The sequence below is a fragment of the Heterodontus francisci genome, chromosome 2 (assembly GCF_036365525.1).
Source record: "Heterodontus francisci isolate sHetFra1 chromosome 2, sHetFra1.hap1, whole genome shotgun sequence".
Lineage (NCBI taxonomy): Eukaryota > Metazoa > Chordata > Chondrichthyes > Heterodontiformes > Heterodontidae > Heterodontus > Heterodontus francisci.
In genome coordinates, this window is record NC_090372.1 from 2135970 (window position 1) to 2424327 (window position 288358).

At 43.0% G+C, this 288358-nt stretch overlaps 1 protein-coding gene across 3 annotated transcripts; it reads right to left on the minus strand.

Annotated features, from left to right (window-relative positions):
• Positions 1 to 3265: 3265 nt before the first annotated feature.
• Positions 3266 to 230206, minus strand: LOC137379102 (cadherin-18-like). Of its 3 annotated transcripts, XM_068049807.1 has the most exons (12): positions 229929 to 230206; positions 209927 to 209932; positions 178068 to 178362; positions 151582 to 151701; positions 58001 to 58168; positions 49626 to 49813; positions 49273 to 49526; positions 35026 to 35162; positions 33380 to 33501; positions 30787 to 30904; positions 21946 to 22197; positions 3266 to 3790 (listed from the first exon to the last, which is right to left on the minus strand). In XM_068049807.1, exons 1-12 carry the CDS (start codon positions 230148 to 230150, stop codon positions 3300 to 3302), a joined length of 2373 nt encoding a protein of 790 aa, XP_067905908.1. In that variant the 5' UTR covers positions 230151 to 230206; the 3' UTR covers positions 3266 to 3299. The 3 variants fall into 3 exon arrangements, with proteins under 3 accessions (XP_067905908.1, XP_067905887.1, XP_067905898.1); XM_068049786.1 differs by lacking the exon at positions 209927 to 209932 and having other exon boundaries at positions 35026 to 35190; positions 49292 to 49526; XM_068049797.1 differs by lacking the exon at positions 209927 to 209932.
• Positions 230207 to 288358: the final 58152 nt, after the last annotated feature.

Below are 288358 nucleotides of genomic sequence, written 5' to 3' on the forward strand. Positions count from 1 at the left end.
CGAGGGCTAGATTTTTCAAATTTACCTCCTCCCAGCACCATTGTCTCTGGGTGAGAATCTTAGCTAATGTACAGGAAGTGCAGACAAGGATTGGTGCAGTCCAGGTTTCGATTCTCTGTTTGACTCTCAGATGATGCTGCCTGAAATGTCTGATTTGAGGCTGGTCTTTCTTACCAGTCCATGGCACCACCCTGATAGGCCAGCATCATAACATCCCTGGAAGGATGTGAAGGTATGCTCGAGGCTGCAGCTCACTTGAACAGTCAAGTCTGCTGTCTGTCATATGATAATGGCAGATATTCTTGCAGCAGATGACAGATTTGCATCTGACTCTCTGAAAATGCAAACCTGGTAAAAAAAAAAATAGCTCCCTCAGCCACCACCAGCTTGGTGTGATATCATCACTGACATTTTGGCAGATGCAGCCAATTGGGATTGCTGGGTGTTGAACATTCCTGTCATGTCTCCTTTGGCATGGCATCCTGTGATTATGTTGCTTTTGAAGAAGGAACCAACATTACACTTGGCCAGGCATTCCCAAATCTTTGTAATGTAATCAGGTCCACTCTCCCAGCTTCCTTAGGGAGTCGGGGCCTCAATATCCACTAATATACCATCAAAGTTCATCTCTATCTGCAGCTGCAAGAGCAACATTGCTCCTGCATTCTGTAAGAGGGGATTCTCACTGGGAAGCCCACTAATGCCCATGAGACTCAGAGTACCAGTAGGAAACAAAATAAGAAAAATGAGCTATGAGTGAACAAAAGATACATTTACCTTACTGTGCCCTTTACAATGTTCTTCTGCTCATATCCTCAGAAAAAGCAGTGCAGGGAATCTAGTTACCAAGAACATCACTAAGACAAAATCCCTGAAATTCTAAATCCCGTGATCATTTAGCGACCTCAACAAGGACAGTAAAGATAAGTTTGATGGCTGCAAGTTACCATTAATGTATGTTTTGTATATATGAGATAATAGATCTATACTGGCCTTAAAAATGCATTCACAAAATGAAGTGTGTAATTCTGTGCCTAAATGATCTATTGTGACACTTGCATATAGAAGTCCTTCATTAAACGGATGCAGCATCTTACAATGCATGCTGCCCATTGATGCCAGTTCATGAGATCTTTCTTTAATGGCAATTCTGTAAGAGAAGTGACGAGCTTTCAAATAGTTGTCAAATTTAACAGTCAGACTGACATTGACAAGCATTAGACTTTCATGTAGGAAACATTTGTGCCTAATTCCTCTAGTAGATGGGACTGCATGAGTAAGAGGCAAAATGAATCCTGGGAATCACATTTCACATTTATTTATTTATTTTTATTTAGAGATACAGCACTGAAACAGGCCCTTCGGCCCACCAAGTCTGTGCCGACCAGCAACCACCCATTTATACTAACCCTACAGTAATCCCATATTCCCTATCACCTACCTACACTAGGGGCAATTTACAACGGCCAATTTACCTATCACCTGCAAGTTTTTGGATGTGGGAGGAAACCGGAGCACCCGGCGAAAACCCACACAGACACAGGGAGAACTTGCAAACTCCGCACAGGCAGTACCCAGAATCGAACCCAGGTCCCCGGAGCTGTGAGGCTGCGGTGCTAACCGCCGCACCACTGTGCCACCCATTGTTCTGTCCTTGACTATTGTGATTTAGGTGCTCCTCCTGGTTTGGAGTGTCTCAGTCATTTCCCTGATGCAGCATTGCACAGCAAACTGCGACGTTGCCAATGTCACCTGCTGCAGACTCCATGCAGTAAATGTTGAGGGCCACGGGGTCTTTGATAGCTGCAGGCAGTGCTGTCCATGCCCTGGTTTGAGGCTCCAGTTCTGGTTGTAGCAAGTGATGTAGCTCAGTGACAGCCTCCTTGGTGAAATACAGACAACTCAAAGATTGCTCCTTAGTGAAACTGAGATTGAGAAGTGATCCCTGAAGACACACTGTGGGAAAGGCTGGCTTCCTGTGAAGTGCCCTCCTCCTCTTCCCTCTTCTCCCAGCCGTTCCTGCAAACTCCTATCTTTTTATCTCAGTCTTCCAATTTTTGCCTTTTTTCTTTCGTTTTATCCCTCCCAACCAAATCTCTACTTAAGAGTGCTTTGAAGAATGAATTGAAGTGGTTCCTTCAATGCCAGCTAATGAAGTTAATCATATTTTTTTAAAATAATAAACATCTGATGACTAAATTCTGCATAATTTATTGAGGGAGCTAAGAGCCAAATTGGACTTGAGGAATCACAAGCCCACAGATCTTAATATTGACATTTTAGTTGAGCAAACAAGTTATTTGTAGAATAATCCACAGGAAACATGTCATGGCTGTTCAATACATAAACTTAATAGAATGTACATAACTTGAATACAGTTCCTCAGGATGAGGAAAGAAACTCTAGTTTCTGTTGGCAGTGTGTGCAAGCTATTTCTATAATACTACACTCAGTTTACAAAGCAGCCTTCACTTTGTTTATTGGGTCAACGTTATGCTTACCTGTGAGTCCTTCTCCAACTATTCATAGCAGCACACAGCATTAGCTATGCATCTCACAGCTGCTTTTCAGTGCTAATGGCAAGTTCAATACTCACGTACAAAATGGTCCTAGGGGAAAAAAAACTGGCAGACAACTTCAACGTGAACATGGTAAGGACACTTCCATGAGGCAGCTTACTGTGAAGGAATCTTCATCAGCTTACAACACATGTTACCATAACTTATTGCTGGTAACCATCATTATGCTCATCACTGCTTGTTCTGAAATGAAGGTTTCTTTTAATTAAATACTGCCCAATTCAGAAGGACTTGCATATAAGGATCATTATTATAGAGCACTTCTATTGCACTATAATCATCTTGTGCATATGAAAACTGTACTGCATCCTATCTACTTTATTCTGGCACTTGTATATATGAAAAATAAAAATGCATGTTATAAAAACATGGTCAAAATGTTCTACAACACTACAATTTTAATTCCAGACCTTTTATATGCCAAACAACCTTAACATGTGTCACCAAACTGCCTATTCTTAAACTATAGCACAGTATTTTTTATTGTGGAACAATGAACTTTATTAAACAATAAAAAATATACACCAGGGAAAATATTTTGTTTATTTTTTTATATTTTCAAAATGTGTTCTTTTCAGTTTGTCAAACCCATGTTTCAAAATATTAAAAGGGCACTTTGCTGCTACAGTAAAATTGTGGAACAATTGTAGCTGGAGAAATGAAAATCTGATTTTTTTTTTCTTTATTTTACATACAAGTGTTTTACTATGGGAATGGAAATTAATTGGTTCTTTCTGACTTGTCTACTCCATACAGTTCTGATAGTTTTTTGAACTGAGGTCCCCAGTTTCCAAGGTAATTATAATCCTGTTCCGAGTGTGTGGTGACTGAATCCAGTGAACTTATCGACCCTGCTATGGATCCATGGCCTTCGTATGCATATGTCTGGAGAGAGTCATAAGGAGGAACACTTAGATCCAGGTCAGCTTCCTGCAGTTTTTGCGTAATACACTCATGAATATCAGGGCCGTTTGGCGCTGAGGGGGGTCTGTGCCTGGGCATAGGTTGTACATCAGGTCTGATGTCTCGCCGATATCGCACTTCCTCAGCGACTGCGGGGTTTCTCAGTGCCGTGATGTCGAATGCCTCTGTGTCCTCTTCTCCTCCTCCTTCATCATCATACGTCACCACATTCTCTCTGATGTCTTCCTCCGAAATAATGAGAGGTTCTTTTTTACCCCGCTTCAGGGTGATGAACAGAACGATGATAGCTGCAGAATCAAGACAATTGATGCAGTGAGTTTTCAGGGAAAAATTACTTGGGCATTCATTCCTACTGCTGATCATTTTAATGAAATGTTGGTCTGAGATATTCGCACTGATGTTTTTTGCTAAAATTACCAACAGAAAGAGAAATTTGACCCCTTCTCTCCCCTCGTCCCTCATCTGCTTTCTAGAATAACAAGATAACGCTGCAAAGGGAAAATTGAAGATTACCAGCAATTATATTGAACGTGAATTTCAAGTATTGGTGAATGTATTTCAACTTTGGGAACATTTGATCAGATCTGAGAGATTCTGAGAGACTGGATAAACTGCCACTTAGAAAGGCACAGGTTAATCAAGGATAGTCAGCATGGATTTGTTAAGAGAAGATCTTGTTTGACCAACTTGATTGAATTTTTTGAAGAAGTAACAAGGAAGATAGCGCAGTTGATGTAGTCTACATGGATTTTAGCAAGGCTTTTGACAAGGTTCCACATGGCAGACTGGTTAAAAAAATAGAATCCCATGGGGTCCAGGGAAATGCAGCAAGGTGGATACAAAATTGGCTCAGTGGCAGGAAACAAAGGGTAATTGTTGAGGGGTGCTTTAGCAACTGGAGGGCCGTTTCCAGTGGCGTTCCACAGGGCTCAATACTGGGACCCCTGCTTTTTGTGGTATATATTAACTATTTGGGGGTGATCAAGAAGTTTGCAGATGACAACAAGATTGGCCATGTTGTAGATAGCGAGGAGGATAGTCGCAGGCTGCAGGAAGGTATTGATGGTCTGTCAGATGGGCAGAAAAGTGGCAAATGGAATTCAACCTGGAGAAGTGTGAGGTGATGTATTTGGGGAGGTCAAACAAGGCAAAGGAATACATGATTAATGGGAAAATACTGAAAAGTATAGAGGAAGGGAGGGACAGAGTGAATGTCCACAGATCCCCGAGAGAAGCAGAACAGGTCAATAAGGTGGTTAAATGGACAAACGGAATCCTTTCCTTTATTAGCCGAGGTATAGAATATAAGAGCAGGGAGGATATGCTGGAACTGTATAACTCATTGGTTAGGGCACAACTTGAGTACTGTGTGCAGTTCTGGTCACCTCATTACAGAAAGGATGTAATTACACTAGAGAGGGTACAAAGTAGATTTACGAGGATGTTGCCAGGACTGGAAAAATGCAGCAATGAGGAAAGATTGGATCGGCTGGGGTTGTTCTCCATGGAACAGAGAAGGCTGAGGGGAGATCTGATTGAAATGTGCAAAATTTTGAGGGGCCTGGATAGAGTGGCGGTGAAGGGTCTATTCACCTTAGCAGAGAGGTTAGTGACGAGGGGGCATAGATTTAAAGTGATTGGTAGAAAAATTAGAGGGGAGATGAAGATAAATGTTTTCACCCAGCAGGTGGTGATGGTCTGGAACTCACTGCCTGAAAGGGTAGTTGAGGCAGAAACCCTCAACTCATTCAAAAGGAGTCTGGATATTCACCTCAAGTGCTGTAAGCTGCAGGGCTACGGACCAAATGCTGGAAGGTGGAATTAGAATGGGTGGATCGTTTCTCGGCCGGCACAGACACGATGGGCCAAGTGGCCTTTTTCTGTGCCATAAACTTTCTATGATTCTATCTAGATGAGGAAGCAAAGCGACTGTCATTTTAAGACAAAATTTCCAATGGATGCTTCTCAGCAAAAGCAGGGCATGGAAACAAGTCAATTCCTGACTTAAGGAATTTGGTGTATGCACTCACACTAACATTTGCGGTCTTGTGTTCAAAGCAGTTTGCTGCTTCTCAGTACTACAGTTAATCCACTGCATTCAGGATCTAGTGAGATTAATTTTAAATTGTTCATGAGGAGTTTGACTAAAGTATGACATTAAAAAATAGACTGAGATGAATTAGGGAGCTGCATTAAGTCCTGATTGATTTTATGTCCAATATGTGAAGAAGTGGCTCTCTCTATATACTCTCTCAATCTTCTCTTCAAGTTTCACTGCCTCTTAGTGGCTGAATCACTTTTGTCTTAATTTTTTCCTGTCACAATGGGCTGGATATCAGTTCGGAGGTGGGGAGGGAGTGGGGTGTGGAACTGCTTTGAGGTCAGGAAGCCAGAGAATGGGTTTAATGGCAGGACTTGTTGAGCACTTTTTATCTGAGTTTCCCAGCAGTCAGATTGAGAGGCTGCTGGGCTGTTGGACGAGTAGGACTTTGGCACCAGGCCACAGCCAGGGGGAACGGCAAGGAGGGAAGAAACCTCTGAGTGGAGAGAGATCCGAATTGTCAGAGGGGAGAGGTCAGAGGGAGATTGGAATGGTTGTTGAGGGGTCAAATTGGAAGGGTTGGAGGGGGATCAGAAGCATCAGGGGGGTGGGGGGGTGTCAGATCGGGGGTGGGTAAAACAGCCTCTCTTTAACTGGCGGGCTTCCTGAGGCCCGGAAAACTCGGTTGGCCAGGGCTAAATTTAAGATGGGGTATAAATCTGAGGCACACAGCCTCATTATAATATTTAAATTGTCAACCCACCTCCTGGGAGTGGATTGGTTGCTCACACCACAACCATCCTGCCTCTGTTAAAACCAGAATGGGGTAGGTTGACGTTGTGATTCAGAGTTTTAGCATTTTAACAAAACACTTAACCCAAATATGTTAATTTTTGGGGATTAAAATTCTCCCCAGTAGATTTGAAAAACAGAACAGTAGTGGGTTTTAATAGAAACATACCAGAGATGAAAGGGTCTGTGAATCATATTAACTTCAAACAGAAAATTTATGCCACTCCATATTGCATTTTCCAACAAGCCAATTTCTTTCATGTAACTCGTGTGCAAAAAGGATAATTAATTTGATTGATGATGTTTGTGACTGGGAAATCATTTTAAGGTCTGACTTTATTGTCCAATCACCAGTATTTCTCTGTATTCTTGGTCTGGTTTAACAGCCATCACCCTGTTTAAGAATGATGGAGGATGTGCATGCAGTGTTGTAGTGTTTTGAGATAGTGTTTTGAAATTGCAATTGCATTGTGTATACTTGGGGCAACTGTAGAAAACAGACGCTAGCAAAGGAAAAGTGAAAGTAAAATAGAATAAAGAAAACTCCAATATGTTGAACAGCTTTCTGCTTCTGTCTCTGTCTCCACCTCATACCCTCTACAAAACTCAGGTAAACTTCACGCCAGTTCCGAGAACATCACAATGCGATGAGTATGGAGGCTGGCTGGGTGAAAGGTGAGGTCAAGGGGAACTCTATCATGATTCTAGAGGGAGGGGATGGGGTAAGAGCAGAATTGCATGAAATGGAACACATGGTCAAAGTCCTGTGAACCATGGTGGAGGGAAATCCTCGACTGAGGAAAAAGGAAGACATATTGGAAGCACTAGTATGGAAGATGACTTCATCTGAATAGATATTACAGAAATGTAGAAACAGAGAATGGAGTGCTTCCAGGAAACAGGGTATGAGGAAGTATAGTCAAGGTAGCTGTGGGAGTCAGTGGGCTTATAGTGAATATCCCCAGAAGTTGAGGAAGGGAAGGGAAGTGGCAGAAATGGATAATGTGAAAGTGGGAGAAGGGTAAAAATTGGAAGCAAATTTGATGACATTTTCAAGTTTGGGGTTAGCACAGGAAACGGCACCAATACAGTCATCAATGTACCTGATAAACAGGCGAAGGAAGTGGCCTGAGTAGGAAAGGAACAATGTTGCACATAGCACACAAAAAGACAAGCATAGCTAGGACCCATACAGATTCTTATAACAACAACTTTTATTTCCACCACCTCCAGGGTAATGCCACCACCAAACACATCTTCCCCTCCCTTCCCCTTTCATCCGTCCAAAGGGACAGTTCCCTCTGCGACACCCTGGACCACGCCTCAAACACCTGCAACAACTCCTCCCCTTTCCATGCAAGCACAGGTGATGCCACACCTGCCCTTTAACTTTCTCCCTTCCAAGGTCTGAAATACTCAATCCAGGTGAACCACCGATGTACTTGTACTTCTTAGAAATTAGTATACTGTATTCACTGCTCACGAGGTGGTCTCCTCTACACTGGGGAGACCAAACACAGATTTGATGACAGCTTTGCATCTCCATTCAGTCCACACGCATGAACCTGAGTTACTGGTCACCCATCATTCTAATTCTCCATCCCACTCGGATCTCTCTGTCTTCAGTCTCCTAGACTTTTTCCAATGAAGCTCAATGAAATCTCAAGGATCAGCACCTCATCGTTCGATTAGGTGCTTTACAGCCTTCTAGGTTCATCACTTTCACGTTAAAAACACTGCTCCATTTTTTTGCTGCTATTCCCATTTTCACCTCCTCGTGATCCATTTTTGTCCTTTTACTTGTTCCATTACCATCTCCTTTTGCCTCACACCATCATCTTTTATCATTGAATCACTCCTGCCTTCCACCATATCAGAGACCTTCCCCTTTGTTCTTTCCTCGACTTCTCCTTTTCCTGGTCCTGTTTAAAACCTGTTACATCTCTGTAACTTATTCCAGTTCTGATGAAATCTCATTGACATACTAACATACAAATTAGGAGCAGGAGTAGGCCATTCAGCCCCTCTAGCCTCTCTGTTATTCAATAATATCACGGTTGATCTGTTTGTGTCTTCAATTCCACAATCCCACCTACCCCCAATAACCTTTGATTCCCTTGCATAACAAGAATCTATCTACCTTTTCCCACATTATACACCATCTGCCAGATTTTTGCCCACTCACTCACTCTATCTATATCGGTCTGCAACCTTATTATGTCCTCTTCACAACATATTATCTTTGTGTCATCTGCAAATTTAGCTACCATGCCATCCCTCCCCTCATCTAAGTCATTGATATAAATTGTAAAAAGTTGAGGCCCCAGCACAGACCCCTGATTACCAATCAGAAAAGGACTCATTTATGCATACTCTCTGATTTCTGCCAGCCAGCCAATCTTCTATCCATGCTAATATGTTACCCGCTACACCATGAGCTCCTACTTTGCTCAATAACCTTGTCTGTGGCATCTTGTCAAATGTCTTCTGGAAATCCAGGTACAGTACATCAACGGGTTCCCCTTTATCCACAGCACATGTTATTCCTTCAATGAACTCCAATAAATTGGTTAAACATGATTTCCCTTTCACAAAACCATGCTGTCTATTCCTGATTACCTTGTGTTTTTCTAAGTGCCCAGCTGTAGTCTCCTTAATGATCAATTCAAACAACTTCCCCAAGGCAGACTTCAAGCTAACTGGCCTATAGTTACCTGTTTTCTGCCTCCCCCACCTTCTTGAATAGAGAGGTTATATTTGCTACTTTCCAGTCTTACGGAACCTTTCCAGAATCTAGCGAATTTTGAAAAATTAACATCAATGCATCTACTACCTCATTAGCCACCTCTTTTAAGACACTAGGTTGAAGCCCATCAGGACCTGGAGACTTGTCAGCCTGCAGCTCCATCAGTTTTCTCAGTACTGTTTATCTGGTGATAGTTATTTCACCAAGTTCCTCTCTTCCTTCCACCTCCTGATTTACAGATATTACTGGAATGTTTTTTGTATCTTCTACAGTGAAGACAGAAGCAAAATATTTGTTCATTTCATCTGCCATTTCCTTATTATTTACTATTAGCTCCCCATTCTCACTCTCTAGAGGACCAACACTCAATTTCCTTAGCCTTTTCCTTTTTAAATACCTGTAGAAACTCTTGCTATCCATTTTTTACATTTCTAGCTAGCTTCCTCTCAACCTCTAATTTCTTTCTCCTAATTAACTTTTTAGTCATTCTCTGCTGTTCTTTATATTATAACCAATCATCTGACCTGCCACTCATCTTTGTGCAATTATATGTTTTTTTCCTTAAGTTTGATACTTTCCTTAACTTCTTTAATTAAGGATGGCTGGTGGGTCCTCCCCTTAGAATTTAATATACTTATTCTTAGTATTCTGAAATATCCCTTTGAATGTCTGCCACTGCTTTTCTATTGATCTATCTCCTAGCCTAGTAACCCAGTTCACTTCAGTTAGCTCAGCTTTCATGTCCGCATAGTTGTCCTTATTTAAGTTTAAAATACTAGTCTTAGACTCACTCTTCTCTCTTTCAAACTGGATGTAAAATTCAATCATGTTGTGGTCGCTGCTACCTAGAGGTCATTAATTAATCCTGTCACATTTCACAATACCAAGTCTAATATAACCTGCTCTCTGGTTGGTTCCAGAATGTGCTGCTCTAAGAAACTATCTTGAAAGCATTCTGTGAACTCCTCATCCGGGCTATTATTGCCAATCTGATTTATCCAGTTTATATGTAGATTAAAATCACGCATGATTATTGCTGTCCCTTTATCACAAGCGCCCGCTGTTTCTTCTTGTATACTTCAACCTACACTGTGATTACTGTTGGGTGGCCACTGCCACTACTGACTTCTTTCCCCTACTATTCCACATCTCCACCCAAACCGATTCTACATCCTGATCTCCTGAACCAATGCCATCCTTGATTAACAGTGCTACCTTCCACCTTTACCTTGCCTCCAATTCTTCTTGAATGTCATATACCGCTCAATATTCAGGTCCCAATCCTTGTCATCTTGCAGCCACTTCTCTGAAATGGCTACCAGATCATATTTATTTACTGCAATGTGTGCTTTCAGTTCATCTACTTTGTTATGAATGCTACGTGAATTCAGATATAGAGCCTTTAGTATTGTCTTATTATCTTTGTGACATTTAGTCTTGATTGTTGGTGTGTTCATAGGTTTTTTCTCTCTGTCCCTTCCTGCCATTCACTGACCTTCATTTCCCATATTACTATTCTGCTCTCCTGCCTTGACTCTACCCCTTGATTTGTTAACTTTTACCAAGCTTGATCTGTCTCCCCCCTTGTTTAGTTTAAAACACGATAATTCTGTTTCTCTCTCCACAGATGCTGCCTGACCTCCTGAGGATTTCCAGCATTTTGTGTTTTTATTTCAGATTTCCAGCATCTGCAGTATTTTGATTTTGTCTTAGTGCGGCAATATAGAGGTGTGTGTTAATTGTGTTTAATCATATGCAGGTGGAGGGTAGTAATTAGGGTCTTACTTGAATATATATAAGGAGACACTTACTGAAACTGGGTGAAGGTTTGACTGAGGAGCTGCATGTTTGTAATCTTTCTACTTTGTAAAATAGATGCAAGACTGAATAAAGATTGGCTCCAGCATAATGCTTCAATTACAAGTTTTCTGGAATATAACAGTGTATTTTTAAAAATTTTAAATGCTGGCAAATTGAGACTAGTTGAGATATTATACAAGTGGAATATAGACAGAAAGTGAAATACATTTTTTTAAATGCTGTATTATTAAGTGAATTATAACATTGACAGATATGACAAGAAGAATCTCCTGTAAGTATAACAGTAATGTGGAACAGACACTAGGAAGAAAGAACATGCAATTACTATGGCAATAATTTCTAGGTCTTTGTCATGCAGGCCCCCACCTGCCAAGAATGAGGCACATTAACTTTGTCATATGAACATTGATTTTTAACTGTTGCTGGAGTGAGGAAATGTCTTGTTGAATAGATCAGCTGTGGCTGGAAAAATATTTGATACTAACAGACAGTGCTTGTGCAGACAAATTCAACCCACAATGGATGTTGATCACCGGACAGTGAGGGGGTGGGGAAGCGCATTCCAGGGCCTGCTGGGGTGGTGCAATCCACAAGGGCCAAGACTGGTTGGACCAGCTGATCACATGACTAACTGGCTGTTCCAGAGTTTTTTGAACTAGCCACAGGGAGTTTGAACTTAGAGTGTGGCTGTTTGCTCCTGGACTGAAAAGACCTCTCCTGGCTGGCTCGCCACAGCCTCTCCTGTCTGTCTGCTCCCATCTCTTTCTCATGGAACTCCAAATCCACTGAAGACACATGAACCCCAAGAGAGAAAAGCCTCCTACAGCAAACAAAGTTTAAGAAGAATACTGGGCCCCAATGAAAAGCAAGATCTACCGACAATCAAGGACTCTACAGTGAGCTTGAAGATCTGTAACAAAAACCCTCTTCAGATATTGCCCCAACCTTTTCTACTTTATTTCTTCTGCTCTGTTCTGTCTCTATCTGCATGTGTGTTTATCATGTATGCATGCTAGCGTGGGTGCATCATGTATCCGTAGGCGTTAACTGAATTAGAGTTTAATAGATTTATGGAAGAAAAGTTGAAATTTAAGAAAACCTGTTTGTGCTGGCTTTTTTGCCTTATAATTGGAAAGTGGTGAACAAGGATTCACCAAGGGGGAGCTAAAAACACGGTGTTTTTAAAAAATTAAACCCTGTTACGCTAAGACCAGGCGAAGGCCAAGAGGGACCCCTAGACACCTTTCTTACCTGGTTGTAACAGTCTTCCTTTTCAGCTTTTGCTGAGGACAGAGATATCAGCCTGAGAATGAGGTGAAAAATTCAAATAACAAGCAGCTGGAAGCTTAGGGTCATAACTGCAGACTTTTAAAACATACACTAAACCATTTTGGAGCTGCGGGCTGATAAGTCCCCGGGTCCTGATGGACTTCATCCTAGGGTGCTAAAAGAAGTGCCTAGTGAGATAGTTGATGTGTTGGTTTTAATTTTCCAAAATTCCCGAGATTCGGGGAAGGTTCCGTCAGGTTGGAAAATAGTGAATGTAACTCCTTTATTCAAAAAGGGAGGGAGACAGAAAGCAGGAAACTACAGGCCAGTTAGCTGATCATCTGTCTTAGGGAAAATGTTAGACGCTATAATTAAAGACATTATAGCGGGGTATTCAGAAAAATTCAAGGTAATCAGGCAGAGTCAACATGGTTTAGTGAAAGGGAAATCATGTTTAACCAATTTATTGGAGTTCTTTGAGGTAGTTACATGTGCTGTGGATAAAGGGGAGCCGGTGGATGTATTGTATTTCGATTTCCAAGGCATTTGATAAGGTGCCATATAAAAGGTTATTGCAGAAAATAAAAGCTCATGGTGTAGAGGGTAACATATTGGCATGGATAGAAGATTGGCTAGTTAACAGGAAACAGAGAGTAGGCATAAATGCATCATTTTCTGGTTGCAGGATGTAATGAGTGGTGTGCCACAGGGATCTGTGCTGGGGCCTCAACTTTTTACAATTTATATAAATGACTTAGATGAAGGGACCGAAGGTATGGTCGCTAAATTTGCTGATGACACAAAGATAGGTAAGAAAGTAACTTGTGAAGAGGACATAAGGGGGCTACAAAGGGATATAGATAGGTTAAGTGAGTGGGCAAAGACCTGGCAAATGGAGTATAATGTGGGAAACTGTGAAATTGTCCATTTTGGCAGGAAGAATAAAAAAGCAGCATATTGTCTAAATGGTGAGAGATTGCAGAGCTCTGAGACGCAGAGGGATCTGGGTGTCCTAGTGCATAAATTGCAAAAGGTTAGTATGCAGGTATAGCATGTAATTAGGAAAGCTAATAAAATTATATTGTTTTTCGCGAGGGGAATTGACAAATGTAGGGAGGTTATACTTCAGCTATATAGAGCATTGGTGAGACCACATCTGGAGTACTGTGTACGGTACTGGTCTCCTTATTTAAGGAAGGATGTAAATGCGTGGGAGGCAGTACAGAGAAAGTTTACTAGACTAATACCTGGAATGGGCAGGCTGTCTTACAAGGAAAGATTGGACAGGCTAGGCTTGTATCATCTGGAATTTAGAACAGTAAGAGGCGACTTGATTGAAACATATAAGATCCTGAAGGGTCTTGACAGGGTGGATGTGGAAAGGATGTTTCCCCTTGTGGGAGAATCTAGAACTAGGGATCACTGTTTAAAAATAAGGGGTCGCCCATTTAAGACAGAGGTGAGGAGAAATCCTTTCTCTCAGAGGGTTGTGAGTCTTTGGAATTCTCTTCCTCAAAAGACAGTGGAAGCAGAATCTTTGAATATTTTTAAGGCAGAGGTAGATAGATTCTTGATAAGCAAGGGGGTGAAAGGTTATCGGGGGTAGGTGGAAATGTGGAGTAATCAATTCAGCCATTAATTTATTGATTGGCGGAGCAGGCTCGAGGGGCCTACTCCTGCTCCTAATTCGTATGTTCATATTTTCTGGTTATATTGGGATATAATAGTCAGCTTCTCAGTAAATTTAAAATATTACATTCAAAAGCTTTGAAAATGTACCTGATAGTGTCCTTATGTTCAAAAGAACCAATTTAATTTTTGGAGCCTCCTCAAAGGCCTTTAAATGAGTGCAATTAGCATAAACTCGCCATAGTGATTAATTAACCCTTGGAGCATGGTCAGGTTTGTGGACCTGCTTCTAAATGTGATGGTTTTTAAACTAATGTCAAAGATCACAGAAACTTAACTTGTCCCGAACATAAAATTTTGTGATTCAAATTTGCATTGGTTACGCTCATTTAAGAGGAATTGCAGTGAAAAGGCCAGCACATTTAGGCAGAAATGCTGTCCCATTGTGCATTATTTTAATGAGGAATAAAATATCACTTTGTTTAACCCCATTGAGAAATTGTTTTCCATTCAGGCATATTTCAATGCAGGTAGCAACCCAATTTAAGTTTACATCTTCCCATTTTATTCAATTTGATGAATATTTTTGATATTTTTATTTATGCTAGTAATGAGGTAACATTTGTCAGATTACTGTTGATTTATCTAATTCAGTAATAAAGTAATATTATTATAAAGCAATTATAAAAGAACTGTATTAAAACTCCATTATTACCAGCATTAGGATTGCCTTGGGAAAATCTACCCTATTGGATGATGTCTCTCAGGCATACAGAGTTCATTCAAAGAATGAGTATGTTGTTGAAGATCTATGTTGCCATTCAACGTCCAAATTATTTCCCAGTAACCAGTTACAACTTATTACTCAACAAACCATTGATTCATGAAGCATTCAGTGTGGATAACTCCGTGCATCAGTAACACAGAATGGACGAGCAATCTGCATACCTTCCCAAAGATCACATTAGTTCAAAACTCAACTAGAACCTCTCATGAAGTTTGGGGTAAATACATTTTAAAAGATTGTAACTGATAGCCTGCAGTCACATCAAGTCAATAATCTAATTTCAGGATTTAAATGAGTTATATATCAAATAAGCCCTTCTATCACCTTACTGCATTCTAATTACTCCTAAGTGTCCATTAATTTCATTTACATTAAACACTCCTCTTATTAGAATGCTCATGAATGAGTTCCATAATGCAAGTTTCTGATACCTTGTCTACTTAAATTAGTTATTTGTTGAAATAAAGAATATTTTGAAATGAAAATGAAATGATTTCTTTTTTTTCATTTTCATTTCCTTTCAAAAGGGGAAAAGAAATCAAACCACATAAATATATGGACAAAGAGAAACATAAATTATTAATTTGGCTGTATATGTAGATTTCCCAAAGTACACCTTTCCCGTGATCGGCTCTTATGTCCTGTGCTGTGAGCATATTTAACAATGATAATCTTATCCCGACACAGATAGCTGAGATGTATCGGTTTTTCCTCTCATACTCGTATCTAACATTATTGTGAATCCTTTTCTGATGTTCTGATGATTCAACATGTAATTTTCTACCAGGAACCAGGCCATTGATCATAAGCAATCACTGTACTTATCTTGTATGATCAGGCTATTGGAGTCGAATAGCCATTAATTATTATTTGAATGCAAGGGCTGGTGACTACCATTTTCTGCAGAGGAAATTCTTGTCTTTATGGGTAGTCCAGAAATAAATCTGATTAGATAAGACACTGTACAGATTGGCTAACTACTGAATGAGCAGCAGTAAAACAGCATATTATTTCAAACACCTGCTAGTGATAGTACAGATACAGCTTTCAATTATGTAAATAGTGAGCAAGGGATAAAGGACATCTGTTTAAAACAATAAAAAATACTTTATACATGCTGTTCATTGTGTAATGTTCATCATGTGCTCCCAGCTAATATCAGCTTTGACATTTTTTCTGTCAATCATATGGCTGACTGCTTCTAAAAGTACATTGCATGATTACAATATAGATCAGAAATGAGTATTTACATTGATTAAGACTTAGAATGCTAACACTCCAAAATTCCAATCCTCTAAATAGAACTTCAAAATTCACTGAGACTGCTGTGTGGTATTAGAAGCATATACTTTCCCCCAATCGGCACTACGTTACTTAATAGCTGACCTAAATTACATATTCTAAAGCTTCCACAGTTAATGAGGCATCTTGGGGTTAAGTTAAATACTTTCTATGCCCTCTCAGTTATGTAAAAATTTGGCAGGTAGTAATTTGAATCTCTGTGTCAAAAATCATCAGCCAACACTCATTGTCACCAATTTCTTTTGCCTCACCAGACACTGTCACTGGCCGAGGTGAACCCTTTACAATGTTGCTGTCCTGTTTGACCCTGTGTTCAGCTTCTGCTCCTGTATCCTCCCCAGTACAAAGACCAACTACTTCCACCTCCACAACATTGCCCATCTCAACCTCTCCACATTCCTCTCATCCGTTAAGACCTTCCTTTAAAATCCATCCTTTTGACCAAGCCTTTAGTCACCTCTCCTAACACCTTCTTTCTTGGCAATGAACTAACAGGACTGAATCCAGGTGGGTTATCAAAGTAATTTGGATGTTGGTAAACAAAAGGGAAATTATTCTTAGGCACATCATGCCACTGTGATAGGATTGTTCCTGGTGACAATCAAGGTGTCAGCATCAAAAACTGTTTACTCATGAAAATATCTGTAGCTCTGATAAAATGGAAAGACCCCAGCAATGTGAGATAGTTAGAATGGCCAGTCATAGGCAAGAACAGGCAAGCAGTAAGGATTCTTTTCATTCTACGTTGTTAACCAGCTGTTTTAGATTAATTAAAGGAGAGATATGTTGGGGGTGAAATTGATCTTTGACCGTAGCACAGAATGAGTGATAAGGGCCAATAGCTTGGTTCACAACACACACAGTGACAGCAATGATAAAGGAAATCAGATGGAGTATGAACTGAGCCACTGATTCACCATCACTCGCTTTGCACTATTATGAAATGAGCCGCACACCAAAGAGCCATCACGATCTTAAGCGCGGCGGCTCATTTAAATAGCTGGGGCAGCCCGCCATCCCTCCAATCACATTCAGGGGGCGGGCTGTCTGTTGCCAGCAATGGTGTCAGTTGCCTGTGCACAGGCATGGGCACCATTTTTAAAGGGCAGCCAGCTGTGCTGGCATATTTAAATATTTAAGCAGAGATCCCCCAAAACTAAATAAATTTCTTATGCTGCTTTCCCACATTTATATTTTGCACTAGTTTTCTTTCATAATTTGCCTTTGCTCTTTTTATTACTTTTTAGTAACCCTTTGTTGATCTTTAAAAGTTTCCCAATCTTCCAGCCTGCCACTGGCCTTTGCAATATGGTATGCCTTAGTTTTTGTCTTTATGTTATCCTTAACTTCCTTGCTTAGCCCTGGATATTTTTCCCCCTCTTGCAATCTTTCTTCCTCTCTGGAATATATTTTAGTTGGGAGGAATTGAATATCTCCTTAAACATCTGCCACTGCTCAGCAACTGTCCTACCTTTTAGTCTTCCTGCCCAGTCCACTAGGGCCAAATCTGCCCTCATGCCTATATAATTACCTTTGTTTAACTCCAGAACGCTAGTGTAAGACTCCAGTTTCTCACCCTCAAGCTGAATTTGAAATTCTAGCATGCTATGATCACTCTTCCCTAGAGGATCCTTAACTATGAGATCATTCATTAATCTCACCTCATTACACAATACCAAATCTAGAATAGCCTGCTCCCTGATTAGTTCTACAACATATTTCTCCAGAAAACAATCTCTAATACATTCAATGAACTCTCCCTCGAGGCTACCCTTGCCAATTTGATTAATCCAGTCTATATGCATATTAAAATCACCCATGATTATTGCTGTACATTTCTTACCAGCCCCCAGTATTTCCTGGTTTATACTGTGCCCCACTGCAGAACTACTGTTTGGGGAGCTATAGATTACTCCCACCAGGGTCTTCTTTCCCTTGCTATTTCCTATTTCTACCCAGACTGGAGTCTTGATCTCCAGTGCCTATATCATTTCTCACTATAGCACTGATCTCTTCCTTTACTAACAAAGTTACACCACCTCCTTTTCCTTCCTGCCTATCCTTCCGAAATACTGAGTATTCAATTCCCAAACCTGGTTTCCCTGCAACCACGTCTCAGTAATCGCCATTAAATCATACCCATTCATCTCTATTTGCGCTGTTAACTCATTAAATTTATTCCGAATGCTTCGTGCATTCAGATACAAAGCCTTTAAGTTTGTTCTATTATTAAATTTCCCTGCTCTTGTACGATTCCTTGGTGCAATATGACGTTCACACGTTCTGTCCCTTCCTTTTATTTTCTGGTAACAATCAGCCCCATCACTAATCTGCACTCCTACCTTCTCCTTTATCTTTGACTTCCAAATTATCCATGCAACTGAACCTTCCTCACCACCCCCCCCCCATTTAGTTTAAAGCCCTATCTACAGCCCTAGTTATGCAATTTGCCAGGACTCTGGTCCCAGCATGATTCAGGTAGAGCCCGTCCCATAGTGCAGGTGGTGTTGAGGTTCAGTAATACTGAAAAGACTACGCAAGTTAATTGGCTCCTCCTCTGCTAATTAGCTCAAATGATACTTTAAATATATTAGGTTGACATTTCAATATTGAAGGGACTGGGTATTGTAGAGATGCTCTATTTCAGATAAAAAGTTAAACCAGAGCTCTGTCTGCATGTCCTGGTGCTTTTGGTGGATGTAAAGGATTGCGTTTGCCCATTCAGATAAAAGAAGGGAAATCTCCCAGTGTCCTGGCCAACACCACCAAAAACAGGTAACTGCTGTTGGCGACGTCTTGCTGTTTATAACATTGCTGCCACATTTGACCACATAACAGTGACCGCACTTCAAAAGTAATTAGTTGGATGCAAAGTAATCAGGGAGATCCTGAGAGGTGTGATGCTGTCTATATAAATGCAAGTACTTGCTTTAGTGATCAGCATTCACTATAGAATTAAATCCCAGATAAGAAACCAAGCTCATTTTAACACTCCTTAAACACTCATTTCAGATTGGTGCAGCATTAGTACACAAGTAAAAATTATTCCAAAATTAGACCTCTAACCTTTCTTAACCTGGATCTAACAAAAACTTTGGAATGGCTATGTGTTTTATTTGTAAAATGGAACCATTTCACTTGGTTTAAAATAAATCAAATATAAAGAAAGATGCTTCATTGCAGTAACATTTATTTAACATTGCAGAAAAGAAAATAAGCCATGCAAATCCTCAGGGCACCATTTCTGCCTCACTTATCACAGATGACTCTTCCTGGTCTGCCTTTTAGCAAAGAAAGTCCAAACAGATTACAAAGTTTATTAGTTTCATTTTTCTTCTCTATGAGTTTATTGGGAAACTGAAACCACTGTTACTGTATTAAAATAAATTCGCATGGTTTCAAAATGACAGCACATCTCTCCGAAGTGATACATTAGAAAGGCTGCAAGAAGGAGCCTCCAGACAGAGAGTGAGGGATAGTGGGCAGATGCCACTGGGAAGTGTACTGTTGTGGAGGCCTGTTGGATATTTGTGATATTGGGTTGGATTTTATAAGCTCGTTGCCGGAATTGGCAGCGAGCTTCAAAAATGGCGGACGACCTGCGCTGGCCGCACGCTAAAGAGCCACCGTGATGTCATTTAAATAGCCGGGGCTGGCCCCACTCCAATCACGTGGAGGGTGTGAGCTGTCCGTGCCTAGCAATGACGTCAGCTACCTTTGCTCAGGCACTGTTGCTATTTTTAAAGGACAGCCAGCCCTACTGGCAAATTTAAATATTGAAAGAAATATTCAATCAAATTACATAAATACATTTTTTTGCCCCTCTCCGACCCCCCCAATTACAATTAAATTAATTATTTTCCCTTAACCCACAAAAGCGCTTACCTTTACCATCTGGCCTTCCACCCCCAATAAACAGCACAAAGTTTAAACTACAACCCTTCCCACCATCCCCTACACCCATGACCCCGTTTCTGCACCCCCCTCTCTCCACCCCGCACTGATAAACTTACCTCCTTCTCCCTCCTCACCAGTGTGGCGCCTCTGTTCTCTGGACAGGGATCCGAAGGCACGGTATTACTGGCTGCCGCTCTGAAGATCGCGGGCCCATAAGTTCCCAGGTAAGTTCATGTTAATTTATTAATTTTATTCATTTGTATATGCTAATTCAGGTTCCATCGCTCAGCGGCGGGAAGGCCGCCATGGTGCCTCGCCACCACTGGGAGATTCGGGCTGGGCCCTGCCGTTGCCGAGGTCCGTGGTGGGCATCATCCGGGGTCACCTTCATGCCCTCCCCCACCACAGATCCCGAGGTCGAGGGCTCCTTAAAATCCAGCCCATTGTGTGGGAGCTGAATTGTGTTACTCCACAGGTTTTTGAGGAGGTATCAGTTTGTGGTAAATGTACTTTTCTGGGCTAATGAAGCAAAGTTGAACATACCTGGTGATTTGGAGTATTTCACAAATGTATAAAGAGGAGATATTCTGGAAACTCACAGAAACTTTTATACACTGCCCAAAAAAATGGGTCCAGAATTTCCTCAGACTGCTTCCCTTCCGTTACCATGACTATGCCAGAAACGTAGCAGAAATTCCATTACGAACGGGTTTTCTTTTGAGAGGAATGAAAGATAAACTGCAAAAAGAAATGTGCATGGCCAAGGCTGTTAGGAATGTGCTTTCTTTAATGATGACTGGATCTGTCCCCGGAACTACTGGGCAGGGCAACACAAAGAATTTAAAACTCTTAAACTACTTTCAGATGCTATCCTTGGGCTCACTACCCAAAGTAATTCATAAAGACTTGTTTAATTGTATCTTAGCACAAGTCTCGGAAGAACAGCCTGATTGCAGCAGCATGACATTTTCACATTCTCACTCAGTCATTTATTTATTTAGAGATACAGCACTGAAACAAGCCCTTCGGCCCACCGAGTCTGTGCCGACCATCAACCACCCATTTATACTAACCTACACTAATCCCATATTCCTACCATATCCCCACCTGTCCCTATATTCCCCTACCTATACTGGGGGCAATTTATAATGGCCAATTTACCTATCAACCTGCAAGTCTTTGGTGGTGGGAGGAAACCGGAGCACCCGGAGGAAACCCACGCAGACACAGGGAGAACTTGCAAACTCCGCACAGGCAGTACCCAGAATTGAACCCGGGTCCTGGAGCTGTGAGGCTGCGGTGCTAACCACTGCGCCACCATTCTTCTGGCAAATCTGAGAGATGATCAAGTTAACTCTCGTTTTGTGCTGTGAATCCATGGCAACTCAGAACTTGTTTGAGATTTTCTAACCTCATGCCACATAAAGTCACAGGAGAAGAAACTTTCATTTTATTACCTTGGATTGGACTGAAATCCAGTCTCAGTGGGAATAGGATTAGTACATTAATCTACTGCACTGACCAGTCCCAAATATGAAATTATTAAGTGATATTAATTATCGGTTTGCTACCAGGTCCAGGAAAATTATTGTCTCACTTGAAGGCGGATTTCTAAATCTATATTTGAAGCTGTAAATCACTTCTTCACCTTCTTATCCCCTAACATCCATTTTGTTAGGCAGCAACTTCAAAAAAATGGGTTTGATGACTTTTAGGATTTGTTTTTATAGTCAATCGTCAGCCAATCAAAAGCTCAGAAGGATATAGTAACAGATGGAACGAGGGTAAATCTTTAATGAGCTACACATTAAAAATAAAGTAAAGGAAGATTGCTGAGTTTTCATCTTTCCAAATCAGTTGATGTATGCGTGCAAACAGAAATTATAAGAAAGATCGTGAGATTTGACATATTTCTTCACAGAAATATCTCCATTTCCACTTCTCAGTGCAATGGATCACTTGCACCACTGCAACACTGGAGTGAAATTCACCTTGGCCAGCAACACAAAATGAGCAAGAGTAAGTTGATCACTCATTTTATCTTCTGTCCTTCTGAAGGGCTGTAAAACAGGCGGTTAATTGAACGGGACTATTTCACTCAAGGTGAATTCCACCTTCACTAAGGTCTTAATTGCTACCATTTCTACAAAGGACTTACCCAGCAGGATGACAATGCACAGTAAAATGGCTATTAATGCCCCAGTGCTCAAACCAGCTGCAGAGAGATATGCTTCAGCGCTGCATGTTCGAACCTTGCCATTCCTTTCACAAGCACACACCCTGATAGTGAGAGTGCCCGTGCTGCTCAGAATGGGATTTCCGCTGTCAGTAACCACAATTGGTAGCTGGTAGATCTCCTGGAGAGTCCGGCTGAATTTCCTTCGTCGTATCATAATGCTAGCCGTGCTGTCTATAACAAGAAACATAATATAACTGATTAAACAAGAGGTAAAATGTACAGTATTGGTATCTTTATTTAAAGGAGGATGTAAATGCATTGGAAGCAGTACAGAGAAGGTTTACTACACCAATACCTGGGATGGGCAGGTTGTCTTATGAGGAAAGATTGGACAGACTAGGCTTGTATCCGCTGGAGTTTAGAAGAGTAAGAAGCGACTTGATTGAAACATATAAGATTCTGAGGGGTCTTGACAGGGTGGATGTGGAAAGGATGTTTTTTCTTGTGGGAGAATCTAGAACTAGGGGTCACTGTTTAAAAATAAAGGGTCGTCCATGAGGAGAATTTTTTTTCTCCCAGAGGGTCATGAGTCTGGAATTCTCTTCCTCAAAGGCGGTGGAAGCAGAGTCTTTGAATATTTTTAAGGCAAAGGTAGATAGATTCTTGATAAGCAAGGGGGTGAAAGGTTATCGGGGGTAGGCGGGAATGTGGAGTTGAGGTTACAATCAGACCAGCCATGATCTTATTGAATGGTGGAGCAGGCTCGAGGGGCCGAGTGGCCTACTCCTGCTCCTATGTTCGTATGTGTGTTCATATGTTCGTATGGATGGTAAGAACCTAAATGGGGTTGAGGTGCAAATAGAACAAGGACTACAGATTCATAAATCACTAAATGTGGCAACATAGGTTAATAAGGCCATAAAGAATGCAACCAAAGTACTGGGGTACTGTTGAATTTATATAGAACCTTGATTAAATCACAGCTGGAGTACTGTGTGCAATTCTGGTCTTCATTCTACAAAAAAGGTTATTGAAGCAGTGGAGAAAGTGTAGAAAAGAATTACAAGGATGTTAATAGGATTGAGAGAATGCAACTATCAGGAATGATTAAATAGGCTGGAGCTCTTTTCTCCAGGAAAGATAAGACAGGGGAGACCTGAAAGCAATCTTAAAATTTAGAGTGGGAAGAGATAATTAGAGTGGAAGAGGGCTTGTGGGAAGTATAAATATTGGCATAGAGTAGTTGAGCCGAATGGTCTGTTTCTGTGCTGTAGATTTTATATAATGTTCATCTGTTGTGTTCCGCTATAGGACAGGTCCTAACTCAAGTCTCACACATGAGATTCTTGAGCCATTTACTATGGCAGACAATGAGCTGCTGTTCCAATGTCCTCTTAAATGGGATGCAACCAAGGCTAAAGACCTTTACAAGGGGTGGGGAGGGTGGGTGGACAGGATATGCTCACTCATCAGACACAGGTCCCCTGTTGCTCCTCAATCCTATCTTCAGAACTCTGGGACTATGTTTTGTGCAGCTGACGGGGTTCCCGACACCGGGCCAAAAAGGATATGGGAACCCCGCCTCGGCCGTTTGGGAGACTCCCAGCTTCATTCTACGGCGCTCAGGCAATTAAATGCCTGGTGCCGGGGTCCTTGTCTCTTTAAGGATGGGGATCCTACTTCCAGGAGCTGCCAGCCAATCAGAGGCCAATCAGCAGCACCACTGGGAGTGAAGGTGGGAGACAGCCTTCCCGCACCAGACTAAATTGGAAAGTGTCGGGAAGGCGATGGGTACTCCACCCCACCATCCCCCCACCCCACCACCTCCATTCCCGTCCCTAGGGAGCCCATAGAATTCAGCCTGGTCTCCATTCACCAGGTCCCAAACCCAACCTTTCTGTCCTGGAGGTGAGAGATAAGCATTGAGACAGTGGTCACGCCATCTGCACAGGAGTGCATGGCTGGATGTCAACCCAGTATTTAGAGACCAAACTCTAGCCTCCACTTGCTGGGGCTGCCTCGAGTGGGGATTAAACCCTTTGCCCGCTGGCTGAGAGGCTGGAATGCTACAATCTGGCCGAATGCTCACTCCCATATCACAAATAATTCTATGTAATGCATTTGTATGAAATTAGTTTGTCCACTATTTTATTGGTGATTCTAATCCATAATTTCAAGGTTTTTTTTACCTTCTGTTGTACGGGAGTTTATTGCATCATTTTGAAATTAATTCCCACAGCATTAACCTGATCTTTCACCAAAATTCCAGCAGGAGATGTCATCAACCCGCACAGAAATTCAGGGTGAGGGTAACCTGATAATTACTGGACTGGTTACATTGTTGTGTGAATAAGGCAGTGCTGAGAACCATTTGCAACTTGTACAGACAGTCAGTCAATATTTAAATTGTTTCCTGGCTGTATTGATTGAGTTGTGAATTGCGGGAACTGTTATAGAAACTGGAAAATTAGATCCTCTTCTGGCCCTGAACAGCAATCAACAACACTTTTACTGTGTCACTGTGAGGGGTAGGGTGAGGGGGAGTTGCATGTTACTCTTTATGACAAAAAATTAACACCTATTTCCACCTCTGTAACATCGCCCAACATCGCCCCGCTCTTCTGCTGCTGAAACCCTCATCCTTTCCTTTGTTACCTCGAGATTTGACTATTCCAACACATTCCTGCCAGGCCTCCTATATTGTACCCTCCATAAACTTAAGGTCATCAAAGTTCTGCTGCCCATGTCCCAATTTGCACCAAGTCCCATTCATCCTGTGCTCACTGACTTACATTGTCTCCTGGTTAAGCAACACCTCAATTTCACAATTCTTATTCTTGTTTTTAAATCCCTCTATGGCTGCACTAGCTCCTCCCCATCTCTGTAACGTTTCCAGCCCGACAACCCTCCGAGATCTCTGTACCCTTCCCAATTTTAATCACTCCACCATTGGTGGCCGAGGCACTAAGCTCTGGAATTCTCTCCCTGAATCTCTCTGCCACTCTACTTCGCTCTCCTCTTTTAATACACTCCTTAAAATCTACCTCCTTGGCCAAGCTTTTGGTCATCTTCCCTAATATTTCCATATGAGCTCAGTGTCAAATTTTGTTGCTAACGCTCATGAACCATCTTGGGACGTTTTACAATGTTTAAGACGCTCCATAAATACAAGTTACCATTATTGTTATTGATTTGTGACAATGCAAGTGTGAATGATAATAGAGAACATCAAACATTGGTAGATCTTTCGGATATGTGTGCATGTCATTACACATTGCAATTTTAAAATATTAATACCTACATTTGTATCAAAGCTTACCTCATTGAAACATCTTACAGTGCTTTGCACATTATCCACACAAATAGGCCAAATCAGTAAAATGCTAAATTAAATTAATGTACAATTCACTGTCTGGGATTTGGGGTACACGATAAATGTTTGTTAATTTTTAACAGTAAGTAAAGTTCATTGAATAACCATGATTGGCAGATGGAAGGGTTACATTTGGTTTTGCTATAACAGAATTTCCAGTGATAAAGTTTTAGAAATTATAATCCAAGTAATCCTGTCTAATTGGTGAGAATTTCTGCTTTCTAATGGCAAGAGAGCAAAATTTCTTTCTCCCAGTGATCACTTTCTACCCAGACAATCTGAAATCCACGGGACAGTTTTCATGTTGAGCATAGACAGAAACTTGATACTGGCAATTAAGCCACCATTATACACCTGTTTAATCCTCCTTCCATCAGAACATAAGAAATAGGAGCAGGAGTAGGCCATTCAGCCACACGAGCCTGCTCCACCATTCAATATGATCATGGCTGATCTGATCGTGGCCTCTACTCCACTTTCCTGCCTGCTCCCCATTGTCATGTATTCTTTGTGTTATCTTAAGTAACACAATGAGTTAGGTAGATTCCAATTCCTTGAAGACTTCAAACAGCTTTATTAACAGCTATTATATGCAATACAGAGCAAACTATATACAGAACCTTTGTCTAGGGAGTTGCAATTGCACAGTGACTATAGCTTCTAGTCACATGATTACATCCTGGCACTGAGCTGATTAGCATACTGAGTTCTTAAAGGGACATCACTCTTGAAGCAATCGTACAAAACCCATAACCCTTGATTCCCTTTTAGATCAAAAATCTGTCTAATTTAGCCTTGAATATATTCAATGACCCAGTCTCCACTACTCTCTGGGGAAAAGAATTCCAAACACTGATAACCCTCTGAAAGAAAAAAATTCCTCCTCATCTCCATCTTAAATGGGAGACCCCTTAATTTGAAATTGTGCCCCCTCATTTTAGATGCCCCATGAGGAGAAACATCCTCTCAGCATCTACACTGCATCTACCCCTCAGACTCTTATACGTTTCAATAATATCACCCCTCAATTTCTAAACTCCAATGAGTATAGGCCCAACCTGTTCAACCTTTCCTCATATGACAAACCCCTTCATCCCAGGAATCAGCCTGGTGAGCCTTCTCTGGACTTGCTTCGAATGCAAATATATCCCTCCTTAAGTAAGATGACCAAAACTGCTCACAGTACTCTCGGTGTGGTCTCACCAACACCTTGCACAGTTGTAGCTGGACTTCTCTACTTTTATACTCCATCCCCCTTGCAATAAAGGCCAACATTCCATTTGCCTTCCACTTGGAAAGTCAGGCGCGAGGTCTATAACAGACAGTTGCTCTACAACCGCTAGTTTCCATTCATATCTAGAGTGAAACCTATCCCCCATGTCGCACTCGTTCATTTCCAATTTAACACAAACATTAAACACTCTTTCAATGAAACAAATTTTAGAGATGGAGAAAGAGAAAAATAGATAAGTGAGTTTAATATCATTTTCACATACAGCTTAAATATTAGCCCAAGGAGTTTTCAGTATATTTCTGTAAACAAATATCATCACAGGTTTAATAAAAACAGAAAATACTGGAAATACTCAGCAGGTCAGGCAGCATCTGTAGAGACAGAAACAGAGCTGACATTTCAGGTCGATGACCTTTCATCAGAACTGGTGGATATCAGAAATGTAATAGGTTTTAAGCAAGGACAGAGACAGGAAAGCGGAGAGACCCGTCTTTTGTTTCTTTATTAATTCCATTACTATCTCCTTTTACCTTGCACCATTATCCCTGTTGTCATCTCATTCCTCCTGCCTTCCATCCTATCACAGACTTTCCTTTTTGTTCTTCCACCCACCCCTTTCCCGGTCTCTGTACTTGCTTAAACACTGTTACATCTCTAACTTTTTCCAGTTCTGATGAAAGGTCATTGACCTGAAATGTTGGGCTGAATTTAACCAGCCCTCTGGAGACACGCTGGAAGGTGGGAGGGCTGGTAACATGGCGGCGGAAAGCATCGCGAGGGAAGCCAGACATCTTCCCGTTCCCATCGGATATTACAAGGGGTGGGAACCTCAGTGGCACAGCTGACCAGAAAAGTGTCCAATTAAGAGCCAATTTCCACCCCAGCTGCCATTTTACCAGCGTCGGGAGGTGGTGCTGCCTCATTGGAGGCCCCTCCTTCATGACTACGGCACCGCCGCTGGATGGTGAACCCCCACCAATTGCCGGGACCTGGCTGCCTGGCCCCCATACAGTATGAAAAGAAACCTACTTCGTCTTCAAGGGCACCTTGGCACGGAGGTGCCCTCTCCCTCTTGCAGCCTTTTCAGGGGCCATCTCTAAAGTTGGGCCAGCAACTCTGGGCGGCAGGCTACCATCCTCAATTGGACGTCAGTCATTGTGGCGGCCTCTTAAATGGCCGCTGCCAGTAAAATGCCACCCATGGTCCTGCTACCCACCCGCACAGGCTTGGGTCCTGCCTTCAGTCCTAACAGCAAGGCAACTCACCTTCTCTTAAAATCCAGCCCATTAACTCTGTTTCTCTCTCCACAGATGCTGCCAGACCTGCTGAATATTTCCAGAATTTTCTGTTTTTGTTTCAAATTTTCAGCATCTGCAGAATTTTGCTTTTGCATCATCACAGGAAACATTGTTTGGATTAAAAGCTTTATTTGTACTTGTTTTCTTTTCTATTTGTATTTATTTTTCTTCATATAAGTCATGTTCTCGTGAGGTTACAGTTCTATAAATATGATGGTGAATGTGAAATAAAATATTTATATCTTGAAATTCACCTTTTCAAATATTTGCATACGGATATGTAATGCATTCATCTGAAATTCCATTGTGCCATATTACAATGGAGGGGCTAATTTGTTTAAAACAAATGGTGTAACGCCTCCATTGAAATCATGGGCATTAAGCATTCATATGCTAATGAACGAAGAGCCAACTTTCAAGGCATTTATGCTTGAAGTTGTTTGCAACTCTGGCGTGAATCCTCACAGCTGAAAGGACATGTGAAAATGACAGTCAATGAAAATTATGCTGTGTGATCCCACCAGGTGATTTGAAACTAACCAACGGTGTGAAAATAAAGCAGGCGAATTGGATGACTTTCAAAAGAATGTAATCAGAAAATTATATCATTGAACCCAGCTTCAGCATCAACAGTTAATCATGTACGCACAAAGTTAATGCAGGCATTCATTCGTGAACTTGTCTTCACAGCAGTAAAAACACTATTTCAACAACAATGAAATTAACTAAAAAAAATGGTCACTTTCAAATTAATTGGTGCATTTGAAAATGCATTCAGGCTTTATTTCTTAAATTATAAATATGTGCCCTTATTGATTTCTAAATTCATACCTATATTAATGTATTTTTAAATTCAGGATTAGCTAATGCACTAAATTAAAATGTCAGAGCTGTGATTTTCATTCCTTTGACCTGCATATTGAAATTTAATTTTCAGTTCAAGTCATGCTTTTAAGATGTCAGTCGCTGCTCTAAGAAGTAACCTAGCAACCACTCTGAATACCACATCAGCTGTGCAGGGGGCTCGTTCTTACCTGTCACCTGTTACAGAAGCTACAGAGCTAATTAAAGGGGAGGTGAGAAAGAAATAATTTGACACAGAGGATAGTTAGAACATGGAATTCACTACCAGAAATCACTGTTAAAGCAGAGGTATAAATTCTTCTAGGAGAGAATTAGATCATTGCTTGAACAGGAGAATATTAAAGAGGATGAGGAATGAGTTGGAGAGTGAGGTTAGACTAGGCAGTTCATATGGAAACAAACACTGGCACAGGCTTAATGGGCCAAGTTAATAAAATTACAGCAAAATACTGCAGATGCTGGAAATCTGAAATAAAAACGAGAAATGCTGGAAATACTCAGCAGCATCTGTGGAGAGAGAAGCAGAGTTAACGTTTCAGGTCAGTGACCCTTCATCAGAACAGGCAAAGGTTAGAAATGTAATAGGCTGATGGGCCAAGTTGCCTGTTTCTGTTTGTATAATTCTTTATTTCTTGAAACTATTGATAGTGTCACGTTTGCAGACATCTTTAAAGCGGAGACATGGACGGCCGATGGGTCTGATACCAGTGGCGAGCTCGCTGTACAATGTGTCTTTGGGGATCCTGCCATCTTCCATGCGGCTCACATGGCCAAGCCATCTCAAGCACCACTGACTCAGCAGTGAATCACAAGTCGTGGGAGTCAGTTGCCAGCGTTTGCCAGAACTGCCGGGCAGCCATAAAGGCGGGGCTAAAGTGTGGCGAGTCGAAGAGACTTAGTAGTTGGCAGGAAAAAAGACAGAGGCGCAAGGGGAGAGCCAACTGTGTAACAGCCCCGACAAACAAATTTTTCTGCAGCACCTGTGGAAGAGCCTGTCACTCCAGAATTGGCCATTATAGCCACTCCAGGCGCTGCTCCACACACCACTGACCATCTCCAGGCGCTTACCCATTGTCTCTCGAGATAAGGAGGCCAAAGAGAAATTGATAGTAACCTAGAAATGACTGTGGACGAAATTGTTGTACAAATGCTTAATGCTTTTTTATCAATTTCTTCTGTCCACTAATTTAATGGAAGTGGTTACCAGATTAAAATGAGAAAATTGGGGGTCAAAGGATTTTTTCTCCTGTGCTTTGGACTTTGTGGGATAATATAAAAGAGGTGATAGTGAATCACAGCTTGGGTTTCATTTCCACTACCTCATTGTTATGCCCATTGAAGTGAACAGAGATAAAATTGGGGAGTAATGTAAAACAGGTTTGCTATCATCCACTTTAATCACAAAAACCTAAATCACCTTTATATTTTCTTATAAACTCCTGTTCTGGAAGACAGCCAGAATAGAAAGACTGCCCTGTCCTTTCCAAACATATTCCAATCGTATTGAATGACTTCCATTACCTCAAAAACCTCCTTTAACACTGTTGATATGCTAGAATGAATCAGCCCATGTTTTACATTTCGAGAGTTATTTTGCCAGTAAGATTTCGAAATAACTGAATTAGGAGAGAGGATGCTTTTTATCATCATTTGTGGGGACCCCGCTGTCCCGTGCAGGAAATCTCAGTTCAAAATCCAGCCATGAATAACATTCAAGGTCAGCTGTATTTACCAATTCAGGTTAACTTATTCTTAATAAGCTAGAAAATGATGTGCTCACAATGACTCAACAGTCTACCTGTGGTGTGGTTGGGCTGGTGGAGGATGTAGAGACTCAGATCACTTTGAAAAGTCCTAATCCCTGGCTTATAACTAACATAAACAACAGAGCTCAAACCATTCTAGTTCCCAGGTCAAATGGGTAGAGCACAGATGGCAGAAAAAGCAATATAATTAAATGTACAGTAAAGCAGTTTACCAGAACATCTTTTCTGAAGTAATTTAATTGCAAATAATAAAGTAGTTGATTATTTTCTGAGCTGGATCATTACCTTCATTATCTTTCAGTGTAAAATTTTGGTTTGGTGGAAATCCCGCCACAAAGGAAAAGTAAAATCTTGGTCCATTGGCGAAGTCATCCTTATCCACAGCACTCACTGTCTGAATAACCTAAATAAAATCAGACAAATTTCCTGAAATTGAATGATATTTTCACCTTATCTAATATACATGTTAATACAACACACCAATTCTTGTTCATATATTTGTGCAAAAAGTATATGATTTATTTTAAGAAAACTACAATGTATCATACTTTTCTTCATCTTACTCTGAATGCAGGTAACATTCTATCATTTCCAAGTGCTTTTGTTGTTGGTTGCTATCTGTATCTTGTAACTTGCCTGGATGGGTGCAACTCCAACAACACGTCTAAACGGGTACTTTGCATCGGTATTCACCGAGGAGAGGGACATGACGGATGTTGAGGTTAGGAACAGATGTTTGATTACTCTAGGTCAAGTCGGCATAAGGAGGGAGGAAGTGTTGGGTATTCTAAAGGGCATTAAGGTGGACAAGTCCCCAGGTCCGGATGGGATCTATCCCAGGTTACTGAGGGAAGCGAGAGAGGAAATAGCTGGGGCCTTAACAGATATCTTTGCAGCATCCTTAAACACGGGTGAGATCCCGGAGGACTGGAGAATTGCTAATGTCGTCCCCTTGTTTAAGAAGGGTAGCAGGGATAATCCAGGTAATTATAGACCGTTGAGCCTGACGTCAGTGGTAGGGAAGCTGCTGGAGAAGATACTGAGGGATAGGATCTATTCCCATTTGGAAGAAAATGGGCTCATCAGTGATAGGCAACATGATTTTGTGCAGGGAAGGTCATGTCTTACCAACTTAATAGAATTCTTTGAGGAAGTGACAAAGTTGATTGATGAGGGAAGGGCTGTCGATGTCATATACATGGACTTCAGTAAGGCGTTTGATAAGGTTCCCCATGGCAGGCTGATGGAGAAAGTGAAGGCGCTTGGGGTCCAAGGTGTACTAGCTAGATGGATAAAGAACTGGCTGGGCAACAGGAGACAGAGAGCAGCAGTAGAAGGGAGTTTCTCAAAATGGAGACGTGTGACCAGTGGTGTTCCACAGGGATCCGTGCTGGGACCACTGTTGTTTGTGATATACATTAATGATTTGGAGGAAAGTATAGGTGGACTGATTAGCAAGTTTGCAGACGACACTAAGATTGGTGGAGTAGCAGATAGTGAAGGGGACTGTCAGAGAATACAGCAGAATATAGATAGATTGGAGAGTTGGGCAGAGAAATGGCAGATGGAGTTCAATCAGGGCAAATGCGAGGTGATGCATTTTGGAAGATCCAATTCAAGAGTGAACTATACAGTAAATGGGAAAGTCCTGGGGAAAATTGATGTCCAGAGAGATTTGGGTGTTCAGGTCCACTGTTCCCTGAAGGTGGCAACGCAGGTAAATAGAGTGGTCAAGAAGGCATACGGCATGCTTTCCTTCATCGGACGGGGCATTGAGTACAAGAGTTGGCAGGTCATGTTACAGTTGTATAGGACTTTGGTTCGGCCACATTTGGAATACTGCGTACAGTTCTGGTCGCCACATTATCAAAAGGATGTGGATGCTTTGGAGAGGGTGCAGAGGAGGTTCACCAGGATGTTGCCTGGTATGGAGGGCGCTAGCTATGAGGAGAGGTTGAGTAGATTAGGATTATTTTCATTAGAAAGACGGAGGTTGAGGGGGGACCTGATTGAGGTGTACAAAATCATGAGAGGTATAGACAGGGTGGATAGCAAGAGGCTTTTTCCCAGAGTGGGGGTTTCAATTACTAGAGGACACGAGTTCAAAGTGAAAGGGGAAAAGTTTAGGGGGGATATGCGTGGAAAGTTCTTTACGCAGAGGGTGGTGGGCACCTGGAACGCATTGCCAGCGGAGGTGGTAGATGCGGGCACGATGGAGTCTTTTAAGATGTATCTAGACAGATACATGAATGGGCAGGAAGAAAAGAGATACAGAACCTTAGAAAATAGGCGACATGTTTCGAGAGAGGATCTGGATCGGCGCAGGCTTGGAGGGCCGAAGGGCCTGTTCCTGTGCTGTAAATTATCTTTGTTCTTTGTTTTCTTTGTTTAACACTCAAGAAGCTCGACACCATCCAGGACAAAGCAGCCTGCTTGATTGGCACCCCATCTACAAACATTCACTCCCTCCACCACCGACGCACAGTGGCAGCAGTGTGTACCATCTACTAGATGCACTACAGCAATGCACAAGCCTCCTTAGACAGCACCTTCCAAACCCGTGACCTCTACCAACTAGAAGGACAAGGGCAGCAAATGCATGGGAACACCACCACCTGCAAGTTCCCCTCCAAGTCACACACCATCCTGACTTGGAACTATATCGCCATTCCTTCACTGTCGCTGGGTCAAAATCCTGGAACTTCCTTCCTAACAGCACTGTGGGTGTACCTCCCCCAAAAGGACTGCAGCGGTTCAAGAAGGCAGCTCCCCACCACCTTCTCAAGGGCAATTAGGGATGGGCACTAAATGCTGGCCTGGCCAGCGACGCCCACATCCCATGAATGAATGGTGGTGAATGCAAATATTACTACCGTACCTGACCAGGTTTGGCATTCTCACAAAGGATTGTGTCATAATCCTCGGCAAGCTCTGGCACATTGTCGTTAACATCAAGAACGTGAATGGCAACTGGAACTTGAGTAACCTGAGATGGGTTGTCTATAAAATATAAAATCATTACAGAAATAAGCTAATCTCTTCTTTTCCACTCCTACACAAATACACATGCTAACACACAACAACTGACGTGACTTTAAAAGACGAATTTATAAGGATTAGTTTTACAAGTCCGTGCTGGGAACCACGAATCTCCTCCACCACCAATGTATATGAAGAAACTGCAAAGGTGTGGTCACAATTTCCCAATATCAACTGGCGATGGATGAGATATCCCACTATCAGCACAGACTTAAAAGATTTGCACCAAGGTTTTTAAATAGGACATCAGGGTTTTAAGATTTGTTTTATTTAGTTTGATGGTGAGCCCAGCTCATTGTTACATTTATTTTATTCCTCTTCTCATCAGCATACACGTGTGGAAAACACTGGTTGGTATTTTTGATATAAGTGAACTCAGGAAAAGCTCTGTGTGGTTATTGACCACAGAAATCAATGTATACATATTTGTATGTCTGGGGAAACAATTATAGTTCGATGTTGAGGTCAACAATCCATTCAACAGCCTCAGCTGGTGCAGTGTGAATGTTTGTGATGCCACCAGGAATGGATCTCTCAGAGGAAGAGTTCAATATGTGGGCAATGGTCTGACTTGGATGGTCACTGTCACAGTTTGAGCTGATCCTCATGTTCCACTTGTGGAGCAAGTGGCCACATCTGCCCTAGCCCGTCCTCAAGTGGTTGAGGGTTGTCCAGATTTTCTGTGGGAGGTTGCAACCTGGGAGCTCACCACTTGGGTCAGTGTGTAGGTTGTGGCTGGTGATATTAGCATTCAGCCAGGAGGTGTGCTCTCATGAGGTGGGACTGCTATCAGTTTGTAGGGTGTGGCATGTGTTCCAGTAAGGGCTACGAGATTTCAGATGAGTGCATGGGCTTCTTCTGAGGTCCTGTATCATTGGTAGTGCTTTGTTAGCCAGTGGTGTTCTTTGAGGAGAATGTTTTCCCTGTGGATATTTGGAGGTTCAATGTGTACTAGCACAGAAAGCCACTCGAGCTGTGTTGGTCTCAACATTCCAGAAGTAATCTTCATGATTTCCCAGAGGTGGATATCTACCACATTTGTGTGGCGGCTCCTGATCCAGGTTGAGCAGCAGTACTCTGCTTTTGGGTAAAAGCCAACTAGAATTCACTGTAATACTGGGTGGATTGGGGGAGGGGGGAGGGGCAGTGAAATTTAAGTCAATGGAAAGTAAAATCAGCTGGGGTGACAAAACGGGTGGTCGATCTGATCCTATCAGCTTCCTGCTGGGTCAGGTAGTTTGAAATTAGCTCCTGGATTTTAGGCAGCTTGAAATAGAATAGCAACAAGTTTTTTTCAAAAATAAAATATTTTGAATTAATTTCTGTGCTCATCATGATGAAATGAAAGAACCAGCAACAACCAAATTGGGGTGGATGGCTGGATTGTAGAGTATTTAAAAGCCATGTCTGAAAAACTTGTCAGCCCCTAAGTTTAATAGTTTTTTGTACAACTTAAATTAGCAAAATATTTCATCTCATAGTTACCAAGTTCTGATGCAATGACTGTGATGTTATGCCAAGGAATGCTTTCTCTGTCAAGTTGCTGTGTGGTCTTAATAACACCACTATTCACATCAATGTTGAAATATCTCTCTGCTTCTTCACCATATTCAATGGAGTATCTAATTAATGGAAAATCATTACAAATTACTTGAAGATTCACAAGAATGCACCGCTAGATACAAAATAGCAACAATATACAGGAGCAAGAAATAATGTACTTGCTTGACTTTGACTGAATCTGAATTATTGATTATACTGAAATATGATCCTTCTGTTTTTTTAAACAACTATCTGCCTTGAGCATTATTCATTTTACAGTGAGCTGTTTATTACTTAAGAGAATCCATGCCTTTATGTTAAGCAGCCTCCCACTAATCTGCCCATGACAGAATGGAAAAGTTAGCAATTTTTTTAATTGAAGAACCAAGATTGAAAAGAAAGACTTGCATTTCTATAGTGCTTTCAACACCTTCAAGACATTCCAAAGTGCTGAACAGCAAATGAAGTAATTTTGAAGTGTAGTCACTACTATGATGAAGGAAACATGGCAGTCAATTTGCACACAGCAAACTCCCACTAACAACAATGTGGTAATAACCAGATACTCTGCTACAATGATGTTGATTGAGGGATAAATATTGGCCAAGACATCGCGGCTAACTCCCCTGCTCTTCTTTGAATAGTGCTGTGGAATCGCTATCATCCATCTGAGAGGACAGACAGGGCCCAGTTTAACATCTCATTTGAAAGGCAGCACCTCCAACAGTGGAGCACTCCATCAGTATCGCACTGAAGTGTCAGCCTAGTTTATGGGCTCAAATCTCTGGATTGCTGACTCAAAGGTGAGAGTGCTACCGACTGAGTCATGAGCCATGGCTGACAAGAGAAAAAGCAAAGAGCAGGTAAATCAGAAGGTAATGATTAAGTAGAAAGCTTGAGCATTAAAGGACTCTAGGTAAGAAGTTATATTGATTTTGAGGTCGAGCAAAAGAACAAATTAAAGTATGAGACTGAAATGAGAGTCGGTTGCAATGCAGTCAGGATGCAGAGAGAATAAAAGTGGATTTAGAATGATATACTTGGTGCTTTAAAGGGAACAAGAGGAGCAGGTTCACAGAGTCCCGGACCTCAGTCATATTGATGAAATAAAGAGAGGAAAGATTGCAATGAAAAGGAAGACAATGGAGATCAGAGCTAAGAGGGAGATCCCCAATCACACAAAAAGCAATTACGAGACAACAATGGATTCATACAGAGAAAAAGTCTGTTTAGGCAAAAGTAGTAGTTATTAAAGAGTGTTAAACAGAGGGATGAAACATTGCAGTGGTCAAACATCAATTATCCACTTAGGTGAAAATCAGAGCATCGTCAGCTTATAAAGAACATTAATTCTTGCTCTGCAGCCTTTCAAAGTTTATTTAATTGGTTTCTTGGAGCAGCTGATGCTTTTTGACCTTTTCCATCTCTTTCCTATCTGATTTATCAGCTCCCTCTCTCCACCATGGGTGTACTTTATTACCTTAAGGACTAACTTACTTTCTTTGAAATACAAGTGAAGGATTTGGCTGAGTGGAAAACTAATATAGTCAAGTTGAAAAAGAACTTATCTCACCAACTAATGTGCAATGTAATTCAGTCATATTCACCACACTGTTTCAATGTCGTTATTGTCTGGATGACTCTTATAAAAACACAGCCTAAAGCATTGAGTGTGAAGAATGGGTTGCACTTAAATTATCATGAGTGGATAACCTGCTTAACAATGATCTCTAGTCTCTATTATATAATATTGTTACATAGAGAATATCATTTCAAGATATTCACCAGAAGTGGATAATAACTGGAATGTTTAAACCAAAAGTAATACTGCCTGAGGTAATTCTTAGAACATATTTAAAACCTCAGTGGAATTTAAATTCTGTCCAGCAACATCTATAATAAAGGTACAAGACATTAATCTTCCCCCTTTTCTTACATTAAACACAGTAGACCACTCACTACAGCTGTTGCGAAGTCTTCACCTAAATTAAGCAATCATTCTTTAAAGATAACATCAGCGTGGGAGTCAGTACTTAAGAAGTATTTACTCTCAGATTTCAGCTTTGAATCTGTTCAGGCTCTCATCACATAGTTATGTACATCCATTTTTATGATAGAACATTCAGGTCTAAAATTTCTGGGATTCTCCTCAATAATTAGATGTACGGTAGGACAGAACTTCCATCCACTGACTATTCCGGCCCTTTATTCAATCCCAAATCCTCGGCTTTATTTAGGGAGCATGTTAGTCTTGAATGATAGAATCATAGAATGGTCACAGCACAAAAGGAGGCCATTCAGCTGTCTGCACTTGCTCTCCAGAAGAGCAATTCACCTAGTGCCACTCCCCTGCCTTATCCCCATAGCCCTGCACTCTTTTCCTTTCCAGATAATAATCTAATTCCCTCTTGAATACCTCGATTGAACCTGCCTCCACCACACTCTCAGGCAGTGCATTCCAGATCCTAACCACTCGCTGCGTGAAACAGTTTTTCCTTATGTCACCTATGCTTCTTTTGTCAATTACCTTAAATCTGTGCCCTCTGCTTCTTGATCCTTCCATCAATGGGAACAGTTTCTGTCTATCTACTCTGTCCAGACCCCTCATGATTTTGAATACCTCTATCAAATCTCCCCTCGATCTTCTCCTCTTCAAAGAAAACAATCCTAATTACTTAATATTACATAAACTTTACAGTACAGAAACAGGCTATTCAACCCTACAGGTTCATGTGGTGTTGATCCTCCACATGAATCTCCTCCCACCCCATCAACATATCCTTCTATTCCTTTCTCCCTCTAAATGCATCTTTGCTAGTTGTTTCAACTGTTTCCTGCAGTAGCAAGTTCCACATGATCATCTCTCTCTGGGCAAATAAGTTTCTCCTGAATTCATTTTGGTTTATTAGTGAATATTGTATATTTATTGCTCCTAGTTCTGGTATCCTTTGCAAGTAGAAATGTCTACTTTATGTCTAGCCTATCAAACCCTTTCATAAGCTTAGAGGTATCTATCAGTTCATTCCTCAGTTATTTTGTTCAGTAAAAGAAAGCCCCAGCCTATTAAATCTTTCCTGACAAGTATAACTCTCAGTCCCAGTATCACCCTAATAAATCATTTGATTAGACTTAAGCATGATACTAATGAAGCCCAACTGACAAACGGACTGTCTTGGCTGAGATTGTTTGAATGAACAAAGACCGAGCAATGAAACTGGGACCTTCTTGATCAGTATATTTCAATTGCTGACTGCATTAACCTATTAGATATCTTAGAGCACTCCTACATTGTCCAATTTCAATGTGAACCACCTGAAGGATGCTACGATGTGCGAATTGATCCAAGACTGCAGGATCTTATTTCTGCTATCTATATATTTTGGCTTTGATTAGAGAGATTTAAGAGGTTTGGATCTCGGCTGACAGACAGACTTTTGGAACAAATGGCTGTGCAAACAATAGTGTTGTTAACGAGAAAACTGAAGGCTTCACCGACACTAAGAAATGACAAGGGACAGTGAGGAGTCATCTTGTTTAAATCAAGTAATGTGACCCAGTGAGGTAGGAGACTATGGCGTATTTGTTATTTTGCTTCACCATGCAAAGCTAAGCTGCACTGTCTGACTCCAATCATAACTGTCATCTTACATGTTCCCCCTTCTGGTACAGTTGCCTCACCCAGTGTTTGCTTCGATCACCTTTGGTAAGGTGAAAGAACCATTCATGCAAAAGACACAAATTTCTAGTCCAGATATCAGAAGGGATGGTATCATTAATCCCTTTTCCATGATTCTGCTAATGTGCAAGTAAATATAGTGAAGTTTGCATTAACTCCAATAAAAATAAGATGCTCAGACTGCTTTTGGGAGAGACTGTTACGGGTCCCCAGGCTTTAATTGTTCCGAAGTGGGACTTCCACTCACTTGAGGGAGGAGGTCCCGCCTCAGTGAGCTGCTGGCCAATCAGCGGGGGGAGGAGGGCATGTTGGGTCCGGGGATGGGTTGGGAGGTGGGGGCGGCCCTCAATCAGGCACCCTGTGCCTGACTGCCATGCACCCCCCCCCCCGGGGCGTGGAAAGGCTGGCAGCTATTGCTCTGCGACCTTTCATGTTCCCAGCACGCCCACTTGCCATGGGTAAAATACCCGTGGAGGAGGGCGAGGGCCCTTAAATGGCAGTTAAGTGGCCACTTAAGGGCCTTGATTGGCCTCGGGTGGGTGGACCATTTCCCACCCCCTGCCCGATGCCGTAAACTTGGCCAGAGGCGGAAGTGGGGCGGGTAGGCCTCCCAGAGCTTCCCGCTCAATTTTACGCCACCCTCATACCACGATCCGACCCATTGGGGCGGCATAAAATTCAGCCCCATGAACCTGAATTCCTAACAATTCTTTTATAACCAACTGCAGAAATAGGAGGGTAATGACTTTACTTTGTAATCACCAACCTCGACACTAACACATTATTTGAGCACTGCAATGATCATTGCTACTATGCATTTGGATTTCGAGACAAAATGCAGCATTCACTGGTTGGAATCAATGGGAATCTGTCCAAGGTTTAATCAGTCCTGTCGGTTTCCACAGTCTGTCAGTGATTCAATCACTGATTGGAACAGTTCAGAAGAGGTGTATCTTGATCAGCATTTTCCTTCCTCTATTGGTTATTAACGACACACAGATATCCTGTTGCTTCCTTTATATTCAATCACATATGGTTGCTGCCATGTCCAAATCTTCAGCCTAAGAGTTGGGCACAGTGCTCCCAGGACTGCCCAGACAGCAAGCACTGCAACAGAAACAAGATCTCCAACAAGACTCTATGACTGTCGGAGCTGGTCCTGCATTTTCTTTCCTTACCTTGTGGAAGAGGTGGGGAAAAAAGGACAAGAGCTGGGAGTTGTCTTAAAAGTTACATTACCTCCTGCACTACTACCCTACTTTTTCCAACAGAATTTAACTAATTATTCATGTCAGCTCATTTAAAATAGAACAAAGTCTCATAAAAGCATAGGTCACAAATCAATCTCTATGTAAATGAGAAATCATAAAAAGTTCAAGATCCCCTCAGCAGTCGTAATAACCCAATGCCGGTTTTTGCATAGCTGAAGGAATGGAATAAGAACTGTAAACCCTGATTAGAACAGGAGTGCTACAGTGACTTTGTGATGATCTGCAGCTGAAGAAAGATCAAATTCAAACCAACATTATATTATATATAGATTAATTTATGACTGGGAGAAGAGACAAGTAGCTCAACCAAATGGTTCTGTTGGCATTTTAAAGTTGAAACAGAAAATGCTGGAAGTATTCAGCAGATCAGGCAGCATCTGTTCTCATGAAGGTCATCGACCTGAAACATTAACTCTGTTTCTCTCTCCACAGATGCTGCCAGACCTGTTGAGTATTTCCAGCACTTTCTGGTTTTATTTCAGATTTCCAGCATCTGTGGTATTTTGCTTTTATCAAGTTGAAAATTGAGCTGACTTTTACAGTCTTTGTCTTTTCTCCAATTTATATTTTCCAATAGCTTCGTCAAAGATTAGGGATGTGTCATGGCTGGAGAACAGAACACTTTTCCACTTTTAGCACACATTTTCAGCCACAAGTAAAGGCAGGGTCAGCTGGAGTTGTGATGCTCCTTCTACACAGCAGGAAAAGAAATGTGTTTTGATCTAACCTCAGAAGCACATTCTCAGCATTGTCACCCATTTATTTCATGAGCTCACTGCTCTGCTGATACTCTCTCTGCTGTGAACCCACTGGGTTAATACTTCAGCAACAGTAATTTTCCTGGAAGTCAGAGATAACTTTCATTGAGTCGATCTGGCCTGGCTCAAATTCCTGCCCTCGATGGAATCCCCTATGCTAATACACAGCACCACACTCAGCCCTTCTTTATTCTTGTTTTGTTTTAATTAAAGACTCAAGCAAAAATGATGAATGTGATTTGACCTGTTCGTATTACCAATAAAACATCCTTCCACGCATCATTTATTTTTTCAAAATTGTGAAAGCGTTTTGAAAAATGACATTGCCCTTTAACTTCGTGTAAAAAAAAGAAAATTCATTTTTTGGTGAAAGCTGGAGCTAAATTATTTATCGCTTTTCAAAGTCTCTTGTGTGTTTAAATATCAAAACTACCAAGATTCTTTTCTGAGTAAAAGATTTACTAGCTTTACTTCAGCTATTTGATACCACATATTGTATTGATTCTGTGGCTTCTTGTGGACCTTTTCTCCCAGCAATCTCGAAGCATGCTTTGAATTTAAAACTAATCGACTCCTCAATCTGAGCCATTTCCCTTAATTTCATTAATTAATCAGTCAAGGCAATATCAGTATTGTAAGCATTAATGCTAAGATACTTAAAGAATAAACTGAATTTTTTATATATGTAGTTATTCTGCCAGCCTGATGGCTGCAGATTGAAAAACAACAACTTGTATTTATATAGCACTTTCATGCATTAAAATGTCCCAAGGCACATCACAGGCGCATTAGAAAACAAGATTTGGCACCAAACCACACAAGGCAATATTAAGGCAGAAGGCCAAAAGCTTGGTCAAAGAGATAGATTTTAAGGAGAATTTTAAAAGATGAAAGAGAGGTAGAAAGATAGAGAGGTGAGTGGTTTAGGGAAGGAATTCTAGAGCTTAGGGCCTAGACAGCGGAAGACACGGCCATCAGCAATGGAACGATTAAAATCGGGGATGCGCAAAAAGCCAGAATGAGAGGGGCACCGATATCTCAGAGGGTTGTGGGGCTGGAGGAGGATACAGAGATATGGAGAGGTGAGGCCATGGAGGAATTTGAAAACAAGGATGAAATTTTTTTTTAAAATCGAGGCATTGCTTGACCGAGAGCCAATGTAGCACATTGAGCACAGGGCTGATGGGGTGAACGGGACTTGGTGTAAGTAAGGATATGGGCAGCAGAGTTTTGGATGACCTCAAGTTTACAGCGGGTAAAATTTGGGATGCTGCCCAGGAGTGTGTTTGAATAATCAAGACTAAAGGTAACAAATGGATGAGTGCTTCAGCAGCAGATGAGCTGAGGCAAGGGAGGAGTTGCGGAGTTGTGCAATGTTAAGGATATTAATTGTGTATTAGTTGTTTAATTATCTACAGGTGGGGGGTGTTAACTGGGCTCTTACTTGAGCAAAGGAGACTCTTATAGAGACTGGTGGAGGGTTTGAGTGAGAAGCTACCTATTTGTAATCATTTTACTCTGTACAATACATGTGAAACTGAGTAAAGATAGGCTCCAGCATTATCCTTCCATAACAATCTTTCTGGAGTTTAACAATGGAGTTGGAAATAAGCTATATTAGTGATGGTGCAGGTAAGTGGTAGGAAGCTTATCTTGGGGCCAAATATGGCACCAAGGTTGTGAACAGTCTGGTTCAGCCTTACAGAGTTGCCAGGGAGAGTGATGGAGTCAGAGTCGATAGTGAAGGAACAGAGTTCGTAACAAGGGTGAAAGACAGAAGCATTCTCTTTACATTATTTACAGTGTTGGACACATAAGCTGTAGAAGGGCTCTCTGTTTAAACTAAACATATCAGTTAGACCAAACAGAACAAAACTTTTATTATCCCATAAGATACCAATCTTAATTTGTATGAATTGTTGTAAAGCTCTACTGCTTCTGCAAGGGCAGCATTAGTGTATTCTATTCATTACTTTGCAAGAACCACTGTTGGGAAAAAATAAATGTGTCCTACATAATCTTTTGAAGCCTCTAAAAGTCCTCTATTCAACATACTTAATATTGTTTCTTTTTGTTTCAAATGCTCCTCGATGTGTGGTTCATTCACATTATACGTTCTGTTATGTTTCGTGCCTCAAGCAGAGAGAAACTAGACTCACGATTACTGTGTGTGGGCTTTGTACAGATGGTTGGCTTGATCACTTTTGGAACCATTGACCCCCTCAGCGTTGACTGACACAACAGTGAGCAGCCTTACAAGCACAGCACTGAGCAATCAATCATTGAGCAATCAAGCACAATATATTCTCCCCTTCGTAGACTAAGCAGTTTATTTTGAATTAAACCTTCATAAGCATCAAACTGGTACATATTGAGTCATTTCTTCAAGTCTCTTTGGTCCTCTAGGTACACAAATAATCTTTGAGATATGGAGGTCTCCTATAATGGCATTGAGATTGATGTGGTTGTGGTTCAGCGCAAACATCTTGATGGGCATCAACATCATATCGCCAATCAGTAAAAGGAAATGTATCCTCATAGTCACGATCATCAAAATCTCCAGGTCTGCTCGCAATCAAGCGTCTCGTGTTCCACTTGGTGTTGTCTTCTGACAGATAAGTGTTGGTATGAGCATCCGTTTGATCTGCTTAGGCTGCGATAGGGATGACGTGAGCTTGTGGTTGCGGTTTGGACATTTGATGCAAACTCAATCTCTGACTGTGAATCATGGTTTCCTTGTGCACTTTCCTTTATTGGAGTACACCTTTGCCTTGTCGCTTCATCATTTCTCTGCTTTCACTCTGACATTCGCGTTGGATGGAAATGACAGTTGAAGAATGGTCAGCGGGGTGCGAATGTTGCAATTAATCATAAGTTTGGCCAGCGTCTCTCCGGTCTGAGAATGTGGGGTTGATCGATATGTGCAAAGTAGGATATGAATGGATTTTTCTCCTCCAACATGTGGGCTCTCAAACTGTCCTTGATCACCCTGTTGAAATGTTCAACGCCACCATTCGATTGTGGGTTATATCGCAATGTCAGATGGTGGTGAATTCTGTAGCTTGCTTGGAACTCCATGAACTGACTGAAAACAAACTGAGTTCTGTTGTTCGTAGTGATAGTCTTCTGCAAACCCCACTTTGTAAACAACTTGTCAAGAATGTCAATGACCAAAGTGGTAGTTATGGAATTTGTTGTAGCGATTTCTGGCCACTTGCTAATTAGATTATGATCAACAAGCAAAAAACGTTAATTGCCAGGGGCTGCATGCACTTCTCCAAAAATATCTACTTGGAGTTGTTGCCATGGTTTTGTTGGCCATGGGGTCAGTTGTAGAGGTGGGAGACATGGTTTAACAGATTTTTCACTGAGTGTACATACTGAGCAGTTTCCATGCAGTGATCTATTGCTGGTCACCAGACTGCTTCACCTTAATGACACCTGGATGTCCTTTATGGGCAAGATGCAGCATCTATTGGTGTAGCGCGAGTTCCACATGTGATACAGTTGTCATCAAACAGTGCAAGCTCATTGCGTACTCTGTAGACTCCTCTCGCCTCTCAAGATTTGTGGTCATATGCAAAATCACCACGACTATGTAGTCTTTGATGTCGCAAGTCGCTTCACTGTCTCTAATGCTGTCGTCGACAGTGCAGAGGGTGAACTTCCTACCAAAGAGATACATGTGCCAATGTTCACAAGCGTAGATAAAAGCAAAATACTGCAGATGCTGGAAATCTGAAATAAAACAAAGTGCTGGAAATACTCAGCAGGTCTGGTAGCATCTGTGGGGAGTGAAGCGAAGACAATGTTTCAGGTCAGTGATCTTTCATCAGACCCCACCCCTACTTTACTTGCTTAAAACCCATTACATTTCACAAGTGTAGTAGCAGGCTAGTGCTTCCAGATCTCCAGTGCAGTATTTGCGTTCAGTTAGCGACCACAGTTGTGATGCATAGAAGATCGGTCGTTCGCTTTCTGCAATGTACAGTGAGAGTACAGTCCCTATTGTATTTCCTGATATGTCTGTTGTGACATACATTTCCACACGTGGGTTGAAATGTGTGAGGACTGGTGGAGATGCTATCTTCACCTTTAACGTGTCAAACTCTGTTTTCTGTGCAATCATCCATTCCCATTGTGTACATTTGTGCAGTAACCTTCGAAGAGGCTCTGCGATCTCCACATACTGGGGCACAAATTTGTGATAAGTTAGTGATGCTGAGGAATGATGCTAACTCCTTTGTGTTAGATGGGGTGGGAAGCTCATGAATGGCTTTGACGTTGTCGTACATAGGCTTTACTCCAGCCACTGTCACTTTGTATGCAAGAAAGTCAATCTTGGATGTTACGAATGTGCATTTGTCCTTGTTGTGAAAGTTAAGCGAGCACTGTGGATAACCGCTGATCGTGATCTGCTTTGTCCGTTCTATGGATGACAATGTCGTTGAGAAGGTTGATCGTCCCCTCAATGTCTGACAAGACTGAAGAGACAATCTTCTGGAACACATTAAGTGCTGAACTTAGTCCATAGGGCATTTTGCGGTACTGAAACACACCGTCATGTGTAGTTGTCAGATTCGCTCCACTCGTGGTATCTGAAGATAACACCAACGCATATTGAGCTTTGTGAAGACTGTGGAGTCATAAAATGATGCCGACAATTCTTAGATCATAGGGAGTGGGTACTTGTCTGGAATAATTGCTTTGTTGACCGATTTAAAGGTCAATGTATTGTCTAAGTTCTCAGTTTTTGTGTTGCACAATGACTAGGTTCGGTATCCATGGGATGAATGGATTTGCTCAATGATACCGTCTGCTTCCAGTCTTTTCAGCTCCTGAGACACTTCATGGCGGATTGCAAATGGCAATCATTTCAAATTTTGCGAAACAGGCTAAATTAACGTCGACGGCAGGAGAATGACAGTATCCCTTAATCTCCCCAAATCCACTGAATGAGAAAGGATACTGTTGAGCATTGTCTGTATCATTGATCACATTAATGTGTGCTATGGTGGGGTCTGCACGTTTGAAGCCAACCTTATCAAACAAGACTACCCCCATAAGCCTCCTGTCTTTGGATACAAAGAACGCAAACTTGTCTAGATTGACATTTTTGTAGCGCACTGGAACTGTGATTGTTCCGAAGACTGGGATAATTGAGTTAACGTAAGCTTGAAGAGTGTCTGTCGCAGTAGTGAGAGAAAATTACGAAAAATAACAGTAGAGGTCTTCACTCAATATGGAAACTCTCACACCCACATGAATGAGAAGCAACACTGAAATGCCTGCAATTGTGATTGTGCAATTGACACCCGTACATGGGACCAGTCACTTTACTATCTGCGATAGTATGCACATACCGTTTTGCACTCTCAGGAATAGGTTCCTCCACTTGTTGAACTGACCAAGTTTTTTCTTCGACCTACATACCTTTGCGAAGTGATTCATCTTTGAGCATGACATGCACTTTTTCCCTCATCCCAGACATGGTGTTTTGAATCCATGGGTACCCCCACAATGTGGACATGTTTTTGAGGGTGCCTGACTGTGATGGGGCAAGTGTTGATGAGCTTGCTGAGGCCTCTTTGTCCATAACTCTTGCACTTGACCCGATTGGACAAGCTGTGCTGGCGACCCTGAGCAAAAGGGTGTATTTTTTGTGTAACATCTTTGAATCTAACATGCCGGATTCGATTTGGATAGCCAAGGTCATGGCTTTTCCCAAAGTCAAACCATCATCCTCCTTGAGTGGGTGTTCCCTAATTCATGGGATTTAAGTGTTTTCAATTTGTTGGTCAGGAATTAGTTCATTAGTTCGTGTACCAAATTTGCATGTAGAAGCCAACTGACATATTGTTTTATGGCCTCACCATTTCCCTGGCATCTCTGGTGGAACATGTATCGTTCAATCGTCAAACTTTTCTTCGGGTCGAAGTATTTCTCGAGAACATTCACCATTTTATCGAATGTTGACATATCATTCGCTACCTGCTCGAATACACACTGGCCCTCTGCTCCAAGGCAATGCACGAGTATCACTGTCTTGCGGGTTGCTGCTACATTCCTACTTTCCAAACCTGCAGCGAGCAAGTTGGTTTCAAACCCAGAAATCCATCTCTCACATGGAATGGGAGGATCTCCTGGTGATGACAGGAAAGGCGCTGGTGCTGGTAAGTTTAAATTACTCGCCATCCACGTCGGCAGATTTTATGTTTTGTACCTCAAGCATAAAGGAACTAGACTCACTGGGCTAGAGACAGGAATGGAGGCCACCTAATAGCCATTTAAGGGCCTCCCTATCTCCACCTCCGATTTGTGGAGGACAGAGGGGCCCACTGCTGCGGGGAGAGGCCTGGCAGTCTCCAAGCCAGGTCGGGGGAATACCTCCTCTGGGTGGATATCCAGGACCTCCAGAGGGGCTCCACCCCACCCCAGCAGTGATCGACAACCCTCACCCCACCCTCACTAACCCTTCCGCCCCCCGCCCCTCCCCACCCTGTCAGAGCCTGCCTGAATGGCCCCAGAGACCCCGACCCCACTCACCTCTCCCGGCATCTCCAATGTCCTCAATGCTGCAGCACCTCCTGCAGTACCAGAAGTCACTACTGCTCCCAGTGGCACAGCCGGTACTACAGAAGTGCTGGCCTTCCGATTGGCCAGCAGCCCTGGAGGTGGGAGCTCATCCCTTAAAGGTATTGCATCCCTGACAGTGGGCAGTTAACTGCCTGCCCGCTGTGGAATTGCAACAAGGATCTGAAACAGGGCCAAGACAGGGTCTCTCCACACCTTCTGGCCTGCCGCCAGGACCCCCATCACAAAAATAGAATGTGTGTGTGTAGGCTTCTATTTAGATGGCTGCCCAGATCAGTCTTAGTTTCACTTTTGAAACTACACCCCCTCAGGGTTGACTGACGAGACAGTGAACATGTCTTACAAACACAGCACAGAGCAATCAATCACTGAGCAATCAAACACAACACATTCCACTCTGCATTCAAGGGAATGTAATGTTGCAATCATATTACAGAAATCATTGTTCCATATACTCCTGGCAGCAGGTCAGAACTATGTCATAAATGCTTGATGCTTCTTTTATTTTGCTCAACCATCTATATGAAGATAAACAGATTTTTATTTCCATTTCTCACCTCTCGCCTTCATTGCATCCCTCTCCATCTGACATTCTGAACCATGAACTTTGCCACAGTACAATCAGCTGATGATATTTGTCCTTTCACTAAGGTGGAACATTCCACTCACTATTCTGTAGTTCATAGAGCAAGTGAACCAAATCTTCGAAGTGGGCTTCAATGCTCTTCTATTCTGGAAACTTATAAATTTCTTTTTGAAAAATATAGACCGTAAACTTCAAATAGCACAACTGTAAATGAAGTGAATGCTTGGAATTCTAATTCTCTGTAGGTGCCTAATTACAGATACAACTTAGTATATCAAGCATTAGAAAAGTAAATAAATAGTGTCATGGTCCTGTTGTTTTTTTGTCGGGAAATATGCGGTGTGCCTTTAAGGCTGTAAGAGATCAGTACTTTAAGGTGGCAAGCCTCAGAAGTTACCAAGTGAAAGTACATCTTGGTTGCTCTGGATACAACCATAGAGAGGGAGAACAAGCCAGCTTCAGGAATTACCGGAAAGTGCATTTTGGTTGCCCTGAATACAACCATTCAGAAACAGAGAACAGGATATACAATGTTGCTGTTTAACTTTGAAACTAGCTGAAAAAACTGGCTTTGGAGAAACAGTTTGAGACACAGACTGTTCTGAAGGAAATGGAGAGATCTCTTAGTCAATTTAAACTGTTAACATTTTAGAATTTTGAGAAGTAAAAATAAAGTCAGATTGATTGTTTTGAAAGTGGTTGCGAATTGTTGATCTGCTGTGGTCATCGCTGGAAAGCAGAAGAGTTTGAAGCTTCAAATATTGAACGGCCTATCGATGAACTGTTTTCCTTTCCTCATCGGACTCTGGAAGATTGAAAGTGGACTTTTAATCAGAGGACTGTTCATCAGGAAGCGTAAATCTGCAAGGACTTAACTATTATTTCTATTTTTAGATATTGGTTTATCTTAGTAGAGTTTAAGGTTTTTTTAGTTTCTCTAATAAACAGTTAATTTGTTAATATGGAAAGATACCTGGTTTGGTTCACCTCATTTGGGGGGCTTACTAGATTATTCAACTCGCTGTGTCTTTCTTTGATTTGGGAAAGCTTAAAGTGATATGTTATGCGACCTGTGGAGTGACGGGACTGAATTGATAGTGTGTTGCTCCCACCACGATCAGAATCATATATTTTGATTGGGGGCTTTGTCTTGAGCAGTTGTGTCATAACAATAGGACCTTTGTGATTACTGTTAGCTAGGGCATTGAATGCTGGCATAATTTACTGATCAATAATGTTAAAATGTAAACTTATGACGGAACACTAACATTATTGGATTTTTAATTAAATGCAGTAAGGCCCCACCTGATAAGGTTTTTGGCACTGTCAGGATCTTGTGCCATCACTGCTCCAACAACAGATCCTAGTTTTGCATTTTCGGAAACATCCATCACATAAGAGGGCACTGAGAACATTGGAGGCTCATCCACATCCCCAACAATAATTTTCAGAGTAGCAGTGTCCTTGAATGGGCCCAGGTTCCAAAAGCGAGGATCAATGTGAGTGTTTTCTCCTTCTATCTTTATCGTATACACTTTCTTCTTTTCATAGTTTAGTGGCTGAATGAATGAAAAGACCACAGAGATAAGTCACTTGTTAACAGTCCATTTGACAAAACACAATCATACATTTCAATTTTACAAAAATAAAACAATCACCTTTTTCAGAATAATAACTCCTTCCCTGGTATCTTTGTCTGTGGAAATGGTGAAGACCCCAAAACCATCTCCATCAATGATACTGTATGTCATGTCTGCATTCACTCCAATGTCAGGATCAGTTGCCTTAATCTTACCTACAGCTGTGCCCACTGTGGCCGACTCAGGTACATACAGCTGGTAATGTTCTGCGAATAAATGAAGGAGAGGTAGAAAGAAAATGATAATTTAAAACATCGCATATCAGGATTAATGTAAAGATAATCTCTGACAAAGTATAATTACACATACAAAACTGCTAGTAAATTAAGCTAATATGATGAAGTATGGCGACTTTCTAAGGCTGATGTCAGATTCATCAGGAATCATCCTGCAATCCCAGGGGAATGGTTTCCTTTGAGGTAAGTCAGGTGGAAGTGGAAGGTAGGTCTGGGATACTCACAGCCAAAGATGTGTGAAGGGATAACCAGGGTAGAGGAGGCTAGGAGAAGCAGTCATCACTCGAGTTAAAGGCACCACTCTCGATCACAGCTACCTCTTTATTCCATTGATAAATATACAAAACATACGTGTAATTTCATTATTCCTCCAGGACCACAAGGAACCTACCAAACATGTAATCAAATGACCGCTTATCGCAAGCCTCTTCTGGGTCACCATTTATGAGACCCCTGCCTGCCTGTGACAGATAAGTTCCGCATGGCTGAAAACCCGGGGGTTAAAGTGTCAGGGCCTGGAACACTGCTTTGTTCCACTGGGCGAGCAGCATTAAACTCTTCATAGCTACTTGTTCATATTAAATGTATGTTCATGGATATTTGTCAATGTAATAAATATTAAAGAAAATCCAACTCAAATATGGTGACTATATGGGACTTAAAGTTACAGCACAATGAGCCTTTTGTTCAACTTTCTTAATCAATATCCTACCAGCACTTCATGTTGCAATGACCAGCAAACATGATTATGGAATTGCTAGACTCTCCAGCATACAATGAGGAAAGTGAAATGTTAAACAGTCATAGGATTTCAAACCAAAAATTACAGATAACATGGGCAGAGTGCACACTGCTTCAGGAAGCAAGTCTAAATTTGATTGCTATGAGTTTTGATGAAGGGTCATCAACCTGAAACATTAACTCTGTTTCTCTCTCCACAGATGCTGCCAGACCTGCTGAGTATTTCCAGCATTTTCTATTTTTATTTCAGATTTCCAGTTTTTGTTTTGATTGATTTATTTTCTGATGTCAAAACTGCCTTTTGACTTTGAAAGGTTAAATTTTTCGAAAACATTCTGAGAGGTTTCTTCTTGCACCATAGAGGGAAGACTTACTCTGGCCCGCAAATGTAACAACATGGTGAATGCATTTTAAGAAAAAGGTTTAGGAGGTATATACAGAGCAATACAAGCTATTCTTTTCAAATTGGATGAAAGTAGTCAGAAGGAGTCTCTAGTTTCAATCAGGCATGTAGGTTCAGATATCTACATCGGCAGAGCTAATGGTTTGATGGAGAGGTCATGAAAGTCAAATAACAGTCAAGAAATCACTTATCCTCTATGAGGAGTAAGGTAAACCATTACTTTCTGGCCAGGGAGAAGAACCATTGCAAAAGAGGGTCACAACAGGTAACCATTGCAAAAAATAGCAATCTGCGAGTAAATGCACTCTGAGTGAAACCAGTAAAGATAAGTGTGGTCAAAGAGTAAAGAAAGATTAATAAGCAACAGTGAAACCACAGTATGTGAGTTTAGTTCAGAAAACAAATTAGTATAGGCAAGAACAGTGAGTGCAGAGAGCAAGTGAAACCAGTTAAGGTGCAATTTGCGTGGAAAAAGTAAACAAAGTATAATTGATTGTAGCAATCTGCAGTGCAAAGTACTAAGTGAATGGGGTTACTATGGATAGGGATCAGGATGAATGCGGACAGGGAGGTGGAGAACTACAGATACCAGCAGTGGAGAATGAAATGCCTGTGATAGAAAATGGGGCCCTTAATCCAGGTGATAACTGTATTGGCCTGACAAGGGCTAAATGTGAAAAGGAGAACTAGATATGGAGTTTCAGTAATTAAGCAATTAATATTAGATTACAGAAGGATTTAAAGAAAGAAGAGTATAAATACTGTTAGATACTGGTGGGAGAGGGAGTACAGGTGGATACTGCAATGAATATATTTTGCAACTAGATGTTTTGTAAAGAAGGTTGAAATTACAATCGCCATTTATCTGCAAACATTTAATGATAAATTCTTCATTCTCACACTCTCAGTGGGGATTGCGTTGACAAGAAGTGTGGATACAGGTTTAGTGCGACAGCCTTGTAGTCCTATCTCCAATCCATACTCCCTTCAAGTGGGACCAAGACATCAAGTAATTTACTCTTCAATAAGCTCTCAGCAGATTTCTCTCAGTGTTGATTTAATGCTGATGTTAAACACGTGTATAACCTGCTCCATATTTTATTTTATAATGCTCCTCTGAAGCATCTTGGGACTTTTTCCTACCCTAAAGGTGCTATATGAATTCAGGTTGTTGTTGTTGGATCACAATGATACAGCTAGAAAGAGAAGAATATTGATGCACACAACAGGATCTGATAGTCCTGATCATATCCCACTTTACATAGAAAACATAGAAACATAGAAAAGAGGAGCAGGAGTAGGCCACTCGGCCCTTCGGGCCTGCTCCGCCATTCATTATGATCATGGTTGATCATCCAACTCAGTAACCTGTTCCCACTTTCTCCCCATCCTCTTTGATCCCTTTAGACCCAAGAACGATATCTAACTCCTACTTGAAAACATACAATGTTTTGGCCTCAACTGCTTTCTGTGGTAGAGAATTCCACAGGCTCACCACTCTCTGGGTGAAGAAATTTCTCCTCATCTCAGTCCTGAAAGGTTTACCCCGTATCCTTAGACTATGACACCTGGTTCTGGACTCCCCCACCATCGGGAACATCCTTCCTGCATCTACCCTGTCAAGTCCTGTCAGAATTTTATAGAGTTCTATGAGATCCCCCCTCACTCTTCTGAACTCCAGCGAATATAATCCAAACCGACTCAATCTCTCTTCATACGTCAGTCCCGCCATCCCAGGAATCAGTCTGGTAAACCTTCGCTGCACTCCCTCTATAGCAAGAACAACCTTCCTCAGATAAGGAGACCAAAACTGCACACAATATTCCAGGTGTGGCCTCACCAAGGCCCTGTATAATTGCAGCAAGACATCTCTGCTCCTGTACTCGAATCCTCTCGCTATGAAGGCAAACATACGATTTTCCTCTTTTACCGCCTGTTGGACCTGCATGCTTACCTTCAGTGACTGGTGTATCAGAACACCCAGGTCTCGCTGCATATTCCCCTCTCAGTTCAGATAATAATCTGCCTTCCTGTTTTTGCTACCAAAGTGGATAACCTCACATTTCTCCACATTATACTGCATCTGCCATGCAATAGCCCACTCACTCAACTTGTCCAAATCACCCTGAAGCCTCTCTGTATCCTCCTCACAACTCACCCTCCCACCCAGTTTTGTGTCATCTGCAAATTTGGAGATATTACATTTAGTTCCCTCATCTAAATCATTAATATATATTGTGAATAGCTGGGGTCCTAGCACCGATCCCTGCGGTACCCCACTAGTCACTGCCTGCCATTCGGAAAAAGACCCAATTATCCCTACTCTTGTTTTCTGTCCGCCAACCAATTTTCTATCCATCGCAATACACTACCCCCAATCCCATGCACTTTAATTTTGCATACTAATCTCTTATTTGGGACTTTGTCGAAAGCCTTCTGAAAGTCCAAATAAACCACATCCACTGGCTCCCCTTCTTCAACTCTACTAGTTACATCCTCGAAGAATTCGAGTAGATTTGTCAAGAATAATTTCCCATTCCTAAATCCATGCTGACTCTGTCCGATTCTACCACTGTTCTCTAAGTGGTCTGCTACAAAATCTTTGATAATGGACTCTAGAATTTTCCCCACTACTGATGTCAGGCTGACTGGTCTATAATTCCCTGCTTTCTCTCTACCTCCCTTTTTAAATAGTGGGGTTACATTAGCTACCTTCCAATCTGTAGGAATTGTTCCAGAGTCTATAGAATCTTGGAAGATGACCACAAATGCATCCACTATTTCTAGGGCTACTTCCTTAAGTATTCTGGGATACAGACCATCAGGCCCTGGAGATTTATCGGCCTTCAATCCCATCAATTTCCCCAATGCCATTTCTCTTCTAATACTGATTTCCTTCAGTTCCTCTCTCTCACTAAGCCCTGTGTTCTCCAACATTTCTGGTATGATATTTGTGTCCTTTGTGAAGACAGAACCAAAGTATGCATTTAGTTGGTCAGCCATTTTTTTGTTCCCATAATAAATTCCCCTGTTTCTGACTGTAAGGGACCTATATTTGTCTTCACCAATCTTTTTCTCTTCACATACCTATAGAAACTTTTACAGTCAGTATTTACGTTCCCCGCAAACTTGCTCTCGTACTCTATTTTCCCCTTCTTAATCAATCCCTTGGTCCTCCTTTGCTGAATTCTAAACTGCTCCCAATCCTCAGGTCTGTTGTTTTTTCTGCCTCTTCCTTGGATCTAATGCTATCTCTAATTCCCCTTGTAAGCCATGGTTTGGCTACCTTTCCCGTTTTACTTTTGCGCCAGACAGGGATAAACAATTGTTGCAGTTCATCCATGCACTCTTTAAATGTTTGCCATTGCCTATCCACCATCATCCCTTTAAGTAATGATTCCCAATTCGTCATAGCCAACTCATGCCTCATACCTTCGTAGCTTCCTTTTCTAAGATTCAGGACCCTAGTCTCAGAATCAATTACATCACTCTCCACCTTCATAAAGAATTTAGTTTTTTAGTTTTAGTTTTAGAGATACAGCACTGAAACAGGCCCTTTGGCCCACTGAGTCTGTGCCGACCATCAGCCACCCACTTCTACTAATCCTACACTAATTCCATATTCCTACCACATCCCCACCTGTCCCTATATTTCCCTACCACCTACCTATACTAGGGGCAATTGTTAATGGCCAATTTACCTATCAACCTGCAAGTCTTTGGCATGTGGAGCACCCGGAGGAAACCCACGCAGACACAGGGAGAACTTGCAAACTCCACACAGGCAGTACCCAGAATTGAACCCGGGTCGCTGGAGCTGTGAGGCTGCGGTGCTAACCACTGCGCCACTGTGCCACCCAAATCTATCGTATTATGGTAGCTCATCCCCAAGGGGTCTCTTACCACTAGATTGTCAATTATTCCTCTCTCATTACACAATACCCAGTCTCGGATGGCCTGTTCTCTAATTGGTTCCTCAACGTATTGGTTCAGAAAATCGTCCCGTATACACTCCAAGAATTCCTCCTCTATGGTATTGTGACTAATTTGATTTGTCCAATCTATATGCAGATTAAAGTGACCCATAAATACAGATGTTCCTTTATCGCCTGCATCTCTAATTTCCTGTTTAATGCCATTCCAAACATCACCACTACAATTTGGGGGTCCCACTAGCCCCCACTAATGTTTTTTGCCCCTTAGTGTTTCTCAGCTCTACCCATACAGATTCCATATCGTCAGAGCTAATGGCTGGAATTTTACAGTGGGCAGTCGGGAAGCGGACTCAGACGTAAATGTCGGTGCCGAACCCGCTTCCGCCCAGCCTTGGGATCCGTCCCGTATTTTCAGATCCCCAGGCTTTAATTGGCCCGAGGCGAGACTTCCACCCACTTGAGGGCCGGCAGCTCTTAGTCTCAGCAGCGCCACTAGGAGCGATGACCACTGCTGGGATTGCAGCCCAGCCAACCGGGGAGGATACCAAGGAGCCAGGACTGAAGGTAACTTTGGGTTGCCTCACCAGGGGAATCGGTCGTGCCCTGGTGAGGCTAGGGTGGTCGTTTGGGGGGAAGGGGGGGTGTCTTGGATCCCGGGGTTGGGTTGGGAAGCGGGGGTGGCACTCAATCAGGCACCCTGTGCCCGCTTGCCAGGCCCCCCACCCCCAGGGTGCGGAAAGGCCGTCAGCTATAGCTGTGGAGGCAGGCGAGGGCCCTTAAGTGGCCGTTAAGTGGCCACTTAAGGGTCTTGATTGGCCTTGGGTGGGTCAGCTACTTCTCACACCCCGCTGGACCTCCGTAAACTTGGTCGGAGGCGAAAGTGGGCCGGTTAGGCCTCCCGGAGCCTGCCGCTCAATTTTACGCCGCCCCCACGCCACCATCCGACCCACTGGGGTGGCGTAAAATTCCGGCCAATATCTTTCCTCACTCTTGCGTTAATTTTCTCTTTAACCAGCAATGTAACTCCACCGCCTTTTACTTTTTTTCTGTCCTTCCAAAATACTGAATACCCCTGGATGTTCATTTCCCATCCCTGGTCACCTTGCTGCCATGTCTCTGTAATCCCGACTATATCATACCCGTTTGCATCTATTTGCGCGATTAATTGATCCACTTTATTGTGAATGCTCCGTGCGTTAAAGCACAAAGCCTTAAGGCTTGTCTTTTTAACATTACTTGTCCCCATCCCACTATTTTTCACTGTGGCTCTGTTTGATTCTGGCCCTTGATTTCTCTGCCTATCACTTTTCTTATTCCCCTTACTGTCTTTTGTTCTCGTCTTTGGTCCCCCCTTCTCTGACTCCTTGCAAAGGTTCCCATCCCCCTGCCATTTTAGTTTAAACCCTCCTCAACCACTCCAGCAAATAGTCCCCCTAGGACATCATTCCTGCTCCTGCCCAGGTGTAACCCGTCCAGTTTGTACTGGTCCCACCTCCCCCAGAACCGGTTCCAATGTCCCAGGAATCTAAAACCCTCCTCCTCACACCATCTCTTCAGCTTCGTATTCATCTGATATATTCTGCTATTTCTACTCTGACTAGCACGTGACACTGGTAGTAATCCTGAGATCACTACCTTTGAGTTCCTACTTTTCAACTTACTTCCTAGCTCCCTATATTCTGCTTTTAGAACCTCATCCTTTTTTTTTTACCTATGTTGTTTGTACCAATGTGTACCACAACCACTGGCTGTTCACCCTCCCCCTTCAGAATGTCCTGTAACCACTCTGAGACATCCTTGACCCTAGCACCAGGGAAGCAACATACCATCCTAGAATCTCTTTTGCAGCCATAGAAATGCATATCTATTCCTCTTACAATTGAATCCCCTATAACTATTGCATTCCCACACTTCTAACTCCTCCCTTGTGCAGCAGAGCCAGACGTGGTGCAACGAATTGGGCTGTTGCTGCTTTCCCTTGAGAGGCCATTCTCCCCAACAGTATCCAAAGCAGTATATCTGTTTTGCAGGGGAATAGCCACAGGAGATTCCTGCACTGCCTGCCTAGTACTCTTGCTCTGCCTGGTGGTCACCCATTCCTCTCCTGCCTGTGGGGTCTGAGACTGTGGTGTGACCACCTCGCTTTATGTGCTATCCACGATACTTTCCACTTCGTGGATGCTCCACAGTGTCCCCAGCTGCCGCTCCAGCTCCGAAACCTGGACTTCCAGGAGCTGCAGCTGGAGACACCTCCTGCACAGATGCCGGTCCTGGGCACTGGAAATGTCCCCGGCTTCCGACATGGAGCACAAGGCCCACACCACAGCTTTGAGCTCTCCTGCCATGACTTAACCCTTTAAATTAAACCTTTTGGAAGATCTTAATATCAAATAATATCAATTACTCTAGGGCCCTTCTTCCCTGGTCCTCATTACTACAGAACTCCCGAAAAAAACACTACTATATGAAAAAGAAATGTAAACCTTTCTTACCTTACTTACCCAGCTATTTAGAGCTATTCCCTAACAGCAGTGACTCACCAACCAATCACCTTGCAGCTTTCCTGTGATGTCACTGTTGGTTTTTTTTCTTTTTTTCAGAACTCCAGCGTGCTGGAAGAGGTCCGACTGCTCTCCCACAGGTCCGACTGCTCTCTGCTCTTGAAGGCCCCGAGCCCCGTGCTGAATCCAAGCTTTAACTCTTATCCTCCTCCCATTACCCCACATTCAGACAATGTTGAGTTGCTTTTAAGAGGGGAAATTTACTTCAGCCTCAGTCTGTGGTGTAAACTCTCCATTTGCAACAACAACTTAACCAAATCTACCAGTATCAGTGGAATGTTTTTTGTTGTGAGAAGGCAGAGCTTTGTACACTGCTTTTGACAGGGATTAGATTTTCTTCTTTAAATGAGCTTGCCCAGTAAAGAGGCCCAACTGCTAATGTATCTGCCTATCAAGGTCACATGCAGCAGGAAATCAGAGACTGCAGAAATAAAGTGCACTCTACAATGCACGAACGCCATTGAGATAAACTGTAATTTTAGAATATGTAGCATATTGAATAAAATCTGATACATACTTTGTGGGAACCTGGGAGGATTGTCATTAGCATCGGTTAGAGTTATATTAATAGTTGTAGAGCCCGACAGCCCTCCTATCTGTCCGGCCATATCTTTGGCTTGAATGACGACAGAATACTTTTCTCTTGCTTCCCTGTCCATGTTGGGTAAGGCTGTTCTGATGATTCCTGCAAGATATAGAAAAGAAAATCAATATTTCAATGTCCACAGAATAATAACAGCTCATTTTGTGCAGGAACACCACTCCACAGAATTCTGCAGCAAGATTACCTTTCCCTGAATTCCTCTAGGAAATAGGTCTCCATCAAAAAAAATCAGTATTGCATGCATTAATGTATTATAGATAAAATACAAGCAATACATAGTTCTTAAAACAGATCAGAGTTAAATCTACCTTGAACTTGGTTAATGCTGAAGCAAAGTAAAAGCATTTGACCAATTTGACTTCCATTACATTATTTTGCCTCATCAGTGGTTCCTGTTTCAGCATTTTAAACTTTAATTAACCATAGTTAACAGCAGATAGAATTGCAATGGACCAAATCACTTTTCCTTTAATCTTATGAAATATTGAAATCTAGGTAAGAACTGTAAATGATTCACAATATAATTAAAATACCCTATTCACAATGTTAATGTACAATGTGATTCATATTTATTTTTTCCCTTACTCTGCCTAAAGACAACCTTTCAATATCTCATTTTTTGCAATTACACTTCACTAAAGTCTTTTATATCAACAACTTCTGACAGTATAGTAACAGTAAAGTTGACTTTGATTCTAACTCAAGTGCAACTTTTACTAATGAATACTTTTTGTGAATAATAGATTTAGCACATAACTTATTAAAGTACTGTGATAAACAAAGTGAACAGGATGTTTAATTATTATGCTAAGTCAAAGGACTATAAAGTGAAAGAGGTATAGCCTTGTCCAGTGCCTCGTCCTGGCAGGGCCACCTCGAGAGCATTGTGTTGAGAGAAGAGCCATGAAGATGTTTCCTGACGTCAGAGAATTGAGTCATGAGGAGAGATGGAAGAAACTGTAGGCTTTTCGCCTTTGAAAGAAGGAAAGGACCTTCGAGAAATCTACAAGATATTAACTACACAGCTAAGGTTAATCCAAAGCGCTGCAAGTTAAAATACCAGAAAAAGAGACACAGGTTAAAACTAGTTAAAGGGATGTTTGCGACACACAGAAGAGAATTAACAGTTGCAATGGTCTTCCAGATAGGGTCATGAAGGAAAAAAACCTTGGACTCAATCAGTTAGATATCAGGGAGGGGATCTTTTATCATTATGGGTGAACTACAATGAAATCGCTTTATCTGTATCGCTTTTTTGTGATCTTGTACATACACACATTGTAAAGAAAATCACTGTAAAGGCCTGCTCGGGTCTGCAAATAAAACTTGACCCAAGCCCGACAGAACCACATCCGACCCTGAGCCGGCCCGAGTCCTTTCATTTTTTCCCACGCCCGGCCCGACCTGACCCGACCATCAGTTAACTACCTTCTGTTTTTCACTTTGTTGCTTATCTGCACAAGCTTAAAATAACTGTAACAAAACTACCTTTAAAGTCCAAAAAGTATATTAATATTGGAGCTACTTACCGGAGGTGGTGATAGAGTGTGTACGACCCGAACCAAGCCCGAATGCTGAACCCGGACGCGCGACCCAACCCGAACCCGACACATGTTGTTGGGTCCCGTTGGGTAGCCAGCCTTTAAATCACTGTACAATTCAGCAATAGTATCAGGGAAGGTTGGAGTGGACAAATCACGCAAGCCACATAGTTTCTCGATGATTCCACATGAGGTTCAACTATTGGAGTTGCTGACTGGATCATTTAAATTTCTTTCAAAAATGCCTTCGTAGATTGAAATCAGCTTAACTGTCCATTTTATTCAAAGATTAATGGCTTCCCAGATGAGCACTATCCTATTATTAACAACACACATAAAACTGTTGTGATAATTATTCTGTTAATAGTCGTTTGGAAGTACAGAACTTGAGTATTGCTGAAAATAGAGAGATGGGGCTGAATTTTATCAGTGCGCTGCTCCACAATATTACACACGGGGGCTCATTTAAATGGAGAGGGTGGAGCAGCCGCCCCTAATAACATAGAAGGAGCGGCCGCTGCTAATATCCAGTGGGGCCTTCTCGGTGTCGTGGGTCATGGTGGGCTGCTCCGGCTAGCATTTTACGGGCCTCCCCGCCATGACCCATGGCATTGAGGGACTGGTAAAATTCAGCCTATGTTGTCGAAGCTTTTCATCTTGCACTCATCAGGACAATCTGAAAGAATACCAATGTAAGGGAAAACAACCACGTTATACTGTACGAGAAGAAAGTGCTGATTGGTTGGCAAGTGAACTCTGATTGGTAGAGGCATTGCCATGGAGAATGCAATAGTTTATGGTGACCGACAGTTAACTGCCAAGCTTTGTTTGAAATTTAAACCAGGCAGCTTGACTCCGATTGGTCAAGGCATTGCCCTGAAGAATGAATCAGCGACTGGCTATCACTTATTTTGTTTAGCTGAAACAGGCGCAATGTTTGTACATATTCTTTCTGTTTGCAAAGAACAGGGCCCTGTGTATTAATATATGTAGCTTCCAATACACACAAATATGTCACACTGCGAGCCCTACTGACAATCTTAAATTGGTTGTCAGCATAATTCTTAGCACACTGAGGATTATTTAGCAAAAATCACATCTCATGTTGGACACTGTATTTTGAGTTTTGCAAGCACGGACTGGTTGAGTACGGCCTGTACCTTGCCCATTGTGAACAGAGGAAGGGACATGTTGTTTGATAAAATCCGCCAGTCTTTGAGACGTGCGGCCTATATATCTAGCATCACACTGGCATTGAAATTTATATATCACATTACTCATTTGTGTGATAGGCAGGACATCTTTTTGGCTTGACGGCAGCATCCTGTTAGTGGCGAACACCACACGTGTTGCTACTGCATAGTAGCTTCACCTGTTGCTCAAATTTTTGAGATACATTAACCTTATAGGGTAATTTGAGGTAGACTGGGCACTTTTCAGGGCTGAAAATGATGGCCTTAGGCCCGTTCAAGTTTGCGCGATATGCAGCGAGGAATGATCTGATCAGGGTAGCCGTTGTTACGCAGGGTGTCTTTGATTTACCCTATTTCAGCATCAAGCTTGCATGGTGAGCAAATGGCTCGGGCCCTATTTACAAGGTTGCCGATGAGGCCAATCTTATAGCGTGTGGAACTGTCAGAATCCCAACGCGTGTATTGACCAGTGAAGATAGGTCTGCAGTAGAGCGTGGTAGAGAAGCCCTTAGCAGATTTCTCAACCAATCAGCACTCTTTTCCCATACAGTATAAAGTTGTTGTTTTCCCTTAGTGGTATTCTTGTGTATTGTCCTGATGAGTGCAAGATGAAAAGCTTCAACAACATGTCTCTATTTTCAGCAATACTCAATTATTATGTTATTATACCTGTTATCTGCCTGGAATTGTAAGGGTTATGACAATTCTTCTGGAATGTGTTGCTGAAAAGACACCTTGGTCGGCAGACTGCTGGAGATTTACTGAGTCAGCTGTTTTGCAGTGTCATTGCACATTTCTTCCAGAATCACTAAAGGTGATTCAGTAATGTCATTCATCCTGGATTGTCAACTTTTTAATTAATTTCAGCATCTTAATGCCTAAATCATGTGTCGGAATAGAACAATGAGGCTTATTTGACAATCAGCTCTTCAAAACATTAGGGATAGCAATAAACACAGATGTAACAGGTTCAGTTGACAGTAAGGGCATGCATAGAGTGGAGACTGCACCTGAGTGCAACATAGATGAGTGCTAATTCGAGCACCTATGGGCCAAGCGCTAGAAAATGGAATTAGAATAGATAGGTGCTTGATGGCCGGCACAGATACGATGGGCCGAAGGGCCTGCTTCTGTGCTGTAAACTCTATGACTCTATGACTTGTAAATGGGAAGGATGTCTGTCTCTGTCCGTGGGAGACTGTTCAAATCTGCAAATCAGAGTGTTTGCCAGTTCCAAGATTCTGAATACAACATTCAGGTGTAAATGGGCAGCAATGCCACCATTGACTAATGGGGAGAAAGAGTATGCTTCCCAAAATAGGGATAAGGAAAAGACACGGAAACATGGAGAGACAGATTGGCAAGGGTGATTGAAAGCTTTACAAAACGGGTTTTCAGTAGAATTTTAGAGGTGGAGAAACAGATGAGTTTAGGAACAGAGTTACATAGACTAGTGCCAAGGTGACAGAAGGCTCTGCCATTAATGCCGTACACAGGGAGGGTGCAAGGGTGCACTGCATATCAGAATTAGGGGATCTGTTCATGAGAGCGGATAAAAGGCTGGAGGAAGGTGCAGAAATAGGGCAATGTGAAGTGGTGGATTAATTTGGAAACAAGGATATGAACTTCAAATTCAATGGGCTAGGGGTCAGGGAGCCTCTGACGACGGTAATCAGGGGCTCAGAACCTAGTGTAGGATTGGATATTACCACATTTAGAATGGATGGGAGAAGGAGGCAAGGAGTCCAGTAATAAATATATGGATATTCACATTTCCACAAGCTTAGAATCAGTGTTGATAGTAAGCTTGCAGGTTTGCGGTGGTGGGGGGGGGTGGTGGCTGTACCTGATTTGTGGGTGGTGAGGGGGTTGCTGTGCCAGGTTTGGCTGTGGGGGGTGGGGGTAGGAGGGCTGTGCCAGGTTTGGCAGTGGGGGGCTGTGCCAGGTTTATTGAGCTTGTTTGTTGGCCTTCTCTTGATTGGCACTAGACTGGTTGACGCATCTCCATGGAACACAAGGTTGTCAGCACCTGTGAGACAGACTTGAAAATGTGTCTGTTGTTTTCAGGAGAAAATCCAAAAAAAAAGGGTTCACGTCAGCTGCTGTGGGATGAATGTTGTCTCCACTTACATATTGCAAGAGTCAGCTCACAAAGAAACGGCCACAATCAGGAGCTGGAAAATTCATATGAGGATTGATTTTTAACTCAGGGTGGGATCCAGAAGCCAGAAGAAGAAGAGAGCAAGGCACAGCCACTTTTAAAGCCGGGCCTTATTTTAATATTTGGTTTCTGTCTCTCGCCTGAAGCCATAATTATAATTACTACTTCCTGAGCCTCAATTCCAGATACCTGAATGTATTAACCTGTTCCCAGAGTCTGGATGCTCAGGGTTACCTCAACACAACGTGATTATGTGACCTTGTTCCTTGTACATGGGAATACAAGTAACAAACAATATCATCACTAGAACTCCGAGGGAATTCTCAACACTTTGCGATTTGAAGTGTTTGTTGAAGCAAACACTGATGTACATCAATGCTTTGGCAGTGCTGCATTGTGAAGTATCACCTGTATGGAGGAGCAAATCATATCCTTCTGCGCCATTCAGACTAACATTAAGAATCATACAGAATGGGAATATGAATCGCAGCAAGTACAAGATTGATATTTATTGAAGAGTTTCCTCAACAAAAACAGTTCTTGCGCCTGATAATTTGTTTCTTTCAGTTTTCAAAAACCCATCAACAATGATTAGAAGTTACACCTGTCTGTCAATCACTCAGGTACCTCCATGTCTGACAGACCTGATACAAGGATAAAAGCCATCAGATTAGAAAATGGGTCCTATTTCAATCTGATCACAGAACATTCATGCAATAGTAGCCCTGACATTGCTTCTCAATCAGTCTGGCCATCGTGCCAATGAATAGATCCCGCAGTTCCTTTTATTTCTTCCAATTATTATTTGTTTGAGCATTTTTGGTTCTCATCAAATGGTAACAATCCAGAAGAACTTACATATTTATATTATTATGAGAGCTTCCATTTTTCTGTTAAATTTTGAGAATTTCTTATTTAAAACTGAAAAGGAATCTGTGGACGTGTTTTTATTTCAAGGGTTACTGAGAGTTTTGAATTGTAAACAGTTACTGGAAGGCACCTGTATTCAATAATTACCCAGCAGGGGTTATTTTTGACTAGGGAAGATGTTTACAGAGAAGTGACAGGTCAAGATTTATAGAGGTCAGGAGGCTTGACTTCTGGATTGTTTATGGTTTCGCTTTGGCCAGTGAGTTGGGATATGGACAATGGTTTGAAAAGACAGTTGGAGAAAACTTGCCAAGAAGAACAAACCACCCCAACTCAGTCTGTTCCAGCAGTTTGGAAAAAGCCTGCTAGTTTTCCATCTCTTAAGCAGCTGAAAAACAAGTGTAAGAAACATATTGAAACTGTGGCTGCATTCCTCCTGCAAGGCCTGTGTCCGAAACCTCTGTTGCTGCATTTCCTGGAAACCTACCCAAACTGATCTTCAACGTCGCCTGAAAAGAACTGTTTTAGGAAGATCCCAGTGACAGCTGTATATACGCATTTGGGACGCCAAACCAAAACAAAGGACTTCTTTCCAGATCTTCTTTTTCTTCTACAATAATTAGCAAGTATTTATCCCAAGTGTTGTTTTGTCTGGTTTTTTTTGCAATAGATCTCTACAACAAAAATCCTTTTAATTTTTCCAGTTAATCGGTGTATGTGTGTGTGTGTGTGAGTGTGAGTGGTTAAGGTAAAAAGGGAACTTTTATATTTCAATCTGTGTGTTTATGCTTTACTTCATTACTGGTTATGACTTGTTTTATAATAAACTGATAATTTTGTTGTTTATTAAAGAAACTTGGTTGGTGTGTTTTATTCTGGGATAAAAATAGAGTATAATTGACCATATCGGTAAGTGGGAAAAAAATTTAATATATGTTCTGACCCGTGGAGAAGTGGAACTAGAATAAACAGTGCACTCCTCCCACCTCAGTTGTAACAATTCCTAACACACAATAACATAATAAAATCACATCAAAGTCAATAAATACAACAAAATATGAAAAGAGAAAAAGTTGTTTGTCCCACCAAGTCCAATTGCTTGTACAACCCAAGCAAAACCTGTGCTATCATGAACTCTGCCTCACGTAATAAACCTTTTGCTGAAGGTAAATAACCTGAGGGACAATAAACACTTTGAAAGATAAGAAACCAAGTTCTGTGAAATCTCTCCCTGAACCTAGAAGGTAATGAACTGAAAATCCATTAAAACAGTCTAATATTATTCAAATAGCTTCTGATATGTCTTCCGTTTTCCTCAACCAAGGATTCCCCCGCCCGCCCCCCCCCCCATTGTGGTTGACAGGGCCCTCAACTGTGTCCAGCCTATTTCCAACACCTGTGCCCTCACCCCTTCCCCTCCCTTCTAGAACTGTGACAGGGTTCCCCTTGTCCTCACTTTCCACCCCACCAGCCTCCACATCCAGAGGATCATCCTCCGCCATTTCTGCCATGTCCAGCATGATGCCACTACCAAATGCATCTTCCCCTCCCCTCCCATCAGCATTCCAAAGGAATTGTTTCCTCCGTGACACCCTGGTCCACTTCTCCATTACCCGTGATACCTCGTCCCTTTCCCACGGCACCTTCCCCTGCAATCGCAGGAGGTGTAATACCTGCCCCTTTACCTCCTCTCTCCTCACTATCCCAGGCCCCAAACACTCCTTTCAGGTGAAGCAGTGATTTACTTGTACTTCTTTCAATGTAGTATACTGTATTCGCTGCTCACAACGTGGTCTCCTCTACATTGGGGAGACCAAATGCAGACTGGGTGACCGCCTTGCGGAACACCTCCGCTCAGTCCGAAAACATGACCCCAAGCTTCCTGTCGCTTGCAATTTCAACACTCCCCCCTGCTCTCATGCTCATATCTCTGTCCTGGGCTTGCTGCAGTGTTCCAGTGAACATCAACGCAAGCTCGAGGAACAGCATCTCATTTATCAATTAGGCACACTACAGCCTGCCGGACTGAACATTGAGTTCAATAATTTCAGAGCATGACTGGCCACCCTTTTTTATTTTTATTTTTATTTTTTATTTTTATTTTTATTTTATTTTATTTCAGTTTGTTTCATCATTCAATTTTTTTTTTAAACCATGTGCCTGCCCACTGTTTTTTCATGTTTGTGCTTTTGGCTTTCTCTTTGGCTTCCTTGTCTCAAGAGACAATGGGTAAGCGCCTGGAGGTGGTCAGTGGTGTGTGAAGCAGCGCCTGGAGTGGCTATAAAGGCCAATTCTGGAGTGACAGGCTCCTCCACAGGTGCTGCAGAAAAAATTGGTTGTCGGGGCTGTTACACAGTTGACTCTCCCCTTGCGCTTCTGTCTTGTTTCCTGCCAACTGCTAAGTCTCTTCGACTCGCCACGCTTTAGCCCCTCCTTTATGGTTGCCCGCCAGCTCTAGCGATCGCTGGCAACTGACTCCCACGACTTGTGATCAATGTCACAGGACTTCATGTCGCATTTGCAGACGTCTTTAAAGCGGAGACATGGACGGCCGGTGGGTCTGGTACCAGTGACGAGCTCGCTGTACAATGTGTCCTTGGGGATCCTGCCATCTTCCATGCAGCTCACATGGCCAAGCCATCTCAGGTGCCGCTGGCTTAGTAGGGTGTATATGCTGGGGATGTTGGCCACCTCGAGGACTTCTATGTTGGAGATACGGTCCTGCCACCTGATGCCAAGGATTCTCCGGAAGCAGCGAAGATGGAATGAATTGAGACATCTCTCTTGGCTGACGTACGTTGTCCAGGCCTCGCTGCCGTAGAGCAAGGTACTGAGGACACAGGCTTGATACACTCGGACTTTTGTGTTCTGTGTCAGTGTGCCATTTTCCCACACTCTCTTGACCAGTCTGGACATAGCAGAGGAAGCCTTTCCCATGCGCTTGTTTAATTCTGCATCGAGAGACAGGTTACTGGTGATACTTGAGCCGAGGTAGGTGAACTCTTGAACTACTTCCAGAGTGTGGTCACCGATATTGATGGATGGAGCATTACTGACGTCCTGTCCCATGATGTTCGTTTTCTTGAGGCTGATGGTTAGGCCAAATTCATTGCAGACAGCCGCAAACCTGTCGATGAGTCTCTGCAGACACGCTTCAGTGTGAGATGTCAGTGCTTTTGGCTAGGGCTTTCATTATTCTGCACTAACGCTTTGTCTTTCACCACACCATTAACACACTTTTTGCCTTTGCCTTTGCCCCATGACCTCCTTGTCAGTTATTCTCTGTGACTCTCTGTCCAATCAACATCTTCTCATTTGTTCTCTTTTGCCCCACCCCCGCTTTATTTGCTTAAAACTTATTACATTTTTAACCTTTGATAGTTCTGATGAAAAGTCATTGACCTGGAATGTTAACTCTGCTTCTCGTTCCACAGATGCTGCCAGACCTGCTGAGTATTTACAGCAATTTTTGTCTTTATTTCTAATATTATTTAACCCTGACCAATTGCATTCCACAGATAACATCCCCATGGTTTCAGTAGCACATATCCATCAATTATTTGATTAACTGGATCTGTATCTGTACTTATCCTCAGCTTTTAATCTCCTCTTAATCAGTTACTCATCCAGCTCTTTCTTGAAAGGATTTAATCAGCATGGTGATAACCATTTTTGCTGGGATGTTTTCCACATATCCCTTACTCTCTGCAGAGTAAGAAAAAGTAAATAATACTTCTAATCTCTAGTCCTGCTTCAGGTTTGTTAATGTTGTACTTGTGTCTTCTAGTTCAATGATTGCCATTTAAATTAAATTAAATTAATAGCAGCTTTGGTTGAAAGCAATAAAGAGATTTCTACCATTACTGTAACAATGTGATTCAAATAAGTACAAATCCAGCGAAACAAATTCAAATACAGTCAGATTAGTTTGTGTTTGTTTGAAGGCTATTTGTCTTTAGAACTATCTTTGGGGGCATTTAAAACACACAGAACTCATTATCCGACAAAATGGAAAATTGTCCAGGTATCTCCTGTCCACTAAAGATAGGACAAATCCAAGCTGGTCAATTACCGTCCCATCAGTCTACTCTCAATCATCAGCAAAGTGATGTAAGGGGCCGTTGACAGTTCTATCAAGCAGCACGTACTCAGCAATAATCTGCTCACCGATGCTCACTTTGGGTTCCACCAGGATGACTCAGTTCCCGACCGCATTACAGCCTTAGTCCAACCATGAATTCCAGAGGTGAGGTGAGAGTGACTGCCCTTGACAACAAGGCAGCATTTGACCAAGTGTGGCATCAATGAGGCCCAGGAAAATTGGAATCAATAGGAATCTGATGGTTGATCTGATCTGAGCCTCAACTCCACTTTCCTGCCTGTTCCCCATAACCCTTGATGCCCCTATAGTTCAAAACTCTGTCTAACTCAGCTTGAATATATTCAACGACTCATCCTCCACTGCTCTCTAGGGTAGAGAATCCAAAGATTCACGACTCTCAGAGAAGAAATTCCTCCTCATTTATATCTTAAATGGACAGCCCCTTATTCTGAAACTATGTCCCCTAGTTCTAGCATCCCCAACAAGGGAAACATCCTCTCAGCATCTACCCTGGTTCAATAAGATCACCTCTCCATTCTTCTAAACTCTAATGACTATTGGCCCAACCTGCTCAACCTTTCCTCATAAGACAACCCTTCATCCCAGGAATAAACCTAGTGAACCTTCTCTGAACTGCCTCCAATGCAAGTATATCCCTCCTTAAATAAAAAGAGACCAAAACTGTACACAGTACTCTAGGTGTGGTCTCACCAATGCCCTGTACAGTTGTAGCAAGACTTCCCTACTTACTCCATTCTCTTTGCAATAAAGGTCAACTTTCCATTTGCCTTCCTAATTATTTGCTGTACCTGCATGCTAAACTTTTGTGTTTCATATACAAGGACACCCAAATCCCTCTGTACCACAGCATTCTGTATTCTCTCTCCATTTAAATAATATTTTGCTTCTCTATTCTTCATACCAAAGTGGATATCCTCACATTTTCCCACATTATACTTCATCTGCCAAATTTTACCCACTCACTTAACCCATCTATATGCTTTTGCAGAGACTTTGTGTTCTCACAACTTGCTTTCCCATCTATCTTTGTATTGTCAGTAAATTTGGTTACAATACACTCAGTCCCTTCATCCTAGTCATTGATATAGATCATAAATTGTTGCGGCCCCACGGCTGATTCCGGTGGCATCCCACTAGTTACAGTTTGCTAACCTGAAAATGACCCATTTATCCTGACTCTCTGTTTCCTGTTAGTTAGCCAATCCTCTACCCATGCTAATTTTTTTTAAATTCATTCATGGGATGTGAGCATCGCTGGCTAGGCCAGCATTTATTGCACATCCCTAATTGTCCTTGAGAAGGTGGTGGTGAGCTGCCTTCTTGAACCACTGCAGTCCATGCGAGGTAGGTACTGTTAGTGCTGTTAGGAAGGGAATTCCAGGATTTTGACCCAGCGACAGTGAAGTAACGGTGATATAGTTCCCAGACAGGATGGTGAGTGGCTTGGAGGGGAACTTGCAGGTGGTGGTTTTCCTATGCATTTAATAAACTACACCCAACACCAGGAGCTCTTATGTAGTAACTTTTATGCGGCACCTTATCGAATGCCGTTTGGAAATCCAAATACACTACATCTACTGGTTCCCCTTTACCTACCCTGCTCATTACATCCTCAAAGAACTCTAATAAATTTGTCAAACATGATTTCCCTTTCATAAAACCATGTTGACTCTACTTGATGGTATTATGATTTTCTAATTGTCCTGCTATGACTTCCTTAATAATGTATTCCAGCATTTTCCCAATAACAGATGTTAGGCTAACTGTGTTGTGATTTGTAGCAGTGTAAACTGAGTGTTGTTTAAAGAAGTCTTGGTTATTCTTTAGGGCTAAAGAATAACTCATTTATTATATACATATAATGATTTACACAAGCCTGTCTAGCCAGCACACTTCGTGCTGCTTCTAGCCGAATACCCATGTGACTATTACATCATCATCACTACAGCAGGAGGCGGTTACTCTCACTGTCTCAAACATGAACCCATTCAGGCCCTTATACTAGCCTATAGTTCTCTTCTTTCTGTCTCCCTCCTTTCTTGAATAGCGGCATTACATTTGGGGTTTTCCAATCCACTGAAATGTTTCCAGAATCTAGGGAATTTTGGAAGATTACAACCAATGCATCCACTATTTCTGCAGTCACTTCTACAAGGTACAAGTGAGGAGTGTGATGGAATACTCTCCACTTGCCTGGATGAGGGCAGCTCCAACAACACTCAAGAAGCTCAACACCATCCAAAATAAAACAGCCCACTTGAGTGGCACTCCATCCACTCACTTAAGCATTCAGTCCCTCCACCAAAGGCACACTATCTTTGCAGCGTGTAACCTATGCAAGATGCACTGTACCTAAGGTTCCTTCAACAGCACCTTCCACACCCATGACCTCTACCATCTAGAAAACAAGGGCAGCAAACACAAGGGAACACCCCATCTGCAAGTTCCTCTCCAAGCCACACACAATTCTGACTTGGAACTATATCGCCGTACCTTCACTGTCGCTAGGTTAAAATCCTGGAACTCCCTCCCTAACAGCACTGTGGGTGTATCTATAGCCACGTGGACTGCAGTGGTTCCAGAAGGCAGGTCACCACCACCTTCTCAAGGGCAATTAGGGATGCCAGTGACTCCCACATCCCATTAATGAAAAAAAGTGCATACAAAAGGCAAGATTGAAAGGAAGATTCGTATTTGAATGTTTTGTGGTGTCGTAAAAACCTGGTACAAAAAGGAATGAGAGAGATTTTTGGGGAAGGACCCCAAATGTATTGAAAGTCAAGAACATATATTTGTTAAAATCATATTGTTGATACCCATTCTAAATGTCTTAAGCAGCTTACAGCTATATAGAGACTTTAACATAACAAAACATCCCAAAACGCTACTAGACTGGGTATGCGGCGGGTGGTGACAGAACCAACAAGAGGGAAAAACATACTTGGCCTCATCCTCACCAATCTGCCTGTCGCAGGTGCATCTGCCCTTGACAGTATTGGTAGGAGTGACCACCGCACAGTCCTTATGGAGACAAAGTCCCGTCTTCACATTGAGGATGCCCTCCATCATGTTGTGTGGCACAACTACTGTGCTAAATGGGATAGATTTCAAACAGATCTAGCAATGCAAAACTGGGCATCCATTAGGCGCTGTGGGCCATCAGCAGCAGCAGAATTGTACTCGACCACAACCTGTAACCTCATGGCCCGGCATATTCCCCACGGTACTGTTATCATCAAGCCAGGGGACCAACCCTGGTTCAATGAAGAGTGCAGGAGGGCATGCCAGGAGCACTAGGCATACCTCAAAATGAGGGGTCAACCTGGTGAAGCTACAACACAGGACTATCTGCATGCCAAACTGCATAAGCAGCATGCGATAGACAAAGCTAAGCGATCCCATAATCAATGGATCAGATCTAAGCTCTGCAGTCCTGCCACATCCAGCCGTGAATGGTGGTAGAAAATTAAACAACTAACTGGAGGAGATGGCTCCACAAATATCCCCATCCTCAATGATGGGGGAGCCCAGCACATCAGTGCAAAAGATAAGGCTGAAGCATTCGCAACAATCTTCAGCCAGAAGTGTCGAGTTGATGATCCATCTTGGCATCCTCCTGAAGTCCAAGCATAACAGATGCCGGACTTCAGCCAATTCGATTCACCCCGCATGATGTCAAGAAACGAATGAAGGCACTGGATACTGCAAAGGTTATGGGCCCTGACAATATTCTGACAATAGTACTGAAGACCTGTGCTCCAGAACTTGCTGTGCCCCTAACCAAGCTGTTCCAGTAAAGCTACAATACTGGTATCTACCCAGCAATGTGGAAAATTGCCCAGTTATGTCCTGTACACAAAAAGCAGGACAAGTCCAACCTGGCCAATTTGCGGATAGTGATGAGGATTGTCAGAGGATACAGCAGGATATAGATCGGTTGGAGACTTGGGCAGAGAAATGGCAGATGGAGTTTAATTCGGACAAATGTGAGGTAATGCATTTTGGAAGATCTAATACAAGTAGGAAGTATACAGTAAATGGCAGAACCCTTAGGAGTATTGACAGGCAGAGAGATCTGGGCGTACAGGTCCACAGGTCACTGAAAGTGGCAACGCAGGTGGATAAAGTAGTCAAGAAGGCTCACGGCATGCTTGCCTTCATCGGTCGGGGCATAGAGTATAAAAATTGGCAAGTCATGTTGCAGCTGTACAGAACCTTAGTTAGGCCACACTTAGAATATTGCTTGCAATTCTGGTCACCACACTATCAGAAGGACGTGGAGGCGTTGGAGAGGGTACAGAAGAGGTTTACCAGGATGTTGCCTGGTCTGGAGGGCATTAGCTATGAGGAGAGGTTGGATAAACTCGGATTGTTTTCACTGGAACGACGGAGGTGGTGGGGCGACACGATAGTGGTTTACAAAGTTATGAGTGGCATGGACAGAGTGGATAGACAGAAGCTTTTTCCCAGGCTGGAAGAGTCAGTTACTAGGGGACATAGGTTTAAGGTGCGAGGGGCAAAGTTTAGAGGGGATGTGCGAGGTACATTCTTTACACAGAGGGTAGTGAGTGCCTGGAACTTGCTGCCAGGGGAGGTGGTGGAAGCAGGTACGACAGCGACGTTTAAGAGGCATCTTGACAAATACATGAATAGGATGGGAATGGAGGGATACGGTCCCCGGAAGTGCAGAAGGTTTTAGTTTAGACAGGCATCAAGATCGGCGCAGGCTTGGAGGGCCGAATGGCCTGTTCCTGTGCTGTACTGTTCTTTGTACTGCCCTATCAGTCTACTCTCAATCATCAGTGAAGTGATGGAAGGTGTCATCAACAGTGCTATCAAGTGGCACTTGCTTAGCAATAACCTGCTCACTGACACTCAGTTCTGCCAGGGCCACTTAGTTCCTGACCTCATTACAGCCTTGGTTCAAACATGGACAAAAGAGCTGAACTCAAGAGGTGAGGGGAGAGTGACTGGTCTTGACATCAAGGCAGCATTTGACCGAGTAGGGCATCAAGGAGCCCTAGGAAAACTGAAGTCAATGGGAATCAGCAGGAAAACTCTCCGCTGGTTGGATTCATACCTAGCGCAAAGGAAGATGGTTGTGGTTGTTGGAGGTCAATCATCTGAGCTCCAGGACATTACTGCAGGAATTCCTCAGGGTAGTGTCACAGAGAGAAACATAGAAAGTAGGAGCAGGAGTAGGCCATTTGGCCCTTTGAGCCTGCTCCGCCATTCATTATGATCATGGCTGATCATCCAACTCAGTAACCTGTTCCCGCTTTCGCCCCATACCCATTGATCCCTTTAGACCCAAGAGCTATATCTAACTCCTTTTTGAAAACATAGAATGTTTTGGGCTCAACTGCTTTCTGTGGTAGCGAATTCCACAGGCTCACCACTCTCTGTCCACTCATCTCAGTCCTGAAAGGTTTACCCCATATCCTTAGAGTATGACCCCTCGTTCTGGACTCCCCCACCATCGGGAACATCCTTCCTGCATCTTACCTGTCAAGTCCTGTTAGAATTTTATAGGTTTCTATGAGATCCCCCCTCACTCTTCTGAACTCCAGCGAATATAACCCTAACCGGAACAATCTCTCCTCATACGTCAGTCTCGCCATCCCAGGATCCAGTCTGGTAAACCTTCGTTGCACTCCCTCTATAGCAAGAACATCCTTCCTCAGATAAGGAGACCAAACTGCACACAATATTCCAGGTGTGGCCTCACCAAGGCCCTGTATAATTGCATAAAAGACATCCCTGCTTCTGTACTCGAATCCTCTTGCTATGAAGGCCAACATACCATTTGCCTTTTTACCGCCTGTTGCACCTGCATGCTTACCTTCAGCGACTGGTGTACGAGAACACCCAGGTCTCGCTGCATATTCCCTCTCTCAGTTTATAGCCGTTCAGATAATAATCTGCCTTCCTGTTTTTGCTACCAAAGTGGATAACCTCACATTTATCCACATTATACTGCATCTGCCATGCATTAGCTCCCTTATTCAACTTGTCCAAATCACCCTGAAGCCTCTCTGCATCCTCCTCACAACTCACCCTCCCACCTAGTTTTGTGTCATCTGCAGATGTGTCCTAGGCCCAACCATCTTCAGTTCCTTCATCAATGACCTTCCTTCAATCATAAGGTCAGAAGTGGGAATGTTCACTGATGATTGCACAATGTTCAGCACCATTCGCGACTCCTCAAATACTGAAGCAGTCCATGTAGAAATGCAGCAAGACCTGGACAATATCCAGGCTTGGGCCGATAAGTGGCAAAAAGCATTCGCGCCACACAAATGTCAGGCAATGACCATCTCCAACAAGAGAGAATCTAACCATCTCCCCTTGACATTCAATCGCATTACAATCGCTGAATCCCCCACTATCAATAACCTAGGGGCTACCATTGAGCAGAAACTGAACTGGAGTAGCCATTTAAATAATGTGGCTACGAGAGCAGGTCACCTCCTGACTCCCCAAAGCCCGTCCACCATCTACAAGACACAAGTCAGGAGTGTGATGGAATACTCTCCACTTGCCTGGATGGTTGCAGCTCCAACAACACTCAAGAAGCTCGACACCATCCAGGACAAAACAGCCCGCTTGATTGACACCCCATCTACAAGCATTCACTCCCTCCACCACCGACGCACAGTGGCAGCAGTGTGTACCATCTACAAGATGCACTGTAGAAATGCACCAAGGTTCCTTAGACAGCACCTTCCAAACCTGCAACCACTACCAACTAGAAGGACAAGGGCAACAAAGGCGTGGGAACACCACCACCTGCAAGTTCCACTCCAAGTCACACACCATCCTGATTTGGAACTATATCGCTGTTCCTTCACTGTTGTTGGGTCAAAATCCTGGAACTCCCTTCCTAACAGCACTGTGGTTGTACCTACCTCACATGGACTGCAGCGGTTCAAGAAGGCAGCTCACCACCACCATCTCATGGGCAATTAGGAATGGGCAATAAATGCTGGCCTGACCAGCGTCGCCCTCATCCCATGAATGACTTTTTTTAAAAGCTGAAAATAGCAGAAACCAAAGAGAAAGGGAAAAGGATTCATGAAATTTATGGCCTTTGTTTCGGGCAGGTTTTTTTCTACGTAGTAAAAGAATGGCGAACAGCAACAAATCGATAAATATGAATTCATTTTATTAAACTTTAAAGTGGTTATATACATGTTTAATGAGTGTTGCTGCTATAATTGCCTTTTGTGCACAATTAATTCATTCATGACATTTGTGCATGACTATTAACTACTCTGGGAGTTGAAAGGCCAGCTCTGGTGAGCTGCTTGCAAAATAGAAGGCTTATCTGTAACTTATCTTGATACACATGCATTAGTTCTTGGGAAGTTCTTTGCTGTAGTCCCTGTAGCCTCTTGGCCTGCAGAGGAATGCTTCGTGTCACCTCCACTGGCCTATATAATGCCAGAAAAATGAAACATCAAGATTGCTAAGCAGTTACTTCTATGCTGCTGCACAACTGTCACTATTGGCGATTTTGTGCTCATGGAGCCTAACGATCATAACTGTGGGTGCAAATGGAATCTCAGAATACCTCATTCATGGTTGCCAGCAATTCTTATTCAAAGAGTTGAAGACGTCCCGAATTGCACCATGCACTCTGGATCCTATAACCTCTATAAAGCAACTGTGGGAGCATCCATGAGAGATATTTGTCCTGTGAAAATGACCTGAATACCCAAGGTTATCACTTCACATGCTACTGATGTTGCTGCATACTCAATACAAGCTTTCAGCGCAGATAACCAGTGATCTGTGATAACATTCATGTGGGAGATTACATAGCATATCCATATGTTGGACTCTTCCCCAGAGCCCAAATCACCTCTCACTGTCTCATGCAAGGAAACAAGTGACTCCTCAATAGAGACCTCATACCATAATAATCTGTGTGTAAAATACTCACTAAGGTCGCTATCCCCCTGCAACTTGAGGTACTTGCTACGTTCCTCCTCTGTACAACCTGGCCACACATCACTTCCACTACCATTTTGCCATCAAAGCTCAATGACTCTCGCATCAGGATCAGTATCATAATCTTCCGCTCCACCTGTATCTGTGCTGCTGTATGTTTCAGGTAGGGGGATTGATGTTTAGTGAACTGTTGGGTGTTGCTCTTCACATTTGGTTCAGGGTGACAGGACTTATCTTCCTTTATAAAGAGAACACAGTATACATTATCAGTGAGGAATTAATCTATGCATTTGGGCACACCTTGTCATTACTGTGATTTGCTTTTGTTCGATCATTGTGTACAATATGTGAATCATAGAAAGCTTAAAAATTGTTGTATATCATGTGTTTTGCATTCTTTGTCAATCTCTGACAGATGACACCATACAATTTCTCTTTTCTCAACAGATTTACAGTAGTTTCCTCATAGGGTGAGCTGTTTCATGTCTTGGGGTCCACATTGACCTTCTGCGTTATGCAAATTTAGCCTGTAAATAGAACAGGGGATTGTGACACAAAATTCCATCCTGCATTACCTTTTTCCTCAATCGGGGCATGTTTACTGTAATTTTCATAACTGCTATTTTTAGTCCAACTCCATAATTTGCTGCATCCTAGCTAGCTAGCAGCTCTTTATATTAACATAATGTTTTGTAACATATATTTAGCAACTAATCCTTTTGCTTGTGCATGCGTGTCCTGTGATGTTACTTGGCATTAATATTCATATCATATTTAAGTGCTCTTTTTAAATTGTGCAATGTCTTCTGAGCCACCCCATCAGCTGCTGGAAATGATCAACATCATGTAAACTTTACCTGTGATTTCCTGCCTTGTTTGTGGTGTCCTTTGGCAGCATGGGAGGCCCCGACAAAAATCTGCTCCCAACACTCCATTGCAAAGATGAGTGGCGGACTCATTGGGGTAGATCTTGACTTTGTGTGATTGGGTAAATCAAGTGCTAGTGAGTCAGCAGCCTGCTTTACATCTCTCACCATTCTTATTTCTATTCAAGGGAACCGAAAGGAAGCTGGGAGGAGATGTAAAACAGTTGGCGATTTGCTATTGCCTGTTTTACCCTATTGTACCAAGGTCCTTAAAACTGGCCTGTTTGAATTAGCTTTGTTCCATCTTTCCACACACCGTGTGTACTCCATGACTAGCTAAAGGGACCTTTTAACATTCACACAAGTGACTTGTTAGCTGCTTACAAGGCAGTAAACGATAATCATTCCAGTGTACTCTGAAGGACTGTTTTCCACGTATGTGCAATTGTATGTTTTTAAATGCAATTATGTTAATGGGTTATAAATTTAGAGTAGACATAAGCAATTCTACTACATTCTCAAACAGAGGTGCATATGGCTCAGGATGACTGACATGCTGTCGGGCTAATATTCCTTTGTGCACTATTGCTAACACACAAACACATTTTTGTCAAATGCCCATGTATGTTGTTTTAGCAAAATAACTGGCACTTAATGAAATGACAAGACTAAAATAATGGTTCTGACTCCATGAAAAAAGCACAGATGAGAATTTGACCCAAACATAAAATGGTGAACGAAGATGGTGCACGGAGAACATGAATCCTCTCAAAGGCAAAGAATAGGTTTGGACAGAAGAATATTGAAGAAAGCTAAATAACAACAACTGATACAAAAGATAAAGTAAGTAGAAGGAAGGCCAAAAGATTCAGGAAATAAATAGGAAAAGCAAAGATTCTTTGAGTAAAGTATAATCAATGATAAAATAAAATAAGTAAAGTAGCACAGTCATGATAAAGAAGAAAAAGGAAAAATAACTTATAAATCTCCGAACGCTAATATTCAGGGCATTGAACAGTTAAAGGTGAAATCTTGACATTTATTTTAAAATGAGCTTCATAAATCATTTTGTACATGAGACATGTCTGAATTTCACTCTTGCTGTGCATTTTTCATTATTCATATGCAGCTAGCAGTTCTTTGTTTTAATTATTATATACAACTTGTTTTTGCTGGAGATTTTTAAGAATAGTAGGCAGGCTGGCTGATGTCATAAAGAGTGGCTTAAATGATCATATTACATTGTTCTACACGATGGATATTATATAGAAGATACAGCACAGAAACAAGCCTTTTGGCCAAACCAGTCCACGCTGGTGTTTGTGCACCACTCGAGGCTCCCTCCTCCCATCCTTCTTAATGAACGCTATTGGAGAAGATTTGGACAGTTCAGGTGGCCAAAAGGCCTCTGCCATTTCCAGGCCACGCTCTGGATCGTATAGAGGCATCTCCGAGGCTTTGGACCACAAGGATGTTGGCCAGCTGTGGAGCCAAGTGGCACTAGAAGTAAGTCCTGGGGGGTTGTGGGTTGGTGGGGCGGAGAGCCTATCAGAAGCTGGGATGAGAACAGAAAGTGCCAGATATACTCAGCAGGTCTGACAGCATCAATGTAGAGAGAAACAGAATTAATGTTTCAGATCGGTGAGCCTTCATCAGAACTGGCAAAAGGTATAAATGTAACAGTCTTTGAGCAAATGAAAGGGGGGAGGGGGGGGAAGAAGAAGAAGGAAGGAAGGACTGTGATGGATGGAGGGGAGAGATTAAATGACAAATGTCATGGAACAGAATGCAAATGGAGTGTTAAATAGTTGTCGTGAAAGACAAAGCATGAGTCCAGAGAGAGTGCTAATGGCAGAATAATGAACAGCTCTGTATGAAAGCAAAAACATGAAAAATAAGTTTAAGATTAGCACATGGTTAAAAAATAAATAATTAAAAAAGAAAATATGTAAAAAAAATAAATAAGTTAAAATTAAAATTAAAATAACAGAAAATAATGGTGCTCATGGATTGGAATTGCCCAATTGGAAGATGAGATGCTGTTTCTCGAGCTTGCGTTGATGTTCACTGGAACACTGTAGCAGGCTGAGGACAGAAATGTGGGCATGAGAACAAGATGCTGAATTAAAATGGTAAGCAAAAATGGAAGCTCGGGATCATGCTTGCAGACTGAGCGGAGGTGTTCCGCAAAGCAGTCACCCAATCTGCATTTCGTTTCTCCAATGTAGAGGAGACCACATTGTGAGCAGTGAATACAGTAAACTAAATTGAAAGAAGTACAAGTAAATCACTGCTTCACCTGGAAGGAGTGTTTGGGGCCTTGGATGGTGAGGAGAGAGGAGGTAAAAGGACAGGCATTACATCTCCTGTAATTGCATGGGAAGGTGCCGTGGGAAAGGGATGAGATGTCGGGGGTGATGGAAGAGTGGACCAGGGTGTCGCAGAGGGAATGGTCCCTCCGGAATGCTGACACGGGAGGGGAAGGGAATATGTGTTTGGTAGTGGCATTACGCTGGAGGTGGCAGAAATGGCGGAGGATGATCCTTTGGATACGGAGGCTGATAGGTGGAAAGTGAGGACAAGGGGAACCCTGCCGGAGTTCTGGGAGGGAGGGGAAGGGGTGAGGGTAGAGGTGCGGCAAGTGGGCTGGACACAGTTGGGGGCCCTGTCAACCACAGTGGGGGGGATTCCTCGGTTGAGGAAAGAGGAAGACATATCAGAGGTGCTGTTGTGGAAGGTTGTATCATCAGAGCAGATGCGTCGGAGATGGAGAAACTGGGAGAATGGAATGGAGTCCTTACTTTTCATTTCACTTGCTCAAAAACTGTTACATTTCTAACTTTTGCCAGTTGTGCTGAAGAGTCACAGACCTGAAATGTTAACCCTGTTTCTCTCAACACAGCGGCTGCCAGACCTGCTGAGTGTTTCCGGCATTTTCTGTTCTCATTTCAGAGTTCTAGCATCTGCAGCATTTTGTTCTTTTACTGTAGAAGCTGGGGTTGTTCTCCTTAGAGCAGAGAAGACTAGGAGGAGATTTTATAGAAGTTTTCAAAATCTTGAAGTAATGAGAAACTATTTCCAATGGTAGAAGAGTCAGTAACCAGAGAACACAGATTTAAGGTAATTGGCAAATGAACCAACGAGGGAGATGAGAAGAATGTTTTCTACACAGCGAGTTGTTGTGATCAGGAATGTGTTGCCTGAAAAGGTGGTGAAGTAGATTCAATGGCAACTTTCAAAAGGGAATTGGACAAACAGGTGACTGAGAAAAATTTGCAAGGCTATAGGGAAAGAGCAGGAGAGTGGAACTAATTTGGATAGCTCTTTCCAAGTGCCAGCACAGGCATGATGGACTGAATGGCCTCCTTCTGTACTGTACGTTTCTGTGATTCTAAGTGATGGCTGGGGGATTGGGTGAGGGGGGGGGGGTGTGCAGGGAGCAGTATGCCTGGGCTTCTGTGGCCTGTTTTTTTTTCATGGAACTTAGAGCACTCCTGGTTCACCTGGCCCCAGAATAATAATGTGAACCCTACCTTTACTGAGCTACAGTTCAGCAGCTCACTCCAACGTGTTCCCTCTGAAAATGGCAACTTTCCCACACTGTTTGTCCTTCTACTCTGAGTAAGACTGTTATCAATCTTACCAAATCAGAAACAGTTTGGTATGATGAATCCATGTCCATGATCAATGTAGATCTGTAGAAATACTTTGTGAAATTTGGTGAATAATTTTGAGACATTTATTCATCTCCATATAAGTGTTGTAAATTAAGCTGACACTTAATCTGCTGCCTATAACAAAGTAAACCATCCCATGGGACTTTACACAAGGAGGGCACTGAGGAAGGAATGGGAGATGACCCTGAGCGGGCAGATGATATTTCATAAGGCTCTAAAAGGTATTGAGAGATGAAAAGGGAAGGGTTTCGGAAGAGAATTCCAGAATGCAGAGCAATGGTGGAGAAGATACAGCTTTAGAAACAAAGAGGCTGCAAATTGGAGGAGATTGAAGAGGTTAGAGTGCAGAAAGACCACAGAAGCATTGTAAACAAGGATGAAGATTTTGAATTGACAATGTTGGATTTTTTTTTAAATTCATTTGTGGGTGTCACTGGTTAGGCCAGCATTTATTGTCCATTACTAATTGCCCTTGGCTTGCAGCCACGAGAGTGGCTTGCAAGGCCATTTCAGAGGGCAGCTAAAAGTCAACCACATTGCTGTGGATCTGGACTCACATGTAGGCCAGACCAGGTAAGGATGGCAGATTTCCTTCCCTAAAGGATATGAGTGAAACAGATGGGTTTTTACAACACTAAAATAAAAGCAAAATACTGCAGATGCTGGAAAATTTTTTTTTTAGATTTAGATTTAGAGATACAGCACTGAAACAGGCCCTTTGGCCCACCGAGTCTGTGCCGACCATTAACCACCCATTTATACTAATCCTATATTCCTACCACATCCTCACCTGTCCCTATATTCCCCGACCACCTACCTATACTAGTGGCAATTTATAATCTGAAATAAAAACAAGAAATGCTGGAAATACTAAGCAGGTCTGGCAGCATCTGTGGAGAGAGAAGCAGAGTTAACGTTTGAGGTCAGTGCCCTTTCGTCAGAACTGGCAAATGTTATAAATGTAATAGATTTTAAGCAAGTAAAGTTGGGGTGGGGCAAGAAATAACAAAAGGGAAGGTGTTGCTAGGACAAGGTCACAGAGAATAACTGACCAGAAGGTCATGGAGCAAAGGCAAACGGTATGTTAATGGTGTGTTGAAAGACAAAGCATTAGTGCAGAGAGGGTGTTAATTGACAGACAAATGAACAGCCTTGGCCCCATGCACAAGCATGAAAAAAAAGTGGGTAGGCACAGTAGAAACAAACTAAACTAACTAAAATAAAATAACAAATACAGAAGAAACAATAAAAAATAACTAAAATAAAAATAAAAATAAAATGGAGGGCCCATCATGCTCTGAAATTATTCAACTCAATGATCAGTCCAGCAGGCAGTAATGTGCCTAATCGGTACTTTTTTCAATGTAGTATACTGTATTCACTGCTCACAATGTGGTCTCCTCTACACTGGGGAGACCAAACACAGATTAAGCATGCTACAGCCTGCCAGACTGAACATTGAGTTCAATAATTTCAGAGCATGACGGGCCCCCCTTTTTATTTTTAGTTATTTTTTCATTTTTATTTGTTATTTTATTTTAGTTTGTTTCTACTGTGCCTATCTACTGTTATTTTTTTCATGTTTGTGCTTGGGGCCAAGCCTGTTCATTTCTAATATTTGCCAGTTCTGATGAAGGGTCACTGACCTGAAACATTAACTCTGCTTCTCTCTGCACAGATGCTGCCAGACCTGCTGAGTATTTCCAGCATTTCTTGTTTTTATTTTGGGTTTTACAACATTTGGCAATGGTTTCATGGTCATCATCAGACCAGTTTTTAATTCCAGATTTATTGATTGAATTCAAATTTCAAATGGGATTCAAACCCATGTCCCCAGAGCATGAGCCTGGGCTCTGGATTACGAGTTCAGTGGCATTACCACTACGCCACTGCTTCCCTGTAATATGTCCACTGACTAACTTTGAAAAGTGGACCTCCCCGTTAAGAGCTTCAAAGCTGCCTTTAAGCAAATGTGTAGGCCTGCTGGATATTCCGTCCACCTAAATGGTGAGCTGCCTCCAAGCTGCATGATTAGTTCTGGCAGCTCACCTGTTCAATTGAAATGAAGCCCAGCCATTAAAATTGCTGACCTCTTACTGATGTCACTGGCTGTTTCTATCTCAACTCAGCCAATGTGAACTTAACTTATTCTAAAACAGTAAAGGTAGCAAGTATTATTAAAAATATCATGCTATAAATATGTTGTGATATGAATGCTTAACATATTCATATCCCACCCTCTCGCAACAGTTTTAATGCAAGAATTCACCTGTTCATTAGGGATTAATTCTTTTGTTAATAGGATGGAATGAGGAGTGAGGAGGTGAGGTGAGAGTGACTGCCCTTAACATTGAGGCAGCATTTAACCGAGTATGGCATCAAGGAGCCCTAGCAAAACTGGAGTCAATGGGAATCAGGGGGAAAACTCTCCGCTGGTTGGAGTCCTATCTAACACACAGGAAAATGGTTGTAGTTGTTGGAGGTCAATCACCTCAGTGCCAGGACATCACTGCAGGAGTTCCTCAGGGTAGTGTCCTAGGCCTAACCATCTTCAGCTGCTTCATCAATGACCTTCCCTTGATCATACGGTCAGAATTGGGGATGTTCGCTGATGATTGCACAATTTCCAACTCCTCAGATACTGAAGCAGTCCGTGTCCACATGCAGCAAGACCGGGACAACATCCAGGCTTGGGCTGATAAGTGGCAAGTAACATTCGTGCCACACAAGTGACAGGCAATAACCATCTCCAACAAGAGAGAATCTAACCATCTCCCATTGATGTTCAATGGCATTACCATCGCTGAATCCTCCACTATCAACATCCTGGGGATTACCATTGACCAGAACATGAACTGGAGTATCCATATAAATACTGTGGTTACAAGAGCAGGTCGGAGGCTGGGAGTTCTGCCATGAGTAACTCATCTCCTGACTCCCCAAAGCCTGATCACCAAATACAAGGCACAAGTCAGGAGTGTGATGGAATACTGTCCACTTGCCTGGATGGGTGCAGCTCCAATAACACTCAAGAAGCTCAACACCATCCAAGACAAAGCAGCCTGCTTGATTGGCACCCCATCCACCACCTTCAACATTCAATCCCTCCACCACCGACGCACAGTGTCAGCAGTATGTACCATCCACAAGATGCTCCGCAGCAACTCACCCAGGCTCCTTCAACAGCACCTTCAAAACCTGCAACCTCTACCACTTAGAAGGACAAGGGCAGCAGATGCATGGGAAAACCACCACCTGCAAGTTCCCCTCCAAGCCACACATCATCCTGACTTGGAACTATATCGCCGTTCCTTCACTGTCACTGGGTAAAAATCCTGGAACTCCCTTCCTAACAGCACTGTGGGTGTACCTACCCCACATGGACTGCAGTGGTTCAAGAATGCAGCTCACCACCACCTCCTCAAGGGCAATTAGGGATGGGCAATAAATGCTGGCCTAGCCAATGACGCCCACATCCCATGAACGAGTAAAGAAAAAGTTTGGTATGAGTGCACTTAACCTTTCTATGGCAATATCGCGGGCTACTGTGAGATATAGTAGGGATATCACTGAAAACATGGATACACCCTAAGCAGTTCAATGCTTCAATGAGAACTGTGAAAGTATTTATTTGTATAATGCAGTCAAATTTCCTGCCTGCAGTTTATCACTTTGCTGATTCTTGCTGAGGGTGAGGTTTGTAATGCGTGGTGACATTTTGTAGCCATCAAAAACACAAAGTTGATGTGTTAGCTTTCAGGTAGTGTTCAGGAGTTGTGGCTCCCGTAGGAAATGACCATATTCCAGCACAATTCATTTCTTGAGACTTTTCCTCGCTGTCTCATTTCAAGCCTCCAAACTATTATTGCCTGTTTTGTTGTTTTGCCTTTCATGGCAACAAAAGGAAATAGAATCTGCAACCTGGTGATTTTCTGTACATAATGGTTGCTATTATCACCATGGTCAAGTTAAATGCAGGATGTGGTTATCTGCTCAGAGGAGTATACTTGGGCTATTGTCACTCCTTGCAAATAGGTTCCAGTTTCAGAATAGGTGCATGAAAGTGAATTGAAAGGGCAGCAGAAAGCAATGCTGATAGCATTTCTCATAGAGTGATATAGCACTGAAACAGGCCCTTCGGCCCACCAAGTCTGTGCCGACCAACAACCACCCACTTATACTAATCCTACATTAATCCCATATTCCCTACCACGTCCCCACAATTCTCCTACCACCTACCTACACGAGGGGCAATTTACAATGGCCAATTTACCTATTCCTGTGCAAATTTTGATAGTTTCATTCAAAGATGTGTGAATCCATTGAACGTGACTTACATTTTTAAGGGACAGATACTTTGTTATGGTTCATTTTTATATAATTGTAAATTTTATATTTTGTACCAATGAAGAGAAATAAAATTAATGCTGCAGAACTGTTTCCACGCAGCGTCAACCTTCTCTCGTGTCAGCGGTGGCTCAGTTGGTAGCACTTGCACCTCTGAGTCACAAGATTATGGGTCCAAGTTCCATTCCAGAGCCTTGAGCACAAAATCAAGCCTGACAGTACAGTACTGAGGGAGTGCTGCACTGTTAGAGGTGCTGTCCTTTGGATGAAATGTTAAACTGAGGCTCTAACTGCCCTCTGATGTGGATGTAAAAAATTCCATGGCACTATCTTGAAAAGGAGCAGGGGAATTATCCCTTGTATCCTGGCAAATATTTATTCCTCAATCAACATCGCAAAAACAGATTATCTGGCCATTATTGTCGTGTTTTGAAAATTGCATTGTGCATTTTGTTCACTTGAGGCTTCAATACAGACATGCCAGCAGAGGGGCTGGAAAATGAAAGTAAAAGAATAAAGAAGATTCCATCTTTTTCAACAGCCTGCAGTCTCATATCTTTTACTAAACTCGGGTGACTCTTACTTCAATCCAGAGAACACCACAATTAGCACATTGATGTTTGCGGGATCTTGCTGTGTGCAAATTGGTTGCCATGTTTCCTACATTACAACAGTGACTACACTTCAAAAGTACTTAATTGACTATAAAGCACTTTGGGTCATTCGGTGATCACGAAAAGAGCTATATAAATGCAAGTCTTTCTTTTTCTAACTTATGAATAATATAGGTCAGCTGGTGAGTAAACATCTTAGACTGTTCTATGGGTGCCTTAACCCAAGTCTCAGGAGATCATCTCCTATTAAACCCTGTGTCACCTTCTATTTCCCATATAAGTGATGGTTTTGCAAAGTCACTGTGTTTGTTGATTTATTGGCTGCTTCGAACATTTTGAACCATCCTGCACTCTATTGAAAGCAGCAAAAATTTTACCAAAATGGTCCAGAAGTTCTGTGGCCTGCTTCAGAATCAACCTCTTTGATGAGATGAATAGTCAGAAATGTCAGTAGCCTACCCAATGGAATAGATTATCTCAAAGCTCAGTGCTAGCACCTCTGCTGTTTAATTAAGGGTCCACCCAGAATTCCCCAACATGCAAAGAATTCATCTATGCAAATGATCTCTGTGTCACCACCCAATTGGAAATTATTGTCTATCCCAGCAGACCACCTTGGAGAATACTATCCACATACGATCCCTGAATGCCAACCCATGCAAGACACAAACGTGACCTTCAACTTGAAACACCATCAACCACACAAAAAATCCAAGTATCATAGGATGGTACACCCCTTGAGCACGAGGAGTTTCTGATACACCATGAGGTCACATTACAAAGAATGCCGACATTCAAGGAGCATATCACGAAGCTGAAAAAGAAAGTGAACTCCACGAGCTACGTAGCCCAGAAACTGGCCAGCATAAAATGGGGAGATGACCCCAAGGGCCTTTGAGCAACCAGTCTAGCCATGTGCAGCTGAGTTGTGGAATATAATGCCTCAGTGTGACCTTGCTTGGGCTATGTGAACAAAAGTGGTACTGAACTCAATCAATACGTTAGGATTATCATAGGAACTTTGAAACTGACTTCTACACTGTTGATTGCACCAACATCAATGAGATGGGATATCTTCAGTAAAAAGGAGACACAAAAACAGATCTCTGATTGTAGATACCCTCTGAATACATACATTCCATTATCCAATAAGACTGAAGTTCCGAAAGGGCTTTGCCTCTGAGAATCTCTTAATCTGTGGACCAACATAGGGTAAAAATATGATAGGAAATGGCAATGAGTTTGGAGAAGAAAAACTCCATCCACACACTGACCTCAAATGTAGATACTAGTGGAACCTAAATTGAGTGAGAGTCGGGGTGGCAAAGATTGATGACAATATGACCAAGTAGAAGCTGAGATGTGAATGCAGAGAGCTGAGGCAAGCACTCGAACATTGCCTGACCCCCAACAATATCCTGTAATCTCAAGGAACTGTCCAAGATAAATAACAATATTAGATCCCGGCGGTGGTTTTGGACAGGCTGTGAATTAAAACTAACTGATCTCACATTTTTATATTCACTAAATTATAAGTTCTGGAACTTTTTATGTAAATTTGCAGAAAACTTAGATTGATAATATCCATAATAACGTACCACAGATGAAATTTGGCAGTGATTTTTATCCCAAAACATCATCTGATGTTAAATTACAAACTGTTTCATTGCCACCAATTTTGCAAGGCTGATCACTCTTCATTAACATACTGTTTGTCAAACTTGAAACAGAGCTTAAAAAGTGACATCAGTATGAAAAATGTTGTATATTTCCCCATATCCATACACAAAGTACAGGACAATAAGGTGATAAATTATATTGTTGGATTGCTAATGGTGTTGGATACAACATGGCAAATTCTCTACTTAGTTGTCAATGATGATAAGCAAAACACAAAGACACAAGTAAAACGTTTGCAAGCCTGAAGCAAGGTTACAGACTATAGGGAAGGTTTTGCCTCTTCCGGATAGAGGATATGTGGTACAGAATCCCAGGGAATACAGTTGACTTGGGATCAAATGAAGTCCCATCTGCCTGGTCAAGTTGACATAAAAGTTTCCATGACATCTTTCAAGTAAGAGCAGGAAGTTCTCCTTGCCAATCTTCCTTCCTCAATAAACACCACCAACAAAAAAGCAATTAACTGGTTATTCAATCATTTGGGTGTTTCTGAGATTGCACTGCATGCTGTGTTTGTTTACATTAACAACAGTGACTGCATTTCAAGAACAATTCCTTGGCTGGGAAGTGTGGTCAGCCATTAATGAATGGCGAGTTTTCATTTCTTCCTGACATTGAGACAGGAGCTTGATTGGTGTAAATGGAGAAGAGAGATTGATGGATTGAGAGATATGAAAAGCACTGCTTAATTTTTTTTCAGGAGAGCAAGAGGAAGAAATTTTATGTTTCTTAAAATCAGGAAAATCCATGATAGAATTGTCATACATGGGGCTGAATTTTCATTCAGGGGTCAGGAACCTGACATGGGGGCTAGTTCTGGGTATCATGTTATAGACACGCCCACCGCTATTTTGAAATGGGGAGCCAATTAAAGGCCAGGAAGCGGGCTCTCTGTCCAATCAGGGATGATGGGCAGGCTCCCGACTCCCGATGGTGGAGGGCTAATGGTATGACACATATGATAGTGTTAACTGATTCAAAAGGCAACTGGATGTGTTTTTGAAGAGAGAAGAGATTGAAGGAATGACGGGAAGATAGAGTTCAGAAAGATCAAAAAAAGAGGCTTGTAACAGCCAATGCCCTGTCTGTTCCTGTATTTGTGAGAAGTCTACAGATTAAAGGTGTAAACAATGTGCACAGTGGCCCTGTATTTCAACGTGTTTTCTGACACATTCCTGCCACAAGACCAGGTGGAGGTGCAGCAAGAGAAATAGGCAGAGACTTGGAAATGGCATCCTTTGCTGCTGGTTTCTGTGGGCCCTTGTTTGGGGAAGGACCATTGCTGCCCTGATGTTAAAAGATTGGTGGTGAGAGGGATTGGACTCCCAAGCTGGGAGTTTCATTGATCTCAGTACTGGACCTTTCGGCTGACAAGCGAGGATCCTAAGTAAGATCGGGTGTAATTTGTCCTTTGTTAAAGCAGACCAGCGGAAGTTGTATCCATCTGGACTCACGAAGACTTTGCTAGTAACCCCCTGAAGCTCCAGCCTCCTGTGCTTTGTGAAGCCTGCCTTATCTATTTGAAGATAAACATAATGAGGGTAAATTACTTTGGGGTTTCTCCTACTCGGCTGCTGTACCTTTGACAAAACATTTTTACATATGTAAACGAGGTTTCTGACCAAATTCCTCCAAAGTTATGGCAGTGGAGCAGGAAACACCCCCAAAAAATTCACCAAGCCTCGCCTACCTCCGCCCCAACCCTGATTTTCTTTCCCGGGGCCACTGTCTTCCTTTGATTGCCCCCTACCCCAAGTACAACCTAATTTTCCTTGACATCACTCAGCGATAGGGCTGCAGTGATGCTGTGACTATTGCGCTCATGCTCAAGGTGCCCAACCAAATATGGGAAGCCTGCTCGGGGACCCCAGGAACAGACCTCAGCATAAACGTTAATTGCATTGCCTGCAAATTGTGCTAATTATATAATAGGCAGTCATTAGAATTTCAGCACCAATCGGTTTTAATTTCTGACTGAGGCCTTTGTGTGATCCTGACCATGAGGACACACGTCAAAGAAGCCTGTAAACAGAGCAAAAAGAGCAGAAGAGGCTTCCGGACTCTCACAGCATGAGGGAAAGACAAGGTTGGATATATCTTTGGGTATTTTATTATAAGCTTGTGTTTTAATGGATATTGGGGGTGGGTTGTGCCCAAATGTGCATGGAGCCTTACTGATGTCGCCCTATTTAGTGTCTGTCATTATGGCCCAAAAAATCACTAAAACCTCTCTTAGTTCTACATGAATGAACCTTCAGTACTCAAATTTCAAGCTTTATTAAAGTCTTATTTTCAAAACTATTGGCAAAATAATGCGTCTACTCCTCTGATTGTTCTTATATTTTGAAGTTGTTCAGGTTTCATTACACTCATTCACAATACTCAGTACTGAGCAAAAAGGTTAATCTATAATCTGCAATATAGATTTGCTGACTACGCAATTCTATCCAGAGCCTCTCTCTTACTCCCTTTTTAAAAATTTATTCCTGGGATGTGAGCATCGCTGACATTTATTGCCCATCTCTAATTGCTCTTATCATTAAATGAAAGGAAAAGTCAAATGAATGACATTTTAAATTAATTATAAAAAATACAGATTGTAATTTAAAAAGAAAAAGCTCCAGGTGTTATCCTAATGTTGTTTTAACAAAATATGTAGCAGTACAGGAAAATATCTGTTCCATTGTGAGCCATGTTCAGTCAATAACCTATTCATGGTCACACATTTTATTATTTAATTAATTAACAATGACAGATAGGCAATTGGATGCAATTCGATCATTCATCACAATTCATTATCTATACTGGATTGCTGGTGTATTTTTGACTTGTAGGTGCGTATTATGAATTCCCTATGATTGCAAAATATCAAAATGTAATCTTTGATTTATCCCTAACTTGCAGTGTGAGTAACAGTTCTTCATCCTCAGACTCATAAACTTCCACAAAGAATTAGAATAGTCGTAATATAAACATTCATCTTTTAAAGTTACCCTGAGTGCAAAATTTGTTCATTAACAGTTCAGCAATATTGTCAATTCCAATCCAATGTTGAATACACTATTCAAAAAATAATCCACTATTTAAAAGAATACAGGGGTTAAAGTAATGTAACTAATTCACTGGCTACATCTATCTAATGGTATAAAAAATGTGAAAGAAAGTTGATAGTTCTAGAAAGGCAAGTGGGAAAAAAATGAACTGAGACAGGTGCTGCAAAATTTGGATGTGTACCAATCGTATTTTGGGTTCTACGTGTTGCTTTAGAAGTCTAAAATGATATCCACGGCATATACACACACATGTCTGCTGCAAGTCACGCAGGACATCATTTTAGTGAGGGTGTTAGCGAGCACACAGTGAGAGTCTGCCAGAAGTCTGCAGACCATGACACTAGCACTGCCATTTTTCAGGTAAACTCTTCAGCGATCACCCTCTCTCAATCGCGTGTGGCTGAACACAATCAGCAGCAGGAAGGACCCCACCAGCACTATTTAAACAGATCAACTACTTTCTGGTTCACTGTTGATTGATTTCTATTGGCTGCTGTCATGATTGTACACGTGTTTGCTGATTTCTAAAGGTCTTTAAAGTTGCTGAAGTCTATAGGGTGTGGTGTGGTAGATGCTAAACGACTTGGTCCTCACATCAAAACTTCTGCACAAACCAATTGCTCCCGGACATAGATACAGTAATAGCAATTTTTCTTGGAATACAGCATGACTAGGAGAAAGAGGCCATGCAGAACAGAACAATCTGCTAGAAGAGGGAACAGGAGGAGGGAAGAAGGGCTCTCACAGCAGAAGGCCATATCCACCCAAGCTGTTCAGGGAGTAATTCTCGTTCATGAACCTCAGTGAAGAACAGCGTCTCAGATGTCTCCACTTCACTAAGGAGGTCCTCACTGAAGTCTGATGCTTGTTGTAGCCACAACTGCAACCTCAGAGCAGGGGGAGGACCACATTGCCAGTGGCTGTGAAGGTGACCATGGCAATGAACTTTTATGCACCAGGTTCCTTCTAAGCTGGGGCACGAGATATTTGTACAATCTCATCACTTACTGTGTACTGATGCATAAGGGAGATCACTGATGCTCTGTATTCAACGAGGTGATTACATTTCATTCTCTCTTGCCAGTGAACACAGACCTTCATGAGAATTTCAGGCTTCACCATGGTGCAGGGCATCATTAACTGTACCCACATCGTTTTGCGGGCACTGCATGTCAACTCTGAGGTATACCAAAACCAAAAGGGATGCCACTCCCTCAAAGTCCAGCTGGTGTGTGACTATACACAGTGAATTATGTAGGTCAATACCCGATATCCTGGAAGCAGTCATGATGTCTTCATTCTGCAGCTGTCCAGTGTTCCTCCTGCGTTTGAGCCACTACGACAAACCAGAGGATGGCTACAGCTGACCAATTGACTGATGACTCCAATGCACAACCCACACACGAATGGGCAGCATGCATACAAGGAAAACCAAGCTTCCACACAAACTGTGATAGAACAGATCACTGAAACTATGGGTCTGCTTGCTGCACTGTGCTGGAGGAGTCCGAAAGTACTCAGCAGAGCGAGTGTCAAGGTTCATTATGGTCTGCTGCTTGCTGCACCACCTCACCATCATGAGAACACAACCCGTGCCAATGACAAGTGGCTGAGGAACAGAATGAGGAGCAGGTAGAGGAGAAGATCAGAGAAGACAGAGGGAGAAGAAAATCTAGACTGCCCCTTTCTGGCTGGGCATTCTACAACTCATCCAATTGCAATACCAGTAAACACAACCCCAATTCCTCATTCTCCATAAGTTCCACACCTTCCCTCTGTCACTGGCCATAGCAGCATCTGATTGGCCAAAGTACAAAAATAAAAGTCAACACAAAATAAACATCCCAAACCAAATTTATAAATGAAACCATCCAATATTCCATATCAAAGTCAACTAATACCCTTGTGCCTTCTCTGAGTGCCTGTCTTGTGGGTGCCGTTGCCTGTCCTAGTGCTCCTACATAGTGCTACCCCAGTGGCTGCAGCATGGCTGGTGGAAGGCTGCTGACTTTCACTGGGGGAGACTGCAGATGGAATGGTAGGACACCATCGAGCAGCTCTGGGCCTTGAGGGCCTGGCTTTGGACTGCACCACCTCAGCATGGGCAGCAGAAGCCTGGGCTGGCTGACAGGCAACAGCAAGGGCACTGGGGGAGTGGCAGCGGTGGGAGGATGAATGATGTCACCCAGAGAGAGAGCACCTCAGGAATCCTAGTAATCTGCTGGAGTATCGATTTCAGAACTACTGTGAGAGCCTCCTCTTTAGAGATGCAGGCTAGTTTTAAGTAGAATAGGCTAGCTTTAACTCGGGCTAGCCTCTTGAGATTTTAGGTCCTCTGCTGAGGTGTGCTGCCACTCTACAACGTGGTTAGTGCTGGCTGCATGCGACAATCATGTTAATTAGCAGGCAGCATGACATTGGTATGTTGCCTGCATTGGAAGCAATGGGCATGGGTTAATGCCACATCGCAATTCCTGCGCCTGTTTTCAGGGGCTGTCGAAATGTTCTCCCTGGACTATGGAGGAGATAAAATATACCAGCAAGTGGTTGTAAAAATGCAGCAATATAATTGTGCAGGGATTAAAGTATTAATTCAATGAGGCTAGAGCTGTTCACAATATTCATGGTACAAGTGATAAATGAAAATTGACACACAGACTGAGCGTAAAGAGGCCTTGATGCGCTTGCATTTTAAATTCAGCTATGTTGATTTGCTGAAGTGCTTTAACATTGAAAAATTCATGATGTTAAATGGCCCCTAAGATAGGTTTCAACAGAAATAAATAAGAAATGTCATTCTGTTTAGAAATCCTGTACTAATATATTCACTGGATTGTGAGCGAAATCGTCTAATAAGGGATTTTTCACTTGATTTACTTTGCAAAATTAGACACCAATATAGTATTTTAGCATTTCAATACATTATTTTCCAGTGAAGAACTAGATCTATAAAAAATATATTTTATCAGCATTTATTTCATTGGATGTGTAACATCACCAGCTTTTGGGAAATGTGTTTATCATACATATAAACACAGGAGGGCTGATCACATTACCAGTCATGTCTAACTCTACAATATCACATTGACCTTAATCTGTAGACCAGGCCTCCAAGCAGTTAATTCAGAGCAATCAAGAGCTTGTTGTCTGATAGCCAATCCTCTCATCTACAGCCTTCCGATTCCTGGCCTCTTATGTGTTATTTTATCAATACCATAATAAGTTATTCCTTATTCCTCCCTTGTTCTTCCGAACTATCAAATATGTCATTCTGCGGGCGTGGAGATTGTAATTGTTGACTAATCCACACCTGTTGAAAGTAAACTTCATGCTGCCAGCTCATTTCCATGATGGTGCATGCAGTCCAGTTCTAAACACATGGCTGAGTGGCTGCTGCCTCAGCCAGCGACCCAAGTTTGTGTCTGGCAAGCACCAATTAAAGCGAGCTTGCACAATTAAAGCCAGCCTGCACCTCTTAAAGGGGAGGTACTTTCTGGCTGCAACAGCTCATTCAGCTGGCTCGGAAACATATTACAAGCAGAAAGAAAGCTGAGTAACGGTGCAGCAGCCAGAAAGTGGCCTCCTCGGTCCCTAGCTGCCGTGCCGGAGGCCTTCGTGCAGGAGGGGTGTCCTTTCTGCAGGAGACTAGGAGCCCCTCCAGACAGACACTGTGAAGGCAGTGGGAGCAGAGTGCCACGGAGATGAATGTCAGGAGCCTAGCCCCGAGGACCTGGATACAATGCTGGAAGAAGTTCAAGACCTCACACGAGTGATCAAGGTCAGTGAATGTATCTTCAAATACCATACCCCAGAAAGTGCATCACCAACCTCACACACTGCTCAATGCACCACATCCCCATACTCACCCATCAGCAATCTCTAGCAATCAGGACTCAATCCTAACATGCTGTTACTCCAGCTCACCCTCACACACTTACCACTGCTGCAAATCTCAGACCCACACCTTGCAGCTTCCACATAGCTTGAGCTATTCAGCTATGGCAGGCACATCACCCAAACACATTGCAACACGCTCACTGACATTCTTCCCTCTCTCTTGCAGGACAAGGTTGCACATAATAGACAGCAGCAGAAAATTGGCCAGTGGCAGGCACAGCTGCATGTGCTGTGCTGACCACCAGCAACAACCCCCTCCCCCCGAATGGAGACAGTGCTGGGGACAATTGGAGTGTCTGTCACTGAGGCTGTGGCAACTGGAGTTGCTGATACTATCCAGGCTGATGTTCCTGCCTTATGCACCTTTTCAAAACTCACTTCACCCTCATTCCACGATCTGGTATGATGCACAAGCTGCAGATGGTGTAAGCATGCACCACTTGCTTTCCCCACAACCTCCCCTCCTGATACCCACCCCTCCCCCCCCACACCCCCGGTTCTTTGTGCTTTCAGATACCCAAGAACTACGTGTTCTGATGAAAGGTCACAGACCTGAAACGTTAACTTTGTTTCTCTCTCCACAGATGCTGCCAGACCTGCTGAGTATTTCCAGCATTTTCTTTTTTTGACCCAAGTACTACTGCCTGTCCACCTGATGAGGTGAGCCTCATCTCATCCTCTGAAAGCCTAGAGGAAGAGCAGATCATTGAGGAAGAAACAATGCTACTTAATCTGACACCCGCAGCCACCAGCTCAGAAACTGGCACTAACATACCTTAGAGGGTAACTTGGAGTTTGGACCTGCATGTGGTGAGTCACTGGGCATGAGTGGACTGTAGTCAGGCCTGGGGAAAAAGACAAGGCAAGTGCCAGCTCCTTAGAGGGAGAGGTCAAGAGGTCATACATGAGTTCTGTGGCAGAGGCCTCAGATGAGGACTTTGATGGGGTAGCGTACAGGAAAAGGCTGATGAACATGCACACAGAAATGCTTGGCGGATTGGCAGGCCTGTTTGAAAGGCTGCTATCACCGTCAAGGAGAATGGAGGAATCCAACTCCAGCTTGGCACAGGGCTTTTTCCAGAGCCTGGATTCCATCCTTTCCAGCATGGAAGTTGTGGCCAACTCCATTAGCACACTTGTGCACCCAGCCATGATGAAGCTTCTGATGGATGATGTCTCAGCTTCCATTGCAGCACAAGCAGAAGCCACAAGATGCCCGAGTGCTGCAATGGAAGCTCAGAATGAGATCACGAGGTGTCTGCTTGGTACCTTGCAGGCTCAGACTGCTGCCATCATGGCTCCATATACCAGTGCTCAAAGGGACTTGCAGGATTTCACAGCAGTCCAGAGGATTCTGAGGCATCATTCCAGGGAGTGGCGGTGGCTCTGTGGAGCACAAACCTGCTGTTGTCTCTTAGGATGATAGCATTCATCCTCCCACAACTGCCATTCTGTCAGTGACCTTGTTGTTGCTTCTCAGACAGACAGCCCAGGCTGCTGCCAGCCACACCCAGGTGATGAGGGCTGAATCCAGGCCCTCAAGGCCCAGAGCTTCACAAGGTTGTCCTGCAAGACCATCTGCAGTCTCCCCCAGTAAAACTCAGCAGCCATGCTGCAGCCACTGGGATAGAAATGTGGAACTTTTTCAAGGAGCAGATAGTAGGGGCCATTGATAAGCATGTCCCTGTCAGACAGGGAAGGGATGGTCATGTGAGGGAACCGTGGTTGACAAGAGAGGTTGAGAGTCTTGTTAGGAAGAAGAAGGATGCGTATATAAGGTTGAGGAAAAAGGGCACAGGCATAGCTCTGGAGGGATACAAGATGGCCAGGAAGGATCTGAAGAAAGGGATTAGGAGAGCTAAGAGAGGGCATGAAAAATGCTTGGCGGGTAGGATAAAAGAAAACCCCAAGGCCTTTTACGCGTATGTCAGAAATATGAGGATGACTAGGGGGACCGTAGGTCCGGTCAAGGACAATAGCGGGAGACTGTGTGTTGAGCCGGAAGAGATAAGTGAGGTTTTGAATGAGTACTTCTCTTCGGTATTTACGAATGAGAAGGGGTGTATTACTGAAGAGGACGGTGTGAAACAGACTGGTAAGCTCGAGGAAGTGCTCGTTAGGAGGGAAGATGTGTTGGGGTTTTTGAATAACTTGAAGATAGACAAGTCTCCCGGGCCTGACGGGGTATATCCAAGGATGTTATGGGAAGCAAGGGATGAAATTGCAGAGCCGCTGGCAATGATCTTTTCATCTTCTCTGTTGACGGGGGTGGTACCAGGTGATTGGAGGGTGGCAAATGTTGTGCCCCTGTTCAAGAAAGGGAATAGGAACAACCCTGGGAATTACAGGCCAGTTAGTCTTACTTCGGTGGTAGGCAAGTTGATGGAAAAGGTGCTGAGGGATAGGATTTCTGAGCATCTGGAAAGACACTGCTTGATTCGGGACAGTCAGCACGGTTTTGTGAGGGGTAGGTCTTGCCTCACAAGCCTGATTGAATTCTTTGAGCAGGTGACCAAGCAAGTGGATGAGGGTAAACCAGTGGATGTGGTGTACATGGATTTTAGTAAGGCATTTGATAAGGTCCCCCATGGTAGACTTATGGAGAAAGTCAGGAGGCATGGGATAGTGGGGAATGTGGCCAGTTGGATTAAGAATTGGCTAACTGATAGAAGGCAGAGAGTGGTCTTAGATGGTAAATACTCAGCCTGGAGCCCAGTTACCAGTGGCGTGCCACAGGGATCAGCTCTGGGTCCTCTCCTGTTTGTGATTTTTATTAACGACTTGGATGAGGAAGTCGAAGGGTGGGTCAGTAAATTTGCAGATGATACAAAGGTTGGTGGAGTTGTGGATACCGAGGAGGGCTATTGTCGTCTGCAAAGGGACTTGGATAGGTTGCAGTGCTGGGCTGAAAAGTGGCAGATGGAGTTTAACCCTGAAAAGTGTGAGGTCGTCCATTTTGGAAGGACAAACACGAATGCAAAATACTGGGTTAACGGTAGGGTTCTTGGGCATGTGGAGGAGCAGAGAGACCTTGGGGTCTATGTGCATAGATCGTTGAAAGTTGCAACTCAAGTGGATAGGGCTGTGAAGAAGGCATATGGGGTGCTAGCGTTCATTAGCAGAGGGATTGAATTTAAGAGCCGTGAGGTGATGATGCAGCTGTACAGGACCTTGGTAAGGCCTCATTTGGAGTACTGTGTGCAGTTCTGGTCGCCTCATTTTAGGAAGGATGTGGAAGCCTTGGAGAGGGTGCAGAGGAGATTTACCAGGATGTTGCCTGGAATGGAGAATAAGTCTTACGAGGAAAGGCTGAACATTCTAGGCCTCTTCTCATTAGAACGGAGAAGGATGAGGGGTGACATGATAGAGGTTTATAAGATGATCAGGGGAATAGATAGGGTAGACAGTCAGAAACTTTTTCCCCGGGTGGAGCAAAGCGTTACAAGGGGTCATAAATTTAAGGTGAAGGGTGGGAGATATAAGGGGGATGTCAGGGGAAGGTTCTTTACCCAGAGAGTGGTCGGGGCATGGAATGCCTTGCCTGGGGAAGTTGTTGAGTCAGAAACTTTAGGGACTTTCAAACGGCTTTTAGATAGGTATATGGATAAAGGAGAATGATGGGGTATAGATTAAATTGTCCTTGACAGAGGACAAAGGATCGGCACAACATCGTGGGCCGAAGGGCCTGTTCTGTGCTGTATTTTTCTATGTTCTAACTGTGTAGAAGCACTAGGACAGGCAATGGCACCTGCAAGACAAGCACTCAGGGAATGCATAAGGGTGAGTAGCTGAATACAGTGAGCCTCCATCTTCTTGATATGTACTCCGGACAAGCAAAGCAAATGTGGAAAACTGACCTTTAACTGTTTGCAGGGCAGTTTTTTTTTTACATTTTATTAAGAAACCTACTTAGAGGGCCTGACACCAATATTGCAACATTCCACATTGGCTGACAAAAAAAAAGTGGGAAGTAGGTGAGATAGATGAAGTTTGAATTTGAAAAGCCTTCAAATTGTAGGGACAGGGGAAGAGTAAGGGTGAGAAGAAGTAAAGGTAAGAAGTGTTGGGGCCATTGAAAAAAAAGTGCATTACAGCCAGAGAAGGGATAATAAATCTTAATTTTCAGCGGGCAAACATGTTCTGTGCATCAGGTCAGATTTAATGAGGTTCCCCCCTTCAAAGTCACAATTTAAAAAAGAAATTCCAGTACTATACTTTGGTTGAATCACTTATCCCAGAGTCTCACAGCTTCAAAATCAATTAATGCATTCAATAATCCTCAATAAGCCCTGACTAATATGGCTTCCCAAATAAATTGCAATAGATACTAAACAAGAATCACGCATGGTGAGATTAAAGAACAAGTCTGATTGATCTTTCTAGACTATGTGCATGATGAAGTTCGATCAATTAATTATGTGTTCCTGCATTGAGATTTGTTTCAAAGTGAATCAATTGAATGCTTAGCATGTACAGCATTAACACAAGAGATCAAATGGAATTGGGGCCAACTGGGCAACTGTGTTGCTCTCAGATCATATTTCTGCAGATTGTCTTTAAAAACTCCATAGCAACACTAATAGATCACTAACACCTGTAGAGCAATGTTATTCGCAAACAGAGAGAGAAGCACTCTCAATCTCATGGGGTATATTATACTTTCATCTCTGTATGGAAACGAGTTTAAAGTAATAAACGATCATAAACTACAAGTGAGCTTGTTCAACAATCCACATAGTAAATCACCTATTTGAATAAAAGGTTGGATACTCAAACTACAAGAGTACGAGTTCCATGCTGAGTATCAGCCAGGAAAGCTTAACCCTGCGGACTACATTTTGCAAAATTTATTGCTGACACTCGGTCCTACTTGTCTTGAGGAAAATGTTGCTGACTAACATCTGAACTACGCAAGCAAAAATATGGTGCCAAAATCACGAAAACTGGCTGACATCAAAGCAGCAACAAAACAAGATGAGTCTTTGCAACTATGTATGAAGACGATGGAATCACAAAATTGGAAAGACATGATTGAGAGAGCATCTACAAACAAAATCGTTTACACACTACAAGGTCTTCACAATGTTAGAAGTGAGCTCACCGTTAAACTACATCTGATCTTGTAGTACGCAACAACTGTCTTGTCATTCCACACTAATTTTTTTTCCTTCATGGGATGTGAGCGTCACTGGCCAGGCCAGCATTTATTTCCCATCCCTAATTGCCCTTGAGAAAGTGATGGTGAGCTGCCTTCTGGAACCAGTACAGTCCATTTGTACCCACAATGCTGTTAAGAAGGGAGTTCCAGGATTTTGACCCAGCAACAGTGAAGGAACGACGATATAGTTCCAAGTCAGGATGGTGTGTGACTTGGATGGGAACTTGCAGGCGGTGATGTTCCCATGCATCTGCTGCTCTTGTCCTTCGAGGTGGTAGAGGTCGCGGGTTTGGAAGGTGCTGTCTAAGGAGCCATGGTGTGTAGCTGCAGTGTATCTTGTAGATGGTACACACTGCTGCCACTGTGCGTCGGTGGTGGAGGGAGTGAATGTTTGTGGATGGTGTGCCAATCAAGTGGGCTGCTTTGTCCTGGATGGTGTCGAGCTTCTTGAGTGTTGTTGGAGCTGCACCCATCCAGGCAAGTGGAGTGTATTCCATCACACTCCTGACTTGTGCCTTGTAGATGGTGGATAGGCTTTGGGGAGTCAGGAGGTGAGTTACTCGCCTCAGGATTCCTAGCCTCTGACCTGCTCTTGTAGCCACGGTATTTATATGGCTATTCCAGTTCAGTTTCTGGTCAATGGTGGCCCCTAGGATGTTGATAGTGGGGGATTCAGCAATGGTAATGCCATTGAATGTCAAGGGGAGATGGTTAGATTCTCTCTTGTTGGAGATGGTCATTGCCTGGCACATGTGTGGCGCAAATGTTACTTGCCATTTATTAGCCCAAGCCTGGATATTGTCCAGGTCTTGCTGCATTTCTACACGGACTGCTTCAGTATTTGAGGAGTCGCGAATGGTGCTGAACATTGTGCAATCATCAGCGAACATCCCCACTTCTGACCTTATGATTGAAGGAAGGACATTGATGAAGCAGCTGAGGGAATACATTGAGGGAATGTATTGTTGATATAGCATGTGAAGGACACCAGGGAATTATGAAAACCAAACAACTCCTTAGGGAAAAGGTTCCCAGGAATTGACCATATGGTAGAGCAGAAAATCAATCAGTGTTTGCCATGCCGAGCAATCACAATGTCAAATCTTCATGATTGTCTCAGGATTTCAAAACTACCTCCAGGACCCTGGGTTGAAGTCAGTGTTGACTTTACAGATTTGCCCACAGGTGAACACCTGCTTGCTGTCACTGACCACTACAGCAGATTCCCAATTGTGGATTAAGTTATGTCAACTTCAACAAAAGCAGTCACCCCAAAGCTTGACCAGATCTTCACCTTGTTTGGAATCCCTCAAACGGTAAGAAGTGACAATGGACCCCCATTCAACAGCGATGAGTTCGGTAAATTTTCCAACTATCTAGGATTCACGCATTGAAAAATCACACCCCATTGGCCAACAGCTAATGGAGAAGTCAAGAGATTTATGTGAACCTTGAAAAAAGTGATAAATACAGCTACAGCTGAGAACAAGTCATGGAAGCAAGAGCTAGATCACTTCCTTCGTAATTACAGAGCGACTCCTCACTCAACTACTGGAAAACCTCCAGCTACGCTCATCTTTGCACATCCTACACGCACACGTCTTCCAGAGTTACCCTGTGGAGCTAATGATCAACATGTATGTGAACGCGATTGAGAACAGGATAGAATGAAGGTAAATGCAGAGCAAAACATGAAATATGGAGCTACGGTGCCAAAGCCAGGAGATAAAGTACTTGTGAAACATGATGGTCATGTAGAAAAGCAAACAACCCCTATGACATCCAACCATTTGTTGTGACAAACACAAAAGGATCAATGATCACTGCTAAGCGTCGTTCACAAAGCATAGAATTGAATGGTTACAACACAGGAGGTAGCCACTGGCCCATCGTATCTGGGCCAGCTCTTTGCAAGAGCAACTTAGACACTTCTCTGCCTTTTCCTCCTAGCCTTGCAAATCTTTTCTCTTCAGATAATACCCAAATCCCTTTTGAAAGGGAAAATTGAATCTGCCTCCAACACACTCTCAGGCAGTCCATTCCAGATCCTAACCACTCATTGTGTAAAACACTTCTTGTTTTTATTTATCTCCCACTTTTTATTTTCTCTTCTCTAGTTCAAGCAAAAAGTTTGTCAAGTGAACGACATCCAGACCTCTCCAAAAAGCACTCTTGATTAAATCAGCAAGAGCCATGTATGGGAAACATACTCATTCATTCCTCCTAGCTCTTTCCACCATTCTCATTCCAAGTTTGATTATAATTCTTTGAAGATCAGATCAGATTTCTCAACATAAAAATTACAAACCTTGGGAGAAATTTTATGGTGGATTGGGAAGTGAGGAGACCATGTCATCGGGCGAGATGGTGGCAGGGGTGGGAGCCCTTACCATCTTCCCGCCTCCGCCCAAATTAAGTCTGGGACAGGAAGGCCTGTGAACGGCTTTCCCACTCCACTGCCAATTGAGACCCTTAAAAGGGCAATAAATGTCCAATTAAGGGCTTCATCTCACCACTGCTGCAATTTAGCTCAGTGGTCGGCAGGCCTGTTGTCACACAGGCAGAATGGCAAGAAAAACCATGCAGGTTGTCTGCCGGCTCCAGGGATGGGGTCCCTCATTAAAACGCACTTAGTGCCTGAACAAGGGACCTGGAATTGGGAATGTCGGCGGGGGGCGGGGGGAGGCGGGGGCTGCTGCTGAAAGCCTCCCCCTGTTCTTGCTGCCGACTCCCCCTACACCCCTACACTCCCGTACCCTAAGACCTCATCCCACGAGACTGTCTCCCCCCGACCTACCTGTGGCCAGGGTCCAGTACCACTCCTTACCCTCAGGTGGGTGCTCCACTGGCCGCAGACACAGCCTCTGTGATAGCGTTGCTTGGTTAAAGTGCTGCCATCGTCTGATTGGCTGGCAGCTCTCAGAGGGCGGGACTTCTGTCGCCAGGGTCCTTGATCCCATGGAAGGCCTGCTGCTGTCCACTTAAATGCCTAATTGGCACTTGATTCGGTGGGCCTCCCACAGAAGGGACAATGCATTGTTCTCGCCGGCATTTCTGCCAGAGGTTGAGACCCCCATCACCCAGATAAAATCCCGGCCATTGACTTGCATTATACAGCACACAACATTGTGAAAAAATGTGCCATGCTGCTCTTTACATATTAAGTGAATGGGCAAAAACTGTGGAAAATGGATTTCTATGTAGGCAAATGTGAGGTCATTGACTTCGCACCTAAAAGGATGGAACAGGATATTTTTTTAATTGTGAAAAGCTAGAAACAGTGGAGGTCCAAAGCAATTTGTGATCCAGGTATGCTGATCATTAAAATATTATGAACAAATACTGAAAATAATCAGAAAGGCTAATGGAATGCTGGCCTCCAGATCTGGAGAACTGGGCTACAAGGGGTAGAAGTCATGCCCCAGCCATACAAAGCCCTGGCTAGAGCACACCTGGAATACTGTGAGCAGTTCTGGATACCACACCATAGGAACATGCCTTGGAGAGAGTACAGTGCAATTTACCAGGATGATACCGAGACTCCACGGGTTAAATTACAAGGAGAGATTACACAAACGAGGGTTGTATTCTCTGGAATTTAGAAATCTAAGTGGTGATTTGATCAAAGTTTTTCAAGATATTAAGGGGAACAGGTAGACAGAAACTATTTCTTCTAGTTGGGGAGTCTCAGACAAGGGGCATAGTCTAAAAATTAAAGTCAGACCTTTCAGGAATGAAATCAGAAAACACTTCTACAGACAAAGGGTGATAGAAGATTCAAACTCTCTCCCACAAACGACAATTGATGCTACATCAGCTGTTAGTTTTATAACTGAGATTGAGAGAGTTTTGTTAGCCAATAGTGTTAAAGGGTATGGGGCAAGCAAGGGTGTGTTGGGTTAAGCCACAAATCAGTGAAGATCTCACTAAATCGGGGAACAGGCTCAAGGAGCTAAGTGTCCCGTTCCTACTCAGAGATTCCTTAAATCAAAGTTAAAACAAAAAAATCATCACACGAAACTCGTCATTCTTCAAAACACTGGAAACACCACTCGTAAGCATTGAATCCAATTCCGACATCGACATCTCATGAAGAAAATGAGTCAAATAAGACTACACCTGATGTCAGATGATATCCAACTCATGAAAGAAAATATCCACCGTACTTAAGTGACTATGTTACAGAGTGAAATATTTATGTTTAAATGTATTGTTTACATTTTTGGAAACAAACCACTGAAACATGCTATGTCGCTCATTTACTAAGAAGGGGAGGGATGCAATGTTTTGAAAATTGCATTGTGCATTTTGTTCACTTGAGGATACTATACACACATGCCAGCAGAGGGGCTGGAAAGTGAAAGTCAAAAGAATAAAGAAGAACTCATTGTTTTCAACACCATGCAGTCGTAGAGTTATACAGCACAGAAAAAGGCCCTTCGGCCCACCGTGTCCGTGCCAGCCATCAAGCCGATCTATTCTAATCCCATTTTCCAGCACTTGGCCCATACCCTTGTATGCTATGTTGTGAGGGTTCCTGCCTCTACCACCACTTCAGGCAGTGTGTTCCAGATTCCAACCTCCTGCCCCTTACCTTAAATCTATGCCCCCTGGTTATTGAACCCTCCACTATGGGAAAAGGTTTCTTCCTATCTAACCTATCAATGCCCCTCATAATTGTGTATATCTCAATCAGGTCCCCCTGCAACCTTCTCTGCTCTAAGGAAAACAGCCCTAACCTTTACAGTCTCTCTTCATAGCTGTAATGCTCCAGCCCAGGCAACATCCTGGTGAATCTCCTCTGCACCCTGTCTAATGCAACTGCATCCTTCCTATAGTGTGGTGACCAGAACTGTACACAGTACTCCAGCTGTGGCCTAACTAGCATTTTATACAGCTCCATCATAAACTCCCAGCTCTTATATTCATTTCCACGCCTAAATAGGTAAATATCCCATATGCCTTCCTAACCACCTTATCTACCTGTGCTGTTGCCTTAAGTGATCTATGGACAAGTACACCAAGGTCCCTCTGACCCGCTGTACTTCCTAGGGTCCTACCATCTATTGTATATTCCCTTGCCTTGTTAGTCCTCCCAAAATTCATCACCTCACCCTTCTCAGGATTAAATTCCATTTACCACTGCTCTGCCCATCTATATCGTCCTGTAATCTAAGGCTTTCCTCCTCACTATTTACGACACCACCAGTCTCATACCTTGTACTAAATTCGGTTGAATCTTACTTCAGTCCCAAGAGCACCACACACCATTAACACATTGCTCCTGTGATGCATTCATCTCTCTCGTACGCAACACATGTTGCTCAAGTGTTGCTCCAATTCTCCATAGGTTATGGGGTGGTGCAGAGGACTGAAGAATTACAAATGTTCTTGTTCAAAAAATGGTGTAAGGGTAAGCCCAGAAAAGACAGGCCGGTCAGTTTAACCTCAGTGGTGGGAAACCTTTTAGAAACAATAAGCTGGGACAAAATTAACAGTCACTTGGACAAATGCGGATTTATTAAGGAAAACCAGCATGTATTTGTTAAGAGCAAATTGTGTTTAACTGAATTGTCACCTGTTCATAAACCTCAATCAAAGAGGGTAATGTGGTTGATGTGGTGTACATGGACTTCCAAAAGACATATGATAAAGTGCCACACTACAGGCTAGCCAGCAAAGTTACAGCCCATGGAATAAAAGGGAGAGTGGCAGCAAAGATATGAAGTTGGCTGAGTGACAGGAAACAGAGAGTAGTGGTGAACGATTGTTATTCAGACAGCAGGAAGGTATAAAGTGGAGTTCCCCAGGGATCGTGTTAGGACCCCTGCTTTTCTTGATATATATTAATGACTAGACTTGGGTGCACAGGCCACAATTTCAAAATTTGTGAATGACACAAAACTTGGAAATATTGTGAACTGTGAAGAGGATAGTGATAGACTACAAGAGGACATAGACAGGCTGGTGGAATGGGTGGACAAGTGGCAGATGACATTTAATGCACAGAAGTGTGAAGTGATTCTGTGTGAAAGAAGAATGAGGAGAGGCAATATAAAGGGTACAATTCTAAAGGGGGAACAGGGAACAGAGGGGTATATGTGCATACATCATTGGAGATTTTAGGCCAAGTTCAGAAAGTAATTAATAAAGCAAACAAGATGCTGGACTTTATAAATAGGGGCATAGAGTACAAAAGCAAGGAAGCTATAATAAACCTGTAGAAAACACTGGTTCAGCCTCAACTGAAGTATTGTGACCAATTCTGGATATCACACTTTAGGAAAGACATGAAGAAAAGATTCACAAGAATGGTTCCAGGGATGAGGAACTTCAATTATGTAATAGGTTGGAGAAGCTGGGGCTGTTCTGCTTGGAGAGGAGAAGATTAAGAGAAGATTTGATAGAGGTATTCAAATCATGAGTGGTCTGGACAGAGTAGATAGAGAGAAACTGTTCCCATTGGTGGAAGGATCCAGCACCAGAGTCACTGATTTAAAGGTACTGGCGACATGAGGAAAAACATTTTCACGCAGTGAGTGTTTAGGATCTGGAATGCACTGTCTGAGAGTGTGGTGGAGGCAGGTTCAGTGAGTGTTTAGGATCTGGAATGTACTGTCTGAGAGTGTGGTGGAGGCAGGTTCAGTGAGTGTTTAGGATCTGGAATGCACTGTCTGAGAGTGTTGTGGAGGCAGGTTCAGTGAGTGTTTAGGATCTGAAATGCACTGTCTGAGAGTGTGGTGGAGGCAGGTTCAGTGAGTGTTTAGGATCTGGAATGCACTGTCTGAGAGTGTGGTGGAGGCAGGTTCAGTGAGTGTTTAGGATCTGAAATGCACTGTCTGAGAGTGTGGTGGAGGCAGGTTCAGTGAGTGTTTAGGATCTGGAATGCACTGTCTGAGAGTGTGGTGGAGGCAGGTTCAGTGAGTGTTTAGGATCTGGAATGCACTGTCTGAAAATGTGGTGGAGGCAGGTTCAGTGAGTGTTTAGGATCTGGAATACACTGTCTGAGAGTGCGGTGGTGGCAGGTTCAGTGAGTGTTTAGGATCTGGAATGCACTGTCTGAGAGTGTGGTGGAGGCAGGTTCAGTGAGTGTTTAGGATCTGGAATGCACTGTCTGAGAGTGTGGTGGAGGCAGGTTCAGTGTGTGTTTGGGATCTGGAATGCACTGTCTGAGAGTGTGGTGGAGGCAGGTTCAGTGAGTGTTTAGGATCTGGAATGCACTGTCTGAGAGTGTGGTGGAGGCAGGTTCAGTGAGTGTTTAGGATCTGGAATGTACTGTCTGAGAGTGTGGTGGAGGCAGGTTCAGTGAGTGTTTAGGATCTGGAATGCACTGTCTGAGAGTGTTGTGGAGGCAGGTTCAGTGAGTGTTTAGGATCTGAAATGCACTGTCTGAGAGTGTGGTGGAGGCAGGTTCAGTGAGTGTTTAGGATCTGGAATGCACTGTCTGAGAGTGTGGTGGAGGCAGGTTCAGTGAGTGTTTAGGATCTGAAATGCACTGTCTGAGAGTGTGGTGGAGGCAGGTTCAGTGAGTGTTTAGGATCTGGAATGCACTGTCTGAGAGTGTGGTGGAGGCAGGTTCAGTGAGTGTTTAGGATCTGGAATGCACTGTCTGAAAATGTGGTGGAGGCAGGTTCAGTGAGTGTTTAGGATCTGGAATACACTGTCTGAGAGTGCGGTGGTGGCAGGTTCAGTGAGTGTTTAGGATCTGGAATGCACTGTCTGAGAGTGTGGTGGAGGCAGGTTCAGTGAGTGTTTAGGATCTGAAATGCACTGTCTGAGAGTGTGGTGGAGGCAGGTTCAGTGAGTGTTTAGGATCTGGAATGCACTGTCTGAGAGTGTGGTGGAGGCAGGTTCAGTGAGTGTTTAGGATCTGAAATGCACTGTCTGAAAGTGTGGTGGAGGCAGGTTCAGTGAGTGTTTAGGATCTGGAATGCACTGTCTGAGAGTGTGGTGGAGGCAGGTTCAGTGAGTGTTTAGGATCTGGAATGCACTGTCTGAGAGTGTGGTGGAGGCAGGTTCAGTGAGTGTTTAGGATCTGGAATGCACTGTCTGAGAGTGTGGTGGAGGCAGGTTCAGTGAGTGTTTAGGATCTGGAATGCACTGTCTGAGAGTGTGGTGGAGGCAGGTTCAGTGAGTGTTTAGGATCTGGAATGCACTGTCTGAAAATGTGGTGGAGGCACGTTCAGTGAGTGTTTAGGATCTGGAATGCACTGTCTGAGAGTGTGGTGGAGGCACGTTCAATTGAGGCCTTCAAAAGGGAATTGGATAATGATCTGGAGAGAAAGAAAATTGCAGGGCTACAGGGAAAAGGGCCAAGTGTTCTCCTTCTGTGCTTTAACCATTCTATATTTCTATCAGAAACTGTGGTGAAAAAGATGAAATTTGCATTATTTTCTTCCCACTTTCTTGGTTTCTGTGCATACTGAGGAATAGATTTGATCCCTGCTGGGCCTGGACTTGGTAGCAAAGGCAGGAAAGGATTGCCCCGTCATGGCATCTGCCACACACAGTATATCATGAAACCTGTCATTCTGTTACACAATGGGTTTCCAGTACCAGGCACAGCTACCAGGTAATGACAGTAGAGATGTGCTAAAGAGGCTGAAATTTATCAGGGAGATACTGCCTTCACAAAGATCTTCGTACAACATACATCAATTCTGCACTGCCAGTGGCAGTCAAAACCAGCATAGGCCACAATCTTTCTGCATCAGCTCTTTCCAGATTAGTCCTGGGTATATCTGCAGCATTAGTCATTTCTTGCCTCCACTGCAGTTTGCTAACTCAAGTGTCTGACTCACCTCCTAGATCCAGACACTGCACAGACCAAAAAGAAAGGCCATCAAAATCCCAAACAATCACTTTAAGATGAAAATCTGCATAATACTGTGTTGGTAATTGTACAGCACAATCATACTGGGATAAAAGAAAATCTCTTTTGGGTCATAGAGTCATTGAGTCATAGAGTTATAAAGCACAGAAACAGGCCCTTCGGCCCATCGTGTCTCTGCCAGCCATCAAGCACCTAACTTTTCTAATCACATTTTCCAGCACTTGGCCCGTAGCCTTGTATGCTATGGCGTTTCGAGTGCTCATCAAAATACTTCTTAAATATTGTGAGGGTTCCTGCCTCTACCACCTCTTCAGGCAGTATGTTCCAGATTCCAACCACCCCCTGGGTGAAAAATCTTTTCCTCAAATACCCTCTAAACCTCCTGCCCCTTATCTTAAATCTATGCCCCCTGGTTATTGACCCTTCTGCTAAGAGAAAAGGTTTCTTCCTATCTAACCTATCAATACCCCTCATAATTTTGTATATGTCAATCATGTGCCCCCTCAGCCTTCTCTGCTCTAAGGAAAACAACCCTAGCCTTTCCAGTCTCTCTTCATAGTTGAAATGCTCCAGCCCAGGCAACATCCTGGTGAATCTCCTCTGCACCCTCTCCAGTGCAATCACATCCTTCCTATAGTGTGGTGCCCAGAACTGTACACAGTACTCCAGCTGTGGCCTAACTAGCATTTTATACAGCTCCATCATCAACTCCCTGCTCTTGTATTCATTTACTCGGCTAAATTGGCAAGTATCCCATATGCCTTCCTCACAACCTCACCTAACTGTGCTGTTGCCTTCAGTGATCTATGGACAAGTACACCAAGGTCCCTCTGACCCTCAGTGTTTCCTAGGGTCCTACCATCCATTGTATTTTCCCTTGCCTTCTTAGTCCTCCCAAAATGCAATACCTCACACTTCACAGGATTAAATTCCATTTGCCACTGCTCCGCCCATCTTACCAGCCCATCTATATCATCCTGTAATCTAAAGCTTTCCTCCTCACTATTTAACACATCAACAATTTTCGTGTCATCTGTGAACTTACTGATCATACCTCCTATTTCTTCTTTGGCCTCCTTATCTCGAGAGACAATGGGTAAGCGCCTGGAGGTGGTCAGTGGTTTGTGAAGCAGCGCCTGGAGTGGCTATAAAGGCCAATTCTAGAGTGACAGACTCTTCCACAGGTGCTGCAGAGAAATTTGTTTGTCGGGGCTATTACACAGTTGGCTCTCCCCTTGCGCCTCTGTCTTTTTTCCTGCCAACTGCTAAGTCTCTTCGTCTCGCCACACTTTAGCCCCATCTTTATGTCTGCCCGCCAGCTCTGGCGAACGCCAGCAACTGACTCCCACGATTTGTGATCAAGTCACAGGATTTCATGTCGCGTTTGCAGACGTCTTTAAAGCGGAGACATGGACGGCCAGTGGGTCTGATACCAGTAGCGAGCTCGCTGTACAATGTGTCTTTGGGGATCCTGCCTCTTCCATGCGGCTCACATGGCCAAGCCATCTCAAGCGCCGCTGACTCAGTAGTGTGTATAAGCTGGGGATGTTGGCCGCCTCGAGGACTTGTGTTGGAGATACGGTCCTGCCACCTGATGCCAAGTATTCTCCAGAGGCAGCGTAGATGGAATGAATTGAGACGTTGCTCTTGGCTGACATACGTTGTCCAGGCCTCACTGCCATAGAGCAAGGTACTGAGGACACAGGCCTGATACACTCGGACTTTTGTGTTCCGTGTCAGTGCGCCATTTTCCCACACTCTCTTGGCCAGTCTGGACATAGCAGTGGAAGCCTTTCCCATGCGCTTGTTGATTTCTGCATCTAGAGACAGGTTACTGGTGATAGTTGAGCCTAGGTAGGTGAACTCTTGAACCACTTCCAGAGCGTGGTCGCCAATATTGATAGATGGGGCATTTCTGACGTCCTGCCCCATGATGTTCGTTTTCTTGAGGTTAGGCCAAATTCATTGCAGGCAGCCGCAAACCTGTCGATGAGACTCTGCAGGCACTCTTCAGTGTGAGTACCTCCTATATTCACGCCTAAATCATTAATGTACATTACAAACAGCAAGGGTCCCAGCACCGATCCCTGTGGTACACCAATGGTCACAGGCTTCATGTTTACCATTGTTTGAAGGGTGCAATTGATGCCTCTTCAGACTCTGGGGTAGACAGCAGTTCTGTCCAATTGTGTTGCTCTTCCTTGCATGGTCATTCAAAAATAGTGGTGAAGTTGCAACTACAAAATAATGCACCTGTTCCCACTGGTGGAAAGATCTGCTTTGTTTTTAATAACTGTAACTCTGCAAAAACAATTCTGCTAAGTTTATCCTTCACCGGTTTAGTGATAATCTTGGTACTACCTGTGCCGGGTTTGCAAGTTCTCCCTGTGATCGCATGGGTTTCCGCCAGGTGCTCCGGTTTCCTCCCACAGCCAAAGACTTGCAGGTTGATAGGTAAATTGGTCATTGTAAATTGCCCCTAGTGTAGGTCGGTGGTAGGAGAATTGAGGGAAGGTGGGGATGTGGTAGGGAATATGGGATTAATGTAGGATTAGTTTAAATGGGTGGTTGATGGTCGGCACAGACTTGGTGGGCTGAAGTTTCAGTGCTGTATCTCTCTATGACTCTATAAGCCTGTTTTCCTGAAGGAGATATGATATTGCTCTCACACCCTCCCTGATGAACAACACTTTCAGACACATATCTCCTGTCATTCCCAGGTAGCTATACCTATTAAGAGGACACATTGTATCGCAAGCAACAAGACTGACAGTATGCCACATGTTCCACCTGACATTAATGCTTTTTTTGGTCCTCGTTATGAGGTCTGGTAGTAGTGGAGTACTGAACACAATCTTCACAGAAACCTCACAAAGTGTACTGTGAAATGAAAACACTGGCCTCCTCACTGCAGCTATTCAGAATTGGCTGCTCCATTGCTGTGGGCTGGATATTTTGCAACAGCACTGAATAGCTCCTGTACTGGGTGCCTAATTTGTTGCCTTAATTCTCATAACACAAAAAATGAGCATATTAGTGCTGACATTTCAAATTCCTATTGCAGTATTGTTGTTGGCGATGGGAAATGGACAATAATTGAAAGAACTAGATCATCATCTTAACATTGCTGGACACTACCATACAATTGCCAATGGCACCAAGGTTTACGGTGACTTCAATTTCATGGCTCACAACACACTGACGCAATATTAAATAAACAATGAATTATGCCTCTCATCTCCACTGACTTTATAAAACAGCAAACACTACAAAACAGCAAACACCTACGAGATCAGTTGCAATAAGAATATTTCACTGTTCCAATCAACTTTTTAGATATTTCAATCTATTCTAACTTCTTATTCAGTACAAGAATGCATGGATCACATCACACTCTCTATGAAGAATGCTCTCTCGGGCAGAAATTGTACTTTATATTTATCATAATTCATAACATCACAGCCTAGCTCATTTTGGCATTCTGTGTGCAAAAAGGCATCTCAGCACTAAAAATTAAACTTCCTCCTTCTTGACAGGCCTTCAATTTAAATCAGATTCAACATCGCAATGTATAATTTAGCAATGGATGACAACCCATTAAATATCTTTCAATCATTCAAGTCTATTGGGGAGATATCAAATGTTTCCAGCACTTGTCGATCATATTTTTTCATCCAGTGCACAAAATATGCAGTACCACAAACAAAATTGTCACACAGTAATAGTAAAGTGTAGAAACCCAAGGACATCAATGCAGAGGGGTAAAAGAAACAATGCAGATTTGAATGACTGCCATTAAAAGGTATTGCAGTAGTTTGAAAGAAATTCTACACCAGGCAAATTGCAACTCATACAAGCATTCAAACAAACCTGAATTGGCTCCATTGAGAATAACCCTGGGCAAGATTCATCCTTTAGTGAAAATCTCCTCATTATTGATGCTATCCCAGGGAGCACTAGAGCACAATTTAGCCTTGGTTGATAGCGTGTGTTTATGTTCAAACACAAATGTGCCATTTTAGATGCTACAGACCTGCATTGATCAGCACAATCACTATGACATCATGGTGCAAAGTTTACATTTTTTTTTAGTTCATAACAACATATGAAATAGATGCCACTGTAAAAATGCTCAAGGGGTTATATAATTGCACAATTCTATATATTCAGGCAGTTGTTATTTATTGACTTGCTGAGATGATTCTTTCACAGACTTGATATCAAACAGAGAGGTGGAGAAAAATGAACTCATTGGGCATTGTGTTGGAGCAGTGCATGGTGAATGTATAATTTTAGCGGCAGCTATTTGGTTGCTGATACCTGACTAGCAATGACTTAGTTCCCCTTTGGTAATGTTGTCTGGGCCGTGAGTTGTGCCCACAAGGAGGAAGCACTACATTTTCTGGTGCTTTTCCAGCTCCAGGTTCACTGGAACATATAGATTGGAATTAATCTTAACTGCTGATACATGGTTGGGTCATCCGTGTTGCCATCTTCATCATTCAGCAGCAAGCTGGGTAGACAAGTTTGGGGCCATTCCCACACACATTAAAAAATAAAGGGAAATAGGGAAGATATTCCTGGGGAGAGAAATTGGTTCAATTTCTTTTACAGGCATGTTATCCAACTTGTTCAATTTTCTGATATTTGCTATGCCCAAGCAAACCAGCACACAAAGGTGTAGGTAAGGAAAATCTTTCCTCATGAGCTGACTCCATTTTCCTTCCTTGCTGTTTGTGTTTTTTGGTCACCACATCCCTGGGGGGTCTGATATTTTTCAGTTGTTCTCTGATTTCTTCCTCTTTTGCTACTCTACGTCCAATTCTCTCACCTCCTTCCTTCCACTATTGACCTATACTTGGCTTCAGGGCTAAAATTCAATGCCTGAGATCCTATGACAATCACCCACGATAAGAAGTTTTTTCTGTTGGATAAATTTCTTGCACTCCATTCACAACATGAAGCTTCACAAGCTGTGAGCAGACCTCATAAATCCAGTTATCAAAAGATGAGGGTTAGAATAGATATTTCAGAATTCAGCAAGGCCTGTCCAGCAGATTCTCTTATGCTTGGAAATTGTGACACAGTGAATTCTCCCATCTTGTATGGTGTCTCAAGTATATATGTCATTATTATTAGTAAGAATTATCATTGTATGTTTAATTTCTTTGAGAGCTGGGATCGGGAATGGTAGCATAGTGGTTATGCTACTGGACTAGTATTCCAAAAGCTTGGACTAATGATTGAGTGATAACTTCAAATCAAAACATGGCAGCTAGGGAATCAGTTAATTAAATAGACCTGGAATTAAAATATAATAATTGCATGGTTATTATTAGTGATACTACTGGATTGTTGTAAGATCCTTCAAAGAAACAATGCCAGTTTGAATGACTGATATCGGAAGGTATGACAGTAATTTGAGAGAAATTCTACAGCATGAAAATTGCAACTCATACAAGCATTCAAACAAACCTGAATTGGCTCCATTGAGAATAACCCTGGGCAAGATTCATCCTTTATTAAAAATCTCATTATTGATACTATCCCAGGGAGCACTTGAGCACAATTTAGCCTTGGTTGATAGCGTGTGTTTATGTTCAAACACAAATGTGCCATTTTAGATGCTACAGACCTGCATTGATCAGCACAATCACTATGACATCATGGTGCAAAGTTTACATGCTTTCTTAGTTCATAACAGCAGATGAAATAGGTGCTACTGTAAAAATTACACAGTAACAAAATACTCAAGGGGTTATAGAATTGCACAGTTTTGTATATTCAGGCAGTTGTTACTCATTGACTTGCTGAGATGATTATTTCATAGAGTTGATATCAAACAGAGAGATGGATAAAAATGAACTCATTAGGCATTGTGTTGGAGCAGTGAATGGTGAATGATGAATTTTAGTGGGTGCTATATGGAAGCTGGTACCTGACCAGTTCCTTTCAGGAAGGAAAACTGCCGTCCTTACCCGGTCTGGCTTATATGTAACTCCAGATCCACAGGAAAGTGGTTAAGTCTTAACTGCCTTCTGCAATGGCCCAGCAAACCATTCTAATAAAAGCAAAATACTGCAGATGCTGGAAATCTGAAATAAAAACAGAAAGTGCTGGAAATACGCAGATCAGGCAGCAACCTCGTCCCCTTCCCATGGCACCTTCCCATGCAGTTGCAGGAGGTGCAATAACTGCCCTTTTACCTCCTTTCTACTCACCATCCAAGGCCGCAGCCACATTCACAGCTGCACTGAGGAGTCATGTTATATGTAACACAAGAACCAGTGGAATCAGGTTCTACAGCACAAAGCATAGTGCTGAAATAAACAAGACTGATTCCGTACTCCCCACTGGAACATTTACACATAATAACTAATTCCTAGCTAATTAGTTCCTAACACTTTCTTCTTCTCTTCTTTGGCCTCCTTATCTCGAGAGACAATGGGTAAGCGCCTGGAGGTGGTCAGTGGTGTGTGGAGCAGCGCCTGGAGTGGCTATAAAGGCCAATTCTAGAGTGACAGGCTCTTCCACAGGTGCTGCAGAAATATTTGTTTGTCGGGGCTATTACACAGTTGGCTCTCCCCTTGCGCTTTTGTCTTTTTTCCTGCCAACTGCTAAGTCTCTTCGACTCGCCACACTTTAGCCCCGCCTTTATGGCTGCCCGCCAGCTCTGGCGAACGCTGGCAACTGACTCCCACGACTTGTGATCAATGTCACAGGATTTCATGTCACATTTGCAGACATCTTTAAAGCGGAGACATGGACGGCTGGTGGGTTTGATACCAGTGGCGAGCTCGCTGTACAATGTGTCTTTGGGGATCCTGCCATCTTCCATGCGGCTCACATGGCCAAGCCATCTCAAGCACCGCTGACTCAGTAGTGTGTATAAGCTGGGGATGTTGGCCGCCTCGAGGACTTCTGTGTTGGAGATACGGTCCTGCCACCTAATGCCAAGTATTCTCCGGAGGCAGTGAAGATGGAATGAATTGAGACATCGCTCTTGGCTGACATACGTTGTCCAGGCCTCACTGCCATAGAGCAAGGTACTGAGGACACAGGCTTAATACACTCGGACTTTTGTGTTCCGTGTCAGTGCGCCATTTTCCCACACTCTCTTGGCCAGTCTGGACATAGCAGTGGAAGACTTTCTCACGTGCTTGCTAATTTCTGCATCTAGAGACAGGTTACTGGTGATAGTTGAGCCTAGGTAGGTGAACTCTTGAACCACTTCCAGAGCGTGGTCGCCAATATTGATGGATGGAGCATTTCTGACGTCCTGCCCCATGATGTTCGTTTTCTTGAGGCTGATGGTTAGGCCAAATTCATTGCAGGCAGCCACAAACCTGTCAATGAGACTCTGCAGGCACTCTTCAGTGTGAGATGTTAAAGCAGCATCGTCAGCAAAGAGGAGTTCCCTGATGAGGACTTTCCGTACTTTGGACTTCGCTCTTAGACGGGCAAGGTTGAACAACCTGCCCCCTGATCTTGTGTGGAGGAAAATTCCTTCTTCAGAGGACTTGAACGCATGTGAAAGCAGCAGGGAGAAGAAAATCCCAAAAAGTGTGGGTGCGAGAACACAGCCCTGTTTCACGCCACTCAGGATAGGAAAGGGGTCTGATGAGGAGCCACCATGTTGAATTGTGCCTTTCATATTGTCATGAAATGAGATGATGATACTTAGTAGCTTTGGTGGACATCCAATCTTTTCTAGTAGTCTGAAGAGACCACGTCTGCTGACGAGGGCAAAGGCTTTGGTGAGATCAATGAAAGCAATGTAGAGGGGCATCTGTTGCTCGTGGCATTTCTCCTGTATCTGATGAAGGGAGAACAGCATGTCAACAGTCGATCTCTCTGCACGAAAGCCACACTGTGCCTCAGGGTAGACGCACTCGGCCAGCTTCTGAAGCCTGTTTAGAGCGACTCGAGCAAAGACTTTCCCGACTATGCTGAGCAGGGAGATTCCATGGTAGTTGTTGCAGTCACTTTACAGATAATATAACAATATATACATCTATAACAGCCGCAAACACTCCTTTCAGGTGAAGCAGCGATTTACTTGTACTTCTTTCAATTTAGTATACTGTCTTCGCTGCTCACAATGTGGTTGCCTCTACACTGGGGAGACCAAACACAGATTGTATGATTGCTTTGTGGAACACCTCCGCTCAGTCTGAAAGCATAAACCCGAGCTTCTGGTTGCTTGTTGTCTCAACACATCCCCCTCTCATGCCCACATTTCTGTCCTTGGTTTGCTGCAGTGTTCCAGTGAACCTCAATGCAAGCTCGAGGAGCAGCATCTCATCTTTCGATTAGGCATGCTACAGCCTTGCGGACTGAACATTGACCATTTCAGAGCATGACTGGTCTTTATTAATATTTTTATTTTTTTGATTAGTTTATTTTATTTTTCAGCCATGTGCCTGTTTTTCATGTCGACAGAGCTGTTTATTATTCTGCCACTAACACTCTGTCTGGACTAATGCTTTTTCTTTAACTACGACCATTAACACCATTGTCCCAAGACAGTTTATTATTTAATCTCTCCTGCCCTCTACCCAATCACACGCCTTCCTTTTTGTTCTCTTTCCCACCAAATTACCCCCCTCCTTCACTTGCTTAAAATCTAATTCTTTCTAACCTTTGCCAGTTTGGATGAAAGGTCACAGGCCTGAAACGTTAACTCTGCTTTTCTGTCCACAGATGCTGCCAGACCTGCTGAGTATTTCTAGCACTTTCTGTTTTTATAGCAAATCATTGTGTTGTATTCACGAAGGTGGCTCATCACCATCTTCTCAATTAGGGCTGGACAATATATGTGGTTCTTGCCTGTGACACCCACATTCTGCGAATGAATAAAAAAAGATTTTATAAAAAAGATTCTATGTAGAATAACTTATAATGAAGCGCATCTTTTATCTAACTTCAGCATTCAACAAACCTATTTCTTCCATAGCACCATGGCCTGTATTCTCTCCCAATCTAGCTCTTGATCATTCAAATACCTCTCTTTGGGTCAATGTTTGCTTACACCATCAACTACTCCTTTTTCTAATGCAGTTTCCCTCCTCCTGGAAGATTATTTTCATCATTGCAATTCTGCAGAACCACACCTTTCAACACTGTGTCCTCATCAATCATTCCCAATCACCTTTTCCTTTGCAAATTCTTTGACCAACCTGTCTTCATGAATTAGATTTTCAATCGTCCATGACAGAATTTTTAAAGGGAGCTCGCAACCTGCACACCTCCAATTAGGGCGGCACAGTGGCGCAGTGGTTAGCACCGCAGCCTCACAGCTCCAGCGACCCGGGTTCAATTCTGGGTACTGCCTGTGTGGAGTTTGCAAGTTCTCCCTGTGTCTGCGTGGGTTTTCTCCGGGTGCTCCGGTTTCCTCTCACATGCCAAAGACTTGCAGGTTGATAGGTAAATTGGCCATTATAAATTACCCCCAGGATAGGTAGGTGGTAGGGAAATATAGGGACTGGTGGGGATGTGGTAGGAATATGGAATTAGTATAGGATTAGTATAAATGGGTGGTTGATGGTCGGCACAGACTCGGTGGGCCGAAGGGCCTGTTTCAGTGCTGTATCTCTAAAAAAAAAATTAACTTGCTGTTAAGCTTGTTAATAGGCTGGAGGGAACAGAATCAAATTTTCAAAAGGTAATAATGGAAAAAGTGATCTGTCTGGGACACGTTAGTGCACAGGAGTTGGGAGCACAGCGCGGAACCATTATTGATGTGGCAGCTGATGAAAAATCTTAAATAAAAAAGATAATCAAACTGACAAAGTACCACATAAAAGGCTGGTTAACAAAACTGAGGCTCATGGAATTGGAGGATCAGTGTCCAATTGGATAAAACATTGGCTTAAGGTCAGAAACCAGCAAGTCATGGTAAATGGTTGTTTTTCAGACTGGGGGATGATACACAATGGTGTTCTCCAAGGGTCAGTGCTGGGACCACTGCTTTTTTTACTAAATATAAAAGACTTGGATATTGGAATACAGAGTAGAATTTCAAAATTTGCTGATGATACCAAACTTGGAGGATTGGCAAACAGTGAGGATAATACGAACAACCTGTAAAAGGACATAGATAGGCTAGCAGAATGGACAGACAGGTGGCAGAGGGAATTTAAATCAGACCAATGTGAGGTGTTGCATTTTCGCAGAAAGAATAGAGAGAGGCAATATTGACTTAAGGGCACAATTCTAAAGAGTGGGCAGGGAGGGACCAGGGGGTGCATGTGAATCTATATTTGAAGGTGGCAGGACATATTGAGAGAATAGTTAGCAAAGCATTTGGGATCTTGGGCTTCATAAATAGAGACATTGAGTACAAAAGCAGGGAAGTTATACTGAACCTTTATAAAGCTCTGGTTAGGCCGCAACAACTCTAGCCACAGCTGGAGTACTGTGTGCAATTCTGGTCGCCACATTATAGGAAGGATGTGATTGCACTGGAGGGGGTGCAGAGGCGATTCACCAGGATGTTGCCTGGGATGGAACAGTTAAGCTATGAAGAGAGGTTCGATAGGCTTGGGTTGTTTTCGCTGGAGCAGAGAAGACAGAGGGGTGACCTGATCGAGGTGTACAAGATTATGAGGGGCATGGACAGGGTGGATAGGGAGCAGCTGTTCCCCTTAGTTGAAGGGTCAGTTACGAGGGGTCACAAGTTTAAGGCGAGGGGTGGGAGGTTTAAGGGGGATTTGAGGAAGAACCTTTTTACCCAGAGGGTGGTGACGGTCTGGAATGCCCTGCCTGGGAGGGCGGTAGAGGCAGGATGCCTCCCATCCTTTAAAAAGTACCTGGATGAGCACTTGGCATGTCATAACATTCAGGGCTATGGGCCAAGTGCTGGCAAATGGGATTAGGTAGACAGGTCAGGTGTCTTTAATGCATCGGTGCAGACTCGATGGGCCGAAGGGCCTCTTCTGCACTGTATTATTCTGTGATTCTGTGAACAAGAGTATTGGGTCCAGTTCTGGTCACCTCACTTTAGGAAGGATGTTAGGGTCTTTGAGAGGGAGCAGAGGAGATTTACCAGAATGGTTCCAGGGATGGAGGATTTTAGCTACAAGGTTAGGTTGGAGAAGCTGGGATTGTTCTCCCTGGAGCAAAGGAGATTGAGGGGAGATTTGATCGAGGTATACAAAATTATGTCAGGTTTAGATAAGGTAGACAACAAAATGCTGTTCCCGTTCACTGATGGTACAAGGACAGATTTAAGGTTTTGGCCATGAGATGAATGGGGAATGTGAGGAAGCACTTTTTAACACAGCGACTGGGAATGACCTGGTACTTGAGAGAGGTGGAAGCAGAGACAATGATTTTAAAAGAAAATTGGACGGGCACTTGAGGGATATAAAATTGCAGTGCTACGGGATTGAGTGGGACTGACTGAATTGCTCCGCGGGGAGCTGGCATGGACTCAATGGGCCAAATGGCCTCTTTCTATGCCGTAAATGACTGTAGGCTGGAATTTTACATTGGGCGGGAGGCCATGTCCACTGGCTAAAAAGTCGGGGCGAGCCCGCCTCCGCCGGGCCCAGGACCCGTGCCAGGATTTTCCGTGGCCCAGACCCTTAATTGGATTTGGATGGCACTTCCACCCCTCTGAGGCAGGATATCCTGCCTCCAAGAGCTGCCGGCCAATCAATGGGCTGGCAGCTCTCAGCCCCAGCATCGCCAATGGGAGTGGTGGCCACTGCTGGGACTGCAACGGGCCACAAAGGATTGTGGACGTTGGCCCTGGAAGAAAGGTAAGTTTTTGGGGCCTCGCTGGGGACAATCAGCCAGGCCCTGTCGAGGCAAGGGAGGTGGAGTCAGCTGAGAGTGTGGGTGGACATTCTTTCAGTGGGGACTGTTGGGGCTTTGGGGGGAGACCCTCTGTTGGGCCCAGGGTACTCAATCAGGTGCCCCCCCCCCCACCCCCAGCCTGCAAGGAAACCACCAAGTAAAATACCAGCAGCGGAAGGAGGAGGCCCTTAAGTGGCAGTTAATAGGCCACTTTCGGGCCTTGATTGGCCTGGGGTGGGTGGGCCATTTCTCACCGTCACCCCTGGTAAAATTGCAGCGGGAGCGGGAAGGTGTCGGGAACAGTGCCTCCCACCCAATTTTACAACTCTCACCACCCCCCCCACCCCGCCCAACGCCAGCCTGCTTCTGTTGGGGGGCGTAAAATTCTGGCCCATAACTCCATAAGGTGCTCCTGCAGTGGCATAAAGTTGCCATCACTTGAGCAGAGCAGCTTGAGTATTTAGGGAGTGTGCGTTTGGGCACTTGTGTGAACTGGGAGACTGCTGGCCCTCTGCTCTCCCACTTGCTCTATTGCTCCAGGTAACAGCAAGTTCAGTAATGGCTGCCGTTTGCCTTTTAAAAGCATCCTCCAGAACTAGTTACTGCCTACTCCCTGAGAGCATGGCCTCATTGACCTCTGGGCCAATTAGGGCCTTTCCCTTTGAAAACTGTGTTGTGTTACTGACTCTGATGTGGTACAGCGTTGGGACCAAGTAATGAACTGGCCGTCAGGTTATTTACCCTGACCAAAAATCCAGCCCAATATCTCCTTGCATGTCTCAATGTTAAATTTTGATTGGTTACGCTCCTGTGAAGCACTTTGGGAAATTTTACTACATTAAAGGCACAACTTGAATGCAAGTTATTGTTGCTGTCATCCATCAACAATCACTCAGAAAACCGCTCCTAAGGAGATGCCGAGAACACACACTTTTATCCTCAGAATGCTTTATTTTCATCATAGCTCTTGTCTGAGAAATGAATTTGAATTTGAGAGTATAATTTCCACGTGGAGTCTCCTGGTCTGCCAACATGCCTTCAGCGCAAATTCGCCGAGATATTCTACCCCAGAAACTTTGAAAATAAAACTTGATGTAACTGCAATTCTAAACATTTTATAATGGTTGCTGGATGTGTACAGCTCTAGATTAAAGTGTGTTGCCATTACTTTTTTTCTACACTAGAATTGGGCCTCCATTGTTAGGATGAAGTCTCAAGCAAGCCGCGCACACGGGTAACTAACTCCGTGGACTGCTACAACATTATCAAACTCATTTTGTGAAAGCCAATCCGCAGTGGCATAATAATCTGTCTGTATAAAATGGTGTCAAGAGATAGGAGGATCGGACGGGTAAGTGGTGTTGAGGCAGAAGATGAGCCATGATCGTACTGAATGGTGGAGCAGACTCGAAGGGCCGAATGGTCTACTGCTGTTCCTATTTCTTATATTCTTATATCAACTTCTAAAGGAAATCAAGAACACATTCGCTTCTACAGAAATTATCTGATATAGTCACAAAGACACATCCACTATGGAATGCTCTGAGGGTAACAACTATGTATAACATGGAAAGAAGAACAGTCCATTTTACTTGCTTTTGAAGGATATATCAATTTACTTCTTGTTTCTGAATTAAATGTATTTGATGTTACAGAGTTGGTTCAAAGGTTACCTATATTTCATGTATGTTAAAATTACACCAGAATTACTTATGTTTTTCAGTGTAGGGTCACAGGTCACAAAACGGCTTTCATGTTTTTGCAATTCAGTGAGGCAATGCCAATTTGAGTTACAGACGATTAATGTGAAAAAATATGAAGATTTACGAAAATTAAACACTGGCTGCTATTAATATTTATAAAATCTTGGGATATTTCTGTTGCATCTAACAATTTGCAGACCTACTTTTTATCTTGTGGTCCAAGGCAAATGGAGTATAATGTGGGAAAATGTGAAATTGTCCACTTTGGCAGGAAGAATACAAAAGAAGCATATTATCTAAATGGTGAGAGATTGCAGAGCTCTGAGATGCAGAGGGATCTGGGTGTCCTAGTGCATGAGTTGCAAAAGGTTAGTATGCAGGTTGAGCATGTAATTAGGAAAGCTAATGGAATGTTATCGTTTATTGTGAGGGAATTAACACAAAAGTAGGGAGGTAACGCCTCAGTTATACAAGGCATTAGTGAGACCACATCCGGAGTACTGTGTACAGTACCGGTCTCCTTATTTAAGGAAGGATGTAAATGCATTGGAAGCAGTTCAGAGAAGGTTTACTAGACTAATACCTGGAATGGGTGGATTGTCTTGAGGAAAAATTGGACAGGCTAGGCTTGTATCCACTGGAGTTTAGAAGAGCAAGAGGCAATTTGATTGAAACATATAAGATCCTGAGGGGTCTTGATAGGGTAGATGTGGAAAGGATGTTTCCCCTTGTGGGAGAATCTAGAACTAGGGGTCACTATTTAAAAATAAGGGGTTGCCCATTTAAGACCGAGATGAGGAGAAATGTTTTTTCTCAGAGAGTTGTGAATCTTTGGAGTTCTCTTCCTCAAAAGGTGTGGAAGCAGAGTCTTTGAATAATTTTAAGGCAGAGGTAGATAGATTCTTGATAAGCAAGGGGGTGGAGGTTTTTGGGGATAGCTGGAAATGTGGAGTTGAGGTTACAATCAGATCAACCACAATCTTATTGAATGGCGGAGCAGGTTCGAGAGGCTGAGTGGCCTACTCCTGCTCCTAATTCATATGTTCATATAATCTCTTGCTCATGCCATCTTTCACATAGATCAAGGAGCATGTAACTGATCAAAGTACTGGTCCAATATTCTTCTTCTTTGGCCTCCTTATCTCGAGTGACAATGGGTAAGCGCCTGGAGGTGGTTAGTGGTGTGTGGAGCAGCGCCTGGAGTGGCTATAAAGGCCAATTCTAGAGTGACAGACTCTTCCACAGGCGCTGCAGAAAAATTTGTTTGTCGGGGCTGTTACACAGTTGGCTCTCCCCTTGCGCCTCTGTCTTTTTTCCTGCCAACTGCTAAGTCTCTTCGACTCGCCACACTTTAGCCCCGCCTTTATGGCTGCCCGCCAGCTCTGGCGAACGCTGGCAACTGACTCCCACGACTTGTGATCAATGTCACAGAACTTCATGTCGCGTTTGCAGACGTCTTTAAAGTGGAGACATGGACGGCCGGTGGGCCTGATACCAGTGGCGAGCTCGCTGTACAGTGTGTCCTTGGGGATCCTGCCAGCTTCCATTGGGCTCACATGGCCAAGCCATCTCAAGCGCCGCTGACTCAGTTGTGTGTATAAGCTGGGGATGTTGGCCACCTCGAGGACTTCTGTGTTGGAGATATATTATGGTCCTAACAACCTGTAATGACGAGTAGCAGGGAAACAAGCCTAAAGAAACTATGGAATTATACCATATGAGCAGTTAATCAATTGGTATGAAATCCCTTCATCTACAGTTGGGAAGAGCCAATGATCTATTTATTTGAAACAAATTAAGACTTTTGGTAAAACAGCTGACTGATTTATTTGATACAAGTATATTTGGGCCAATGTTTGATGTTGCCTGTGGGGAGCCTCACCTACTGGTGCAGAACATTTTAAAAGTTGGCACGATCAAACATTCCTACGCTAATATTCACACAATGGAGTTCTGAGGCTAATAAACCAAAGCACAATCATCCAACACAGGATGCAATCTGAAAGAAGCAGCATCGATAGATCACAAAACATCTCAATATAATTCTTGTCACAGGTTCAATTTTTGCCAAGTCCAGGTGGGAGCATTGGGCCACGGTTCGTGTATTTACCATCACAAGGCTGACCCTGCAAACTGCATTCTGATTTAGCAAGGCTCGTAAACAGGAATGGAGTGACACAAACTTTACCTTTACATCTAATTATTGATTATAGTATTTGCTTTCCAGGGGAAATGTAATTTCATAGCACAAAGCAAGCATTAAGACGATGAAGCAATTTGCAAAGAGGTGATTAAGAAACGTCAGTAATTAGACCTCCGAGGCAATTTTATAAAACTCTGTTTCCAGTGAGACACATACATCAGGAAGTCTGGCAAGCAGTCCACATGATTTTCTCTGTGGATTGAAAATCAAGAAGAAAGGGGCCTCTGAGTTTCCAACTTCCATCCCTTGAGGGCGTGAGTCTATGTGGGAGCACAAGTTCCTAAAATTACAACCGTTTTCAACACATGACTGCCACATAAGATAAGTTTATTTATTTAGAGATACAGCACTGAAACAGGCCCTTCGGCCCACCGAGTCTGTGCCGACCAACAACCACCCATTTATACTAATCCTACATTAATCCCATATTCCCCACCATACTCCTACCACCTACCTACACTAGGGGCAATTTACAATGGCCAATTTACCTATCTTTGGCTGTGGGAGGAAACCGGAGCACCCGACGGAAACCCACGCAGTCACAGGGAGAACTTGCAAACTCCGCACAGGCAGTACCCAGAACTGAACCCGGGTCGCTGGAGCTGTGAGGCTGTGGTGCTAACCACTGCGCCACTCAAAGTTGATAATTGATGAGAAGTCAAGCAATAGAAATCTGAAAGACAAGAAATAAACTTTTTTTTATAATTTATCGTTGTTTAAAGGAATGGAAAAACGTTATCTGGAGAAACTTGTAAAAGTAAAGTGTTCTCTTATATTTGCTGAAAAATTGACTGAACCTAAGGAGTAATCACCTTCATCAGGATCATCTCCAACCAATGTGGAAATCCAACATTTCAAATTGGGAGAGGATTCTCATGCACAGTTAGATGATGTAGAATCATAGTTTCTGACAGCACAGAAGGAGGCCATTCAGCCTGTCATGTCTGTGCCAGCTCTCTGCAAGAACAGTTTAGCTAGTCCCCATCCGCTGCCCTTTCCCTGTAGCCCTGCATTATTTTCCCCTTCAACTGCTTATCCGATTCCCTTTTGAAAGCCATGATTGAATCTACCTCCACCACACACTCAGGCAGTGCATTCCAGATCCAAGCCACTCTGTGTCCTCTGGTTTGCAACCTTTCTGTCAATGGGAACAGTTTCTCTCTATCTAGTTCGTCCAGACCCCTCCTAATTTTGAACACCTTTATCAAATCTCCTCTCAACCTTCTCTCCTCTAACGAGAACAGCCCCAGCTTCTCCAATGAATCCATGTAACTGAAGTTCCTCATCACTGGAATCATTCTCGTGAATTCTTTCAGCACTCTCTCTAATGTCTTCACATTCTTCCTAAACTGTGTTCCCTAGGATTGGACACAATACTGCAGTTGAGGCCAAACTAGTGTTTTATAAAAGGTTTATCAAACTTCCTTGCTTTTGTACTCTATGTCTGTATTTATAAAGCCCAGAATCCCATTTGCCTTTTTAACCACTTCCTCAACCTGCCCAGCCACCTTTAATAATTTGTGCACATATACCCCAGCTATCTCTGTTCCCCATTACAATGCAAATATTTTCTTGTCACAAATTTATCCAATTCCCTTTTGAAAGTTACTATTGAATCTGCTTCCACTGCCCTTTCAGGCAGTACATTCCAGATCACAACAACTCATTGTGTAAAAATAATACTCATTTTCCCTTTGGTTCTTTTGGTAATTATCTTAATCAGGCATCGATTCCAGAATGACCACCTCATTCACCCAGCAATGGATTGGCATCCTTCTTACTCTCCAGTATCAACGGAAGTGTGCAGTATTTAATATGTTCAAATGCCATCTGACTATTGTTGTACATTAAACATAGCACTGAATCAGAAAAGATTCAATCCCACTTTCCCCAGAGAACATTACTCACCTTCAATTGGTGGGAAGTACCGATTTAAGAAACTCCATCAGTCAGTTTTTTATAATCAAATTCACTGAGAAATTAATGTTGTCAGTCAGCTCCAGGAACCTCAAATGTGTGTAACGAACATGTCAAGATCAAGTCTGAACAGTATGAAGTTGTTGTCAGATGAATATAGAACCAATGCAGTTTCTTATCTTGAACTGGTTACTGTCAGGTAATCTGATAGCTGTAGCAGCAGTTTAACTCCAACATCTAAATGTAATCCTTTTTAATGACAGAATCCGTATTTATATCTTTTGTTTTAGAAAAGTAACTCAGATTGTTTGAATACTATTCTTAGGCTGAATTTAATTTTGGCAGCATAGATGTTTGAAGCTCAGAAAGTTATATTAAAAGATTAATCAGGAGTCAGGAATGCTAAGAGAACACACTGTGTGGGAGCTGTTCAGGTCTGAAGTTCTGTTAATGGATGATAAATACCTGGTAGTTCAAGATAATAGGGTGAATAGGTGTTGGGTATTAATTAGATAATTGTATTTAAGTGTGTATATATAAAGAGCCAGCCAATACGGGCTGGGGTGATGTGAGGAGAACAGAAGTAAGTTCTCTGACAAGCAATAAACAATCTCCACCAAAACATCCTAGTCTCAGTGTCTTCACAAACAGGCCTGGAAGTTTCTTTAACAGGAGATATGAACTTCAGTCCCTGAACCTGTCCAATAGACAAGACAAATTAATATTTACTGATCTCAAAGCTCTGCTCATTATCAGCACAGCCAGTCCCACTCTTATATTACTTCATTTGCTGATTGACATGAAGTTAAACAAATAAACATCATACATCAACAAAAGTCTGATAATGAGTTATATAACTTATGCAGGTATGAGAGAATATTTATCTATTCTGTGGAGTATACTCCAGGAGAGGTATTTATCTCTTTCTTTCTCCTTTTCCTCGTTTTGTCTCACATTCTCATCCATGTTTTCAAATCCTTTCATGGCCTTGTCCCTCCCTATCCCCCTAATCTCCTTCAGCCCCACAACCCTCCAAGATCACTGCACTCCTCTAATTTTGACCTCTTGAACATTTTAATCGCTCCACCATTGGTAGCCATGTCTTCAGCTGCCTGGGCCCTAAGCTCTGGAATTCCCCCTCTAAACCTCTCCACCTCTTTTCCCTCATTTAACATGCTCCTTAAAACCGACCTCTTTGACCAGGCTTTTGGCCTTCTGCCCTAATATCATCTTAAGTGGCTTGATGTCAAATTTTGCTTCATCATGCTCATGTAAAGGATCCAGGGGCATTTTATTATGTTAAAGGTGCTATGTAAATGTATAAATACAAGTTGTTGTTGGTTTCTTAGTGAATTGACATTACTTTCAGTAAGTATACAATAATACCGCAGTTTAGATTTTAATCTTTCCAGGTGCTGATATTTGTTCTTAGAGTACTATCTCCTCTTGTTCTGAATAGCTTCAACTGCTTAGAAAAATTGCAGTGTTTATTTTTCCTCTTGATGTCTGACTCTAGGGTATGTGTACACAGTCTCCCCAGCTAGCAGCTGCTACAAAACTGGTTCTTAAAAGTTGAAATCTAATCTCTACAGACCCAGTGGTCAGCATGCATCCAAATCAATAGAAAATGGTCCTTGTGTCTCGTCAGTATATTTGGCCAACTGCCACAGTGCAACATCCATGAACAGAAATCAGACCTACTAGAAGAGACTGTGCCCACCAGGAGAACCACGCCCACTAGGAGAGCCACGCCCACCAGGAGAACCACGCCCACTAGGAGAGCCACGCCCACTAGGAGAGCCACGCCCACTAGGAGAGCCACGCCCACCAGGAGAACCACGCCCACTAGGAGAGCCACGCCCACCAGGAGAACCACGCCCACTAGGAGAGCCACGCCCACCAGGAGAACCACGCCCACTAGGAGAGCCACGCCCACCAGGAGAACCACGCCCACTAGGAGAGCCACGCCCACTAGTTGTGCATATCAAAAAAAATTATGTCGACAATTTTTCACTCATGAGCTAACTAATTTGCCTATTTGAGAAGAAGGTGGTTTGTCTGTTGGAATTATAGAATAACAAATGTAATCCCACTATTGCAAAAAAGGGTGCAAGGCATACTAAAAAAATGAGTTAATATAACATCAGTACTTAGCAAATTAATTAGAAAATTAGTTTAGAAACAGAAAGCAGAAGGTGACAATAATAAGAAAAAATATTACTCCATGCCAGGACCCATGGAGTCCTCAAACTATTTGGAACAATAAACAGGAGGGTAATCCTGGTAATATTAGAACATTTCGTAGTCACACAAAGCCATGTAATCAATAGCATAATACAAGTTGGAAGTATTCAATGGAATCTCAATAAACCATTAGGCCAGAATTTTCCCAGGACATTAAGAGCGAGTTCAGAAGCAGGTGGAGGGCATAAAATGGGAACGGACAGCGTTTGGCTGGAAGTCCAATGTCTTGATGTTATTTCCAGATTTTACCAGTGGCAGGAACCGTGGAGGATGGGCTTCTGACATCAAGGTGGTGGGACATCAATTGAGATATTTAAAAGACCAACTAACTCAAACTTTACAGGATGTTTTGGATTTAATTAATGGTGTACAGGGACCATGGGACTTCAGAGCCCCACCTGGTGAAACAAGGCAGCAAGGCAGCAGGGGATAAGGGCTGCCTTCCCAAAGAAGCCATCAGGTGAGCCAGCATGCAGTGGCAGAAAGGATGTTGCACCAAGGGCATTGGCAGCTGTCGGCAGAAGGGGGCAGAAGTGCCAGGAGTGTGGGGGCATGTGGCCAGGGTCACATAGGGATTGTGGCACCTGCCCCAAAGAGAAGACGGAACAGGTTTGGGGTGTTGTGGGGGGCAGGCAGCATCCTGGTAGAGGGTCGAAGAATCAGAGAGAGGACACCTTCCAAGGGCATCATCCAGTTGTGAATGGTGGTGCACAATTAAACAACTAACTGGAGGAGGCAGCTCCACAAATATCCCCATCCTCAATGATGGGGGAGCCCAGCACATCAGTGCGAAAGATAAGGCTAAAGCATTTGCAACAATCTTCAGCCAGAATTGCCAAGTTGATGATCCATCTCGGCCTCCTCCTGAAGTCCCCATTATCACAGATGCCAGACTTCAGCCAATTTGATTCACTCCGCGTGATATCAAGAAACGACTGAAGGCACTGGATACAGCAAAGGCTATGGGCCCTGACAACATTACAGCAATGGTACTGAAGACCTGTGCTCCAGAACTTGCCTCACCCCTAGCCAAGTTGTTCCAGTACAGCTACAACACTGGCATCTACCCAGCAATGTGGAAAATTGCCCAGGTATGTCCTGCACACAAAAAGCAGGACAAGTCAAATCTGGCCAATTACCGCCCCATCAGTCTACTCTCAATCATCAGTAAAGTGATGGAAGGTGTCATCAACAGTGCCATCAAGCGGCACTTGCTTAGCAATAACCTGCTCAGTGATACTCAGTTTGGGTTCCGCCAGGGCCACTCAGCTCCTGACCTCATTACAGCCTTGGTTCAAACATGGACAAAAGAGCTGAAACCAAGAGGTGAGGTGAGAGTGACTGCCCTTGACATCAAGGCAGCATTTGACCGAGTAGGGCATCAAGGAGCCCTAGCAAAACTGAGGTCAATGGGAATCAGGGGGAAAACCCTCCGCTGGCTGGAGTCATACCTAGTGCAAAGGAAGATGGCTGTGGTTATTGGAGGTCAATCATCTCAGTTCCAGGACATCACTGCAGGAGTTCCTCAGGGTAGTGTCCTAGGTCCTTCCTTCAATCATAAGGTCAGAAGTGGGGATGTTCTCTGATGATTGCACAATGTTCAGCACCATTCTCGACTCCTCAGATACTGAAGTAGTATCCAGGCTTGGGCAAATAAGTGGCAAGTAACATTCGCCCCACACAAGTGCCAGGCAATGACCATCTCCAACAAGAGAGAATCTAACCATCTCCCCTTGACATTCAGTGGCATAGCCCTCGCTGAATCCCTCACTATCAACATCCTGGCGGTTACCATTGACCAGAAATTGAACTGGAGTAGCTATATAAATAATATGGATACAAGAGCAGGTCAGAGGCTAGGAATCCTGCGGCGAGTAACTCACCTCCTGACCATCCAAAGTCTATCCACCATCTACAAGGCACAAGTCAGGAGTGTGATGGAATACTCTCCACTTGCCTGGATGGGTGCAGCTCCAACAACACTCAAGAAGCTTAACACCATCCAGGACAAAGCAGCCCGCTTGACTGGCACCCCATTCACAAACATTCACTCCCACCACCACCGCACACAGTGGCAGCAGTGTGTACCATCTACAAGATGCACTGTAGCAACTCACCAAGGTTCCTTAGACAGTAGCTTCCAAACCCACGACCTCTACCACCTAGAAGGACAAGGACAGCAAATGGTTGGGAAAACCACCACCTGCAAGTTCCCCTCCAGGCCACATACCATCCTGACTTGGAACTATATCATCGTTCCTTCACTGTCGCTGGGTCAAAATCCTGGAACTCCCTTCCTAACAGCACTGTGGGTGTTCCTATCCCACATGGACTGCAGCAGGTCAAGAAGACAGCTCACCACCACCTTCTCAAGGCAATTAGGGATGGGCAATACATTCTGGCCTAGCCAGCAATGCCCACATCCCATGAATGAATAAAAAAATAAAATGACCCAAGCCTTGTGGCCCCTGTTGAGGAGGAGGGGCAGCTCAGAGGAAGGGAGGGAGGTCCAGGAACCAGCAGGGGCACATCACCAACCTCACAACCAGCATAAGGGCCAGCCTTGGGGTAGGCACAGCAGAGAAGGGCACAGAGGGGCACACCAACAGTCACGTGCGCACAAAAGAGCCTATCCCCAATAGATAGTGTACCACCCGAGGTTGAACTTCCTCCAAACGTCTCAGTGACAGTGTCAGCGAAGTCTGTGGCTCTCCAGGGAGACAGTCTTGATCTCTGTGCTATGCTGCAGGAAGAGCTGAGACCCATGGGTTTTGGTAGATACCCAATACCAGTGGTCCTGAAGATCACCGTGGCTTTCCACTTCTACACCTTTGGCTCTTTCCTGGGATCCAAATGTGTGGGATCTCCCAGTCTGCAGCCCATCAGTGCATCAAGGAGGTGACCAATGCCACGTTCAAGACAGCAAGTGATATTATGCGTATTACCGCACTGATCCAGTCAGGTGGAGAGGTCCAGTGGCTCCAGGGCCATCACTGGATTCCTCCAGATGCAAGGTGCCAACAACTGCACAAAAAATGTGCACATTCTTGGGATGTGAGCATCACTGGCAAGGCCAGCATTTAATGCCTACCCTTAATTGCCCTTGAGAAGGTGGTGGTGAGCTGCCTTTTTGTGCCACTGTAGTCTATGTGATTTAGATACACCCCAGTGGTGTTTTTCTGTAGCAGTTTGATACAACTGAGTGGCTTGCTACGCCATTGCAGAATGCAGTTAAGAGTCAACCATATTGCTGTGAATCTGGAATTACATGTAGGCCAGACCAAGTAAGGATGGCAGATTTCCTTCCCTAAAGGACATTAATGAACCAGATGGAGTTTTTTTTACAACAATGTGGTAGGTTCATGGTCATTATCAACGAGGCTAGCATTTTATTCCAGATTTATTAATGTGTCCATCTGGCAATCAAGGCTCCTATGGACCAGCCAGCAGCCTTCATCAACAGGAAGTATTCCATTCCATCAATGTCCAACTGGTCTGTGACCACTGAAAGCGGATCCTTTAGGTGTGTGCACGGTTCCCAGGAAGCAGCCACGACACATACATAGTTCAGCAGTCGCAGGTTCCAAAGCTTTTCTGGCATCCCGCTCGCCTTCAGGGATGGATACTTGGAGACATGGGCTGCCCACTAAAGACATGGCTACTCATGCCTGTGAGGAACCTATGCACGGAGGCAGACAAGAGGTACCAAATCTGTCACTCAAGCAACCATCGAGCAGGCCACTGGCATTCTGAAGATTGATTTAGATTGATCTAGTGGAGGCCTTCAGTATGCCCTGGCAAGGGTCTCATGTATGCTGGTGGCCTGATGTGCACTGCACAACCTAGCACTGCAGAGGGAGGACATGTTGAGCAATGAAGATATGGATATGGATATGGATGTGGATGTGGAGGAGCCAGCTGACCAGGCAATGCAAGATGATGGACCCCTTGGACCACAGACAAGGTGCAATGAGATCTGCGCAAGGGACTCAGGATGCCCTAAATCATAGCCACTTCCTGTGACCCTTGTGTTCTTTCCAAAAGATTCAAATAAAGCTTTACCTATAATCAGTCCTGCTGTCGCCTCCTTCATTTTGCACTCCATTGCCCAGCACCCAAATGCACTGCGCACAGTGGCAAGGCTGAGGAACTGAATGGACGTGTCTAACTCCACTGCTTCAAGCCCATTGAGGGAGGAAAGGTGCAGATTCGATCTCACAGGGCAGCAAGAATTAGAATAAGAAGCAAGAAGAGTGAGTGAAACAGTTATTAAGGTGGACATCAGAAAGGAAACTTATCATCTAGATATTATAATCAGTCATGAACCGCAAGTTCAGCGAAGTGCTCTTCTTAACTGTCTTACAAGTGCTCCTATGAGGAACTATCCCTTTGCCTACAGCAGGCTACTGATCAGACTGCTTTGTGGCATGGCTTGAATGTGGCAGCTGTGCTCTGGCTGCCTGAGGCCTGTGGGGCCCCGGTATGCTGAGGGGCTCCTGTACAGATGCAAGTCCCTGTTCTGTTGACATGGTTTTTTTGAGGTGATGGTGCCACTGGCAGAGGGGCTGTGAAGCTGCTGTCCACACCACACCCGGATCGCACTGAGAGGATCCCCCGGAAGTGGAAAGCAGCCTCTCCCATTCTCCTTTGCAAGGCGCACTCATACCTCTCTGCTCACCTGAGAAGGATGAGGACCTGGTGGGGAATTCAGGTGCTTTGTTTTTCTCTTGTCTTGCCACTGTTGCATTCAGCTTATGGACAAGGCGATGGCATAAAGGTCTGTGGCATCTCTGGCATCTACTGAGTGGTCTGCTGGATTAGGCTCTTCATGTTGGTCACCAATCTCTCGATGGAGGAAGCCAAGCACACACCCATCAGAGACAATGCAGCACATGGCCTAAATGGACTCCTCTATCATCTGTGCATGCATGCTTGTAGCCTCGAGCAGCTCTACCAGATGGTCCATCAGCTCTTGCTGCAGCTGCAACAGTTGCCATGGCTTGGCTGACTCCAAAGTTACGTCATCAGCCTGGGGCTCAGTATGGGCCTGGCTTCCCACAGTCCTCTGACTGTCAGTGGCCTCGGCTGTCACTGCCTCTGTCAGCTGCTCGGCCGGGTCTGTCATGTGACCTTGAATCCAATCGCAAACTCACACCCACCATGTTAGAGTATCTGAACTGGTGGAGGGCAATGATGTGTACCCTCTGAGGATCCCTCCTCCTCCTCAGACGTAGCCGCTGCGCCACCGCCCTCCCCAGTCTCACGAGCTCTTCTCGCCTTATCTTGTCCCTGACCTACATGAGAGAGCATAAACACCTAAGGATTAAGGGCCTCCCATTTCCTCATCCCAACCATGCTTATTGTGAAGCTCCATGTGGCCAGCGTTAGTCATGTGGTCACTGTGCTTAGATGCACCATTGTGCAGCCACATTCGTTAATTCACCCTCTTGGCTTGGCACTCTTGTCTCACCATCAGCAATTGCACTGCCACACTGGTGCCCCACCAACTCCTAGGCTGCCTCCTCCATTGGGGTGAGTTTGTGGAAGTACAGTACCCCTTTGCCGGTCTTGTCCCTCTCTTTAATGTTGTGTGTCGTCTTTTCCTGCAAGCATAAAATGGAGACAAACACAACACCTATGCTGGTGGGGGCCCAGCAGTCCATGATGGGGCTCATGAATGGCACCTGCAAACATCTCAAGGGATCTTGTGTGAGTCAGCAAAGACAGACGGGTGCCTCTGACAGGATATGCCGCTCCCTGTCCCCCCTGCCACTGACTGGATGTACGCTCCCTCGGCACCGAACCCACCCTGTCACATTACCACATGCAAGCCCCAAAGGGAAGAGAGGTATGGAGCACTCACCTTAGCAGATCAAAGGAGGTCACTGATGTGCTTGTGGTGCTGAATCCAGGTTTGAGGGGTGAACTCCTCTGCAATCTCTGACCAGGCTTGCTTGGTCAGGTGGGGCCCTCCTCCTCCTGGTCCTGGGGAAGAGGACCTCGCACCCTGCTCTTGCAGCCCACAGGACAGCCTGCAAGGAGGCATCACTGAACCCTGGGGCCACCCAAGGTCTTCCTTCTACCACTGTTGGTGTTGCTTTCCAGTGAGCTCTTTGAGTCTTCAGTGAGGGGAGCAGCAGCAGCAGCAGGACAGATCAAGGCAGCAATGGCAGAATATCTCAAGGCAGCAGGAACGTGAAGAAGTCCTTTGTTCAAGAAGCAACGAACGCGGGGCTGGCAGCCCTTTAAATATGCCACCAACACCTGCTGCCCTTGCTCCCTGCATTACCACCTCGGGCCTGGGATTGGGCGGCCCCACGTCTCATGTTCCTTAATTGGCCGGCCACCGTGGGATTGCATGCAGCCAGAGGGTTCAATTGGAATAACAAGATGATTCCAGACCATAAAGCTGAAAACAATGTAGAGAAACTCAAAGAACTGAAGAGGAAAATATGATTGAGAGGGAACGCAATCCAGTTGTGTAAAATGTTCATAGGCATATGTACCGTGGATGAAGAAATTATTTATTTTCCTAGACAAGTCAGTTTCTAGATTCCAGCAAAAGCAATTAATGCAAGGTTGATTAAGTCTTTAAAAAACTGGGTCAATATTCTGTTAAGAATTGGGATTGCAAGAATAAGCATAAGTGATCAAATAGTCAATGAAAAATGACTTTTATGCACATGAGACTGTGAAATTGCCATCTATGGATTGCAAGTTGTCACAGCGTAAGTTACAATATTGGTTTGATATTCTTGATTTTCTCTGCTTTAGGGACTCAGGGATTAATATCATACAGGACCATTACATTTGGCCATTTAGCTCCTTCAAAAGACAGAGGAGGTTACAACTAGGAAAATTGTGAATGGTCGAAGGTTAATGGTTTTGTTGCAATTTTTCTCATCCCATGTTTTTTATGCTTTTGGTTAAAAAGAACATGAGGGAAACTATGAGCGAGCATTAGCAAAACAAAGTAACAAGAACCACGTGTTGTCATGCCACAAAATCCATCACAATCACCTTCGACAGCAGACTGCACAAGGCTAAAGGACAGAAACAGAAGGCCACATTAGCTCGCTGCTCCAGTCGACTGCAATATTGCGCCTTGGTGGGTCATTGGGCTGGAAAAAGGGAGGTCCAGGAGTTGGGCTCTGTGTGAGAGTTTGTGCATGTGTGTGTAAAAAAAAGATCCTGTCTAAAGTATAGATGCTACATTAAAAACATTGTCCAACTTGTGTTTATTCATTACTTGCAGACAAATCCTTATCAGAACAAAATTGCTTGAAGTTCTCAGGTAACATTCTTCAGAATTCCAGAGAGAGAGAGCGCTTCCATTTGTAATTGCTGTCACATGAAGGGGTACGCTACCTTTGAAAAGCTAAAAAAATTTCAAAATTAGCAGCTGTAATATGAAAGACTCTTCGAGCCTGAAGGTCTCTTCTGAAAGGCAGCACCTTTGACAGCGCAGCATGCTCAGTATGGCACTGAAACATCCAGTGATGTGATGTGCTCACATCAGAGAAGATTGAGAGTTCAAGCCCCACTCCAGATACTTGAGCACATAACCTCAGCTGACACTCCAATGCAGTACAGAGGGACTGCTGCACTTTTGGAGGCGTCATCTTTCAGACAAGATGTTAAACCAAGCCTTCCTTCTACTCTCTCTGATGGATGTAAAAGATCCTATTGCACTATTCAGAGAATAGCAGAGGAAATCTCTCTAGTGCTGACCAAAACCTTTTGTCTTTTTTGTCTGTAGTGGGACTTGAACCCAAAACCTACAAACTCTACTGCAACAGTGCTACCAACTGACCCACGCTAACATTAATAACAGTCAATATTTGCCTTAATGCTGACCTGAATTTTGACAATTTTACAATATAGTACATACCGATGGAAGTATTCATTGAGAGAAAACCTTTGCTCAGTTGCCAGGTCAGTTACTACATTTTTAAAATGTTGCTTTTTCTCATGGAACGATTGGTTAGAAGGGCAGAAAAGAGCTTTGATGTTAACATGATGAAACAAAATTATATTATATACTTTTTTTATATCTCTATCGGCACAATAGTTTCTATATTGTTCTCTCCTACGTATCATGTGAACCTTCATTGTAACCTTGGGTCTCACTATCAACAGCAGTGTTTTCATTTTATTGACACTTTTAATATTATGATTTATAAACTTTTTTAATTCATTCACAAGATGTGAGCATTGCTTGCAAGGCCAGCATTTATTGACCATCCCTAATTACCCTTAACTGAGTGGCTTGCTAGGCTATTTCAGAAGGCAATTAAAAAGCAACCATATTTCTGAGGGTCTGGAGTCATATGTGGGCCAGACCAACCAAGGAAGGTAGATTTCCTTCTCTAAAGAACATTAGTGAAGCAGATAGGGGTTGATGACAATCCAGTAGTTTCATGGTCAATATTATTGATACTAGCTTTTTATGAACTGAATTTAAATTCCTCAGCTGCTGTGATGGGATTTCAGCTCATTTATCCAGATTATTAATCCAGGTTACTAGTAATTCTAGATTACTAGGCCAGCAATATAAGCACCATTCCCTATCATAGTGAGATGATTTTAAAGCTATAATTTATTCTAGGTTCAGATAATATTCATAAAACAAGTCTATTTCATTTTACTAACCTGTGACATCATTTGAAACCCTAGAATAAAGCTTAATTTTGTGCTCAATTCTAATTATCTATAATTCTATATTTAGTGCTTGCCTGATGCAAGTGAAATAATCCTGTATATTCCTCAGGTTTTGTAGCGAAGACTCACATTGATTAGAAAGCCAAAAGGAATTGAATACAACTTTCCAAATATCACTATGAAAATATCAAATAATGATCACACTTCCTATCAATGTTTAAACTATTTAGCTGCGAGGAGCAATTGTAAAAATATTCTCTTGACAGTGACAGTGCATCTGGAAATGAATCATGCAAGAAATTCAACATTAGACAAATGTAAAGGGTCGAAGAATTGTAAAAAGACCATTTTGCAGATATTATTAAACCTACAATAAAGACATTTCTTCAAAAGCATTTGGTTGCCTAACCTCACCAACTACCCTGCATCGCTGCTGAAGAAATTAGCCCCAGAGTGTGCATGTTTCCATTCTTCTCTCGGCTGTTTTGATGAATGAATGGAACAATGACCACAGTACAACATGCTGTTTCTTTTGAGCGGGGTCCCTGCAGACTTGACAACAAAAAGGTCGGCAGAGAAATTTTAAATGCAAATGAAAAATAACAGCAAAAATATCTCTTTTCTAAATTCATAGTAATGTGATTTAAATGAGGTGAATGATCATTGCTGCATTTCAGACAAGTCTTTCATGTACAGAATATTTCTTTGTTGTAAACAAATGTCACAGTTGGTAGTGATATGTTACTTTGCCTTTACAGGGGGAAAAAAATTTACTATTTCTGATTTGTCATTAAACCATAATTCAAAACAGAAAGTTGGGAATAAGGGAGACCAACTACTGAGCTTGACATCTTGAAGCAATGAGCACTCAAAGCACATCTGTCTTGTATGGAAAAGTAATGGTGCCTCAACACTGACACATAGAAACCCGTTACATCTGCTAACAGCCATATGTAACTGTCTCCCCATTTGTAACTTGTGAAATAAAAATGAAATTCATGACAATTAGCAGATATAAATTAGCAAAAAGGTCAAAATAACACAGAACATCTCTGCTGAAGGTCCTTTGAGGTACAATAAGGCAACCTTCATGCTTGTGATGTGATTCAAAGACAAAGCAAAAAAGGGAAAACAATCTGGCAGACACAACTTTCCGCGTGGGTGATGATGGCTTTGATGTTACACCACCAGGCTCTTGTCTTCTTAGACTCCCAACCTGGATTGTGGCTGACTCACTCACTTGTACACCTTCATAAGGCACTATCAGTTGTCAAGTTTTGAAGCACATATTCTCTTCAATAACAAGCATAAGATCACTGCTTTACGAAGTGCTGTGGAGGTAACTATCCTTAAAGATATATCCTACATTATATAGTGCAGAAACAATTGAATTATCTGGTATAGATTAATCTAGAAATCAAATCAATCATTAAGCAATAATGGATAACCATCTGTATTACACCAAGATATTGAGGGTAGGAAGGTTAATCAGCAACTATACCATACATCAGCAGTTAGTCAGAAGGTCAGGGATTCAAGTCCTACCTCAGAGACTTGCGCACATAATCTAGGCTGACGCCTCAGTGCAACACTGAGGGAATGCTGCAAGTATCAACTTTCAGAGGAGAGAATAAACCAAGGCCCTGCCTGCCGTCTCAGGCAGATGCAAAAGTTCCCATGGCACCATTCGAAGAAAAACAGGGAAGATTGCCCGAGTGCCCTGGTCAATATTTATCCCTCAACCAACATTACTAAACACAGATTATCCAGCCATTATCATATTGTTTGTGCAACCTTGCTGTGTGCAAGTTAGCTGTCACATTTCCCTACATTACAACAGTGACTACACTTAGTTGGCTATAAAGTGTTTTAGGATGTCCTGAGGTTGTGAATGGCGCTATATAAATACAAGTTGTTTCCTTTCCTTAAATCAGCCAGTCTGCTACTTTCCCTTCATGCTTGTTAATGCGATCAACTAAAGTCTTCTGTGTTGCAAATGAACTATTCTATTTATAACATACAACACAGACAAGTGAGTAAAGAGCAACAGTTTTCACTTCACAACAGGCTTCCCATTATGCTGCTATTTGAAAACCTTGTTACTTCAGTGTGTTGAATAGGACTGCTGGAATAGATTGGATTACCACAGATGATGAGAGGCCAGCAGCTGGATGACTAATTTATGAACTTGTAACTACAGTTCAAAACAAAGAGTAAATATTAAGCAGTGTGTGTGTGTGTGTGTGTGTGTGTGTGTGTGTGTGTGTGTGTGTGTGTGTGTGTGTGTGTGTGTGTGTGTGTGTGTGTGTGTGTGTGTGTGTGTGTGTGTTACATAATGTTGGATCATGAGAGTATTTTTAGAATTGTCGAAAACTCCTTGATCAAATATAAATAGACAATGACCAAACGTTGAGAATTTTTGCTCATTTTCACATTTTTGTCTACCCATGTGGCTGACTGTCAAATGTGACACCAGACCATGAATTACAGTGGCCACTGAATTTTGTTCTCACCAGTTACCCAGCACAGGAAAGCGTAGAGTTATGAGCGAGTAAGTAACCTACTTGTTTCTAATTGGATAGCCACCCAGTTTCCATTTAGCGGACAGGGTTAATGATAAAAAGCAGATCTGTGCCCCTGGAAACATTCAGACATGGTAAGCTAGACTGATTCCTGCTATCAATAATTCATGTTATGAAAAAAAGGGTGAAGGGAGTTGGAAAAGAGAAAGCTTCAAAGAAAAATTGTTATTGATCCAGACAAAATGTTCACTGTGATAAAGGGTTCAAACATCAGGGAGCACAAGCTAAAAATGAGCAAGATTATGCTGTGAGAGGAAGTCAGATGAAACGTTTTCATGCAAACAGTGACAGAATTACAGAAACAGTTATTAGAAAAGGCCAGTTAAACAAACAATAAACTGAAATTTGTTATAATGGTGTATTTGGCAGCATAGGAACATATGAATTAGGAGCAGAAGTAGGCCATTCATGCTCTGTCATTCAATAAGATCATGGATAATCTGTTTGTGTCTCGAATTCCACACTCCCATCTACCCCCGATAACCTTTGTTTCCCTTGTCTAACAAGAATCTACTATTTACCTCCACCTTAAAAATATTCAATCATCCCGCCTCCACCACCTTCTGAGGTAGAGAGTTCCAAAGTCGCACAATCCTCAGAGAGAAAAAATTTCTCCTCATCTCTGTCCTAAAAGGGTGATCCCTAATTTTAAAACAGTGCCCCCTAGTTCTGGACTCACCCACAAGAGAAAACATCCTCTCCACATCCACCTTGTCAAGACTGTTCAGGATCTTATAAACTTCAATCAAGTCTCCCCTCAGTCTTCTAAACATCAGTGAAAACAAGCCCAGTCTGTCCAACCTTTCCTCATAAGACAACCTGCTCATTCCAGGTATCAATCTAGTAAACCTCCTTTGAACCACCTCCAACGCATTCACATCCTTCCTTAAATAAGGAGACCAAAACTGCACACAGTATTCGAGATGTGCTCTCACCAATGCCCTGTATAACTGAAGCAGAACATCCTTACTTTTATTTTCAATTCCTCTCGTAATAAAGGATAGCATTCCATTAGCCTTCTTTATTACTTACTATACCTGCATACTAACATTTTGTGACTCATGCACTAGAGCACCTGGATCCCTCTGCACCTCGGCTTGGCATATGGAGTCATAGAGTCATACAGCACAGAAACAGGCCCTTCGCCCATCATGTCAATATGTCATTGATTGGCCATCTGTGCTCTCAGTTAATCTTTTCCTTACAAACAAATGGCCAGCAGGCGAGAGGGAACGCCAGCAGTAGGAAGCAGGTAACCAGGCACCCATCCCCAATAATTAAGGCTGGAGGGAGATTGCCAATTGGGAGGGGGCTGCGGGGAAGGGGGGGCGGTCGGGGGAGGGGGGGTTGCAGTTTCAGGGTTGTGGGGGGGGTGTGGGGGGGAGTGGTGATGATGAGGCCTAAAACTTCCTTGAGGTCCTGGGGGCAAGATTTACCTTATTTTTTTTTTAGAATTAGAATATTACAGCGCAGTACAGACCCTTCGGCCCTCGATGTTGCGCCGACCTGTGAAACCATCTGACCTACACTATTCCATTTTCATCCATATGTCTATCCAATGACCACTTAAATGCCCTTAAAGTTGGCGAGTCTACTACTGTTGCAAGCAGGGCGTTCCATGCCCCTACTACTCTCTGAGTAAAGAAACTACCTCGAACATCTGTCCTATATCTATCACCCCTCAACTTAAAGCTATGTCCCCTCGTGTTTGCCATCACCATCCGAGGAAAAAGACTCTCACTATCCACCCTATCTAACCCTCTGATTATCTTATATGTCTCTATTAAGTCACCTCTCCTCCTCCTTCTCTCCAACGAAAACAACCTCAAGTCCCTCAGCCTTTCCTCGTAAGACCTTCCCTCCATACCAGGCAACATCCTAGTAAATCTCCTCTGCACCCTTTCCATAGCTTCCACATCCTTCCTATAATGCGGTGACCAGAACTGCACGCAATACTCCAATACACGCAATATTGAGTCAGCAGCTCCCGTATTCCTCTCACTGCTGAGAAATCTGAGCAGCAGCAGTTAATAACCCGGAGAAGCCTGAGGTGGAGTTCCACAAATTCACTTTTTAAACCATCAACCCCCTGACTTCTGACGTTTCCCGTTCATCATGGAGGTGGGGGGTTAATATCAAGGCCTATAATTCAGATTAAGGCATGATGCTGGGAGTTAATGAGCTGCATCTTCTAAAATCACTTCAAACCTACTTTAAAAACTAATTACTGTTAAATGCAACTTTGTAAAACAGCATGGGAAGTAGTTTCCAGTGTGTACACATTGCCTTTTCCCTTGAGATATCTAATGATGAACTAAAGGGCTGCAGAATTTTTGACGAGGACTTGCGTTCCATCTTAGATGATGTGGAGTTGAGTCTGACTGTTGGAGTCTGTGAGGGGCGAGGGCTCCTAACAAGGTGAGTCAGGTGGTATGGTGGGAGGTAGCGGAAACACCACATTTGTTGTCCCATGATAAGGCACCCAGTGCTGCAAAAAATACAATGACCTGACCAGGGCAAGCAAGGTAAACATTCCCTGGGCTTTAAATCAGACCTAAGAATTCTATGATGAGGAAAATTGTCAGAAGTTTTTGTCTCTCTAGTAATTTTTTTTTAAGTTGACTTGAACTGGAAAGGATCTGGTTTCTAATTCAGCAGTTGTAGAATGGGAGAAGGTTAGGTGCTTTCAGGGTGAGAGCTAGATGTTTGCTTAGGCAGAATCCAAAGGCATGTAAGTTACAAATGTCTGTTGCTATGGGAGACAATCTTTTCAGAGTGGGCAGTTGATGAATTTGACATTTGGCTTCAGTCTCTGCTGCAGGAAAGGCTTGAATATCTGAAAAGATTCCTGTAAGATTGACCTCACCCTCAGTTTTTTTGATGCCTCCTGTCAGGGCAATAAACAACAGCTCTATCGATTTATCTAGCACATTTAACATAGTAAAACATCCCAAGGTACTTCACAGGAATGTTCTCAAACAACATTTGACACTGAGTCCCATAAGGAGCTATTCGGGCAGGTGACCAAAAGCTTGGTCAAAGAGTTAGGTTTTAAGGAGTGTCTTAAAGGAGGAAAGTGAGAAAGTGAGGCAGAGAGGTTTAGAGAGGGAATTCTAGAGCTGAAGGCACGGCCACCAATGGAGCAATTAAATCGGGGAGGGCAAAAGGCCAGAATCGGAGGAGTGACATCACAGAGGGTTGTGGGGCTGCAGGAAGTTACCAGAATAGGGAGGAGTGAGGTCACAGAGGGTTGTGGGGCTGGAGGTGGTTACAGGAATAGGGAGGAGTGAGGTCACAGCGGGTGTTGGGGCTGGAGGTGGTTACAGGAATAGGGAGGAGTGAGGTCACAGAGGGTTGTGGGGCTGGTGGTGGTTACAGGAATAGGGAGGAGTGAGGTCACAGAGGGTTGTGGGGCTGGAGGTGGTTACAGGAATAGGGAGGAGTGAGGTCACAGAGGGTTGTGGGGCTGGAGGTGGTTACAGGAATAGGGAGGAGTGAGGTCACAGCGGGTGTTGGGGCTGGAGGTGGTTACAGGAATAGGGAGGAGTGAGGGCACAGAGGGTTGTGGGGCTGGAGGTGGTTACAGGAATAGGGAGGAGTGAGGTCACAGAGGGTTGTGGGGCTGAAGGAAGTTACCAGAATAGGGAGGAATGAGGTCACGGAGGGTTGTGGGGCTGAAGGAGGTTACCAGAATAGGGAGGAGTGCAGAGATCACGGAGGGTTTTGAAAACAAGGGCAGGAATTTTAAATTTAGGCATTGCTGGACCAGGAGCCAATGTAGGTCTGCAAGCACAGGGTGATGTTGAACGGGACTTGGTGCAAATTTGGAGAAGACAGCAGAATTTTGGATAACCTCAAGTTTACAGAGAGTAGAAGATGAGAGGCCAGGTAGGAGTGTATTCAAATCGTCAAGTCTAGAGGAAACAAAGTCATGGTTGAGGGGTTCAGCAGCAGATGAGCTGAGGCAAGGGCGGAGTCAGACAATGGTACAGAGGTGCAAATATGCAGTCTTAGCGACGGCACAGGTGTGTGGTTGCAAACTCATCTCAGGGTCAAATACAACACCAAGCTTGTGAACAGTCTGGTTCAACCACAGACAGTTGCCAGGGAGAGGGATGGTCGGTGGCTAGGGAGTGGAGTTTGTGGCTGAGAGACATGGAGCTGACAAGCAAGACAGCAACATTTCACAGGGCCATATCCTTCCCCCCACCCCCCCCCCCCCCCAAGTTCAGTGTCAGGTGCACTGGCCTCACAAGGCCCAGTTACTGAGGGTAACCCTTCACAAATGAAGCCAGCAGTGACTACTGCTTCTTGCACAAATCCATTACAGCCATACAGAGTAGCTTGAAAGCCAGAAAACTGTCCTTCAATGGCTAACTATCTCTGGGAGGGAGGGAAATATGGCAGTGTTGTGTATTTTCCTATGCTAAGGTTATAGTAAAGATGCTATATGAATGTAAGTTGTTGTTACTTTTCTGGAGGTTTTAAAGGGCTGCAGCCAGTGAAAAGGGAAACCATGCCTTTGCAGATCCAAACACTCCAAGATAGTTGAGGGAGCAGCAATCTCCAGTATGGCAGCAACAAGAGTACCAAGGTTTTCAGAATTATTTGGGAAGGCTTTGCTTCAGAATTCATGGCAAGGAGGACAGGACGGCCCATAAGAATGCAGTTACAGTAGTTGGGAGATTCCGTGCCGTCCCGTGTCCCCTCAGAGTTGCATCTGGGACCACCCACTTCCTTACTCCTGGATTCTGACTGACACACGGGACTCAGAGGCTGTTCACATGACGCAGGGGCTTGTGCACATGTGGCTGCAAGGCACAGCTATAGCAGGGACCAGGAGCCCCAGTGTATGCAGAGTCCACCTCTTCCTGCTCATTCCACCCTCAGCGGTCCCTGAGGCTCACCTCGGATTGTACCATCTGTTGTAAATATTTATGTTGACAATTTTGTTCTTCCTATCATAGATATTTAGTGTAATCTGCTGGGTCACAAAAGACACAATTGGTTTGGGCTACAAAAGGTGATGTGAATAAAATGGTGCATTCACAGACCCTTTTATAACTTCCACACCACTCAATTAATGCCAATATTTAAATAATGATTATCGGATGGAAACTGTGTCCATGAAGCTTCCACTCCAATAGCCCTGCACTCAATTAGTATCCCTCAAACTCTTTCAGTTCCAATGTGACACCTGGAGAACTATGATCATCAACAGAACTATTGCTTACAAATGACAAGAACACTTTTGTGGAATACCACCTGTAGCAGATTATTTCTGGCTGTTGTTGGCAGAATATTGATTAAAAATGAATCAAAGTGAAAGAGATAAAGGACTTCCAGTGATAATTTCCCCTAATAAATCATCCCATAGACAACCATAAGAAAAATTGTTTTAAATGTTCCAAACCAATGCACACATTTTAATTAAACCTTTCCCATGTTTCTGGAGGTGTTAATTGATATATAATAAATTTATAGGATTAAATTTGGAATAGAAATTCATTTTCCACTTTCATGAGAAGACAAAACCACTTAAATGTTACCGTTAGCTATAAATTAATTAATCCAACACAAGGTCAAATCTACTACAGTTATAGAATGCCGAGATGGATTTAGCATTAGAGCTCCCTGAGCCCCAATTTTAACAGATAAATTCTGGCATCACTTCAAAGATCAACCAGAGCAGCAACAAAGAGGTCCAGGATATTTTAACTCCTGGGTCTCATTTCAATTCTGCAGACTGTCTTGCCACTCATTCCAGCCCGGAAGCTGCCCGTCAACGCCAGATATATAGTGCGTCAGCTTCTAGGCCATTCCAAAGGACTCCCCATGAAATGAGGGGCATGGAGGAGTTCTCAAGCTTCTCATGGCTCCCATAAGAACAAGAGAAAAAAATACTCAGTGGCAATTTTAATCCTACCATTCAGTCAAGTACCAGGCGAGTGGGTAGTTAAAATATCCCTAGTTACTGACCCCGCCTGGAGCCACAGGGAGCTGAGAGGTTTGGATTTTCACCTGCTTTCTGGCACAGGTATCTGCCCAAACCTGGAAGGTTCCTCTTTGGCATATGAATGTCAGATCCTAGTGATGCCATTGGAACCCGACTGCAATTTTTACCAGGTCATCTAAACAGGAAGTGACAGTGAGTTTCATATTAGGACAACCCAATGGCAAAGAGGATTTTGTATTTAATTTTCTGCATGGTCTTGCCCCGCCTGACCTCTGCAATTCCCTCTAACCATTCAATCTCTCATGAACTCTCTGTTCCTCTGATGTCAACCTCTTGTGCAGCATTCCCTAACTTTGCCCAACCTTTGAAGCAATGCATTCAGTCACTTTTGTTCCACTCTTAGGAATTCCCTCATTAGGAACCTCCATCTCTCCACTATCCTCTCTCCTTTACACCCTTCTTTAAAAACCTACCTCTCTGCTCAAGTCCTTCATGTGCCCTTGTGGTATCTCTTTAGCACACCATCGGTTTCTAAACTTGCCTCTGCAAAGCACCTGGGGAGGGTTATACAATATTAAAACTATTCAATAAATAAGTTGCTTAACTGTTTCATTTAATAAAAGACAGGGTTTGTGAACCAAGGTCAGATTTCTAAACAGATCTAAATTGCTTATGGGCAGATCAATGGAAACAGCAAAGATTTCTTGTAATCTCAAACAGCTGATTGTTGGATATTTCTAAATTGTTTGTTGTACATGACTACCAAATACTTTTATCTGGAAAGTTGTAAATTGAATGGATTTTCACAGACAAGAAGTGTAATGGTTTACTTTATCTGGTATGAATTCTGTTAAATTGCAAACTTGCAGAATGCATTTGTCAGAATATTTTAGTATTTCACATTATCCAATGTTTATATGAATGCATTATTGCTATAATCATCAGAAAAGTTTCCCATAAGAAAATTAAGAAGTTAAATCCATGTTAGGAAGTATTGTGAGAAGGTAAAAGCAACTGATTCTCTATAACAGTAACCAGGAATTTATCTTTCACAAGTAGTCAGGTGCTACCAAAATAGCAGTGGGACTAATGGCACTCACCATTATTTATGAGTAAGTGATGCAACTAATTCAGGTGAGGGTCAGGTGTACGTTTAAATATCAATATCCAAAAGTTGATTCCAAATTGCACCATATCACCATTAGCTTTGTGAATACAGAATCTTGCTTTTAGTCTCCCCATTTTCTTAGGAACTTTCTGCATGTGCACATTCATTTCCCATTAAACTCACCACAGAATGTTAAGTCTTGGCATTATAAGTAGTGCATTGTTTTAATGACAGGATGAATATTAATTATTTCCAGCTAACCTCTCTGGCACTGAAAATTAGGTATTACAAGTGCGGAGTCTCATTTCTTCAGGTTTTTAATTTTTGGGGGAGATTTAAAAATGTTAAATTTTATTTTTTTTCCTTACTTTTCTCTCTCAATCCAATCTCTCCTTCTCTCTCTTTATTTCTTCTTCTGTGCTTGATTTAACATTGAATGCAATGTTTATTTGCCAATCCTTAAATCTCCCAGATGCTCTGTTCCCTTTGCTGCACCATTATCAGCTCACACTTTCAGCAACTTAGCAGGCAAAACACTTTTCAGCTTTGGGGCAAAAGGGCAATTCTAACTAATGGCAGATGCCATTAGATGTCCTGCTACAGCAAGTTCTGGCCCATTATTTTTATTTTTTAACTGAAGACATTCTGATGTTTTAATATATTTCTGGTTATATATTGTACTTCTGGTACATGCCTGTTTGTGCTTTATAGAATCATAGAATGTTCAAGGCACAGAAAGAGGCCACATGGTCCATTGTGTCTGTGCCAGCCAGAAAACGATCCACCCATTCTAATCCCACCTTCCAGCATTTGGTCCGTAGCCCTGCAGATTACATTACTTGAGATGAATATCCAGGCTCCTTTTGAATTAGTCGAGAGTTTCTGCCTCATCAACCCTTTCGGACAGTGAGTTCCAGACCCCCACCACACCCTGGATGAAAAAATCTTTCCTCGTCTCCCCTCTAATTTTTCTAGCAATCATTTTAAATCTATGCCCCCTCATCACTGACCTCTCTGCTAAGGTGAATAGGCCCTTCACCTCCACTCTATCCAGGCCCCTCAAAATTTTGTACGTTTCAATCAGATCTCCCCTCAGCCTTCTCTGTTCCAAGGAGAACAACCCCAGCCTATCCAATCTTTCCTCATAGCTGCATTTTTTGAGTCCTGGCAACATCCTCATAAATCTCCTCTGTATCCTCTCCAGTGCAATGACATCCTTTCTGTAATGAGGTGACCAGAACTGCACACAGTTCTCAACTTATGGCCTAACCAATGAGTTATACAGTTCCAACATAACCTCCCTGCTCTTATATTCTATACCTTAGCTCATAAAGGAAAGGATGCCATATGCCTTCTTAACGACCTTATCGCCCTGTCCTGCGACCTTCAGGGATCTGTGGACATTCTTTCCAAGGTCCCTCACTTCCTCAACACTTCTCAGTATTTTCTCATTAATTGTGTATTCCTTTGCCTTGTTTGACCTCTCAAAATGCATCACCTCACACTTCTCTAGGTTGGATACCATTTGCCACTTTTCTGCCCATCTGACCAGACCATCAATATCTTCCTGCAGTCTACAGCTATCCTCCTCGCTATCTACTACATGGCCAATCTTTGTGTCGTCTGCAAACTCCTTGATCATGCCCCCTACATTTATGTCCAAATCGTTAATATGTACTACAGAAAGCAGGGGACCCAGTACTGAGCCCTGCGGAACTCAACTGGAAACAGCCCTCCAGTTGCTAAAACACCCGTCAACAATTACCGTTTGTTTCCTGCCACTGAGCCAATTTTGTATCCACCTTGCTGCATTTCCCTGGATCCCATGGGATTTTAATCTTTTAGCCAGTCTGCCATGTGGGACCTTGTCAAAAGCCTCACTAAAATCCATGCAGACCACATCAGCTGCACTATCCTCATCTATCTTCCTTATTACTTCTTCAAAAAATTTGATCAAGTTAGTCAGACAAGATCTTCCCTTAATAAATCCATGCTGACTATCCTTAATTAACCTGTGCCTTTCTAGGCGACAGTTTATCCTGTCTCTCAGAATGGATTCCAATAATTTGCCCACTACTGAGGGTAGACTGACTGGCCTATAATTATTCAATCTATCCCTCGCTCCCTTTTTAAACAGAGGTACAATGTTAGCAGTTCTCCAATCCTCCGGCACCACACCTGTGGTGGGAGGATTGGAAAATAATGGTCAGACCCCTCTGCTATTTCCTCTCTTGCTTCTTTTAACAGCCTGGGGTACATTTCATCCGGCCCTGGTGATTTATCAACTTTCAAGGATGCTAATCCCATTAATACTTCCTCTCTATCTATGTTCATGACATCCAATACTTCACACTCCTCCTCCTTAACTACAATATCTGCATCGTCCCCTTCTTTTGTGAAGACAGACGCAAAGTTTTCATTAAGAACAATACCAACATCTTCCACCCCTACACCTAGGTTATCTTTTTGCTCTTTTATTTCCCTCCTTAGTTATCCTCTTACTCTTAATGTATTGATAAAACATCTTTGGGTTCACCTTGATTTTTCTTTCATGCCCGCTCTTGCTTTCTTAATTTCACCTCTCGGACATAAGCTTTCCTTTTCTGCCTTATCTTACCCTGTAAGCTCCTTGATATCCATGGGACTCGATATTTGGCCATTTCATCCTTTTTCTTTGTGGGAACATGTTTACCCTGAACCCCTTGAATCTCCCCTTTGAATGCCTCCCACTGTTCCGACACTGATTTACCTTCAAATGGCTGTTTCCAGTCCACTTTCGCTAAATCACTCCTCATTTTAGTAAACTTGGCCCTGTCCCAATTGAGAACTCTAACTCCTGTTCTATCTCTGTCCTTTTCCATAATTATGTTAAAACTGACTGAATTATGATCAATACCACCAAAATGCTCTCCCACTACCACTCCTTCCACCTGCCCAGCTTCATTTCCTTAAAACCGCTTGTTGGACTTGCTACATACTGGGCAAAAAACATTCTCCTGAATGCACCTCAAGAATTCTCCCTCAATTCCTTTCACACTAAAACTATCCAGTCAATATTGGAGTAATTAAAATCCCCTATTATTACTGCCCTATTGTTCTTGCACGTCTCAAAGATTTGCCTCCATATCTGCTCTTCTATCTCCCTCTGACTGTTTGGGGGTCTATACTACACTGCTGGGAGTGTGATTGCCCCTTTTTTGTTCCTTAGTTCAATCCATATGGCCTCATTTGACGAACCTTCCAACATATCATCACTCCTCACAGATGTAATAGTTTCTTTGACCAATTTCCATTTAGCTAGAGATAAATATATCCACCAATGTGAAGTGCATTTGGGAGCATGGCAGTACTCAGATTACTGCAAGGGGAATAATTGTTCAACCTTAAATCACACATCTTTGCTAAAGGATGATTTTCAAATCACACTGACCCTAGGGAAAAAGACACCACAGTGAAACTAGCAGATGGTGGCTAAATCATTAATGTCATTTGCCTTTGTATCCTTAAAATCATGCAGGGTTTAAACAATATTTCCGGTGTGATGTATGTCATGACTTATGGTATTGGGTTTATTACTCCAATAAGACCAGCCGTCAGATAGAATCAGTCAACCAGCTCAACGTAAATGACTCTGGTTAATGTCTTCAATTGCCCATTAAAAAGAAAAAGATAGAATCGCTCAGACAAATGTGAATTTCACTCACATCTCACCATTAATTTAACAGAATATCACAGAGAATGATTATAACAACTGGCTCATGTTGGGTCATAACTCATGTTTCATTCATCATGTTTTGTAATGTGTATCTAATTGTAGAAACTCTCTCAGAGGACTCCCTGACCAGCTAATTAATTATGGCCACCTCTGTAGTTGGTGTCCGAGATATGGAGCAGAAGCCATGCACATGACACTGAGGGAGAGGGAGAGGAGAGTGCTCAATGCTGCTTCTGGGTCTATATCATAAGACACAGTCAAATCTGTGATTAGACACTGATTCTCAGCACAGGCTTCAAATCTAGGAAACAACAAACACAACAAGTTCAATATAATAACTGAAAAGGAGAGGAGATTGTTAATAATAATAATACTTGACTGGAAAAGAAGCCATTTTAGTGAAATAAAAAGGGAGCTAACCCTAGATAAATGGAAATGAAAACAACAAATAAGGCTGTGCACTATCAATTCAAACAGCAGATGATTAGGATACATGCTAGGCATTTTCAACATGAAATAATTGAGAAATTTAATAGAATTCTTTATGAAAAGGACAAAGTGGATATATGGATTTTCAAAAGGTGTTTGATAAGGTTTCATATAGGATGCTTTTGATTAATTTAAGACTCATGGGTTAAGTTTGACTTTGAAACAATAGTGTGAAAGGGTATTATCGGATCAGATGGTTATTATACAAATCTCATTGAAATTTCAAATAAAAATCTGGAGACGTATAAATGACAACTGAATCACTGTCAGCCATCTATCTCCCAAAGCCAAAATTACCCCATGGAGGGCAATATTGATGTTTCTTTTTACAATTAAAAGCGGATGATAGCAGGATCACAATATCACAGACAGGAACATGCCAGCATACCACCGAGCTCCTGCCTGTTCCGATTAATGGGCCAATCTCAATTGAGGTGGCCAGAGCTCCTGATACAGATGGGTTAATAAACAAAATCTACCAATCAGGGCCAAATGACACATTTATGACCCCGCCCAGTTACCACCAGGTCCTGTCGTTAGCTACCCAAGGTTCTAAATGTTGTGAGGTGGCCTTCTTGTGCTGCACTTTTGGAGGTGTTGTCTTTCAGATGAGGCATGAAATCATTTTCCCTCGCAGATGAATGTAAGGCTCTATTTCAAAGAGGAGCAGGGAGTTCTGCCCTGTATCCTGGGCCAATACTTATCCCTCAACCAACATCAGTAAAACAGATTATCTGAACCATATCACATTGTTGTTTGTGGGACCTTGCTATGCAAAATTGGCTGCTGTATTTCCTACATTACAATAATGTCTACACTTCAAAAGTACTTCACTGGCTGTAAAGCACTCTGGGTCATCCTGAGGAATATGAAAGGTGTCATAGAAATACAAGTCTGTCGTTTTTCTGGAGGACACTTCTCTACCTTAGAAGCATGGATCAGCCTGGAGTGGGGCAACTGCCTTGATGTGCCAGTGGAAGAATCGATGGGTCAACCCCCTTTGCAAATGACACCATCTCTGGAATTCCACTTTAAAACACTGTCCTATTGCGCTGGTTCATGGCAGATTTTGCATTTGGCGTGTATGCTGCATACATTCTAAAACACTGTTAGAAAATAGATAGAACCAAATGGTATTGCAAACCTACCTGTTTTGGGATCCACAGAAAAGTATGGTTGTCCTTGCAGGATACTGTACACCACCCTGGCGCTGTTTCCATATGTAGGATCATCAGCATCTGTCGCAGTTATCTGAAGCACAGAAGTACCTGTACAAAGACACAGAGATAAGGACTCAATGAAAACTGTTGGTAAAATAACTCATTGTCATTTGGAAAACAAAGGAGTGTAACTGTATATTTGGATACTTGTATATATTATGCTATGCGAATGACATTACAACAGATTTCACTTTTATACTCTGTTCTGATTGCAAGGAAAATAATTTCATGTGGTTCCTTTATACATTTAGTATTTACTGAGGGATCAGTTGGTCCACTGGGTGAACATCTTTATGGCTTAGGAACCAATAGGAGGAAAACTCTCTTTCCAATGGGCTTAACTGCCTCAAATTAAATACGATTGGATAGTCTCAACAAAATGCTCACTGATTAAACAATATGATACTATCCATAATTTAGCAATAATCAATAGGCCAAAAAGACATCTGGTGTGGGAAACTGTGTTTCAATGTCTTTTTATTCTTGCGCACAAGTTTTATTTTGTTAAGAAACAGTTGACACATGTAATTTCCTCATTTACTCTCAGATCACTTCAGAGGAATGATGGGTAGAAGCATAATCTGCAATGACATGGAAACTAATAACACTACAGCTTTGTTGGTACTAAATCAGTTAAAAGTTGAGGAGGCTGAAATTCCACGGTTCTGAGGATTGCAAAGCTGTCATTAGCTAGGCAGGTGGAAACAGAATTTGGAGCTGGGCCTGGTCTCACTGAGACTCCACCTCTTTTCCTTTGTCGCTAATTCCTATGGATTTGGGAACGTGTATTATGGCACGTGTATTATCACATGATGTATTTCTTCCAATTATAGCCTAGAACCATTGGGGACAAGAGGAATCTCTGCAGCCCTGGCACTGAAGGTTGCTGAGGCGCCTGGAGAAGATTTAATCACAGAATCACAGAATTGTTACAGTACAGAAGGAGGCCATTCAGCCTGTCATGTCTGCACCAGCTTTCCGAGTAAGCAATTCACTAAAGTGCTATTCCCCAGCCTTCTCCCCATAACTCTGCACATTCCTCCTTTTCAGATAACAATCCAATTCCCTTTTGATTGCCTTGATGAACCTGGCTCCACCACACTCTCAGGCAGTGCATTCCAGATCCTAATGACTCGCTGAGTGAAAACATTTTTCCTCATGTCACTTTTGCTTCTTTTGCCAATTACCTTAAATCTGTGCCCTCTGGTCCTCGATCCTTCCACCAATGGGAACAGTTTCTCTCGATCTACTCTGTCCAGACCCCTCCTGATTTTAAACACCTCTATCAAATCACCTCTCAACCTCCCCTTCTCCAAGGAAAACAGTCCCAACTTCTCCAATTTATCTTCGGAAATGAAGTTCCTCATCCCTGGAACCGGAACGATACTCAAGAGGCCAGAAAGACTATTCATCAAAACAAATTAAGAACAATGGATTGCTCTCAGGAAACCGGTCTCCAGAGAATGGAGCAGCACCTTTGAATTTCTTTATGTTTTTAGGCTAGCAATGCCGATTGATCTCCACTTATATCGTGAAAATAAAAATCGTGACAAATGTCCAACAGGTGACTGAATTGATATCACTCACTGCCCTAACATCTCCTTCAGTGGCTTGGTGTCAATTTCTTGTTTTATAACATAGCTGTGAAGTGCCTTGGGACATTTTACTATGTTAAAGACGCTATATAAATGCAAGCTGTTGTTGTTATCATCCAAAGTCAAAATTACCCCATTGTTATTGAGATTAAGAAATGCATCAAACCTCCCAGAGCTCCCCAGCACAAGGCCCCAGTGGTTATAAGGGGGTGGAGCCCAGGGCAGGGATGAACTCAACTTGCCTTGTGGGGCCCAGTAGTGAATTTCTGCTCCTTTTGGCCCCACAAGGAATGTCACAAAAAGTAAGGTTAACCTGGCTGGAAAGCCATTGCCACTTCTCCACTCAGGCTCATGGCTGAAACAGCAGCCCATGAGGTCATCAGAGTGCAACCTGCATCTTTAAAGATTTTGGGATTAGAAATAGATAGGTGCTTTATGGCCGACACAGATACGATGGGCCGAAGGGCCTGTTTCTGTGCTGTATAACTCTATGACTCTGTGACCCCGCCTGTGTCCTGCTCAACTTCTCAGAAGGCCAGTTGAAAATTGTAGCCTATGGGAAGAGAGCAGGAGGTCAGTGAGTGAGTCCCACAGATAATTTTAACTGCTTTTCCAGATGGTTTGCAATGGTAGGCAAGGATTAAAATTGGCTCTTTTTTGTAGAACTCTTCTGAATATATTGTAAATTCAGCTCCAGTGCAATCATCAATTAGAGAAACTACATACAATTCCTGATCCTTCTTTTATTTTTTACTTTAGAGATACAGCGCTGAACCAGGGCCTTCGGCCCACTGAGTCTGCGCCGACCAACAACCACCCATTTATACTAACCCTACAGTAATCCCATATTCCCTACCACCTCCCTACACTAGGGGCAATTTACAATGGCCAATTTACCTATCACCTGCAAGTCTTTGGCTGTGGGAGGAAACCGGAGCACCCGAAGGAAACCCACGCAGACACAGGGAGAACTTGCAAACTCCGCACAGGCAGTACCCAGAATCTGGTGCGGAACATTCTGATATATATATTAGGGATATTTTACACAATTTGTCTGTTACTGAGACTACCTCCAACTTGCAACCACAAAACATAAAACATAAAGCAGTGTCTGAGAGGTGCTAAAACAACATTTCATCACCAATTACAGGGAGATATAATAGAAGTGTAAAATTATAGAAGGATTGGTAATGGGAGATGGAAGCAAATAGTTTCTATAGCTGAGAGGCCAAAGGGCCATGGGCACAAGATCAAATGTAAGAGATTTGTACAAGAGGACAAGAGAAACTTCACTCCAGAGAGCTGTGAGGCTGTGGAATTCCCTCCCAGGATTAGTGGTTCAGGCAATTTGGAAGATTAAATGAGACATGTGGCGAAGGAAAAAGCTTTGAAAGGATATGGGAACTGCCCGGGTAAATGTGATTAAAATGATTTGCTTTCATGGAGAGTAAATGCGAAGGAAGACTTTTCAGATCAAATGGCTTGTTCCCATGCTATTATTTCTATAGATAGGGTACAGTAGCCTAATGATTATGTTACTGGACTAGTAATCCAGAATGGGGCGGTGCAGTAGTTAGCACCGCAGCTTCACAGCTCCAGCAACCCGGGTTCGGTTCTGGGTACTGCCTGTGCGGAGTTTACAAGTTCTCCCTGTGACCGTGTGGGTTTCCTCCGGGTGCTCCAGTTTCCTGCCACATGCCAAAGACTTGTGGGTTGATAGGTAAATTGGCCATTGTAAAAATTGCCCCCAGTGTACATAGGTGGTAGGAGAATTGAGGGAAGGTGGGGATGTGAGAGGGAAAATGGGATTAATGTAGGATTAGTATAAATGGGTGGTTGATGGCGGGCCGGAGGGCTGTTTCAGTGCTGTATCTCTCTATGACTCTAAATATGAGTTCAAAACCCATCACAGCAACTGGGTAATTTCAGTTCATTAAATAAATCTGGAAAAAAGGAAACCCAGATGCAGATTCCTTTCTGTGTTTGAAGAACAGCAGTGTGTGACCCATGAGGGAGGCTGTTTCATAGCATTAACGCTTAATATGGTATGAAGTATATTTGCAATGCCAGGTTTAAAAAAAAAATACTCAAAGATTTTTTTGAAGACATAGATGCATCACCCATGCTCCTGGCCAGGGGTTTAATGGCAAAGAGTTCTCTTTGGTTGTTGGAATAGGATTCAGGGTCCACAGTATAATCGGGGGCTGCTTTGCTGTGTGAGTTGAATGACACAGCACTGCTGAGATCAACAGATTTTTGGATTCTCACGGAATCAAGGTGGTGAAAGATTAGCCATGATCTTACTGAATGGTAGAGCAGGCTCGAGGAGCAGTATGACTCCGATTGCTCATGTTCCTATATTCGGTTGTACAATTTAACTGCAGCATAAAATAACTCAGGTGCACACCTTGTGGCCACTCCTGGAATTAAACAGGCCCGCAAAGTTATTTAAATAATTTTACTTGTCATACAATCCAAACTCATAACTGACAGTACCTTAAGGATTTCTACCTCAATGTATAATTGCAATTGCGTACTATAAGGTTGAATACAACAAGATTAACTTTAAATGATAAAGCTATTCAGCACACACGTGGAAAACATTTAGTTTAATTCCTCAAGAATTAATGAGACGTGAATCTATTGCAACAATACTTTAGCTAACCCCATTCAAGAAGGTTAACAATTACCAGTTGAAAAGAACCGTGGCTGTAAAATATCCTCGCTGTGTTACATAGCGTTAGGATTTGGGTTAATCTTATCATAGATAAGGCTTGGGCTTTACTTTTAATTATAAATCGCTTATGAATTTTTAGTATAGCTATAAATAATGAAACAGGCCAGCATTTGTTCCCCATCCCTAATTGCCCTTGAGAAGGTGAGCCTCCTTCTTGAACCGCTGCAGTCCATCTGCTGCAAGTACACCCACAGTGCTGTTAGGAAGGGAGTTCCAGGATTTTGATCCAGCGACAGTGAAGAAATGGTGATATAGTTCCAAGTCAGGATGGTGTGTGACTTGGAGGGGAACTTGCAGGTGGTGACGTTTTCATGTGTCTGCTGCCCTTGTCCTTCTAGGTGGTACAGATCGTGGGTTTGGAAGGTGCTGTCAAAGGAGGCGTGGTGAGTTGCTGCAGTTCGTTTTGTATATGGTACACACTGCTGCCACTGTTTAGAGATACAGCACTGAAACAGGCCCTTCAGCCCACCGAGTCTGTGTCGACCATCAACCACCCATTTATACTAATCCCATATTCCTACCACATCCCCACCTGTCCCTATATTTCCCTACCTATACTAGGGGCAATTTCTAATGGCCAATTTACCTATCAACCTGCAAGCCTTTTGGCGTGTGGGAGGAAACCGGAGCACCCGGAGGAAACCCACGCAGACACAGGGAGAACTTGCAAACTCCACACAGGCAGTACCCGGAATTGAACCCGGGTCGCTGGAACTGTGAGGCTGCGGTGCTAACCACTGCGCACTGTGCGTTGGTGGTGGAGGGAATGAATGTTTAAGCTGCTGTAGTTGCAGTGATCAGACACCGAGGGGCGGTGGTAGGCCTGGGCGGGAGCATTCTAGCGGGGTGGGGTGGGGAGGGGGTTTGGCAGCAAGGTCAGGGGTGTGGCCCTCAGCGGGCGCCCCCTGTCCCGATGTCGGGTCCCTCATTCATGGACTAAGAGTCTTTGAATGAGGGAGCTCCCCGCCCACACAGTTTTTTGCGCCATGCTTCCCGTGTGGTGACAGCCCAAAGGAATCAAAGGTTATCGGGGGTAGATGAGAGTGTGCAATCCAAAACACAAACAGATCAGCCATGAATTTATTGAATAGCAGAGCAGGCTAGAAGGGCTGAATGGCCTACTCCTGCTCCTAATTCATATGTTCGTATGTTTGTATACATGGGTAATTGCAGCAGGAAGAGGCCCTTAATTTGGGGTTAATTATCCAGTTACAGGCCCAATTGGCTGCAGGGTGGAAGTGGTATGGTGGCAGGGATCCCTCCTGCCAACATCCCACTCGATTTTATGCTCTTCCCACCTGCAAATCCACCACGGGGGAAGAGCATAAAATTCCACCCTACATCTCTACCCAGGAAAAAACAGGGTGTATGTGTTTATTCTTTTGTATGTCTACTGCTTAAAGTCAATTGCATGTGTCAGAACTTGGTCAACACAATAGAAAGATTACATTACAAACATATTTGGCTTGTCAGATTTGAATTTTCTTGCATGGATGAATCTTCCATGCACCCTACCCCACCTCACCCCCCCCCCCCCCCCACATCAGAAGAGCATACCCAGCTTGCTAAAGACAGTTATCATGAGTTCTGTGGAGGTACCCTGAAAGGAGTGGTGATCGATTCCAGAGAAAGATCAATGACTTTTTCCATTTGTCCTTTTTAACTCCTGCCAGCAGAAGAGGGTGTAGCCTTGCCACAATTCCAAGGTCTTTTAATGGCCTCTTAATGTTGTGTTGTAGTTAGATGGCACTGCTATGATTTATTGCAATGCTGTTAATCAAGGTGTCTCTAATGTGTCAATACAGACAAGAATGACCTACCCTGATTACTATAATGACTATGTTGCTGGACTTTGCAACAGAATCAGCATCTGTAACGATGGACGCAGACATGTCCTTTGGCTAGTCTTACGTCAGGAGAGACAAAACCCTGGAATTTCAGGGTCTTGGAGTGAAATTAAATTATACCATTTCCAGCCTCATTATTAGTTAAAGGTAGTTAACTATATCCAGTGAAACAAAACAAAGGAAGGAATTAAAATGAGCCAATGTCACTTTGTAGTCACAACAAATCAAGAATAAAATTCCAAGTGGCAGTGTTCTACATAATATTTAATCAGCAAATACCTCTCCAGACTGGTAATACTGCTGTGTTGGGCTAACTCTCACCGTCCATATTGTTCCCTAAAAACACATCAGTGCATTCTGTTAGTGAGCTTTATAATGAAATAAACAAGGAAACCTGATTGTGCTGCAAGTGAAACATAAAAAGACTCACATTATTCTGAGGGCAATCAGACTCTGCAACATACGGATTATTGGAATTAAAGAATGATATTTTCATAAGGCAGATATTTTCAGAAAAAATTCACACCAACAAATTACATTACTGATTATGAGATTGTGTTTGTTTAAGGATTGCTGCCATCACAGCAATGAGTTTTTAAGCTCCTTCCACCGCCTGAACAAAAGTTAATTGAAGCTTTGTTTTGTTGGATATTAAGCAGACTCATGATGCACCTAATCCTGCAGAGCTAAGAAATCCCTGGCTTCTTTTCTCGAATATAAACTACCTCAACTGCAACAAGTGCAAAGAGCTCATGGGCTTCTTTGTCACTGAGATGATTTTAACTTCGGGGGAATTCAGACAGACTGCAGGAAGAGCACTAGCAGATCTCTGCAAAAATATGCAAAGGACGGAGAGGAAGGCAATTATAGTGTAGGGGTAGCAGGAGTTAGGAGAAAGGCTGGGAGCAGGGTGGAAGAGTTCTGTGGAGATTGGAGGAGCAGAAATTTCGCTACAGAACCTGTACTCACTTTTTAATGTATAACCTGCAATGGTCCCTTTAAAGATCACAGGTTAGGTTGCTCAACACCTGATACTAATGGGTGATGCACATCACCCATTGGTTCCTGAAAATTACATTGGGGTCCTATATATGTGAGTCATTTCAGTTAAGGTTTGAGAGTTTGTTTATTTATTTAGAGATACAGCACTGAAACAGTCCCTTTGGCCCACTGAGTCTGTGCTGACCATCAACCACCCATTTATACTAATCCCATATTCCTACCACATCCCCACCTGTCCTAAATTTTTCAGCTTGGAAGCTGTGAATGAGCTACAGGAATTTGATAGCAAGATCTTTACAGAATTGAATTATAAACTTATACTTGAAAGTACATCACCTGACAGTTGATCCTGGTGCTCAAGCTGAAAATGGTAATTTTTGTTCTTCAGAGTGTCTGTTTTACCTGTGCTTCACTGCTTGGTTGCTGTATATATTCATAGTGAATGTCACTGTGAGGGATGAATCAGAAAGCCACTTACTAATGTTCAAGAATTCTATGTACAGAACCAGTGTCCTATTTTCCATTTATAGTTGTTGGATGTAATTTAAACTGCAGTTCTTACAGGAAAGCCAATTAAGTTTCTCCCACAACCAGAATCAACTCTACTGGCATTTCTAGGCAGCACAGATCAAGCAATGTTATTTAAAAACTAATGACCTTTCTAATGAAGGGTACATACCCTAAATATAACTTGTATTCTCTTACCACACATACTGACAACCCACCTGTATATTTGCAGAATTTTTGGTATCTAATTCCAGATTTCCAAAACAGTTACTTTTTCCTTTTTATTGGATGTTTTGTGATCAGTAAACCAGGTCCTGCCTGTATGTAATCTTAGAGTCTTTGTGCAGAGCACACACTATTAGCAAAGATTACAAGACTGAGCACCTGTCTATTTGAGGATAATCAGAAGTCAACATCAGGTGATTGGGAACAGACTGAAGGAATAAGCCATTGTAGAATAAATGATTGCAGCTGGAGACAGAGTATGTCTCCAAATCAAATGTATAACTCTTCATTCTGATTCATCATCTTTTAAAACACCTACAGCCCATATCGAATAGCCATGGAATGGATATTTCCTACCTAAGATACAGAAGGTGTTGCTCTGAGTGTCAGAAAATGACTTGTTCTTAATCTTTGCTTTCCTTGAGATTTGTCTTTGATATTTGCTCCACCTGATTGGGAACGTACCAGCACAAGAATTGGAGTCCTGAACCCAGCACCTACGTTCCAACAGTGACTCCATGTCAGCAAACTACTTCATTGGCTGTCAAGCGATTTGGGACATGCCGAGGTTTTGAAAGATACTGCAAGTTTTCTTTTCAGTTAAGCTCATGCCAGTGTGTGGCACAGTCAATAATTCTCTGACTTCAAGTTGTTTGACATTTCACATATTCTAGAAATTTTAGTAATTCAGAGCCTGCTTCAGTGACATGAGAATCCTTCAGTTATTCCAACTGCTTTTGTTATTAAGCCATCACAAATCAAGTATTTTTTTTAATTACCAAAGATATCACTGAGGTCAATGATATTTTCTGCTTTGAAAAACACTGCAGTGTGCCAAATGTTCATCCTACAGTGAAGGATGATTACATGAAGAGATAAAGGAAAAGAATAATTTTAGATTGAGAGCCATAATATTTTTAAATACACAATGAGTGAATTCCCAGAAGAGTTCTCCTGCTCATCCCCTGGAACAATGGACCATTGGATAATTCCCGTTGAGATTCACTCCTATGGTGCATGTTAAATGGAAAATATGTTGAAGTGGAGTTCAATTTGTTTGATGGAAATAGGTTTACCGATTTATATGAGCACAATATTCAGAGAGCGAGAAAAGGGGGATAAAAGTCATCACAAGATTGGCACTGAGCCAAAGGAGACGTTAGGACAGGTGAACAAAAGTTCATTTAAGGAAGTAGGTTTTAAGCAGCAGCACTATGGAGGAGAGTGAGGTGGAGAGTTTTAGCGAGGGAATTCCAGAGCTTAGGGCCTTGCATAAGAACATAAATAGGAGGAAGACACCATATGGCCCATCAAGCCTGCTCTGTCATTCAATATAATCATGGCTGATCTAGGGCTTAAACTTCACTTTCCAGCCCACTCCATATTACTAATGGCCTGCTTGGGTCTGCCAATGAGACCCAACCCGAGCACGACCCAGCCCAAGTCCTTCCATTTTTTCCCGTGCCAGACCTGACCATCAGTTAACTTACCTTTCATTTTTCACTTTGTTCCTTAACTGTACAAGCTTAAAATAACTGTAGCAAAACTACCTTTAAAGTCCAAAAAGTAAATTAACATTAGAGTCACTTACCTGGCCTGACCCGAGCCCGAATGTCAGACCCAGAAGTGCGACCCGACCTGAACCCGACACGTTCTCAGGTCCCGTCGGGTTCGGGTCAGGTAGCAGGCCTTTATACCTCGATTTCCACAAGAAACCAAAAATCTGGCTATCCAAGTCTTTGATATATTCAATGGTGGAGCATCCACAACCCTCTGGGGTAGAAAAATCCAAAGATTCACAACCCTTTGAGTGAAGAAATTTCTCCTCATCTCAGTCATAAATGATCATCCCCTTATCCTGAAACTGTGTCCCCATGTTTTAGATTCCCCAGCTAGAGGAAACAACTTCTGTGTCCACCCTGTCATGCCTCGTCAGAATCTAGTAAGTTTCAATGAGATCACCTCACGTTCTTCTAAACTCCAGAGAATACAAACCCATTTTATTCAGCCTCTCATCATAGGACAACCCTCTCATTCCAGGTACCAATCTAGTGAACTCTCACTCTACTGCATCTAATGCAAGTATATCCATACTTAATTATGGAGACCAAAACTGCACATAAGGGGCAATATTTTATGCTGTCCCCTGTGGCGGGTTTGGAGACAGGGAGAGCATTTAATTAGACGGAATGGTGGTGGGTGGGGACCCTGGCACCTTCCCGCCTCCACCCTGATTAACTCCATTGCAAGAAGGCCCATGGAGGGCCTTCCCACCCCACCACAAATTGAGGCCCTTAGGTCAGTAATTCAGGGCCTCTTCCAATACTGCTGGAATCAACCTAGCAGCAGGTGGACCGATTGCCACACGGAGCACAACATGCAAACCTGTCCAGGGTTGCTTATCCTCTCCCACAGTGTGGGGGTGGGGAGATGCACACAGTGCCTGATCGAGGGTCCTGGCATCAGGAAGGGGGGAGCCCACTAAAGCCACAAACCCACCCCTCCTTTTCTTGCTGCCGACCCCCTCCCCTGTGACCACCCCCCCTAAAAACCCCTCCTGCCATCACTTACCTCTGGCATAGGTCATTCCGTGATCTTAGGACTCTGCTGGTTGCCATTCTGGCAGCAGCCACAGCCACCTCTGATTGGCTGGCAGTTCTCAGTGGGTGGGATTTTCCATCCCAGGGAAGGCCCACTGGTGGTATCTCAAGTGCTTGATTGGTTCGTGATATGGCGAGCCTTCCCCAAAGGAGGCAGTGCGGTTCTCTTGCCAGTTCTCCAGCCGAGATTCCCATCGTCTCCATAAAATTCCCCCCATATTCCACATACAGTCTCACCAAAGCCCTTTACAATTGTACCCAGACTACTTTATTCATGTACTCCAAATCCCTTGCAATAAAAGCCAACATGCTATTTGCCATCCTAATTGCTTGCTATACCTGCATGCTAACTTTCTGCATTCCTTGTATGAGTACATCCAAGTGTTACAACCAGGTGAGAAAGGTGTCTAGCGTTCCCTTTCAGCCTTCACCTGGTCTTACTGTAACAGGATTTAATTTTTAATACACCATGTGTTTAGTTCCCCCTTGGTGAATCCTTGTTCACTGCTTTCCAATTATAAGGCACAACCAGTTTTTCTCTGGTTTAAAGAAGAAATGTGAAATTTATTAAACCTTAAACTCTAATTCGGTTAACGCCTACGGATACACGCTGCGCCCCACCCTAGCATGCAAATACAGACAGAAAAGAGAAGAAAAATGGAAGAGAGGTTTGAGGCAATCTCTGAAGAGGGGTTTTTGTTACTGTTCTTGGAACTCGCTGTAGTCCTTGCTTGTAGGTAGATCTTGTTTTTCATTGGGGCCCAGTATTCTTCTGAAACCTTGCTCACTGTAGGAGCCTTTTCTCTCTCGGGGTTCATATGTCTTCAATGTATTCTGAAGCTGGTGGGAACGAGATGAAAGCAGACAGGAGAAAAATAGTCTCAGTCCAGGAGCAAAGAGCTTTCTGTGTTCCAACACTGTGTTTTTCCAATTTAAAACTCCCCCAGTTGGCCAGCAGATGGTCACATGACCAACTGGTTTGACCAGGTCTCATTTGTGTATTGGGGAGCAAGGATTGGTTCCTTTGTTCCAATACTGTCTGCTGGTATGCAAAAAAAATCTTTCCAGTCGGGCTTGCCAACCCCTTGTAACAGGCCGGCTTTTCTTCCCAGTAACTATTTTAAAATTTAATGTCCATATGGTGAAATATATGTGCTTCATCCTTGGCAGGTGGGGGCCTGCATGACATAAGTGGCAGCTGAAGGCACTGCGACCAGCAACAAGATGATTTATGAATTATGCTCCTGTGAAATGCCCTGAGATATTTTCCTACATTCTTGGTGCTACATAAAGGCAAGTTGTTGTTGGCATCATAGCTCAAAAAGAATCTAATTGTCCAGAAATATAATGTCTGCTGCCCTCTCCCGCCACCCCCCACCTCCATTCTTTCATGTTAAAATGTCAAACGTCAGCAATATCCCACAATGTCAATGTTTGTCAGTCAGTGACAGTTCTTCATGCATGCATCTAGACATTAAACAATGACAAGTTTTTTGATCTGGGCAAGTATCAAAGACGAGCCTCCCACTTGTGGCACACAATTGCAATCATGGTCCTATGTGCATCAGGCTTCCCACCTGAAACAGGTGGGCCTTATGGCTGGCCATTCGAGGTCCCTCCCAAGAGCACAAGCTGAATTGCCAGTGTGAATGGGACACTAAATAATCCAGCACTATTTGGACCCAGCACTAACCTGTTTATGCCAGGCAGGTGCACTGCAAATCAGCTCCGTTGAGTGGGAATGCCAGAAATGGTGGAAAAGATCAGCTCAAAATGCAATTGGACCAAATTTCAACTGTATACAAAACAATAAGGTTGAAAGAAAAAGCAAATTATTTGAAGTAAATAGCACGATCAGAAGATACCCAAGTTTGGGTTCAATTTTGCATGCATAAAAGCAGCTGGCTATAAGACAGGAAATGGGGAACAAAGATCTGAAGAAGTTGTTCTGCTGTGAGCAAGGAGAAATGAGTCTCGAGCATCCAAGATTCATGAGAGATCCTGGAGGAAAACAGTTGTGTAAGAAAATGGAATACCACAGAAAAAAATGCATAGGCATCTTTAATGAATTTATGGACAATTCTCATTTATGCAAAATATATCTGGTCAGTAAGCACTGTAACAGCATTAAATAAACAAATGCAGCAAAATGATTAGTTGAAATTCCATCCTTTCAAGTGATTGTTTTACTGTGGGTTCTCTGCTGCTTGTTTGGGCACCAAACTTCAGGAGGAATATATTGGCCTTGGAGTGGGAACAGTGCAGATTCTCCGGAATGATACCATGGTTTAAAGGGTTGAATTATGAGGACAAGCTGCATGAACTTGGCTTGTATACCCTTGTGTATAGAAGGTTGAGGGGTGATCTAATTGAAGTGTTTAAAATGGTTAAAGGCTTTGATAGGTTGAATATAGAGAAATTATTTCATCTAGATCAATCCTTTGTCTCTTTACTTGTCCCAATACCGTCCCCTTTGGAGTTGCACCATCATCCCTCTTGTTGTTTGATCTATCCTGCTTTCCTCCCGATCATAGACATCCCCTTTGGTTCTTTCTCCCCTCCCCATTGGCATTTTCTTATTCTTCAGTACAGACGACGCAGTTTCGTCAATGACCTTTCTCCACAGATGTTGCCTGACCTGTTAAGTATTTCCAACATCTTCAGGTTTTATAAATTCTTTCATCTAGTTGGGGACTCTAGAATAAGGGGATATCATCTCTAATATTAAAGGTAACTGTTCAGCGGTGATGTCAGGAAGCTCATCTTAGAATCATAGAAAGTTTAAGACAAAGGAAGAGGCCACTTGGCCCATCGTGTCTGTGCCAGTTGAAAAACAAACCACCTATTCTAATCCCACTTTCCAGCATTTGGTCTGTAGCCCTGCAGATTACGGCACTTGAGGTGCATATCCAGACTCCTTTTGAATGAGTTGAGGGTCTCTGCCTCAACTACCCTTTCAGGCAGTGAGTTCCAGACCCCCACCACCCTCTGGGTGGAAAAAAAACTTTCCTCATCTCCCGTCTAATTTTTCTCTAATCACTTTAAATCTATGCCCCCTCATCACTGACCTCTCTGCTAAAGTGAATAGACCCTTCACCGCCACTCTATCCAGGCTACTCAACATTTTGTACATTTCAATCAGATCTCCCCTCAGCCTTCCCTGTTCCAAGGAGAACAACCCCAGACTATCCAATCTTTCCTCATAGCTGCATTTTTCCATTCCTGGCAATATCTTGTAAATCTCCTCTGTACCCTCTCTAGTGCAATTGCATCCTTTCTGTATTGAGGTGACCAGAATTGCACACAATGCTTAAGCTGTGGCCTAATCAATGAGTTATACAGTTCCAGCATAACCTCCCTGCTCTTGTATTCTATACCTCAGCTAATAAAGGAAAGGATTCCATATGCCTTCTTAACCATTTTATCAATCTGTCCTGCTACCTTCAGGGATCTGTGGACATTCACTCCAAGGTCCCTCACTTCCTCTACACTTCTCAGTATTTTCCCATTAATCATGTATTTCTTTGCCTTGTTTGACCTCCCCAAATGCATCACCTCACATTTCTCCAGGTTGGATTCCATTTGCCACTTTTCTGCTCATCTGACCATCAATATCTTGCTGCAGCCTAAAGCTATCCTCCTCACTATCTACTACATGGCCAATCTTTGTGTCGTCTGCAAACTTCTTGATCTTGCCCCCTACATTTACGTCCAAATTGTTAATATATGCCACAAAAAGCAAGCAACCCAGTACTGAGCCCTGCGGAATGCCACTGGAAACAGCCCTCCAGTTGCTAAAACACCCGTCAACAATTACCCTTTGTTTCCTGCCACTGAGCCAATTTTGTATCCACTTTGCTGCATTTCCCTGGACCTCATGGGATTTTATTTTTTTAACCAGTCTGCCATGTGGGACCTTGTCAAAAGCCTTGCTAAAATCCATGCAGACCACATCAACTGCACTACCCTCATCTATCTACCTTGTTGCTTCTTCAAAAAATTTGATCAAGTTGGTCAAACAAGATCTTCCCTCAACAAATCCATGCGGACTATCCTTGATTAACGTGTGCCTTTATAAATGATAGTTTATCCTGTCTCTCAGAATAGATTCCAATAATTTGCCCACTACTGAGGCTAGACTGACTGGCCTGTAATTATTCGGACTATCTTTCGCTCCCTTTTTAAACAGAGGTACAACGTTAGCAGTTCTCCAATCTTCTGGCACCACACCTGTATCCAGTGAGGGCTGGAAAATGATGGTCAGACCCTCTGCTATTTCCTCTCTTGCTTCTTTTAACAGCCTTGGATGCATTTCATCTGGCCCTGGTGATATATCAACTTTGCAAGGATGCCAATCCCATTAATACTTCCTTTCTCCCTATGTTTATCACATCCAATACTTCACACTCCTCCTTAACTACAATATCTGCATCGTCCCCCTCTTTTGTAAAGACAAATGCAAAGTATTCATTAAGAACCATGCCAACATCTTCTGCCCCTACACATAGGTTACCTTTTTGGTCTTTTATGGGCCCTACTCTCTCCTTAGTTATCCTCTTACTCTTAATGTATTGATAAAACATCTTTGGGTTCACCTTGATTTTGCTTTCCAATATTCTTTCATGCACTCTCTTTGCTTTCCTAATTTCCTTTTTGATTTCACCACTCCACTTTTTATATTCCTCTCGACTTTCTGTAGTATTGAGTTCTCGGTGTTGGACATAAGCTTTCCTTTTCTGCCTTATCATCCCTGTAAGCTCCTTGACATCCATGGAGCTCTAGATTTGGCCGTCTCACCCTTTTTCTTTGTGGGAACATGTTTACCCTGAACCTCTTGAATCTCTCCCTTGAATGCGTCACACTGTTCTGACACAGATTTACCTTCAAGTAGCTGTTTCCAATCCACTTTTGCTAAATCACTCCTCAGTTTAGTAAAATTGGCCCTGTCCCAATTGAGAACTCTAACTCCTGTTCGATCTCTGTCCTTTTCCATAATTATGTTAAAACTGACTAAATTATGATCATTACCACCAAAATCTTCTCCCACTGCCACTCCTTCCACCTGCCCATCTTCATTTCCTAAAACTAAGTCTAAAACTGCATCCTCTCTTGTTGGACTTGCCACATACTGGCCAAAAAAGTTCTCCTGAATGCAACTCAAGAATTCTGCTCCATCAATTTCTTTCACACTAAAACTGTCCCAGTTAATATTGGGATAGTTAAAATCCCCTACCATTATTGCCATATTGTTCTTGTACGTCTGAAATTTGCCTACATATCTGTTCTTCTATCTCCCTCTCACTGTTTGAGGGTCTATAGTACACTCCCAGCAGTGTGATTGCCCCTTTTTTGTTCCTCAGCTCAATCCATATGGCTTCATTTGATGAACCTTCCAACATAGCATCCCTCCTCACAGCTGTAATAGTTTCCTTGACCAAAATTGCCACACCCCCCTCCTTTCTTATCCCCCTCCCTATCGCGTTTGAAAACCCTGTAACCAGGAATGTTGAGCTGCCATTCCTGTCCCTCCTTAGGCCATGTTTCTGTAATAGCTATGATATTATACTACCACGTGTCTATCTGTGCCCTCAGCTCATTTGCTTTATTTGCTATACTCCTTGCATTGAAATAGATACCCTTGAGCACTGCCAAACTCTTTTTAAAAAATTTTCTAACCTTTGTTTCATCTGTCTTTCAGACTCATCCATTAATTTTCTGTCTTCCATTTTCATTTCTTCTTTTGTCCCAACAGAGTCTACCCTCAGGTCCCCATCCCCCTGCCAAACTAGTTTAAACCCTCCCAAAAAGCACGAGTAAAACGTCCCACAAGGAACTCAGTCCTGGCTCTGTTCAGGTGAAACCTGTCCCGCCTGGATAGGTCCCATCTCCCCCAGAGCCAGTCCCAATGTCCCAGGAATCTGAAACCCTCCCTTCTGCACCATCTTTCCAGCCATGCATTTATATGTCTTATCCTTCTATCTCGATATTCACTCACGCATGACACTGGGAGTAATCTGGAGATTACTACTTTTGAGGTCCTGCTTGCTAATTTCTTACCTAGCTCCCTAAATTTTGACTGCTGGACCACATCCCTCTTTCTACCTATGTCATTGGTTCCGATGGGGACCACGACTGCTGACTGTTCACCCTCCCCTTTCAGACTGTTCTGCAGCCATTCAGTGACATCCTTGACCCTGGCACCAGGGAGGCAACACATCATCTTGGATTCACGTCTGTGGCCACAGAAATGTCTGTCTGTTCTATTGAATCATCTATCACGATGGGTCTTCCATTCTTCCTTGTACCCCCCGGCCCCACCCCCCCCACCCTGTGCAGCTAAGCCATGGTGCCATGGACTTGCCTCTGGTTGCACTCCCCCGGTGAAGCATCACTTTCCTCATTATTCAGAACTGAATACCTGTTGGAGAGTGAGATGCATTTAGGAGTCTCCTGCACTACCTGCCTGATTCTTTTTAACTACCTGATGGTCACCCATTCTCTCTCTACCTGCATACTATTAAGCCGTGTGGTGACCACATCTATAAATGTGTAATCCACATAGCTCTGATCCTCATTAATGTACTGCAGTGTCGCCAGCTGCTGCTCAAGTTCCAAAACCCAGAGCTCAAGCTGCTGCAATTGACAACCCTTCCTGCACAAATGGCTCTCCAGGATACGGGAAGTATCCTGGAGCTCCCACATAGTATAGCATGTGTACTCTCAAGGTTGCCATTCCTTTATTTATTAGTTGACCCTTTGTTACTGCTTAAAAAAAACTTACAATACTACAACACCTGAGAAATATTAATAAAACCTTACTAGTACTGATAAATCCTATTAAAAATCAATACAGTTCACTAGTTAAAATAAACCTTACTCACAAAATGCTCACCAGCTACTCTCTTGTTCCTTATTATTAATACTTAATTTTTACTTTTTTTTCAGTCTCCCAGTTGTTTGGCAGCTATTTCCACACATAGAAACATAGAAAATAGGAGCAGGAGTAGGCCATTCGGCCCTTTGAGCCTGCTCCGCCATTCATTATGATCATGGTTGATCATCAAACTCAGTAGCCTGTTCCGGCTTTCGCCCCATACCCTTTGATCCCTTTAGACCCAAGAGCTATATCTAACTCCTTTTTGAAAACATACGATGTTTTGGCCTCAACTGCTTTCTGTGGTAGCGAATTCCAAAGGCTCACCACTCTCTGGGTGAAGAAATTTCTCCTCATCTCAGTCCTGAAAGATTTACCCCGTATCCTGAGACTATGACTCCTGGTTCTGGACTCCCCCACCATCGGGAACATCTTTCCTGCATTTACCCTGTCAAGCCCTGTTAGAATTTTATAGGTTTCTATGAGATCCCCACTCACTCTTCTGAACTCCAGCAAGTATAATCCTAACCGACTCAATTTCTCCTCATATGTCAATCCCACCATCCCAGGAATCAGTCTGGTAAACATTCGTTGCACTCCCTCTATGGCAAGAACATCCTTCCTCAGATAAGGAGACCAAAACTGCACACAATATTCCAGGTGTGGCCTCACCAAGGCCCTGTATAATTGCAGCAAGACATCCCTGCTTCTGTACTCGAATCCTCTCGCTATGAAGGCCAACATACCATTTACCTTTTTTACCGCCTGTTGCACCTGCACGCTTACCTTCAGCGACTGGTGTACGAGAACACCCAGGTCTCGCATATTCCCCTCTTTCAGTTTATAGCCGTTCAGATAATAATCTGCCTTCCTGTTTTTGCTACCAAAGTGGATAACCTCACATTTATCCACATTATACTGCATCTGCCATGCATTAGCCCACTCACTCAACTTGTCCAAATCACACTGAAGCCTCTCTGCATCCTCCTCACAATTCACCCAGTTTTGTGTCATCTGCAATGTTGGAGATATTACATTTAGTTCCCTCATCAAAATCATTAATATATATTGTGAATAGCTGGGGTCCTAGCACCGATCCCTGCGGTACCCCACTAGTCACTGCCTGCCATTCAGAAAAAGACCCATTTATCCCTACTCTTTGTTTCCTGTCCGCCAATCAATTTTCTATCCATCGCAATACACTACCCCCAATCCCATGCACTTTAATTTCACACGCTAATCTCTTATTTGGGACTTTGTCGAAAGCCTTCTGAAAGTCCAAATAAACCACATCCACTGGCTCCCCCTCATCAACTCTACTAGTTACATCCTCGAAGAATTCGAGTAGATTTGTCAAGCATGATTTCCCTTTTGTCAGTCCATGCTGACTCTGTCCGATTCTACCACCGTTCTCCAAGTGCTCTGCTATAAAATCTTTGACAACGGACTCCAGAATTTTCCCCACTACCGACGTCAGGCTGACTGGTCGATAATTCCCTGCTTTCTCTCTACCTCCCTTTTTAAATAGTGGGGTTACATTAGCTACCCTCCAATCTGTAGGAACTGTTCCAGAGTCTATAGAATCTTGGAAGATGACCACAAATGCATCCACTATTTCTAGGGCCACTTCCTTAGGTACTCTGGGATGCATACCATCAGGCCCTGGGGATTTATCGGCCTACAATCCCATCAATTTCCCCAACACCATTTCTCTACTAATACTGATTTCTTTCAGTTCCTCTCTCTCACTAAGCCCTGTGTTTCCCCAACATTTCTGGTATGATATTTGTGTCCTCCTTTGTGAAGACAGAACCAAAGTATGCATTTAGTTGGTCAGCCATTTCTTTATTCCCCATAATAAATTCCCCAGTTTCTGACTGTAAGGGTCCTATATTTGTCTTCACCAGTCTTTTTCTCTTCACATACCTATAGAAACTTTTACAGTCAGTTTTTATGTTCCCAGCAAGCTTGCTTTCGTACTCTATTTTCCCCTTCTTAATCAATTCCTTGGTGCTCCTTTGCTGAATTCTAAACTGCTCCCAATCCTCAGGTCTGTTGTTTTTTTCTGGCAAATTTATATGCCTCTTCCTTGGTTCTAATGCTATCTCTAATTTCCCTTGTAAGCCATGGTTTGGCTACCTTTCCCATTTTACTTTTGCACCAGACAGGGATAAACAATTGTTGCAGTTCATCCGTGCACTCTTTAAATGTACTCTTTTAAATATCACACGCATCCTAACAGAGTACTAACCCAGCTATTTACTGAAACTCCCTAACAGCAGTTACTCACCATCCAATCACTTTGCAGTTTTCCTGTGATGTCACTGTTCACTTGTTTTTTCAAACTTTGGCGCACCTAGACTCCTCTGCCGGCAGGTAAGTGCTCCAGGCCACAATCCTCGAGCTGTATTTACCTGCTCCCCGCTCATTGTTCTTCCCGCAGGTCCACTCCTCTCCTGGAAGGTAAGTGCTGTATTCTGCAATCCTCGGGCTGTATTTATCAGCTCTCCACTCAGTGTTCTTCCCGCAGGTCCGCTCCTCTCTGCTGTTCTCCCAGAAGGTAAGTCTCACAGTTTAGTGAAAATCCGGAACACTGTCCCCCAAAAGGCATTGGATGTTGGACCAATTGAAATTTGCAAGACTGAGATTATTAGATTTTTGTTGGTTAAGTGTATCAAGCAATTTTCAAACAAAGGTGGCTAAATGGGGTACAATTAAGGTTCAATTCAGTCATGATTTAATTGAATGGTGAAACAGGTTTAAGGGGCTGAATGACTTCTTACTGTTCCTTTGATCCATTTTTTTTAACAAGTGAGTTGCTTATTTGAGCTAATGAAAAAATCCTATCCCTTGTTTTTTTCTGCTACATACTTAGCATTCAACCTTAAAGATTAAAAAGACTTGAAATATGCAGAATTTGTCTAAATGCATTCTACGATTATCTGAGATTTTTCCAAGCTTGGGGATGCAGATTCACATGAAATAAGATCAAAATGTTTTCAATAAGCAACAATTATTTGCAATTCCTTGGAAAATAATGGGAACAAAATATTATAAATATAAACTGAATAAATCATGGGACAGAAATTCTCTCATGTCTGATAAGGCTCACCATGCAGCTGATTTGTTTTGTGATTTTATAATGCACATATAAAAATTTATAGTCGCAAAATTCATCATGGTCTGAAATAATTTGTTTAGTGACAAGAATAATATGGAAATGCAAGTCCTGTGAGATGTGATGCAAGTAAAAAAAGAAAGACTTGCATTTATATAGCACCTTCCACAACCTCAGCCAATGAGATGCTTTTTTGAAGTATAGTCACTATTGTAACGTAGGAAACACGGCAGCAATTTATACACAGTAACCTCTCTCAAACAGCAATATGATAATGACTAGATAATCTCTTTGTGCTGTTAACTGAGGGATAACTATTGGCTAGGACACCAGGGATAACTCCGCTGCTCCTCTTCGAAATCGTGTTGTAGGACTTTTTATATCCATATGAGAGGGCAGATGGGCCTCAGTTTAACATCTCATCCAAAAGATAACGGGCTGGATTTTAAAGGCCCTCCGCTGGGAATGGCGGCATGGGGGGACAATGAAGATAGGAACAGAGGAGCCCCGCCACCACCCCTGACGCCGACAGACCCCGTCCCAATCTCAGCGGTGAGGCCTCTTGGTGGCCACCCCACTGCTCAGCAACGGGACCCGCATTAAAATATGTAAATTGTTACTTACCATGCAGGCCGCAGCGATTCTGCCAGCAGGTTGGTATCTTCATTGTAGCGGCCGACAACGCCATGCCGTCGAATCCCCGTTCGGGGAAACGAGGCGTGACACCAGTGGGGTTGGGGGAGGAGGTGATTTTCTTAGTGATGGGGGGGGGCAGCGAAGTGGGGTTACAATGCTTCAGATTGGTCGGGGGGTGATGGGGAAGTGGTAAAGGGAAAAGGTTCCGAACTCTGGGGTGGGGGGGTAAGGAGGTCAAATTTTCAGGGTTGGTACTCTGGGGGGGAAAGGGCAAGAATGGGGGGTGGGAGAGTGCATGAAAAGATTACTTCATTCATTTTTATAATCTTTTAACGTAACTGTCCCTTTAAAATTTAAAAGCTTAGTTAGGGCTCTAAGCCTTTTAAAAATGGCTCCAGTGCCTGCGCATTGCCAGCGACAGCTCGCCTGCCCCCTCCACGTCATCAGGGGGGAGTGCCCCCCCCCCCCCCGGCGATGCTAATGAGCTACCGCATTTGGAATCGCGGCAACTCCGCGATGTGGGCCCCGTGCTTGCGGGCCACAAATTTATGCGCCCGATTCCTATTTCGGCATTGGGCCCTTAAAATGCAGCCCAACATCTCTGACTGTGCAGCACTCCTTCAGTACTGCACTGGAGTATCCGCCTGGATTTTTGCGCTCCGCTTTTGGAGTGGAACCTAAACCTTGTGACACAGAAGTAAGAATGCTATCAACTGAGCCATGGCTGACAATGATGGGGACTGCATCCCCCTCTCAATAACAAAGGGAAATTCCCACTATATGATACCCATTGTACCTTCTGTTGATTGAGAAACAAGATTGGCTTCAAACTAAATAATAAAGGGTTATAGGGTGTAAGTTCACTTTGGCCATTATGAGGGAATGACATTGTGAGACACAATGGAACAAGTTCCTCTGATCAGTATTTCTAACAAAACCATAACGTTTTCTTGTGGACTACTTTTACTGTTTGACCAGAATGTGAGAAAATTGGAAATCTTCTTCCTACTATGTTTCTAATGTGTAACAACCAGTGGAAATCTTTCCCCATTTTTTTTTTATATCTATATCTACCTATTCCTTTTTAAAATTAAAGCTCCTCCCCTCATCCTCACTTTTCCCTCGCCGGATCCCTGCTATCATTCCAGTTCTCCTATCATGCTTAATCCCTCAGGCAAAGTTCTAGTGACAGAGCAGGGACATTTCAGAGGAAATCCCCAGTCACTTTGTTGATTTTATTTTATATGTTAGTGTGAGGCATTCACTGTGGCTCATGGATCATCTCATTCACTGAGCCATGCAGAATGAAAAAGGTCCAGGATCCAATCCTAGGTAATCATTGGCTGAGGACAGGATTCTGATTGGCTGTCATCAAACAGCCCAGATAACTTCATTGACCAGACTCTCTCAGTTAAACAGTCACCTAGACGGGACATTAAGAAAGCTGCTGGTACCTGTAAATCTCAGCACCAGTCACTGCCTTCAAGCAAGGAGAGGCTAAAGGAGATCATCGGAAGACAAATGTGGGAGAACGGGAATTAAAAAGGAGTTATTAATAATTTACAACAAAGGAAAATGAGTATAGAAGCTGAAGGGCTGATCATTTCTATAAAGCTTAAAATTTACAACTTTATTTCTAGAAACATCCAAGTAGGAAATGTGAAGTTACCCTCTTTATGGACCTTTGCCATTTTTTTTTTACTAATCAAGCACAATTCAAATAACGAGCAGAAACACAATATTAAAGCTATGATTTAAGTCTCGGATGCATAAACACATAGAGCACATTGCAGGGGACCAGAAAAAATTTGAAAACAGCTGGATACAGTAAAAACATTGCAAATACTTCTACTTCTGAAAGTCATAACCGATTTCTAGCTACATGCTTTTTAAATCTGATTGTATTTCTTAGGATTTGCATTATATTTGCATGAAGAGTGCGATTTTATGTGAGAAATTAATGTTGAATAGCACTGTTGGGGATGTGTGTGAACAAAAGAATTTTGCTTTCTAATATACTTCTGCTAGTGAATAAAAATGCTTAGTTGAAGGGCTCATGCACATTAATTCAAGGCAATGAGATTTCATCCAGCCTGGGGGAATCATGTGGACTCTACTGCATGCAATAAGAAAATCCATGTGATGCCAATTTTTGGCAATCATTGTCTTCATTTATTTGGTATTTTATAGATTTCTCGGGATTTATATATGCAATTTGGAGACACTGGCCCTAAGATTCCTAAGGCCGTTTTCCAAGTGATTTGATGGGGCCTGGGCTGGGGAGAAGTTGAATCATTCCTTCGTTACAGCGCAGGAGGTCATTCTGCCCATCAAGCCTGTGCCAGCTCTCCATGAGAGCAATTTAGCTAGTCCCATTTCCCTGCCCCTTCCCAGTGGCTCTGTAATTTTTTCCCCATTCAGGTGCTCATATAATTCCTGTTTGAAAGTCATGATTGAATCTGCCTCCACCACACTCTCAGGCAGTGTATTCTAGATCATAATATACGCTCTGTAAAAAAAAAAAGTTTTTCCTCATGTCACCTTTTGGTTCTTTTGTCAATCACTTTAAGGATGTGTCCTTTGGTTCTCCACTCTTCTACCAATGGGAATATTTTCTCTCCATCTACTCTGGCCAGACCCCTCCTGATTTTGAACACCTCTACCAAATCTCCTATCAACCCTCTCTAAGATCACCAACCCCACCTTCTCCAATCTATCCACATCACTGAAGTCCCTCATCCCTTGGACACATTCTCGTAAATCATTTGTGCATCTGCCCTAAAGGCTTCACATCCTTCCTAAAGTGTAATACCCAGATTTATCCACTCCATACAAAGCCCTGACATGCCAAGGAGGTAGAGTTCACAGGAGGGCCTGTCCCATCAGGTTCCTCAGAGCTCCTACCTCCCTTGCTGGCAAACATCTGAACATGAAGGATACAGGAACTGCCGAATGCAAAAACGGCCAAGGTCTATCTATTTTAGTTTCTACCAGCCTGGTACTCACATGACACAATGATATTTGGATTATTGACAAATCACAGCAATCCATCTCTATCAGTTATTCTCCACCAGACCCAGACATGAGGTGAGGAAAAACCTTCAGTGATGGAGAGCTTTAGAAATGATGGGTCACCTGATCCTTCCAAGCACATTACACTCATCACATGTCTTGCTGGAGCCAGTGTGGGCCTCACTGTGGTATCCAGGTCTGGGTCATGGCATGAAAGACCCTGGAACTGACTTTTACAATATTAACATTGGATCTCTTATAAATGGGGCAACAGACCAGGGGAGCTGCACATTTTTGTGGAGGGACACTCATGAGTGCCCTGTTGCTATGGTGTTGGGTCCAGGGGAAATACATAATATTGACCTATACTGGAGCAGGTATCCTCTGCAAAAATGTAAATCTGGATGACTCCAGGAAGGCCACAGAGTGGAGTCAGAAGTGGAGATCAGTGGTGGAGTGTGATTCCTGATTCATCCACTGTCTTGAGGAAAAATGTTGTCAAACATGTTTTAATTATCAGATTTGGGAATGGAAAAGAGCAACAAAAGTTATGTGTAACTTGAGGACATCAGTTGCAGATGTACAAATATACGACAGCATGAGACATTCTGCACATCACAGCCATTCTTTCATATATATTATAAATTTAAAATAGAAAATGCTGTAAATAAGCAGCAGGCCAGGCAGAATCTGTAGCGAGAGAGACAGTTCACATTTCAGGTCAATGATCTTTCTTCAGAACAGCCATTTTATCCCCAGACTATATACAGCACAACCTACCTCAGATTCAGATTTCTGTGTTTAATCTTCCAGCAGATACTTCAGTGAAAATATACTCTGGTTCCTGGAGCCAATCTAGAAAACTTCAGGATCTTCATGAAGCCCTGGCCTGTTGCCTTCCACAGCTAACAAACTCCTGCCCATAAACTTGCCCCGATAACACTGGAACCATCGTATCTCATGTAAACTTTGTATGTTCTGGTCTGAGACAACCTGAGAAATTCTCAGGCCCATTTACAAAATAATATATTCCAGTCTGCCTTCTGAAGGAATTCATTACCACAGCAGTTAGAAATGCATTTGTATGGGGTTTTATTGTTCACTATTTCAACAAAAGTTTTAACCCATCTATTTTAACCTTGTTATACCTTCATCAAAGTGACAAAATGATTAATTTCACAGGAACCTGTTATTAAGTTCTTTATCAATACTACACAATGCAACTTCAACCCAATCAACTCTAAGCTAATGCATTCTTATACTATTTTTGATATTATAGACACAGCATTGCTAACCCTCCCCTCCTCTCCCCTCACCTTGCATCTGGACAAGTGAAGCTGGGTAGAAAGGCCCTCTGCCTGTTCAGGCCATCATTTGACTGAATTTAGTGGGCCAGCGTAGTAGTCTGGCTGAGTTAAGCCCCCAGCACAGCTCTGCCTTCTGGTAGGATCTCACCAGAACTTGGGAGCTGGTGTGGGTCTGGCTGTTAGTCTTGGCACCCCTTTGATTACTGTCCCAAAGACTTGGTGGGCCCATGGAAGTAAAATTTGGCTCAATATTTGGGCCCTTTTCAAGTTGTGCCAGGATTTCTCAAACCCTCCCATCTTGGTGTGGAGGGCTGGGGGTTCGTTCCAAGGCAAAAGGCTACTGCCAAATTTTGGGGGCATCATTTCATAGCTGAAATGCTCCAGCCCAGGCAACATCCTGGTGAATCTCCTCTGCACCCTCTCCAGTGCAATCACATCCTTCCTATAGTGTGGTGACCAGAACTGTACACAGTACTCCAGCTGTGGTCTAACTAGCGTTTTATACAGCTCCATCATAACCTGTTGGTTGCAAGAAGAGGTAATTGATACAAGAGGGCCAGAATATCCAATCCCACCTCATTTCCATGGGGGCACTGGACATGCACCTATTGCAGACACAGACATAGACCTGCCCACTTGTGGAACCCTGAAAGTCCTGAGGCAATGTCAAAAGAGAAGGGACCTGACAAAACACTCGTCCTCTCCGCAGTATTGGGGAAATGAATGTTTCCCAAGCATCTCGATCAGGAATATCAGAGGCTCTGTCATTTATACATTTTCATTAAGGCAGACTCCTCTTAAACTAAAGGCTCACCCTGATAGTTTAGATTGAATTAACCTGAAAAGAGAGGATACATCAACATGTACACAATCATTGACCCCAAACATCAGTTCCAGTAATGATGCATTAATGTGCAGTGAAAGAAAGATCAAATGATTGAAACAAAACCTTACCAACTTCAGACATTTCGGGGACAGAGGCAGAGTAAGGTCCTTCCAAAAAAGTCGGTGCGTTATCATTTATATCCTGCACCTTGATGATAAACTCGGACTCAGGTTCAAGGGGTTTGTTTGTCTTTCTGTCCAAAGCTTGAGCATGAAGTATATAATGTATCCTCTGCTCACGATCCAGACTCTTTGTGGCATGAATATCACCTGTGCTGTCATCGATAACAAATATAGAGCCAGCTCCTTCCCCTGAAAGGATGTACTTGACTGATCCATCGCCTTTATCTGCATTTGAGTGAAGCTGGAAAAAATACAATGGAAAGATAAGTATGTGTGTATAAATATGTCTACATTTTAATTAAATCCTGTGCTGTTTCCACCTGCTCTTGGTGAGGTAAGATTCCACGGACACCGGTCACACTCTTAAAACCTTACCCAACTGCCCATTCTTCATATGTGAGCCTAGATCATATTGAAATGCTATTCCACCATGGGGATATGTGAGATGAGCCTGTTTCACTTCTATTTTGCAGCAAATGTTCATTAGGAATAGGAAGCCTGGCTGATTTTCCCTGTCCCAGATCAATTTTAGCATAATAACTATTATTCCAGCTGAGATTTGCTAACACAATAAACTAGAGTCAAAGAGTCATACAGCACAGAAACAGGCTCTTTGGCCCATCGTGTCTGTGACGGCCATCAAGCACCCATAATCCCATATCCCATGGCCCGTAGCCTTGTATGCTATGGAGTTTCAAGTGCTCATCTAAATACCTAAATGTTGTGAGGGTTCCTGTCTCCATCACCTCTTCAGGCAGTGCATTCCAGATTCCAACCACCCGCTGGGTGAAAACATTTTTCCTCAAATTCCCCCTAAACCTCCTGCCCCTTACCCTGAATCTATGCCCCCTGGTTATTGAACCCTCTGCGAAGGGAAAAAGTTTCTTCCTATCTAACCTGTCAATGCCCCTCATAATTTTGTACACCTCAATCAGGTCCCCCCTCAGCTTTCTCTGCTCCAAGGAAAACAATCCTAGCCTTTTCACTTTCTCTTCATAGCTGAAATGCTCCAGACCAGGCAACATCCTGGTGAATCTCCTCTGCACCCTCTCCAGTGCAATCACATCCTTCCTATAGTGTGGTGACCAGAACTGTACACAGTACTCCAGCTGTGGTCTAACTAGCGTTTTATACAGCTCCATCATAACCTCCCTGCTCTTATATTCTATGTCTTGGCTAATAAAGGCAAGTATCCCACATGCCTTCCTAACCACCTTGTCTTCCTGTGCTGCTGCCTCCAGTGATTTATGGACAAGTACACCAAGGTCCCTCTGACCCTCTGTACTTCCTAGGGTCCTACCATCCATTGTATATTCCCTTGCCTTGTTAGTCCTCCCAAAATGCATCACCTCACACTTCTCAGGATTGAATTCCATTTGCCACTGCTCTGCCCATCTTACCAGCCCATCTATATCTCCCTGTAATTTAAGGCTTTCCTCCTCACTATTTACGACGACACCAATTTTTGTGTCATCTGCGAACTTACTGATCAAACCTCCTATATTCACATCTAAATCATTAATGTACACTGCAAACAGCAGGGGTCCCAGCACCGATCCCTGTGGTATACCACTGGTCACAGGCTTCCAATCACAAAAACAGCCCTCGACCATCACCCTCTGCCTCCTGCCACTAAGTCAATTTTGGATCCAAATTGCCCTGGATCCCATGCACTCTTACCTTCTTAACCAATCTCCCATGCGGGACCTTATCAAAAGCCTTACTGAAGTCCATGTAGACTACATCTATTGCTTTACCCTCATCGACACATCTAGTCACCTCCTCGAAAAATTCAATCAAGTTACTTAGACACGATCTGCCCCGACAAAGCCATGCTGACTATCCCTGATTAATCCCGGCCTCTCCAACTGCAGATTAATCCTGTCTCAGAATCTTTTCCAATAAATTCCCCACCACTGATGTTAGACTCAGCGGCCTGTAATTACCTGGTTTATCCCTGCTACCCTTCTTGAATAATGGTACCACATTCGCTGTCCTCCAGCCCTCTGGCACCTCTTCTGTGGCCAGAGAGGATTTAAAAATTTGTGTCAAAGCCCCTGCTATCTCCTCCCTTGCCTCACATAACAGCCTGGGATACATCTCATCTGAGCCTGATGATTTATCCACTTTTAAGCCCACTAAAACAGCTAATCCTTCCTCCCTTTCAATGCTAATATGTTTCATAATCCCCCTCCCTGATCTCGAAGTGCAGGGGTGAAGTAAAAAAGGGAATTAGGAAAGCAAAGAGAGGACATGAAAAAATCTTGACAAATATAATCAAGGAAAACTGAAAGATGTTTTATCAGTACATTAAGAACAAGAGGAAGGAAAGGGTCAGGCCTATCAAAAATCTACAAGGTTACTTATGCGTAGATGCAGAAGATGTGGGCAGGGTTCTTAATGAGTTTTTTGTCTCTGTCTACACAAAGGAGAGGGCTGATGCAGGCATTGTAGTTAAAGAGGAGGAGTGTGAAATATTAGATACAATAGCCATAATGAAAGAAGAAGTATTAGAGCATCTGACATCCTTGAAAGTGGATAAATCACCAGGGCCGGATGGATTGTATCACAGGCTGTTAAATGAAGCCAGGGGAGGAAATAACAGATGCTCTGAGGATCATCTTCAAATCTTCACTAGAAACAAGCGAGGTACCAGAGGATTGGAGGTCTGCGAACGTTGTGCCATTGTTTAAAAAGGTTGTGAGGGATAGGCCAAAAAATTGTAGGCCTGTCAGTCTGAGCTCGGTGGTGGGTAAATTGTTTTAATCAATTCTGAGAGATAGGATAAACTGTCACTTAGGAAGAATCAGCATGGATTTGTTAAGGGAAGGTTGTGTCTTACTAACTTCACTGAATTTTTTGAGGAAGTAACAAGGAGGATTGATGAGGGTAGTGCAGTGGATGTTGTCTACATGTATTTTAGTAAGGCATTTGACAAGGTCCTGCATGGCAGACTGGTCAGAAAAGTAAAAGCCGATGGGATGCAGGGAATGTGGTGAGTTGGATCTAAAATTGGCTCAGGGACAGGAAACAAAGGGTAATGGTTGATGGTTGTTTTTGCGAATGGAAAGTGGTTTCTAGTGGAGTTCCACCAGGCTCAGTGTTGTTGTCCCTTGCTGTTTGTGGTATATATTAATGATTTGGACTTAAATGTGGGAGGCATGATTGGGAAATTTGCATTTAACACAAAAATTGGCCGTGTAGTTGATAGTGAAGAGAATAGCTGTAGACTCCAGAATGATATCAATGGTTTGGTTGAGTGGGTGGAAAAGTGGCAAATGGAATTCAATCCGGAGAAGTGTGAGGTAATACATTTGGGAAGAGAAATTAAAGTGAGGAAATACACAATAAACGGGAAGATATTGAGAGGGGTAAAAGAAGCGAGAGACCCTGAAGTGCATGTCCGCAGGTCCCTGAAGGTGGCAGCACAGGTAGATAAAATGGTGAAGGCAGTATATGGAATGCTTTCATTTATTGGCTGAGGTACAGAATTCAAAAGCAGGGATGTGATGCTGGAACTGTATAAAACGCTGGTTAGGCCACAGCTGGAGTATTGTGTACAGTTCTGGTCACCACATTACAGGAAGGACATAATTGCTCTGGAGAGAGTACAGAGGAAATTGTTGCCAGGGCTTGAAAGTTGCAGCTATAAAGAAAGATTGGATAGGCTAGGGTTGTTTTCCTTAGACAGAGGAGGCTGAGGGGGAACTTAATTGAGGTGTACAAAATTATAAGAGGCCTAGATAGAACAGACAGGAAGGACCTGTTTCCCCTTGCGGAGAGGTCAATTACCGGGGCACAGATTTAAGGTGATTGGTAGAAGGATTAGAGGGGATATGTGGAAACTCTTTTTCATTCAGAGGGTGGTGGGTGTCTGGAATTCACTGCTCAGATTGGTGGTGGATGCAGAAACCCACAACTCATTTAAAAAGGTACCTGGACATGCACCTGAAGTGCTGAAACCAGCAAGGCTATGGATCAGGTGCTGGAAGGTGGGATTAGATTGGGCGGCTAATTTTTTCAGCCAGTGCAGACACGATGGGCTGAATGGCCTCTTTGTATGACATACCTTACTATGGTTCTATTAAAGTCCTACTCCTCCTATTTCTTAAGTTCTTACTGCCAGCCAAAATTTACCCCAATCACTAGGCCCACCCCAACCAAAATTCGTACCAATCTGCTCCCCCAACCTCCACATTTTTGGATGGGCACTGCAGGCGCCTGCTTTGGGCCGAAGTTGAAAATATCTCCCAACCCTTTCTCCCTCCCCTCTCCCTATTTTCATAGAATATTGAGCTCATACTTCATTAGAAACAAGTGGGGAGTTTGAAGTTTGCTACAATGAATTCCTTGAAAGACAAAATCTGCTTTGTCAGCTCTCTGAAGTTTGCAGTAGTGAGCTTAGAGTCCATTAGCAATCTGGAAATTTCAAGCAGTTTGTTACAGTAATTTATTTCCTTCCAGATTGGAGACAGGCCAGATCCCAGAGCTGCCTCTGATGTGTTTGATTGGAAGTATTTGTCAGTTTAGTTGCACAGTACCACAACACTGGAGGAGCTGAAAAAGCTAGTATGTTTAGAAAGTGTAGGGGATACTTAAAGTAATTAGGAGAGCAAACAGGGGACATGAAAAAACACTGGTGGGCCAGGTAAAGGAAAATCCTAAGGTGTTTTATAAATATATTAAGGGCAAGAGGATATCCAGGGAAAGAGCAGGGCTCATTAGGGACCAAAGTGGCAATCTGTGTGTGGAGCCGGAGGACATAGTTGAGGTTTTAAATGATTACTTTTCATCTGTGTTCACTATGGAGAAGGACGATGTAGGTGTAGCGCTCAGGGAGGGGGATTGTGATATACTTGAACATATATTAGCATTGAAAGGGAGGACGTATTAGCAGTTTTAGTGGTCTTAAAAGTGGATAAATCCCCAGGCCCAGATGAGATGTATCCCAGGCTGTTATGTGAGGCAAGGGAGGAGATAGCAGGGGCTCTGACACAAATTTTCAAATCCTCTCTGGCCACAGGAGAGGTACCAGAGGACCTGAGGACAGCGAATGTGGTACCATTATTCAAGAAGGGTAGCAGGAATTATAAGCCGCTGAGTTTAACATCAGTGGTAGGGAAACTATTGGAAAAAATTCTGAGGGACAGAATTAATCTCCACTTGGAGAGGCAGGGATTAATCAGGAATAGTCAGCATGGCTTTGTCAGGGGGAGATCATGTCTAAATAACTTGATTGAATTTTTTGAGGTGTGACTAGATGTGTAGATGAGGATAAAGCAGTTGATGTAGTCTACATGGACTTCAGTAAGGCTTTTGATAAGGTCCCACATGGGAGATTGGTTAAGAAGGTAAGAGCCCATGGGATCCAGGGCAAATTGGATCCAAAATTGGCTTAGTGGCAGGAGGCAGAGGGTAATGGTCGAGGGCTGTTTTTGCGATTGGAGGCCTGTGATCAGTGGTGTACCACAGGGATCGGTGCTGGGACCCTTGCTGTTTGCAGTGTACATTAATGATTTAGACATGAATATAGGAGGTATGATCAGTAAGTTCGCAGATGGCATGGTAACTGGTGGTGTCGTAAATAGTGAGGAGGAAAGCCTTAAATTACAGGACGATATAGATGGGCTGGTAAGATGGGTGGAGCAGTGGCAAATGGAATTTAATCCTGAGAAGTGTGAGGTGATGCATTTTGGGAAGGCTAACAAGGCAAGGGAAAAATAATGGATGGTAGGACCCTAGGAAGTACAGAGGGTCAGAGGGATCTTGGTGTACTTGTCCATAGATCACTGAGGGCAGCAGCACAGGTAGATAAGGTGGTGAGGAAGGCATATGGGATACTTGCCTTTATTAGCCGAGGCATAAAATATAAGAGCAGGGAGGTTATGATGGAGCTGTATAAAATGCTAGTTAGGCCACAGCTGGAGTACTGTGTACAGTTCTGGTCACCACACTATAGGAAGGATGTGATTGCACTGGAGAGGGTGCAGAGGAGATTCACCAGGATGTTGCCTGGGCTGGAGCATTTCAGCTATGAAGAGAGACTGAAAAGGTTAGCGTTGTTTTCCTTAGAGCAGGGAAAGCTGAGGGGAACAAGACTGAGGTATACAAAATTATGAGGGGCATTGATAGGGTAGATAGGAAGAAACTTTTTCCCTTAGCGGAGGTGTCAATAACCAGGGGGCATAGCTTTAAGGTAAGGGGCTGGAGGTTTAGAGGGGATTTGAGGACATTTTTTTTTCACTGAGGGTGGTTGGAATCTGGAACACACTGCCTGAAGAGATGGTAGAGGCAGGAACCCTCACAACATTTACAAAGTATTTAGATGAGCACTTGAAACGTCATACCATGCAAGGCTACGGGCCAAGTGCTGGAAAATGGGATTAGAATAGTTAAGTGCTTGATGGCCGGCACAGACACGAAGGGCCTGTTTCTGTGCTGTATAACTCTCTATGACTCTATGACTATGATTTGGCTCACTGCTGAACACATGCCTCAAATCTCCCTCATCTTCTGCTACCATTGAAATTCAAACTGGGACAGGAAACCAAAAACGTGTCTTTCACAATGCCCTGTACCACTCCTGGCATCAGTGGTTTCCCGATGGAAATTGCCCAATCTAGGGAAGGCCTGCAGAGCAATGGCGGACAATTCTGAATGATGCTCAGCATTGCTACCCACATACTGAGATCTGCAGAAAGAGATGAATTATATCTGACTTGGGCAGAGAATTAGTGCCATTAGAGGTTCATCGTCCCAAAGGAAGCTGGAATAGCAGACTGGTTATCACTCAGATATATGAATCTTGACAACTATAATATTGGATGCTTGCTCGAATTACAGTAAATCTTTTCTTCACTTCCATGACATGAAAGTAGTTGCGCAGGTTAAGCAAGAACCATGCTATCACACATTTCTACTGCCCTTGGATTATCTGTCTAGCTGTTACCTTACAGTACTGCTTTCTGAGAGTCTGGTCCAGCAGAGAGGCACATACAAGATTATTGTCATCTGTTATATGGGCATCTGCAGCAATCATGCAACTCTGATGCAATGTCAGCATTGCTCAGCTGTTAGGCTTCACCACCTTGCCTGTAGGGATGATCGAGGAAGTTCTCTTCCAAAATATCACCTCTATTTCAGCAGCCATCAAACTGATGGTCAGATGCGAAACGTTGTCACTTCCTGCACCTTGCCTTTCCTCTTCAATTTTTATCCCTATCTTTTATTATTCCCGTGCCTTGGAAAAACTTTGTAGATGGATTAAAAAGGCTTTTGAGACAATACAAATCTTTTAGAATTTGTGTTCACTCATTGTCGTACTACCCTTTAATTTTTTGCAATCCTTCAATTTGACTTGCGTTAATTTTCCTCTACCAACACTAATCATTTTTTAAGATTGTCCAAACTTTTACGATGATTGGTATGCTAATAATATGACAGAGAAAAACTGTATGTAAGCAATCCAGTTCCATTTCAATCTATAACCCACCAATGGCCATATTAACAGTACTCAGACTGAAAAAAACAGAAACATTTGGGTCATGTCTCGAATTTCTGACAGTTATGCCTGATTCTCAATTAATCATTTCACTGTGAGTCAGCAGTGTAATATCTATAGATTTGCACCTGTTCCATATATAAACCTTTGCATTTTTACACAAGGGAGGATGAAGTAAACCTCAAGTCTGGGAGCATTTTAGAATTCAGCAAAGGAGGACCAAGAAACTGATAAAGAAAGAGAAAATAGAATATGAAAATAAACCAGCAAGAAACTTAAACAGACTGTAAAAGCTTCTATAGGTATGTAAAAAGAAAAAAATATCAGCAAAGACAAATGTGGACCCAATACAGGTAGAGACAGGGGAATTTATAATGGGGAATAAGAAAATGGCAGAGAAATTAAACAAATACTTTGTGTCTGTCTTCACGGAAGAAGATACAAAAAACCTCCCAGAAATACTAAAGAGCCGATGGACCAGTGAGAATGAGGAACTGAAAGAAATCAATATCAGGTTTAAAAAAAAGAGTACTGGAGATATTAAGGGGGCTGAAAGTTGATAAATCCCCTGGACCTGATTATCTATATCCCAGAGTATTGAAAGAGTTGTCTGTAGAGATAGAGGGTGCATTTGTGATGATCTTTCAAAATTGTATAGATTCTGGAATAGTTCCTGAAGATTGGAAGGTACCAATTGTAACCCTACTTTTTAAGAAAGGAGGGAGAGAGAAAATGGGGAACTACAGACCTGTTAGCCTGATATCAGGAGTAGGGAAAATGCTAGAATCTATTATAAAGGTTGTTATGACGAGACACTTAGAAAATAATGGTAGGATTGGGCATTGTTAACGTGGATTGATGAAAGGAAAATCATGTTTGACAAACATGTTGAAGTTTTTTGAGGATGTAACTAGAAGAATAGATAAGGGGGAACCAGTGGATGTGATGTATTTGGATTTTCAGATGGCTTTTGATAAGGTCCCACACAGGAGGTTAGTAGGCAAATTAGAACACATGGGATTGGGGGTAATATACTGGCATGGATTGAGAATTGGTTAATTGGGAGAAAACAAAGAGTAGGAATAAATGGGTCATTTTCAGGTTAACAGGCTGTGACTAGTGGGTACCACAAGGATCAGTGCTTGGACCCTAACTATTTGCTGATGACACAAAACTAGGTGGGAATGTGAGTTGTGAGGAGGATGCAAAGAGGCTTCAGGGGAATTTAGACAGGCTAAGTGAGTGGACAAGAACATGGCAGATGGAATATAATGTGGAAAATTGTGAAGTTATCCACTCTGGTAGGAAAAACAAAAATAGAGTATTTCATAAATTGTGAGAGATTGGGAAGTGTTGATGTCCAATGGGACCTGGGTGGCCTTGTTCATGAGTCACTGAAAGCACTGCAGGTGCAGCAAGCAATTTGGAAGGCGAATGGCATGTTGGCATCATTGCAAGGGGATTTGTGTACAGGAATAGTGAAGTCTTGCTGCAATTGTCCATAGCCCTGGTGATACTGCACTGGAGTACTGTGTGAAGTTTTGGTCTCCTTACCAAAGGATGGATAAACTTGTCATAGAGAAACTGCAATGAAGGCTCACCAGACTGATTCCTGGGATGGCTGGATTGTCCTATGAGGAGAGATTGAAGAGACTGGGCCTGTATTCTCCAGCGTTTAGAAAAATGAGAGGTGATCTCATTGAGGCATATAAAATTCTTACAGGGCTCGACAGGGTTAATGCAGGAAGGATGTTTCACCTGGTTGGGGGGAGTCTAGAACTGGGGACACAGTCTCAGAATAAGAGGTAGGACATTTAGGACTGAAATGAAGAGGAATTTCTTCACTCAGAGGGTGGTGAATCTGTGTAATTCTCTACCCCAGAGGGCTGTGGAGGCTCAGTCATTGAGTATGCTCAAGACAGAGATCAATAGATTTCTAGATATTAAAGATATCAAGGGATATGGGGATAGTGCAGGAAAATGGTATTGAGATAGAAGATCAGCCATGATCTCATTGAATGGTGGAACAGGCTCGACAGGCCGAATGGCCTACTCCTGCTCCTACTTCCTATCTTCCTAAAAGAAGTGAAGCAGCAAATATAGGAATTCAGTAACAGTCTTCTCATATCCTCAGATGTTCTGCACACAGCATTAATCTAACAGCAATTATAATGCCCATGTACAGTGAAATTACACAAGATTGTAGAGGCTCATTATACTGGAATGATCTATGACAGTGTATGTAAAATGTTTTTAGATGATTGCTCTTGGTGTCTGTATTATTGCTATAAATTATCCTTTTTAACAGGTATTTTGCTGAAAATTTTGAAATTAAGCCTTTCAACACACCTCAAATGCAACCAAGTAGGACATCAAAGCATCCACAATTTTGAAAAATAAATGGAAAATAATGGATACCTGAGAATGATTATAAGGCTGCAATCTAATCAGGAGGCTGTGGGATTTTGTAACATTGTACCCACAAGACTGAAGCTTAAGTGAGAGAAGATTATTGCTTTGAAATAATTCCCTTAAATGCAATGCTCATTATGCATCCTATAGTCAGTTTTATAATGACAGGGCTTGCCAACTATCAGTGTGAATCATTTCAGGATAAGCAAATTAAACACTCATCTTCAATGTAAAGTGTTTGAAAAACACCTAAAGTTGATTATCAGAAAATTCTACACATGTATAATCAGAATAGACTTGCACACGTTACGGTGGTCAAAAAAATCATTCAACTAAAGTTGCTTTCCAAAACAGCAATGATATGAAATGACCTGGAATTATATTGCCAATCCTTCATTGTCGCCAGATCAAAAACCTGGAACTCCCTTCCTAACAGCATTGTGGTGCTTTAATTTACAGAAATCCATGACAAGATTTCATCGCTTCCACAAAATTCCTAGGTCCACTGAATTCCAGTTCATTTTTCTTTATTCATATTCAAACTGCATCGAAGTATTACTGTGTATAAAGTGGATGACATGCTTCATTTAATTTAGGTCCAACAATGTATTAAATGTCTTTGGATAACACGTGCATTGGATATCTACATTACTTTTTGGATTATTTACCTATTAGTATTGGATCTACTGACGGAGGAGTACAATTTTTGCTACTTACAAATTAAGACATTTAGCTATAGTTTTGCAGTCACCATCTGTAACTACTTCTGGGAAATAGATGATGAGAACTGGCATCTTAAATATTATTTTGTTGCAAATTTTGCATCCATGGAATAATTTACCCAATTGAAACTTCAAGCCATAATGCTGTACTTCAAGGTCACAAATATCATGTGCCAAATGCAGGATAAAGCTATATCTCCTTTGTCCCAATATGTGGCTTAACCCCAATCACGTCTATGTGAATTTTCCCATCTCCCACGCAACAATCCCCTGTGGATTCTTTTCAGATGAACTACCAACTTGTTAAATTAGATTCAGTTTTGTGTTATAGTTCTGAAACTATTAAATATTACAGAGAGATTTTGTAACCAAGACGTGGGGCATGGTCATCTTTTATTGCCCGTTCCTAGTTGAAGGTGTAGTGGACGTCATCTAAAACAACTACAGTCCTTGTGGTTATGATGGTGTTAGGTAGGAAATTCTTGGATACTGCCCTGCAATGATGAAAGAACAGTGACATACCTCCAAGCCGATTTTTATCACTCCACCATTGGTGGCTGTACCTTCAACTGCCTGGGTCCTAAGCTCTGGAATTCCCTCGCTAGACCTCTGCACCTTTCTACTTCTCATTCTGCCTTTATAATACACCCCTTAAAACCTACCTCCTTGACCAAGCTTTGGGTCATCTGCCCTAGTATGTCCTTATGTGGCCCAGTGTCAAATTTTGTTTGTCATGTGAAGTGCCTTGGATCATTTTACTCTGTTAAAGGCACTATATATACGTTGTTTTTAGGGGGAAGCTTCTAGGTGATGGTTTCCATGACATTGCTGCTCTTGTCCTTCTTGATGGTAGTTGCAGGTGTGGAAGGTGCCATCATGGTAATTGTGGCATGTTGTTACATGCACCTTGTAGATCGTACTTGCTGCTGTCATATGTGCTGGTGATGGAGGGGGTGAATCCTTGTGCAAATGGTATCAATCAAGCAAATTACTCTGTCCTGGATGGTGTCAAGTATCTTGAATGTTGTTGCAGCTATAACTTTCCAGGCAGATGCTGATTATTCCAATTCCATCACTTTGAATTGAGCTTCGTAGATGGTGGAGAAGTTTTGAGACAAGGTGGTGCAGACAGCCTCTGCTCTTTTAGCTGTGGTATTGATGTTGCTGTACCAGTTAAATCTCTGGTCGATGGTGACCTCATAGGTGCTTCATAGTAGCAAACATAGGCATGATGCTGCTGTTGAAAATTTGAGGAAAATGCCAGGGCTTTCTATTCTTCATGATGGTTCTTACCTGGCACTTATCTGGTATGAATGTTACCTGCTACCTTTTATCCCAAGTCTGGAAATTAACCACCTGCTGTAGACTGGAAAGGGCTGCTGCATTATCAGAGGAGTTGGAAATACATGTGAACACTGTGGAATTGTCAGCTAATTGCCCTGCTTCTGACTTTATGATGAAGGAGAGTCATTGATGAAGCAACTGAAGATGTTTGGGTCAAGGACGATTCAGCTGGATTCAAGATGAGACAAATGGCAATCATGGGAGTTAAAATCCCCAGGGTCTCATGCTGCAGAGGATTGATCTGTTTCCTGTCCACCCCTGGTCACTCTTCATTAAAATTGTCCCCTCTATCTTTTTATCTCCCCTCTTCATGGACAAGTAGAGGTCAAGGGACATTCCAACCCAGACTGTCAGATCACTATAAATAGCCACATTGTTTAATAAGGTCATACAAAAAGCAAACAAAGCACTGGGGTTCAGTTCTAGAGGGATAGACTTGAAAAGCAGAGAAATTCTGTTACCTTTCTATAGAACCTTAATTACACCATACTTGGAGTATTCTGATCTCTATATTATAAAAAGAATATCGAGGCACTGGAGAAAGTGCAAAAAGATTTACTGGAATCATACTCGAACTGAGAGGTTATACATGTCAGGAAAGATCAAGACTGGTGCAGTTTTCTTTAGAAAAGGGAAGACTGAGGGGTGACCTGATAGAAGTCTCAGAAGTTTCTAAGATCATGAAAGGGTTTGATAGGGTAGGCATAGAGAAAACTTTTCCACTTGTGGGAAGAACAGTATTTAGGGGGCATAAATATAAGATAATCACTAATAAATCAAATCAGGAATTCAGGAGAAAATGCTTTACCCAGAGAGTGGCGAGAATGTGGAACTTGCTACCACAAGGAGTAGTTAAGGCAAATAGGATAGATGCATTTAAGGGGAAGCGGGATAAAACTAGGAGGGAGAAAGGAATAGAAGGATATGCTGATAAGTTAAGATGAAGTAGGAGTGGCAGGAGGACAGGTTGGGCTGAGTGGCCTGTTTCTATGCTGTAAATAATTTGTTAAAAAAAAATGGTGTGAATATTTTCCATGAGTTCCTTGACAAGCTAATGAATTGCTTACTGTTTAGACTCCGGAGGAAACTATTTTCATTTAGCTTCTGAACCAATTATTGTCTGGGTGCTCTTTATAACTTGCAATAATATACTTTGATTGAAAATACATCAAAAGTAACTCTTTTTCTATGAAATAATCACAAAAACCTGAAATATAACCAAAATTGTTTTACATGCTACTTAATGTCTCAAAGTATTCAGTGGTGTGATCATTATTTTTAACGCACAGGCAGGACAAAATAATCCCATATATATTGTGGAAGGAAAGAGTAATGGTCTATTTTTGAATGTACTTGATATTGAAACATTGCCAATATTCGAGTCTTGCATTGAACAAAGAACAAAGAACAGTACAGCACAGGAACAGGCCATTCGGCCCTCCAAGCCTGCGCCGATCTTGATGTCTGTCTAAACTAAAACCTTCTGCACTTCCGGGGACCGTATCCCTCTATTCCCATCCTATTCATGTATTTGTCAAGATGCCTCTTAAACGTCGCTATCGTACCTGCTTCCACCACCTCCCCCAGCAGAAAGTTCCAGGCACTCACCACCCTCTGTGTAAAGAACTTGCCTCGCACATCCCCTCTAAACTTTGCCCCTCTCACCTTAAACCTATGTCTCCTAGGAACAGACTCTTCCACCCTGGGAAAAAGCTTCTGACTATCCACTCTGTGCATGCCACTCATAACTTTGTAAACCTCTATCATGTCGCCCCTCCACGTCCGTCGTTCCAGTGAAAACAATCCGAGTTTATCCAAACTCTCCTCATCGCTAATGCCCTCCAGACCGGGCAACATCCTGGTAAGCCTCTTCTGTACCCTCTCCAAAGCCTCCACGTCCTTCTGGTAGTGTGGCGACCAGAATTGCACGTAATATTCCAAGTGTGGCCTAACTAAGGTTCTGTACAGCTGCAGCATGACTCGCCAATTTTTATACTCTATGCCCCGACCGATGAAGGCAAGCATGCTGTATGCCTTCTTGACTACCTTATGCCACTTTCAGTGACCTGTGGACCTGTACACCCAGATCTCTCTGCCTGTCAATACTCCTAAGGGTTCTGCCATTTACTGTATACTTCCCACCTGTATTAGATCTTCCAAAATGCATTACCTCACATTTGTCCGGATTAAACTCCATCTGCCATCTCTCCACCCAAGTCTCCAACCGATCTATATCCTGCTGTATCCTCTGACAATCCTCATCACTATCCGGAACTCCACCAACCTTTGTGCCGTCCGCAAACTTACTAATCAGACCAGCTACATTTTCCTCCAAATCATTTATGTATACTACAAACAGCAAAGGTCCCAGCACTGATCCCTGCGGAACACCACTAGTCACATCCCTCCATTCAGAAAAGCACCCTTCCACTGATACCCTCTGTCTTCTGTGACTGAGCCAGTTCTGTATCCATCTTGCCAGCTCACCTCTGATCCCGTGTGACTTCACCTTTTGCACCAGTCTGCCATGCGGGACCTTGTCAAAGGTTTTACTAAAGTCCATGTAGACAACATCCACTGCCCTTCCCTCATCAATCATCTTCATCATTTCCTCAAAAAACTCAATCAAGTTAGTGAGACACGACCTCCCCTTCACAAAACCATGCTGCCTCTCGCTAATAAGTTCATTTGTTTCCAAATGGGAGTAAATCCTGTCCCAAAGAATCCTCTCCAATTATTTCCCTACCACTGACGTAAGGCTCACCGGTCTATAATTTCCTGGATTATCCTTGCTACCCTTCTTAAACAAAGGAACAACATTGGCTATTCTCCAGTCCTCTGGGACCTCATCTGTAGCCAATAAGGATACAAAGATTTCTGTCAAGGCCCCAGAAATTTCTTCCCTTGCCTCCCTCAGTATTCTGGGTAGATCCCATCAGGCCTTGGGGATATATCTACCTTAATGCTTTGCAAGATGCCCAACACCTCCTCCTTTTTGATAACGACATGACCCAGACTACTACACTCCCTTCCCGAGGCTCATCATCCACAAAGTCCTTCTCTTGGTGAATACTAATGCAAAGTACTCATTTAGTACCTCGCCCATTTCCTCTGGCTCCACACATAGATTCCCTCCTCTGTCCTTGAGTGGGCCAACCCTTTCCCTGGTTAATCCCTCCTGACTCCTTGCTTAAATTCTTTCCTACTTTCAAGTGCAAAATGTCCTTGTAAGATAACAGAAGAAAACACATTTCAAAGAAAAGAAGTTGTTAAATCGAGAGAAGCACCTTTCATGATCTCAGGATGTGACAAATTCATTCACAGCCAATGAAGTACTTTGTAATGTATTAACTCTTGTAATAGAGGGACTTCAATCCAGAAATGAATACTAAAGTATATAATTTAGAACAAAAAATTATGCCTTAGTGGAAGTTTTACTTTAAAACAATCTTTTACCAGACAACATGCTCATCGCTACTTGTTCTCAACAGCTAAAGTAAAAATAATTTCTGTCACCCGCACAGGTGGACAACTTTCACTTTCCATCAGGGTACTCAGTAGAAAATAGGATTTCAAGTGGAAAAATTGGAAAAAGCTATTGAAGAATCAAACTGTGCTTATTTTCCCCACAGGACAGTACTCTGTCATTATGTTCTATTTCTATAGGTAGTGTAATATTTTCCTGTATAAAAAAACAGACATATTGAGAAAATTGCTTACTTCAATGGATCCTTTCATCACTGGCTTTTAAATTCAATGTCAGCCCAAATTGACTGAAAATAGGTCTCCTCTCTCGAAATGAATGCAAGAGTCCTAAGTAAAATAATCTTGATGAGAATAATCCCTGTCCCAATGAGGATAAATCCACAACACAAATGGCTCCATCTGGCCCAAAACTGTCAGTCTCTCTGAGGCCACAATGATAGACAGTGCCGAAAATTGGCAAATATTGTCCATTTAAAGGACAATGGGGAGTATTCTTTGAGGCTGGAATTAAGGTTTGTTGCTGAGGGGCCTTTATTCTGATTCTAAACTGTGATTAAACTGGGTGCAATAAAGGGATTAAATACTTTGCTCCCTGCTATGTCATGGCTCATCTGATCAAGAAAAGGTTTGTTAATATAGTAAAAGCAAAATACTGCAGATGCTGGAAATCTGAAACAAAAACAAGAAATGCTGGAATCACTCAGCAGGTCTGGCAGCATCTGTGGAAAGAGAAGCAGAGTTAACGTTTCGGGTCAGTGACCCTTCTTCGAAGAAGGGTCACTGACCCGAAACGTTAACTCTGCTTCTCTTTCCACAGATGCTGCCAGACCTGCTGAGTGATTCCAGCATTTCTTGTTTTTGTTTGTTAATATAGTGTCCCATTAAACAAAAGACAAAACAAAATAGAATTATGTTGTGAATTGGATCAAGTGTGAGGGTTTCAATCATTCACTTTCTACAGTAATACGTGATATATTAACTTAGAGAATGGAATGACAATATTGGAAAAGCTGTAGAAAATCCAACGCTATAGAGATAACTTCACCAACAAGACACTCGAATCCTGGTAACACTTGGCTGAAACCGAAATGTTGACTCTAAAGAGATATTTATAACAGAGGGAAAAGTCCTATGGTCTGGCTGTTAATCAGTGAAATATCCTTACCTTTGTGTCTAATCTCATACAGTGACTTTTAATTAAGTGGAAATGTTGAAAACTTGCAACAATAAAGTTAATAAATAAAATTCATGGCCCAAAAAATCCCTGTGGATGTGATCCCAGCAATTTTTGCATCAACCACAGCACTTTGTCATTGACCTGAATGATGTTCATGGGATTAGGGATGAGTGCCAAGCCGACAGTAGTAGGGAGGTGCCTGGATCACTGCCCTGGTGTCAAGGGTCTGATTTAAATTGAAAACAAATTCTCTCCCCATCCCCAGGATCTTTTGGATCCTGAGCAGAAACACAGGCTAGGCACCTTCAGGAGATCAGTGTGCTGAATGCCAGCCTCACACCACAGCCTTTTAATGCTGAAGAAGTGGGAACTTTCAGAATAGAGACTGCCTGCACCAGTTACCCACTGCCCCACTTCTGTCTCATTGAAACAGGAGATTCCAGTGCCAGTCCAGGACCTAATAAAGCTGGGTCCTGACAGACTTTTGGCTGTTCCAGCAATCTCCTGTTGGAATGACTGAGCAATTTAGGGGCATATAGGTCTGTCTGTGCGGGTTTTAGTTAAAACTCTAACCATAATGCAGTCACAAATTGGTCTTGTTTGCACAAATCCTGATAAGACAAAATAATAAAATGAAAGTGTTTTGTTTTAGATTTTATGATGTTTGAAGAATGCATATGAAAGTGTGTAAACAGATCCGGGGAATTGGTGATACCATATCTGGAGTACTGTGCACAGTCATTGTCTTCTTCTTTGGCCTCCTACTCCCGAGAGAGACAATGGGTAAGCGCCTAGAGGTGGTCAGTGGTTTGTGAAACAGCGCCTGGAGTGGCTATAAAGGCCAATTCTAGAGTAACAGACTCTTCCACAGGTGCTGCAGATAAAATTGGTTGTCGTGGCTGTTACACAGTTGGCTCTCTCCTTGCGCTTCTGTCTTTTTTCCTGCCAACTGCTAAGTCTCTTCGACTTGCCATTCTTTAGCCCCGCCTTTATGGCTGTCCGCCAGCTCTGGCGATCATTGACAACTGACTCCCACGACGTGGTCAATGTCACAGGACTTCATGTCGCAATTGCATGGAGACATGGACAGCTGGTGGGTGTGATACCGGTGACGAGCTCGCTGTACAATGTGTCCTTGGGGATCCTGCCATCTTCCATGCGGCTCACATGGCCAAGCCATCTCAAGTGCCACTGGCTCAGTAGGGTGTATGTGCTGGGGATGTTGGCAGCCTCGAGGACTTTTGCGTTGGAGATACGGTCCTGCCACCTGATGCCAAGGATACTCCGGAGGCAGCAAAGATGGAATGAGTTGAGACGTCGCTCTTGGCTGACAGATGTTGTCCAAGCCTCGCTGCCGTAGAGCAAGGTACTGAGGACACAGGCCTGATACACTCGGACCTTTGTGTTCCATGTCAGTGTGCCATTTTCCCACACTCTCTTGGCCAGTCTGGACATAGCAGCGGACGCCTTTCCAATGCACTTGTTGATTTCTGCATCGAGAGACAGGTTACTGGTGATAGTTGAGTCTAGGTAGGTGAACTCTTGAACCACTTCCAGAGCGTGGTCGCCAAAATTGATGGATGGAGCATTTCTGACATCTGTTCCATGATGTTCATTTTCTTGAGGCTGATGGTTAGGCCAAATTCGTTGCGGGCAGCCGCAATCCTGTCCATGTGTCTCTGCAGATACTCTTCTGTGTGAGATGTTAATGCAGCATCGTCAGCAAAGAGGAGTTCCCTGATGAGAACTTTCTGTATTTTAGTCTTTTCTCTAAGATGGGCAAGGTTGAACAACCTGCCATCTGATTTTGTGTGGAGGAAAATTTTTTCTTCTGAAGACTTAAACGCATGTGAGAGCAGCAGGGAGAAGAAGATCCCAAACAGTGTAGGTGCGAGAACACAGCCCTGTTTCACGCCACTCAGGATAGGAAAAGAGTCTGATGAGGCACCGCTATGCTGAATTGTGCCTTTCATGTTGTCATGGAATGAGGTGATGATACTTAGTAGCTTTGGTGGACATCCGATCTTTGCTAGTAGTCTGAAGAGACCACGTCTGCTGATGAGGTCAAAGGCTTTGATGAGATCTATGAAAGCAACGTAGAGGGGCATCTGTTGTTCATGGCATTTCTCCTGTAGCTGGCGAAGGGAAAACAGCATGTCAATGGTGGATCTCTCTGCTCGAAAGCTGCACTGTGCCTCAGGGTAGACATGCTCTGCCAGCTTCTGGAGTCTGTTTAAAACGACAAAAGCAAAGACTTACCCCACTATGCTGAGCAGGGAGATTCCACGGTAGTTGTTGCAGTCACTGCGATCACCCTTGTTCTTATAGAGGGTGATGATATTGGCATCGCGCATGTCCTGTGGTACTGCTCCCTCATCCCAGCACAGGCAAAGCAGTTCATGGAGTGCTGACAGTATAGCAGGCTTGGCACTCTTGATTATTTCAGGGGTAATGCCGTCCTTCCCAGGGGCTTTTCCGCTGGCTAGAGAATCGAAGGCATCACTGAGTTCTGATTTTGTTGGCTGTTTGTCCAGTCATCCATGACTGGCAGAGACTGGGCTGCATTGAGGGCGGTCTCAGTGACAACATTTTCCCTGGAGTACAGTTCTAGGTAGTGTTCCACCCAGCGGTCCATTTGCTTGCGTTGGTCAGTGATCGTTTCCCCTGATTGATACTTGAGGGGGGCGATCTTCTTGATGGTTGGCCCAAAAGCTCTCTTAATGCCATCATACATTCCTCTGATGTTTCTGGTGTCAGAGGCCAGATGAATACGACTGCATAGGTGTTGCCAGTAGTCATTTGCACAGCGCCTGGCTGTTCTTTGTGCAGCACTTCTGGCTGCTTTAAGTGCTACGGTTGTTAACTCGCTGGGGGCTTTCTTGTAGTTCAACAGTGCAATGCGCTTAGCGACTATAACAGGTTCCAGCCCTTCAAAGTGAGATTGAAACCAGTCTGCATTCTGCTTCTCAAGTTTTCCAAAGGTGTTCATTGCTGAGTCATAGATGGCGTCTCTGATGTGGGCCCACTTTGTCTCTGCATCCCCTGCAGGAGTGCTGTGAAGGGCTTTTTCAAGTGAATTTAGACACTTATGTAACAGCTGTGGATAAGAAATTCTGCTAGTGTTGATGCGCGGGCGGCCCTTCTGCTTGGAGTGATGCAGCTTCTTTGGTTTGAGTCTAACCTTGCTGCACTCCAGGGAGTGATCAGTGTCGCAGTCGGCACTGTGGAAGCTGCGTGTGATTTGGATACTGTTTATAGAGGCTCGCCTTGTGACGATGAGGTGCCAACGTGTACAGTACTGGTCGTCTTATTTATGGAAGGATGTAAATGTGTTGGAAGCAGTGTAGAGAAGGTTTACTAGACTAATAGCTGGAATGAGCGGGTTGTCTTATGAGGAAAGATTGGACAGGCTAGGCTTGTATCCACTGGAATATAGAAGAGTAAGAGGTGACCTGATTGAAACATAAGATCCTGAGGGGTCTTGACAGGGTGGATGTGGAAAGGATGTTTCCTCTTGTGGGAGAATCTAGAACTAGGGGTCACTGTTTAAAAATAAGGGGTCACCCATTTAAGACCGAGATGAAGAGAAATAATTTTTGCTCAGACTGTCGTGATTCTTAGGAACTCTTCTATAAAAGGCAGTGAAAGCAGAGTCTTTGAATATTTTAAGGTAGAGGTAGATAGATTCTTGATAAGCTCAGGTGTGGAAGGTTATTGGGGGTAGGCAGGAATGTGCAGTTGAGGTTACAATCAGGTCAAGCATGTTCTTGTTGAATGGTGGAGCAGGCTCGAGGGGCCAAGTGGCCTACTCCTGCTCCTAATTCCTATGTTCGCATGTTCATATTTTTGTGTGGGTACATCCACAGTGCGGTTAGGGAAGGAGTTCCAGGATTTTGACCAAGCAACAGTGAAGGAACAGCGATATAGTTCCAAGTCAGGATGCTGCGTGACTTAGAGGGAACTTGCAGGTGGTGGTGTTCCCATGCGTCTGCTGCCCTTGTCCTTCTAGGTGGTAGAGGTTGTCGGTTTGGAAGATACTGCCGAAGGGGCCTTGGTGAGTTGCTGTAGTGCATCTTATCAATGGAAAGCATATCTTTGCTATCTGATGTATTGCTGCTTAATCTGCAAATGGATAACTTCGCCTAGCATATAAGTGTATCCTTCCAAACTGAATGTTGTTTCGTTGAGCAAAACCTAGCTATGATTGTGACACTGCAGCACAAACAGAAAATCATGGCGTTCTGATAAATGGCACATTAACCTGTCTTTTCTCTGTATCACTAGCTAACCCTCCATGTTTATTTATTTAGAGATACAGCACTGAAACAGGCCCTTCGGCCCACCAAGTCTGTGCCAACCGACAACCACCCATTTATACTAATCCTACATTCATCCCATATTCCCTGTTCTTCCAGCATTTTCTGCTTTGGTTTCAAATTTCCAACATTTGTTTTAATTTGTAGTGTGACACCATTATGCTGACGTGTATAAAATTCTTAGAAGGTTTGACAGGCCAAAAGTTGAAGAGTCGAGAACTAGGGGACACAGTCTCAGGATAGGGGTTGGTCATTCAGTACTGAGATGAGGAGAAATTTCATTGTTCAGAGGGTTGTGAACCTTTGGAATTCTCTACCCGCGAGGTCTGTGGCTGTTCAGTCGTTGAGTATAATCAAAACAGAGAATGGTAGATCTTTGAACAATAAGGAAATCAAGGTACGAAAGTGGAGTTGAGGTAGAAGATCGGCCATGATCTTATTGAATGGGGTTGTATGACCTACTACTCCTAATTTTTATGTTACATTAAGTGGAAACTGGCTAATGCTGTTGAAATTCTGAAACTAAGCTATTCTGTTTTTAGTGATTGTCAACATAATAAATAATATCCGTGCTTACATAGAAATAGTGAAATAACGCAGTTGTTCATGATCACATCAACTTTTCACCCCTTTCTTTATGATGGTAAGTTAACTGTCAATAAAACCCTATATGCCAAATGAGAAATATTAATTTCTTTGGTTGGAAACTGACATTAGACTTTCAGTGGAAAAATCCTACAAGTTAATTAAAAAAAAAAACTAGTAGCCAAGATGGCCACTGCAATTTACATCTGGAATGCCAGGAGATTGAACTGGAGACAAAAGTCTAACAAGAAGCCCAGCCAAAACAATGGCTTGCTCAAAGTGATTGAATTACCTAGAATGGCTTCATTAGCACAGCCTCACACATTGACTTTGAAAGAGCAAACCTTCTCCAAGTGTAAATTGAAATCCTGGGGCATGTGGAACCTTGAATTTCATTAGAAGGTTCCAGAAAAAGCTGAAGCAACCATGTGACCATCTATTCATCTCAGGGGAGTTGGTACACAGACAAAGAGACCAGCAGTAACTGGGTGGGCAGCAGCAGAGAAGGCTGCAGGTCTCTTTCTCTCTCCCCAGAAAACATCAAGTTTGAAAACTGTCTGCGACGGGGGGACACTCCAGGCCTACAGACTGCTACAGCCAGCGACCAGGGGAAGAGAGCCAAATACAATTCTGCCCTCAGGAAAACCCTGAGCAAAGCAAGCCAGCAAAAGTGCACTTTGACCAGCCGCGGACTTCAAGAATACAACTTCAGCTGAGAACTACCAGATCATCCACTTCACAGACTGTGTATTTGAATTCCATTTATTCTGAACTTTAATCCAACCACCAAATATGTTTTTTCCTCTGTAATCTATTTGTGTGTGTGTGATTCTCATGTGAATGTGTGCCTGAAGGTGTAGCGTATTTTAAAATCGGTGTTAGAGTGTTCAGGATAGCAAACTTACCTCTTTCTTGTTTAAACTCAAGAAAACCCTTTTGGTTCTTTCCCAATCACAGTAAAGGAAAAAGGTAAAACACTCAAGAGGTGGTAAGCACAACCACTGTTTAAAAGAAATAAACCCTGTTGCAGTCAGAGGAAGGGCGAGTAGGGAGCCTGAGACCCCTCCTCTCCGGCCGTAATGTAATGTTTATTCAATACTTCAACTAATACATTCAGGATAATTGTCAAACAGTGTCTGGATCCTTTGAAATCAGTTGATTTATGCAGAACGACTCAAATGTCAATTTTAGACATCAAAGAGTAGATTTTATAAATTTGCATACTGAAAGTACATATTGCAGATTCAAGTCTGGCGTTCAGCTGCTCCCAAAGGATTTCCTCCCTATTAATATGAATGGCTGGTAAATCTTATTGGGCCTGTGGACCTCCATGTCTGAATTCCCAATGCGTGTTCCTAGTGCGTTAAGCATCACGTTGGAAGAATTAATTTGTAACATCAACCCTCACACATAATACGCTGGACATAATTCTAAATCCTAATCTATTTTCCTACATACAAAGCTTATCCCAGTCACAGCAGTATGTTGTTTTTCTGCCTGGACAGTGGGGTGCTGAGGGATATATTAGAATTCTAGATAAGTGGCACACAGCAAAGGAGATAAGTTAATAAAATAATCCCATGAAATTCTCGTTGTGGCAGCATGGCACTTTTTGAATACTGGGATGTTTGTGTAACTGCTTTTGATTTGCCTTCATTTTGCTGTGTAGAGGCAAATGCCTAGGGGGGCTTTCAGAGACTCACAACGGGAAAAATGCAATTAGAGTGTTATAGCTGCACTTGACTAAAAAGGTTGATGGCTTATTAAATGACAAATTGTTGCCTTTGATTCATTGAATAATTGATAATCAGTGACCTAGTAATCTAACCATTGTAGCATGTTTCAAAACTGCTGAGTTTCACTTTGAGAAAGATAACTTGTAAAATTAGTGTTGCGTGTTGTTGGATGGGGCTACTGCCATGTGGTACTGATGACACACAGGCAGAATTTCAAGATTACGCTCACAATGGCACTTTAGCTTGAGTTTCCAGGTGGTATTAGGGAAATTGCATCACTTGAATCAATGGATTTTCTCTCTCTTGCTCCAGGACCATAACGGTCGAAAAAAAAAATTTTTTTGGACAAAATGCTCCAAGTACGGCATTGGAACAGAAGACCTGACCTAAAAAAAATGACGGAGCATTTTTAACATATCTGGAACTTTCATCATCTCAGGAAGGTATTATGTTTTCCTTTGGAATGTTTAATTAGTCCTAATTATTTTAGAATGTACCATATTGTCAAATTTTGTTCAATGCTCCTGTGAAGCACCTTGGGATGCTTTACAATGGTAAAGCATCTATAAATGCAAGTTGTTATAGTTAAAAATTCTATCGATTTCAAGGTAATACTATCTACTGTGTAATTTATTCGTACCTGAATATGGATGTGTGCAAGTAAAAGATTTGAAGTCTCTTTAATAATACTCAGTACTTTTGCTCATTATATATAAACTCCATAGTCTCCTGGTCAATATTCATCCCTAAAACAAATTCTTTGGTTATTATCACATTGCTGTTTGTGGGAGCTTGTTGTGCACCAATTAGCTGACACCTTTCCTACATTCCAACAGTGACTACACTTTAAAAGTGCTTCAATGGCTGTAAAGCAATTTGGGAGGTGCTGATGTTGTGAAAGACGCTATAGAAATAAAAGTCTTTCTTTCTAGAGTAGAGTAACACTGACTACTAAAACACTATATGCCATCATACCATGTTAATGATGTTAAAAATATAAGCACACATTGAGACGGGATGTTTGGTGGTGACAATATTGTAGAACAGCCTCTCACCTCCAACTCAACAACTATAACACTCATTTCTCTACAGTTCATCAAGCCAGAGAAATGCATTGGGGAAGTCCTGCTGCACTGGAACTCCATTCAGAATAGGAGAATTCCAGTGGATTGGTCAATTCTGTACAATATCCTCTCCAACAGGGTCATTTAGTTAGTTAGTGATGGGCCATCCAGTCAGATATCGATGGCTGGACAAGATAACTTTTGAACTTGGAAACCAAATCCAATCACAAGCCAAACTCAAGCTCTGGATGTGGTGGAAGCTCCAATTTTGCAGATAAATGAGGGGTTCTGTTGTACATGTGTTATGTTTATGCCAGTGAAGCAAGAGAAGCTCCAAGCTCATTGACCCAAACGTTATCAAATGAAACTTACAAAGTTAAGGTAACTTTGTTGATAATATGTTGGTGGCATTTGGGAATTTTCTATAATATTAAGCAATAAAGCAGCCTTGAGGACAATTGGCCAAAGGAAAGACAAGAGGCACAAACTTTTTTTCATTCGTTCGTGGAATGTGGGCATCACTGGCTAGGCCAGCATTTATTGCCCATCCCTAATTGCCCTTGAGAAGGTGGTGGTGAGCTGCCTTCTTGAACCGCTGCACACAATGCTGTTAGGATATTATAACTATTATTGCAAACAGGTTTATCTGGTTAAATGTGAGTCAGTTTTAGTACCACCGACATACATTTTAACAACTAAATTCTCCATTCAATCCCAATGGATATTTCTTGTAAGTATTTAGTCAGAAATCACTACACTAGAAAATGCTTGTGAAATGAAATAGAAGCTAAACAATGGAATATGCAAACCACCAAGTAAAGCCATTGTCAAGGCCTGAATTCAGTGAGGTCAGTAATCAGTTCCACAATGGGAGCGAGCCTGTGTAACTGACAGAATTGTGCCCTTGCACCATTTCTGGACCTGGCTTCATCACAGTAGGAGTCGCACTGAAGCTGAAAGATTGTATCACCATTAGAAAGCAAATGCATGACATAGTATCCTACATAAGCGAGTACAGTTATGAACCAAAGGACTAAAAATTAATTTAGAACTAGTATTCTAACTCCCACCAAGTTCCGTTCACATATCACCTACTGTGCTCGCTGACCTACACTGGCTCCCAGCTGTGGGATTGGAATTCCTTCCCCCCACCCCCCAACTGGACTTTAAAACTGGACTTTGTGGAGTCCCCACAGACACTAGTACTGTGAACAAGAGCCAAACCTCAACACAAAGCACACAGAGGCAGGCTGCATTCAGATGAGTCAATTTTCAAACATCCCAACATCTCAACAGAACTGATACCGTTAAAGGACTGGAATTTGGGACATTATCATAACAGTGACACAGGATAACTGCCATCATGTTAAGTAATCGGGGAGGCCATTGTTACAACTAACTGTCCCCAGAGCACAGCATTCACTCCTGTCAAGACAGGAGAGAAACCTCTTTCATGGATATTAGCTGTGGAGCCTTGGTTATCTCACCTTGGTGGAGTTCATTGTTCTCATTAATGGAAATAACATCAGCACTAACTGGATCTGTCTGGACCAAGCAGATAACCAAGGAAAGAGATTAAATGGTGCTCAGTGCTGACCATCCAGCAGGATGGCTTTAGGTGATGTGATTATGATATTTTGATAAGGATCATCATAAAAAGGACAAGATCGAAGGGTTTGGCATAACTGCAGTTATGTGAAGGACGGGGACTGGTCATCTCAGGTCCAGGCCTACAATCAACATTGGTAATGACCAGCCATGTGGGTGATTGTAAGTTTTTCAGTCAAATCTTGAAGGGGTTTGTACTGTGGGGGCTGCAGTCGAGAAGGAGGGTCAGGAACGGTCAACCTGGCTCGTGGACCTACAATTCTCACCGGAAGGACCAACCGTGTGGAGGATTGTAAGTTATCAGCCAAATCCAAGGGGTATTTGCGGCCGAGAGTTATAAAAGAATTTTAAGTGTAGCAACCAAATCCTGAGAGGGTTTGGGTTTTGAATTGAGTGAATTTGGGGCAGAAACATGGAGTTTTGCCTGTGTTTTTTTTCGAAAAGGTTTATTTTCTAAGTCATGGGGACCTGTGTGTTTGGGTGAGCATCGAGGTTAAATCGCAGAGGGATTTAAATCGGACTGATAAATCAAGTGTCGTGTGGTGTCCTTTTAAATTAGTTTAGAGGTCTTTGTAACAGGCTGTTAGGAGGCTCTTTGTGTTTTTTTAAATAAGCAAGTTTGTGGTTCAGTTTAACCCTGTGTCGTGTGCAATTTTGTTCTTGTAATTCCCAAAGTCTAAGAACTGTAGTAAGGGGGACGGGAAGAGAACCTCTTACACAGTTGGCAACATCTTGATTTTAAAATTCTCAATCTCCCATGGCCTCACCCTTCCCTATATCTATAACCTTCTGCAGCCCTACAACTCTCTGAGATATCGGCGCTATGCCAATTCTGGCTTCTTGAGCATCCCTGATTTTAATAGCTTCAGCATAGGCGGCCGTGCCTTCATCTGCCTAAAATTTAAACTCTGGAATTCCTTCCCTAAACCTCTCTGCCTCTCTTTCCTCTTCTAAGACACTCCTTAAAACCTATCCCTTTGACCAAGTTCCAGTCCAAATAGCAGCTTTGCTAGCCCGGTGTCAAATTTTGTTTGATAGCGCTCCTGTGAAGGGCTTTGGGATATTTTGCTATCTTACAAGTACTATATAAATTCAAGATGGTGTTGTTAGTGTTGGTAGAGATTTAATGGAAAAGTCAGTTTGATACATTTGTTGCACTTTTCCCTCACTCCAGGACTTGAATGCAAAATCTAGGTAATGATTCAGGGCAACACTGAGGGAGTACTGCACTCTCAGAGATGCTGCCTTCAGAAAAGAATTAGACCAGGGGGATAGCTCCCTGTTCCACTGGTTCAGCTCGATGCTAACAATCTCATGGCTTTGTTTGAAGGAAAGCAAGGAATCCTGCTGATGCCTGGGCCAATGTTCCTCCCTCACAGAACAACCACCAAAAATAGTTAACTGGTCATTCAGTGCATTGCCGTTTTTGGACTGTTGTGTTTGTAGAAAGACTGCCATGGAGCCAGTATAACAACAGTTAGTGCACTTCAAAGTACTTCACTGTGTTTGAAGCACTTTGAGATGTTTCTGAGAGAGATGATGAAGTGCTTTATAAATTCAAGCTTTTCTCTCTGGTGATGATAAAACAATGTCACCAAAAAATGCAAAGCAATGGATAATCACAGCAAATTCTCTTTCTGGCTATTTCTGACGACGACTGCTTCTTCTGAAGCTGCAGGCTATTAAAGGAACTATATTCATGAAGGTTGCAATCTGAACAGTAAAGGTTTAACAAGTTCAGACCGACTTCTACCATTATAATCAACTTGTCTGCAGGCATCCGGGCTAAGTAAAGTTCAGCTGTACAGTCATGTTCTGTTAGACAATTTCTCAGTGCAATAATAGCAGGGAAGGCAGTGGTGTAGTGGTATTGTCACTGGGCTAGGAACCCAGAGACCCAGGGTATTGCTCAGGGGACATGGGTTTGAATCCCACCACGGCAGAAGGTGGAATTTGAATTCAATTAATTAAAAAGCTAGTCTACTGATGGCTATGAAACCAATGCCGATTGTCGTAAAAACCCATTTGTTTCATGAATGTCCTTTAGGGAAGGAAATCTCCTGTCCTTAACTGGTCTGACCTACATGTGACTCCAGACCCACAGCAATGTGGTTGACTCTTACATGCCCTCTGAAATGGCCTAGAGGGAGTTGTCCTGGGAATCCTCAACATTGACTCCAAAGCCCATGAAATCTCAAGGCATCAGGTCAGACATGGGCAAGGAAATCTCCTGCTTATTACCGCCCTCCCTCAGCTGATGAATCAGTACTCCTCCGTGTTGAACCACGAGGAGTAAGCACTGAGGGTGGCAAGGGCACAGAATGTACTCTGAGTGGGGGACTTCAATGTCCATCACCAAGAGTGGCTCGGCAGCACCACCACTGGCCGAGTCCTAAAGGACATAGCTGCTAGACTGGGTCTGTGACAGGTGGTGAGGGAACCAACAAGAGGAAAAAGCATACTTGACCTTGGCCTCACCAATCTGCCTTTTGCAGATGCATCTGTCCATGACAGAATTGGGAGAAGTGACCACCACACAGTCCTTGTGAAGACGAAGTCCTGCCTTCACATTGAGGATACCGTCCATCGTGTTGTGTGGCACTACCACCATGCTAAATGGAGTAGTTTCAAACAGATCTGGCAATGCAAAACTGGGCATCCATGAGGCGCTGTGGGCCATCAGCAGCAGCAGAATTGTACTCAACCACAATCTGTAACCTCATGGCCCGGCATATCCCCCACTCTACCATTACCATCAAGCCAGGGGATCAACACTGGTTCAATGAAGAATGCAGGAGGGCATGCCAGGAGCAGCACCAGGCATATCTTAAAATGAGGTGTCAACCAGGTGAAGCTACAACCCAGGACTACTTACATGCCAAAAAGCATAAGCAGCAGGTGATAGACAGAGCTAAGCGATCCCATAACCAACGGATCAGATCTAAGTTCTGCAGTCCTGCCACATCCAGTCGTGAATGGTGGTAGACAATTAAACAACTAACTGGAGTAGGTGGCTCCACAAATATCCCCATCCTCAATGATGATGGGAGGGGGGGCAGGGGTGTCACAGCACGAGTGCAAAATATAAGGCTGAAGCATTTGCAACAATCTTCAGTCAGAAGTGCCAAGGTGATGATCCATCTCAGCCTCCTCCTGAAGTCCCTATATTCACAGATGACAGACTTCAGCCAATTTGATTCACTCCGCGTGATTTCAAGAAACGACTGAAGGCACTGAATACAGCAAAGGCTATGGGCTCTGACAATATTCCGGCAATAATACTGAAGACCTGTGCTCTAGAATTGCCACGTCCCTAGCCAAGCTGTGCTAGTATAGCTACAACACTGGCATCTACCCGGTAATGTGGAAAATTGCCCAAGTATGTCCTGTACACAAAAAGGACAAGTCCAATCCGTCCAATTACCACCCCATCAGCCTACTCTTAATCATCAGTAAAGGTGTCATTAACAGTGCTATCAAGCAGCACTTACTTAGCAATAACCTGCTCAGTGACGCTCAGTTTGGGTTCCACTAGGGCCACTCAACTCCTGACCTCATAACAGCCTTGGTTCAAACATGGACAAAAGAACTGAATTTAAGAGGTGAGGTGAGAGTGACTGCGCTTGACATCAAGGCAGCATTTGACCGAGAATGCATCAAGGAGCCCTAGCAAAACTGGAGTAAATGGGAATCAGGGGCAAGACCCTCTGCTGGTTGTAGTCATACCTAATGCAAAGGAAGATGATTGTGGTTGTTGGAGGTCAATCATCTCAGCTCCAGGACATTTTTGCAGGAGTTCCTCAGGGTAGTGTCCGAGGCCCAACCATCCTCAGCTGCTTCATCAATGACCTTCCTTCAATCATAAGGTCAAAAATAGAGATGTTCGCTGATGATTGCACAATGTTCAGCACCATTCGTGACTCCTCAGATACTGAAGCAGTCCTTGTAGAAATGCAGAAAGACCTGGACATTATCCAGGTTTGGGCTGATCAGTGGCAAGTAACATTTGCGCCACACAAGTGCCAGGCAATGACCATCTCAAACAAGGGAGAATCTAACGATTTCCCCTTGACATTTAACGGCATTACCATCGCTGAATCCCCCACTATCAACATCCTGGGGGTTACCATTGACCAGAAACAGAACTGGAGTAGTCATATAAATACTGTGACTACAAGAGCAGCTCAAAGGCTGGGAGTTCTGCAGTGAGTAACTCACCTCCTGACACCCCAAAGCCTGTCCACCATATACAAGGTACAAGTCAGGAGTGTGATGGAATACTCTCAAAATTGCCTGGATGGCTGCAGCTCCAAAAACACTCGAGAAGCTCGACACCATCCAGGACAAAGCAGCCCGCTTGATTGGCACCCCATCCACAAACATTCACTCCCTCCACACACAGTGGCGGCAGTGTGTACCATCTACAAGATGCACTGCAGCAACGCACCAAGGCTCCTTCGACAGCACCTTCCAAACCAATGACCTCTATCACATAGAAGGACAAGGGCAACAGATGTATGGAAACACCACCACCTGCAAGTTCTCCTCGAAGCCACACACCATCCTGACTTGGAACTATATCGCCGTTCCTTCACTGTCGTTGGGTCAAAATCCTGGAAGTCCCTACAGCACTGTGGGTGTACCTACCCCATTTGGACTACTGCGGTTCAAGAAGGCAGCTCACCATCACTTGCTCAAGAGCAATTAGGGATGGGCAATAAATGCTGAACTAGCCAGTGATGCCCACATCCAACGAATGAATGAAAAAGGGATAGTGACAATCACCCTGCTGCTGCTCAAATAGGGTGGCAGAATGCAGAGCTCACATTAAAGCTCTGATGTACTAATTCTAAAATTGAGTTAAAATTAGAGGACTGGATTTTGTGGATGAGGTGGAGCTCCCGGCGTCGGGCTAAAAAGGTGGGGGGAGCCGCTCCTCGGCCTTTTCGTACCCTCCCCACCCTCCCACCACCAGTGCAATCCTCCGTTATTCTGGAGGTGAAGTTTCTTGCGCAGGGATCTCAGTCCCTTTAAAGACAGGGATCCTGTTTCCAAGAGCTGCCGGCCAATCATGGGGCGAGGGGGTGGGTGTGAAGTCCGGGGGAGGTCCATGAAGTTGTTGGTTTTGACAACAGGGGGGCCTCCTTCAGTCACAGATTGCCAACGGAGGAGGGACCCTCCCCCACATGCCCGCAGGGGAGGCCGCCTCGTTTTACAAGGCACCCTCCCCGAGTGGCGGAGGCACCCCCTCCGGTGCTGGTTAAATCTCAGCAGCGGCAGGAAGAAGCCATCAAGTGCCATTAATAGGCCACTTAAGTGCCTCAATTGGCCTCTGGGCGGGAATGCCATCGTTGGCCTATCCTGCCTCCGGGAAAATCACTGGGCAACAGGGTCCTCTGCCCCCGCTACCCGTCGCGATTCTATAGGCTCCCCCTCTCTGACCCCGTCTCAAGGGGGCCCATAAAATCCAGGGGGAAGGTACCTTGTAAAACGAGGCGGCCTCCCTGCAGGCTTGTGGGGGAGGGTGCCTCCTTCGTTGGCAGAAGACTCACTTGTTCACCACCCACCCCCTCGCCCCGTGTGCGCTTCCTCTAGTCCTTGCCTGGAATCAATTGCTCCTACGTTTGGTTGATAATTGGTAGCCCAATAAATTTTAGGTGGATTAATTGTTTTTAGGATAACTCTCAAGTTCCTCATTTTTGGTGTGACTACTATTTAGCGATGTTACTGATGTCAGCAAAATAAATACCAGGGTCCCAGTTCTGCCACTGAAAGTGCAACGGATCAGAATCCAGACTGTTGATACCATTCCAAATTTCAAACGCATGTCATTTAAATAGAGTGGACAGGAAACCTGCACCTGTAGAGATGCTGCAGAGCTGTCTATCCCAATGTGCCAGCAGTCGTCAGACTGGCACCAGGAGGCTTCAACTGGGGAGACTGAGGTTCAAGCAGTGATAAAGAAAAAGGCAGCCTATTTTCTTCCCCCAAAGAGCATGAACAGGTAGTCCTCAAAAGGCAACTGATGTCCCCTGAGATTTCACTTGGAACAGAATTACTGCCAACTCATAGCTGGCTTGGCCTTCACTGGATTCAGGAAAAGCATCAAGTGTGGAATTCTGGGGTAGCTGAAGATCTCTGCCAGAAATGCCTTCAAAGGTTCTCTTGATGCAGGGTAATAGACAGAAGACTCACTTGTTCACCAACCACCATCCAGAATTTGGGTCAGATTTTCCATTTGGAAGAAACTAGGTTCAGACACAAATCTTGTCTTTCTTCTCGGCAATCCACCCAAATCTGCCCACTCAACCCAGTTTATATGCTCCTGTTTGTAATGGAATAAAATGTTTATCTTACAGAATATTTATAATCAGTATACAGGAGGCTTTGATTGCAGGAACACGTTCTTTACTGAAATTATTTGTATTTTTGCCCATTTGCCATAAAGTATAAAATTGTATCTGTTTTAAAAAAACTTTTTATCCTTGAACACAATCTTTCCATCATGTTTTATTTATACACAGCAAAAATATATGCTTTATAATTCTATTTTATGGTAACATTTGTCAAGCCTAAATGCCAGATTTAGATGCAGTGATACATTGCTAATTAGCCTCACAAGTGCCATTTCTCCCAGTTTCAAATAACCATTACATTGCAGGCCCTTCACAGTCACAAGAGTGAAAATACACAGCTCTCTGTCAATGATATAGATAGAACACTCAGTGAGAGTTTGAAGCCAACTAGAGGGGATAAGTTTAAATGTTCTTTGAGATATTCTCCACAGTACTGAGGACAAAAATAAGACATAGACTTGATTAATTTTATACATCTATAATATTACAAATTTTATGATTTGCACACACTTCCTGTCTTAAAAAAAACTCAATTTCCTGTTGTCATTTTTTTGAGTCAACTCTTTCCATTAAACATTCCTCCGTTCCCTTTATAATGGCAACTGTCCATGTAAACCTGTCTGTAATGCTGTAAATACCCTGGCCTGCCCCCTCCTCTCCCATACTAGTTACATCTCAATTTTCACCTCACCTCGTACTGCAGGGAAACTACAGTGCTCCTATCAAATTTAATTCTCTGCTTCCTAAGGTGCTGTAGGTATGTGATTTAACTATCAATAATAATATAAAACCAAAGCACTTTGTAAAAGTAAGGACAGAGCATTTGGCTTTAAAATGAAGATGTAATTTTATAACTGCATGTAGCAGGAGGAGGAGGAGGCTCCACATCCCCACCCTCAATGATGGGGGAGCCCAGCACATAAGTGCAAAATAAAAGGCTGAAGCATTTGCAACCATCTTCAGCCTGAAGTGCCGAGTGATGATCCATCATGGCCTTCTCCTGAGGTTCCCCAGCATCAGAGATGCCAGTCTTCAGCCAATCCGATTCACTCCACATGATAACAAGAAATGGCTGAAGGCACTGGATACTGCAAAGGCTATGGGCCCTGACAATATTCCAGGCTGTTGTACGGAAGACTTGTGCTGCAGAACCTGTCGCGTCCCTAGCCAAGCTGTTCCAGTACAGCTACAGCACTGGCATCTGCCTGACAATATGGAAAATTGCCCAGGTATGCTCTATTTACAAAAAGCAGGACGAATCCAATCCGGCCAATTACTGCCCTATCAGTTGACTCTCAATCATCAGCAAAGTGATGGAAGGCGTTGTCAACACTTGAATAACCTGCTCCCCGATGCTCAGTTTGAGTCCGTCAGGGCCACTCAGCTCCTGTTCTCATTACTGCCTTGGGCCAAACATGGACAAAAGAGCTGAACTCAAGAGGTGAGGTGATGATTGCCCTGGATATCAAGGCAGCATTTGACCGAGTGTGGCATCAAGGAGCCCGAGCAAAACTGAAGCAAATGGGAATCAAGTAGAAAATTCTCCAATGGTTGGAGACATACGGAGCACAAAGAAAGATGGCTGTGGTTATTGGAGGCCAATCATCTCAGCCCCAGGGCATCGCTGCAGGAGCTTTTCAGGATAGTGTCCTAATCCCAACCATCTTCAGCTGCCTCATCAATGACCTTCCCTCCATCATCAGGTCAGAAGTGGGGATATTCGCTGTTTATTGCACAATGTTCAATACCATTTTCAACTCCTCAGATACTGAAGCAGTCTGTGCCCATATGCAGACATGGACAACATTCAGGCTTGGGCTGATAAATGGCAAGTAACATTCATGCCATTCAAGTGCCAGGCAATGACAATCTCCAGTAAGAGAGAATTGAACCATCCCCCCTTAACATTCAACAGCAGTACCATCGCTGAAGCCCTCACTATCTAGAACATAGAACATAGAACATTACAGCGCAGTACAGGCCCTTCGGCCCTCGATGTTGCGCCGAACTGTGAAACCATCTGACCTAAACTATTCCATTTTCATCCATATGTCTATCCAATGACCACTTAAATGCCCTTAAAGTTGGCGAGTCTACTACTGTTGCAGGCAGGGCGTTCCATGCCCCTACTACTCTCTGAGTAAAGAAACTACCTCTGACATCTGTCCTATATCTATCACCCCTCAACTTAAAGCTATGTCCCCTCGTGTTTGCCATCACCATCCGAGGAAAAAGACTCTCACTATCCACCCTATCTAACCCTCTCTCTTTTTTTTTTCTTTTCTTTTCTTTTGGGCCTCCTTATCTCGAGGGACAATGGATACGCGCCTGGAGGTGGTCAGTGGTTTGTGAAGCAGCGCCTGGAGTGGCTATAAAGGCCAATTCTGGAGTGACAGGCTCTTCCACAGGTGCTGCAGAGAAATTTGTTTGTCGGGGCTGTTGCACAGTTGGCTCTCCCCTTGCGCCTCTGTCTTTTTTCCTGCCAACTACTAAGTCTCTTCGACTCGCCACAATTTAGCCCTGTCTTTACGGCTGCCCGCTAGCTCTGGCGAATGCTGGCAACTGACTCCCACGACTTGTGATCAATGTCACACGATTTCATGTCGCGTTTGCAGACGTCTTTATAGCGGAGACATGGACGACCGGTGGGTCTGACTAACCCTCTGATTATCTTATATGTCTATTAAGTCACCTCTCCTCCTCCTTCTCTCTAACGAAAACAACCTCAAGTCCCTCAGCCTTTCCTCGTAAGACCTTCCCTCCATACCAGGCAACATCCTAGTAAATCTCCTCTGCACCCTTTCCAAAGCTTCCACATCCTTCCTATAATGCGGTGACCAGAACTGCAAGCAATACTCCAGGTGCGGCCGCACCAGAGTTTTGTACAGCTGCATCATGACCTCGTGGCCCCCAAACTCGATCCCCCTACTAATAAAAGCTAACACACCATATGCCTTCTTAACAGCCCTATTAACCTGGGTGGCAACTTTCAGGGATTTATGTACCTGGACACCAAGATCTCTCTGCTCATCTACACTACCAAGAATCTTCCCATTAGCCCAGTATTCTGCAATCCTGTTACTCCTTCCAAAGTGAATCACCTCACACTTTTCCGCATTAAACTCCATTTGCCATCTCTCAGCCCAGCTCTGCAGCCTATCTATGTCCCTCTGTAACCTATAACATCCTTCGGCACTATCCACAACTCCACCGACCTTCGTGTCATCCGCAAATTTACTAAACCACCCTTCTACACCCTCATCCAGGTCATTTATAAAAATGACAAACAGCAGTGGCCCCAAAACAGATCCTTGCGGTACACCACTAGTAACTAAACTCCAGGATGAACATTTGCCATCAACCACCACCCTCTGTCTTCTTTCAGCTAGCCAATTTCTGATCCAAAGCATTAAATCACCTTCAATCCCATACTTCCGTATTTTCTGCAATAGCCTACCGTGAGGAACCTTATCAAATGCCTTACTGAAATCCATATACACCACATCCACGGCTTTACCCTCATCCACCTGTTTGGTTACCTTCTCAAAAAACTCAATAAGGTTTGTGAGGCACGACCTACCCTTCACAAAACCGTGCTGACTATTGCTAATGAACTTATTCTTTTCAAGATGATTATAAATCCTGTCTCTTATAACCTTTTCCAACATTTTACCCACAACCGAAGTAAGGCTCACAGGTCTATAATTACCAGGGCTGTCTCTACTCCCCTTCTTGAACAAGGGGACGACATTTGCTATCCTCCAGTCTTCCGGCACTATTCCTGTCGACAATGACAACACAAAGATCAAGGACAAAGGCTCTGCAATCTCCTCCCTGGCTTCCCAGAGAATCCTAGGATAAATCCCATCTGGCCCAGGGGACTTATCTATTTTCACACTTTCACATTTTGACCCCTACTTCCTAAGGGTTACCATTGACCAGAAACTAACTTGCAGCAGCCAAATAAATACTGTGGCTACAAGAGCAGGGCAGAGCCTGGGAATTCTGCAGCGAGTAACTCACCTCCTGTCACCCCAAAGCCTGTCCACCATTTACAAGGCACAAGTCAGGAGTGTGATGGAATACTCTCCACTTGCCAGGATGAGTGTGGCTCCAACAACACTCAGGAAGTTTGGAACTATCCAGGACAAAGCAGCTCACTTGATCGGAACCCCATCCAACACCTTAAACATTCATTCCCTCCACCACTGACGCACAGTGACAGCAGTGTGTACCAGCTACAAGATGCACTGCAGCAATTCACCAAGGCTCCTTAGACAGCACCTTCCAAACCTGTGACCTCTACCAACTAGAAGGACAAGGACAACAGACGCATGGGAACACCATCACCTGCAAGTTCCCCTCCAAGCCACACACCATCCTGACATGGAAATATATTACTGTTTCTTCACTGCTGCTGGGTCAAAATTCTGGAACTCCCTCCCTAAGAGCACTGTGGGCGTATCCACACTCGATGGACTGCAGCGGTTCAGGAAGGCGGCTCCCCACCACCTGCTCAAGGGCAATCAGGGGTGGGCAATATCGGCTGGTCTGGCCAGTGACATCCACATCCCATGAGAGAATTTTTAAAAAATCCCCTGCTTTAACTGAAGATTACACGTTTGGGTTAGGGTGAGGCTACCGCCCGCCTCAAACCGGGCAACCCCCGGTCATGAAGGTTCTGTCCCACCACAATCCACCTGCTTCAATGGGTGCTTGGAGCTCAGGGTCATTGCCTGACAAGTGGACTGTAATACTGCACCAAACAGCATGACAAAAAAAGGAAAGAAGGTACCAGCCCTTCATTTTGCAAGCTGGAATATCAGAACTATGTGTCATCGGAACATAGGAAGATAGGAACAGGAGTAGGCCATTCAGCCCCTCGAGCCTGTGCCGCCCATTCAATGAGATCATGACTGATCCGCAGCCTAACTCCATATACCTGCCTTTGACCCATATCCCTTAATTTCTTTGCTTAACAAAAATCTATCTCAGATTTAAAATTAATAACTGTTCCAGCTTCAACTGCTGTTTGTGGGAGAGAGTTCCAAACCTCTACCACCCTTTGCGTGAAGAAATGCTTCCTAACATCTCTCCTGAACGGTATGGTCCTAATTTTTAGACTATGCCCCCTAGTTTTAGAATCTCCAACCAGTGGAAATAGTTTATCTTTATCTAGCCTGTCTTTTCCTGTTAATATCTTGAAGACTTCAATCAGTTCACCCCTTAACCTTGTAAATTCGAGCGAAAACAGGCCCAATTTGTGTAATCTCTCCTCGTAACTTAACCCCTGTAGTCCAGATATCATTCTTGTAAACCTACATTACACTCCCTCCAAGGCCAATATATCCTTCCTAAGGTGTGGTGCCCAGAACTGCTCACAGTACTCCAAGTGGGGTCTAACCAGGGTTTTGTACAGCTGCAGCATAACCTCTGTGTCTTTATACTCCAATCCTCTAGATATAAAGGCTAGCATTCCATTAGCCTTTTTGATTATTTTCTGCACTTGCTCGTGGTATTTTAAAGATCTATGCACCTGAACCCCCAAGTCTCTTTGGACATCCACTGTACCTAACCTCTTCCCATTTAGAAAGTACCCTGTTCTATCCTTTTTTTGGTCCGAAATGGATAACCTCACACTTGCCCACATTGAAATCCATCTGCCACAGTTTTGCCCACTCACCTAGTCTGTCAATATCTCTTTGCAATTTTATGCTATCATCTAGACTGTCTACAATTCCGCCTAACTTTGTATCATCAGTAAATTTGGATATATGACTTACTATGCCATCATCCAAGTCGTTAATGAATAATGTGAATAATTGAGGCCCCAACACAGATCCCTGTGGGACACCACTAGTTACATCCTGCCAATCGGAGTACTTACCCATTATCCCCACTCTCTATTGCCTACCACTCAACCAACTTTCTAACCATGTCAATAATTTGCCCTCAACTCCATGGGCTTCTACCTTAGTTAACAGTCTCTTATGTGGGACTTTATCAAATGCCTTCTGGAAGTCCATATAAATAACATCCATAGACATTCCCCTGTCCACTACCTTAGTCACCTCTTCAAAATATTCAGTGAGATTTGTCAGGCATGACCTTCCCGTCATGAATCCATGCTGGCTGTCCCTGATTAAATGAAATTTTTCAAGGTGTTCAGTCACCCTATCCTTGATTATAGACTCCAGCAACTTGCCCACCACAGATGTCAGGCTAACTGGTCTGTAATTTCCTTGGTTCCCCCTTTTCACCCTTCTTAAAAAGTGGAGTGACATGTGCAACTTTCCAATCCAGAGGGACCACTCCTGAATCTAGGGAACTCTGAAAGACTATAGTTAGGGCATCTACAATGTGCTCCCCTACTTCCTTTAACACCCTCGGATGGAAACCGTCAGGTCCTGGGGATTTCTCACTCTTTAGTTCCATTAATTTCCTTGTTACTGATGATTTACTTACATTAATTGTATTAAGTCCCTATCCCCTATCGGCTATTAATTTCTTCGGGAACTTCCGGCAAGTTATCCTCCTTTTCAACTGTAAATACCGAGGCAAAGTAATTGTTCAACATGTCTGCCATTTCCCCATTCTCAATGACAATATCTCCAGTTTCAGTTTTTAGTGGGCCTACAGTGCTCTTGACCACCCGTTTTCCCTTTATCTAACTAAAACATTTCTTCTTATTGATTTTGATGTCCCTTGCAAGTTTCCTTTCATAATCTCTTTTAGTAGCTCTTATAAGCTGCTTTGTGACCCTTTGCTGGTCTTTGTATCGATCCCATTTGGCTGGATCTGTGCTGTGTTTTGCATTTTTGTAAGCCCTTTCTTTTTGTTTTATGCTATCCCTAATCTCTTTAGTTGTCCATGGCTGTTTTTTCTGTGAAGTGGAGCTTTTTCCTCTCGGGGGTATATACTCGCTCTGTATTTCGTTAAATGTTTCTTTAAATATTCTCCACTGTTCTTCAGTCGTTTAACCCATTAACAGATCTTCCCAGTTTACCGTGGACAGTCTCTGTCTCATCCTGGTAAAGTCAGCCTCACCCAAGTCTAAAATTCTAGTAGCTGATTCGTGCTTTTCACTTTCAAACGCTACCTTGAATTCGATCATGTTGTGATCACTATTTGATAAATGTTCACGCACAGTGAGGCTACTAATTAAATTTGGCTCATTACTCATAACTAAATCTAATATTGCCTGTCCCCTTGTTACATCCAGGACATATTGCTGTAGGAAACTATCCCGGACACATTCCAGAAATTCACTACCTTTCTGACAGGTGCCAGTCTGCCTCTCCCGATCTATGTGTAAGTTAAAATCCCCCATTAATACTACTCTGCCTTTGTTACACACTTGCCTAATTTGTTCATTTATACAATCTAACACCTCAGAACTGCTACCAGGGGTTCTATACACAACACCTATTACAGTTTTAGATACTTTTCTGTTCCTCAATTCCACCCAAAAGGTCTCCACTGGATGCTTTCCCCTCATTATATCCTCCCTCACCAATGAGATGATATTTCTAATCAGTAAGGCTACTCCACCCCCTCTGACATTTTCCCTGTCCCTCCTGTAAATTTTATAACCAGGTATATTTAGTTCCCAGTCCTGACCATCCTGCAGCCACGATTCCGCAATGGCCACCAGATCATAATCTTCCATTTGAATTTGCCCCTGCAGTTCATTTCTTACACTCCATGCATTTGTATATAGAACTCTTATTTGGGCTATACCCCCTAACCTGTCCCTCAGCACTGATGCTTTATTTGCCTGCTTATTACTTCTCTCTTCTGGTTTAACCAGTATACTTATTGCAGTTTGGTAACAATCAGCCTCACCACTAACCTGCACTCCTACCTTCTACTTTAACTTCCTGTTTTTCCATGTAACTGAACCCTCCCCCCCCGCTGTCCTGGCCTGACACAAATCGACTCTCGGAAGACCGCCATCATTAACAATGAGTTCAATAGACTCAATGTGGACATTGCAGCACTCAAGAGACACGCCTCCTTGCGAGCAGGTCACGAAGGGAGCAAGACTACACCTTCTACTGGCAGGGTAGGGATCCTGAAGAACCAAGACAGCATGGAGTGGGCTTTGCCATCAGAAACTCTTTGCTCAGCATGATAGAGCCACATACAAATGGCTCGGAACGCATACTGTCCACCCGACTGCTCACCACCTCTGGTCTAGTACACCTACTCAGCATCTATGCTCCAACACTCTGCTCCCCACCTGAAGTTAAAGACCAGTTCTATGAGGAATTCCATAATATCATTGGTAACATTCCTAATACTGAAGATTTGTTCCTGCTGGGGGACATTAATGCCAGGGTTGGAGCTGACCATGACTCATGGCCCTCCTGCAGGTGCTATGGCATTGAAAGGATGAATGAGAATGGACAGAGACTGCTGGAGTTGTGTACCTATCACAACCTCTGCATCACCAACTTGTTCTTTCAAACTAAACCCTGTCACCAGGTTTCTTGGCGACGCCCAAGATCACGTCGTTGGCATCAGCTGGACCTCATTGTCACAAGGCAAGCCTCTTTAAACAGTGTCCAAATCACACGCAGCTTCCACAGTGCGGACTGCGACACCAACCACTCCCTGGTGTGCAGCAAAGTTAGACTCAAACCAAAGAAGCTACATCACTCCAAGCAGAAGGACCACCCACGCATCAATACTAACAGAATTTCTTACTCACAGCTGTCACAAATGTTTCTTAATTCACTTGAAAAAGCCCTTAAAAACACTCCTGCAGGGGATGCAGAGACCAAGTGGGTCCACATCAGAGACGCCATCTATGACTCAGCAATGGCCAACTTTGGAAAACGTGAGAAGCAGAATGCAGACTGGTTTCATCTCACTTTGAAGAGCTGGAACCTGTCATAGCTGCCAAGTGCACTGCACTGTTGAACTACAAGAAAGCCCCCAGCGAGTTAACATCTGTAGCACTTAAAGCAACCAGAAGTACCGCGCAAAGAACAGTCCGGCGCTGTGCAAATGCCTACTGGCAAGACCTATGCAGTCGTATTCAGCTGGCCTCAGACACTGGAAATATCAGAGGAATGCGTGATGGCATTAAGAGAGCTTTTGGGCCAACCATCAAGAAGATCGCCTCCCTCAAATCTAAATCAGGGGAAACGATCACTGATCAACACAAGCAAATGGACTGCTGGGTGGAGCACTCCCAGTGGAAAAGCCCCTGGAAAGGACGGCATTACCCCTGAAATAATCAAGAGTGCCAAGCCTGTTATGCTTTCAGCACTCCATGAACTGCTTTGCCTGTGCTGGGATGAGGGAGCAGTACCACAGGACATGCGCGATGCCAATATCATCACCCTCTATAAGAACAAGGGTGGCCGCGGTGACTGCAACAACTACCGTGGAATCTCCCTGCTCAGCATAGTGGGGAAAGTCTTCACTTGAGTCATTTTAAACAGACTCCAGAAGCTGGCTGAGCATGTCTACCCTGAGACACAGTGTGGCTTTCGAGCAGAGAGATGCACCATTGACATGCTGTTCTCCCTTCGCCAGCTACAGGAGAAATGCCGTGAACAACAGATGCCCCTCTACGTTGCCTTCATAGATCTCACCAAAGCCTTTGACCTCGTCAGCAGACGTGGTCTCTTCAGACTACTAGAAAAGATTGGATGTCCACCAAAGTTACTAAGTATCATCACCTCATTCCATGACAATATGAAAGGCACAATTCAACATGGTGGCTCCTCATCAGACCCCTTTCCTATCCTGAGTGGCGTGAAACAGAGCTGTGTTCTCGCACCTACACTGTTTGGGATCTTCTTCTCATTGCTGCTCTCACATGCGTACAAGTCTTCAGAAGAAGGAATTTTCCTCCACACAAGATCAGGTGGCAGGTTGTTCAACCTTGCCCGTCTAAGAGCGAAGACCAAAGTACGGAAAGTCCTGATTAGGGAACTCCTCTTTGCTGACGATGCTGCATTAACATCCCACACAGAAGAGTGTCTGCAGAGTCTCATTGACAGGTTTGCGGCTGCCTGCAATGAATTTGGCCTAACCATCAGCCTTAAGAAAACGAACATCATGGCACAGGACGTCAGAAATGCTCCATCCATCAATATCAGCGACCACGCTCTGGACATGGTTCAAGAGTTCACCTCCCGTGGCTTAACTATCACCAGTAACCTGTCTCTCGATGCAGAAATCAATAAGCGCATGGGAAAGGCTTCCACTGCTATGTCCAGACTGGCCAAGAGACTGTGGGAAAATGGTGCACTGACACAGAACACAAAAGTTCAAGTGTATTAAGCCTGTGTCCTCAGTACCTTGCTCTATGGCAGCGAGGCCTGGACAACATATGTCAGCCAAGAGCGACGTCTCAACGCATTCCATCTTCGCTCTCTCTGGAAAATCCTTGGCATCAGGTGGAAGGACCGTATCTCCAACACAGAAGTCCTCGAAGTGGCCAACATCCCCAGCATATACACCCTACTGAGCCAGCAGCGCTTGAGATGGCTTGGCCATGTGAGCCGCATGGAAGATGGCAGGATCCCCAAGGTCGCATTATACAGCGAGCTCGTCATTGGTATCAAACCCACCGGCCGTCCATGTCTCCGCTTTAAAGATGTCTGCAAACGCGACATGAAGTCCTGTGACATTGACCACAAGTCGTGGGAGTCAGTTGCCAGCGATCGCCAGAGCTGGCGGGCAGCCATAAAGGCGGGGATAAAGAGAAGCGAGTCGAAGAGACTTAGCAGTTGGCAGGAAAAGAGACAGAAGTGTAAGGAGAGAGCCAACTGTGCAACAGCCCCGACAACCAATTTTAGTTGCAGCGCCTGTCACTCTGTCACTCTAGAGTCTGTCACTCTAGAATTTGCCTTTATAGCCACTCCAGGTGCTGCTTCACGAACCACTGACCACCTCTAGGTGCTTACCCATCGTCTCTCGAGACAAGGAGGCCAAAGAAGAACACTCAGACTCCACTCCCTATATGCAACTCGCTAAGAGATTGACTAGTTTCTATTCATTGTTAGTGTTCCAAGAAAATAATGCCGAAATGATTGAAGAACTTTGTGGCTTCGAATCCTGTTGCTGTGGAAACTTCACTTTTTATTGCAGAATAGTTTCTCCAGGACAATGCCACAGAGCCATGTTCTAAAGTTATGGTTCACGACTTTGTACTTGGCTGCTCTGCTTCTGCTAGTTAATTCTATCTGTAATGATGCATACATCATTAGGGTGGCACAGAGGCGCAGTGGTTAGCACTGCAGCCTCACAGCTTCAGCGACCCGGGTTCAATTCTGGGTACTGCCTGTGTGGAGTTTGCACGTTCTCCCTGTGTCTGCGTGGATTTCCTCCGGGTGCTCCGGTTTCCTCCCACAGCCTAAAGACTTGCAGGTTGGTAGGTAAATTGGCCATTATAAATTGCCCCTAGTATAGGCAGGTGGTAGGGTAATATAGGGACAGGTGGGGATGTGGTAGGAATATGGGAGTAGTGTAGGATTAGTATAAATGGGTGGTTAATGGTCGACACAGACTCGGTGGGCCGAAGGGCCTGTTTCAGTGCTGTATCTCTAAATCTAAAAAAAAATAAAAAATCAGGGACTGCAAAAACCTCTTTGCTGAGCTATAAAGGTGTGCTGGGTCTTGCAAACACAGTGGCCATCAAACATTGCTGCTTCCACCTTCTTATTTATATTGCTATTATGGGGGTGGGAGCTGGAGCTAATGTCTGAGATGGCTGTGGAAATTAAGACACTCCAGAGACAACAGCACCGACTCGGTTAGTTTACTGACTTGTGCTCAAGCTGATTGTCCTGGTAACAGCAATGTGCTAACGTTGAAGTGCTGCAAGAGAGTATAAAGATTGTGAATATTAGAAGAATGAAAAACTGTAGCTGGAAATTTGCTTCCATTATATGATGCTTACATTATCGAACCCAGACAGCACAAAATGAATCCATCGTGTCTGTGCCAGCTCTATGAAAGCGTTATCAATTAGTCCCATTCCCCTGCTCTATCCCCATAGCCCTACAAATGTTTCCTTTCCATGTATTTATTCAATTATTTTCTTAAAGCTACTATTGAGTACAGAAATCAATGCTGACTGCTGAAATTCTGAGCACAAGTATAGTTAGACATTTTTATTTGTTTAAACAGGCTGGTTAATTAACTGACCTGTAAGAAATTAGTTGTTTATTAGCTAGAAATCAACAAGGACGATAATTTAAAATAATTTATCAATTTATATACCATCAAGAAACTTGATGGTTAGTGGTATCTTCTGCATTGGGGAGACCAAACGCAGACTGGGTGACCGCTGTGCGGAACCCCTCCATTCGGTCCGCAAGCGTGATCCCAAGCTTCTAGTCACCAGTCATTTTAATTCTCTGCCTTGATCCTACTCTGACCTTTCTGTCTGCCTGCTACAGTGTTCCAAGGAAGCTCAATGCAAGATCAAGGAATAGCACCTCATCTCTCAACTGGGCACTTTACAGCCTTCTGGACTCAACACTGAGCTCAACAATGTTAGATCATAAACTCTGGCCCATTTTATTTTGTGTTTCTTTGCTGTGATTTTTTTTGTTCTTATTTCCTTTTCTTTGCTTGTAGATGACAGCAATTCATGATCCTGCCATTCACACCTCCGCTAGACACATCTTTTGTTTCTTTATTTGTCTCATTACCACTCCCTTTGGCTTTGCACCATGAAATATTTTGTCATTTAATCTCTCCTGCCCGCCACCCTATCACAGACCTTCCGTTTTGTTCTTCTTCCCACCCTCCTCCCTTTCACTTGCTCAAAACCAATACATTGCTAATTTTTCCCAGTTTGATGAAAGGTCACAGACCTGAAACATTAACATTAAACTTAAATAAGGGCAATTATGAGGGTATGAAAGCAGAAGTGAACTGGCACAGTTAGGTTAACTAGGTTAAGGGATAGGTCAATGGAGATGCAGTGGCAGACATTTAAGGGGATATTTCAGAATACACAGAATAGATACATTCCAAAGAGAAAGAAAAATTCCAAGGAGGGGGACCCGTCATCCGTGGTTAACTAAAAAAGTTAAAGATAGTATCAAACTTAAAAAAAAACATTTAATTGCGCGAAGGTGGATGGCAGGTCAGAAGATTGGACAGAATATAAAAAGCAGCAAAGATTGACAAAAAGATTAATAAGGAGGGAAAAATTAGTGCATGAGAGAAAGCTGGCTGGAGATATAAAAACACAGATTAAGAGTTTCTATAGATACTTAAAAAAGAAAAGAGTTAACAAAGTGAGTGTTGGTCCTATAGAAAGTGAGTCTGGGGAATTAATAATGGATAATAAGCAGATGGCAGGTGAATTGAACAGGTATCTTGCATCAGTCTTCACCATAGAGGATACAAGTAACATCCCAGAATTAGCTGTAAGTCAAGCAATGGAAGGGAGGGAGGAACAAGAAAATTACAATCACCAGGGAAGTGATACTGAGCAAATTGTTGGAGCTGCGGGCTAACAAGTCCCCGGGTCCTGATGGACTTCACCTTAGGGTCTTAAAAGAAGTGGCTAGTGAGAAATTAATGCATTGGTTTCAATTTTCCAAATTTCCCTAGTTTCAGAGAAGGTTCCATGAGATTGGAAAATAGCGAGTATAACTCCTTTATTCAAAAAGAGAGGGAGACAAAAAGGAAAATACAGGCCTAACATCTGTCATAGGGAAAATGTTAGAAGCTATTATTAAAGGTGTTATAGCAGGGCAATTAGAAAAATTCAAGGTAATCAGGCAGAGACAACATGGTTTTGTGAAAGGGAAATCATGTTTACCCAATTTATTTGAGTTTTTTGAAGAAGTAACATGTGCTGTGGATAAAGGAGAACCAGTGGATGTACTGTACTTACACTTCCAGAAGGCATTTGATAAGGTGCAACATCAAAGGTTGTTGCGGAAAATAACAGCATGGTGTAGGTGGTAACAGATAGGGATGAGTAGACGATTGGCTAGCTGACAGGAAACAGAGAGTAGGCATAAAAGGATCATTTTCTGGTTGGCAAGATGTAATGAGTGGTGTGCCACAGGGATCTGTGCTGGGGCCTCAACTTTTTACAATTTATATAAATGACTTGGATGAAGGGACCGAAGGTATGGTTGCTAAATTTGCTGATGACACAAAAATAGATAGGAAAGTAAGTTGGGAAGAGGGTATAAGGAGGCTACAAAGGGATATAGATAGGTTAAATGAGTGGGCAACGATCTGGCAAATGGAGTATAATGTGGGGAAATGTGAAATTGTCCATTTTGGCAGGAAGAATAAAAAAGCATAGTATTTAAATGGTGAGAGATTGCAGAGCTCTGAAATGCAGAGGGATCTGGGTGTCCAATGCATGAATTACAAAAGGTTAGTATGCAGGTACAGTAAGTAATTAGGAAAGTTAATAGAATGTTATCATTTATTGCAAGGGGAATTGAATACAAAAGTAGGGAGGTTATGCTTCAGTTATACAGGGCATTGGTGAGACCACATCTGAGTACTGTGTACAGTACTGGTCTCCTTATGTAACGAAGGATGGAAATGCGTTGGAAGGAGTTCAGAGAAGGTTTACTAGACTAATATGTGAATGGGGGAGCTGTCTTATGAGGAAAGGTTGGACAACCTAGGCTTGTATTCGCTGGAGTTTAGAAAAATAAGAAGCAACTTGATTGAAACATACATGGCAAATTGGATCCAAAATTGGCAAAGCGGCAGGAGGCAGAGGGTGATGGTCGAGGGTTGTTTTTGCGAGTGGAAGCCTGTGGCCAGTGGCGTACTGCAGGGATCGGTGCTGGGACCCTTGCTGTTTGTAGTGTACATTAATGATTTAGATGTGAATACAGGAGGTATGATCAGTTAGTTCGCAGATGACATGAAAATTGGTGTCATCGTAAATAGTGAGGAGGAAAGCTTTAAATTACAGGATGATATAGATGGGCTGGTAAGATGGGCAGAGCAGTGGCAAATGCAATTCAATCCTGAGAAGTGTGAGGTGATGTATTTTGGGAGGACTAACAAGGCAAGGGAATATACAATGGATGGTAGGACCCTAGGAAGCACAAAGGGTCAGAGGGACCTTGGTGTACTTGTCCATAGATCACTGAAGGCAGCAGCACAGGTAGATTCGGTGGTTAGATTTTTTCCTCATATGGGATACTTGCCTTCATTAGCTGAGGCTTAGAATATAAGAGCAGGGAGGTTATGATGGAGCTGTATAAAATGCTAGTTAGGCCACAGCTGGAGTACTGTGTACAGTTCTGGTCACCACACTATAGGAAGGATGTGATTGCACTGGAGAGGGTGCAGAGGAGATTCACCACGATGTTGCCTGGGCTGGAGAATTTCAGCTATGAAGAGAGACTGGATAGGCTAGGGCTGTTTTCCTTAGAGCAGAGAAGGCTGAGGGGGGACATGATTGAGGTATACAAAATTGTGAGGGGCATAGATAGGGTAGACAGGAAGAAACGTTTTCCCTTAGTGGAGGTGTCAATAAATAGGGGGGGGGGGGGGGGGCATAGATTTAAGTAAATGAAAGCAAAATACTGCAGATGCTGGAAATCTGAAATAAAAACAAGAAATGCTGGAAATACTCAGCAAGTCTGGCAGCATCTGTGGAGAGAGAAGCAGAGTTAACGTTTCAGGTCAGTGACCCTTCATCAGAACTGGCATAGATTTAAGGTAAGGGGCAGGAGGTTTCGAGGGGATTTGAGGAAAAAATCTTTCACCCAGAGGGTGGTTGGAATCTGGAACACACTGCCTCAAGGGATGGTAGAGGCAGGAACCCTCACACACATTTAAGAAGTATTTAAATGAACACTTGAAATGCCGTAGCATAGAAGGCTATGGGCCAAGTGCTGGAAAATGGGATTAAAATAGATAGGTGCTTGATGGCCAGCACGGACACGATGGGCCGTAAGGCGTGTTTCTTTGCTGTATAACTCTCTGACTCTAAGATCCTGAAGGGTCTTGGCAGGTGGATGTGAAAAGGATGTTTCCTCTTAAATTTCTTCAAAAAATATAAATCTAGATCTCCAGTCAGTGGATTGAAGAAAATTATTATTCAGCAAAGCAAGTTGGCATGACACTACCCTCACAAAGCATCTGGATGTCACTTGTTACACCTCTCTCCGAATGCGAACGACAGCTCGTTGATGCTTCATGCTGATTCCTCTCTACCTACATCATTATTCCACCATGGGACTGCTGACTGTAACTCTGGATTATTATCTCCATCTATTTCCTATTCATTAGGTGTAGACGGATTAAATATCAGAAAATATTTAAAATTTATCTTTGAATTGCAGAGGCCTCTCCTTAGGGTTTTCATCTTGAGTGCTGGAATTCTGCATCGGAGAGAACAGAAAAATGTGAAGGATGAATTCCTCCCTTACTCTTAACTGTTAAGAGAATTGTAACCACGCCCTTTATAAACACCCACTGCACAGAGGAAATCTTTCTTCTGGTTCTCTACTGGTTTTAATTCACTGGTCATCTACAATCAAAAGGAAGCATTCTCAAAACAAAGCAATTATTCCTTGCTGTACTTCTCCAGTAGCAAAACACATCAATAACAAACTCATAAATGTTAAACAACTATCAAATGCCAAACAGTTTTTCTCATTTTACTTCACAATTCCAGCATCTGTAGTGTTTTGCTTTCTTGCCGTTTCGTTCTCTTTTAGAGGAAAAGCTAGTTAAATATTTCTCCTAATTGTGGTCAACACCCCATCAAAGATTTTGGGAGACAGTCTGAATGATGTTGAATATTAAATGAGCATATTAACTATTTCAAATGCATCCTGATGAGTTCACAAGGAGTTTGGCAAAAGATGTGCTTGGATCAGGTGTGTTTATCTGAATTGCAAATCAAAATAATCTGGGTGCAAATCTTTGTCTTTAAAACCAATACCTCATTCAATCTGATGTTCAGCAAGTCAGGTTAAATAAAAACAGAAAATTATTAGCTAATCACTCAAAGTGTTGCCAGCAGGAGTTAAGACCACATGTTAGTCTTCAGGGAATAACTAAACCAAGTACCACTTTCAAATCATACTTTGAATCCTAAACACTACTGGGAAAATACAATTACAGTACGACATGTTTACCTAGGCAGAAAAATAGGTGCAAAGAGGATTAATTTCTTCCGCTGAGATATCTCACACAAAAAGGATTACATTTTTTAGATGTGTTCGCATCTCTCTGTAAAACGCTTTGTAGATTAGTTTTATTTGGTCCACTAAGATTAAATGTTTCAGTGGACTAGAAACTTATGTTTTAATCAAATAGGAGTTTACCTGGAACTCACTGCATTTGATGTTGACTGGTGTGCACTGAATTAACTCGTTCAGTACATGTGGCAAATCTTCAAAATTGTTGTCATGAAAAATACTGGAAAGCTAAAGAAATCTTTGTGATCAGTAGCTGACTTTTGATCACCAAATAACTCAAAATCAACTCAAATAGTCCAAGTCATTAGCTGTGGATAGATGCATGTCTCACAGCTACAAAGTATTTCACCAAGGCAGTGCTCATAATAAGTTCCCCCATACCAATGAATGGCAATCTAATTTGTAAACTAAAGCACTCAAATTGTCTATTTAGCAATTTCTAAGTAAAATCCACTACACCATCCACTACATCAATAGATTAAGCCAACTGCAGAGCGGAAAATATTTTCTAGGAACGCAAATGCACATCAACTTAAGGAGAGTGCAGGGAAAATGGATTTTCTTTTAGGTCAAGGGACACATGTAATTAAACAAACAGCAGGATGAGAAAACTTTAATTCTCCCAGCACTAAAGGCAAATAACTTGAGCATAGTGTTTTAAACAGGGTTACATTAGTCTGTGCAAAATGATTGGAGGAAAGAGCAGAGAAAATGACAAACTAATTATGCAGAACACATCAATATCATTCAAGTTCTTGTAAATTCCCGTAAAAAAGCAGATACCTTTATTCCCCTTCACTGTGATAATTGTAAACGATTTTAAGCACGGAACAAATTATTTTCGGGAGGAAGAAATGTTAGGAATCCTGCAATAAGGTCTTGTTACCAAAACAAATAAAGTCTGAGGGCAGTGATGGCATTCCAGAATATCCCACTTTAGGGAATATAACAAATATAATGCTAACATCATTCATATCCACACTTGTAAGTGCTGTCAGATCATCCAATTCAAAAATGAATTTATTAGAAAATGCAAACAAATCATGATAAGAAATAAATTTAAATTAATATTCATCACTTTCTTCATTTTCTAAATTATAACCAATACCTGCAGGTGAATTTATACGACACGAAAGATTATCCGAGCAACCTCAACTGGTTCATGGTACAGTCCTGTCATTCAAGTACATGAAATCCATTATTCTCTTAAATATTTACCATCACACCAACATATCATTTTGTTATATTACTGAGTGTAGTTACTCTGTTGATAACTGCTTATTCACTGGTGAATATAGAAATTGTTACCATGATGAATGTTAACCCAGTTTGCCCAACTGCAGCACTGGATCACTATTCCTGCCCAATTAACCAGTGCTGAGAAATTATACATTCAACAGGTCCAATAAACAAAACTCAGTTGACATCTGGCCTAAAACTACAATCACCAATGTAAAATATCAGTTGCTTCCTCTCTCAAGTACAATATTTTACTGTAAAACAAATTAAAGTTCTTGTGCAAAGAAGTTTATGTCTATAACTTGGCATGAGAAAATTTGAACATGAAGCCAAAAAAGCAGGATGATCATTGAATTTAGAGCAACCACATAGAAATTGCTTTGGAGCAGGTATAGAATAATGTAACAACATTGCACAGGTGAACCCATTGGAGCAAGAAGTGATTATAGAATCACCCAGTGCAGGAGGCCATTCAGCCCATCGGGCTATGTGAAAGAGCTATTGAATTAGTTCCATTTGCTCTGCTCTTTCCCTGTAGCCTTTCAAATTTTCCTTTTCAATTATTTATCCAATTCCAATTTTGAAAGTTACTATTGAATCTGCTTCCACTGCCCTTTCAGGCAGTACATTCCAGATCACAACAACTCACTGCATAAAAAACATTCTCCTCATCTCCCCTCAGGTTCTTTTGCCAATTGTCTTAAATCCATGTCCTTTGGTTACTGACCCTCCTGCAAGTGGAAATAGGTTCTCCTTATTTGTTCTGTCAAAATAGCTTCAGATGTCACACGAATTTGGAGCAATTGCACTCAGGCGCATAGGTGTATGCCAGTGCTTTTCCATAAACCCTGTTTTATTAAAGCTTTAGGAGTCTGTGATTGAACATCTATGTGGCAGGTAGGATTGGGCACAGGGCTTGGTCTTTTGTTTATGGAATGAGGTTAAGAGAAAAAATGTGGGATGGGTATTCTTCAAAATGGGACACCCGAGAATTTATTAACGATATTTGAATTCTCACTATGATGTGATTTCAAAGTAAAAAATATAGGGAAGCAATTGTTTTTAATCTAAGAGCTGAATCCTTTACCTTGCCCACGTACTGAGCTTCTGGTCCTATGTGTTCTTCTAAAACAAAGAATTGGTTCCAGACCCAACCACGCTTGGGACGATGATGCACTTGCTTCTCTCCCTCTAGGTGCTTGCTTTGATTTCTTGCCTCCTTTATTGAGTTCTGGACAGATGTTGTGAAGCAAACAGAACCAAGGCAGAGCAGCACGGGACACAGGGAAAGAGTGGGCGGAATTTTCATTGTGAGACCAAGTCTAGTTTGATCCAAATTCCTTTGCTGTTGTCAGATGTTTTTCTAAGTGTAAATCTGGCACCAATAAATCCAATATCAGAAGGCAACCCGAAGAGATCTTGGTAATTCCATGGTTTGATTACCCACTGGGGAAATGTCAGCAGTTATTCACATGATGGAAAAAATATCCATTAACCAGGATGTTGATGTTCTGTAGGTCTCATCAAATCTTCCTGTGACTTAACATGTTAGACCTATTGAGAAAATAAGCAGAAATAATAGCTAATCATTATAATCAGAAAAGCAAATTCCTTCCACTGACTCATATACCTGAGGCATTTAAAAAGCATTCATGTGCTTACCATTATCTGACACCCGAAAACAGATTGTAAGGCTGAGTCCTGGAGCACAATCGCCAGAAACATCATTAAGAACTTGATTGTAGCAAATTCACTGAGACACAGGTTGAGTAAAGAGAACACCATGCATGTTTTGGATTTGTTTTTATGTTTAATCTATTAAGGTAGGGGTCTGCAACCTACGGCTCATTAAGGACTCGTGCGGCTTCCAACCTTGATCAATCAAACCCTTTTTTACAGTAATTAAATGGTTTACTTCATTTTTTATGAACATTGTACTTGTGAGAAAGTATCATTCAATGAGCAACTGTTTTGTGAAAATCTATAAAACATTGTTAAAATGTGTCTCTGTTTTGCTTTTCATTATTATTAGCATTTGAATAACAGCATTGCAACTTTTAAGATATTGTGGTTTTTGACTAAATTTTAAGAAAAAGGTTCTTCTGGTTATTAAGGTTGTCAAACTTTGCATTAAGGTGTCAGTGTTGTGATTTAGTAAAAACATTCCACAATGTCCACTTTAGACTGTTAAGGCTTGAATTATTCTCAGTGACTTTTACTGAAGAAAATGTGCTTTAAAAATCCTGTAGAGAGAATGTTACAATTAAATCAAACGGTGAGATTCAATTCAACTTGCATAGCAAGATGCAAATATTAAGGAAAATGTCATTACATCCCATATATACAAATTGGGGGGTTTTATTTTAATTTAAAAAAAGTCAACAGATGAAACTCTCCGCTGAACAAAGGCGGTGTTATGATGCATTAATCAGAAATTGGAAATAGATACAACAATTTGTATACGTATATAGCTCCTTTAATGTTAAAGAACATCCCAAGGCACTTCACAGAAGTTATCAAACAAAATCTGACACCGAGCCACAGAAGGAGATATCGTTTCCCCACCCCCCAGCATACCGATCCCCCTCACCTCCTGATCGCACCCACGCCCGACTTCTCTGATCATGACTCCCCCTCCACTGATCACCCTCACCCCCCAATAGCCCTTATTCCCCTCTTGATTACCGTCCCCAACCCCCAAATAGTTCTCACCCCTTCCTCCCAATCATTCATCACCCACACCCCGGATTAACCTTTGGGCCTTGGGGCTCGCTGACACTGGTTAGCCCCCGAAAGGCCAGCTGTGTTTGAGGTGTCTAATTGGAACCAACTTTCCTGACTCATTGTGATGAGGCCCAAGGTAAAATTTAAGATGATCCTCTCTGTGACTCTGCATTCCAGAACTTGGCAGCAACTAATTTGCAACAACTACTTGCAATTATATAGCTCCTTAAATTCGTAAAACATCCCATGGTGCTGCGCAGGAGCAGTATCAAATTGCTTTAGCATCATTGAAGAACTGGTACAAGTTGTCATTGCTTTAAATCACCAAACTGTTTTGAAAATGTTTCCAACTTTGGGCCAAATGTCTATGCATGAAATTTGGTCACGGATATTGTCTTGAGGAGATTTGATATCACACACAAATCATTAGCTCCTACTTCTGAACAAGACGAAGCTTGTACAGGAGCTCCGAGCAAACTGGCATCTTGTTAGGCCAAGATTAGACAATTCATACCAAGCACTGGTCTCCTCCAGAGAGTACCTGCAGGGCAGGATGTAGATTGTCACAACTTTCATTGCTGGGTGCCTATATAGTGCAATCAATAATTTTCCAAAGCAGTGTTCACAGCAGAAACTGGCTGTGGTATTTGATTCCTGATGAATAACAAACAATGGAAACTGGGCCAATCACCATTCTACCTCGTGAATGGGATTTTTGTACAAATCTGTAGCCAGTCTGGTAAATTGCACCAATTTTGCTTCTGCACAACTGACAAATCTGTGGCAATGGAATAAATCTTTAGCACTTTTATTTAAAAATAAACCAATTCACCAGCCATCATAAAAAAAGTTTACATATAAACAATGTGATGATGTTTCCATGAAACAATCATTTATTTATATGGGAATTACATCATCATACACGGTCACGAAAATGTGCTATGTCGAATTATAATTTTTTTAATTCACTGGCTGGGAACCTGAATTAAATTTATAAAGGAAGAGAAAGAGATAAAAGGTGACTCTGCTAGCAGTTAAGATGGCCACCCCAATTTTCATCACTATACTCCATATTCTTTTGCATCAAGGTGGAGACGACGTGTCTGCCCAGTCCCCTCGAGAACAATGTCCTGGGGAATTCAAATGAACTATCTATCCTGCTCCCATTCGCAAGACATTAAGGCCATCATGTGGACATTAAACTAGTGCAGATAAACCACTCAAACCTAATCACTTGAACAATGGGACCCTAGTTGTGAGAAGGGAATTCCTAGCCATGGACTGATTAAGTTGCAAAAGGGAATATACACTGGTAACTAGCATGTTGAAGTACTGCATGATGGCCATGTAATAGGCCCACCATCTGTGTGCTTAAGCTGGTGTTTTCTCAGCAGCAACAAGACAAGCAGCTAGACACCAAGAGAAGACCCAAGTGGGGTCCCTTCCCCCTCTCTCTCCAACACACCTTGCAAGCTTCGAACCCTGCCTATTGGCCATAACCACCTAGACATATCACTGCTGCAGACAGAGACCCCTGGAAGGAAATCATCTGCATTGCTGTCTCCAGGAGAACAACCAAATCTACATCTTTAAACCAGAAGCCTTAGGACCACCAAATTCAGCCTGACGCCAGCCAAGTCACCAACCTCCACAGATGATATACCCCTTTTTATTACTCCGGACTCTAATTCGACCAATCTATCCTTCTCCACTATGTAACCTCTGTGTGTATGTGAGACAGAAAGTTGAAGTGTAGTTTATTGTTTTACATTGATCAGTTTTTTTAGATTTAGAGATACAGCACTGAAACAGGCCCTTCGGCCCACCGAGTCTGTGCCGACCATTAACCACCCATTTACACTAATCCTACACTAATCCCATATCCCTACCACATCCTCACCTGTCCCTATATTTTCCTGCCACCTACCTATACTAGGGGCAATTTATAATGGCCAATTTACCTATCAACTTGCAAGTCTTTTGGCTGTGGGAGGAAACCAGAGCACCCGGAGGAAACCCACGCAGACACAGGGAGAACTTGCAAACTCCACACAGGCAGTACCCAGAATTGAACCCGGGTCGCTGGAGCTGTGAGGCTGCGGTGCTAACCACGGCGCCACTGTGCCGCCCTTTAAGTACAATAAAGCTAACCTCTTTCTTTGTTAAACTCAAGAAAACCTGTCCAATTGGTCCTTTTCATGATAGCACACAAATAGTTAAACACACATTGAATTGGCAAGAATATCCACTTTAAAAAAGAAATAAACCTGTTGTGGTAAAACAAAGAGAGGGAAAAGAGGGAAGCCCTTTGACCCCTCTTCACCTGACTGTAGCATACACAAATATATCAGATTTTTCTGAGGACTGTGTAGAGCACAGGGTTAGATAGCAATTGTTCACTTCTGGGATCTGAGATCCGGGATCAAATTTATCCCGAGCTAAGAGGATTTAAGTTTCATCAGTTGTTATCTATTTTGGACTTAGATGAAAAATTCAGCAAAATTCAGTTCCCAATGGGTATGTATGCTCGGTATAAAACTGCCACAAAACTAGTTACGTCACACAGAGATAGCTGGGAAATATTTTCCACATCCTAAGACGCTTTACAGGAGCAATATAAAACAAAATTTGACACAGAGTCACATAAGGCATTATTATGGCAGACGACTAAAAGCCTGGTCAAAGAGGTAGGATTTAAGGAGCATCTTAAAGGAGGAAAGAGTGAGGTCAAGAGATGGAGAGGTTTAAGGAGGGAATTCCAGAGTTTAGGGCTCAGGCAGCTCCACCAATGGTGGAACAATTAAAATCATGTCATCTAACCATGCTACCCTATCGAAGGCTCAAAAACCAGACTCAAGAAATTACTTCTAGCTTTACACACATTTAAAAATACTGCCCAATGTTCTGATGGACAACATCAGATGGGGGGCATAAAGTTAGTGGTATTGGATCAGCCACCAGTTTAAACAACTCGCTGAATATTACTTTCCACTGAAGTTGGCAGGTGGGCAATATAACGAGCAGCATTTACATCCCTGACAAAGTTAAACATTATAGTCCTCCTGATAGTTTCTGCACCTTCCATTTAGCTCAGCATTTCAATATAATAGGTCCTTTATTTATCGATCCTCTTTGTTATTCAAAACAGAACATGGTAAAACAGCCTTCTACCCTTTAATTCCAAGCAAGTAACTATTGTGAATTACAACAAGTTGAGAACATGTAGGGTTGAATTTTACTAGCCCTCTAGGGATGGGCTGGGAGGCAGGGGGAGGTGACATAAAATGGTGAGGGAAGGTGGGTGGTAGAGTGCCCGTCACCTTCCTGATGCCAGGGAATGTTAACAGTGGTGGGAAAGGTTGAGAACAGCCATCCTGTCCAGAGGCCAATTGACACCTGAAATGTAATAAGTCCTTTCTGTTGTCTGATGCAACATAAATGAGATGCATGGAGTCCAGTTGGTTGATGATTTCAAACAGCTAAACTATTACATCCAGTACAGAGCAAACTATTTACAGAACCTTACTCTAGGTGTTACAGTTGCAGAGTAACGCTGGCTTTGAGTCACATGACTACATCCTGGTACATAGCTCATGAGCATACTAAGATCTTAAAGGCACATCACTGTTAAAGGCAGTCACACAACATCCCCTTTCTTTTCAAAGATAAGTCTTGTATGCTACAATTAAAAAAAAACATAAAATTAGATATCAAAGTTATTTACACAGGTATAGAGATTATGAAATTTACAAGTATAGAACCTTAAGAGTCCATATATCGTTTCGGTGGTTTGACAACTCTTCCAGATCTGGTTATGGTATAACCTTCTGGAGCTGTGGATTTTATCCTTGGTTGTTTTGGGTTTACAGGTATGTTTTCAATGTGGTATCTGTTGTTCTGTCACATCCTCATCGTTGAAGTGTGTTCTTTCGAGTTCACTGCAGTTTTGTACACTTCCCTTAGTTGGCTTCGGTTCCATCTCAACACCACTCTGCTAGATGTTGTAATCTCGTAGGACCTAGGCTCACTGCAAAATCTGGATACCACTGCTGGTAAACATGTTCTCATTGTGACCTTTTGTCCTACGTGTAGTTGAGGTAGTTCCGTCCCTGCATGTCAGTCATGTACCATCTTCATTCTCCCTTGCTTTTCGAACAGTGTCTCCTGTATCTCTGAGAATTTGGACAGATGATGGTTTGGCAGAGTCATTCTTACTTGTCTGCCAAACATGATCTCTGCTGGTGACGGGAAGCCCATATCCATAGGTGTAGCTCTGAGGTGGAGCATGGCAACACAAAAATGTTGTTTTGTTCTTCTATACTTCAGGATAAGTGATTTAACTGTGCGAACTATTCGCTCAGCAAGACCATTAGATCTAGGGTAACATGATGAGGACATCATATTGTTTACACCCCATTTGGCGCACATATCCCTGAAAGGTTTGCCTGTATATTGGGGCCCATTGTCAGAAATGATTTCTTCAGATGCACCGAATAGACTGAATATGGAACTCAATGTGTAGGATGTAAATGTGTTGGAGGCAATACAGAGAAGGTTTACTAAACTAATACCTGGAATGGGCAGGTTGTCTTATAAGGAAAGATTGGACAGACTAGACTTGTTTCTGCTGGAATTTAGACGAGTAAGAGGCGACTTGATTGAAACATATAAAATCCTGAGGGGTCTTGACAGGGTGAATGTGGAAAGGATGTTTCCCCTTGTGGGAGAGTCTAGAACTAGGGGTCACTGTTTAAAAATAAGGGGTCGCCCATTTAAGACAGAGATGAGGAGAATTTTTTCCTCTCAGAGGGTCGTCAGTCTTTGGAACTCTCTTACTCAAAAGATGGTGGAAGCAGAGTCTTTGAATATTTTTGAAGCAGAGGTAGATAGATTCTTGATAAGCAAGGGGGTGAAAGGTTATCGGGGTTAGGTGGAAATGTGGAGTAATCAGTTCAGCCATGAACTTATTGAATGGCGGAGCAGGCTCAAAGGGCCGAATAGCCTACTCCTGCTTCTCATTTGTATGCTCGTATGTGTCTGTAATGGCTGTGCTTAAAGTGTCTGACAACTGGAAATTTGGAAAAATAATCAGTGACTAAGATGAAGTCATCTCCATTAATGAAAAAATGTCAATGATGATTTTGGACCAAGGTACTGATGGAATCTTGTGAGGGTGTAAAGGCTCTTTGCACTGTTATGGCTGGTGGCTCCTAGCCCTTTCTGTGAGGTGCAACTTCCAGGATTGTTTTCTTCCTTGGATCATAGTACTGCAGGGTACAGGTTTCTCCTGACAATGCTTGTTTGAGAGATTCAAACATATGCTGATGGTCCTCCTGCCATACAAATGGTACGTCTTTCTTTAAAAACTCTCTCAGCAATGATGCTTTGTCAAAAAAATTTGAATGTATGGTGCCAAGAAGTTGAAAAATCCAAGACATCTCTGTAGATCTTCCTTGTCTTGTGCGGTAGGCATCTCCCTTACATCTTTGACTTTTCCTGGGCTCGGTTGGATTCTGCAACCGGAATAGATAGAGCCAAAGAAATGACTTACATTCACCTGGCACTTCTTGCCGTTAAAAACGAGCCCTTCGCGATGAGCTACTGCCATCAGTGAAAGAAGATTTCGCTCATATTCTTCCTTGGTTTTGCTCATTATCGCACTACCATTGGCAGTGCATATACATCCAGGCTCATTTTCTATAATTCTGTCCATATGCTACTGAAACAGATCTTGACTGACGGATAAGCCAAAGGGTAGTCTCTGGAAGCAATATCTTCCAAATGGTATCCTGAAGATTGTGACTTCTTGAGATTCCTTAGCTAGTTGTGCGGACAAGGAAAGAAATTGCTGGGGCCTTGACAGAAATCTTTGCATCCTCATTGACTACAGGTGAGGTCCCAGGGGACTGGAGAATAACCAATGTTGTTCCTTTGTTTAAGAAGGATAGCAAGAATAATCCAGGAAATTATAGGCCGGTGAGCCTTACATCAGTGGTAGGGAAATTATTAGAGAGGATGCTTTGGGAAAGGATTTACTCCCATTTGGAAACAAATGAACTTATTAGCGAGAGGCAGCATGGTTTTATAAAGGGGAGGTCGTGTCTCACTAACTTGATTGAGTTTTTGAGGAAGTGATGAAGATGATTGATGAAGGAAGGGCAGTGGATGTTGTCTATATGGACTTTAGTAAAGCCTTTGACAAGGTCTCTCACGGCAGACTGGTACAAAAGGTGAAGTCACACGGGATCAGAGGTGAGCTGGCAAGATTGATACAGAACTGGCTCGGTCATAGAAGAGAGAGGGTAGCAATGGAAGGGTGCTTTTCTGAATGGAGGGATGTGACTAGTGGTGTTCCACAGGGATCAGTGCTGGGGCCTTTGCTGTTTGTAGTATATATAAATGATTTGGAGGAAAATGTAGCTGGTCTGATTAGTAAGTTTGCAGATGACACAAAGGTTAGTGGAGTTGCGGATAATGATGAGGATTGTCAGAGGATACAGCAGGATATAGATCGGTTGGAGACTTGGGCGGAGAAATGGCAGATGGAGTTTAATCCTGACAAATGTGAGGTAATGCATTTTGGAAGATCTAATACAGGTGGGAAGTATACAGTAAATGGCAGACCCCTTAGGAGTATTGACAGGCAGAGAGATCTGGGCGTACAGGTCCACAGGTCATTGAAAGTGGCAATGCAGGTTGATAAGGTAGTCAAGAAGGCATACGGCATGCTTGCCTTCATCGGTCGGGGCATAGAGTATAAAAATTGGCAAGTCATGCTGCAGCTGTACAGAACCTTAGTTAGGCCACACTTGGAATATTGCATGCAATTCTGGTCGCCACACTACCAGCAGGACGTGGAGGCTTTGGAGAGGTTACAGAAGAGGTTTACCAGGATGTTGCCTGGTCTGGAGGGTATTAGCTATGAGGAGAGGCTGGATAAACTCGGATTGTTTTCACTGGAACGACGGAGGTGGAGGGGCGACATGATAGAGGTTCACAAAGTTATGAGTGGCATGGACAGAGTGGGTATTCAGAAGCTTTTTCCCAGGGTGGATGAGTCAGTTACTAGGGGACATAGGTTTAAGGTGCGAGGGGCAAAGTTTAGAGAGGATGTGCGAGGCAAGTTCTTTGCACAGAGGGTGGTGAGTGCCTGGAACTTGCTGCCGGGGGAGGTGGTGGAAGCAGGTACAATAGCGACGTTTAAAAGGCATCTCGACAAATACATGAATAGGAAGGGAATAGAGGGATATGGGCCCCCGAAGTGCAGAAGGTTTTAGTTTAGACAGGCATCAAGATTGGCGCAGGCTTGGAGGGCCGAATGGCCTGTTCCTGTGCTGTACTGTTCTTTGTTCTTTGACCAATATCCATGTTTAGCATCCAACTTGGAGAAGTATTTGGCTCCTGTGAACTTGGGATTCAATTTCCCTAATGTCAGAATCTTGTGGGGGCATCTCTTTAGGGAGAGGTTTAGCCATCTCGGATCTAGACATACCAATTGTTCCATCCTTCTTCAGTGCACACGTAATTGAGCTGCACCAGTCTGTGAGATGATGACAGATGATACCATTGCATTCTATGTCATCTAACACGTGCTTAAGCTTTTCTTGTATGTGCACGCTGAACTTTCTTGGATGGTCATTTGACAGAATTGCATCATCTCTGAGACGCAGTATGGCATTTCCTTTGAAATCTCCTATGGTGTCAAATCTGTCTGGGTACATTTGTTGTAGTTCATGGGCTGACTCAATGCAGATACCCTTGGTCTCTTCTGCTGTAATGGATAACTTGGTGACCTCATGGATGGTCATGATGTTGAGGTCGTGACATTCTGGTAGACCTGCCACTGCTGGTCCACTCATGTCTAACAGATAGAAAACTTATGGTTTCCATGCTGACTTGCCCATATCTGCATTGCATTGGTAGTGTGCCACTGCAAGGGATGGGTGACCCATTGTATGTGGATAACTTTGCAATTGTCTTTTGTATAAATGATTTCCAATGACTCCGGGATATATCCTTCCGGACAGGTAGGATATTTTCACTAGCTCCAATGTCAGTCTTAGCCCTGAGTGTATGTTTGCCAGCTTTCTTTGATGTTAATACTTGTGATGTTAATTATGGTCAAAGTTTCCATTGTTTGACTTCATCAACATGATGCATCAGATTCACAATGTAGAACGCCTGCTTCTCTTTTGATCAAGAATCGCTTCTTTCTGAGTCTTGTCTCAGGTCTGTTTCACTGTGGACTTAATGTATAGGCTTACATTTGCACAGGCCTCTGGAGCTCTCATTGCTGCTGTTGCCCTGTTGTTGCATCTGGCTTCTGTTTGCTTGTGTCCTACTGTGACTTCTGGCTGCATCTTTGGAGCCAGATTTCTTGCATAGGTGGGCCTATTGTCCTTTTGCACCACACATCTTGCAGAGGTCTTGAAATGCAGGACAACTTCATGGTGAGTGGGCACCACACAGCTTGCTTGCTCTTTTTGATCTGATTATCATGCAGATATTGTTGGCTGTACCTAGTGCTTGCAGGTGCTGTTGTCCAGCTACAATGAGGAAAAAGAAAGGTCAAAGCATTGACGTGCTGCTTGAAGATTGCAGGAAATATCAAGTCATTGTAGCTACTCCATTCGACACTCTGACAGTTCAGTTTCAGAGAAATCATATTCTTTGCCCTTACTACAGCATCTACTGATGAATTGGTCTATTGATTCCTGTGGCTGTTGCCTATAGGACAACAATTCCAGCCGGTGAATTCTAAAATTCACTCGTAATCAGAGTTGATCTCTCTGGTTTTCTTCAGATAAGGCAGAGGTATTGATTCTGTGTAACCCCTCATTTCCAACTGCTGTTATTATTTTTACAGCCTGCTTCTCTGGTTCTGTAATCACTTGGTCGGTGAAGCATAATTACATTCTTTGTTTGAAAAGCTTGAACTTAGATAGGATACCAATGGCTTTCCAGTTCATGCTGAGAAATTTGGTATCCATCTTCCTCCTGTTCTTGTGCTTAAAACTTGTTTTATGGCTTGTTCTATGACTCTGCACTGTTTCCCCTTTAAGAAATTCTCTGTTGTTTAGACTAGTTGCTTAGATTGAAAGGAGCAGGTGTTTGGTCATGTTCTGTGTTTATCTTGCTTGCTGCACTTAAGCTGGTCTCTTTACACAGCTGTTCAATAGGCAGATCAATTGTTTTTTTGAGTTTGTTTATGTTATTCATGCTTGAATGGGTTAATGGTATTTTTAGAGCTGTGGCTGCATGAATGAAAGCTCTTATTCATACTCAAGTGATTTAATGCATTTTTCTTTGGCTTTGGCTGCATGGATGAGGATTCTGCAGTGATCGGGACTTTCCCGTGCTTTTTCTAACAGACGCCTCCTGTAATGGTACTGATTTCGATCACCATGGGAAAGGAGTCAGGTCTTCCCCCTTTTTTTAATGGACCCTTTACAAAACAAGTCTAAGCACTTCAAAACTTGTTTTTTTAAAGCAGTATCCCTTGACTGTCGGCAAGGGATAGACTCACCCGATTTACTTGCAGCCTGTCATTTTGTGCTCTGTCTTCTCCAGTTTTTTTTTCCTGTCTACTGTTTGAGCCAGTATTTCTGTGCAACTTTCTCTCTTTTGGCTGTAGGGAGGTCATTTTCAAAGCTGTGTTACCCGTGGTCTTCACTTAGATTTTGTCTTCTCACCACAGTTGCCACCATGTAATGAGTTCTTTATGTTGTTTGATGCAACATAAATGAGATGTGTGGGGTTCAGTTGGTTGAAGATCTCAAACAGGTTTATTAACAGCTAAACTATTATATCCAGTGCAGAGCAAACTATTTACAGAATCTTACTCTCGGTGTTACAGTTGCAGAGTGACTCTGGCTTTGAGTCACATGGATATATCCTGGTACTTAGCTCATTAGCATACAAAGATCTTAAAAGTACATCACTCTTAAAGGTGATCACACAACATCCCCTTTCTTTCCAAGGATGAGGATAAGGGCTCGGCCATTTCGGACTGAGATGAGAAATTTCTTCACTCAAAGGATTTTGAATTTTTGGGCTTGTCTACCCCAGAGAGCTGTGGATGCTCAATTATTGAGTATATTCAAGACAGAGGTCAGTAGATTTTTGCGTACTAATGGAATTAAGGGTTCTGGGGATCGGGTGGGAAAGTGGAGTTGAAGTAGAAGATCAGCCATGATCATGTTGAATGGTGGAGCAGGCTCGAAGGGCCAAATTACCTACTCTAGCCACTACATTTTACGTTCTTATATTTTATAACATTTTAAATCAATGCTATCATTTGGTGATTCATCATATTTTTTCCACCAAACTGACAAATAGAGATTAAAACTATAAATATGATTAGAGATGCACTTTTTAGTCTGACTTCCTCAATCTAGAGATTTTAGCCCGGAAATAATGCCTGCAAAATTAGCATCTAAATGCTTAATATATTTGTAACACATTACTTTGCCCACGAATTTAATAGGTGTGAACCTATTAAAATAAATGTGACATTTTCATATGTTAGTAGTGCACATAATGGACTGACTTTCGTTGGCACAGCTGGGGTTCCAACATCGAGCTGGGGGGCAACCCCACCTTGGCTGTTTGGGAGACCCCCCGGGCACATTTTTCAGCGCTCAGGCAATTAACTGCCTGGCACCGGGGGTCCCGTCCCTGTAAAATCGGAGGGCCGGCATCTCTTCAGTCTCAGCAGTGCCACTGGGAGTGATGGCCACCGTTGGGACTGCAATATCAAAAATGGACCTGAACATCCCCACAAAGTAAGTGGAGTCAGGGATTGCCAGAACCGATCAGGTAGACCCTGACAAGGGGTGGGGATGGGGGGGGGGGCAGTTGGTGAAGGCAGAGGAGGGTGTTTCTGAAGGGGTGGCCCTTGCCGCTGGGTGGCCCCTCTGCGAGTGCCTGATCAGGGGGGGCCACCCCCACCCCTGTGGGGTGATCAGTGACAGCGGGAAAAGTCTCTTAGGTGTCCCTTAATTGGCCACTTAAGGCCTCAATTGGTCTCTGGACAGGATGGCACAATTCCAATGATTCACAATGCTTTGAGTGAAGAAATTTCTCATCTCAGTCCTAAATGGCTGAGTCCTTATCCTGAGACTGTGACCCCCATGTTCTAGATTCCCCAGCTAGGGGAAATATCTTCTCAGTATCAACCCTGTCAAGGCCCTTCAGAATTTGACATAAGCTTTTACTGTACCAAAGGCTCAATGCTGAAGTATTATCAATCACATTTCTCGTCAACAACCTAACCGTTTACTTGTAGTATCATGAGATCATTGAGACCATAATAAGCAGATCTTGCGCTGGATTAGGCAAAATAAATCTTAATACAGCACACGGCACCCTATTCCAATTTAGAACCCACTGTGTCAACCACCACAGTCGTTAACACTTGGCTATGGATCTGCCATTTTAAATAATCTTTGATGAATAGTTTAGTTCTGATCTTTTTTTTCTCCTTCTTGGCAGGAAAGGAATTTGATTTTCATCTAGAATGTTATTTTTATCTTCTTACTATTTGTGAATGTAGAATCAATGCTTTAACCTAAATATCTTCACAAACAATTGGAAATTTCTGCTCAACTCAGCTGAGCTCAACCATGTACCTACAATGATTGTTGGAATGCACAGTTGAAAGGGATAGAGAACCAAGAGCACCATCATGCACTGACTTAAACTGAGTGCTTTAATCAGCTCAAGGTCTTTTATTCCAACATAAAAAATAGTGAAATATCCATTATAATCACCAACAATCGTTTTGGAATGCAAGCTTTCACCATGCATTAATCTGTTTTTATTACATTTCATTGATCTCCTGGGTATTGAAAAAATACTCTATCTTCTAATTCACTCATAACTTGCAGAATTCACACGCTGTGAAAAGTAACATAAAATAATGAAGGATATGCTTGAATGATAGGGGAGTAAAGGGTTCTAGGGAACAGGCAGGAAAGTGGAGTTGAGGCCAAGATCAGATCAGCCATGATCTTATTGAATGGTGGTGCAGGCTCGAGGTGCTGCAGGTAGTGTAAAATCCAGCCCAGGCTGATGTATGTGTTTGTTCCTAAAAGTGAGCAGTATAAGCAATGAAAGTGATGTCAGGAATTGACCCACAGTCATTCATGCTAGGCAACAGTTTTCTTCATCTTGCTTCAAATCCTTTTTATTAGTGTTTTTATCCTCAGAGTGCATCAATTGTGCTATATCCTGAGGTTAGAAAGATTAATCCATTGCCTTGGTTTTGCAGGTAATTTCTCAGATAGAGTTTGGTTAATTTTTAAAAACTTGAATCTAGGACATGGAAAATTAAATTACCTCATCGAAAGTTTAAAGCTTTTATCATCAATCTGAAAATTGACCTCAAAATAGCCTTAGAAATCACTGGTTTAAGCAAGTTTGAATAACACTAAAGCCTTTTACCTTGTCCAATACTTCTAAGTCAATTTTGTATCTGCCATTTTGGGTAGGTAGTTTTCATGTCACATGTCTTGTCATGACAATAGTGTTTGTTTGGGTCTAAATATTTTGGCTTTGAAATATTAAAATAACCAAAATAGCAAAGACCTGGTATATAACTTGTGATACCTTTCTATTGAAAATAGGACACTAGATTATATCAGAATGCCTGCAAATAGCACATTAATGTTGTCCTTTCTACAGCATGGTTAACTAAGGAAGGTCTTTGATCCATAAAATCTTTGGTAAGTAACAGATTGATTGAATAAAGAAGGACCATATCTTACCTTCACCATTTCCCATGATAAATTCCCACGTCCACATTTACAATGGGACCTTGCTGTGCAAATTTGCAAATTTGTCATGGTGTAATTATACCCTGCTACTAGCAGCAGTGCTGTGGCATCAGTTTTCAATCTCCAAGCTCCTCCGCCTATACTACAAAGAAATTGTGCCAACCAGTTCTTCCACTCTGCTCATCAAACTGTCTCAAACTTTACTATTTAATAATGAGTAATGAGGTAAAATCAAAATATTATTTAAAAGTAAGGACTTTAATTTAGAGACTGAATTACATCTGAGTATCCTGATATTGTTATCCAATACTCTCAAAGCTCGCTTCACCTGAACGCTATACTTGGGCCTTGTCTTCTCACGTGAAACTACTCTATTTTTGTGTGTAGACACATGCACGCACATACAAATATATATATATATATTCTTCAGAGTATATTGGCTACCTACATCAGTGGCTATAACTATTATAAACTCAGTCCAAGGTATAGTTATCTCCAAGCTAAACCCATCGGAACCCTTTTCTGATCTGATTAGAATTTGAGTTGCATCATTGAAGTTCCAATGAACGAGTAAAATAGCAATTCAACTCCATCCAAATAATGATTTGAATCTGTGAGATTTCAATGTATCACTGCTTACCGTGACATTTACCATTGGCAAAAATGAACAAAATCTTGCTGAAAACAGATTAAAGATGCCTCCCAGCCTCAATTCTATTTGTGTACACACAGATACACATAGGGGAAGATGATTCAAGGCACTTACTTGTCTCAGAATTGAAATGACATCGGTATATGACATGTTCACTTGTTTATGAGCTTCACGCTTGGAACACTTGGAGTATTCCAAGGATGGAGGCGAAATGTTCTGATTTGTGCTCCCAACAGGGAACCTATCACTCCAGAAGCGCACATTGGAAATTTGGGTGTTGGATGTTTTCCTGACCATTAATTTACATTTTAAGTCCCAAAGACATAATATACAGGTCTGGGTTCAGCATTTCCTTGAATTTTGATTGTTTACACTAATTTATGACAATTTGTGCCCATCTTGAGTCCGGATGTATTCCAAGGAGATTGGGAGGAAACTTGGGCATTTTTCAACATTGGCAATGGGTGCCGCTTTGGGCATATTTTTGAATTGACACACAAAGAATTGAAGATGTATTAGCACTCCAATGTCACACTGATGCTAAGGAATTATAATATTATTACAGAATCAGGGTCCATCCTGTCTCAGTGAGATTTGCTCCTCCATTTGTAGAGGAAGTGCAACCTGGGTTGATTCTTTCTGTGAATGGAAACCAAGTGACAGGATTATGTTGTGATGGTGCACATCTTACTGAGAAAAAAATAATTCAAACTACTGGTTCTGATTTATCAATTAAAGTAATGTTAAGCTTACTGTAATGTAATGTTAAGTTTATTAAGTAATGTTCATTTAAATATCATAGTTTGAATATAGTAAATAGGCCAACTCCTATATTAATACTAGTTTGGAGAAGAAAAGAAGAGATTTTATTTAAAAAAGCACACATTTAATGGCAGATAATTGAGACAGGGTTTAAAATCAGCTGTGCCTTATTCTGGCATCAGCCTGGGCTATTTACATGGAAAACACAGCAAAATAGGGAAGACAACAGTGAGAGGTGGTTATGGTACAATAAGTTCTTTTACACCATTTTCAGGGCCTTAACTCCCCATTTGGTCAAACATCAGTACATTCTTATTTACTTAAAGTTCTTTACATACATCAGTACTCTACATTAAAACAGGGACTACAGTTCATGAAGTACTTTGAAATGTAAAGTGAGTAGAGACATCCTGAAGTCATGAAAGGCACTACAAAAATACAGGCCTTTTTATTCAAGTCTTTCTCTGGTGTAACAAATCCAGTAATGTGTTATTTAGTCCACCTACCACTACCCATCATATTAATATAATATCAACAACACAATTACTATCACATTGCATGACAGGCCACTTACATCTCTTTTGAACAATTGCACGTACCGATGACTATTCTTATATTAACGCAAGTGCTTTGTTGTTTGTTTTGCACCTATTGTGAATGAGAAGAGTGTTTTTGTGATGTGGACTCCTGTCCATTTGGAACGTTCCCAAATTCAATCTGCTGACTACCTGCATCAACTATTAGACAGACGGGTTTTATTATTAAAGCAACAGATTGATTTGAACTTGCTGCTCAGTCTGTCCAGAATAAATGAATCATTGAATGATAGACGCTTACAGCACCTGAAGGAAGTCATTCAGCCTGTCGAATGAGCAATCCGATTTACTCCCACATCCCCCCTTTTTGTCAATAATCATGTAAGTTCCTCATCTTCAAGTACCTGTCCAACTCACTTCTGAAATTATTTATGGAATCCGCTTCCACCACCTTTTCAGGTTGAGCATCCCAGATCCCAAAAATTATCTGAATGAAAAGTTTCTCCTCATCTCCCTCTAGGGGCTGAATTTTACCAGCCCCCTCGATGCCCTGGGTCGCACCGCAGGGGCCTATAAATTCTGCAGGGAGAGGCCTGCCTCGTCCCGCGACATCGAGAAGGGCCTGCCGCATATTACTGGTGGGTGGGGGGGGAATCTCGGTGCCTGGCGGCAGGCCCTTCATCTGCAAGTTAAAATGAACCTAAATGAGATGCAAATAAACTTATCTGCAAGCAACGGCCATCCCACGCCAATTTTACGGCCGCCATTCATCCTTTGCGTGCCATCGAAACTTGGTACAGAGTTCCGAGGCGAGAACCAGGTGGGGAGGGGGGAGGAATAAAATTTTCAGGGCGGGAGGGGTGGGGGAGCGTGGAAGACAATTTTAATTGTCTGTGGGGATGGTGGGAAGGTGTTAGAGGTCAAATGTTAGCAGGTTGGAGGGGAAGGTTCAGGTAGGGAATGAAGTCAGTTTTGTCAATAAGGGCCAATGAAATGACCATTGTGGGGTTGGAGAAGGGCCTCCATATCTTTATTATGTGTTCATAAAAAATTCCTTAATACCGTACCTTCAAAATGTAAAATGACGTCGAAGGGCTTAAAGCCCTTTAAAAATGGCGCCAGCGCTCCTCCCCCTCCATTTAAATGAGCCCCCGAGCGTAATATCACGTGGGCTCCTTGGCAGCACTTCTGTGTCGGAAGGTCGCTGAGTTCAATGCGAGCTGCGGCAAAGCGCGGCGCGTGAATAAAATTCAGGCCTAGATCTTTTGGTCATCCTTTCAAATCTATGACCTCTGGTTAGTGACCAGAGGAAATCAATGACACTGATTTCAAATGAACTTTAATATGAATTGTATTTGTTATTAATACAGGTGTGTTGAAGCATTGTGAATTTTTGTCCCAAGGTCATTGCTTTATTTTTAATGTGATTAAATTATACTTGATTAATAGAAAGTGCTGGAAATACTCAGCATGTCTGGCAGCATCTGTGGTGAGAGAAGCAGAGTTAATGTTTCAAGTCTGTGACCTTTTCTTGACATTTGTCTGGCTCAAGAAGTTTCTCCTGAATTAATACTGGATTTATTCGTGGCTATCAAAGAACAAAGAACAGTACAGCACAGGAACAGGCCATTTGGCCCTCCAAGCCTGCACCGATCATGCTGACTGTCTAAACTAAAACCTTCTGCACTGCCGGGGACCGTATCCCTCTATTCCCATCCTATTCATGTATTTGTCAAGATGCCTCTTAAACGTCGCTATCGTACCTGCTTCCACCACCTCCCCCGGCAGAAAGTTCCAGGCACTCACCACCCTCTGTGTAAAGAACTTGCCTCGCACATCCCCTCTAAACTTTGCCCCTCGCACCTTAAACTTATGTCCCCTAGTAACTGACTCTTCCACCCTGGGAAAAAGCTTCTGACTATCCACTCTGTCCATGCCACTCATAACTTCGTAAACCTCTGTCATGTCACCCCTCCACCTCAGTCGTTCCAGTGAAAACAATCCGACTTTATCCAACCTCTCCTCATAGCTAATACCCTCCAGACCAGGTAACATCCAGGTAAACCTCTTCTGTACCCTCTCCAAAGCCTCCACGTCCTTCTGGTAAGTGTGGCGACCAGAATTGCACGCAATATTCCAAGTGTGGCCTAACTAAGTTTCTGTACAGCTGCAGCATGACTTGCCAGTTTTTATACTCTATGCCCCGACCGATGAAGGCAAGCATGCCGTATGCCTTCTTGACTACCTTATCAACCTACATTGCCACTTTCAGTGATCTGTGGACCTGTACGCCAAGATCTCTCTGCCTGTCAATACTCCTAAGGGTTCTGCCATTTACTGTGTACATCCCAGCTGTATTAGACCTTCCAAAATGCATTACCTTACATTTGTCCAGATTAAACTCCATCTGCCAATTCTCCGCCCAAGTCTCCAACCGATCTATATCCTCTGACAATCCTCATCACTATCCGCAACTCCACCAACCTTTGTGTCGTCCGCAAACTTACTAATCAGACCAGCTACATTTTCCTCCAAATCATTTATATATACTACAAACAGCAAAGGTCCCAGCACTGATCCCTGCGGAACACCACTAGTCACATCCCTCCATTCAGAAAAGCTCCCTTCCACTGCTACCCTCTCTCTTCTATGACCGAGCCAGTTCTGTATCCATCTTGCCAGCTCACCTCTGATCCTGTGTGACTTCACCTTTTGTACCAGTCTGCCATGAGGGACCTTGCCAAAGGCTTGACTGAAGTCCATGTAGACAACATCCACTGCCTTCCTTTCATCAGTCATCTTCGTCACTTCCTCAATAAACTCGATCAAGTTAGTGAGACAAGACCTCCCCTTCACAAAACCATGCTGTCTCTCGCTAATAAGTCCATTTGTTTCCAAATGGGAGTAAATCCTGTCTCGAATAATCCTCTCTAATAATTTCCCTACCACTGACGTAAGGCTCACCGGCCTGTAATTTCCTGGATTATCCTTGCTCCCCTTCTTAAACAAAGGAACAACATGGGCTATTTTCCAGTCCTCTGGGACCTCACCTGTAGCCAATGAGGATGCAAAGATTTCTGTATATTCATAGCCCTTAGTTTTGGCCACCCGACTAATGGAAATATTTTCTCTATGTCTATCCTATCAAACCCTTTCATAATCTTAAAGACCTCTTTCAGGTCACCCCACAGCTTTCTCTTTTCTGGAGAAAAGAGCCTCAGTCTGTTTGATATTTCTTGATATGTATAATCCCACAGTTCTGCTATCATTCTCGTACATTGTTTGCACATTCTGCAGTATGCTATATCCTTTTCATTGTAAGGAAACCAGAACTGTTCACTGTGCTCCAATGTGGTCAAACCAAGGGTCGATTCAAGTTTAACATAACTTCTCTGTTTTCAAATTCTAGAAATGAACCCCATTTTACTTATATTCATAGCCAAGTGTTGACATATTTTTACCCCTCTCTGACAGCCCCTAAAGCTTGAATTAAACTGAACTTGGTTATTTTATTACTATGGGGAATGCACATTGAAAATTGATGTCAATGGGAATCAGGGGAAAACTCTCCACTGCTTGGAATCATACCTAGCACAAAGGAAGATGGTTGTGGTTGTTGGTGGTCAATCACCTCAGACCCAGGACATCACTGCAGGAGTTCCTCAGGGTAGCGTCCTAGGCCCAATCATCTTCAGTTGCTTCATCAATGGCCTTCCCTCCATCATAGGGTCAGAAGTGTGGATGTTCGCTGATGATTGCACGATGTTCAGCACCATTTGCAATTCCTCAGATACTGAAGCATTCCGTGTCCATATGCAGCAAGACCTGGACAACATTCAGCTTTGGACTGATAAGTGGCAAGTAATATTCACACTACTCAAGTGCCAAGCAATGACAATCTCCAATAAGAGAGAATCTAACCATCTTCCTTTGATGTTCAATGGCATTATCATCGCTGAATCCCTCACCATCAACATCCTGGGGGCTACCATTAACCAGAAACTTAAATGGATTAGCCACATAAATACTGTGGCTACAAGAGCAGGTCAGAGGCTGGGAATTCTGCGGTGAGAAACTCACCTCCTGACTCCCCAAAGCCTGTCCACCATCTATAAGACAAAAGTGAGGTGTATGATGCAATATTATCCACTTGCCTGGATGAGTACAGCTCCAACAACACTCAAGAAGCTCAACACCAACCGGGTCAAAGCAGCCTGCTTGATTGGCACCCTGTCCACCACCTTAAACATTCACACCCTCCGCTACTGGCGCACAGTGGCAGTACTGTGTACCATCTACAAGATGCACTGCAGCAACTTGCCAAGATTCCTTTGACAGCATCTTCCAAACCAGTGACCTGTACCAGCTTGAAGGACAAGGGCAGCAGACGTATAAGACCACCATCGCCTACAAGTTCCCCTCCAAGGCATACACCACCCAGACTTGGAACTATATCAGCCGTTTCTTCACTGTTGCTGGGTCAAAATCCTGGAACTCCCTTCCTAACAGCACCAAGGGTGCACCCACACCAGATGGACTGCAATGGCTCAAGAAGGCAGCTCACCACCACCTTCTCAAGGGAAATTATGGATGGGCAACAAGTGCTGGACTTATCAGTGTTGCCCACATCCCATGAATGAATAATAAAAAACATATTTCAAGAAAGACGTGCTCTTCACATTGGGCAATCAACGTAACTCAGTTCATCTAATCAATGTGATGGTAGAAAGTGCTTGGTTGATGTGAATATTGCTGTTAGATGCTCGTTAACTAAATGAATGTTGTGAGTTTCAATTCCTGGTGCCAAGCATCATGCGCTTACTCAAAGAACACTCACAAAACAATGTCACACATCTATCTTTACAGATGCATACTGTACCTTTGAATTGCTAAATAATAATTATTTCTAAAGAACATCCGTAAAAACCTGCTCTGTTTTGTAACTGTCAGCTGTCAGCCAGCAGTGCTGAGAAATGACACTTCAACAAATCACAGAAGACTGGCAGGTTCCAGTCTGAACTCTTAATAATCCTAAGCAATTGTGGAAGAAATCTTCAATTTTCTTATAGTATGTTTCAGATTTCGACACTGAGGCAGATCGACAGATTTTTCTCAATACTCATTGAAATTTCTGCATGCGCCCCTGGGATGTCTTGCTCTTCCTTTTCAACCTGAACACCATCAAGTTCTCTGTCCAAGGTAAGGATTCTTAATGTCTCAGTTGAATCATTAAGATTTTCCTATCCTACACACAAATCTAAAGGAGTATTTATATTTAAATAACATTTTATCACTGGACTATCTCAAAACAATTCATAAAATCAAAGTCCCTTTGAAGATGGAGATGAGGAGTAATTTCTTCTCTCAATGGGTCGCTAATCTTTGGAATTCTCTTCCCCAGAGAGCATTTGAGGCTGGTCTTGCTTGTCGTGCTCCCCGTGAGGCAACAGGACTACCTGCTGCTGGGCTAATTCCAGTGACAGGCGGGATGAGGCCCTTAATTGGGCATTAATTGCCCACTTAAGGGTCTCAATTGGCAGTGAACAGTTTTCCCACCCCAGACTTAATTTGGGTGGAGGAGGAACCTTCCCAATCACCATCCCACCTGATTATATGCGCTCCTCAGCTCCAAACCAAACATGAGGGAGAACATAAAATTCCCCCCAATGTGTGGGTTTTGTGAAAACCTGAATTTGAGACAAATATCGACCATTGAACACTCTATCCTCTAAAATGTCACTTTCCATGCTCCAATGCTCCATGCAATAGGTTAATATATCATGCAATTTGCAGTGTGCTACCATAGTTTAACCAGTATTAAGTTGCGAAAATTATCTTTGGTATTCCCCCATTGTTGTGATGAGTATGCATCTGCACGATCCAACAGGCTAGGTGGCCCATGGGCAATCGAGGCTGATATTGACTTTGTAAAATGGGTAACAGTAAATTGGCAGACAGTTCTACATCTCCCCCAGTTTTTAATTCCACGGATTCTTATTTCCACTGGTTAAGCTGTTGTATATCCAGGAAACTAGGCAAACCCTGCGCAGCGCAAGTTCTGTCCAGATTTAACGCATTTTACAAATGGATCCTGAATGAGGTGCAAGACTTCAGTTCTATTTCCTGACCCTTTTTCTTAGTGGCTGAATGGCCCACATAGATTCAGCACACTGTTAAATTGATCGTCATTGTGGCCCTTTATGACCAAAAAATGGGCACAGCAGTATAGAATTTCACTCCTCAAATAACATGAATTGGGGATGCCTAATGTAATAGTGTGTGGAAGTACAAAGGCTTGTTGATAAGGATTTTAGTGGTGGGAGGGCTGAAGGATGGAGGTGAGCAAGGTTGCAGAGGAGAGGTTAACAGTCTTTGTGAAGAAGAGGGTATAAGATCTGAAGTTCTAATGAGTCTTGAGTGAGACACCGAGTATGTGAACAGTTTGATTCAGTCTGAGAGGGTGTCAAGAGGAGAGCATAGAATCAGTGGCAAGGCAGTAAAGTTTGTGATGGGGGTAAGGACAATGGCCTCAGTCTTCCCTAGGTTGTTCTAAGCAACTGGACAAACAATTGGCAACACAGAGGCAGTCAACAGGTCAGGAGAGGTATTGGATAGACTTACATGCAGAAGCCGTGACTGGCTCTGTGATTGATGTCACTGAGGTCCAGCATGTAGATGAGGAAGAGGAAGGACCAAGGATGGATCCTCAGGGGATTCTAGAGATGACAAAAGGGTGGGAAGAGAAATCTTTACTGGAGATACTCTGCTTATGTTCAGAAAGGTAGGTGTTGAATCAGGTCAGGAAGTCCCATGGAGTGGGACAAAGGAAAAGCAGCATTGAAGGAGGATAGCAGAGTCAACACAGTGGAGTGATCAAGGAGGACAATGTGGAATAATGAACCACGATCACAGTCTCAAAGGACTAACAGTAGCAAACATATTTCATACATAAAGTGCATTAAACAGCAACAAACATGTTAGGTAGTAAAAACAGCTGGAGCCAACACATGGATCAAATACGGTTTCTATATTAACTCTTGTTTAGATTCAGATCTAAACAAGATTATGGGTAACACTGTGTCTGCATATAGTCTATCTTTTTCTTATAGATGTGTTAGGTCAACAGTCATAGAGTCATTGAGTTATACAGCACAGAAACAGGCCCTTCAGCCGATCGTGTCTGTGCCAGCCATCAAGCACCTAACTATTCTAATCCCATATTCCTACACTTGGCCTGTAGCCTTGTGTGCTATGGCGTTTCGAGTGCTCATCTAAATACTTCTTAAATGTTGTGAGGGTTCCTGCCTCTACCATCTCTTTAGGCAGTATGTTCCAGATTCCAACCATGCTGTGGGTGAACATTTCTTTCCTCAAATCCCCTCTAAACCTCCTGCCCCTTACCTTAAATCTGTGCCCCTGGTTATTGACCCCTTCGCTAAGGGAAAAAGTTTCTTCCTATCTAACCTGTCAATGCCCCTCATAATTTTGTATACCTCAATCTTGTTCCCCTCAGCCTTCTCTGTTCTAAGGAAAACAACCCTAGCTTTTTCAGTCTCTCTTCATAGCTGAAAAGCTCCGGCCCAGGCAACATCCTGGTGAATCTCCTCTGCACCCTCTCCAGTGCAATCACTTCCTTCCTATAGTGTGGTGCCCAGAACTGTACACAGTACTCCAGCTGTGGCCTAACTAGCGTTTTATACAGCTCCAGCATAACCTCCCTGCTCTTATATTCTATGCCTCGGCTAAAAAAGGGAAATATCCCATATGCCTTCCTAATCACATTATCTACCTGTGCTGTTGCCTTCAATGATCTATGGACAAGTATTCCAAGGTCCCTCAGACCCTCTGTACTTCCTAGCATCCTACCATCCATTGTATATTCCCTTGCCTTGTTAGTCCTCCCAAAATACATCACCTCACACTTCTCCGGATTAAATTCCATTTGCCACTGCTCTGCCCATCTTACCAGCCCATCCATATCGTCCTGTAATCTAAGGCTTTCCTCCTCACTATTTACGACACCACCAATTTTCGTATCATCTGTGAACTTACTGATCAGACCTCCTGTATTCACATCTAAATCATTCATGTACACTACAAACAGCAAGTGACCCAGCACCAATCCCTGTGGTACACCACTGGCCACAAGCCTCCACTCGCAAAAATAACCTTGACCATTACCCTCTATTTCCCGCCACTAAGCCAATTTTGGATCCAATTTGCAAAATTTCCCTGGATCCCATGGGCTCTTACCTTCTTAACCAATCTCCCATGCGGGACCTTATCAGAAGCTTTACTGAGTCCATGTAGACTACATCAACTGCTTTACCCTCATCTACACATCTAAACACTACCACGAAAAATTCAATCAAGTTAGTTAGACACAATCTCCCCCTGACAAAGCCATGCTGACTATCCTTGATTAATCGCTGCCTCTCCAAATGGAGATTAATCCTGTCCCTCAGAATTTTTCCCAATAGTTTTCCAACAACTGATGTTCAACTCACCGGCCTATAATCCGGCCTGGTTTATCCCTGATACCCTTCTTGAATAATGGTACCACATTCGCTGTCCTCCAGTCCTCTGGTATCTCTCCCGTGGCCAGAGAGGATTTGAAAATTTGTGTCAGAGCCCCTGCTATCTCCTCCCTTGCCTCACATAACAGCCTGGGATACATCTCATCTGGGCCTGGAGATTTATCCACTTAACACTGAATCCTACTTGTAAGAAAACTTATCTTCTCTCAAACAGGAAGGTGAATTTTTGGTGTTTAGAATACATGATCTTAAAAGGCATCAAAAATTTTACTCGCAGCAGAAACAATACAGAAACAAAAGAGACAATCAAAGGATGGGATACTGGAGCTAATATCAGGAAAATCACAGAATTCATGGGCATTCACCCTACACTTTAGTGAGTTCTAAACTCTTGAATTTCCTCCCTAAACCTCTCTACCTCTTTTTCCTGCTGTAAGACGCTCCTAAAACCTCTCTCTTTTACCAAGCTTTTGGCCATCTGCCCTAATATCTCCAAACATAAGAACATAAAATGTAGGAGCAGGAGTGGGCCTCTTGAGCTTGCTCCTCCATTCAATACGATCATGGCTGATCTTCTGCTTCAACTCCACTTTCCCGCCCACTCCCCATATCCCTTGATTCCCTGAAAGACCAATTATCTGTCTATTTCAGCCTTGAACATAATCAAACGATGGAGCATCCACAACCCTCTGGAGTAAAGAATTACAAAGATTCACAACCACTGAATGAAGAAATTTCTTCTCATCTCAGTCCTAAATGATCGCCCCTTATCTAGGGTTATGTGTCTCCGTGTCAAACTTTGCTTTATTCTCCTCCTGTGAAGTGCCTTGGGACATTTCATTACATTAAAGGCAACATATAAATACAAGGTGTTGTTGACTCTTGAGGGATCTCAGTGAGAATGAAAGTCCATAAATACAAGAGTAAATGTGACAGATTTATAATAGAGGACAAGAGAAACTTCTTTACACAGATTGTTGTGAAAATGTGGAATTCACTTCCAGGGTTAGTGGTTGGAGCAGAATCTATGTCAACATTTAAAGATTAAACTGTTAGGTGCAAGACGGAATAGGGCATAAAAGAATGTAGGATCAGGCGAAATGTGGTTAGAACTATTCGATCACATAAAGTGTAAACACTGATGTGGGCTGGTTGGGCCAAATGGCCTGTTTCCATTTTGTAACTTCTATGTATTTCAATGAATCTAAAATCCCCAGTACCTTAGGAGGTGGTAGGAAAAGGTTACATCAAGCTGAAGAAATGTCAAGATAAATGAGTTTATAAAGCAGATGAGAGGAAGAGTGAACTGAGTCATAATTAAGCTGCTGCAGGCAACTGCGTGTGAAAGATTTGCTTGAACTGCAATTGAGAATTAAAGAATAGGGCAAACACGTATTGAATTTCTTGCACGTGTTACTGTTACCAAGACAGAAGCTGCTCATCACCTAAGCTGTTGCAAATACACATCTGAAGTATTACTTGATCTTCAATAAATAGAACGTCAGGAACTTTAAACATTAGGCTGTGGAGAAAAGATTAGAAAACATAGCAATGAAGGAACTAAGTTATTCCATTTACATTCTGTTTGATTATAAAGATTAAAATAAGCTCCTACATAAATGTATTCCATACCTTAATCAATTGGGAAATGTATTATCTCAGACCAGCGTGCATCGTTTGCATATTGTATCATTGTTCAGGATTTCTTGGCTTTACAGATTCGCATTGCATTTTCACTTTGAAGGAGCAATTTTAAAGGAACACAAAATGAGCTTTGTATGAGAGTTTCTTGTATGCCTTGGCAGAGACAATGGTTTACACAGGAAAATCATTTGCAGCCTGATTGAAGGAAGAGGAAGTTACTCCAAGATCTTCTGTTTCCATCAAGACAAACCCATGAGCTGAAGTAGACCAGAACAACAAGCTTCACTGATTCACCTGTCGAGCAGCTTTTGGATATATTGTGTCACATGAGGGTTGCCCTGAAAGGACTGAAAGACACTGTAAACAAAAGTGATCTGCGCTGCACATGTTGGAGGAGGTGTTGCTGTGCAGTAATGCTGCGTCAACCACTCCAAAGCTATGGTTCAAGCAGGAACATTTTCAAAGATGTCACCAGCTCAGCTAAGGTGAAAGTACCCAAACTGCCTTACACTAAGTTCCAGAAGTATTTTTCTATTTTGCATAATCTTTAACTTGTCATGAGTACATAGGTCAGAGAGTACTAGTTATGTGACAGGAAATAATGAAGTCAAGAGTGAGTAATGGGATACTTACACAATCAAGACAATCTGAATTCAATTTGAATGATTTGTGTGTCACTGTATTCAGAGATTTGTGTAAACCCTTTTAACATTCATGTTCTCATCCACAATGGACAGAATACATTTAAAGTGTTTTGCTTTCCATCTTCAGAATATTAAACTTTTATAACATTTTCTGCAGATTGTGTTTATCATGCCAAACATTAGAACTATGCATATCTTGGCATTAACACTTTTTGAGGAAATTAACAACTTGCTGAGTGAAATATCTGCTCAAAGACAGGGTTTTGTTACAATGGGAGTTCAGGAGAGATATCGTGGCAGGAGTGTTTAGGCAGTGGGGGCTTTAATTTATAAAAGTCTGAGACCGGAGACAGACAGAGCGAGAGAGAGAGAGGAGCCCGCTGGGAGCGGAGGTTTAAAAAGCACGGCAAAAGCCCAGAGTCGGAAACCGGAGACAGACAGAGCGAGAGAGAGAGGAGCATAGTGGGAATGGAGGTTTAAACATTGTGCCAAAAGCTCAGAGTCAGAGACCAGAGACAGAGCGAGAGAGAGAGAGAGAGAGAGGAGTCAGGGAAAAATCAAAAAGTGACATCAGAGTGACGTCGCAATCAACAAAGAGAACAAGGAAGAAGCTATCTGTTTGGTATCTGTTAGGATTAGAATGGACTTTAATCACTTAATGTTTAAAATAGTAAAGTGGTAAGCTGCATAAAATATATATAAAAAAGGAAAGTAAAATAAATAATTGAATAACGTAACTAAGTAGTTAACTGAAACACATTAACGATGGCAGGACAGGTGATGTGTCACGGCTGCAGCATGTGGGAACTCCTAGATGCCAGTATGATCCAGGGCAATCAGTTAGTGTTTGCGGCTCGAAGAGCTTTGGCTCAGAGACATCGAACTGGAGTCCGAGCTGCAGACACTGCGACACATCAGGAAGGGGGAAAGTTACCTGGACATTTTGTACCAGGAGGCAGTCACACCCCTTAGGATAGGGTCTTCTGATTTGGTCAGTGGTCAGGGACAGGAGAATGTGGCTGCAGCTGAGGCAGGTAAGGGGACCCAGAGGGCAGCTGTGCAGGGGCCTCAGCCTTTGCGATTGTCCAACAGGTTTGAGGTTCTTTCAGCTTGTTTGGATGAGAGTGGGGGCTGCAGGGTGGATGAGCAACCTGACCATGGCACCATGGTACAGGAAACTATTCAAGTGGAGGGAGGAAAAAGAAATGTAGTGGTAGTAGGGGGCAGTATAGTTACGGGGATTGACACTGTTCTCTGCAACAAAGAGCGAGAGTCCAGACAGCAGTGTTGCCTGCCCAGTGCCAGGGTTCGGGACATCTGCTCAGGGCTGGAGAGGAACATATAGTGGGGTGGGAGGGGAGGGATCCAGTCGTCGTGGTCCATGTAGGTACCAACGACATAGGCAGGACAAGGAAAGAGGTTCTGCACAGTCACTATGAGGAACTAGGAACCAAATTATGAAGCAGAACCATAAAGGTAATAATCTCTGGATTATTACCTGAGCCATGTGCAAATTGACATAGGGCAAATAAGATTAGAGAATTTATTGTGTGGCTTAAAGACTGGTTTGGTCGAAGTGGATTCCGGTTAGTGGGGCACTGGCACAGCACAGGGGAAAGTGGTGGCTGTACCGTTGGGATGGTCGACACCTGAACCATGCTGGGGCTGGTGTTCTAGTCAGCCCATAACTAGGGAAGTAGAGAGGGTTTTAAACAGAATAGTGGGGGCAAGGGATCAAATTTGGGAAGATATGGTAAATCAAAGAGTAGAGACAAGGCAAGAGAGAAAGGTATCAATATGGGAAATGATAAACAGAAGATGACAGGAAGGGAAAAATCTAAGAGTAAATCAACAGATAAGGCTAGAGGTTACAAAAATAATAAAAGGAGACAACTAAAGTCTCTGTCTCCGAATGCACGTAGCATTCAAAACAAAATAGATGAATAGAGAGTGCAAATAGAAATAAATAAGTATGATCTGATAGCCATTACAGAAACATGGTTGCAGGACGACAGATTGGGACCTGAATATTGAAGGGTACATGGCATTTAGGAAGGACAGGAAGCTAGAATCTTCAGCCAGAAGTGCGGAGTTGATGATCCATCTCGGCCTCCTCCTGAAGTCCCCAGCATCACAGATGCCAAACTTCAGCCAATTCAATTCACTCCACGTGATATCAAGAAATGACTAAAGGCACTGGATACTGCAAAGGCTATGGGCCCTGACAATATTCCGGCAATAGTACTGAAGACCTGTGCTCCAGAACTTGCCGCACCCCTAGTCAAGCTGTTCCAGTACAGCTACAACACTGGCATCTACCCGGCAATGTGGAAAATTGCCCAGGTATGTCCTGTACACAAAAAGCAGGACAAATCCAACCCGGCCAACTACCGCCCCATTAGCCTACTCTCAATCATCAGTAAAGTGATGGAAGGTGTCATCAACAGTGCCATCAAGTGGCACTTGCTCAGCAACAACCTGCTCAATGATGCTCAGTTTGGGTTCCGCCAGGGCCACTCAGCTCCTGACCTCATTACAGCCTTGGTTCAAACATGGACAAAAGAGTTGAACTCAAGAGATGAGGTGAGAGTGACTGCCCTTGGCATCAAGGCAGCATTTGACCGAGTATGGCATCAAGGAGCCCTGGCAAAACTGAGGTCAATGGGAATCAGGGGAAAAACCCTCCGCTGGCTGAAGTCATACCTAGCGCAAAGGAAGATGGTTGTGGTTGTTGGAGGTCAATCATCTGAGCTCCAGGACATCACTGCAGGAGTACCTCAGGGTAGTGTCCTAGGCCCAACCATCTTCAGCTGCTTGATCAATGACCTTCCTTCAATCATAAGGTCAGAAGTGGGGATGTTCGCTGATGATTGCACAATGTTCAGCACCATTCACAACTCCTCAGATACTGAAGCAGTCCGTGTAGAAATGCAGCAAGACCTGGACAATATCCAGGCTTGGGCTGATAAGTGGCAAGTAACATTCGCGCCACACAAGTGCCAGGCAATGACCATCTCCAACAAAAGAGAATCTAACCATCTCCCCTTGACATTCAACGGCATTACCATCACTGAAACCCCCACTATCAACATCCTAGGGGCTACCATTGACCGAAAACTGAACTGGAGTAGCCATATAAATACCATGGTTACAAGAGCAGGTCAGAGGCTAGGAATCCTGAGGCGAGTAACTCACCTCCTGACTCCCCAAAGCCTGTCCACAATCTACAAGGCACAAGTCAGGAGTGTGATGGAATACTCTCCACTTGCCTGGATGGGTGCAGCTCCAACAACACTCAGGAAGCTCGACACCATCCAGAACAAAGCAGCCCGCTTGATTGGCACCCCATCTACAAACATTCACTCTCTCCACCACCGACACACAGTGGCAGCAGTGTGTACCATCTACAAGATGCATTGCAGCAATGCACCAAGGCTCCTTTGACAGCACCTTCCAAACCCGCGACCTCTACCAAGGGCAGCAAATACATGGGAACACCACCACATGCAAGTTCCCCTCCAAGTCACACACCATCCTGACTTGGAGCTATATCGCCGTTCCTTCACTGTCGCTGGGTCAAAATCCTGGAACTCCCTTCTGAACAGCACTGTGGGTGTACCTACCCCACATGGACTGCAGCGGTTCAAGAAGGCAGCTCACAGCCACCTTCTCAAGGGCAATTAGGGATGGGCAATAAATGCTGGCCTGGCCAGCGACGCCCACATCCCGTGAATGAATAAAAAAAGAAAGTAAATGTGGAGGGGTGGTTCTGTTAATTAATGATGGTATTAGTGCAATAGAGAGAGATGACCTAAGTTCAGGAGACCAGGATGTAGAGGTTTGGGTAGAGATGAGAAATCATAAAGGCAAGAAGTCACTTGTGGGAGTGATGTACAGGCCACCTAACATTAACCACACTGTAGGACAGGGTATAAAGGAAGAAATAATGGCAGCTTGTCAGAAAGGTACAGTGATAATTATGGGGGATTTTAACCTACATATAGACTGGAAAAATCAGATGGGCAGAGGTAGCCTAGATGAGGAGTACATAGAATGTTTTTGGGATAATTTCTTGCAACAGTACGTTCTGGAGCCAATCAGACAGCAGGCTATACTGGACTTGATACTGTGCAATGAGTTAGGATTAATTAATGACCTCATAGTTAAGGCGCCCCTAGGTAGCAGCGATCATAATATGATTGAATTTTACCTTCAGTTTGAGGGAGAGAAGAGTGAGTCCAAGACTAGTATTTTAAACTTAAATAAGGACAGTTATGAGGGCATGAAAGCAGAGCTAGCTAATGTAAACTGGCAAATCATGTTAAGGGATAGGTCAATAGAGATGCAGTTACAGACATTTAAGGGGATATTTCAGAATACACAGAATAGATACTTTAATAATGCTCCGGTTTCCTCCCACAGCCAAAGACTTGCAGGTGATAGGTAAATTGGCTGTTGTAAATTGCCCCTAGTGTAAGTAGGTGGTAGGGAATATGGGATTACTGTAGGGTTAGTATAAATGGGTGGTTGTTGGTCGGCACAGACTCGGTGGGTCGAAGGGCCTGTTTCAGTGCTGTATCTCTAAATAAAAATAAATAAATAAATACATACATTTTAACGAGAAAGAAAAATTCCAAGGGAGGGACCTGCCATCCGTGGTTAACAAAACAGTTAAAGATAGTATCAAACTTACAGACAAAGCATTTAATTGTGCAAAGATGGGAGGCAGGTCAGAAGATTGGACAGAATACAAAAAACAGCAAAGAATGACTAAAAGATTGATAAGGAAGCTAAAATTAGAATACGAGAGAAAGCTAGTTAGAAATATAAAGACAGATAGTAGTAAAAGTTTCCATAGATATTTAAAAAAGAGTTAACAAAGTGAGTGTTGGTCCTATAAAAAGTGAGTCTGGGGAATTAATAATGGATAATAAGGAGATGGCAGATGAATTGAACAGATATTTTGCATCAGTCTTCACTATCGAGGATACAAATAACATCCCAAAATTAGCTGCAAGTCAGGAAATGGAAGGGAGGGAGGAACTGAACAAATTGTTGGAGCTGCGGGCTAACAAGTCCCCGGGTCCTGATGGACTTCATCATAGGGTGTTAAAAGAAGTGGCTAGTGAGATAGTTGATGCGTTAGTATTAATTTTCCAAAAATTCCGAGAATCGGGGTAGGTTTCGTTCGATTGGAAAATAGCAAACGTAACTTATTTATTCAAAAAGGGAGGGAGACAGAAAGCGGGAAACTACAGGCCAGTTAGGTTAACATCTGTCTTAGGGAAAATGTTAGAAGTTATTATTAAAGATGTTATAGCAGGGCATTTAGAAAAAATTCAAGGTAATCAGGCAGAGTCAAAAGGGTTTTGTGAAAGTGAAATTTATTGGAGTTCTTTGAGGGAGTTACATGTGCTGTGGATAAAGGGGAACCAGTGGATGTACTGTACTTAAATTTGCAGAAGACATTTGATAAGGTGCCACATCAAAGGTTATTGCAGAAAATAAAAGCTCATGGTATCGGGGGTAACATATTGGCATAGATAGAAGATTGGTTAGCTGACAGGAAACAGAGATTAGGCATAAATAGGTCATTTTCTGGTTGGCGAGATGTAATGAGTGGTGTGCCAGAAGGATCAGTGCTGCGGCCACAACTTTTGATAATTTATATAAATGGCTTAGATGAAGGGACCAAAGGTTTGGTTGCTAAATTTGCTGATGACACAAAGATAGATAGGAAAGTAACCTGTGAAGAGGACATAAGGAGGCTACAAAGGGATATGGATAGGTTAAATGAGTGGGCAAAGATCTAGCAAATAGAGTATAATGTAGGAAAGTGTGAAATTGTCCACTTTGGCAAGAAGAATAAAAAAAGAAGCATATTATGTAAATGGTGAGAGATTGCAGAGCTCTGAGATGCAGAGGGATCTGGGTGTCCTAGTGCACGATTCGCAAAAGGTTAGTATGCAGGTACAGCACGTAATTCGGAAAACTAATAGAATATTATTGTTTATCGCATGCGGAATTGAACACAAAAAGTAGGGAGATTATGCTTCAGCTACACAGGGCATTGATGAGACCACATCTGGAGTCGAGGCCTGCTACTCAACCCGAACCTGACGGGACCCGATAACATGTGACGGGTTCGCGTCAGGTCGGGCCCATCTTCCAGGGCCGGCTTTCGGGCTCGGGTCGAGTCCAGATCGAGTCAGGTCGGGTCGGGCCGAACACACATGGTAAGTGCTCTGCTACTAAATATGAAAAATAAAAAAACACTTACCTGAGCTGGGAGTCCGGGACGAAACCAAGTCTGTGCAGTGAGCGAGTGACATCACTATGACGTCATCGCACATGCGCTGCAGCTTCTTGTAGGTTCAGTGTCAGGAAGGTAAGTAAAGGGATGGTCGGGTTCACGGCGGGTTGAGTAGTGGTGGGTTCGGGTCGGGCTCGGGGCAAAATCAGTGGGACTCGGGCCAGGTCGGGCTCAGGCTTGCTGTGGTTCAGTCGGGTTCGGGTCGACCTAAAGCAGGCCTCTAATCTGGAGTACCGGTCTCCTTATTTAAGGAAGGATGTAAATCCGTTGGAGAAAGTACAGAGAAGGTTTACTAGACCAACACCTGGAATGAGCGGACTGTCTTATGAGGAAAGATTGGACAGGCTAGGCTTGTATCCGCTCATATTTAGAAGAGTAAGAGGTGACCTGATTAAAACATATACAATTCTGAGGGGTCTTGACAGGGTGGATGTGGAAAGGATGTTTCCTCTTGTGGGAGAATCTAGAACTAGGGGTCACTGTTTAAAAATAAGGGGTCACCCATTTAAGACAGAGATGAGGAGAAATTCTCTCTCTCAGAGGGTCGTGAGTCTTTGGAATTCTCTTCCTCAAAAGGCATTGGAAGCAGAGTCTTTAAATATTTTTAAGGCAGAGGTAGATTGATTCTTGATAAGCAAGGGGGTGGAAGGTTATCGGGGGTAGGTGGAAATGTGGAGTAAGCAGTTCAGCCATGAACTTATTGAATGGCGGAGCAGGCTCGAAGGGCCGAGTGGCCTACTCCTGCTTCTAATTTATATGTTCGTATGAATAAGTTGTAGGTGTTTATGTAATATGTAGAATATTAAAATTGTAAGATTGCAAGATCAATGTGTTTTCTTTTAATTTGCAACAAATCTAAGAATTTCAAACTGTAATGGGTAATTTTCGAAACTCTCATTCTCAGCAATCTAAACCCCAGCTTACAAGCTCAATTTTGTAAAGGGACCCCTGCAAATCTCTTGAGAAAAGATGACAATTAACAGACTTGTTAATGGAGAAACAAGGAAGGTAAATGGAGCCTAGCAATTGTAGACAAGGTATTTAACAACATGACAGTGTTTCTGTACAACTGTTAAATCAAACTGCTGATAGGCAGTAGCATGCTTTAGTGTTATGTGTGGTCACCAACATTATACGGTTATCATAATTGAACAATGAACACAGAAGTAAGAAGTCTGGAGGTGTTTGAGTTAAGGGATTAGAAATGAATGTTGAAAATGTTATTGGACAAAAGAAATGACTAATGAGTAGGTCATTGAACTCCCACAAGAGGAGAGAAATGATGTGGTTGTTTATAATAAAAATAACATCGTGGGCATGATATGCAAGTCATAAGAAAAGTTGTTAGAGCTGTTACTAAATTTTCCTTCCAGTGACTGAAATGTGAGAAACACAGCCTATGGCAAAGAGAGAGAGAATGAAGTATACAGTAACAAATTAACTGATGTGAAACCTGAAGTGAATTTTAAATGCTATGGGCTGAATTTTCGTTTTGGAGACGGAAAGTGGAAATGGTCCCAATCCTGCACAGTGTCAGTGTCTGACACACGATGCAGTTTTGAAGGAGATGGCCAGAGGGTGTGCTCACTATCCAATAATGGACGGTGAGCAGGCTCCTGATGCTGGAGGGCCAACAGGAAGCCCTCCAGCACTGAAAGAGTGGCAGCTCCACCGTCAGAGGTGGGCATTGCCAATTTAGGTTAGAGGGAGAGGGCACAAGATGTCAGGGGGTGCATCACGAATTTTACTCTATTTCTCTTCATTTAGTTTTGGCTCAAGGCGAGCAGATCAGAGGATGATAGCGTACCAAAGTGCAGTGGTTATGTTACTGGATGAGTAATCCAAGGCTTGGACGAATGATCCAGAGAATATGAGCTCAAATCCCACCATGACAGCTGTAAAACTTTAAATTCAATTAAATAAATCTGGAATAATAAGCTAGTATCAGTAATGGTGACTATGAAATTACCAGATTGTCATTAAAAACCAAACTGGTTCATTGATGTCCTTCAGGCAAGGAAACCTGCTGTCCTGACCCAGTCAGGCCTATATGTGACTCCAGACCCACAGCAATGTGGTTGACTCTTAACTGCCTTCTGAAATAGCCTAGTGAACCATTCAGTTGTTACGAAGGAGTTTCTATCTGTACCCAGTGTTGCGAAGAATGGGTCTGGTCATGTTCCTATGGAAAATTCCATTCAGTTAGACCGTGCCATACCACCTGTCCCTTATGGAAAGGTTTGTATAGAAGAACACTTGACCACATGTCCATCAGGCATGTAGTGTCCTTGAAGCCTTGTGGGAAAAGGAGATGGTGGATCCTGTTGCACTGTCAAACTTATGTGGCAAATACCTCATCGCCAGAACTTCCAAACAAGCACCAGGAGGTAGCCTGGCTGGTAGTGAGAAGGGCCTTCCCTGTCAGATCCTTCATCCTGTACACCCGGACTCTCACCATCTCCCCTCGCTGTCCTTGAGGTGGCTGCAGCGGGGAAGAGACCATCACCCACCTCCTTCTGGAATGTGCCTTTGCAAAGCAAGTCCGGAAAGAGATGGAGTGTTTTTTGTCGAGGTTCAACCCAAGCAGTTCCATAACACAGGGCTCAGTGCTCTATGGGCTGTTCCCTGGGACATACACCGAGATAAACATTAACTGCTGCTGGAGGACCGCCAACTTGGTGAAAGACGCTCTTTGGTCTGCCCGAAACTTGCTGGTGTTTCAATGCAAAGAGCTGTTGACAACTGAGTGTTGCAGACTGGCACATTCCAAGCTCCAGGACTTGGTGCAGAGGGACGCACCAAAGCTTGGGGCAGCCACTGCAAAGGCTCAATGGGAATAGGCCGCTGTGTAAGGACACAAGAACACAATAAATAGGAGCAGGAGTAGACTATATGGCCCATCGAGTCTCCTCCACCGTTCAAAACAATCATGGCACCATAGTATACCGAGGGGCTGGAAACTGTGTATGTACCAGAGAATTTTTGATGTGTAATGTAAATGTACATTGTAAATATAACCTGTAATGGCAAGTGTAGTGAGACATGTAATGTATTGAAAGAAAGTAATCTGTATTGCATTTATGTAATGTCAAATTTGAACTGTTACGTAATGTATTTTTGCAAATTTTATCAATAAAGTATATTTTTGTAAAAAAAAAGGCTCACCACCACCTTCCCAAGAGCAATTAGGGATGGACAATAATTTCTGCCTTCATCAGAACAGTGAATAAAGCAAAACTTTACAACACATTGCAACTTGTACTGTGCCTGCCCCTAACACCAACACAGGTAATAGTACCTGCAAAACGTAATCAGGGATTTTGAAGAAGTAGCAAATCAGAAGTCACGGTGAAAAAGGACAAGTGGAAGTGGGAGGAGAGCAGGAAGAAAGATCTGGGCAGGTCGTGAGCAGACAACAAGTGTACAAGTAATGGGTGGCATGCTTTGGGCTGTAGATAAGGCCAAAACATCCTGAGTGAGTCTGCCGGAGAAAACTGCAACAAGTAGTGGAGGACGTACATTAGTGCAACTCGAACATCATTGTCGTACTGCGTGAGGGATTTACCCACAGGGATGCTGCACCCATAGGGTCTGGGCTACAGCTATTCCAACATAGCTGTACCACCCAACAGCAATCTGCAAGCACAAGTACTTCTTCCATTCAGGGAGCATTCTGATGCAGCCTTAGATTGAGAAGTAGGGAAAGCTCACTGTATAACATTACCAAACAAAGCCTGGGCAGAGGGCTTAGAGAATGTAGAGAGCATAACATGATCAGATTTTTATTTTTATTTTCTATTTGTTGAGTAGGGATGTGAAAAGAGAATAAGTATGCAGAGCTAGCTCAAAAATGGTAACTCAGCTTGAGCAGAGGAAATGTTGAGCAACTCTCTGGACAAACTTTTGTAGCAGTTCTTCAGAGAAACAAAGTCGGTCAGCAGCCAAACACTGGAGAAGGACAACATCAATAGAGATGATGTACAAGAAGGGAGCTAAGTGCAGAGTTTTGTGATCAAAAACTACTTCAAGAAATGGATTGTGAAGCATTCCCCAGCCTAAGCAGAATACATAAGGGAACAATTGTTTTAGTATCTCTGTGGTGTGTTCCATGCTGCCATGGATGGGTGGAATAAGCTTCTTTGAATCTACACTTTTTGTGGGGATTTCTAAGTGAAACTATCAGCAATGGTCACAAAGGGATCATCAAAAAGTGAAAGTGTTACAGACTGCTGCAGTATAGAAGTATTATGGGTGGTTTCTCAATAACAGGCATGAACATGAGAAGTCATATTTCTGTAATCTGAAAGTATTGAATATTTATGTAGTAGTATCATTTATTAATGATGTGTGCTACACTGATGCTCATGTAGGGGTTGTCTATATCACCTGGACTCTTGGCTGACCCTCTTCAGGTGGTGTTTCATTTCCATATATCAGCAATCAACGGTACTTCATCAAGGTAACGAGAGTGTTGGAATTGCCTTGGAGCTCATTGGGTACCTAAGATCATGCTCAGAACGTACTAGTTTGTTGAATTTGGAATTATTTGAAGAAGTTTATTTTATTGATTTGTTCATGGAATGTGCGCGTTGCTGGCTCGGTCACCATTTATTGCCCATCCCAAACTGTCCTTAACTGAGTGGCTTGCTAGGCTATTTCAGAGGGCAATTAAGAGTCAACCACATTGCTGTGGGTTTGGAGTCTCATGTAGGCCAGACCAGGTAAGGACAGCAGATTTCCTTCCCTAAAGGACATTAGTGAACCAGATGGGTATTTACAATAATTGACAATAGTTTCATGGTCATCATTAGACTAGCTTTTTTTAATTTCAGATTTTTATTAATTGGAATCAAATTTCACCATATGCCATGGTAGGATTTGAACCCATGTCCCAACTGCATTAGCCTAGGCCCCTGGTTTACTAGTCCAGTGACAATGCCACTACGCCACCACCTCCCCCAAGTAGTCAGCACTGAGTTATCAATGTTGCTACAGCGATTGTCTGAATCTCACGTTCTAGAGAAATGGCATAAGAAGATGCAAAATAACTCTGCGTTTACCAATTCCTCTTCCTTTTTCTAGAATTCATATTTTTGAATGAGGTATTCAAAAGCCCTGAGGGTACAGGTTAACGGACACGTCTGAGCATTTGCTAACTGTTGTAAAGATACAGCAATTTCATTGCCTTATCCATTTTAGAGTTTTGTTCCATTAATCTATGTACACTACATTCCCCATCCTCCTCCCCATTCCCCTCCCCTACCCTCAGCATCCCCCCTCCCTTCCCCTAATCCTCCCTTCCAGTTCTCCCTCCCCAATCCCCCTCCCCAGTTCCCCCTCTCCAATCTTCCTCACCCCAGTCCTCCTCCCTTCCCCTAATCCTCCCTCCAGATCCTCCTCCCCCCAATACCCTCCCTATCAACCCCACCCCTGCCATACGCACATATATACACAAATAAAAATAAATTCCCGTCAGATAATGGATGTCTTAGTACCAAAAAAAAATCAAAGATTAGAATTAATCCTTCTGATTCTCTACTCTGCCCTTAACTCATACCTGTAAGTGGGAACAAAAATGAGAAAGAATCTGCTGCATTTTGACTGTATATTTTCCTGAATACTTCCTTAGTCAACCAAATGACAGTAATCTAATCTGCTCCATTTCCTGAATCACATGGTAAATTTGCAGAACATTTTTACATCACAATAAATCTTTCAGTGCTAATTTCATGCTGCAGATACTTTACTTTAATTCTTCTGATCAATAATCTTTCTGATTGTGCAGTTGCTCTGTGGACCCATGAGATTGAAAGATTATGAAGAGAGCACAGTGACTATTTCCTTTGTTAATTGGGTAGATGAGAAAAGTGAAATGTACTCTCGTATTTAAATACATCCTAAATTCATCTATTTGATTAAAAAATGCATTAGTCACCAGGAGGACTGGAGGACAATCCCCCCCCCCCCCCCCCCACCCCCCGCCTCACCTCCCGGCTAAACCCTCTTCCCACTTCTCACTAGCTGGGGATTGATCCCACAGGTCCTAGCCTCCTGTGCCCACCCACCAACCAGCCACGTAGTGGATTGGCCAGGGTCGGCCGGGGCTCTGGTGAAAGTTATGGTGACATGGCATGGCCGTTAAGACTGACCGTGCCTCCACATTCCCCAAGTGTGCCTCCCATTCCGGTGCTTGTGCGCACAGCGTTCCTGCCATTGGAATGGGAGTGGTTTTTCTGGTACCAACTCAGTTTACATGGGGAGACAATCTACAACTTCCACCTGAAGTACCTTGGCGGTGAAATCAGCATGACAACCATCCATTCATGCCTGTGTAGGGCCCAAGTCAGCTGCTTGCCCATTGTGGGATTCTGGAAACTGGCTGTATCTCTAACTGAGCCAGCTGACAGTTCAGATCTGTGGGCTGGGGAGTGGGGGAGAGGAGATCCACAGGGGTCTCAGACAGACTGGTAACATTAATATTCCAGCAGGTCAATGTAAAGTTTCCTGGGCCACTGTTTGAGTGCCTCCAGTGATCTCTTTAAGGATCTCGCTCTCGGCTTCTCAACACAGAGCAGAACTAACTAGAGTCTTTGTGGCGCAGGCCCTGCTCGTTTGTACCTGAAAATTGGAAGCAGGATCTGAAAGCTGGTTTAGGATCCAATTTGCATATTGGTGTCAATTTTATGGTATGATTTCACTTCAATAACTTGTATTTATATAGCACCTTTAAAATGTGGCAACCAAATACGAACACATGAACACATGAATTAGGAGCAGGAGTAGGCCACTCGGCCCCTCGAGCCTGCTCCGCCATTCAATAAGAATGATGGCTGATCTGATTGTAACCTCACCTCCACGAAAATGTCCTGCTGCACTTCACAGGAGTGTTTATCAAATACCTTTAGACACTGAGCCACATAGAGAGATATTGGGAACAGGCAACCAAACGCTTGGTCCAAGAGGTAGGTTTAAGGAGCGTCTTAAAGGAAGAAAGAGATGGAGAGGTTTAGGGAGGGAATTCCAGAGCTTAGGGTCCAGGCAGATGAAGGCACAGCTGCTAATGGTGGGTCAATTAAATTGAGGATGTGCAAGATGCCAGAATTGGAGAAGTGCAGAGATCCCGGAGGGTTGTAGGGCTGGAGGAGGTTACAACAATAGGGAAGGACATCTTTCTACATTAAAAGGTGCTATATAAATACAAATTGTCATGGTTGTATTTAAACAGCTTCTCGCCTGTTACACATCACAGTCTTGCATCACATTCCCTTACCCCCCGATACACATTTCCATCTCCCACCCCAACCTCACCGACCCCCCACCCTCCAATGATCAACAGATGAAAAGCAGCCCCTCTGAAACACATGATCTCACCCTGAAGCACGATCCCACGTTCATTGTTGGATTGTTGATACTATTAATGATCTATTAGATATAAACAGACAAAGTGTAGTGCACAAAATAGATATATTAAAGGCAATTTTAAAAAATCATGTTCTCGAGGGCAGATTTCAGCATATTACAAGAAAATTAACTGGTATTTTGCAGCACTTCACATGGTGTTGGAAGCAATGTATTGGTCAACCTCAAAATGCTGTAAAACCAGTTACCATCCTGCTAATGTATAAAAGCAAAATACTGCAGATGCTGGAAATACTCAGCAGGTCAGGCAGCATCTGTAGAGAGAGAGAAACAGATTTAACGTGTCAGATCTAAGGTCAGAGACCTGAAACGTTAACTCGGTTTCTGTCCCCACAGATGCTGTCCGACCTGCTGAGTATTTCTACCATATTATATTATATATGAGTATTTCTACCATCCTGCTTATGGTTCACTCAAACTGGGTTGCACCATTTATCATTCTAGCAATTGCCTGACTCACCATCCAGAACACCGAGCACATTAAGTTAATACACTGGGGACTGCAGAACCCGATCAAGAGTTGTTTAGTGTCTGATGTACAGTCTACTAATCAATGCACATTTACAAAACAGTGTGACTATTTTTATTGCAAAACTACATCAGCAAATAAATGGAGCCAAAGGCAGCAAGTTGCTGAATAATTTTAATGATGTGCCATTTCTTGTTCAGTTTCTATTAACCACTCATGTTTATTAATAAATGTCATAGCTATCTCAGGGAGACACTATCTTGGTATATCGATGTTATAATGTTTTTAGCCAAACATGGCTTCGCTTCCTACTGAGATGCTGCATTTTACATGGTACAGCATGTGTGTTAATCACTACTGGGGTGCAGTTCTGGGGAAAATGTGGCCCATTTCCCAGTCACACATGCTGCTCCCACCCCTCACTCCCATCACATCACCTTATCCCTTCAACTTCCCACTAACCAGTTCCATTTCTACGATCCCCTACTCCCACTAGCCCGACCTCACCTCCATTGAACTACACACTCAACCTCTGTAACGTCCTGTCTCCTCGCTCTACGGTCACTCACCTCACCTTTAACCCACTCCTCAATCTCACTCACACCTCCCAAGTGCAGGTACTGAGAGGCAAGTGCTCCCGCCCCAAACTCAATAAATTCCCCTCTCTCCCCTTTTCCTATTTTTCGCAAAACTAACAGTGGTGGATTCTCGAAGTTTCATTTCACCCCCATTGTGCATCTCTCACCCTCTTTCTGTCCTCATGGGTTATGGAATTGGAATCACAGATATAACTGATGAGAAAATGTTAAAGGTCACCAAAACACAAGTGAGATAATTAGTTGATTTCAAGTTTAAGCAGCTTTTATTCCAAGAAAGTTGAATTTACAGTAAATTAAAAAATGACACCGGGGGGGAAATTTTAACTTTTAGTGACAATGTAAAACAGGTAATATGATACTCTTTTAGCCCATCTCTATGACCTCAACCTCTGTCTCTGCTGGGGGAATTTTATCCTAACCCCCCTCTATGTGGTGGGAAACCCATCAGTTGGGTGGAACACTGATTTTACACCTATCCAATATTACTCATTGACTTTACTGGCAGGTGGAAAAACATTTCCCCCAATCACCGACTGGAGGAATGAGTTAAAATTACCCCCATTGGGCAGGTGTAAAATCAGCATTTCACCTGATCTCGTGGTTTCACACCCAGTGAGTTTGGGTAAAATTGCCTCTCTCTGTCTGTCTCTTAGTTCGAAACATTTTCTGAACTTTAGAGTACACAAAACACTTAGGCCTATATTCACTAGAGTTTAGAAGAATGAGAAGGGACCTCATAGAAACCTATAAAATTCTAACAGGACTAGACAGGCTAGATGCAGGGAGGATGTTCCCGATGGCGGGGGAGTCCAGGACCAGGGGTCACAGTCTCAGGATATGGGGTATGCTATTTAGAACCGAGATGAGGGGAAATTTCTTCACTCAGAGGGTGGTGAACCTGTGGAATTCTCTACCACAGAAGACAGTGGAGGCCAAGTCATTAAATATATTCAAGAAGGAGATAGATATATTTCTTAATGCCAAAGGGATCAAGGGATATGGGGAGAAAGCAGGAACAGGGTACTGAATTAGACAATCAGCCATGATCTTTATTGAATGACAGAGCAAGCCCAAAGGGCTGAATGGCCTACTCCTGCTCCTATTTTCTATGTTTCTATGTACAAGCGTGTAATCAGAACACTCTTCTCATGCAGTCCCTCTGCACTCTGGTTCGATGGGTTTGGAGATGGCTGATAAGTCCGTATGTGTGATCTGCAAACTCACGGCACAGTGGCGCAGTGGTTAGTGGCGCAGTGGTTAGCACCGCAGCCTCACAGCTCCAGCGACCTGGGTTCAGTTCTGGGTACTGCCTGTGTGGAGTTTGCAAGTTCTCCCTGTGTCTGCGTGGGTTTCCTCTGGGTGCTCCGGTTTCCTCCCACAGTCAAAAGGCTTGCAGGTTGATAGGTAAATTGGCCATTATAAATTGCCCCTAGTATAGGTAGGTGGTAGGGGAATATAGGGACAGGTGAGGATGTGGTAGGAATATGGGATTACTGTAGGATTAGTCTTAATGGGTGGTTAATGGTCAGCACAGAATCGGTGGGCCGAAGGGCCTGTTTCAGTGCTGTATCTCTAAAACTAAAACATGAGGGGCAGGTGGTGCTTGAAGGGTCATGCAGAAGAGTAATTTAGAAGTTTGTGTGCTCCCTCCAATGCCTCAACTTCCCCTGCACATGTTCCCGACAAAGACCCTAAAGCGTACGATACCTTCCCAAATGTGCATTCTTCATCTAGGAGAATCACAAGCCTCTTCAGGGATGCTGTCCTCCTGGGAGTGTCCTGCTGAAACCAAATTCTGAGTACAACAGCTGCTTCAGGAGTCTGGTGTCAGGCAGGCAAACAACATGTCCCATGCAGCGGAGCTGATTTTGGGTCATTAGCGCCTTGATGCTGGGCAGGTTGGCTTGGGAGAGGACACTGGCATTGGACTGCCTTTCTTGCAACTGGATTTGGAGGATCTTTTTGAGGCTCCTCTGGTGGTACTTCTCCAGTGCTTTGAGATGCCTGCTGTAGACTATTCAAGTGTCTGAAGCATATGAGAGCAGGGATCACTGCTGCCCAGTAAGCCACGATTTTAGTCTCGGCTTTGAGATCCTGATCCTCAAATACTCTCCTACTCAGTCGGCCAAAGACTGAGCTGGCACATTGAAGGCGATGATGAACCTCGTCTTCTTCACTGATAGGAGGCGCTCAAGATATGGAAAACATTTTCGAGGATCTTACCAGTGATCTTGATTGATGGGGGGAGGTGTTGTGCTTTGGGAGCTGGTTGGAAGAAGTCCTTCATTTTCCAAGTTTAATGAAAGACCCATTTTTTCATATGCTTCAGAAAAGGAGTCGACAATGGTCTGGAGTTCAGTTTCAGAGTGAATGCACACACAAGTGTCATCTGCAAACTGAAGCTCGCGACTGAGGTTGGAATGATTTTGGTTTTGGATTGAATGCGGCCTTGGGTTCCTGTCTGTTCTATAGATTATCTCCACACCTGTATCTCCGCCATGCTTCAGGATTTCAGCAGGGATTCCATCTGCTTCAGAGGCTTCATTGTTCTTCAGCTGTTGAATGGCTTGTTTGAACTCACTCCGGACTGGAGTAACACCATGGCCAAGCCACACGGGTTGTTGAGGAATGGATTCGAGGACATTCAAGTCGAAGACAGAGTCTCGGTTGAGGAGTTCTTCAAATTGTTCCCTCCAGTGAGCACTGACTGCTTCGCTGTCCTTGATGAGCTCTCCTCCATGCTCGCCCTCAATGGGGTGGGACCTTGAGTGCTTGGGCCATAGATCACCTCAACAGCGCTAGGAAACCTCACATGTCATTGCTGTATGCAAGTTACTGGATCTCTTGCACTCTTTCTATCCAGCATTTGTTTTTAATGTCCCAGGAGCATGTGGGATGGCTGCTTTACCTTGGATGTGTGGTGAAGTTTCTGGCCTGCAAAGGCTTTGTACTTACACTCGATTAGGTCCTGTATTACTTGGTCATTCTCGTCAAACCAGTCACAATGCTTCTGGTAGAGAAGCCAAGGACCTCTTTATAGCTGGTTGTTATGGTAGCCTTTAGAGTCAACCATGCACTAAATGGCACACAGTGGCTCCTGGTGGTTGGAGGTTGAGAGGTTGGTGGCAAAGCGTTGACTGAGAAGAGCCACTTGAGCAGGATCTTTGAGACATTCAATGTTAATTTTCTTGTGGTATTGCTTTTGTTGCTGTTATTTTTCTCTCATATGCACATAAATACATATCGACACACAGAGTCCCTCTTGTTTTCTTTTTAAATGAAATAAAAATGTTACCTCACAAAAAGTTTTTGAAATTTTTCTTGTTTTCCATTTGGAATTTCTGGGAAATTAGGTACTCTGCACAGACTCAAAGATGATACAATCCAAATCTAGCTCATAGATCAACAGCAAAATAAACCCAACCCAAACCCAGGAGTTTCACAGAGTCATTAGTAGTAATGACATTCTGGCCAGAATTTTATGCCACCCCAGCGAGCTGGCTGGTGGTGGAGGATGGGGTGGCGTAAAATTGAGCAGGAGGCTCCGGGAGCCTTCCCGACCCACTCCTGCCGCTGCCCCACTATATGTGGGCCGGGGGTGGGGAGGTGGGGAGCGAGAAACGAGCCGCCTGCCGCAGGCCAATGAAGGCCCTTAAGAAGCCACTTGTGGGCCTTCACCCGCCTCCGCATGGATTTTACCCATGGCAAGCAGGCATCCGGGAGACGCGAAAGGCCGTCCACTGAAAGCTGGTGGCCTTTCAGGGCCCTGGGGGTGGGCCCTGACCAACGGGCACAGGGTGCCCGATTGAGGGTAGCCCCCACTTCCCCAATCACCCCCAGTAACAGAGACGACGCCCCCTTTCCCCCCACACGACCACACTTACTACAGGTAAGTTAGGGTTGCCTCGCGAGAGCGAGTCAGATCACCCCACGGGACAACCCTAACTTACCTGTAGTCCTGGCTCCATGTCTTCGGCTGGGCTGCAGTCCCAGCAGTGGCCACCACACCTGGTGGCGCTGCTGGGACTAAGAGCTGCCGGCCCGATGATTGGCTGGCAGCTCAATGAGGTGGGACTTGCTCCCTTAAGTAGGTGGAAGTCCCGCCTCAGAACAGTCAAAGCCCGGGGACCTGTAAAATGCAGGACAGATCCCCGGGCCAGGCGGAAGTGGGTTTACCACCGACTTTTACATCAGTGGCCAACTCCCATCCGCCCAACGTCTATCTCAGTGTAATCTCAAGTGGAGTCAGTGTCATCAACATCACAGTTTGCTAACTTTCCAAGATTGTCTCTAATGGTACATTTGCCTTCAGAGAAAACCCTGTAAAGTAAATCTGGTATGACGGTATTGAATACGAAGAATAAAAGATCACTAATAAGTGAACACCAATCAGCACAATTGTACAGGTGCATGTATTTGCATGCAGGGCCAGAGTCACATTTGGGTACTAGCAGCTTAACCATGTGCCATTGAGATCCTTTTCTATTTACTTAACATAGTAAACATACACTGAGGCCAGTTTCTTCCATCAGTTTGCTGGTCTTGATGAAGATTTACAAGTCTAGATCACTGTAATTGGTATCATTCCATTATCAAATACACGTGCATGTACGAGCGGAGCAGTTTAAAATCTACATTATTTATCTAGCTCAAACACAGAACCTGACCCTGATCAAAGCATAACTGCAGAAAGTCCTGTGTTGTTTTGAATGAGATTGAGAAAATGATGGCTAGTGTCACTAGTACAACATTTCAATTCAATATACTGTAAAATAGAAAACAAACATTCCTTGCTGACCATAACAGTCACTGTCCCTTGGGTTCCCTGTTTGAATGACATTATAAATAGTAAAACAAAATCAATGTAAATGTTCAATAATTTACAGCAGTAATACAACACATTTAAATATATGTGTGCGTTACTGATATGCGTGGAAAGTTCTTTACGCAGAGGGTAATGGGTGCCTGGAACGCGTTGCCAGAGGAGGTGGGAGACGCGGGCACGATAGCGTCTTTTAAGATGTATCTAGACAGATACATGAATGGGCAGGAAGTAAAGAGATACAGACCCTTAGAAAATAGGCGACAGGTTTAGATAGAGGATTTGGATCGGCGTAGGCTTGGAGGGCCGAAGGGCCTGTTCCTGTGCTGTAATTTTCTTTGTTCTTTGTTCTTTATTGGATTCCCCCACTGTCACCAGATGAGGGGAAATTTAGAAAGTTAATGAGGAAGGACAAGGCGATAGTGCAGGGTAGCGATACAGATAATGATAACCAGCACATGACAGGAAGGGACAGAACGAACAAACATTAGACTGTACCAGCAAATAAGGTCAGGGTAGGAAAAATGATAAAAAGACAGAATTAAAGGCTTTTTATCTGAATGCAGGCAGCATTCATAACAAGATGGATTAATTGATAGCACAAATAGAAATAAGTTGGAATGATATAACAGACATTGCAGATACGTGGTTGCAAGGTGACCAAGGCTGGGAACTAAATATTCAAGGGTATTTGATATTTTAGGAGAGGAAGAAAGGAAAAGGAGGTGGGGTAGCTCTGTCAATAAAGGATAAGATCAGCACAGTGGTGAGAAATGGTCTTCGCTCTGAAGATCAAGACGTAGAATCAATTTGAGTGGAGATAAGAAATAGCAAAGGAGAGAAATCACTGGTGGGAATAGTTTATAATCCCCCTAAAAGGAGCGACTGTGTAGGACAATATAAATCAAGAAATAATGGGGGCTTGTAGGAAAGGTACTGCAAAAATTGTAGGCAATTTTAACCTTCATATAGATTGGACTAATCAAATTGGCAAAGATAGCCTGGAGGATGAGTTCAAAGAAAGACTCGGAGGGCGGAGTTCCAGACCGGTAAGTATAAAAAACTTACCTCGAGGATTCTCGGAGCAGACTCGGAGGGCGGAGTTCCAGACCAGTAAGTATAAAAAACTTACCTCGAGGATTCTCGGAGCAGACTCGGAGGGCGGAGTTCCAGACCGGTAAGTATAAAAAACTTACCTCGAGGATTCTCGGAGCAGACTCGGAGGGCGGAGTTCCAGACTGGTAAGTATAAAAAACTTACCTCGGGAATTCTCGGAGCAGACTTGGAGGGCGGAGTTCCGGACCGGTAAGTTACCTCGGGTGGGGAAAAAAACCTGAAAAAGTGACGTCACTGAAAAGCTGTGACCTGATTGGCTGGTAGGGAATCTGTACCAAATTTGAAAATAAAACTGATAAAAATTGATTAAAAGACTAATTAACTGATTAATAAGTAGAGTAACTAAACCAGAGGGAGGAGATTACTGTATTTAGGCAGCATTTAATATTTCTAGTAGGAATCTAGCACCAGGGACCATATAGTTAAGTGTATCATAACTTAGTAAGGATTTAAAAAGTATTTATTTATTTTATATTAATTAACTAATTAGTACTAGAAATGACAGTTAGAGGGGTGAAGTGCTTCACCTGTGAGCTGTGGGAAGTCCGTGATGCTTCCAGCATTCCGGGCGACTACATCTGCAGGAGGTGCACCCAGTTGCAGCTCCTCACAGACCGCATGGATCGGTTGGAGCGGCAACTGGATGCACTTAGGAGCATGCAGGTGGCGGAAAGCGTCATAGACAGGAGTTTTAGAGAAGTGGTTACACCCAAGGTGCAGGCAGATAGATGGGTGACCGCTAGAAGGGGCAGGCAGTCAGTGCAGGAATCCCCTGTGGCTATCCCGCTCTCTAACAAGTATACCGTTTTGGATACTGTTGGGGGGGATGGCCTATCAGGGGAAAACAGCAGCAGCCAGAGCAGTGGCACCACGGCTGGCACTGTTGTTCAGCAGGGAGGGACAAAGTGCAGAAGAGCAATAGTTATAGGGGACTCTATAGTCAGGGGCACAGATAGGCTGTGAAAGAGACTCCAGGATGGTATGTTGCCTCCCTGGTGCCAGGGTCAAGGATGTCTCTGAACGGACAGGGGGCATTCTGAAGGGGGAGGGTGAACAGTCAGAGGTTGTGGTACACATCGGTACCAATGACATAGGCAGGAAGAGTGATGAAGTCCTGCAGGGGGAGTTTAGGGAGTTAGGTAGAAAGTTAAAAAACAGGACCTCTAGGGTTGTAATCTCTGGATTACTCCCTGTGCCATGTGCCAGTGAGGCTAGAAATAGGAAGATAGTGCAGCTAAACACGTGGCTGAGCAGCTGGTGCAGAAGGGAGGGTTTCAGATATCTGGACCATTGGGCTCTCTTCAGGGACAGATGGGACCTGTACAAGAAGGACGGGTTGCATCTAAACTGGAGGAGCAATAATATCCTGGCTGCGAGGTTTGTTAGCGTCACTCGGGAGGGTTTAAACTAGCGTGGCAGGGGGGTGGGAACCAGAGCAGTAGGACAGCTAGTGAAATAAATGAGGAGGACATAGTAACTAAAGCCAGTAGGACTAAGAGGAAGAGCAGGCAGGGAGATGTTGCTGAGCACAACGGGACTGGTGGTCTGAAGTGCATTTGTTTCAATGCGAGAAGTATAACAGGTAAGGCAGATGAACCTAGAGCTTGGATTAGTACTTGGAAATATGATGTTGTTGCTATTACAGAGACTTGGTTGAGGGAAGAACAGGATTGGCAGCTAAATGTTCCAGGCTTTAGAAGCTTCAGGCGGGATAGAGGGGGATGTAAAAGGGGTGGGGGAGTTGCATTACTGGTTAAGGAGAATATCGCAGCTGTACTGCGGGAGGACAACTCAGAGAGGTCATGCAGCGAGGCAATATGGGTGGAGCTCAGGAATAGGAAAGGTGCAGTCACGATGTTGGGGGTTTACTACAGGCCTCCCAACAGCCAGCGGGAGTTAGAGGAGCAAATATATAGACAGATTTTGGAAAGATGTAAAGGTAACAGGGTTGTGGTGGTGGGTGATTTTAACTTCCCCTATATTGACTGGGACTCACTTAGTACTAGGGGCTTGGATGGGGCAGAATTTGTGAGGAGCATCCAGGAGGGCTTCTTGAAACAGTATGTAGATAGTTCAACTAGGGATGGAGCTGTACTGGACCTGGTATTGGGGAATGAGCCCGGCCAGGTGGTCGAAGTTTCAGTGGGGGAGCATTTCGGAAGCAGTGACCATAATTCCATAAGTTTTAAGGTACTTGTGGATAAGGATAAGAGTAGTCCTCGGGTGGAGGTGCTAAATTGGGGGCGGCTGTTTGAGGATAAATCAACATCTGACATGTGGGAGTCTTTCAAACGTCAGCTGATTAGAATCCAGGACCAGCATGTTCCTGTGAGGAAGAAAGACAAGTTTGGCAAGTTTCGGGAAGCTTGGATAACACGAGATATTGTGAGCCTAGTCAAAAAGAAAAAGGAAGCATTTGTAAGGGCTGGAAGGCTGGGAACAGACGAAGCACTTGAGGAATATAAAGACAGTGGGAAGGAACTTAAGCAAGGAGTTAGGAGGGCTAAAAGGGGTCATGAAAAGTCATTGGCAAACAGGATTAAGGAAAATCCCAAGGCTTTTTATACATATATAAAGAGCAAGAGGGTAACCAGGGAAAGGGTTGGCCCACTCAAGGACAGAGATGGGAATCTATGTGTGGAGCCAGAGGAAATGGGCAAGGTGCTAAATGAGTACTTTGCATCAGTATTCACCAAAGAGAAGGACTTGGTGGATGATGAGCCTAGGGAAGGGAGTGCAGATAGTCTCAGTCAACTCGTTATCAAAAAGGAGGAGGTGTTGGGTGTCTTGCAAAGCATTAAGGTAGATATGTCCCCAGGGCCTGATGGGATCTACCCGAGAATACTGAGGGAGGCAAGGGAAGAAATTGCTGGGGCCTTGACAGAAATCTTTGCATCCTCATTGGCTACAGGTGAGGTCCCAGAGGACTGGAGAATAGCCAATGTTGTTCCTTTGTTTAAGAAGGGTGGCAAGGATAATCCAGAAAATTATAGGCCGGTGAGCCTCACGTCAGTGGTAGGGAAACTATTAGAGAGGATTATTCGGGACAGGATTTACTCCCATTTGGAAACAAATGGACTTATTAGCGAGAGGCAGCATGGTTTTGTGAAGGGGAGGTCGTGTCTTACTAATTTGATTGAGTTTTTTGAGGAAGTGACGAAGATGATTGATGAAGGAAGGGCAGTGGATGTTATCTATATGGCTTTAGTAAAGCCTTTGACAAGGTCCCTCATGGCAGGCTGGTACAAAAGGTGAAGTCACACAGGATCAGAGGTGAGCTGGCAAGATGGATGCAGAACTGGCTCGGTCATAGAAGACAGAGGGTATCAGTGGATGGGTGTTTTTCTGAATAGAGGGATGTGACTAGTGGTGTCCCACAGGGATCAGTGCTGGGACCTTTGCTGTTTGTAGTATATATAAAAGATTTGGAGGAAAATGTAGCTGGTCTGATTAGTAAGTTTGCAGACGACACAAAGGTTGGTGGAGTTGCGGATAATGATGAGGATTGTCTGAGGATACAGCAGGATATAGATCGGTTGGAGACTTGGGCGGAGAAATGGCAGATGGAGTTTAATCCGGACAAATGTGAGGTAATGCATTTTGGAAGGTCTAATGCAGGTGGGAGGTAGACAGTAAATGGCAGAACCCTTAGGAGTATTGACAGGCAGAGAGATCTGGGTGTACAGGTCCACAGGTCACTGAAAGTGGCAACGCAGGTCGATAAGGTAGTCAAGAAGGCATACGGCATGCTTGCCTTCATCGGTCGGGGCATAGAGTATAAAAATTGGCAAGTCATGTTGCAGCTGTACAGAACCTTAGTTAGGCCACACTTAGAATATTGCGTGCAATTCTGGTCGCCACACTACCAGAAGGACGTGGAGGCTTTGGAGAGGGTACAGAGGAGGTTTACCAGGATGTTGCCTCGTCTGGAGGGCATTAGCTATGAGGAGAGGTTGGATAAACTCGGATTGTTTTCACTGGAACGACGGAGGTGGAGGGGCGACCTGATAGAGGTTTACAAAGTTATGAGCGGCATGGACAGAGTGGATAGTCAGAAACTTTTTCCCAGGGTGGAAGAGTCAGTTACTAGGGGACATAGGTTTAAGGTGCGAGGGGCAAAGTTTAGAGGGGATGTGCGAGGCAAGTCTTTTTACACAGAGGGTGGTGAGTGCCTGGAACTTGCTGCCAGGGGAGGTGGTGGAAGCAGATACGATAGCGACGTTTAAGAGACATTTTGACAAATATATGAATAGGAAGGGAATAGAGGGATATGGGCCCCGGAAGTGCAGAAGGTGTTAGTTTAGGCAGGCATCAAGATCGGCGTAGGCTTAGAGGGCCGAATGGCCTGTTACTGTGCTGTACTGTTCTTTGTTCTTTGTATTAGGGACAGTTTCTTAGAACAATACATTCTGGAACCAATCCAGGAGCAGGCTATTTTACACCTGGTAGTGTAATGAGACTGGATTAATAAATGGCCTCATCGTAAAGGATCCTCTTGGCAAGAGTGATCATAACATGATGAATTTCACATTCAGTTTGAGGATGAGAAGTTTGGGTCTGAAACCAGTGTCTGAAATATAATTAAAGGCAATTAAAAAGTATGAAGACAGAGTTGGCTAAAGTGAACTGGGAAAATAAGTTAAAAGGCAAGACAGTGGAGAAGCAGTGGAAGACATTTAAGGAGATATTTCATAACTCTCAACAAAGATATATTCGATTGAGAAAGAAATACTCTTTGAGAAGGATGCACCACCTGTAGCTAGCTAAGGATTGCATCAAATTGAAAGAAAAGGCATACAATGCTGCAAAGATTAGTAGTCGGCCAGAAAATTGGGAAAATTTTAGAAACCAGCAAAGGATTACTAAAAAAAAAAGAGGGAGAATTTAGAGTATGAGAGTAAACTGGGAAGAAATATAAAAACAGACAGTAAAAGCGTCTCCAAATATCTAAAAAGGAAGAGAGTAGCAAAAGTAAGTGTTGGTCACTTAGAGGATGAGACTGGGGAATTAATAATAGAAAATACAGAAATGGCAAAGACTTTCAACAAATATTTTGTCTCTGTCTTCACAGCAGAAGATACATAAAGCATCCCAAGAATAGCAGAACAAGAGGCAAAAGGGTGGGAGGAAATTAAAACACATAATCACTGTCACTAGGAAAACTAATAGGACTAAAGGCTGACAAGTCCCCTGGACCTGATGGCCTGCATCCTAGGGTCTTAGAAAAAGTGGCTGCAGAGATAGTAGATGCAATGGTTGTAATCTTCTGAAATTCCCTAGATTCTAGAAAGGTTCCCAGTGGATTGGAAAACTGCTAATGTAACATCTCTATTCAAGAAAGGGGGACAACAGAAAGCAGGGAACCATAGACCAGTCAGCCTAACATCTGTCATTGGGAAAATGCTAGAATCCATTATTAAGGAAGTAGTAGCAGGACATTTAGAAAATAAGAAAGCAATCAGGCAGAGTCAACATGGTTTTTTGAAAGAGAAATTGTGTTTGACAAATTTATTAGCATTCTTTGAGGATGTAACAGGAGGGTGGATAAAGAGGAACCAGTATATACCGTGTATTTGGATTTCCAAAAGGCATTCGATAAGGTGCTACATAAAAGATTACTACACAAGATAAGAGCTCATGGTGTTAGGGGTGATATATTAGCATGGATAGAGGATTGTTTCCTGTTAATTATCAAGGAAGTCAGGATAAATGGGTCATTTTCAGGATCGTAAACTGTAACTAGTGGAGTACCACAGGGATCATTGCTGACCCTCAGATATTTATGATCTATATTAATGACTTGGATGAAGGGACCGAGTGTATTGCAGCCAAATTTGCTGATGATACAAAGATAGATGGGAAAGCAACTTCTGAGGAGGACGCAAAGTCTCTGCAAAGAGATATAGATAGGTTAAGCGAATGGGCAAATATTTGGCAGACGGAGTATAATGTGGGAAAATGTGAAGTTGTCCACTTTGGCAGGAAGAACAGAAAAGCAGATTATTATTTACATGGAGAGAGACTGCAGAATGCTGTGGTACAGAGGGATCTGGGTGTCCTTGTACACAAATGACAAGATGTTGGCATGTAGGTATAGCAAGTAATTAGGAAGGCAAATGGAATGTTGGCCTTTATTGCAAAGGGGATGGAGTATAAAAGTAAGGAAGTCTTACTACAACTGTACAGGGCATTGGTGAGACCACACCAGGGTACGGCATACAGTTTTGGTCTCCCTATTTAAGGAGGAATATACTTGCATTGGAAACAGTTCAGAGAAGGTTTCACTAGGCTGATTCCTGGGATAAAGGGGCTGTCTTATGAGGAAAGGTTGAGCAGGTTTTGCCTATACTTTATTGAAGTTTAGAAGATTGAGAGGTGATCTTATTAAAATAAATAATATTCTGAGGGGGCTTGACAGGGTAGATGCTGAGAGGATGTTTCCCCTCGTGGGGGAATCTAGGACTAAGGGGCACAGTTTCAAATTAAGGGGTCTCCCATTTAAAATGGAGATGAGGAGGAATTTCTTCTCTCGGAGGGTTGTTTGTATTTAGAATTCTCTTCTCCAGAGAACAGTGGAGGCTGGGCCATTTAATATATTCAAGGCAGCGTTAGACAGATTTTTGATCTACAAGGGAGTAAAGAGTTAAGGGAGGCAGGAAAATGGAGTTGAGACCACAATCAAATCAGCCATGATCATATTGAATGGTGGAGCAGGTTCAATGGGCTGAATGGCCTACACCTGCTCCTATTTCTTAGGTTTTTGTGTTCTTATGGGTCCAGGTAAATACCTTTAAATAGCTTGTTAGTATTTGTCCTTTGCTGTGAAGAAAATATCAGTCCTTTCACGTCTTTGTTAGCCCCAAGGCCTAATCTTAAGAAAAAGAAAATAGTTTTTTTTTATACAAGGCCTGATGTGCTCCACAAGTTTGCTTAATTTCACACACCATCTATTTCACAGCCACTTTGTAGAAATTCGGTGCCAAGGTAACGCCGCACACCCAAATATTTTTTCCCCACACGGCAGGAAAAAGCACCTCCCCAGAGTTCACTATTTCCCACTCAGGGGTCAAACATGCACAAATTGCAGCAGTTAGCAACGGCTAGCTACGCTCCCGCCAAATCAAATCAGAAACAAGTGCAGACAAGAAATTGTACATTTATCTCTTTCCTATGTCAAGAAAAGGAGCTTCCTTCACCACAGGGACCACATTCCTGTCTGGAAAAGATGCTTTTTCCTTTTAGCAAATGTTGCTGCTTTATTGCTTGATCTAAAACTGTTTCTGAATACTTCAGATAGGGAGGGGAATGTGTATAATAATTGGTTGTTTTGTCTCTGCTGCCAACTCATAAGCTGCTGGTTGTTACCAATCAAAACAACATTTATTTTTTGATGTTTAAGCCTCACTCTCATCGATTATGTTTTACGCATAAACCTTTGGCTGTTTTCTCACAATATATTTGTATATATGACCAAGGAAATGTCTGGATCTAATTACTCAGACAATTTATCATTCTAACTAGTGAATTTCCAAGAATAATGCTTAGTTGATTAATAACTGATCCTTTTATAATCAATCTATTAGGAATATTCAGTGTTTATGTTTTGGATCACCTTCCTGCAATTACATTGACAAGTCACCTTTCTTCTAGTCTTATCCAAATATTGGGATTTCCAATGAAAATGTTGTTACAATTTAACTTTGAAGCAATAAATCCCTTTAGATACCATCTCAGCGGGAATAGGCTGCTTGATCAATTTTACAATCTGCACCCACAGTCTATGAAACTCTGTGCGCATGAGAGTTCATTTACCCCAGATCTTCAATTAGGCTGAAAGTCAATGGAAGCATTCCTCAGACTTAAACCAAGGCCGATTTTCATCTGCAGTGCCTGTGTTCTTCATTAGTATTAGTGATTGGAAATTCATGAGCAGTTTGTGCCTGAACCTGCGATAAGTGCTTTGGACTCATGAAATTCTTAAGCCTAGACACTGCTAAGGAAAATCTGCCCCATAAAGTCTATTGGTCCCTACAGCCAGGCCTGCCAATTGTCCTTGATTATTGCAGCAATATTAGGGGATACCATGCTAATGAGAAAGTGTTCACACTTTATGTGTTAAAGCTCTCGTGACCTGACAGATCTCCAGAATGAATAACCTGGTCTGAGTCCCATAGACACATCTTCAGGAATGCATTGTGAAATTGAGTAAGGAGAACTATTTTAAACTGTGGGAAATAAAGACAGCAATTTCCTTGGATTCATGGGATGAAAACTGTTGTTATCACATTGCAACCGACAAAATTTAATCGAACAGGAAGAGCAAATCACAGAGATCTTCAACATAATACCTTACGTATAAGATAGTACCCAAAGTTAGAACAACTCAGTGGTGTCAAATGTTTTCACAGTTTACACTCCAGTCTCCCCTCCCATCCAAACTCCTTGTATATCAAAAATACTTGGAAAAAGAAACTCATGAAGATGCAACATAAAAAAATAACTTCACTCTTGCTCCCAACTTGTGTAATTCCATTGTTCAAAGTATTAAAATACAAGTTAACTGAATCATCAATTTCTGTTTTACTGTCCCTCCAGTGACAATTCATTCTAAACTGTTTCTCATAACTTCTAAGAGTTTTCCTTTCTATTTCTTGTCTACCCTGATAGTTGTTGCTTCTACATTAAAAAAAAAACTGATCATTTTGCTCAGTACTCTTCCTCAAATCTAATCTCCATGATCTTGGTAAATAATTTGTTCCTTTGTTGTATTCCTGTTTGACCATTATCCCAATTTTTTACATTTTTTCGCTCTGGATTCATGATGACATCCTCCCTGTTGTCTTTAAATTGTGCACCTCAAAAACTTACCCTTATTCTTCATGATTTCTTCAATTGTTCCAAGTCCTATTCCATCTTTCCTCCTTCATGTGCATTCACTCCATTCTGAGAAAGGTGATCCTATTATCCTTCAAATTCCTACCCAATCCCATTACTTTCTAAAGTTTTGGAAGCTACTGTTAACTTTCAAAACTCAGCCTACAATATTATTTGGACAAGCTGCATTGTTGGAGGTACCATCTTATAGACCCTCTCAGGTGGGTGCAAAAGATCCTATGACACTGCAGGGGGGTTAACCCTCGTATCCAGGTCAATATTTATCCCTCAACCAACATTGCTAAAACAGATTATCTGGTCAGTATCACTTTACTGTTTTTGGGAGCTTGCTGTGCACAAATTGACTGCCGTGTTTCCTACGTTACAATAGTGACTACACTTCTAAAGTATTTCAACAGAGGTTATGAAATGCACTATAGAAATGCAAGTTATTTCTTCCTGAACTCTGCTCCATCTGCTGTAGAGATTTTAACCATGACACTGGCTCTGCACCAAAGAGCCAGAAGCTCACTGGAGCAGGAGAGGGGATTGTTGTTTGAAGCCCCAGTAAAATATCCACTGAAGGAAGCAGGTACATAATCTGTTGCTGAGTGACAGGAAGACAAGTCAGCTGTTGTCAGATATTCCACCTCATCTCCCATGACTAACCCTGAACCTCTGTTACAGCGCACAAAGGAAGTACGTCATCACTAAGGGGAAGGTGTCTATCTTCAACATCTCAGAATAATGTGGAGGACGCTATGAACAACCTCCATGCAAGTGTACAATGTGGCAACAACCAGATACTAAATGACAGAGTGAGACTGGATGACATCATTCAGTCGAGACAGTTGGAAAAACAGATGCACTCCCTGGGCAATCTGCTCCATCCGTTGTTGTGTAATTGCAACTCTATTCAACAATGTTTCAGGTCTTAGTTGTTCAAAGTTCCATTAAGGCTTTTTCACAGGGAATGGGGAGTCAAACATCCGCTTTCCTGTAACCGTGATGTTGCTCTCAATTCTCCTGGTACCAGCCTGGGATTCATACTTCAGTGGATAATCCTGCCAAAGTCTGGCAGTCATTTCCTATTGAAGAAAAGGCATTTGTTAGTTTTACATTTAATTAGCTGGACATTACAAATTGATTGCCTTGTACACATCATCTGTCCAGCCAAACAAGATACTGGTGATTGTAATGGGGAAAACAACAATGAAATGTGTCTTATTCAACAGACTAGTAATATTGTTACGAGCTCACAAGACAATAATCTTGCTTATACTGTGTCTTTATTGAACTGCCTTGTGATGGCTGACTGCAGTGAGTGCCTCATAGTAGAGGTCACATGACTAGGGTAAGCCAGGAGGCACATTAGTGCTGTAATGCATTTCTATCCCAAACATCCCGTTTTTCATACACAAAAACATTTGCATGCATTACCATTTCCATGGTGAGTTACCCACATTACCCACTATGCACACAACTGTTCTTACGCATTATCAGTTTGTTATTCTTGTCAGTCTCTGCACATGCATTTCACACATAGGACTGAATTTTACCAGCCCCTAGACGCTGCAGGTCGCGGCACGGGGGCTGTAAAATTCTAAGTTGAGGCCCACCTCAACCCTCG

What these genes read in the sequence shown, in the direction of transcription:
- LOC137379102 (XM_068049786.1), bottom strand. Translation starts at nt 230,150, where the DNA reads ATGAAAATTCCGCCCACTCTTTCCCTGTGTCCCGTGCTGCTCTGCCTT. An exon ending in CCCCGAAATGTCTGAAGTTG is followed by an intron (nt 151,702 to 178,067) that starts GTAAGGTTTTGT and finishes GTCTTTGTACAG; the next exon opens with GTACTTCTGTGCTTCAGATA. An exon ending in TACACTGAAAGATAATGAAG is followed by an intron (nt 22,198 to 30,786) that starts GTAATGATCCAG and finishes TTCTTGTTATAG; the next exon opens with ACAGCACGGCTAGCATTATG.